The sequence below is a fragment of the Engystomops pustulosus genome, chromosome 2 (assembly GCF_040894005.1).
Source record: "Engystomops pustulosus chromosome 2, aEngPut4.maternal, whole genome shotgun sequence".
Classification (NCBI taxonomy): Eukaryota; Metazoa; Chordata; class Amphibia; order Anura; family Leptodactylidae; genus Engystomops; species Engystomops pustulosus.
The window spans coordinates 68,277,443-68,561,702 of record NC_092412.1 but is presented as its reverse complement, the minus strand read 5'-3'; the positions used below and the strand labels follow the sequence as shown (position 1 = coordinate 68,561,702).

Below are 284,260 nucleotides of genomic sequence, written 5' to 3'. Positions count from 1 at the left end.
TATTGTCTGTTCCTTATGTAGTCAAATATTTAATAAATTGACATGAAAGAAGAGAATACTGAAGCAGCACTCCGTAAATGTGTTTTTATTCCACCTTCATGATGCGACGTTTCGTCTATTCAATCAAGACATTTTCAAGCCTTAAATGGCTGTCAGGTGATTACCACCACATGTGTATACAAAGTTAACAACGTGAAAACATTACAAAAAACATCCTCGTAATGGTAAGTGTGTATCCATACCGGTACAATATAGCCTGTTGATAGTGATAGGTCAATAAAGTGCATAATATAAAGTGAGAGAAAGCTAGGAGGTAACACGCTCTCCACAATAGTAGTCATGGTTACCAACAACACTTCACAGATACTCTCAGACTGATCGTCCGAGTCTGGAACAAAGTGCTTAGGTGCAGTAAAGTGCAAAAAATATAAAAAAGACATAATCTGGGGTATACAGAGAATTCATAAATCTATTAGATCTTTAGCCATTTAAGATATATTAAATGTGCGGCTTGTAGATATGACAATCCGTGCCAGTCCCCGATCAGGGGAAATGAGTCCGCGCATGCGTAGAGGGAATTTGTATGTCAGTGGCAGCCATCTTGTGTGCTGGAAAAAACTCCACTGTATAGATCCATGCAGCCTGGACAACTAGGTGACCGGGGACGACCAGGACGAGACATCGAGGGACGTCACGGGAAGGCGCTCGGTGGTCCAATGGTGAGCAAATATCTGTAAGGTATGGACACCAACATGATGCCTGATGGCCAGAAGATGTCCTGCCTGTCATAGGTCCCGTCCGGGTGCACTGCTCCCTTATGAGGCTCCACCTGCTCCATTGTATCCCAATCGTCCCATCGTCGTCTACTATGGAAGTCCACAAGGTCCCAAAATTATGTCCGTTGGATGCTGCAGGGTAAAGAGAGAGGGTATTAGCACACATGGCTTTGTTACATACATAAAAGGTAAAAAATAGACTCATATAATGTAACCCCAAACTATAGGTATGGCATAATGAGTAAACATAGATTATTGTTGTGTTAGATAATGATCATACACAGAGAGGTTCAACAGGTACCGGTGCCGATGGTAAAGGTACAAGGTAATTTATAAAAATACGTTTAAAGGGAAGTCCTTATTCAGACCGTGGGGGCTCAGTGATCCCAACCTATGGATCCATTGAACTTCCCTGCGTTTCAGTAGTAGTTCCCTGTTACCACCTCGAGTCAGTGGGGGAATTCTGTCGACAATCATGAATCTCAGTTCATCAAGAGAGTGACCAGCTTCGGAAAAGTGACATGGGACTGGTAGAGTTTGTTGGTACGTATACTGGACTTGTGATTGTTTAACCTTAGTCTACACTCCGTTGTCGTTTCGCCAACGTATAGCAAATTACACGGGCACTGAAGAACATATATTACATAATCACTTCTACAGGTAAGTGTATGGTTTATCCTAAATGTTTTACCAGTAGTTGGGTGGCAGAACATATCGCCTTTCAGTAGTAAAGGGCAATTCTCACAAGCCATACATGGAAAGCATCCCTTGCGGGACATTTTTTCTTTCCTTGTGGCTACATCTGTTTTAACCAATAGGTCCTTTAAATTTTTACTCCGTTTATAGGAGATCAATGGGGGTGACTGGAAATATGGTGAATTTTTGTAAAACGTTTTTAAGATGCACCAATTATTACGGATAATAGAGGCAATTTGCTGACTATGTTGAGTGTATGTGGTAATTAACGGGATGCGAGTGTTAGTCTTAATTTCCCGTTTGTTTGTAAGTAAAGACTGGCGATCTAGTAGTTGAACTTTCTGTACCTGTTTATTCACAAGAACTTTTGGATATCCCCTGTCAACAAATTTATTGCCCATCTTAGATAGCTCAGCTTTTTGGGTATCAGTGTCATCAACAATCCTTTTAACCCTCAGAAGCTGGCTGTAGGGTAAGGAGCGTACCATACCCCGAGGATGTTGGCTCTCGTATCTGAGGAGCGTGTTACAATCTGTTTTTTTAACATAAAGACTAGTTCTTAAACGGTTGTCCACTATATGGACATTAGTATCCAGAAATTGTAAACTGGAGTCCGACACAACCATAGTGAATTTTATGTGTGGGTCCACACTATTAAGAAATTCAAGAAATGCGTCAAGTGAGGGGCGATCTCCCACCCAAATGGAGAAGACGTCGTCGATGTATCGCCACCACAACAGTACTTGACTGAAGCATTACCCTGCAGCATCCAACGGACATAATTTTGGGACCTTGTGGACTTCCATAGTAGACGACGACGATGGGACGATTGGGATACAATGGAGCAGGTGGAGCCTCATAAGGGAGCAGTGCACCCGGACGGGACCTATGACAGGTAGGACATCTTCTGGCCATCAGGCATCATGTTGGTGTCCATACCTTACAGATATTTGCTCACCATTGGACCACCGAGCGCCTTCCCGTGACGTCCCTCGATGTCTCGTCCTGGTCATCCCCGGTCACCTAGTTGTCCAGGCTGCATGGATCTATACAGTGGAGTTTTTTCCAGCACACAAGATGGCTGCCACTGACATACAAATTCCCTCTACGCATGCGCGGACTCATTTCCCCTGATCGGGGACTGGCACGGATTGTCATATCTACAAGCCGCACATTTAATATATCTTAAATGGCTAAAGATCTAATAGATTTATGAATTCTCTGTATACCCCAGATTATGTCTTTTTTATATTCTTTGCACTTTACTGCACCTAAGCACTTTGTTCCAGACTCGGACGATCAGTCTGAGAGTATCTGTGAAGTGTTGTTGGTAACCATGACTACTATTGTGGAGAGCGTGTTACCTCCTAGCTCTCTCTCACTTTATATTATGCACTTTATTGACCTATCACTATCAACAGGCTATATTGTACCGGTATGGATACACACTTACCATTACGAGGATGTTTTTTGTAATGTTTTCACGTTGTTAACTTTGTATACACATGTGGTGGTAATCACCTGTCAGCCATTTAAGGCGTCAGGCGGATACCTCACTATGCCTGAAAATGTCTTGATTGAATAGACGAAACGTCGCATCATGAAGGTGGAATAAAAACACATTTACGGAGTGCTGCTTCAGTATTCTCTTCTTTCTTTGATACAAGGGCCCCTAGTGGACCCTGCTGTGAAGACCTGCACACGAGTTTTTCTCCCCCCAACGCGGTGCTGCCCCTTATTTCTTTTGTTTGACCTAATAAATTGACATAGTGTATTTCTTTTGTTTGACCTAATAAATTGACAGTGTCCATTTGTAGGCTCTCATTTTTTCCCCCCAAGCGGACTGACTCTATTGTATTGAGAGCACTAGAGAAATCAAATTCCATTTTGTCCTTGTAGGGGAACTGGAGCCCCTGACCACATATTTTAGGTGTACTACTAGTACAATTTGTCTCCACAACTTGTAAGGTTATGGTAATTGGTCTATAGCCACTGTGGCTTGACAGATTTTTTTAGTTTTTCGTAGTGGTCGAATGCTGGGATTGGCGTTAGGGATTGGCGGACAAGACCCATCCTAGGATTTGAGATGTTGGGGGTGCTACCCCGGGTTGGGACCAGGGGGGAAGGGGGGACTGGGTGGGAAACGATGTTTCTCCTAAATGGGGTATTTTTTGTATCTTTGTGTCTTTAAAAATGGAAAATCAATAAAGATCAATCTGATTAAAAAAAAAAAAAAACGTACAGCCAAAGTTACAAGGGTGTGGTTTAAATCAAATTAAATTCATATGTTAGAATGGCCCTCTCCAGACCTAAATCCCATTGAGTATCTGTGGCTTGACTTGAATTGCTGTACACAAACGTTCTGCAAACAATCTAGCTGAGCTAGGATTATACAATCAGTTTCCTGTGATCAAGGAAGAAAAATTCTTCTACTTTCCAGGCACAGTCTAATTAAAAATCATTTATGTTTTAACATCACATAGAAATGTACCTAGAAAAGATAGAACTATAGATAGGCCTTACTCTAGAGCTGGAATATCCACGAGGCAAAATTCCGTACTCTCGAAGCACAAAGCTGATAGACATTTACCCCAACATAGCTGTCATTACAGCTAAAGATGTTCCTACAGAAGTATTGTATTGACTACATTACTTGAATTGGATTGAATACATATACATAAAACATTTTCAGATTTTTAATTTAAAACATATTTTTTACACTTAAATATTTGATATTTTATCACATAAAATAGCAATAACATACATATGACTTTGTGCCATTAATGTTGTTTAAGGTTGAGTAAAATGTCAATAGGTATAAATACTTTTAATATTATATATATTTTTTATATACTTACTGCTGTATGCTGCTAAAACTGATGGAATATTACGAAAATTCTCAAAATAATTTAAGCGCTTACTGTTCTCTAATGCAGCATGTGCTGCGTCTGTGTGTTTCCTACTCAGCTCTTCTTCCCACAATAGACATAGGACAAGCATAGAGGCGGACTTGCCATTTTACCCACAGGGGGAAATCCCAGTGGGCCGACTAGGTTGGGGCTTGTGTGGGGCCGGTCTACATCTTCGTATATACCCAAGTATAAGCCGGCTTATACTCGGGTATATAAAAATAATTAAGTATGTACTCACCTTTATAAAGTCCCACCGGCAATGACAGTTCTATTCTTGTACATAGGGGCAGTATTATAGTTGTTATATTCTTGTACATAGGGGGCAGTATTATAGTTGTTTTTCTTTTCTTGGACATAGGGGTCAATGTTATAGTAGTTATATTCTATATATACATGTAACATGTACAAGGGAGGCAGTATGAGTCTCTTTTTCTGCACTGTACATGTTCATTAAGACCATCTATCAACAGTTTGTGAGGAGTTTAGTAACTCCACCCTCATCACATGGTTACGCCTACTTGTTTTGACCCCACCCACAGAATGAGGCCACTTTTAGAGTTTTTTCCAGGCCACTTTAAATTCCTAGTCCACCCCTGGACATACAGTTAGTCTTTAAAAAAAAAACATATTTTAGCGGTGAACTAAGCATTTTAGAAGGCATCAGAGGGTTAGATAGAAGAGATAATCTCTATCCTCTAGATCATGGGTCCCCAAACTACGGCCCACAGGCCGCATGAGGCCCCCTGAAGCCATTTAACCAGTCCCCAGGTCCCCTGGTGGTGAGTGGCAATGACAGATTATCAATAGCGCGGCTATCGTTGCAACGGCCCGCTTCCCTGAACCCACAGCCTGTGATGTGATTGGCTTCGCTCCGCAACTTGGCAGGAAACGTGTCAGTTACAGCCAAATGACATTTCAGGTTGTCACCAGTTTTTGCATCAGTTATTTTTAGCTAAAACAAGGAGTGGAGACCACACAGAGATAAGTTATGATGTAGACAATTGCACCTGTTCTGTGGGTTCGCCTCACAATAACTACAGCAAAAAAATGATGTAACATTTATGATACTTAAATGTGATCCAGCCTCTTATTTAGAGGGGCTTAACAATCCATATATTTGAATAGTAAGAAAGTATACAGATTGCAAAATACTAGTACATTTCATGTACTTCATTACATTTTGATGAACAATCAGGTCTACCCAGGTAAGCAATAGTTAAAGAGAAAAATGTAATCAAGAACAGGTACCATAAACCCTACCACACTGTGCCATATTTAAATCCGCCACCTCCTCTCGGTAAAATCATTTCCTGAAAGTTTACCACCTTTGTCTAAGTTTGCCCTGCTCATTCCTGGTGGGTGAAGCGGTGAGAAGATCTGCAGTTTTCCGCTCACTGCTCAATACACCATGCAGTCAGAGGGTATTTTGGTAAGGACCTCCTATCTGCTCAGGCTAAGATTTGAAAATATGAGGCTTGGAGAAAACTTTACACTTCTCCATAGAAGTTGACTCATCTCTACTCATTTGCATATAAGAACAATGGCTGCAATTAATTACAGTACATTGCCTTGGTAGCAGATAATTTTAGGTTACATGGGGAGGACATTTAACCCTTATCAGAAAGTATTACTACTGTGAGGGATAAATTCTGAAGACAGGTCCCCTTTAAATAAATCAGGGGCATGCACTCATAGTAAGTAGCTAAAGCACAGTGGAACTCTAGTAAAGCCCCCCAATGCACTTCTGGCTCATTAGCATAATTTTAAATGTTGATTTTATAAAGAAGGAGGCCATGGATAGCAAATATAAGTAGATCACCACAGTCACAGTGCCTGGATCTTTGAGTAAGTGCCCCTGGTTTATTATGCTTTAGTTTAAGGGTAGATTTCCTTTAAAGAGAATCTGTCACCAGATTTTTCAAAAATACAGCTAATGGCAGGTTCGCACAGAGTACAATTAAAGGAAACCTACCACTTGAAGTGGCAGGTTTCCGATGGCAATACCGGGCACGGTATCGCGGTTTAAAACACTTTTTAAACTTTATAGCCGGCGCAGGCAGGTACGCGCTCGGTGCTTACCGTGCGCGCGGCTACATAGGAAGTGAATGAGAGCCGCGCGCATGGTAAGCGCCGAGCGCGTACCTGCCTGCGCCGGCTATACCGGCGATACCGCGGTTTAAAACACTAACTAAAATAAGCTCCGGCACCAGCTCACCCTGAGCTGGTGCCCGGTATTGCCATCGGAAACCTGCCACTTCAAGTGGTAGGTTTCCTTTAACTAACCGACACCCTTCCTTTAGCTAAAAATTGTTTCCCTCAGATCCCCATAAAATAAGGGTTATAAACTTGCCTGGTATCCAGGAATATTTAGAGTGAGTTGAGGTTGGTATGGCCTCCTCTTGCCAAATCCAGCAATTCATCCAGATGCTTTCTCAGAATTCAGCAATAATGTCATGTGACCAGAATGACATCATCACAGGTCCTTTAGCCTCCTTACATTAGCAAACTGTACCCCATATACCTAACCACATGAAATCACAGCAGCTTGCATGGAGGGAGGATTAAAAGTCCATGTCCACATTTCATGTGGTCACATATGTTCATGGAATACAGTTTGCCAATGTTAGTACCTGAGATTATGTCACCCTGATCACATGACACTAGGAGAAACATTAAATCAGATGGAAATTAAAGGGTCATATACAGTACTTTAGATCACCGCCAGGAAACATGCTAATTTAGCTGGTGTCTACTCCCCCTGAACTGGCCATACACATGCTTATTGGGCTTGGCTAAGAGTGGGTGTGTTATAAAGAGGTTAAGAAAATGGAGTGAGCCATAGACAGACTCTCCTGGTGACTTATCTGAACTGGGAACAAAAGATTTTGCATGTAAAAATTCTACATCCCAATTCTACTTTCTGTAGGTAATACTATACCGCTACTACATTATAGTCCTATTACCAGATGATAAAAAAGCTGCTAAATATGTGTGCATTTAAGCTCATACAAAGACGTGCAAAAGATCTTGTAAAGTTGTTAAGGAGCATTTACAGGCCAATATAGTGTTGGGTGTACAAAGGTTAAAATGATCTAATTTCTATGTAGAATACAGATCTGCTAAGGCCATATCTATCAAGCCTTATGTCCTGTGTCTGTCAGTAATAAGTTGTGAAGGTCCCAGCAAAGATTACAGAACAGCTGCACTGCTCCAGTGTGAAGAGTTAGACCTGACCCCAGGAAGGGATACATTTCTCCCAGACCGCTAACCAATACTGGGGCAACTATTTTAACCTTAACACTTCTTATAACAACAGGCTTCAGGGTTTGCAGATCAGAAGTTGCCATTTTGAAACAGTATGCAGTTAGCTAGAGAACTTCTTAAAGGGAAATCCAATGCATGCAGTGTACATATCATGGAAGACTTCATAGTGTATGCACTTATATCATTTCTACAGTTTTGGATTTACATGTAATATTGGTATATTGGTAAAGATATAATGATATCATCTATACTTATCACCTATCCTGATGAAAACTCATTAAAGAGATATTCCCATCTCATAAAGTTATAGCCATAACTGTAGGAAATACCGTAACATTCTAAGTAGCGGGGTCCAGTAGGTGGTAATCCCACTGATCATGTGAACAAAGGAATCAGGAACTTTGATATCATAAAGACACTGTTATCTTTCTAACTGCACGTTTGTCTCCTTCCATCCCAGGTGCCAGTGCCAACAGCGTGCGGCCCATTTGATGGTTGATCTGGACGCAGGTGGATGTGGATCAATGTGCAAGAAAAATAACAAGGTCAGTATGTTTTTTTTTTTTGGCTACCGGAGGCGCTACTGTGACTAATAGCTACTGGGGGCATTACTGTGACCAATGCCTTCGGGGTAGGCATTACTGTGACCGACGGCTACTGGGGACATTTCTGTGACCGGCGGCTACTGGGGGCATCTCTGTGACCAATGGCTACTGGGGGCATTGCTGTGACCAATGGCTACTGGGGACATTACTGTGACCAATGGCTACTGGGGGCATTGCTGTGATCAATGGCTACTTGGGATAATACTGAGACAAATGGCTACTGGTGGCAGTACTGTGACTAATGGCTACTGGGGGCATTACAAAGGCTAATGGCTACTAGGGCATTACTGTGACTAATGGCTACTGGCAGCATCACTGTTACTTATAACTACTGGGGGCATTACTGCAACTAATGGCTATTGGGGTCACCACTGTGACTACTGGGGGCAGGAACTGTACCTACTTGCTACTAGGGTCATTATTGTGGCCACAGCTTGCATCTCTGTGACTAATAGCTACTGGGGGCATTACTGTGATTAATGGCTACTGGGGGCATCACTGTGACTAATAGCTACTGGGGCCACAGCCAGACTCTCCTGGTGACTTATCTGAACTGGGAACAAAAGATTTTGTATGTAAAAAGTCTATATCCCAATCCTACCTGTAGGTAATATTATTGTGGCTACAGGGGACATCACTAATGGGGGCATCACTTTAACTACTGGTTACTGTGGGCATTATTGTGGCTACAACGGGCATCACTGTGGCTACTGGCTGCCGGGGTTGCATTAATAAGTCTGATAAGGCTCAGCAGTGAACCCTGTTTGCGCAGGCTCAATTTACACTTTTGTTCTTCTGCAGCTGAACTTTGCATTATAATAATAATCATAACTTCTTGGATGGGGGAGATATTTTAAAGGACCTCACATACAGTTAATTCTTGGGCTCCCAATAGTGCATGATTCTGCTCTGAATGGCAGAATGGGAGGTCTATTGCTTCCTACACTACCGCAGCTTTAAACTGTATTCACATCTAGAGGAAGCTAATACAGGTGAAGCCAAGTGGCCCAGTGCAAGTCGACATCCTACATTTGTTTTTGTTTTTTTCTTAAGTCTGGGAGAAGTCACTTCCCACCATATTGTGGTGCCCCTGTGAACTCTCATCTTCCATCTGTGTTCATTCTTATTCTTATATATAATTATTAGCTTGAAATATAACTTGACTAAGAGTCCGGTGTAGAGATCTACTGTAGTAAGTACACATGGTTTTTGCTGTGCTTCCCCCCATAAACAGATTATTTTATATGCTCTGCATGTGAATGTGGTCTAATGATTTTTTTTAGACTACATAAAAAATGAATCTTGATACATAAGTAAAGTACATTATAAATTAACATAGTTTAGTAATTTAATCACACACATGCTAGAAAACTATTACAGAAATAAGATGTATTAGAGGTTTACTATGTATGTAAATTCACAGATATATCAAATCTCAAAAGTTCCAAGCCAAGAGAATTCTCGTCCATGCTGCCACCATCTGCCATGGTGAGTGATGAGTGACATCTTCTCAGATGGATCTCAACAGCACTACAGGGGGTAAGAAACTCTGTGTTCACTGACATGAACCCCTGTCACACATAGAGACCTTTGTCCCCAGCGGAATATGTCACCTGGCTACCCTGAGGAGAGCGCCTGATACATTCACCTCTCACATATACGACCTTCCAGGTATGAAGGAAGCACTATTACGCCTGTGTGTTGTCTTATTTGTTGTGTGTTGTCTTATTTTTTACTTGAAAACTTGAAAAAATACACATTTTAATTATGAAGTGCAATGAGTCATTGATATCAACTGAACGGAAACTACACCAAAGCTTAAATTTATCATCTCTATGAGATAAAGCAGGGAGTAAATCCTTTTAATATATTGCACTATAAATGATTCTCTTCTGCACTTTATGTGTAGATTTAATACAAGTATTAACTAGTTCAGGCTTGAGTTTTCTGGATGTTTAGTAATTATTAGTATATGTTTGTTTTATATTTGTCAGGTTAGTAATTTAAATGTAATAATTTTAGAATAATAAATAATAAAATGTGTAGCTGATGTATTTTATGTCCTTTTTAGGTCTGTTGGGTAATAATCAGCAGTACAATACAAATTGGTGGAACAAATGGTTTAATTGACTATTAATCAATCTTATTACATTTTTTTCCAATGATGTCTTCCTTCTGCCTGTGCCAGGGTCTTAGCATTCTGTGTATGGCCCTGGCCTACAAAACAGAGGATGGTAAGGCAAATAGGCCAATGGTGAACCCATGACTTGTCAGTGAGCCCAGGGCCATCTCGTTCTTGCGCCCCTTTTGGCTACACCTTTGATGGGCACCTTGACAATCATGTGATCAAGTTTAATGGCCAGTTTGAATAGAGGTAGCAGCTGTACCACTCCCTTTGTCCTGTAAATTAAGCTTATTGGGAATCCTGTTGAATTTTAATGCATGATTCTTTTGTCCTAATTGGGGGTTAAGCTACCACCAGAAGTAAATTACCCCATCTCACAACCAAGGCAACCAAAGCTGAGCATCCATGTATATGGATTTTCTAGGATGTATATCACAGGGGAATGGGAATTTAATGGCTTTACAACAGATAATTTGACAAAAAAGATGTATAACTTTGGAAATATATCAGACTTAATAATTATTACAGCTGGTACAAAAAGTGATGAGATGTAATGGGTGTAAATCTGTTCCATTGATCATTCCATTTTTAAACATTTTCTTGGTCTTAGAATATAATTAATTGTTGGGGGAGACTGGGGGGTGTCACAGAGAAGGTATTTATCTACCATGTAGTTCTTGTACTGTCTCAGGTATGATAGCAAAGACAGTGGCATAGCCTAGCTTTCACGAATCCCAGCGATGCAGGTCAAAAATTAATTTCTATTGAAGGTCATGTTGTTCGGATGACCTAACCCAGCTGTCACCCGGCCGTCTCATGTTTAAAAGGTAATGTTTTCTCAGTGTTAGGTCGCACACATATATGAGGTCAGATCACAAGACACGTTGACCCTGTACTATGTGCCTATTGTATGTCATTGATAGATTTATGAGTTCAACATGAAGGGTGGTAAAACACATGAAGAAATAGACGCTACACACACAGCCAGTGCTACTAACTAGAAACACCAAGACCAACACTCTCCATCTTGATCACCTCTCAGAATCTTTACATTTAAATATACACTTGACATTTCCTGTATACCATGACAGACAATGCATATAGACATTAGTCAAGTAACGCTTTATACCCAGCTGTATCAGAAATACATTTCCATTTCTTATCAGACTGAATTTTTGAGGTCTCTGGAACTTAAACCGTTTAACAGAAAAGAACAAAGTAAATTGCAAGAGGCAAAAGAAGATCCATACAAAAGGATTATTGAAGACTGTCAAGTTCACTGTTCTGTCATTTCCAAAGGCTAGGCATAAAGTGAGATTTTCTTGACAATCAGCTTTTCTAAAACCACAAGACACAATCTTATTACTGAAATGCAGGTTCACAATACATTGCGTTCTTCTGTTGTGCAATGATTTATTAAACTATAGATGATTGCATAATGGATTTAACCACCACCACTTTCACCTCTGTCGGAGCAGCTGACATTGCTGCACTCATTTTCATTATGGTTTTGCTGCTTAAGCTTTAAAGAATGGAATTGTTTCACCTCCAATATTGATGCTAGATGCTAAATGTATTTTAATACTATAGAATTCTTTGCATTTGTCCACATAGCAGTTAAGAAAGTATATTTCCCTGCCACATCTGCAGAGGAGCCAGTGACAGACTACAAAGTAATTTTTTTTAGAATATAACAGACTAGTAACACTTTGTTGCAAACTAGGATTTTAATATAAATTTGAAGAAAAAAACACAATGATACAAACACAATTGGACCCAATAAAGATAACAATCTAAACAATCATGTGATCTTATAGCAATTATCCAATCTATTGCTGATAAGAGACCTCAAGTGTATCTTTCATGTACTGAACTCTACATTAACAATAAAAGCGATAGGGTTCCCACAGAATATTTCCATTGTTCATTTTTCATCATGTAAAATCTGAAGCAGGTTTTTATGAATTTTGCCAAAATGGAATGGGTTTGTGGCAGTAATCCTTCGGTAATCGCACTGATTATTCCTGCTGTTTTTGATCTTTAGTTGGGTTAAAAGTCATAGCACTGGTCAATTTGCATTGCAGATTATTTTTCAAAGTCTCCTGTGGTTAACTGCTGCAACTGTATCTTGTACGAACATAAAGAGGTGTCCAGACAAGGTAAGTAGTGTTCCTTGGTGTTAACCTAAAAGTACATCAGTAGACTGCAGATTACTATCTATCAACAGTGAAGGAATTTTTTTTTCTACTGCACTACTATACTTTCTACAGATTGTTCTGCTGAAAGATATAGGGGCTCATTTACTAAGGGTCCACTGACCGCAGTATCTTAGGATATTCCGACGATTTCTGATTTGTGGCGCATTTAAAAGGGGTATTTGGTGCACGCAATCAGATTTTGGCACAATCGCGTCGGCTTTCATGCGACATAAATCGAGCAGTGGACCGTCGGACGATCCGACTGATTCGGACTGAGTGCGGGATTTAACATTTAAATTTGTGTCGCAAGCCAAGCACTTACATGCAACGGGAAGAAGAAGGTGATGTCTGGTGACACATGCAGGATACCGGGCGCATAATCTACGTGAATCGGTGCACAGTGCAGGATCGTCGGAAAGTCCAGATCGGGGATCGCGGCTCGGACAGGTAAGTATATGTTCCCCTTATACTGCAAAGTTGCTTAGAAACTTGGTTTTTGGTTTACCAAATAACCTAGAAATTGAAAAGAGAGATGAGCACAAATCCATATGTGGACTTTGTGGTAAACAAAGTCTCAAGACCAGGAGGTCATGAAAGCTGTGAGTGACTTCCTGGGGCCCTTTTGGCCTTGCACTTTGCCAAGTACAGGAGTCTCTCAAAAAATAGCTGCCCTTCTAGAGCCCTAATGAGACCTGGTCATAGTGCATCCAGACTTATAAGAAGGGCAACAACTGGTGGATGCTCCCTGGAAACTGCAGTCCACCACCGGGAGGACCCACTCCAACTTGCCAGTTAGGGCTCAAGGAGAGTGCTACTTTTTGACCGGTCTTGGCAGAAATACTGCCACAGCCAGATGAGATGCTGGGCTATGTCAGAAAGGAATCCAGAAGGTCAAGAAGTTTGCTCATCTCTCATTGAAATGAATGCACCATCCAATATCAAAATAGTGGGTTAATTTCTCTATTTTATTGCAAGAAAACCTTTAATTAAAGGAGTGCAAACCAGAAAATGTGGGTAAAAATAATGTTAAACTCTCGCAATACAGATCAAACTGTAGTGCAGAACAATAAGAAAGTGCAAGTAATTTTAAAAAAAATCCCATCAGGAAATATGGAATATCAAATTATAAAAGTAATGACAAAAAATATTCAAGTTCTTCTACTGTATTTATTTTAAGATATCCATATTACATAGTGAGTCTAGCTTTAGAGAAGCAGGTTATCACAAATCTATTCCAGTGAGAAAACTGAGTCTTGTAGGACTGCTGGGTCAGGCTGAGTTACAGATTCTGTGGGGGCAAGTATGAACCAAGATCAGATTGCATTGGTTTCCAACCATAAATTTTGGCCAGGCTGTTGGCACACTCCTGTGCCAAGGGTGTTCCAGGCATATGTCCAGCTCTTAAATCCACCCCAAACTATAAAAGTAAAATAGACGTTGTAATTCTTAAAGCAAAAAGTTGCTTATGATTGGCTCATGTGTAGGAGTCAGTACATTGTTAAAAAGAGATAAGCAATGGCTGGGGATATGGATCTGAAGCATCTTAAACCAAGCATCTAATAGTATGGAAGGAACAGCTGCTAAAATTGGAAAGTGATCAACAATGGAGTAATGGGTATTATTTATACTAACTTGCACAACAGAGGAGTAAAAAAACATTCTACAGGCTCATCAAAGCTGGCTTGCTTCATGCACATTTTAGAAAATAAAACTGTTTTTATGTAATAAAACAATGCAGATCATTTTCCAATTGACAATGGGGCACATTTACTTACTCGTCCAGGGGAGTTCACAGAAAGTGCATTGTCTATATATAATGCACTGTGCCGTGATTACCCGCTGAGATCCACCGGAATTCACTTTCTTCCTAGTGCATGTAAGTGCATTGTCTTGCGACACAATTTGAAAGTTAAATCCCGTGGTCAGTCCGAATCCGTTGGATCGTCTGATGGCATGCCGCATGAAAGCCACCGCAGCTTCGCCACAATCCGATCACGTGCCACACAATCCCGTTAAATACCTGTCACACCCGTGCAAAACTCGAAAAAGTTGGAAAGTCTGACGAAAGCAGCCGCTGACCCTTAGTAACCAAACCCCAATGTTTTGACAAGTTTCAAAAAAATTTATGAAAATTACATTTCTTTAGCAAACCATAGAATACAGTTATTTAACCAGAACATCGTGAATATATGTCAAAACCATATAATTACAGGTCACATTATTTTGAAAGCTCATACCTCTACTGTAATCCAGTAAGTCTTGTCAGTGAAGTAAATAATTTGACTGCTACAAAAGAAAAAGATCTACAGAATCATCAAGTGTCTATTATAAGGCTTGGTGGCCAACAGGAAAATTGTAAGTTCTTGGCTATGGACAGTGATATAAAAAATAATTTACTAAGCTATTTAAAAATATATCTGTAGCTTAAAAGCTTGATTTAAAATATTGAAATGTATTGGTTACATTAGGTGCTGTCTGATTCAGGTTTACATGCTTCAGACTTAAAAAGCATTTCCTAGTCATTCATTTATACCAGTGTGTCTGCGTAAAGTCATATGCATGTTCACGTGTAGTACAGAAGTTTCACTTACCTATGTACTGTACTTTATATTTTTTTACATCAGGAACAACATGCAATCCGATCCACGTCAGACGCTTCTGGAGCTGTCAGCAGGTCAGTGCTGAAAACATGATAAATTGTTATTGCTTTGCATTATGCGATTTTACATCATCAGCGTTCTAATTATCCATTGCCCTCCGAGCATGAATTGTACATGACAGAGTTCAAAGTTTTATGAAATAGATATCATAATTGGAAATAATATAATAAAGCGTCACACATCCATACACAATTACTGGATCTATTAAAATCCAATAAGCCAAAGGCAAAAAACGATGATTTGCTGCATCTGCAATAAAATGCAAATTAGTCATTTGATGTGAAAAATTGGTTTGTCAATCTGTCGTCGTAATTCTTTTATGTGTACATTCACAAAGGAAACAATATTATACTGATCAGATAGGTGTGCACTTTTTGTGAACTTGATGAGTATAAACATTTATGATTTCTAATTATCTGTCAAATGTCAAGTTCAGTTTGTAGCAGCATCAATGTACAGGAGTTACGTGTCTGCCATATACAATCAGTCTTGCAGACAGAATAATAGAAAACACAAATATATTTTGTGTATGACAAAATATTTATGCCTAATATTTTAAGGCAACCCCTGCTAGTTCAGCGCTGTACATTACATGTGTTGTTCATTTTCATGTTTGCAGGTGTTGCCTTTACACCTCATGGTTCCTAGACTGTGGGTTGCGACTGGGCACCATAGCCGTCAATGGGGACGTATATCCCAACCGCAAACTCACCCAAAAATGGCTGTGTGAAAGCAGCCTAACACAGTACAAAGTTATACAAGGTGGCCTTGTTATAAAAGCATTTGATGCTGAAAGATAAATCTGGTGTAGAATAAGAGAGTCTAGGCAAACTTTTTTGCTTTGGTCATTTTTTTTTATTTAGTTCAAGCCATAAAAGTATGCACTTTTTACAAAACAAAGGCCAAACTTCATCCAAGATCTTAAAAATTGTGAAAATCTTGATAATTGTGGTGTGAGATGTTTTGGAGCAAATTACTACAGAATTATGACGTAAACCGATAAATCTGCCATAATAAACAAAGACTTAATGGCCATCTGCACCAATGATCAGAGGACATGGTTCTTGTGCTCGTAGTACAGGCAGCCGCGCCCATTATTAAAGGAAGAAGGACCGACCCAATGCCATCAATGATATTGTAAATAAGTGTCTGCAGCCCCAGTATAAAGAAGGAGGAGCTCTATATGATTACAAAAATATATGGACATCCTCCTTATGCTGCTGACATAGACAAGATTGATTTTTCTCAAAAAACTATTATAAAATTCAGGACCTTGGTAAGGCTGGGTGCTTACATAAACACATTACACACTGAACTTCCTGAACTGTCCAGACAGGACTAATCAACTTGAGATGGATAACTCAAACACATCAGCTGGGGGATGGTGCAGCGATTGATTACTTCTGCTTGTCACTGACAACACACTGAGGCACATTAACTTTGAACGTTCTTTCTAGTGGAAACTGCTTGAACAGGTATTTAAGAAGTGTCTGCACCACAAATGTGTTGCACGCGACCGTATTGTGGAGCAGCTGCACTAGGCTATATGTGAAACAATTTAGGGACGTTCCTGTGCTCAGTCGGACCATGCACCAGATTTAACATGCAAAGTCTGTTGCACGCTCTATGTTAAAGGTGCACCACAAAAAAGTTGGTGAACTCTGTTGGGCCAGTGTGGGGAAGCGCCAGATTCATGATTTCTGGCGCACATTCTTAATGAATCTGAGCATTATACACAGACAGAGCAATTTTAGTGCAGTTTCCCACATTCTTAATAAATGTGCCTTGATATTTTTCTGCATCAGTGTAGCTACAGCAGTCTCAAGGTATGTTTGGTCCACAATGCATGAAATTAAATGGTAGATTTCCTTTAAGGAGAGCAGGTGAGAGGCATGAAGAGGAGAGGCATGAAGAAGAAAAAATAAAGGGTACTGTGAGACTGTGAGTCTTTAAAAATTATAGAGGAGAGATATTTACTCGAGTAATAGCAAGGAAAAGTAAGGTTGAAAGGTAATAAAGAGAAGTAAAGGAGAGGCAGAATACTGGTGCATCGGAGAGGTACATTACAATCAGCACGGTGGCTCAGTGTTTAGTACTACAGCCTTGCAGTACTGAGGTCCTGGGTTCAAGTACAGGTCAACATATGCAAAGAGTTTGTATGTTCTCTCCGTGTTTGCGTGGGTTTCCTCCGCGTCCTCCCACACTCCAAAACATACTGGTAGGGTGATTAGATTGTGAGCCCCTATGAGGACAGGGGCTGATTTGGCAAGCTCTGTGTGCAGCACTGCATAATCTGTGAGCTCTATATGAATAAAGTAATTATGAATTATTTTATTAATCATGATTAATGATAGGACTGTCATCGCCTTAATCAATGTGATCAATATCATATATGCCTAAAATGTTACCAATAAAAACATTTAGATTCTTTTAACAATGTTCTGAAACACCAAAATGTATATCAAATTTGGTTTTCAATGCATTTTTCATGCACATTAAAAATAAAATGATGAATGTGGTCTGTGTTTTCTTTACCAATGGATGAGGAAATATGTATACCATTTGCACTGTATCCAAAAAAGTGTGGAAAAAGTTTTTGATGAGTTCCCATAGACCTGAATAGGACATTTTTCATGCATGTCTCTCACAAATGTAGAGCATGCTGCAAGTTTCACACAGCAGTTTGCAAGAAAAAAACCTCATGTCTAAATAAATTCATTGATATTAATTTGTCAGTGTCTAACGCATTCCCAATCCTCAAATTTACGTGTGACTAACCCAGGGACCTATAGATGCTCCATCCAACTAATAACTAGGGATCACATGGAAAATGCATTGTAATATGCGGGCTGAATGTTAATGAGGCTTTATGAACTTTCACATTTTTCTGTAGATAGGGAATAACAAGCTGTTTTGTGATGGTCCGACTGCTGTGACCCCCATGTATCACGAGAAAAGGACCACCAGCAATCCAGAGAATGGGGATCCCATTCTCACTTTCTAATGGAGCAGCAGATCAACCTGTCTCCAATCAACAGTATGGGATTGACTGAAATAGCAGGGCACAGCGCTTAGATATCTCCGGCGTTTACAAAGATTGCAGATCTTCACAGTGTTGGGGATAGTGGAGTGCTGTGCTCAGCAATTTCTGTCACTCCCAAGCAAGTGAATAGAACTGGATGCTAAAATACCTAGAGCATATTAAATATGCACTGAGTTGAACCCTTGGCACAGTGCTTAACCTTGGTGTATACTTAGAATCAGTCTTTTCTTGGGGTTGACTTTGTGTAGAGTACATTTTACCTTGTGAGGGAAGCATTTTTAGATACCCAAGAAGCTACAAAGCTGGTGGCTCTCCCTTTTCAAATCTGCTGAAGACGTATTACCCTTTTCTGCTGTTCTTGTCAACTGACCATATAATATACCAGACTATTAAATGCCCTTTCCATGAGTGATGATTCCATCATTTCTTCACTTTCTGATCAAGGAGATGTTTCAACAAATAAGATCCTCACTTATGTGTAGGGAACGTTACAGTAGTCACAGGACAGGACACTGACACTGTGATATGTTATGCCAAGAGATATTGTGACACTGGAAAAATTAGGCTGCCCAGATATTAATAACATAAGATCTAATTTTACAGTGGTCACTTTCCCTAAAGAACTTCCATTTCACTAGTAGATACCAAGCAAGCAAAATACCTTTACATTTTATGTCCATGGCATCAATATCAAAAGACGCGCACAACTTAACAGTCCTGGATTTGGACAGGTGGGGTAGAAAGGATAACCACTAGCATCTATCAGAAAAGGATCTATGTTGAGTGGCTAAAGGACTATGTTAATCTCATGAGCATATTTATGACTATGTCCAAAAGTCTTTAACTAATATGAACTTTGTGTCTTATCTAACTGTAATAACATAAAAATATGCAGGATTAGAGGGGGTGAGCAATTTTTGAACCAAGTATCTGATAGATTGTGGGTGATAGATAAGTATTAAGTGAGTCACCCTTATGAAAGCCTCTTGTGGATGGCATTAAAGTGATAGATGACCTTTATATTCTGACTTGGAATTTTAGATAAAATAACTCATAATTCACAAGTGAATGTGTGCCTGTGTCTCCTCTCATGCTGCTCCCTCCCCATCCCCACTTTCTGTCATGTGCATTGTGTCGGCAGGGAATGGGGATGGTGTGGAGGAGAGGAAAAATGCATGAGGAAACACAGGCTGCAGCTGCCCCCCAGGACTCACTACACGCTGCTGGCAGGGAACCAGGAAACCCCTTCACAATCACATGACACGGATATATGGCAGAGCAAGTACAAAGAGGGAAACCATTAGAGTAGATATATGGATAAAAACAAAGCATAGTATACACATACACATCATAAGCTGCACTTTTGTAGAGATACATCAAATAAGTCATTTTTACATGATGACACTAGCCTCTGGGATTGTTTCTTTAATATTATGTGGCTCCCTACCAGCAGTGTGTGGTGAGTTCTGAGGAGGAAGTTGGGCGAAGGTCAGTTCAATTGGCACAGGTTGTCTTCTCCTAAATTTCTCCTCCTCTCATCCTCACTTACTGCCCTCCCCTCCCTCAGCTGTTTCCGCACTGTGAGCTTTCTATAAAAATCTGAGTGAATGCATGCAAATTGAGGTACTGTATGAATTATGCAACGTCCTAATGTCAACCCAGACCAAATTAAGAGGCCATTATTAATGACTGTACTAATGGATTACTTATGTGGAAGACATACTGATCCTCAAACCATGCCAAGTACAGGAATGCAAGAGATTGTGAAAGTTTCAATCCATTGAAATATTCTAAATATTTGTTATACACTAGGAATTGGAAGACATCAAGGATATAAGAAATTAATTCTCCTGTAAAGTTGCTATATTTTTCAAGATGGAACCTTTAGTACTTCAAAACTGGAACCTGGAAACTTTCCTGTTTCTTCACTTATGGGAAGTAATTGACCAGTAGCTAAAATATATTGCCTTCTTAGAACCCTTAACTTGGGCCTGTCTGATAGAACAAGACAATCTTGACTGAGGAAAACATCAAGGGTTACTTGGTCTGTTGATGATAAAACTACTAGATCTATCATATAAGACCGCAGATATTAGGAGACACTGCAAAATAATCAATTGTATCACTAACCTCTCCCATGACCTGCACTTTTTGTTAGAGATGAAGAGAAGAGGATTGCATCTTGATATATATCTTCTGGATTTTTCATCTTACTGGTTGCTCATTGTTAAGAAACAGAAGCAAGCAGGAAAAGCAAGGAGATGAGACACAAGGTGTTTTCTTCACCATGCAAAATTTTACATCCAAATTTCATTCTGTCAGGGGAGGTGAGGTGCTATTAGCCGACACCTGGAACCGGAATCTAAGTGGCACGGGCACCTGGTCTTTACCAGAGCCCAGCATAAAGTGCGATGGTCTTGCTGCGGCAGGGTACCACCAGGTCGTTCCACAGGTGCGACTAGCCCGCACTGGCAGCCGAGGTCGAGGACAGACTTGTGGTCAGCGGAAGAGAGACTTGTGATCAGGTCCAGGCACATGCAATGTCGAAGTCCAATCCGGGGTCAGCAACGGGAGCTCCAGTCAGATGGGAACGGGAACAAAGGAACACGGGACTCAGGAACGCAGGACATGGGAACTCAGGAGCAGGAACACACAGGAGCAGAAACGCAGGAGACACAGGAACGCAGGAGACACAGGAACGCAGGAATATCGCTGGGGAGCTTTTTCTAAGGCTGTGAGGCACAAAGATCGGGCAAGGGTCACAGGAAGGGGCAGGAGTTTAACTGGGAAGGCGGCAGGCCAGTGCCAATTACCGAAGCACTGGCCCTTTGAATATTTGAGAGCTAGCGCGCACGTGCCCTAGGAGAAGGGGACGCGTGCACCAAACACGCGGGAGCCACAGAGACCACCCCTGGAGCCAAAAGAGGTGAGTTCTGCTGTGAAGAGGCTCCGAGGGCACACAGGTGCCCCAGCGACGCGGGATATAGTTCGCAGGAGCACCCGTGACACATTCTCTACTAAAATATTACCCTAAAGGTCTTGATTCTTATCATTTATCCAAAGGATTATGGATAACAATCTGATCGTGGTTGTCTTACTGCTGGGAATTCAACCAATGATGAAAACTACATCCCCCCCCCACTGATCAATAATATGGAAATGTGCAGGGCACAAAATGGAAAGCACAGGGCAGGACTATCTCCAGGACACTCATAGACAGTGAATAGGAGTGCTGCAGATTACAACACTGCTATAGTACTGAATGGGGTAGCAGAATGCATGTTCGATATGCCATTCCATTAATTAATGAGAACGTGTGTCAGGAATAGCAGGATTGAGGGCTACTGTTGGGAGAGTAGCCAGGAGTTTGTGGACCCTCTGGACCACCACGGGAGTTGATGCTAGCGGCAACCTGGGACCGGAGTCTAAGTGGCAATTTACCCACACCACTGAATTCAGTCTGAGCGCACCTCTAATGGGGGTGCTACAGGGCACTTAAAAAGGGGTTCCTTACTACCCCCTTTTCTGCTCTTCAACTTTGCATTACTTTCTTCCCCTTGCTTCTTCTTTAACTCTCTTTTCAATGTATAGAATATGGATGCCCATACTTACTGCAGTAATATGTTGCATCTTTTCTGCACCAGTCAACAGATGGTGATATTTTGGTGCATAATCACTGTTAGTTTCCCTCTTATTAAACCCTATGCACTGCATAGAATGAAATCTACAGTAAACATCTGCAGAGTAAATTCCCATAATGCAAGTTTAAAATATGCATCACAGGTCAGTACACGCTGTCGTTTTTCTCTAACTCTGATCCATATTGCTTGTACTCTGCACTAAAGTAATTTCTTCTTCTAAAATATATTGATGTGAAAGAATAATTTGTTGCAAACTAGATAACAGTTACAGTAATGGAACAGATCCTTAAAATGTAACGAAGTAAAAGTCTGAAAATGAAGTCTTATAAACAGCTCAGGTCACATTTCTGTAGCTGTCCCTCAGCTATACCAAAGTTGCTAGCGCATCAACAAATGGGAATTCAAGACAGGGGCTGGCTCATTATTGCAGTATTGACTTGTTAGTTAGCTGGCTTTCACCCCAGAGCCACACCAAGCTGATCACCGCTTCTAATCCATGGTAATTACTTAGTGAGAATTCTTGGCACATGACATAATATTTCCATTTGTTTGAAGAGGTAAGTGATCACTTACCTCTTCAAACAAATGGAAATATTACTGACGCAGCAAGTATCCTATGACTTACAGTTATAGTAATGTTTCAGTACTCATCCAAGCCTTATTCTCATCTAGGACCCCCTAATTTTCATAGTAGATAGGGACTTTGTAAGTTTTCCCTCCATGCGTACTTAATCCTGACACATTAGACTGAATAGTTATATTCACATGTCAGTTTTGTTTTACTTACTAACAATTATTGTGTGTAGAGAAAATATCAGTTTTATCCATTTTCACAGGATCAACTGCTATTTAAAACATAGGCCTCATTCGTCAGGATTTTGTTGATATCTGTGAAAAATTGAAGGAAATCTGATCATTTTTACAATGCTTGTATGAAAGCATAAACCATAAACTGTTCAAATTCCACAATGACTGATTGAATGAGTTGTTTGGGAGTGGAATTCCTTTGATAATCATCGCAGGTATCCTGGTGCTTCATGCCAATAATTATATGTTGAGTTTTGTAAACTGCAGCGCAGGTAATTTTAAGTGGCATCTTTTTTGCTGTGAGCAGGTCCCTTGGAAACCCAGGCTCATACACACCATAATTAGTGAACATGTATCCAGCATTCGGATGCCACCAAGCAGTCTTTATTCGTGGTTCAAATAATAGACTGTATCAATAATACCTTGCAAAGGAACATCTCAAGCTAGTTACACCTTCTTGGCTAAGTACCTTGCTAAAACAACCTAGGAGTTATAAGAAAACATTATCCAGAATAGTCATTTCATGGGGTAATGTAATTAGTAAAATAACTTGATGAAGTAAATTTTAGAGGGGGACGTTTATGATATTGGCCTCTGAAGGGCACTGTTGTAATACTGGCTATAGTGGGGGCACTGTTAATAGATTGGCCACTGTGGAGGTACTATTACTATATTGGCTTCTGTGGGGGCACCATTACAATACTGGTTACTGTAGGCTTTGTAGAATTGTCCTGTACTTCCACAAAAGTGCCTCTAAAGTGTAGAGTCATGTTTGTCGAGGCACAAGAAAAAATTATCCACAACAGTAATTTTATGGGGAAATGTAATTAGTAAAACAATTTAATCATGAAAAATGACAGGTTTACAGGAAACCTTTTCCGCTATTGGCCACTGGGGACCACTGTTAAAATACTGGCTACTTTGAGGGCACTGGGGGGGGGGGGGGTGTTAAAAATATTTGGCCACTGTAGAGGTACCATTACTATTTTGGCTACTGTAGAGACACTTTTACTAAATCGGCTATTGTGCAGGTGCTGTTACTATATTGGCTAAAGTGGGGGCACTGTTATACTACTGGCTACTACTGTTAATATATTAGCTAACGTGGTTACGGTAAAGACATTATTAATATTAAGTTCACTATGAGGATAGTTTTACAATATTGGCTACTGTGGTGACACTGTTACTGTAGTGGCTACTGTGGGGACACAATAGAGATCAATAATGATCTCTAGGAAAACAGTACTAAGTTTCAGAAGTGATGATGAAGTGAGGAACCTTAGATTTCTCACTGCTGTGATAAAATTATGTGAACCTTTCAGTCCTGCGCCTGAGCCCAAAAATCGACCACTGAATTCAATATCCTGCTTGTGCAATAATGAATTCATATGGTGTTGATCATTATTGTAAATGCTTCTAAATTTTATATCAAGACAGTGTCCCTCCTGCTGAGCTCTACCCTCTTTTCTTCTCACTTTCCTGCATTTATTGGCTTCATTGACTGAAACACAAAAGCCACACGAAGTTGCCACATAAAACAGCAAGCTCTTAACTCTAGACATATAGAAGCTGATCAGTAGGCTCTGGTGCACAGAGAGAGTAAGAATTATAGCTTCCCAACTGTCTTCTTGTATAATGGATTTAGAAGATTTGTCATCTAATACTACAACCAAGTATTTGTAACTTGACACTCGTTCTACTTCAACACCACCATCACCGGTTGAGCAACTTGCAAATGTTGGTTATGTGTGAAACTAATCACAACAGACATGGTGGTCTAGGGCAAAGAAGAAAATGAAAAAAAAAACTCCATCAGTTAAAGAGATCATCTGTGATTCTTACATTGTCCATCAGCTCACAATTCTGGTGCATCTCATCTGTAGTATCTCCTATTGTGAATATATTGCTCTTCTATTTAAGGCTGCCAATAAATCAAATGTCTAGGAGCCTTTGAAAAGTTTCCTAGTTGTCATGGCAAAATTGGCCTCCTCTGATAACATCACATGCACCACTGCTGTATACTGATCACAGCAGTTAGTGGCAGGTTTCTATTGTATAGTATAGCCCAGGGCCGGATTAAGGTTGGTGGGGGCCCCTGGGCGCAAAATCTGGTGGGGGCCCCCCATTAAATGTAGTCCAGACAGGGAACAGAAATCGCTATACAAAGGCCCCCCGCAATAACTATATACAGCCCCCTATAACTATATATATCTCCCAGTAATCACTATATACAGCCCCCCAGTAATCACGATATACAGCTCCCCAGCAATCACTATATACAGCTCCCCAGCAATCACTATATACAGCTCCCCCAGTAATCACTATATACAGCTCCTCCAGTAATCACTGTATACAGCTCCCCCAGTAATCACTATATACAGCTCCCCCAGTAATCACTATATACAGCTCCCCCAGCAATCACTGTATACAGCTCCCCCAGCAATCACTGCATACAGCTCCCCCAGCAATCACTATATACAGCTCCCCCACCAATCACTGTATACAGCTCTCTCAGCAATCACTATATACAGCTCCCAGTAATCACTGTATACAGCTCTCTCAGCAACCACTATATACAGCCCCCCTGTAATCACTATATACAGCACCCCAGCAATCATTGTATACAGCTCCCAGTAATCTATACATACAGCCCCCAGTAATCCCTGTATACATCTCCCCCAGCAATCAGTATATACAGCCCCCAGTAATCACTTTATACAGCTCCCCCAGCAATCACTATATACAGCTCCCTCAGCAACCACTATATACAACCCCCTAACAATCACTATATACAGCTCCCCCAGCAATCACTATATACAACCCCCTAACAATAACTATACACAGCCCCTAGTAATCACTATATGCACCCCCAGCATTAACTTTATAAAGTCCCCCTATAAAAACTATATACAGACCCCATAATAACTATAAACACCTCCTATAATAACTAACTATATACAGTTCCCTATTATAACTCTATACCCCCCATAATAACTATATGCACCCCCTATAATAACTAACTATATACAGTTCCCCTATTATAACTATATACACAACACCTCCTATAACAATATACCCCCATAATAACTATATGCACCCCCTATAATAACTATATACCCCCTATAATAACTATATGCACCCCCTATAATAACTATATACACAACACCTCCTATAATAACTAACTATATATAGTTCCCCTATTATAACTATATACACAACACCTCCTATAACTAACTATATACCCCCATAATAATTAGATGCACCCCCTTATAATAACTATATGCACCCCTTATAATAACTATATACACCACCCTATAATAACTAACTATATACAGTTCCCCTATTATAACTATATACACAACACCTCCTACAATAACTATCTACTCCCTATAATAACTATATACCCCCTATAATAACTATATACACCACCCTATAATAACTATATACACCACCCTATAATAACTAACTATATACAGTTCCCCTATTATAACTATATACACAACACCTCCTATAATAACTATCTACTCCCTATAATAACTATATACCCCCTATAATAACTATATACACCACCCTATAATACCTATATACACCACCTTATGATAACTATCTACTCCCTATAATAACTATATACCCCCTATAATAACTATATACACCACCCTATAATACCTATATACACCACCCTATAATACCTATATACACCACCCTATAATAACTATATGCTACCCCCTATAATAACTATATACACCACCCTATAATACCTATATACACCACCCTATAATAACTATATACACCACCCTAAAATAACTAACTATATACAGTTCCCCTATTATAACTATATACACACCTCCTACAAAAACTATCTACCCCCTATAATAATTATATACCCCCCCTATAATAACTATATACACCACCCTATAATAACAATATACACCTCCTATAATAACTAACTATATACCCCCCAATAATAACTATATACATAACACCTTTTATAATAACTAACTATATACCCCACCAATGATAACTATATACAGTTATATACAGTTTATTTTATAAATAAAATTGTACATCACCTTCCTCCGTTCCCCCGATGCGCGCAGTCCTTGTCTTCTTCCCTCGCGATTATCTTCGGAGGTGTACCAAGATGGCGGCGCACTGCTATCAGCCGCGCAGTGACATCACACACGGTGTAGGCGCCGTGACGTCACGCACGGCGTCGGCGCCGTGAACACAGGGCGCCGCCATCTTGGTTTTACACGGATCGTCAAATGGCAGAGCAGGGAACTTAATGTTCCCTGGCTCTGCCATAGCATTAAGCGTTAGTATGCCCCGGTAGTGCGGTAGTAAGCCCGGACCAAAATACACAGTGGGCGAATCGGGCGGTCATGCGACCGTTCGAAACGCCCACATTTGGTGGAGGCCCCTTTAAGAGCAAAGTGGTGGGGGCCCCGGGGCTCGCGCCCGGTGCGCCCCCCCTATGATCCGGCCCTGGTATAGCCCTGCCTACCCCTTATAGAGAGGGCTCAGCCCATGAGCTCTCTCCATACACACTTAATGGCAGCATTATGTAGAGGTATGTTAAAGTGTGACTGCATCCTATAGTCTGTAGGTGATAATACTCTATATTTATGCAGTAAGCTTGGTTCTGATGTTGTATTACTGTACTGAGCTTTATTCTGATGCTGTATTTATGTACTTTGTTCTGGTCCTTTTTATACTGAGCTTTTTTCTATTGCTCTATGTATGTACTGAGCTTGTTTCTTGTGCTAAATTCATACTGATATTTTGCCCTGGTGCTGTATTTATGTACTGAACATGGTTATGGTGCTGTATTTATGTACTGACATTGGTTCTGGTGCTGTACAGGCGGTCCCCTACTTAAGAACACTCGACTTACATACGACCCATAGTTACAAACGGACCTCTGGATATTGGTAATTTATTGTGCTTTAGTCCTAGACTACAATGATCAGCTATAATAGTTATCAAATGTGTCTGTAAGTGTTAATATTGATTCTTATGACAACCCAACATTTTTAAAATGCAATTGTCCCAGAGACCAAAAAAGTTCTGGCTGTGATTACAATGATAAAATATACAATTCCGACTTATATACAAACTCAACTTAAGAACAAACCTACTGACTCTATCTTGTATGTAACCCGGGGACAGCCTGTATTTATGTACTGATATTGGTTCTGGTGCTGTATTTATGTACTGAGCTTAGTTATGGCAATATAGTTGTGTACTGAGATTTGTTTTAGTGCTTTATGCATGCACTGGACTTGTTTCTGATGCAGTTTATTTTGTATTCATGTTGTCTTACTGTATTATAATGAGCTAAAAAAAATAAGTACGTACAGGTTCATATTAAAGGGAACCTGTCACCAGGGCCATTTTCGGCTTGAAACAGGTTCCCATAAATACAGTACTGAATATCCTGCACAAGTATGTAAAATAGTTCTGCGTTATATCATTATTGAAATAATCTCAAACTTTACATGGCTCCCCAGCTGAAGTCCCAGTGTGGGGGGGTTTGGGTGCATTTCAAATCACAAGGTCTTCTTCTGGATGCCTCATCCACTTAGCAAGGCTCCTTCAGTCTATCTCATCTCCTCTCATCTTGCAGAAAATTGAGCCCCCCGATGTGGGCTTAGCGCAGCTGCAAGCTATTCTTGCGCCTGCGTGGTAAGGCACCACGATATGCAGTTCGGGTTAGCTGGACACCTACAACTGCAGCCGGATAAATCTATCCAAGAACAGAATATACTGCTGGGTATTTCACACTAACTTAAAAGGGTTTGCCCATGAAATAAAGGTCTAAAATTTTAATCCCCTAGTGACATTTATGCAATAAAGATAATTTTTAACCCCTTACTTTTCAGTTTTATTTCTATTTCTGTTTCTATCACTGTCTAAGCTGGTCACTAAGATTCAGCAGTGTGAGCGGGCACTAGCTGAACAGACATTTCATGATTCCTCTGTGCTATGAAATGCTGTGTGCTGCCAATCAGCTTGAATTTTCTTGGTATGGGGTATAGCTACACTTTCATTTAGCTTCTGAAGATTCTACGAATATCTGACACATAGAGAAAGAGAGATGAGACATCAGAGTCATGAGATGGATAGAAGACACAATGATATACTCAGCTCTGCTACCTTACCCAATCAATAAAACACACAGTTAGCACTGCTATCCCCCCTCCCCTCAGATAATGAGCTTATCTGTAGAGTTTGTAGCTCTTCTGCAGGCTGCTGCTGGATATGAAGTGTCTGCTTCTATAGTTCTCTCCGCCTTAGGACTGATAGAGATAGGTTGGAATTGTATTAGTGAAATGCTGTATTTTTTGTTAATAACAGTGAATTAGAAAATGTTTTTTTGTTATCCTGAGTATAAGAATCTTGTCTTTGTGGGAATACCCCTTTAAGGGGAAAGTGGTCCCCAAATTGATTCAGCTACGAGCAATTGTACCCAGGAAGATACTGAATATGTATATCATACTAACTAAAGGGGAAGGTGACCCCCAATTTAATATTATTCAATGATCACTTACACAATTGCATAAGCGTTTCCACTGAGATACATGTGATCAGTAACAAGTCTCTGGTGTTTTGCATTGTTTACATGCAAAACACATGGGGAACATTTACTAAGGGCTGTGCACCAGTTTCCTGGTTGACTTTGCACCTTCTTTTAGGTGCAAACTGCTTGCACATGTATTTAAGAAGTGCCTGTCCCGCATTTGTGTCACACACAGCCATTTTGTGGCGCAGCTGCACTATTCTTCATGCGACACAAATTTTGGCCCTGAAGCAGGCCTTCTGGTCCTCAGTCAAACCCTATGTTAAAAGGTGCACCAAAAAAAATTGGTGCACTCTGTTCAAGCAGTGCAGGGAGCACCAGATTAATGAAGAATGGGTGCCATAAATCCTAAATCTGGTGCACTCTGCTCTATACTCAGGCAAACTGCACATAGTACAGGCTGCACTGTTCTTAGTAAATGTGCCCTATGGTGCTGATTTCCAATCTCCCTTTCCCAAATTGTGCTTCCAAAAGCTATTGAGAGGCAAAATATGAACACAGCCTAAAGGAAAAGGTGACCCTCATATTATAATGCTCCATGAGCAATTTTATCCAGGCACATAATCAGTAATGGACTGGCCCACCAGAGCACCAGAGGATCCTCCGATGGACCCGGGATCTAACCCAGTACTAGACCCCAGAGATACAGCAGAAGATAACCCTATTTGGTTGATTCTAGAGTCTGTTTTCTAGAAGTTGATGGAGGGTGGGCCCCCAGCATAATTTATCTTGGGCCCAAGGAACCCCATTCCGACACTGCACATAATGCAATAGCCCAACACATTTTGCCATGAGCAGAAGGGTAAGGTGATCCCAAAACATATTAAGCAACTTACACAAAATTGAGTCAGGTGCCAGATGACAGAAATGCACCAGACACAGGCCAGACAACCTAGCAGAAGCAATCAGGATGCATAGAGATCCAAAATCAAAGGCAGCAGCTTCAGCAGCAGGAATGAGCAGCTTGTTTTGACCCACAAAGTCATCAATCATATCCAGTGCTGTCAGCCACAAGACTATCCCCTCATATTCCGCCACTGTTTTTTCACACAGCATCTCTCCCTATGATCAGTCATTAAGCATGTGGCAGAGATTGCGCAGTATAAGTATCAATTAGGCACGGTGGGTGGTGGAGGGTAGTTGATGATTATCTGCACCTCAAAATTTTTTGAAAAAATAGTCATGTGAATACACCATTGTCCACTATGGAGTGCAAGAAGAGGAGGAAAATCCATGTCGGCTTCGCTTTGCAGTCAGGAAGAAAACGTAGTCTCCGGCACAGTTGTTAGAAAAATATAAAAAATTCACTTTATTTAGACATGATAAAAGCTAATGATGTATATCCATAGAAAAAGAACTACGCGTAAAGTTTTTATATTTTTTCTAACCATTGAAGTTCTGGAGATTCCTTTTTCTTCTTCACATTTCTCTGTTCCAGCCGCATGCTAGATGCAATTTTGGGGAAAACTATGTTAAAGTGTGACTGCATCCTATAGTCTGTAGGTGATAATACTCTATATTTATGCAGTAAGCTTGGTTCTGATGTTGTATTACTGTACTGAGCTTTATTCTGATGCTGTATTTATGTACTTTGTTCTGGTCCTTTTTATACTGAGCTTGTTTCTATTGCTCTATGTATGTACTGAGCTTGTTTATACAAATTACCATAAAAAAGTTGCATTAATTCTAGAAGTAAACAATTTTTCCTGCATTTGGCCCCAAATTCCACTTTGTTGAATTGCTTCACTTATCTCCATTAGTGACATAAGGTTCAGGTCTTGTGTTTCCATCATGTAGAAATTTGCACATGGCTGGCCAAATTAGTCTGCCAATTCCAACATTCCCGTTGACAATGAATGATTCAGCACAGGAGACACTAACAAGGACAAAAAATATTGACACTTACTCAATACAGTTTTTTCAGATACTTGTGGTGTCATTTATCGACAGGAATATGATAGCCTTGGATAAGTTCCAACCCAACTATCTACCATACCGCAACCCCTTCAAACATCTGATCCGCGGGGGGCAGCAGATCTATTATTAATGGCCTTTCCATTTTAAAGAAATGGAAAACCTATTAAAATGATGTGACAGGAAGCTATATTCTCCCATTTCAGCTGAAAAGAGGCACAAAAAAGCTAAATTGTATCAGTGAGTGTAATAAATGCCTCAGTTGTATTACATCCCAGTCACTCCACGTCTACTATAATCTATTGTCAGGGCACAGCAGTGAACTGCAAGCTACTACAACACAAAAAGGGTTTGTGTTGCCTAGTAACAGCAGACCTGTCAAGCCAGGGATAAGGTTTCTGTAGCAGATCATAGCTGTCAAAAGCCTGTAGGGCCTCGGGATTCACACATTAGGTTTGTGTGACACACGCGGAAACTCTGATGCCCTTGGAAGGGGTAACCAATACTACCCTGACGGCTGCTTTTAAAGGCAGCACCTGTTACTTGTTGATTTGTCGTCCCCAAAAATAGAAGGGGAATCGCGAACCCTCGAAACGCCCTCTCCCAGGGAGAAATGAGCCTCTGTCTGGCCGGCAGTCAAACACTTCACAGGGACACCAGTTCAGCTCTCATCTTCTGCTCACAATTTGTGGTATTTAACCCCTGTGTAGTCAGTATGTTCCTGCAGAAAGACATGTACAAAATGTGACCAGGTTCAGGCCAAGTGGAAAATCAGCAAATCTTTACATTAGGAAACCTATACATATAAATAGGGCTTGATCAACATAGGGCCAGACAATGTACAATAAGCCTTTCACAAAATCACACAAAGGAAAAGATGGATAAGGGAGATTGGAGCTGACAGAGGGCAAAGAACACAAGAGCTTTCCTGCGTCCATCTCTTAATTAATGCAGGCTCAGACCTGGCGGCTAGTGTCTGTGTCTGTGTGCGTCAAAGGAAGGCAGACGCATATTTTATATTGCCCGTACATCACATATCACTAATAAGAAACGTGTGAGGTTGCCAACTGTCGATAAACTACTAGACTATGGAAATTATTCCATTGTATTTTTATGTGTCCATATTTTTTTATATGGTCAAGTAACTTGTCTAAATTATTGTTGCTTTCATTATTCAAAAACTCAAGGTTCATCAAGTGTAACAATAGGTGTGAAACAATATTATAGCTAAATTCTCCAATGCTTAGTCCAAATGACTCAAATCTTATAATTAGGTCTTGATGTAGCCTTTTGCTGGCTGCACATGCCCATGTTTAGCCCATGGAAACGGACCTGCATGTTGGTCTGATCCCAACCTACTGAACACATTGCACAGGGTGGGAGTCTGCATGTTACAGTGCTGGTACTGCAGTTCAGACGGCAGACAGGGTGTACTTGCATCATATTTCTGTACGATGCAAAGACCCCCGTCCTGTGCAATTCATGGGAGTGGATTAACATAGGGATGCATTTCCACATAATGAACACATACATCTTCATGATTTAGTAGTTCATGTAGTAGACCAACGTTTAGACCCCCTGAATCTTTAGCCACCACACATTTACCCCAGTACCCTCTATAGCTAGGACTCAACTCATCTCATGAATATTAAATAGATGTGAAAATAAACTAATTATATATAACAGCACATTACAGCATTAATAAGTGGGGATAAAATGGAAGCTCAAGATAAGGTTCATGACCGTCTGATTCACTCAGCTATACCTACACATAAAACTGACCAGCATAGCATTGTAAAAATAAGCTAAAGTCAAATAAATCTTTGAGAGAAAAATAAAGGAAACAGTGCAGCAAACTGTGACATTACAAATGATGATGTAGCAATGGGTTTGTGAAATTCTACTAACCTAATTAAAATCTGGGGTTCAAATGGCATAATAAATACAATTGCAGTAAGAAGCAAATAAAACATCAATAAGAATGGTATAATAGGAAGCAATACTTTGTAAAAGATGCATAAGGTAAGTAACGTGGGTCATGTTCACTACCTGTGCAGCAAAAAATCCCCAAATTTCTTCTTGACCTATTCCCAAAGCTTTAAGGCATGGCGCTATATGTCAGATGATGTTGTCATACACACCAATGTACAGCGGTGATTCCCTGTGGGGATCTATGTAACCTCATCGTCACTAAATAATGTGATCTGTTAACAGCAAGATCATGCATCTTAAGAGGAGGAGCTGGATGTGACCCCACTTGAGGGTTAATGAGCAGGCAAGTGTGCTGTGCAGATATCTTTTCTAACTAACAAGGTGAATGATGACCCATGGCCTTTGGATGCTCTTAAAGGTCACGCACTTACAGTGTTAAAAAAAAATCAACTAACATTAAATGCCCTCAGTTAAATTTAAAGGAAATCTACTGCCTGGAAACTAAATTTTATTTTTAGCAGTTCCAGATGTAATTTTCCGATGTGTGGATCATCCCTGGGCATCGTTCAGAATTTATTAGAATGCTGGTTATAAATGTTATCATTGAGATATGCAAATTAGCTGCAGAGGCTACTCTGGGCATGAAGTAGCTTTTGTGAGTGCTTTTGGGGGCTAAGGCTACTCCATGCTCCGAGGAGCCCCTGCAGTGCCGTCCCCCTAGTTGCCAAACGGTAGATTTCTTTAAAAAGGGTTGATAAACAGTATCCATTATGACATTTTTACTTCTGTAATATATGATGTGATGGACCATTTCACAATTTGTCTTATGAAGTATCATAAATCTATGGAAAAAGAAAATCCATGTGCCTCTATACACAGCATGGGCACATAACAATTATTGGTCTTTATATCAAAAAACAATATAAATAATCCATAATACAAGATTGGAAAATGTTGCACCTTTTCTGATTACTGTTAAATGTGCAAAGATTTATTTAGATGACAATAACAACTTTAAGCTAAACCATAAATTATGCGATAATTTCAAACAGCCTGACCATAGATGATAATATTTGGACTTTTGGGATTGTGTTACTAAGGTATGATATTCCGTGAGAAGAGATATAGAAATGTATATAGAATTTTTTATTTTTCTACACTGTTTGATATGGGACAGAATAGGATGGACTAGGTGTATATTACAATACATTTAACTTACAGGGGATGTAATTAGGAGAGGCTGGGCCTCATAGCAGTATTCTGAGTGGGGCCCCCCTTCCCCTTAAAAAAACATACATACTTGTATACTCACACATATTAATCCAATCACACAAAATTATACGCTCATACACACATTTATATACACACACATACAGTTCTACGCTCACAGACACATTTATAAACTCTTACACGCATTTATATACTCATGCACACACATTTAGGCACTCATATAAACAACTTATACACTATTATAGTATATATACATCATATTATTACACACAGTATATACAGTGCACACTATAAATAAATTTTTAGTATGCATCCTCCATCCTTGTGTGATAGGTAGGGCCCATAGCAGCTGCTATGGCTACTACCCCTGTAGTTACGCCCATGTATTTGTATTTTCCATACCGTCCCTTTAAAATATAGAACTGCTTTAAGGTTATGCCCATCAGTAATCATTTGAGTGTTAATATCAAAGTACAACCATGACGCATTTGTATCTCAGAATTTATTTCAGTGTTTGCATTTGTGCCCATGAAACTATATATGTGTAGTGTTTGTCGCTGACCTCTGGTCCAATCTAAGCCGGCCTGTCAACATGTTAGGGAGACCAGCTTTGATTAAGGTAGCTGACAACAGACGGCAGCTAATTACAGCTCATAGTGATAGCGATTTAGGCTTGCCTAATTGCTGCTTGGTTGCATCGGTGCTGTAAATCTTCCTCTATAAAGTTCCACATCTATAAGTATACAAACTCATTTAATCACCTTTGTCCCAAAGTTAATGAGGTTCTGTCACCAGGTACAAAATAATAGTTTAACATGGCTTTTTTGTAGTTTTAAATTCATCCACCTTTTCAAAAGATACAACACCCTTCCAGGGGCGGACTGGCCATTGTACCCACCGGGAATTTTCCCGGTGGGCCGGTTGGTCCTAGGCCGGTCTGGGGCCGGTCCGGAGCTGGTCCGGGGCTGGTCCACACTCCCTCGGTACAACCTTTAACATAATCTATAATACCTGCATCGTAGGATGCAGGTACTATTGATTAGCACACAAACGCAGCACAGCACCGCTGCTTCTGCGTCTGTGTATACACGCAGCTACACAGGTCACGCATTTGAAGTCATTGCGCGACCTGTGTAGCGTGGAGGAGGCTGACACTTACCAGCTGTCAGGTCTCCTCCATCCATGTAGCTCCGCGGCTTGGTGTAAGAGGCGCGGAGCAGTGACGTCACTATCCCGCTCCTCTACACCAAGACCGGCTAAGACCGAGGACGGGAAGAAACTTGCGCCAAAGAGATGAGTATTTTTACTTTTTTTCAAAATTATAGAATTGGAGGCATTAATTATATGTCTTGGGTGGGCGGGGTGGCGGGGCATTAATTATATGTCTGGGGCGGGGGGGGGGCATTATTCTATATCTGGGGCTGGCAGGGGGGATTAATTATATGTCTGGGGCGGGGGGGGTATAAATTATATGTCTGGGGCGGGGGGCATTATTTTATATCTGGAGCTGGCAGGGGTCATTAATTATAAGTCTGGGGCAGGGGGGGGCATTATTTTATATCTGGAGCTGGCAGGGGTCATTAATTATATGTCTGGGGCGGGGGGGGGGGCATTATTCTATATCTGGGGCTGGCAGGGGGGAATAATTATATGTCTGGGGCGGGAGGCATTATTCTATATCTGGGGCTGGCAGAGGGAATTAATTGTATGTCTGGGGCGGGGGGCATTATTGTATATCTGGGGCTGGCAGGGGGCATTAATTATATGTCTGGGGCGGGGGGGCATTATTGTATAACTGGGGCTGGCAGGGGGCATTAATTGTATGTCTGGGGCGGGGGGGGGGGCATTATTGTATATCTGGGGCTGGCAGGGGGATTAATTATATGTCTGGGGCGGGGGGGGGCATTATTTTATATCTGGAGCTGGCAGGGGTCATTAATTATATGTCTGGGGCGGGGGGGGCATTATTTTTATATCTGGGGCTGGCAGGGGGCATTAATTGTATGTCTGGGGCGGGGGGGCATTATTCTATATCTAGAGCTGGCAATTAATTCTATTTCTGGGGTAGGCTGGGGCAATTAATTATATTTCTGGGGTAGGCTGGGGGCATTAATTTTATGACTGGGGAAGGCTGGGGCCATTATTATTACTCATGGGTCATAGTAGGAGCTCTATCAATACTGGGGGGGGGGGCGGTTAAGGGGGTTAAAGGAGAGAAAGAAGAATTACATTATCCTTCCCATTACAGTATGTTACATTATGGGGCATTATTTGTGTGGTACTAATATTTCAGGGGGCTCTGTTACAGTATTTGGGGCAATGTATTGGTGGTAGCAGAAGAAGGGACAGTTAAGGGACGATGGGAAAGTGCAGAACATAAGACTTCTGTATGGTAAACTCTGCAGGAATGCTGGAGGAAGAGACAAGGTGATGGTGGAACTAATGGAGAAGATGAGGAACGGTACAATCCGAGGAGACGTCACCTGATGTCACTGGATGCAATAGGTGAGGATCTCTCATGTGTTTTCTGTAGTTGTATATGATAAATACTGATTTTTTTTCATGTTCGCTTCTGTGTATATATGTAGTATTATAGTAGTTATATTCTTGTACATAGTGGGCAGTATTATGGTATTTATATTCTTGTACATAATTATTATAGTAATTGGTTTGTATATGGGAGAAGGTATTGTAGTAGTTTTATTTTGTGTATAGAAGGAAGGATTGAATGTGTTATTCTAAATGTGTTATTGTAGCATTATTCATGTACATAGGAGGCAGTATCAATATATTCTTTCTCTGAATTGTACATGTATGGCACAGGGGAAAGGTATTTAAGGCTTATCAGGTCGTGTGTTTGCATAATTTACTGATCGACAGGTCACATTCTTTGCACATTAGATTCACTTACTAGCAAAAGATGTTCTTGTTTTGCATTAAGGCCATCTACCAACAATTTGTCTGTTATAACTCCACCCACATTATCTGACCACACCCACTTGTTTTGACTCTGCCCATAAAATGGGGCCAATTTTATAGTTTTTTCCAGGGCCATTTTAAATTCCCAGTACGCCCCTGCCCCCTTCCATCCCAAATGTGAATTAGCTCAGACTAGCCAAAGGGGCGATAAGAAGTTACTGCCCCCTTGGCAAGTATGAGCTAATTCACATGTAACTCCTGGCAAGGGAGTGCTTGGCATATCTATTGAATGGGCAGATGAAAAAGAAGAAACAGCAAATTGATCAGCGACACAACGGTAATATATTTAAGCATTTTACACCTGGGGACTGTTACATACAGTGAAGTCACAATACAGGAAAAACATACACAGTGATGTCAGCATTTAGGGATAATACACACAGCGATGTCACAGTACAGGAATAATAAAGAGAGTAATATCACAGTACATAGATAATAAAGAAAGTGATGTCACAGTAAATGGATAAAACAAACAGTGATGTCACAGTACAGGAATAATACAGGTGTTCCCCTACTTAAAGGAAACCTACCACTTGAAGTGGCAGGTATAAGAAGGAAATACCGAGCAAGTGGTAGGTTTCCTTTAAGAACACCGACTTACAAACAACCTCTAGTTGCAAATGGACCTCTGGATGCTGGTAATTTATTGTACTTTAGTCCTAGGCTTCCATGAACATCTTTAACAGTTATCAAATGTGTCCTTAATTAAGATTTATTGTTAATCCTGGTTCTTATGACAACCCAACTTTTTTAAAATCCATTTGTCACAGAGACCAAAAAAATTCTGGCTGGGGTCACAATTATAAAATATATAGTTCCGACTTACATACAAACTCAATTTAAGAACAAACCTACAGAAACTATCTTGTACGTAACCCGGGGACTGCCTGTACACAGTTATGTCATAGTACAATGATATGATTATAAAGCCAGTAATGTCACATTACACAATCATAAAGCCAGTAATGTCACAGTACAGTGATAATACTCACAGTGATGTCACAGTACAGGGATGATACACAAAGTGATGCCACAGCGCAAAGATAATATAGCCAGTGATGTCACATTATAAGAATAATAAATCCAGTGATGTCACAGTACAGAAATAATACTTACAGTGATGCCACAGCGCAAAGATAATATAGCCAGTGATGTCACATTATAAGAATAATAAATCCAGTGATGTCACAGTGCAGAAATAATACTTACAGTGATGTCACAGTGCAGGAATAATAAATACAGTGGCCTCACAGTTCCAGGATAATACACACAGTGATGTCACAGAAAATGAAAAATAAACACAGTGATCTCACAGTACAGGGATAATACAGTAATGTCACAGTACATGCATAATAGACACAGTGTTGTCACAAAATACAGAAGTAGCATTGATAGCAGCTGCTATGGGGCCCCTTTCATCCGACCTGACACACTAAAAAATCGAGGATGTGCCCCATTATATGCATAATATGCTGCACATCTTACAGCATATAATGTATATAACAGTGCATGTCTTCCACAGTATGCAGCATGAATCAGCATCTCTGATAAGAAATGTCGGGGGAGAGGGAGGGGACAGCAGAACAACATCTGCAATTAATAGAGAAACTATCTGTTCATACACTGGGACACATTTACTAATAGTGTCTAAAAGTTTGAAAGTATATAAAGGGAGTCTATACAGTCTTAAAGGATTGTTCCGGAATGATAATTCTTTTATTAGTTTCAGGGGCTGCTATAACAAAAAAACTAATACTTACTTCTGTACAACATGGCACCTCCCATCATGACATGTGGCATCATCACTGACTCTCTATACACCACAGCGATAAGTAGAATTTCTTTGGTTTTGTTACAGCAGCCCATGATACCAAGTCATTTATCTTGGTAAATCCTGCACCATAGCAAGTGGCCAATATTCAATGATAAATGTATATTTACACCTCCTCCTTGTTGAATTAACATAGTAACCCATGGGGACACATATATCTTTATGTTGGCTTGCTTTCTTCTTCTTCTCTTTTGCAACTTTTCTTGGCGCATGTGCTTTTTGCAACATTTTTTTGCCCAAGACAACCTCCCTTCAAAGTTCGCCATTGTTTAATTTTCTGCAGAGTTATCACCCAGATATTAAATTTGTGAGTTGGTGTAAAGATCTGTTGTCAGACATAGGAAAGCGGTTTGCGGCTTTTCTTCAAAAAATGTGATTATTTCCCTGAGCTCTGTTAAAAGCCCCTGTAAGCAATCTTGCTCCAATCGACGTGAATGGAGCAAAGATTGGGCATGCAACATCTGCACTCTAGTATCCGGTATGGGGCACCTCAGACGACTTTTGGGCCTCCATTCTGCCCTATTATTGCTGGCCCAATGAGTGGACCCCCAACAATCAGAAACATATTCCCTATTCTGTGTATAGGGGATAACTGGCTATTTTGGCAAAATCCCTTCTCAGTAGTCTGTAACAGTCTGTAGTAGTCTGTAAATCTCATGTTCAAGAGTGTGACTTCCTCTTCTGTCTGCTATGGGTCATTAGAGGCATATACTATGCATGACATTACAGAGAAATCCTATTCCTCTGGAAAGATGAGACACTATCTGCTCAGACACTTATAGCTTTAGCAATGTATGGTTGAATATTAAAACATCATAAATAAACTTTGACTTCAGTCATATAATTTTGCTAAGCAATGAATATTTTTCTATTCCCGATCCATTTACAGTTTTTCTAGCTACATCAAATTGAATCCTACACCATATAAAATTATATAACATTATGTCCGCTTTAGATTATCTTTATTCTAAAATACAATTTTTTAAGTTCCATTTTACTCTGATCTGCTTAAAACTTCAAAGAACTAGCTAAATTGTTATTTCATTGAACATATATTAGTAAGTCAATGTTTAGGTACTGCACAATAATTGTCCCCCTTCCTGAAGAAAATTACTTGAGAAAGCAAAAAAAAAAAAAAAAAACAGAGATCTTTTTTTTTTCTTGCCAAGATCCAGCACTAGAGCTCTAACTGTTCTATTGTTATTAAAAAAAACAGTATTTTCCCTTAAAATGAAATGCACAAAGTTCCTATGTATAGAAATGGAAAAGATGTTTTCTACAAGCTGTCTATCAGATCCAAAAACACAAGTAAGATTAGAATAGTGTTCTTCATAAGCTTTCCAAACGGCTTTTCCTGTTTCCCAGTAATTCGTCATTTAAAGGGGTTCTCCAGAGGTTGAAAAGCATGGCTCCTTTCTTCTGAAAACAGCTCCTCTTCTGAACAATGTTAATGTGTCGTATTGCAACTAAGTTCTATTAATTTCTATACAGTTGAGCTTCAATACCGGCACAAACCATGGTCAGGTGTGCAGAAGAAAGCAGCCATGTTTTTCAACTTCCAGGAAACCCCTTTAAGAGTCTATATTTTAATATTAAGATAATAAACTTGTTGATGCACTAGGATAAGGGGCTTATATCCAAATATGGCCCCTGCCCCCTGTGCATTAAAGGGGCTTTCCCACAAACTAAGGTTAGGCCTGTCCACGGGATAGGGCCTAACTTGCTGATCAGTGGGGGTCTCAGTGCTCAGACCCACACAGATCCGTAGGACCCCTCGTTGCTCCGTCAGATTAATGGAGCAGATGGCCATGCATGACCGTTCTGCTCCATTAATCTCTATGGAGCTGATAGATATTGGTGAGTGCAGCACTCTGCAATTTCCGTCAGCTCTATAGAGATTAATGGAGCAGAACAGTCATGCGTGGCCATCTGCTCCATTAATCTGAAGGAGCGAAGGGGTCCGACTGTCCCCTTATCCTCGCAATCTGTGGGGGTCTCAGCACTGAAAAGGACTCAGGACTGAAATCTATCTTTTCTATGGCAATCGATGTGTGAAAAACGCATTGCACTTGCAATGGACTTCCATGTGTCTTAAAGTCCAATGCATTTTTGATGCATCTCCATAGACTTGTATGGTGCGTTTTTCACGCGCGTGACTTGCAAAAGTAGAGGATGCTGAGATTTAAATGCGTGTTAAAAAAAAACGAGTGTGTGTGCATGAAAAAGAATGAACGTCTGAAAAAGCCTGTTGATTACAATGGGTCAGTGCAATGCAAGTGCCCAAGCAGGCAAGTGTCCATTGCCGGCCTATGGGGGACGTATATGCGACATATATACGTTGCCGTTTATACGTCCCCTGAACGGGCTGTGTGATTGAGGGTAAGTTCCTACTGTCTTATTGTCCTGCACATGACACATGTAAGCATGTGCTGAAGAGAAAAATATATTTCGACTAACAGATTTATAATTGCATTAATAAGTTCTTTGCTAATAATGCAACATTTGTATCTATGCAATTTTTAGAAGAATCAGTTATAAACAGAATAATACGCCTGTACGACTGCCAACAATATTTCATGCATGAATAAAATGCCACTGCTGCTACATTAGATCTAAGCTAATAGTCAGACGCTGCCATCATATACACATTGCTGGATGCAAATTAAGCTGACATGTATTTCCATTTAACATTACCAAGCCAAAAGTTCTGCCAAAGTGCTATCACCATCTGCAGCTGTCTGCTGAACTGTCAGTCTCAACTATACTATATCAAACCTTAAGTCACGTACTACCTGCTACATTATGAAACCCAAGACTTCCCACCCTACCACTACAACCATAGTGTTACTTTGGTTCCATCAATCTTTTCTTCAGTTCTCAGCACCAGACATGATGCTTCAAATCAAACAGAGATCACACAAACAGCTGACATATTCTTTACTTTACAAAGATCAGATATTACCAGATAACAGATATCAGTTTATTACCTTAAAAGAAAAACCCCTCTAAATCACTTAGGCCTCTTCCACACTTGCGTTGCAGATCATGTCAGAGTCTGATCAGGGTGCGATCAGGGTTTGGTCAGTGAAAAACTGATATTTTTCATCATAGATGAATCAGTTTTCAGTCAGAGTTTGTTCAGTGTCTCAGTTTTTCACGCACGTTTTCAATGCATTTTCAATACAATTTCCATGGGTTTTTCACCCGCAGATAACGTGGGTGAAAAGGACTCAGGACTGAGGTCTATCTTTTCTATGGCAATTGATGCGTGAAAAACGCATTGCACTTGCGTGTGCCTCAGAGTGCAATGTTTTTGATGCATCTCCATAGACTTGTATGGTGCGTTTTTCACGTGCATGACTTACAAAAGTAGAGAATGCTGAGATTTAAACGCGCGTTAAAAAAAAATTAGCATGTGCGTGAAAAAGAATACAATGCAAGTTCTGCACGTCAAAAACACGCGCAGAACACGTGAAAAACGCAAGTGTGAAAGGGGCCTTAAGGTCCAAGCCACTTTAGGGCCGATTTTATAAATCTTTCCTGTGTAATAACCTTCAAGTTCTTTAACATATCTAGGTACATCACACATTGTACTTCAAATTAGTGTAAAAATGATATCTAATGGATGATATCTTATGCATTTAATTATGAAAAAAATTTAAATTTGCCAAAAATTTTTACAAATTCTGAAGTTTAAAATTATTTTCTTTTTAGGATGATCCTTTATGTTGGCATGTTTTTTTTGTATCCTCTCATTTTTCTATGTTGTTATGGGACTTGTGGATACATTTTTTAAAGTTATATGAAAATTGTCTATCTACACAAGCTCATTGTTTTAAGTGACTTTGAGAGGGTAAAACCCCATAAATTGTCCCAATATAGATACTACACCCTTCAATGTATGAGAAACCAACTTTAAGAAGTTTGTTACCCTCTAGGTCAGTGGTGGCGAACCAATGGCACTGGTGCCAGAGGCGGCACTTGGAGCCCTCTCTGTGGGCACCCAGGCCATCACCCCAGCATGAAGTTCATCAGACAGGTCTCAAAAATCTTCCTACAATGATAGGCAAATTTGCCCTCCCCCTTTCAACTGCGTTGGTGTCTTTAGAAGGCTGAACGATTTAAAGTTGTTAAAGAACAAGGAGAAATAAATTCCTGTGCTGGCACTTTGAAAAAAATAAGTGGCTTTTGGTTGAAGTTTGGGCACTCAGGCTCTAAAAGGTTCGCCATCACTGCTCTAGGTGTTTTACAGGGGTTAAAACAAACTGGAGGTGGAATTTAAATATGTAATTTTTTTGGACAGTGCATTCGTTTTGGCCCAAAAATGTAAAAAATTAACCATGGATTAAATGATGAAAAACTCCACAAAGTTTGATACCCAATTTCTCCCGAATAAAACAATACCCCATATGTGGTGGTAACTTGCTGTATGGGCACATGGCCGGGCAAATAAGGGAAGGAGGCGCCATTCAGAGCAGATATGCATTGTTATATTGTACAGGCTATAAAATGTTTATATTTTTTGTAATGTGGACATATGGGGGCTTATTTTTTTCTAGTATGAGAGCCACTTTTCAGGTACTTTTTGATGAGATTTTATTAACTCTTTCTTGGTGAGGAAAAGAAAATGATACATTCTGGTTTAGGGTTTTTATTTTTTTCGTTGGCTGTACACCATACCATAAAAATAATTTATTATCTTTATTCTATGGTCATCATGATTATGGCGATATCCCACTTTTATGAGAATATGGAACTCATTTGTTGAGAAATTCGTTTGTTTTATATTTTTGTATATGGAGTTGTTTTAGGGCTTGTTTTTTTGCGGGAAAAGCTGTACTTTTCCTTTGTATCATGTTAGGGTTACTGTTACTTTTTGATCACTTTTTGTTTTTCTGATGAGGTTGATATGAAAATATCGTAATTTTAGTGTTTTTAAAACAAACTGTTTTACTTTGTCCCAGGGTGGGACATGAACAAGTGATCTTTTGATCACTTGTTCATTGTAATATACTCCAATACTAATGTATATTACATAGTCAGCCTATGCATTCTGCATAGGCCAACAGGAGCATGGTTAAATTGTGCTGTAAGCACAATCTAGCGGGCATTTAACTGCTGGCAGCCCTGGGGTCCTTTATCGGACCCCAGGGGTTAATACTGAATCATGACATTCACCCAGGTATATTATTGTAGCTTTTTTTTTATCTATCTTTGCACTAAAAAAGAACACCTTTGGAGCTTGAACATGTATTTATGAAGTGTCTATGTCACAGTTGCACTTTTTCTTACACTTTAAGAAATTATACAATTAAAGTGCACCAAAAAGAAAAAGGTGCAACTGTGACCACACTACCATAGCAGTGGCCATTGCGCCAGATAAGTAATCCCTTATCGTACGCTTGTTTTCAGCTTAGTGACCGGACTCGATTTTTAGAATCTGACATGTCACAACAATTGGTTATAACTTTGGAACACCCTTTAACATATTCTGTGAATTTGAGACTATTTTCTCGAGACACATTGTACTTCATGTACGTTGTAATAAAAAAAAACGTTTTGCGTTTTGTTCTGGAAAAAAATGAAAATTTGGCAAAATATACTTATAATGTTATTTACAGCTGGGTCCTGCCAGGAGGTGGAACCTGACGTGAAGAGGAGTCGGCAACCTCAGGGCACACGCCGGACCCTGGGCTGCGGCAAGATTGATCCAATCCCCCGGTAACCACACCAGGGGGGGGGGGGGGCGCTCTACAGGGGACAAACTTACACGCCGCGGTGTTAGTGCCTGGTCTGACCTGTGATGTCACAGCCAGACACAGACACCAGCAGGAGCCGATGTCCCGCAATCTTCTTATGACGTGCCGACAGAGAAAGACGGAGCTTCAGAACATGTACCGTTAATGAAGGCCGTAAAAAGCCTATAGGGCGGTCATTAAGAGGTTAAACACAATGCACCATTATTTATTTATCTGACGCAACCTACATAAGAGTGAGGAAAACTGCATAAAGCCAGTTTGTGCCATTTTTGATACATTAGGGCCATTGTATTTGTTGCTGAATAGATTAGATAGATTGTAGTGTAGGCACTAAACCAATAAGAATATTTCCTTAGACAAATGTGCTACTAATAAAGCTATGGTATACATCAAGATATGTCCCACAACGGTAAACCAAGATCATGGCATGATCTGGCAGTCATTTTCCTCTATCTAAATATATTAAAGAGAACCTGTCAGGTGGTTCTTCTGTCATAAACTATCCACAGCATCAATTTGTGCCCTTTAAAAAGCTCTCAGTTTCTGAAAAGACAAGTTGGGCCTCAGATATGTGTGGTTCTTCTACAACTCCTCTCTTCTCTTGTCCCCATTAAGTATGATTACTTTACAGCCTCTCATCTGGACCCTAGGTGTAGATTATACTGATATCTAGTATACCCTAGCACTATACATGTACCAATATAATTAATAATCCCATCAGACAGGTAAAAAATAGTGATCAGATACAGGGTCAGCAGAATGTGATTATATTGTAGATTACAGTGTATAAGAGAATACTACACTGATCAGATGCAGTAGTTATAATATATACAAAGAGAGTATATCTCTCTTGCCATGTCTATTTTAACACCTGACAAAAAGTAGGGGTATTATTTTGTTGTGCTGATATTCTATTATTCCCTTTGAAATGTAAGATATGTATAATATGTATAAATGACCTGGCAATTGGGTTTTACAATTCTTGTCAAATGGGTGTAAAATTCTGACATTGCCCAATTATCACACTGTGTATGGAGTCATCCCTTTGAGAAGGCGAATTATGGAAACCAGGTGATAAGACTTAACTATAACAGAAATGTAAGGATTGGTGAAAGACTCCCCAAAAATATGTAAAATATGTCTTTGCAATAACAAAAAATAATTGAGACCCGCCAAGTCCAAAATAAATGAAGATCGTATTACTGAACCTTTCAAAGGATCAGATTTTCTCCATTTTAAAAGCCCTTCGGAAGTCCCATCACTTTCCTATTCATAGTCCCACTCTGGGTAACAATGCACTTAATCTATATTGCTTCAGCAGTGGCATGCACAGAGCACCACACGCTTCTCCTCTTCCACAGCCAACACCCTGGCTTAGTTCTTTGCTGGGTGACATAGCTAAACCTAAAACTGACCTGCATAGGAGGTGAACATCTGATATGTACAATTTAAAACAACATTCCAAAATCCCCTTACAAACAAACCTATAATAATGGCTTTCCAAATTATGTCACTCCCCAATACTTGCAGTCTATGTGTAAAACTAATAATTATGTAGTCACCATAACTACAGCCTAAGTTTAGTTGAGAATTTAGCGAAAGAAAATGGAAGAAAGTGCTCATAGGTTGATATTGTAAGGCGGCCAATATATATTTATATATATAGTCTGCTCACTTGGTATGGTCATGCACAACTTAAGACACAACTCCAGTGCACGTGTATTAGATATTTTGCAAGATTGCAGCCTACATCTTGGACCTCTAGTCTTGCTTGAGTGTAGTAAATTGTAAGAAAGAAGGGAAGAAGTATTTGAATCCTATAGGGTAGATTTTAGTTGTAAAAATAGTTTAAACGAGGGATATATAAAACGAGGGACCACAGTTTGGTACCTCTTTTTATTTATGTGCAATAAACTATCATATGTTTACAACTAAATTCAACCCTTTGGAATTTAAATGCTTGGTGTGCGCCCTAGATAGTAAGTTCTCACAGGCAGGGTCTTCCTTCCACCTATGTCAAACTAGTCTAGTTATCTGTCTTTTGTATTTATTTGAGGGGTTTTTTAATGCAGAATATGTAAAAACCCTTTAAAAACCCTTTAAATCTATAAAGTTTTAATTTAAGTTTTATGAACGGTTTAGCTTAGTTTTAAAGAATAAAAATAATCTTTGACGCTATTTTTTTCTAATTCAGGAAAGAATAGAGCAGGTGACAATACAGAAAATACTAAAAGGTAGCCTGTCAGCAGAAAGTGACCTAATAAAGTACTACCAATATCTTGTCAATCAGCTAAACACCCTCCAGGTCATGTTTCTTTCATTTCCCAGTGTGATGGCATGACTTAGAGAACTAACTTTGAAGTGAAATGTAAATTGGTTGTATAATGTAATGGAAGCGGAGAAATTATTACTGAAGTGAAGCTTTCCTACCTCAGAAGACCCCCTCTGCCGTTATTGACATGATGCACAAGACTTCAGGGGAGGCCCTTTAGTGATGTCCTTTGACAAAGGGCTGTCAATTACAGCAGATGGGGTTTACTGAGGCGGGGAAAGCTTGACTTCAGTGCTGAACTCCCTGCCTCATGACTTTATACAGCAGATGGGTTTTCTGATATGGGGAGAGCTTGATTTCCGTGCTGCCCCACCCCATGACTTTATACACGCAATTTAAATCTCACTTCAATGTAGATTCTGGATGATGTCGCAACACTGTGTTGTGAAAAGTTTACTATTAAAAGCACAATAATATAAAATGTTGTTAACAGTTTAGTTACACTTTAATAGGGTTTTAACACCCTTATTTTCATTGTCTATGCTAATGGGTTATTGTTTTCCGTATTTAATCTGTGCAAAATTAGATTCCAGATACAAACAATGTGTGAAGCTGAGTATCCTGGTTACGTACGATGTTATGAATATCCTCAGCAGGACATCTTTGGTGCTCTATCCATTCACATGATACTACCGGGTACATCCAGAACCTAAGCATTTTGCTGCTCATTTCCTGGATGTACTAGCAAGATAAGTCAAATGCACCTATCAAGATTCAATGTGACATCTAGTTAATCCTGATGTACATGTCAAGGACACATTCAATTCCATAAACATGTAAAACTATCTTAAACCTGCATTGTCTTTATTACATGAGAACATTAATAACTTTTAATTGAAAGATATAACAATGAACACCTTTCCATTCATCTCTTAGTGAAAAAACAACAGTCCCACTTTACACAGGAAACCTAAAACTAATGAGTTAGATGTATGCTGGGTGTATCCTAGATTGTGTACCTTTTTATTGTTGTTGTTAAAGTGACCCAACTGAGAACAAAGCTGAGTGAATCTTAATAGGACTTGTCTGTGAGAGTCTGAATAACCGTCTCACGGAAAGTGATTTCCCTGTATAATTGTGAACACACAGAAATCTGTGAGTTGCTGTGTGTTGTAGGGGTTATCAGACTTCTAAGGGTCTCTCCTGGCAGGATTTACAATGCTTAGCAAAGATATAACAATAATAATTATAATCAACCTACCAGTATGTTTTTGTTGTGTGGGAGGAAACCGGAGGACCCAGAGGAAAACCACCATTTAGGATTTAATTGTTCCAGGATTTCTCCTTCTACAATGCAGATTAAACCTATGTATATATTCTTCTTTTACATGCTTCCTTTGGATGGGGCCAGAATAATAAAGACACTATTTGACTTTACAGTATAGGACTCCATGAAATAAAAATCCACAAAGCAAAATAACCTAATAGATATATAGTGATATAGACACGCTTATAAAAAAATTAAGTCTCCAGAAGGTTAAAAACACTTCCGAAGAGACCAACTATTTACTACTCATTGCTTGGAAACCACACAGTGCAAATAGAAACCTACTGTCACAAAGCTATATAAAAGTGGCAAAACTACTCACAGAAGTCATAAATCAGGAGGTGCAGTAGAATCTCTTTGATGGCTTGCTTTTTGGCTGCTGACACTGTGCATTCCTCGTCACACTATAGGCATAGTGTATCCTGACATCTTCTTCTAAAATGAGAGTGTCTTTGTACAACAGCTGCCTCTGGTTTACTGCGTGACTGCTATCATTGACAGTATGTTCAGATCAGTCATACTGCATTATGCAGGTCATAAGCCTTGAACTTCTCAAGGTTAATGACACAGGTATGCTCAAAAAAGGCAGTACACCACTTCACTGGGACCCTATTTCTGACCATTGTGTTTCTTTGAGTAAAATGATATGGAGATCTTTGGTTGTATTATATGTCTTGCAGCAATAACTTGCAGAGATGTGACAGGTATCTGGATGCATTTCCCTACTTGTTTGAACTACAAATATCGGTGTCAGGGCTCAGAGTTAGTGACCCTCCTGGACCACTGCAGATGATGACACAAACCGACACCTGGGACCGGAATCTAAGTGGCATCGGATCTTCACTAGACCCTGCCGCAAAGCAGGGTGGTTTTGCTGCTGCATGATGCCACCAGGTCGTTCCACAAGTGCAACTAGCCCGCGGTGGCAGCCAAGGTCGAGGTAGGGAATCCGTGGGCAGTCTCATGGTCAGGAACAGGCCTATGGTCAAGGCAGGCGGCAATGATGCGAGGTTGGGAATGGAGCAGGAGGTCAAGGCTAGCAGTGAAGGAGCAAAGTCAGGGTCAGGTCGGGGGTCACAACGGGAGATCAGAGCAGGAACAAGGAACACAGAAGGAAGCTTTCTCATAGGCTAGGAGCACTAGGATCCAGCAGGGTTGCTGGGAGAAGCCGGCTTTTAAGGAAAACCCGGAAGTGGCCAGCACCAATCAGCGGTGCACTGACCCTTTAAATCTGCAAGTGCAGCCGGTACAGGAGCGGGAGCGCGGAGAGGTAAGTGAGCTTGTGCGAAGGCCATGGAAAGGGGCACGGATGTGCCTGCGATCTGATACGTGGATCGCAGGGACACCCGTGACAATCGGTCAGTTCTCAAATTCCCAATTCATCAAAAGCTGTACAGTAAAGGATTTACACATTTACAGTATATATGGTACCACTTATTATCTAAAATACAATACTGCATTCACTACTTTTGTTAATATACTCACTCCTGTTTCATGAATCATGTAATATTCAATAATACAACACTAAGAACCACAAAGAAACTATCTAATAAATTACTCCACAAGTCCCAAAACACATTTTCCGGTAGTAAAATATATTTAAATGCAGATAATTCCTCTTTATATAAGGTATGGAAGGTTGAGGTGGTCTCTCTCTGTGACCAATGTGATGTGGAACAACAAAAAGATGCCTATATGAAGTGAAAGAATTATTGCGTGTGACAGGAATCACCCTGACACATTCCTTGCCTGTTAGTGGGATGTTCTGACTTCCCACAGAGAGAGCAGAACACTCTGCTGCACAAAACAAAAGTCAGCATTTCAATTATCTTAACCCTGGCTCATGCTGAACTTGGTATGGAAGCCTTGGAAGCCCATGCCAAGCAGCCAGATAATGGCCAAGTACAATCCCTACTATTGACTGTTATGAGGAACAGAAAAATTATTATATAAAGTATTCATTCAGTAGAAAATTGGCTACATTTTTAGGGGTCTCTTCTTCTTCATCTACACATGAGCTGGAGTAGGATGACCTCCTGTAAGGATAAATAGAGCACTCATTAAAAATGTGTTTTTGGCTTGGTTTATATAATAAACTATATCTTTGGTAATAAAATACCCATAGAGAAGTATTTGCATATCTAAAAACAAAACAGTTTTTATACATATATTATCATAACCTAATGGTAGTTTAAATTGGTTATATTTTGTATTATCCCCTTAAGGACACAGCCCCTTTTCGTTTTTGCGTCTTAATTTTCAACCCTACTTTAAAAATTCCACAACTTTTTTATTTTTCCACATACAGAGCTGTATAAAGGCCTGTTTTCTGCATAACCACATATGCACATTTTCTTTTGGACCCTGTTGTTATGGCTTTTACTGCGTGTTCCAAATGACAGGTCTCCTTTATTCTTTGCATCAGTACCATCACAGAAGTAGCACATTTATGGGTTTTTTATGTTTTAGTAGATTTGTAAAAAAATGTAAATCTTTTGTACAAAAAAGTGTTGCCATATTCTGAGACCAATAACTTTTTCATATATTGGTGTATGGAGCTGTGTAAGATGTCTTATATTGCAGAATGAGACCATTTTAATTGCTACCGTTATGGGGACTGTACAAGCTTTTGATCATTTTTTATTAAACTTTTTTTTGCGTTGCACAGTGGCAAAAAAGCAGCAATTTGAGCATTTTGGCACTATTTTCCATTTTGGGGATAACCTTTTTATATCTTGATAGATTGGGCATTTTGGGATGGGACAACACCAAACATGTTTATGATTTTGTTTGTTAATTTTTATATAACTTCTAAGGAAAGTGGGGTGATTTGAGCTTTTAGGGTTTCTTTTAATTATTTGAATTTTTTTACTGCAATTTTAGACCCCCTAGGGCAGTGATGGTGAGCCTTTAACAGACAGTGCACAAACTACAACCAAAAGCCACAAATTTGTCACTAAGTAAATTATTGCTCCATGCTCTGTCACAGGCTTCAAAAGTATTGACGTCCTGAGGACACCGAATACAGTGGAAAGGAGGAGAAATTTTGATGATTGTTGTCGCTTCCCTCTAAGGTCCCCTCTAAGGGTTGTCCAATTTCAGGAAATAAATGTTGTTGTTTAATGAAAAAATCTATACAATGTTCTAATTCCTTGCAGTTTTCTAGATCTCTGCTTACTTACATTCTATTGAAAGCCTCTATGTTTACTTCCAGTCGACAGACATCTGTCCATGGTCACACAGAAGTACAGCTCGTTATAACCCACAGTTCTGATTACTTTCTGTAATACTGTGTGACATCACATGGCCAGGGACCGATTTCTGTCCACTTGAAGTAAACATAGAAGTTTTCTATAGAATGAAAGCAAGCAGAGATCTAGACAACTGTGAGGAATTAATGTCAAAAGTATATTAGCCCCTATTGCACCTTTTCATCATACAACATTTATTTACTTAAAGGGAAACTAACTGTTAAGTTACAAAAAAAACAAACCAGACATACTCACCCTTGCTCCTCTTCATTACGATCCTGGCTGTGTTCTTCTTTAAGCTTGACAGGCCAGGATCACCTAGAAAAGAGACTTATAATTAGCAGGCTGGACAAGATGTTCATTGCTTTGGGCTGCTAATTATGCACGCCCTTGCCACCTCGGTGACGTCACACGAGAGGCATCCAAACTTAGAGAACACCACCGGGATCGGAATGAAGAGGAGCAAGGTTGAGTATGTCTAGGTTTTTTTTATAAAGTTTAAATTGGACAAGCTCTTTAATTTCATACGTTCTTGTGAGCAGGGCCCTCACTCCTACTGTTATATATGATTGTGTATACTCTGTAATGTAATATTATATTTGTATATGTCCCGATCAGGACCCCAGGACTGCCAGCAGGCAGTGCCTGTAAGATGGCGTCTATGACATCATCTTAAAGGCACAGTGTAAGCCAGGGGTCCCCAAACTACGGCCCACGGACCATTTCTATCCCGCCCCCGCCACATTCAGCGCTTGGAGCGCCAGCGCTCTGCCCCCGGTTCCGGAGGCAGTATAGGAAATAATTAATTATGAGGGGCAGCATTAGGAGATAATTAATTATGAGGGGCAGCGTAGGAAATAATTAATTATTAGGGGCAGCATAGGAAATAATTAATTATGAGAGGCAGCATAGGAAATAATTAATTATAAGGGGCAGCATAGGAAATAATTAATTATGAGGGGCAGCATTAGGAAATAATTAATTATGATGGGCAGAATAGGAAATAATTTATTATGAGGGGCAGCATAGGAAATAATTAATTATTAGGGGCAGCATAGGAAATAATTAATTATGAGGGGCAGCATAGGAAATAATTAATGGTGGGGGGCAGCATAGGAAATAATTAATGGTGGGGGGCAGCATAGGAAATAATTAATTATGAGGGGCAGTCTAGTAATTAATAGGCGGAGGGCAGCATATTTAATAATTAATTAACCCAATTCATTCATTCATTGGGTCAAGGAATTTCTTATATTTTTTTAATTTTTAAACTTCATTCCGGCCCTTCAACGATCTGAGAGGGACAGTGAACGGCCCCCTGTGTAAAAAGTTTGGGGACTGACACTGCTAATACTCTGTAATATATCAGTATTGCAGAGTATTATCATGAACAAGCAATTAGATGATTGTTTGTTCATGTCCCATGGTGGAAATAATAAAAAAGTTTTAAAAAAATGTTATTCAATAAAAAATAAAGTAATAAATCAATTTAAATGCCCCATAACATATAAAAAGACATATAACATATAAAAAGACATACAACGTAAAATAAGTCAAAATCATAACATAAACCCCCACATATATAGTATTACTGCGTCCGTAACAACTCATAGAATGTAATTATTGAATCCGCATGATGAACGCTGTTAAAAAAAACTCTTAAAAACCTGCCAACAATTATGATTTTTACCTATTTAATACACAAAAAATGCAATAAAAAGTGATAAAAAAAAGGTATGTACTCCAGAATGATACTGTTACAAAGTACAACATGTCCCGCAAAAAACAAGCCCTCAACCAGCTCCACAGACAAGAGTAAAAATGTTATGCCACTTGGAAGACGGCAATGCAAAAATGATAGATTTTTCTCCACATTAGGATTTTTTTGGCAAATTTAGTAAAACATAAGAAAAAATATTCAAGTATGGTGTCCCCGTAATGGTATTGACCCATAGAATAACGATAACATGATAATTAAGCTATATGTCGAACATAAAAAAACAGGAAAAAATCCAGTACAGAATTGATGCTTTTCTACTCCTGCCCTCAAAAAAAGTTCCTAAATTTTCAACAATAGGGGATACCAACCCCAAAATGGAAAAAGCATCTCATCCTGCAAAAAAACTGCCGTCACATGGCCCCAATAACAGAAAAGCTAAAAGTTTATAGCCTACAAAAGGAACCAATGAGAAAACAAAAATCCTGGCAGCTGCAGGGCGCTCCTTCCCTTCGGCACCTCGCTGTGCACCCATAGAACAAGTAACGGCCACATGTGGGGGGTCTCTCTACTCGGGGAAAATTGCATAACAAATTTTAAAATGGGTTTTCTTTTTTATCTTTTGGAAATGTGTAGATTTTAGGCCTAAATGAACGTATAACTGACAGAATTTGACCATTCTAAATTTGACTTCCATTTTGATTCAATTACTATGAAGATCTCAAGGGGTTAACAATCTTCCTAAAAACTGTTTCTGATAGTTTTAGGGGTGCAGATTTGAAAATAGGTTGATTATATAGCGGGTTTATGATGTTAAATATGTAAAATTTTATTCAAAACAGTTTTATCCCCAAAATAGTCAATTCTGAAAATACGGAGAACCGATATTCGATTTGTAAGCCGCGTAACATCAAAATAAATTATCCAGACATTTCAAAATTATGAAAATGTCAATAAGACATATGGAAAATCTTATTCAGCAACTTATTTAGGTGGTAAATCTTTCTTCCCGAAAACACAATGGGGCAGATTTACTTACCCGGTCCATTCGCGATCCAGCGGTGCGTTCTCTGCGCTGGATTCGGGTCTGGCCGGGATTCATTAAGGTAGTTCCTCCGCCGTCCACCAGGTGGCGCTGCTGCGCTGAAAAGCATTGGAACGCTCTGGAGTTCACCGAGCCGGGCTGAGTGAAGGTAAGTGGAAGCTCCGCTACAGATTTTTTTTTAAAAATGCGGTGGTTTTTCCGAATCCGTCGGGTTTTCGTTCGGCCACGCCCCCCATTTCCGTCGCGTGCATGCCAGCGCCGATGCGCCACAATATGATTTTTTTTTTTTGCTAAACTGTGGTTTTCTGGTACATTATAAAAGTGGATCCAGAGCACTTTAAAAGCAATATCTATAACTATGTATATAATTATATATATATATATATATATATATATATATATATATATATACATATCAATAATATAGCATATTTTCTGTTACAGTACAGTTTCTACATTGTAGTAAGTGGCATCTGTCATCTCCATAACATAGTTTTTCCTCCATCGGTTTTGTTTTCTTGTATATGCTAATGACCTTTTGCTACACAGCAACAAGTGTATACAGTCCTATAGAAGGATTTCCAACTGCACTGGAATCAGCAAAATAACACTCATTAGATGAAGTAAATACCTTAGTTGGAGATGGTGAAAGGTCCGCTTTAATTATTTTTACTAAAATAATGCACTAAAATATAAAATGTAGGTTTAAAAAAAAAAAGTATTCTGCAATTTTCAAGCCTGATCATTATTGGCATCTGTCATTTTATCTTAGAAATCTATGTTACATTGGAATATATAGGAGTAGGAATAGGAATATTAGTTGAAAATACTGCAGAAATATTTCATGGGTTATATTGCTATTCACACTAATATACATTTAATATAGTTCTAAGGCATTCATACATATCCCAAAAGTTGTCCATAAAATAATGTGCTGTGATTGATGATAGGGTGTCACCAAGATGAAAGTCCATAATAAAGGATGTATATGTTTTTAAAAGTATAAAAAAATCTGCAGGAAAAAAAGTTAATTAATATAATAGAAACAGTGTGAACAACAGTGTCTTTGAAAGCCTAGAAACCAACAGACAGCATCACAGCAGTAGGAAAACAATGAGCTTTCTGTTCCATATTGATCATTAATTTCTTAAACTGTACAATGGTCAAAGAGAAATTGACGTAACAGCAGAAATGGAATCCCAGCCTGTTTTTTCCAGAGCTGAATACAGGCCGTTTTTCACTGTGTGGGTTAAGGAAATCCTTATTCACTGGGAACAGAGGGCCTTGCTTCATACTGCTGCCTCTCAAAGTCCCCATTGCATAGACACTTTTCATTCCCTTTGTACGGGGGCCTGTGATAGAATCCAGTGTCTGCGTCTTTGCCAGCAGTAGCACAGCAGAAAAACACACTGGGACTTCTATTCCACCTCATGACGCCCATCAGAACCATAAAATCTTTCCATCCCGCCAGACAATAGGGAGCTAAGACAGATTCCACACTTGTTATTGGCAAACATGTAGCCTTCCCAGTATACACAGAAGGGATCATCCAAGCAAATAATTGATTGTTTTACAGAAAAAAACTGTCCAAAAGTTCCACTTGGAGGGAGGTGGACAGGCACAAGTAAAATTCATAGCTGTAAAGTTCACAAAGAAGGAAATCTTATCAAGTAACAGAGGTGTAACAGGTGACCAGTCATGGTCAGTGTCCCATCTTAAAAGGATTTGAGTTTTAGTACTTTGAAATGTTTGAGATAATTCTTTACTCTTTATTAATAACAGTTTTCTAGGGAATGGGATAAGGATCCCGGTCCTGCTCTCGCGGCTAGCAAGGGAGCAGTAGAAAACTGCAGCAACGTCTAAAGACCTGCGCCTGCTGACGTCTGTGGGCGGTCCCAGAGGAGTTAAAGGGCACCTGTCACCAGGAACTTCATTTTCTCTAAAGACAAGTTGCAGAAGCCCATCACACCTGTATTGCATATATGCCTTTCTAGAGAGGACATCAGTGGGAGAGTGAGGAGTAATGAGGGCACTGTGGGGGCTGAGCGCTGCGGAGGCAGTAGCACAGACAAGTAAGTTATAACACACAATTATATTAATAATAATAATTCTTTATTTGTATAGCACCTACAGATTATGCAGCGCTGCACAAAGCATGTCAAATTGGTCCCTGTTCCCATGGGGCTCACAATCTAAACAACCTACCAGCATGTTTTGGAGTTTGGGAAGAAACCGGAGGACCCGGAGGAAACCCACGCAAACACCGAGAGAACATACAAACTCTTTGCAGATGTTGACCTGGGTGGGATTTGAACCTAGGACCCCAGTGCTGCAAGGCAGAAGTGTTACCCACTCAGCGACCATGCCGCCCATATTGTAATGCTAATGCTTATAGAAAGCAGAAAGGCAGATTTGCAATGCAGCTGTGAAGGGATTCAACTGGTCTTTAGTGAAAATATGGTCCCATGTGACAGGGTCCCTTTAATCGGTTCTATAAGATTTGAGAACATCAATGTCACAGCTTGCCAGCAAATCATCAGAAATCTCTACTGCACCCACTGGCCAGGCAATGGAAAACAAAAGCCCTAACATAGATGTGACCACAATCTTGATAAGTTTAACTGCTTTAGTGATATTTGTTTATTATCATTAACTTTATCATTCACTTTCAGACTACCGCATATATTTCTGTGCCAATGTGTTAAAATTTGCAATTACGATGCTGAAAAAAACAAATACGGCAGGTACATTATCGGTGTAGAATGATTTTTAAAATGAACAATTAAAGGTGCATATATACAGGAAGTCCTGGGGTTCTTTAGGTTTGTTCTTAAAAGGGGTATGCAAACAAAGACAAGACTCTTAAAGCGTTATACCCACAAAGACAAGTTTCTTATATGTACTCAGGATAACAAAATAACACATTATCTAATTCACTGTTATTAACAAAATACAGGATTCACAGATATAAGCCCAACCTGTCTCTATCAGTCCTGGTGTAGACAAATTCAGTTGTCCCTAGACCCTGTAACTTCTGACTTTAGGGTCGGGTCACCATCTTGGATTTCTGTGTGACAGCCATGCTTGTTGAGTTTCTGTGTCTACGGCGAGAATTCAGGTCTGCCGGGATTCACTAAGGTCGTGCACCCGATATCCAGCAGGTGTCGCTGCTGCGCCGAGGTCCGCCGGAGTTCACCTTCTTCTTCCTGGTGCATGTAAGTGCTGATCTTGCAACACAATTCTTTTTTTAAATTCCGCGGTTTGTCCGAATCCGTTGGGTTGTCCGACGGCCATGCCCCCTGATTTCTGTTGCGGCGCCGATGCGCCACAATCCGATCACGTGTGCCAAAACCCGGGGCAATCCAGCTCAAAACTGAATTATTCAGGAACACCCAACGGAATTGCGGCCGCAGGACCCTTAGTAAATGTGCCCCACTGTCTCAATTCCTACCAGCACATCGTGAGCAGAGAGAAGCTGCAAACTACAAGCAGATAAGTGATCCAGGGAAGGGGGAGACAAGCACATATCTGTGAGAACACAGATGTAGCAGTGCTGACACTGTAAAGGTCGGTCAGCCTCTGTCTGTCATCTGTGTAATAGGTATCTCCTGCATCTCATTATCTCTCATCTCTCTCTTTCTATGTGTCAGTGTGTTAGTACAATGTCAGAGGCCAGTGGAAAGTGTATATACACCTGGACCCTGATAATCTAACCACATTGTCATGCCACAGAATTAGAGGTATCATAATGTGTCTGCTTAGAGAGTTCCCGCCCACACCCTGGGATATTACACTGACCAGCCTAGGGAGTGATAAGAGCTAAAACAGCAATAAAAATTAGTAAAACTGTAAAGTAAGGGGGTTAAAATCTTTATGGTGTAAACATCACTAGGGATTGAGATTTGAGAATTTTCTTTCGTGCGAAAACCCCTTTAAATATACTCAGGATAACAAAAGAACATTCTCTAATATACTATTAACAAAAACAAAAATTTTGGTTGCCCTGGCAGAACAGATTGTTCTCCGGTCTGACGGTGCCGTGAGCTCCTCTCTGCCTCCTGCCCCTCTGCCCTGAATTTCAAGACGAGCTCAGACACAGACTTCCTGCTGGCAAACAGGAGTGTGCGGAGAATAAATCGACAAGCTACAGGCAGACAAGGTCTTTATCCAGGGGAGGGAGACACAGCAGAGCTGACAATGTATGGTGTAGGTTAGATAGCAGAACTAATAATGTCATTGTGTGTTATATGCATCTAATGGATCTCATCATCTCTCATCTGTGATCTGTCTCATCTCTTGCTCTATGTGTCAGATACTAGTGAATGTTCAGAAACTAAGGGAAAGTGTAGATAAACCTATATTCTGATAATCGAACCACTTTGTCAGTACAGCACTAAAGGGATCATAAAGTGTCTGCTTAGAGAGTCCTCGCCCACACTCTGGAATACTACACTGATCATCACTGAGTCATAAGAGGTAAAACAGCAAAAAAACTGTGCAAAATTGTAAAGTAAGGGGTTAAAAATTATCTTTATTGTGTAAACTTCACTAGAGGATTGAAATTTGAGAATTTTCTTTCATGTGCAATCCCCGTTGAGTTGAATTTGTATGTAAGTCAGAGTAGGTATATTATATCATATCATCAGCATCCAGAGAGCTTCACCAGAGATCACAGTGGACAAAGAGGTCCATCTATAACTAGGGGTCATCTGTAAGTCGGGAACGGTCTGTAGTTAAAGGTGGGTAAGTAATCCTACTTTATGAAGTTATTTCTTAATAATTACATATGAGAAAGAATGATCTTTATTGCTGGTATAGAATAGACTAAAACAGTGATACAAAAAATTCTACAGAATCTACTTTTTCAGTTACTTAGGAACATATTGAAATCATCATCTGTCTGCAGTTTGGGAGGACCATTGGCACCGCTTTTATAGAAAGCCCGAGGCATGGACTGAAATATTTTAAACCACTGTACTCCACTATGCGCATTTGTTCATGCAGACTTTTGACCACATACATATTTTTACAAAGTGAATTAAAAGCTTTTAAAAAACTGAAGGAAAAGTTGAGTGGTTAATGGAAAGATATACAGAGCTCATAGAAGGCACACATTTACCCCACACTTTACACACACATATATATATTAATGAACCTTATGTGCTAAGGTATGGAAAAATGGGAAGTGAATTCTATAGGTTTATAAGCATCATAATCATATTTTTTGCATACATTTTTATATTTTATAGGTTTAGTCTCATGAACTGCTAGTGATAAGCCATGCGACTCCAACTCATTAAGACTAAATTTAAATGTCATTTTGAATATAATTTATTAAAATTGTCAGAAAACACTAGACATTGTATTTAATACAAATATTTAAACTCTAATATGCAACGGTTGCTCTTGAGGGTTATTTAGTTCTATGGTACCCCTAGTTAAATAATACATGATTAAATTATACTTCTTTCAAAGAATGCTAAAAACAATGCCATAATTATTTGTCCCCTTAACACACAATAAAAGAAAAAGTAATTTAATGTTAAATGTACTCCAGAATGGTATCAATAAAATGCAGCTCATCCTGCAAAATAACAAGCCCTAAACCGCTCCATCATTTGGAAAATAAAACAAATTTTTCAAACTCCCTCCCCTGTCTGATGTAATCTCACACATTGGGAAAAGCTCCCTTTTGACTCATTAGCATAAATGTAAAAGTTGTTTTAAGAATGAAGGAGGCCATGGATAACAAATTGTGAGCAATAGACAATTGTATTAACCCCTACACGCACCAGAATATACTATATGGTGCCGTGGGTGTGTATGGTGAGAGCTTATGGGCTGTTACTGCTGAGGTCGGTGCTGGCAGTTAACCTGTTGAGTGCTGCGGTCGAACCCAACTGCGGCACCTAACTTACCACATCACATGGGTACCCCCATCTTGGATGGCCAAGTGCCGTCCCCTGTGACGTCATAGGAAGGCGGCGATTGGGTGCCATGGCAGCCTACAGTCTCATTGAGACTTGTAAGTTTGCCATGTGTAATGATCTCTAATAGATGGCAGGCTATCACAGAAATGGCGGAGTTGGTGTTTGATTCTTTTTTTATTCAAATATTCATCGATGGCAAAATGTATTGCACTATAGCAATTTTACTGCTGATCTCTAATAGCCTGCCATCTATTAGAGATCAGCAGTAAAATTGCTATAATGCAATACATTTTGCCATCGATGAATATTTGAATAAAAAAAGAATCAAACACCAACTCCGCCATTTCTGTGATTCTTGCAAAAACAGTCTGGAAGTTCATAGGGAAATAACTCCATTTGAAAACCTGAGTGTCTCAGAAACTGCTGCCTCTCTCGGATTTACAGTATCCTCACCACCCCTGTTTGGACAGTATCCTGTCCACCTCACCACCCCTGTTTGTCCAGAGTTCGGAGCGCCAACTTGAAAAGACGTTTCCGCAAGCTACATGGCTGAGAGTGTTTGAACTAGATTCTCCATGGCCTGTAAAGCCCAAGAAACGAATTATAAAGTGCTATCCCACTAGTATAGAGACCCAACTAGAATTTACTCCCTGTTTCCCTCGGATCAGTGCTGGCACTGTTCTGAAGCTAGGGGTACCATGAGGCATGTCTGCTAGGATTGTGGACCAGTTCAGGTGTTCTGGGTCAAATTTTTTGACATTATCAACAAGCTCTTGGGAGTTCATTCACCAGCCTTAGCTTTACTATCCCTGTTTTCAGTCCTAATCAGACGCCCTTCACACTCTCTGATCATCCACCTTCTCGTTGTGGCTAGAACTGTCATCCCGAGACTGTGGAAATCTACCATTCCTCCATCTATATCAGATTGGTTCACAGAAATAGAACATATTAGTAGAATGGAGGAACTAACTGCTGAACTTCACTCTACTGGTGATTCTTACTTTAAATGCTGGACCCCTTGGCTTGACTACAAGCGATCTCCCAAATACAGAATAGTCTCATGAACACATGCCCTCTACTGTTTTTTTTTATTTTTTTTATACTTTGTCATATATTTTAATTGATGTATCTTCTTGTACTATGACAACAATATTGGTCCACTGCATAGTATTGTTCTTGCATTCCTGTAGGTACAGGCAGTCTCCGGGTTACGTACAAGATAGGTTCCATAGGTTTGTTCTTAAGTTAAATTTGTATGCAAGTCAAAATTGTATATTTTATATGTCACGGGTGCCCCTGCGATCCACATCTGGGATCGCAGGCACACCTGTGCCCCTCTCCGTGGCGGCACCCCGGTCCCGACTCACTTACCTCTCTGCGTTCCTGCTCCCGTCCCAGCTGGCCAGTGCTTGCATCTCCACTCCCTAGGGTGCGCGTGTGCCGGCACTCGTGGATTTGACGGGCCAGCACACCGCTGAGTTGCGCTGGCCGATTCCGGGGTTTTTATAAGCCAGCTTCTCCCAGCAACCTCCGACATATCTTAGAGCTTCATGCCTATGAGAAAGCTTCCCCTGCATTATAACTGTGTTCACACCTCCCATTGTGACCCCGGACCTGTTCCCGGTTTTGCTCCTTCGTTGCCAGCCCTGACCTCCTGCTCTGTCCCCGACCTCGCATCATTATCAGCTGCCTTGACCATCTGCCTGTTCCTGACCAAGAGGCTGCCTAGTAATTCTGTACCTCGATCTTGGCTGCCAAGACTTCTCTCCCAGGTATCGGCTTGTGTCATCGTCCATGGTGGTCCAGGGGGTTCACTACTCCCAACCTTGACATTATAATTGTAGTTCCAGAAAAAAATTTTTTTTGCCCAAGTGACAATTGGAGTTTCAAAAATTTTTCTGTAATGGGACTAAGTATTATCAATAAAGCTTCATTGCAGATACATTATAGCTGATCATTACAGTCTGGGACTACAGTAAAGCATCCAGAAAGCTTCACCAATGGGAGACACCTCCCACTGGTTGAAGGGGAAATTTGAGTACATATGCTAATCCGGATACTAGAAGTAAGTTTGGTATAGTTATAGTTACACGAAAAGTGACTATAAGTCATTAAATACCGGATTACATCATCTTTAAGTACGTCCCCTAGAGTATTTTTGAAACAAAGATGCTCCCGCTTGTAAGATTCTAACAATATTTATGTCTCATAAATGGAACAAACTTATCTCATGCAAGTGTATTTAATATGCCTTTCATGTCCACACACCTGCATGCGTGAGAAGTTATTTGTATGATATTGTGCTTTACATGACTGGATTTTGTATATCTATGCTATTTGTCCTTCAATAAACCAGAATGATAAAAAAAAAAAAAAAAAGAAAGCTTCACCAAAGGTCACAGTGGGCAGAGGAGTTTGTCTTCAACTAAGGGTCGTCTGTGAGTCGGGTGTCTTTAAGTAGGAGACCGCCTTTATTGGCATTCTATGTCGTAACTGCAATTTTCCCTATCCATTGCTCTATTTCTCCTTCCCCTCCTTCTCTATACGTTCTTACTATGTACTTCATGCTTGTTGCTTAAAAGCTGTTGTTTGACATATGATACTTTAACAAAGAATGTTAAAAAAAAGGAAAAACAGGGGAAAAAAAAGATTGAACGGTAATATAGGTCCCAAATTGATATAAATTAATACGCCAGCAAGTACCGCAAAAAATTACACCTTACATAGGTCCATACACCAAACAAAGTGTGAAAAAGTTATTGGCCTCAGGATTTGGCAAAATGGGAAATATTTTTTATGTACAAAAGATTGTACAAAGATTATGTACAGGACCACAAACAACAGGCCCAAGGTTTGTTGTTTTGTGGCCCCATCAGTGTGTGATGTCCTCTCATACAAGGACAAGAGAAAAGGCTGCACAGGCCACAAACTTGGGTAGGAATAAGACCAGTCCTGAGTCTTGGTCTTGGGCAGTTGGTTCATAGAAGAAGGTTATAGAAACCACAGCAATGTGCATGAACCCATAGAAATACTTTGGTCAGCAAACAACTCTGACAATGGGGCACATTTACTAAGGGTCCACGGACAGCATTTTCGTCGGGTTTCCCAACTTTTTCCATTTTGAGCCGCATTTAAAGGAGGTTTTTGGCACATGCGCCGACTTTCATGCAACACAAATCAGGGGCGTGGCCGTCGGACAACCTGACTGCTTCGGACTAAGTGCGGGATTTATCATTAAAAATTGTGTCGCAAGACAATGCACTTACATGCGCTGGGAAGAAGAAAGTGAATTCCGGCGGACCTGAGCAGGAGGGAAGCGACACATGCAGGAAATTGGACGCACGGACTTAGTGTATCGCGGCAGCTCTGAATCCTCGTCGGACAACACACCTCGACGGGACGGGTAAGTAAATGTGCCCCAATGTTTGCGTACAAGAGGCCTAAGGTGTATTCATTGGGAGGTGCACACAGTTGGGTTGTGCCCAACTATCAAGTATGGTTGTTGTTGTAACATGGTTTCTTTTAACCCCTTAACAACCAGGCCCTTTTTTCATTTTTGCGGTTTCATTTTTCACTCCACACCTTCAAAAATCAGTTTTTATTTTTCCATGTAGAGAGCTGTGTGAGGGCTTGTTTTCTGTGTAAAAAAAGGGAACTTCTTAGTGATGGTATTTAAAATGCCATCCCATGTACTGGGAAGCGGGAAAAAAATTGCAAATGCAGTGAAATTGGTGAAAAAATGCATTTGCAACGTTTTCTGGTGGGCTTGGATTTTATGGCTTTTCCTGTGCACCCCAAATGACATGTCATTTTGGGACACGGCGATACCTAACATGTTTATGATTTTTACTGTTTATTTATATTTATAAAAGTTCTAGGGAAAGGGGGTTGATTTGAATTTTTAGGTTTTTGTAATTAAATTTTTTTTTACTTTTTTATTCTTTATTTTTTTTTACTATTTTTCAGGCCCCCTTAGGTACTTTAACCCTAGGTTGTCTGATCTTACCATACACTGCAATACTACAGTATGGCAGTATGTGGGGATTTTACACATCATCTATTACAATGTGCAAATCACACATTGTAATAAAGGGTTAAAATCTTTGTATGACCCGAGGCTGTAATGGTAACAAATTACTTCACAGAGGGCAATCGAAGCAAATATAGCGGCACCCACGCGCCGCTGGGATTTAAATGTCCACGGTAACTTTGCTGGAGGCATTTACATGATTTAAACCCGTGTTCGGAGCCAGCATTGACCACAGGTGTTAACGGTGGGTGTTTGCTTTAATATGCAGCAAACGCCCACCTTGTATGGAGAGAGTTCAGCCGAAATTTGACGTAATAGTTGGTAAGGGGTTAATAAATAAAAATGTACATCATAAAATTGTATTACTACAAACTACATAGGATAAATAAATTAGGGATTTCCAGTAATAGGGATCCCTAAAACACAGCCATGACTAAGGGTGTATAACCTGAAACGCTTTGGACATTGTTCTGGTCCTAGATTTTAACTACCGTATTTTCTAAATAAAGAATACATTTTAATTGAATGGCGCCTAAACAACCTTTTCCTTCAAGATTATGGGGGATATTTATCATGATCGCCCCGCCGCTGCAAATTCGCAACCGATACATCAAGAGGCTTCTGCCTCTTGATGTATCGGGCTGCCAGCAGCGCAGCGTTTATCCTACGCCAGGCAGGATAAGTCGTGAAAAGTCGCCGGCAGCAGCGAGTGCGCAGGCGCGGGGACAGTAACGCCCCGCGCCGGCCCACTCCTGTCCGGTCGCGCCCCGCTCGGCCGGCCGCGCCCCCTTCACGCCCCTTCTCACCCCACTGGAGTGAAGGTGGCGGATTGGGGAAAATAATCGCAAAAGCTAGCAATAAGCTAGCATTTGCGATTATTTCAGGGCCTCTGCGCCACTGGCGGTGCGCAGAGGTCCTTATAAATATCCCCCTATGTCTACTTCCTATTGTCCTTGATTCCAATTAGGAACTTACAGCTCAGCTCGGTAAATAAGAAGAGGATGGTGAGGATTTTTCCCTTGAACTTACTATGCTGACATTAACATGAATGTCCACTTTGAAAAGCATTGTAAATGATTACATTTAGAACTCAGTTGCTGCTTAGTTGCTCCTTGCTGCTTAGAAACCCTCATTCACCATCATCAGCTTTTTGGGACCTGACAGGTCTTAGGATTACTAATGTTGGACCTGCTTTGATCATAACACAAATTCTTTGACAAACGGGTCTGTACTGCATTTTACCATTACAGTGCACTTAGCTATTAGAAAGACTATTCCTTGTAATAGTACCTTCAGGTAAATGGAAACATATGAACATAGCCTTAACACAAAGTCAAGCCTTGAACGTGCCTTGTCAATAAAATTTTGCACAAATCCACGACTGTTCAGTGAACTTAAAATACTGTAACTGGCATAATGCCTGGTAACTTCTTGTCACAAGTGTGTGAATAGCAGTTACATTGTTACTGAACATTTGGCATCCTCCTGACCCCGGTTAACGCAAACACAAGTTTTAGTAGTCATGAAGTTTCCAGTTCTCTCACTGACTGACCTGCCTCCTTAGAGGGCAGCTCATATAACATCATTGATGGAATATTAGCAGTGATCATTACTGAGGTCTATTGTGCAGACTGGGCATCACAGAAGCTTTCCTATTCTTTAGAATATTGTAATCTGGAACAGGGATTCCAGGAGGAGAAAAATGTTCCTTTGCCGAGTAACAAAGTGGGATTATTAAAGGTCACATCGACCCCTAATAGCATTGGGATTACATTCTTCACTGCTTTGTAGTGGACAGTTGCTTAGTTTCTACAACATATAGAAATAATCCGGTCGCTATAAACTTTGAGGTTTTTGGCTCATGTAATATCAAATTGTTAGTGTAATAAAGTGAATAATCTAAGTGATGTGGGTATTGTAGCTTGACAATAGCATTTAGAATAGAATATAAAGAGCATAAAGTATTACAAAATACTAATTACAGTATTTTAAAGAAAAACATATAGAACAAAACAAAAAGAGGGGGCTATAAAATGAAGCATATTTTCCCATTGTGGATCTAAAAAGTAAAAGGCATTTTGTACTGCAGAGAAAAATCAATATGTCTTGACTTCATATACAACCAGCATATTTAACATTTATATTCAATGTACATAATATGAAATGGTATCAGCAGATAACATGCACTCTTTTCCTGGAAACTATTATCAGACTACAAGAAAATAAGTGATTTATAATTGGCTAAAGAACTCCCACCATTGCCTTAATTTCCTTGATTTATTAAAAAAAGATCATTTCCAGTATTCATTCCTTACTGAATTCAAAAACTTTAAAATGCTTTTCCTACCATGAGACAATAGGAAATGAAAGCTGAATATACTTGTAGTGCGATGGACTTTGTAGTAGTAGTTATCATTATGAGTAGCAAGTAAAATAGCATAACACGTTTGTACTTGGAACAAGAGGTTCATCAGGTGCACCCACTGAATACACCCGATGAATTGCTTTGACAAACGCATAATGTTTTGCGTTATTTTACTTTCTACTACTAAAGAAAAACTACTACTAAAAGGTCAAGTGGCAAGTAAATCTTGGCTTCAATTTCTATTACATTTTTTTTGAAGATCAGATATCAATTGGTGATGGCCATCCAGACGCAGCCAGGTGACCTACTCTCAATACAAGGCTATGATAGGAATTGTGTCCTAGTACACAACGAACCAGGTGAGCACCTACACCTCACACCACCCGACTTAATCACCACACGAGCCTTTTTATTTATATCATTTCCTATTATGGTCACATATGGTGTATATACAGGAGATCCAGGACCTCCACTGATAAGCTGTTTAAAGTGGTCGCTACACTCTAGTGAACTCTGATTCCACTTCATGTCAATTTGTCTTATGGCTTTTTTGTAGCTCAGTCCCATTCACTGTCAATTTAATCCCGTCCTTTCTGAGGAAACGGGTGATCAGACCCCTTTGTTCCCAAGATAGGTATAGATCCAAGAGGAAGGACCCGCATATATCATCTATTTATGACATATTTTGCAGATATGTCAGAAATAGTTTACATGGGAAAACCGCTTTAATAATTTTATTTGGAAGTGAATGTAGACCTCTTAAGCGTATTCCTGCAATATAATACACAAATCATTTTAAAGCAATATATATATATATATATATATATATATATATATATATATATATATATATTATGTCTGACTAAAGCCCATTGTAGACATAAAGCTATGCCTTTAATATGGCTGTTGCCCCTTAAATATTCATTAGTTTCCATTTTGTCTCTCACCATGCTATAAATCCAATAAACTCTGAGCTCAGTATTATGTTTATGGTGTCACTGTCACTATCAAAATCCTGCTAATCCAAAAATCATTTGTTAAAATGATTTCTGTGCCAGAAGAAATGTGCGTGTTTAAGAACCATGTCAGCTAAGAGGTGTCATAGTGCAGCACATCTAGGAGAACCTGGCCGTTCCTGAGTCATGAATATTGCTATTAGATCACAGTAAATAGCATACACATGCCACTAGAGTCATGGCTCACAACATAACACTGTGCACTGGTACTGAGCAAGAGGAACTATTCAATATAGGCCACAATGATGTCACGTGCTAGTGGTTTCAAAAGTAATGTTTACAATTGGGCATAAAGGACACAATGGGGTAGATTTATCAAGCTGTCTGAAAGTCAGAATATTCATAGTTGCCCATGGAAACCAATCACAGCTCAGCTTTCATTTTACCAGTGCTCATGAATATTTTAAAGGGGAGCCGTGATTGTTTGTCATGGGCAACTCAGAATATTCTTACCTTCAGACAGCCTGATAAATCTGCCCCAATAATATAGATATTTCATATAAACGATTAAATGGCTGATTGAATATCACATATAACATATAATATAAAAAATAATATCACATATAACATATCACATATAACACATATAATTTGGGGAGAAGCTGATCCCTTTAGCTATCATATACGGTACGGTGATTTATTAATGCTTAGATGTAAGATGGCATCCTCCACTTCCTCTCTTCATCCATTTCACCATGTTTTTTCCTGTGAATCTGCCAGGTGATACCTGGGAGCAGTATATGACAAAGGGATAGCAGCTGAGTCCCGCTGCATTATACATATACTATATGGAGTCTTGCTTGCCTTGCCCACAGACACATATAAAAGCTGTCAATCATTCTGTGTGAGTAGGACTCTTACTGTCTCTCTTAAGAGTCCTGTTAGGATTTATACTGTTTCTAACTCAGAAATTCTGCTACATGTCATATACACCCAAATATCATTGAGTTCAGCTTCTCTCCCTCTATCATTCCCTTCTATCAATGAATCATATCCTGACAGACTCTCTAGTCTTCAAAAAAAAAAATGAATATTATCTGCAGTTCTATTCTGAGTATGTGACTGAAAGGTTTATTTTCTATTCTCATCAGTCTTCCTTTACCCTAACTGTGCAGACCTGGTATATAACATAATGTGTATATTAATACATTTAAAAAATTACTATAATAAAATATGTATTCAAATAACCTCTAAAATGTTGTTCACGAAGATATCTAAGGGTTAAATAGACTAATGAATGCAAAGCGTGAACTAAAAATAGCTAAAAGTTATTGTCATGGAGACTAACTATACCCCACCTTGTGGTCTGGAGGGGTTATGTGAGGGAACATGCTGCACACCCCTGGCATAGTGATATTAGCAGAACATGGACCACTGGTCTACCACCTGTGTTACACATCATAGGGAATGAGAGTGCATCTATCTACATCTATCTGTCTACAATGACGAAATAGATCTACACACCATAAAACCTGCTAAAAATGGTAAAAACATATCCATTTTCTCACTATTATCTTACAGTAATATTGCTGAACTCTATGACACTGGCAGTTATAACGCACTTAAAGAGGAAGAGAACTCCTTTTATATTTTCTATTAGGACACAATGTTGTCATAGAGAGTGACCTCATGCTTAGGACCCCCTATATGACCCAGTGCCACAAAGAAGGGCTCTTATACATGCAGACACAACCCTTCCGTATATATTACAGTGGTTGGCCATTTTCTAGCTGTAGCTCCTCCATGCTGAGAGCTGAGCTCCAGGGGTTCTGAAGCGGGTGCCATGGCATTCTGCAGATCGGCGGGAAGTCTTCACTGTAAATACGGGTTGTCTTCATGAGATAACTACTTTATATCTGGATATGAATGATAAAAATAGCACATCAGAATTCTACAGGTCACCATAATTGGGGTGAAGTGATGATCATTTTAGTACACTGTGTATGTAGATCAATAATATGAAATTGGGAAGATAAATAGTGAAATGTTATGGCACAGATTTCTATTTATTTGATTTCAATTGTTACAAATAAGAAATAGCATTCCCCATCCACACAGCTGTGCTTAGGTGCCATCTACTGGAAGGAAATGAAACTGTAGTCCCACCCAAAGATTATGTAATATGGCAACAGAATGAAAAGGCTGGTTTATCCCCTCACAGCTCTAAATTTCTCGCTGCAATTTTGGGGTTTTCTCTGGACGCTTCTGTATTGTCATTATATGTAAACATGTGTAAAAAATAACTTACTAAAAATGTGACTGGAAAGCTGTAAGGGAAAATCCTGCCAACCACCAACAGATGCTGACAGAAAACGGTATGTCCCTCAATGTCTGCTGCAGGAGAAAACCTAAATAATCACATCTTCTGCCAAGTTTTTAATCAATACTTTTATAAAAAAATTTTTGTTCATGTTATCCCTCCATAGAAGCGCAGCAGTTGTGGTTACATACAGTACATATGCTGGTGCTTCATAGAACGTTCAACCTACAGTTCCCCTTATGAAGAATACAATCTAAAATCTCAATTGGCATGAAATTATTTACCGGATGGACACAAATTAATTGTTACTGTAATGGAATACATCTGGTACACATTATGCATACCTCCAAACTTTTGGAGGTGCTAAAAAGAGGTACAAAATAAGCGATAGCACGCTGCAAAAAGAACTATTGTCCCTTAAACCATGCCCATTGCCCCACTTATTACCCTACCCTCACGCATAGTATGCCATCAACATTAATGGTTCCCTGAATAGTATAATGCCTCCTTCTTGTGGCCAACCCCCATATGGACCTATGTAGCCCCACATTCTTATATTGCCATAGGTTTTTGTTCCCTTCATATTGTGGCCCCCTGTTCTCCATCCCTTTTAGTATTGTGGCCTCTTGTCCTCCATCCCCTTCTATTGTACCCCCTGTCCTCCATCCCTTTTGGCCCCCTGTCCTTCTACTGTAACTGTATTTTAATTTAAAAGAAAACTTTATTTCGTTACCGTGAAGCAGTCCTGCTTCTTCGGATCTGAAGCTGACTTGGAGGAAGACAAGGTCATGAGGTGCTACCTTCAAACTTGTCTGCTAAAGAGAACCAAACATGTGGAGCTAAAAAAAATACCCTGCATACAGGGCTTTTCATCCATGATTTTTGAGAAAATCTGTAATGGAGGCTTCCAAAGGAACCTCTAACATATATATGAACATAGCCCTTAAGATATGAATTTATTTATATCTATATTATCATTACATGATGTCTTTGAATGCTTTTTAGCTTGGTGTCTGGTCTAATACAAGCAATAAAAGACTCCGAGTTACAGATGGACCTCTCCCTACCTTGACCTCCGATGAAGCTATCTGGATGCTGTTAATTTTCTGCAATGATGTTTTATTGTTAAAGGGAACCTGTCATAAGATATTGACCTTATTAACCATTATTAGTATGTTGTGAAATAGATTAACACATTCCAGATCATTTTTCTTTCTTGGCTCTGTGTGGTGGCATCATTCAAGATCAATTTTGAATTGAGATGTAAATTGGTTGTATAAATTCATGGAGGCGGAGAGCTCATCATTGAAATCAAGCTCTCTTCACCTCTGAATGAAGGAGATCTGGTTAGTGATGTTTCTGGATGTATGACCATCAATTACAGTGAAGAGGGCATTCTGGAGTGAGGAAAGCTTGACTTCAGTGTTAAGTTCTCCGCCTCCTTGACTTTATACAACCAAATTACAGCTCACTACAAAGTAAATTTTCTGGACAATGCCACCGCGCTGGGCCATGAAATACACAATGGGGCACATTTACTTACCCGGTCCCGCGGAGTTCACGAAAGTGAATTTAGCGACGATAATGCACTTTGTGGGCGCCCGATATCCTGCATGTGTCGCTTCCCCATTCAGGTCCGCTGGAGTTCACCTTCTTCTTCCTGGTACATGTAAGTGCAATGTCTTGCAACACAATTTGAATCTTAAATCCCATGCTCAGTCCGAATAAGTCGGATCATCTGACAGCACGTCTCCTGATTTTTGTCACATGAAAGTGCAACACCCTCGCCGATGCAATGGCGAGGTAGTGCTTGCGAATACGTCCCACCTGTAGGTAACACCACATTACACTACATGGTCCTGATAGGACATAGGGGTATTGCAGTGGTTAATCCTGCCTGGCAAGGCAGATGTTAATTTGTGATGTAATTATGTCAACCAATGTCTGTGTTACATCCTGTGCTTTGTGAGCTGAGATGTGATTGGAGGAGCAGCCACCACCTGACCAAAGGGAGGTAATAAAACTCCCTGGCCAGGAATGTTCTGGGTCTTTCCAGAGATCTTTTCAGAGAGATTCTGTTGTAGGAGAATCAGTGAGTGAGTGAGTAATCTCAGTCTAGCCCATACCAGAGCAGGAAGAGCCTAGCCCCTGCCTCTGAAGAGTGGAGCATTAGACTAGAGTTAGTGTAGTGAGGAAAAGGGGTATCATCTTACCTTTGAAGGTGATACCTGAAGCCCTACAGGACAAGCTGAAGCTTCCTACCAGGACACAGCTGCCTCCCAGCCTGCCCTCTACTTCCAGGCTGGTGAACTATCTCCTGAGGCTCCCTCCAACTCACATCTCAGCACCCTACCTACCTGTTAAAGGCACGTTTGCTGCGGTTCCTGCGGTTCAAATAAAGAACTGTAAGTTGTTTTCTTCAACTTCTGTCTCCGTCTGGTCCCTGCTAATACGGCTGCCTTCATCACCGGCACCCTGTCCATCACCCAGAGACTCACACTCGGGACATTAAGGGGTTGCCCCAGGGAGATCCGCTATAGCAGCCTCTCCCTCATCATTTCTTGCCAACACCACCCTGCTGGAGACCTGCCAGGCTGTAGGACAGCCCTCCGGTTCCCCCGTACCAAGCACCGTGACAATAGCGTGCTTAGGCCGCAACCGCCAGCCACTCCGGTACCGCGGGTCCCGGCTGACTCCAGGCCTCACCTCAAGGGCTAGGCCCCGGTGGGGGATGTTGCAAGTGGCGTCACGAATCACAGGATATATACTTCTGTGCCTTATCCTGGCACTAAAGACTGTACTTTATTAAGAAAAAGACTGTGCTGCCTAACCCTGCTGCCATCCGGGTTTAGGCCCAAGTAATTGTGTGTTTCTGGACTGAACTGTGTTATACTGCTGCCACGTGCTGTCGAGCACCGCTCCAGCACTCAAGAGGTTAATCCCTGCAAGAACTGTACCAGCTCTGCTACATCCGGCGCTGCCGCGCCTGAAGATTTTTACCTCAGAAACTGTGGCGCAGCAAGTAATTCCAGCCCGCCAAAACTTTCACTGGCGGGAAACCCAGAGACATCGCTAAGCTCCGCCCCCTGCGCGTATGGCGCGAATCCTGCCTCAGCGCGCTGTGGCGCAGCAGAAAATTCAGCCCGCCACAACTCCTGGCGGGAAAGACTCAAGCTCCGCCCTCTGGCGCGAAACTCTCCCGCGCTGCAACGCCAGTGAGAGCCCACGAGGTACCTCAGAGTCAGCGCAGCCGCCATCCAGCATCAGAGAGGTTAATCGGCCATCTTGGATTTCTCCATGTGCTGTCTCCTGTCCTGCCGACATGCCGCACAGCCTTCGAGATGAAGAACCAAGTGTCGTATGGCTTGCCCACGAGCCTCGGGCACCTTCCTCTGCTGCACCGCTTACTGCTGTCTCCTGTACGCAGTCTCCAATGGCGGATTCTCCACAGCGGCTGCCTCCTCCGATTCCGGACCTCCTGAGGACCACCGCGGATGTGAGTACCATGGCCCCCAGGGCCTATATCACAGTGACTGTGACTATATCTCCCTTAGCCCCGGCTGGGGTACAGTCCGGCCTCCCTGCAGAGGGCCAACATCTCCCCATAGGAGGCCCGGCTACAAAAGGGACTCTCTTAAAGGGGCCTGACCCCTTATCTAATGCTGCTGATCGTCCTGCGGAGTATCCAGGACCACCTGCTAAGAGGCCCAGGCTGTCCGGTGAGAACGCCCTGCCAGCTACAGAGGTTACCACCGCCAGCGCAACAGCGCCCCCAAGAGCTACAGGTCAGTCCAGGAACAACAATCCTTCAGCTGTCAGCAGTGAAGAAGTTACAGCTCCTGCGGTCATCATCATGCGCTCCACAGCGCCCCCAGCTACAGAAGGTCAGCCAGAGAAGTGCCTGCCTCCTTCCTTTGCTGAGATGCCTGCCGCCGCAGATGACCTCCCTGCTGTCCCAGCTCCAGCTTCTGGGTGTTCCAGGTCAGCAGTTCCAGTTTCTACCACCAGATGTCTTCAGGTGACAGATCTCAACACTGCTTTCTTCACCCAGGCTGATGATGTCCATGCTGCAGTTCCTGCTCCCATGCCTGCAGCCATTGCTCTTGAGCAGCAAGATTAACCCCTGAAGGGCTGTAGCCCACTTCAGGTACTGTGTACATATTGTATATTCCCTTCTCTCCATTTTCCCTAAAGAGCCAGAGACTTTCCTGAGACTCTTACCCTTATTTATCTCAGTCCAGAGATTATACATTGTCTTGTGCTATGATAGCACCCTTCCTCTGCCACAGCAGAGATTTCTTCAAAGGACTCTGTCCCTCTCCAAATAGAGGAGACCCTTTGCTTCTCAGTGCACTTTTCCCCACATCAAGGGCTGTACCCAGAAGATGGACTTTGTTACTAGAGACCTTCTGAGAGACTTTTGCCAACCTCAAGGAAAAGTTGCTACTTAATTTATCATTTTGCACTTAATGCCTTTCCTTTTTAGGTACGGACATTATGTTTGCACTTTCCATGCCTTTTCTTTGTAGGAAAAGAGACATTTGCTATCGCGCTACCCTGAGTAGCCTATCTACCTCTGTAACGTTTGTAACGTTCAAGATGTGTACCCATTGGGCTCCTAAGCCAATGTGAATTAACCTGTTGCACACTGTCATATCTGCCAGTAGTCTGCATTAACCCTTTCATAGGCTTTACAGGTTGTAGTGTGGCTGTGTCGGACCGTCTTTTTTGTAAAACACTGACCGCTACCTGATCCCTCAAACTGAGGTTTGCACATGGGGGTAGTCCGTAAACTGCGGGTCCTACGGGGACCGGGGGTGTTACACAGATAGCACCTGGATGCCACTCATACATGGGTAAGGTTGTCAGTCAGGAGGTACTCGTGTCGCATATGCTCATGCAATGCAGATAGACACCATATAATTGCCGCCAGGGAAGAAGCGTTGATCAAACAAATATACAGGCCTTGGTGCAAGGAGTGGATTACAGGACATGACACCACACCTTTCCTACTGTACAGTTCGGTTTAATGGCGTCAGCGACCAACTGTCATACAGCTATATTTTTGTCTTAGTCCGACACCAACCCAGGTGCCTGTCTCCAGGACCATGGGCGGTTTGTCCCTACACCTCACATAGCCTGCACTTCCTAGAAGTGCCCTTAGCCCCCTCTGTGCCCCAAAACAACTGTAGTCGAGCCGAGGGCGGCTCTTTCAATTGCCCCCGGGGTATGCAACACCCTCGCCGATGCAATGGCGAGGTAGTGCTTGCGAATACGTCCCACCTGTAGGTAACACCACATTACACTACATGGTCCTGATAGGACATAGGGGTATTGCAGTGGTTAATCCTGCCTGGCAAGGCAGATGTTAATTTGTGATGTAATTATGTCAACCAATGTCTGTGTTACATCCTGTGCTTTGTGAGCTGAGATGTGATTGGAGGAGCAGCCACCACCTGACCAAAGGGAGGTAATAAAACTCCCTGGCCAGGAATGTTCTGGGTCTTTCCAGAGATCTTTTCAGAGAGATTCTGTTGTAGGAGAATCAGTGAGTGAGTGAGTAATCTCTGTCTAGCCCATACCAGAGCAGGAAGAGCCTAGCCCCTGCCTCTGAAGAGTGGAGCATTAGACTAGAGTTAGTGTAGTGAGGAAAAGGGGTATCATCTTACCTTTGAAGGTGATACCTGAAGCCCTACAGGACAAGCTGAAGCTTCCTACCAGGACACAGCTGCCTCCCAGCCTGCCCTCTACTTCCAGGCTGGTGAACTATCTCCTGAGGCTCCCTCCAACTCACATCTCAGCACCCTACCTACCTGTTAAAGGCACGTTTGCTGCGGTTCCTGCGGTTCAAATAAAGAACTGTAAGTTGTTTTCTTCAACTTCTGTCTCCGTCTGGTCCCTGCTAATACGGCTGCCTTCATCACCGGCACCCTGTCCATCACCCAGAGACTCACACTCGGGACATTAAGGGGTTGCCCCAGGGAGATCCGCTATAGCAGCCTCTCCCTCATCATTTCTTGCCAACACCACCCTGCTGGAGACCTGCCAGGCTGTAGGACAGCCCTCCGGTTCCCCCGTACCAAGCACCGTGACAATAGCGTGCTTAGGCCGCAACCGCCAGCCACTCCGGTACCGCGGGTCCCGGCTGACTCCAGGCCTCACCTCAAGGGCTAGGCCCCGGTGGGGGATGTTGCAAAAGCCAGCTGTTAAATACCTGTCAAAGCTGCGCAAATCTCAAAACCCGTGAACAGTCTGCTGAAAGTGTGATCCACAACCCTTAGTAAATAAGCCCCGTTATCTAGAAGATGTTCAGCTGCTTCATCTGACCTAATACTGGTAGTGGTTTATTAGGTCAATTTCTGATGACAGGTTCCCTTTAACTCTTGTTCCCATGAAGACCTCGAATTTTGAAAATCCAATTATCACAAAAAATATTTGTCTGGAGTAACACAAAATATACCTATTCCAACGTACATGCACGTTCTACTTAAGAAAAATCCAAAAGAATCTATGGAGCAAAACAGAAAAAAACACAGGCGCTTCCTAGTGGAAATAAATGTGGTTTTAAAAATAATTGCATATTATGTACATATTCTGCTCACCTTCCGTAGTTGTGCGGGCAGGCTCGCGTACGGGTCGCGTACGGGATGCTGCCAAAAGAATCTATATAGTACGTAGTTATAAAACTACCCGTAGTTATAAAAACACTAATTATTGCGGGTAGTTTACAGAATAGTCTTGCCATATTAATAACAGATTATAGTTATCAAAATGACAGAATTCATATAACCATTTAGATGCTAGAAGAACTAGTGAACTAGTTTTTATAGAGGTCCATAGAATACACATCTACCAAGTCGCCTAATGTTCTCCCAGTATGTTACATTTTGAAATTAAAATATTGCTGGTATCCTTTCTCTATATGCAGCTGTCAGGGCTTTATGACTTTAGGCCAAAACAGCGTCCAGGGCACTGCCAGACAGAAATAGCAGAGCTTTGTGTAGGATGTATCTAGCCAAGCAGGAGCCTTATTGGCCTAGGCGTGCTTCCAAATCTTAATATAATGCCAAGAAATATGGCCGATGCTTTATACTAGCAATATGGAGCTATGAGATGTTATGTGTGGATGTGCACAGGGCTATTGGGATGTGTTCATTGTGTTCACTATGAGGATAAGGTTATCTGAAGCGACAGACACAGAATGTGCTTGGCAGTAGTACGCCTTAAGAAATATACCAATTCCCAAATCCAACACTAGTAATGTACTATATTAAGGGCGTGCAAGCAACACCTGTCATTGGCAACTTTATTTTTCACAGTAGTGAAAGTCACACGATCATGGTCCTTTCGGAAAAACTGCAGCATGCAATGCTTAGACTTTGGCATGCAATGGACATAGACGTTTAGCGGAATTTGTCATAGCTTGTATGCCTGGCATGCTGAATTTGCTATTTCTGGTGAAGACTATAGCATAATTCATAGTGTGCTCAACCGGGCTGGATTATGGAGAGGGATCCCAGAGAGTGCTTCCCGGGTCCCCCACCAGCAATGTCAGCTGTCTCTGCCCTCACACTGCACGTGCACCCACCACCCTACCTCCACACTGTGACAGTGGGAGTGTGCCTGCACAGCTCATCTGTATTTAATCTTATTCTGTATGCAGTGTGCTTTACAGCAGTGGCACGGCATACAGAGTGACACCTGACTTCCCACCCTAAGTACCAAACACTGGTTGGCTGAACTGGGTTCTAAGTCCTAGCCAATCGTTGTTATGTTTACTTCCTCACAGGTTAACCTGTGAGAGGATGGGAAAGAACTCTCATTGACGCATGGGCCTGGCTTGGCGACTGGGACTAGTCTGTACTACAGTCATGGCCGAAAGTTTTGAGAATGATAATATTTTCACATGATCTGTTGCCCCTCTGGTTTTTATGTGTGTTTGTCAGATTCTTTTATAATAAAAGCTATTATTGACAGAATGAATTAATGCAGCAAGTTAATATTTGCAGTGTTGACCCTTCTTCTTCAGGACCTCTGCAATTCTCCCTGGCAGCTCTCAATCAACTTCTGGGCCAAATCCTGATAGCAGTCCATTCTTGCACAATCAATCCTTGCATTTTGTCACAATTTGTTGGTTTTTGTTTGTCCACCCGTCTCTTGATGATTGACCACAAGTTCTCAATGGGATTAAGATCTGGGGAGTTACCAGGCCATGGACCATTTAGTTATCACCCTTGCTTTATGGCAAGGTGCTCCATCATACTGGAAAAGGCATTGTTGATCACCAAACTGCTCTTGGATGTTTGGGAGAAGTTGCTCTTGGAGGACATTCTGGTACCATTCTTTATTCATGGATGTGTGTTTAGGAGAGACTGTGAGAGAGCCGATTCCCTTGGCTGAGAAGCCGCCCCACACATGAATGGCTGCAGGAGGCTTTACAGTTGGCATGAGACAAGACTGGTGGTATCGCTCACCTTGTCTTCTCCGAGCATGCTGTTTTCCAGATGTTCCAAACAATCAGAAAGGGGTTTCTTTAGAGAAAATGACTTTACCCCAGTCCTCAGCAGTCCACTCCCTGTACCTTTTGCAGAATATCAGTCTGTCCCTGATGTTTTTTCTGGAGAGAAGTGGCTTCTTTGCTGCCCTCCTTGACACCAGGCCTTGCTCCAAGAGTCTCCATAGTGTCACAGTGCGTGCACTCACACCTGCCTGCTGCCATTCCTGAGCAAGCTCTGCACTGCTGGTAGCCCGATCCCCAAGCTGAAACACTTTTAAGAGACGGTCCTGGCACTTGCTGGTCCTTCTTGGGCACCCCGGAGCCTTTTTGGCAAAAATGGAACCTCTCTCCTTGAATTCCTTGATGATGCGATAGATTGTTGACTGTTAGGCCAGTTTTGTGACTGCAAGTGTTTCTTTAGAGATAACCATGGTTAAAGGAAACCTACCACTTGAAGTGGCAGGTATAAGAGGGAACTACCGAGCACCAGCTCAGGGTGAGCTGGTGCCGGAGCTTATTTTTTTCCCTGCGCCGAAGCAGCTTCGGCCATAAAGTCTAAAAAGTGTTTTAAACCGCGATACTGCGGTTTAAAACACTAACAAAAATAAGCTCCGGCACCAGCTCACCCTGAGCTGTTGCTCGGTAGTTCCCTCTTATACCTGCCACTTCAAGTGGTAGGTTTCCTTTAAGGGTGAAGACACACGTGGCGTTTTTAGGCCGTTTTTGGGCCGTTTTTAGTTAGTGCGTTTTCAGATCGTTAAAAATGCATGTGTTAAAACACGCATGCGTTTTTGACCAGTTTGAATTAAGATAATTGGTCAAACCTGTCAAAAACGCATGCGTTTTTTACGATCTGAAAACGCACTAACTAAAAATGGCCCAAAAACGGCCTAAAAACGCCACGTGTGTCTTCACCCTAATAGAAGAGAAACAATGATGCCAAGCACCAGCCTCCTTTTAAAGTGTCCAGTGGTGTAATTCTTACTTAATCATGACAGATTGCTCTCTAGCCCTGTCCTCATCAACACCCACACCTGTGTTAACGGAGCAATCGTGATGTTAGATGCTCCTTTTAAGGCAGGCCTGCAACGAAGTCTAAATGTGTTTTAAGGGAAAAAGTTCTTTTTTTAGGCAAATATTGACTTTGCAATGAATTGCTGTTAAGCTGATCACTCTTTATAACATTCTGGAGTATATGCAAGTTGCCTTTATAAAACCTGATGCAGTAAACTTTGTAAAAATTAACATTTGTATCATTCTCAAAACTTTTGGCCATGACTGTACTACTACTTTGGCTGGCAGGCCAGTGGAACATTACCCCACTGGGGCCTGACCGCAGTGAGGAGGCAGATGGTTCCAGGGACTGAAGTGGCTGGCTTGTAATGTGGCCTAGAGCCAGGATATGTAACTGTGGTTGGACCATGACACCAGGCCTTGTGTCAGGGCCAGCAGGTACATGCAAAAAAAGGGGGTAACCGCAGAATAGTGAAGACAAACTTAAAGAGAACCCGTCAGGCAAAATAAACAACAAAATTTAATATATATTCATAAACTGCCATTAGAAAGCATTTCCCATATCCCTCCATATGCCATCATCATATTCAGCTTATTCGTGAGTGCCAGGCACAACTACTCCGCCAATACTTGACTGACAGCGTGTATAATGATGTGTCACTCCTGCAGCCTGTGTGTGTGCGTATGGGAGAGGTACAACAGCTCCAGCCTATATAAGAACATGTCAGGTACTTGTGTAGCTAATGTCTGTGTCTCACACATGTGTATAGGAGAATGGAGCATGTCAGGTACTTGTGCGCCTGATGTCTGTGTCTCTCACATGTGTATAGCAGAACATGTCAGGTGTCAGGTACTTGTGTAGCTGATGTCTGTGTCACACATGTGTATTAGGAGGAGAGAGCATGTCAGGTACTTGTGCACCTGATGTCTGTGTTTCTCACATGTGTATAGGAGATCACAGCATGTCGGGTACTTGCGTAGCTGATGTCTGTGTCTCTCACATGTGTATAGCAGAACATGTCAGGCACCTGTGTAGCTGATGTCTGTGTCTCACCTATGTATAGCAGAACATTTCAGGTACTTGTGTAGCTGATGTCTGTGTCTCTCACATGTGTATAGCAGAACATGTCAGGTACTTGTGTAGCTGATGTCTGTGTCTCTCACATGTGTATAGCGGATAAAACACTAGCAATGCTGTACTATACATTACACACAAGGGGAGGAGAGGGGAGGGGTAACAGGGGTGACATCATTTCTCCATGTGCCCAGCCTCATTTACATAATAAAGAAAAGATTATTTTAGAATGATTAATGTATGAATTGACTAGATAACAGCTGGGATGGAATCCTTGTTGTCACGTGTGCTCTGGGGCACCATGTCCTGTGTGCCCCCCTGTGCCCCCTCATGTCAGCAGCAGCCCTTCTTACCTGACCGCATTGCATCGGCTGTGCCCTCGCTCTGGCGAGTGTGTCCCTGCCTCCTAGGAGAGCACACGCCTGCGTTCTGATATTTAAAGGGTCAGCATGTCGATAATTGGCGCTGGCCAGCCGCATTTCCTGTGTCCCCTGCCGGATCTTTGTGCCCTGTGCTTGTTTCCCTGTGTCCTGTGATTGTTTTCTGAATTCTTGTTGTGACCCTGGTTCTGTTTCTGACTACGCTCCTCCGCTGCCAGCCCTGACCTTCTGCTCCGGCGTTGACTCTGGTCCTGTGCTGCCTGTCTTGACCTCCTGCCTATCCTCAACCACGATTCTGCCTCATGACTCTGTACCTCGCCTTGGCCGTCACCGCAAGCAAAGTCGCGCCTGTGGAGCAACCTGGTGGTGGCTTAAGTCATCGTTTCCGGTGGTACAGTGGGTCCACTAGCCCTTATTCTGACACTTGTGAGCTGCTCCAACAGGTAGAGGTGACAGGACCAGTGACAGAGACCTGATGACAGGTGTCCTTTAAGGTGGTGGCCTCGGTTTTTACGACTTTTATAGTGCGCTCAAAATAACACCTCCACTTAAACTAAAATTACTGGGATACTAAATTTATACAGGTTTTATTGTGTTTAAATATATTTAACAATTAAAAACCTTATGTACAAAGAAAAAAATTAATTTGCCATCTTCTGATGCTAATACCTTTTTTATACTCACTAAGGTGAAGCTGTGTAAGGTGTGAGATGAGCTAGCGTTTTCATTGCTACCATTTTGAGGACTGTACGACCTGTTGATCACTTTTTGTTATATATTTTATCTGTTGCAAAATGGTAAAAAAAAGTGATGTATCTGACATTTGGACGCTATTCTCTGATACTGGGTTCAACACCGGGAATAACTGTTATTATATTTTGATAGACACAATATTTTGGGATGCGTTAATACCTTACATGTTTATGATTTAACAGTTCTAATGAAAGAGGGGTCATTTGAATTTTTACGTTTTATTATTTTCTTTAATTTTTTTTTTTACTGCTTTCAGACCCCTTAGGATACTTTAACCCTAGGTTGTTGGATTTTCTACATCATCTATTACAATGTGCAAATCGCAGCTACTAGAGCTACCTCAGATGTAGCAGTGTTAAACTTCTAGCTTAATTAGAACCCTCCGATAAAGCTGCCAGACACTGCAGTGCCATACCCTAGGTATTTCAGACCAAGCGCATTCATGAGGGGGTAGTCTGATGGCGCTGGTTCCTCCCCGGACTGCCCCTCCAACTCCATAGGCCGGTGGTGACTGCCAGGCTTCATGCGGCAGTCACCACCTCCTCGGACCTCTCCCTAATGCAGTGATGGCAAACCTTTTAGAGATAGCGTGCCCAAACTACAACCAAAACCCACTTTTATGTCGCAAAGTGCCAACATGACAATTTGAGCAGTAACCTATTGATCTCTGCTGTATCAAAAGTTTAAATCGTATTGGCGTCCTCAGTACACCAATACAATATAGAACAGGAGACGTTTGGATTGAAGCTTCCCTCCTGTGTCGCCTGAAGAGGAAGAATCAGGAGACCCAAAGCAGGAGATCCAATAAAGATAATCCATCTCTGTCCACACCCTCTCGCTCCTCCTGTCGTCCTGGCACTGAGCGTGGCTCGTCCCGAGCCGTCTTGAACTGCAGGAAGAAACCTTGAGTCCTGTCTGGTAAATTCTGTACTGGTTCGGAAAGGGTTCAGAAAAGGTTCGGAGTGTCACATCTGGCACCCATGCCATAGGTTCGCCACCGCTGCCCTAATGAATCCGCCGGAGCGCTGTAAGCTTGGTCCTGGTTCTCAGGCTATGGCGCTGCAATGTTTTCTAGCTTAATCGGCGGGTTCCAATAAAACTAGCAGTGATAAATTAAAATGCCAGTGCGAACCACAAAAAAATGACACCTTACACAGGTCCATACACCAAAATGTAAAAAGTTATTGGGGGTTAGGGTTTGCCTCAGAATTTGGCAAAATGGCAAATATTTTTTTTTTGTACAAAAGATTTACATTTTTTAAAATCTGCAAAAACCTAATAAAACCTATGTAAATTTGGTATCCCTTTGTCATCGTATCGACCCAAAGACTAAAATGGAAGTGTCAACAGAATGAAAGCCGTAAAAACAAAGCCCACAGGAAAATGTTGCAAATGTGTTTTTTTGTTAATTTTTTTTGAATTTTGCTAAAATTTTTTCTGGCTTCCCAGTACATTGCATTGAATATTAAATAGCTCCACTAAAAAGTACAATTTGTCCCGCACACCTGCCCTCACACACCTCTGTAAAGGTAAAAATAAAAAAGTTATCTCTTTGGAATGAGGGGAGAAAAAACATAAACACAAAAACGAAAAAAGGTCCTGTAAGGGTTAATACTGATGTCGTTATATGATATGTAGATTTATGTGGGTAGTGGTATGGTCCAGTGTGATAGTGGTTCAGTCCAATGACCAGCATATACCAGCTGTGAGCACAGGTCTCTGGCGCTAGCTAGAAGAATCGGCAGGCTCAGCCCTTATGTTATCACGTGCTCGTGACGTCAGCTAAGGTCCTGTAGCTGACCGGCGCTATGTGCTGATGGTACGCTCCACACTATACGCTGTCGGTAATGGTACGGTCCAGTGACGTGCATTGTTTTGGTTCTGTCAGTGACAGGAAGTGCGCGGTCTATGGCTGCCGAGCGGCTGCGTCTCCGTCCTCGTATATGAGAGCAGGCACCGGCCGCCGCCGCCACCACCACCTAACTCCTTCTCTCGTGTAGTGAACGGTGCGTATACAGACCCGGGTCACACTGCGATGTCCTCTGATTCTGTGGGTCATAATTACCTGTGGAAGCGATCAGTGATGTGGTCAGTCCTACCATGAGGAGCCACCACCACCCTGAACTCTGCTGTGGTAGTGCCTAGGCCGTAACGTGAGCACTGCTGCCAAATCATCTCTACAGATTTGAGCAGAGAGACTTTCATCATGTAACTGCCTGCTTACTGGGGACAGCCCCCCAGTATTGTCGTGAGACCTGGTATAAAAGGACACATGTTGGGCTCATGTCTGGGGTGTCTAGTGGAGGGTAGGCTGGCAGCAGTGGGTATCACCACACAGAAGTGCAGACTCCAGCTTCATAGATAACTACTGGCCACAGACATGCACACCTGGCTACACATATCATATATAACTATTGACCACAGACCTGCACACTTGGCTACACACATCATATATAACTACTGACCATAGACATGCACACCTGGCTACATACATCATATATAACTACTGACCATAGACATGCACACCTGGCTACACACATCATATATAACTACTGACCACAGACCTGCACACTTGGCTACACACATCATATATAACTACTGACCATAGACATGCACACCTGGCTACGCACATTATATATAAACACTGACCACAGACCTGCACACCTGGCTACGCACATCATAGATAACAACTGACCATAGACCTGCACACTTGGCTACGCACATCATAGATAACAACTGACCATAGACCTGCACACTTGGCTACACACATCATAGATAACTACTGACCACAGACCTGCACACTTGGCTACACACATCATAGATAACTACTGACCACAGACCTGCACACTTGGCTACACACATCATAGATAACTACTGACCACAGACCTGCACACCTGGTTACACACATTATATATAAACACTGACCACAGACCTGCACACCTGGCTACGCACATCATAGATAACAACTGACCATAGACCTGCACACTTGGCTACACACATCATAGATAACTACTGACCACAGACCTGCACACTTGGCTACACACATCATAGATAACTACTGACCACAGACCTGCACACCTGGTTACACACATTATATATAAACACTGACCACAGACCTGCACACCTGGCTACGCACATCATAGATAACTACTGACCCTAGACATGCACACCTAAAATAGGTAAAATAGGTAAATATACATGCAGAGAAATGTTTAATAAAACATATGTATTGAGTGGCCAACCCCTTTAAGCAACTTGGCACATGTTGATTTCTTTAGAAATGAAGCTGTACTCTTTCCACACATAGCTGCCTCCTGCTGTAATGGTTATAATCCTGCAAAAATTGTCAATTTATAACAATATGTTGGACTTTTCTCACTGTCCAGTATTAATTTACTTATCAGGACACTACGTTTATAAATATCCGATGGGAGTATGAAAATGACAACCTATACTCCTTATGGGGCTCCTGTACATCTCGGTGCCTCCTGACTGTTTATATACAAGGGCTCAGCAGTAGAGATGAGCGGACTTGATGTTCGGGTGCGGCCACCTGACTTGGATATATTGGCGGCTAAACAGTAAATCTGGCAGATTAACTCCCCCTGGCCAATCATAGCCATAGCTAGTAACGTTCATTTGCAGGGTTGGCTGTTCGGCCGGCAATACATCCAGGTCGGGCCGAACGTGGACATTAACTCCACTTATCTCTTACCAGCAGTGGTGCTACATCAAGAGCGTGCAAACCCCTACAGCCTAATGCTGGCCATAGTCAGAGACTGTAGTGGGTGCGCATTGACAATACCTTGGCACCTCTGTATACAAACAGAGACTGACGGGAAGTGCTGCTCTCCCTAGAAGAACGGTGTATAACAATTTTTTTTACTATATCTTCAGAGGCCCATATGTTAAAAAACAATAAATAAACAACCAAATGTTTGTGATAGATAATTTCTTTTATTTGGGCACATTTGTAAACAAGAATGGTCTTGTGAATTTTGCTCACAATGAACGGACCACTTGGTTAAGGCTGTGTTCACATGCAGTGTTTGAATTGCATCTTATGTCATGTTTTGTAAATGCAAAAGCAACAGCAATGTAATTGGGGAAAATCTCCTCAGTTGCTCTATTGAGTTTCATAATGCAACCTCACATGGGAACAAAGCCTCAGAGCAGGGTCATTCATTCAGGGGTTTTTTCTAATGGCAAAACCAGGAATAAATGGAAGACATGAGAAGTTACATCTGTAATTTATATTCTTTTCTTGTATGAGCAACACCTGTTTATTTCTTCAAATAACTAGGGTTTTTTTGTTATATTCTCTTCAATGTCTTCCTCATTGTTTATTTACAGGAAGAAGTGCCACATAAAGTGACAATGAACTGCCGCTCAGAAGTGTTAGAGGTCTCTGTGGAAGGCCGGCAGGTAGAGGAGGCGATGCTGGCCGTCCTGCACACTATACTTCTTCATAGGAGCACAGGCAAGTTCCACTACAAAAAGGAAGGGACCTATTCCATTGGCACAGTGGGGACACAAGACATTGATTGTGACTTCATAGAATTTACCTATGTCAGGGTTTCTTCAGAAGAACTGGACAGAGCCCTGCGCAAAGCAGTAAATGAGTTCAAGGTAAGACACCCACATCTTCTAAGCGTTATATGAATTGATATCCCATTGAAATTGGTATTTTTAACATGGAGATTGGAGCAGATTTTGGGGTGAAATTCCACCTTGCAATATACTCCACAAACCCCCCCTCCCCCTATATGCCTATAGCATATTTGTTTAAAAAATGCCTTTGTGAGCTTTGTCAGTAATATAAATAAATTTAGTGATTTTTTTTTTTTATCAATTATATTATATTACATTACCTGAACCCCTGTTGGCAGCATGTGGTTAGTCATCTGCTCCTGAGTCCTTCCCCCCTCCTCACTCAGTGAGAAGGGGGCAGCTAAGGGAGGGAGGGCTATGAGTGTGAGGAAGGACTGAGGAGAATGTGACTCATTCAGTTTGTTACACACACCCCCCCCCCCCTTCAATATAAAATAGAGCATGTATGGAAAGCAGTCGGACCTCTAAGTTTTTCATTCTTTGTTTCATTGCAGCCAATCGCAATTGCTGAGCTAAAAAGAATTATATGCACTCTGCACCCCATCTATGCAGAAAAAATGCAAAAGTATAGATATTTGGATGTCCCGCACTGCTGTCGCTCTGGTCCGCGCGCCATGTAAACAAACATGGCCGCCGGAGCAGCGCTGATCCACAGTGATCTTGGGGTTCTTCTTTACCCATCTCATTAATGCTCTTCTTCCACGATTGCTTAGTTTGGGTGGACAGCCAGGTCTAGCAAGAGTTGAGGTTCTCCCAATTTTTTTTCATTTGAACAGACATCTATGACCAGATCAAGGATTGTAAACCAAACACACTGATAAACTGGTGTGTGCCGCCTCTGACAGGATCTGCTCTTCTTTTAACTTCTTATGCCCCTGTTTTTAAGAAAAAAAAGGCTTTAAACATTATGCAAATGAGCCTGAGGGTCTCCAGGCTCCATAGGAGTTGGGCTCATTTGCATAATTTTTGCAAAAGAAGCTAAAAGAAGAGTAGATCCTGCCAGAAGGGGCACACACCAGTATGTCTGTATGTTTGTTTTACAATCCTTGATCTGGTGATAGATGTTCTAAGGATTATGGAGGCCACTGTGCTTTGAGGAATCTTGAGTGCTGCAGAAATTATTTTGTAAGCTTGGCTAGATCAGTGCCTTGCCACAATTCTATCTCTGAGCACGCTGAACTGTGAGGTATTATATAGGTGTGTGCCTTTCCTAATAAAGTCCAATCAGTTTAATAAAACACAGCTGGACTCCAATGAAGGAGTAGTATAATCTCAAGGAGGGTTAGAAGGAAATGGACAGCATTTGAGTTAAATATAAGTGTCAAAGCAAAGGATCTGAATCCTTATGACCATGTGATATTTCAGTTTTACTTGTTTAATAAATTAGCAAAAATATCTACATTTCTTTTTCTGTCAAGATGGGGCAGAGTGTACATTAATGATGAAAATATCTATTTTTATCTTATCAATTGGTTGCAATTAAACAATGAGTGAAAATTTTGAAGGGGGTCTGAATACTTTACGCATCCATTGTAATTGAATAAAAGTTACTAGATTTATTCATAATGCTAACAAAGGAGTGAGTATGCCTTAGGGCTGTTGGAACCTGTCTTCAGGTAAAAATGACATCCCTGATGACAAGTTCCCTTTAAAGTTTCCAGACTGGTTCATATCAATTAAGAGGTATCACACGGCTAATTTACATATTTTTCAAAAGTCTTTTTCCTGTTAATGGTGCCGTTCCTGCTCTTACTTTGAACAGTTCCAGGAACTGCATCAGCCAACCAGCCTGTAAGTGCTATCATCCGGCAAACTGCACACTCAAAGCAAAATGTTTTGTACCTAGAGCAAGGACCTTATGGGGGCAACACAAGGCATTAGGTATTACAAGACAGATTTCTATTGTCATGTATTACCCATCAATCCCTGCACAATGTATATTACTACTGGGCTGTCCCTGTCAGTCTTTCCAGTCCAGCAACAAGAGCACATAAGAGGCAGATACTGAGCACGTCTGACTATTAGAAGGACTCTGTAATGTTTATATTACACTATGCTGAAAATGTAAATCAGACCTGTATTTGTAGTGTACGGCTTAGTACTGCTCTCTACCTGCAAAGAACACCATTGATCCCGGTATATTATGATCTACTGCATGCATATCCAGGTGTCTACAAAAGAGAGGGCACAGGTGCCTGCCCTTGAGGATCATCTATCATGCTTTACGTTGAAAATGGAAAATCACATTTCATATATAAAAGATAATATTTCCCTTTCCTTTCATGACGCTTTTGGAAAATCGTCAACCTGTATAAGTGCTGCAGCGTTATGAACGGACCGCATACATCTTGTTTCATTTTATTTAACTAGAATATTACTTTATACACACATCTGCATTATGCAAAGAAGGTAAAGTACAAAAGATCAGCCTGGAGGCTCTGATTATATACAAGGCTGGATTTCTCTGCAGGCACTCCTAGGACTGTTGCCAGTGTTAACTCTAGATCTGGCTGGAGCCACACTGGGCTGATTTAGTCACAAGGTTGTGCCTAGTTAATGACATGAGACAAATCATGTTACACTGCCAGTAGTGCCCGCTGAGGTCAGTACACATGAGTCTTCGCGCTGAGGTCAGTACAAGTGAATCTATTACACAGGTTTAATCGTTGCAATTTATGCAGTTCCTGTCAGTTTGTTGATTGAAAATGTATGTAACCAGAGTAAGAACGGTAGTAAATGCAATACAGATATCTATAAATTCCTATTCACTGACATTGCACATAGTCAGGAGCAAAATGACTTTGGCCACTTGGCATAAAGAGTGCGGTTCTGCACACTTCATGCTGAGAACTAGATCATATCCCGCAAGTACAAAGCTTTCCCAAGTAAAACCATCGGGAATGGATTACTGATGAAATATAATGCTATTCTTGGCACCATCAACTTTGTGGATTAAGGTGGAACCCAACGCCCAAGTTGGCATACCACCACTCTGCCTGGCACAGGCAGTATCTATTTCGATCCTCCATTCTTGGCACTAATCATGCAGCATTTTTGTGGAACTGTATTATGGTCTTGGAATGCCACCCCAGGCCGGCTTCACACTAGCATGTTCACTCAGAGAAATATTGGATCCTCATAGTAATTTATGATCCTGTGATTCTCTACCATCCCTTACTGTAATTTTGTTATGGAACAGGACAGTAGTCATGCAGGGAAGCCGAGACTCCTAGGTACCGCATAGTATGAGAAATGGACAACGTTGGATCACTGTTTCACAGACTGAATACGCTAGTGTGTAACAGGCCATATAAAGATGTGGAGAGAAGGAAACCTTTGCACCATTTTTACAGTCTTGACATGATTTCTCTTTTTTTTTTTTTTTTTCTTTTTCAGGATGCCTTGAGGAATTCTGGAAGCGATGGTATCGGACAGGTGTCCCTGGAATTCTATCAGAAGAAGAAGTCCCGTTGGCCATTCTCAGACGAGTGCATCCCATGGGAGGTTTGGACCATCAAAGTAAACATTGTGTCACTGGCTACTGAACAGGAGCGGCAAATCTGCAGGGAGAAAGTCGGAGAGAAACTTGGGGAGAAGATAATTAACATTGTAGAGGTGATGAACAGACACGAATATCTGCCAAAAATGCCAACACAGTCAGAGGTGGACAATGTGTTTGATACAAGTCTGAAGGATGTGCAGCCCTATCTGTACAAAATCTCTTATCAGATTACTGACTCTCTGGGCACATCTGTCACCACTACAATGCGGAGACTTATCAAAGACACGTTGGCTCTGTAGTGGCACAAGCCACGACCTCTGTATTTATAGAATGGACTTCAATTACACAAATGTCATAAATTGTTAAAGTGTCCTGTGTATATAGCTGTTTCTCTGGAAAATTCTGTAATTCTTAAAATAAAAACTCAAACCTATACAAAAAAATTGTATGTCTTGGTCTTCAGGAGGGGCTTTGTTTAGCTACTGACAAGTGTGAATTTTCTGATTTAGAAATTACTGTACCTTGCATAATGGATTCTGTCTTGGAGAGTTTCAATGAAGCAACCTGTGCCATTTTTTGATTGATTTTCTATATGATTTTTTTCCCAATGTATTTATTTTTTAAGGTTCTTTTAAAGGGAACCTGTCCCCAGATTTTATTCCATTAAACTGCTTCTTAGCCCCCTCAGGTAGGGTATGTAATGTCCTTTCTAGAATTTCCTGTTTACCTATAAATAATCTCTGAAGTGCCGCTCTCCCTACAGACTTTAGTTTTATAGTACCTAAATACGGACAACTAAAAGACATAGTTGGGAATGCAAAATATGCATGATTCTTTTTATAGATTAACCCCTACAGGACTTTTTGTTTTTGTGTTTCTGTTTTTTACTCCCCTCATTCCAAAAGCGATAACTTTTTTTTTTTTTCCGTTAACAAAGATGAGTGAGGGCTGTTTATCTTTGGGGTAAAAAATTGTAACTTTTTTAGTGGCCCCATTTAATATTCCATGCAATTTACTGGAAAACGGAAAAAAAATCCAAGTATGGCGAATTAACAAAAAAAACACATTTGTGGCGTTTTCTTGTGGCTCTGTTTTTACAGCTTTCATTCTGTGCTCCAAATGACACTTCCCCTTTATTCTTTGGGTTGGTATGATCACAGGGATACCAAATTTATATAGGTTTTATTCGTTTCTTTTGTAGAAAAAAATAATTGCCATTTTAGTCGGCAGCAGCGCAGTGCATATATGGCACAATCGCTGCCAGCTCTCTGCGATGCGGCGCACTGACAGCGGCTGCCCCGTGCTTTCTGACAGCACCAGGCGGCCACGCTGAACTGACAGCGGCTGCGCCATGCTTATTCACAGCGCCGGCCGAAAATATGTATAACAAAGCACGGCACAAGCACTGCCAGTGCGCCGCATCGGAAAGGGCCTCTTTTTTACGGGTATTTTCTATGCGTCATTCCTCTTTTTTTATGTGGGTTTAGATTTGTTATCTAATAAACATATACTTTTACTGATTATGTACTTGTGTGCTGTCTGTGATTTCTTTGATTGAGTACATAGATGCTATAGAACCAAAGATAGGGGCGTCTGAAGTGACACTCCCTTGCAATCTCTAAATTTCACTAATCGCAAGCAAAATATGACTCTTCTCCGCTTATTTTCACATGATTTTTGTTGAAGATTTCACATAAAAGAAGGAATTCTAGAAAGGACATTTCATCCCCTACCTGAGGGGGCTAAGTAGTTTAATAGGGTAAAATCTGGTGACTGTTTCCCTTTAAAGACAACTCAAAACAACACTCTATTAATTCATTATTTACCCTTTCATCTTTTTCCCACAATATACAGTACTGGCCAAAAATAAAAAAAATGCAAATTGAATGAACAAAAGAGATATTAAAATCTGTTTGTTTGTTGTTGTTTTTTTTTTTTTGGAGTTCAATTTTTTCCAAATATGCTATACAGTTTATAGAGAAACTCTGCAGGTTGTACCATGTCTTGAAAATGTGGAGATCAGGGCTCTGAGGGTGGGGTCTTATGATCAAGTTATGGGCTTATTGTAGATAGTCCATAAAGGGGTTGTCCCGGGTTTAAAAATCTGATCTGTGAGGATCCAATTGCTAGGACGTCCAACGATAACAAGAACAGACCCCCACAGTTCATGAGAAGAACGGTCTCATTAATTGAATGAAGCAGTAGGTCAAGCGTTCTCCTGTCACTCCATTAAACTCCTGTTCCTGGCAACTTCCAGCACTCTTGTATAATTGAATGGAACTGAAGGATATGTGCTAAACCTGCCGCTTCAAAGGTAAAGCAACCTGCCTAAATGTATTACACACATCTGTATATGATTGTTGTTTCTCTTTTTTTAAGATTAATGGGATCATTTTCTTTATATAATTTCATTGTGACCTGCTGGGAATTGTCATTTTGTCTTTCCAGAGGTCACAATGTCCTTTTTCGTTGATGAAACTGCTGAACTCTGTACCACTCTTCCTGTCCACAAGGGGGAGCATTAACTCCAATCACGGCTACTCATTATTCAATTAGATTCAAAGAAGCTTTATTGGCAGTACCAAATACAAGTTAGAATTTCCAAAGCATTTACAACATGTGGGGTTGATGGGATGGGGTGCAGGGTGAACAGGATGAAGGGGGGACATGGAGTGTGGGGGGTTATAGTAGCCCATGGTATCATATATGTCTCAGTCTATGCTATATCTCTTAGCCTATGGCAGGCAGCAACATATTGTGCGGCTATGGCCATTGTGGTGTCCTCTCCCCCAGCAGGATGGAGATCTTCTCTTCCTCCTCCATGGAGCTGAAGTCCAGGAGGAGAGTTTCCTGAAGTCTACCCATGTGACACTATGCGGCGGCATCAAGGGATCCAGGGCCGGCGCCAGCACGGCACATACCTAGGCAAGTCCCGGGGCCCAGAGCTGCTGGGGCCCCACATAAGACTGTACATAAGGAATCCATGAGGGTGAGGGGGCTGTATCTAATGAATACACAGGGTGCTAGAGGGGCTGTATCTAATGAATCCATAAGGGGTCATTGGGGCTTATATAAAATAATGATGACGGGGCTGTTTGGGATGGTAAATTATAGAATATTTTAGGGAACAGGAAACTGTTTTAGTTTCTAAATTTTGAATTCTGGCACGTGAGTTCACTGCAAAGGGGCCCACTGAGACTCTGTCACCCAGGGGCCTACTGAAACCTGGAGCCTGAACCTGGAGAAAAGCAGAACCAGCCACACACCAACAAATACACCGTATATTATAACTGTAACTATAAAGAATGCAATAAACTTGTAATTTGGCTGCTGTAAAGGCAAATATGAGCTTTAAAAAGTCACACAGCTGATTTTCACATATAGCCCCAGCCAGATACACTATATTGCCAGAGCCATACTGTGTTCCCTAGACCATTCCCTGAAGTAGGGTAACTGCTTTGTGTAGCCAACTTTTCTATTCATAGTTATAAACACAGATCACAATCAGGAACTGCGGTGTAGCTGAAGCGCCATCTGCTGGCCATCCAGACAAATTGGGGCATTTTTAAAATGTGCCTGCAGTTGTACCCTCTCTGAATATGTATTGTATCTAGTATCTATAAGGTATCCATCATTTTTGTTAAAAGAAACCTACCACTTCCGATGGTGGTTATTTTATTGTATTAAACCACAATAAAAGCTTTATAAATATGGTATCACTGTTATCACACCAAACCAAAGAATAAAGTAGATATATCATTAGTGCCACAAGAAAGTGACGCAAATGTGTTTTTGACAATTTAACCACATTTGGAATTTTTTTTCCAGCTTCCCAGTACACGGCATGGAATAATAAATAATGTCACTGAGAAGTAAAGTTTGTTACACGGAAATTAAGCCCTCACACAGCTCTGTACACAGAAAAATGTAAAAGTCATAGATTTTTGAAGGTGGAGAGTGAAAATGAATGAAAAAATGCTGTGTCCTTAAGGGGTTTTAATGTTAGTACCCGTCTATAAAACCATCTTTTTTTGTACTATAGGAAGACTGATACTCTTAGGCCCGTTCCACATTTGCGAGTGTGATGCGATGAACTCGCATCACACTCGCAAAGCCTGCTGCCGGGAACGCACGGCCCGAACGCTGCACCGCGGGAGTGAACTCACATGCTGAGTTCACTCCCGCGGTGCAGCGTTCGGGCCGTGCGTTCCCGGCAGCTTGCGTTGCGAGTGTGATGCGAGTTCATCGCATCACACTCGCAAGTGTGGAACGGGCCTTACTGTAGTACATGATAATTAACCTGTAACTTCCCCATGTCCATGACAATGTAGTCATGGGTTTTGGGAGAAGCTGTAAGATGGCTGGCTATTAAGGGGTGGAAAGAGGCCAATTTTTTTTGTTAGTTTTGTTTGTTTTGTTTTTTAGTTTGTACTGCTGCTGGGGTCGGGAAGCACAAGTTCTCCTTACAGAGACTGCCAATAAAGTCCACCATGTAGGCGTGTGAAGACTTATAGCTATTGATGCTCCACTAAAGGGATTCTGGGAAAATATGCAAAGTTTTCCAGGATGAGATAAGGAAAACCACGCCTCTTTTAGCTACATTGTAAGGCCCCTTCCACACTTGCGCTGCAGATCACGTCAGAGTTTGATCAGAGTGGGATCAGGGTTTGGTCAGTGAAAAACTAACATTTTTCATCAGAGTGCAATCAGTTTTCAGTCAGACTTTGTTCAGTGTCTCAGTTTTTCACGTGCTTTTTTAATGCATTTTCAATGCAATTTCAATGCGTTTTTCACGAGTAGATAACGCGCGTGAAAAGGACTCTGGACATCTTTTCTATGGCAATTGATGTGTGAAAAACGCATTGCACTTGCATTGGACTTACATGTGCAACAACCCTCACTGGGGCCTAGCCTTTTCTTGGGGCCTGGAGGCAGCTGGGGCCCAGAATACCGGAGTTGCTGGCGGTTGAGGCCTAGGCAGGCTAGTGTCACGGTGCTTGGTATGGGGACCGGAGGGCTATCCTACATCCTGACAGGTCTCCAGCAGGTGGTGTTGGGAAGAAATGATATATAGGGAGAGGCTGTGGTACTGATTCTCCCTGGGGCAGCCCTTAGAGTCTGTAGTATGTGTCCCTGGTAGATGGATGGGGCGCCCTTGGTGGTGATACAGCTGTAGCAGTGACCAGACTGAGGCAATGTTGAGCATAAAAGTAACTTACAGTTCTTTATTCAACCAATGGTAACAACACGCCAAACGATTCTGTACAAGTGCAGTACTGGAGTGATCTTGGAGAAGGAACCTCAGGAGTTGTCTCACCAGCCTGGGTGCAGGGGCAGGCTGGGATGTAGCTGTGTCCAATCCTGGAAGCTGCAGCTTTGTCCTGTTTGTCCTGTGTCACTCTGTCTGTAGTTGCTGAGGCCTAGGAGCTTCTCATGTGGTGAGAGCTGGGCCTGAGAGATCTGCTCTCTGAAGTTTCTGAAGAGACTCTGACTCCTCCCCTGACTAAGGGTTTAGTTAATCCCTGGTCAGGTAGTCTCCTCCTCCAATCACACTCCAGTTCAAAATTAAGTGCATTGAGGCATATCATTGGATGATAACAAGAAATAATGTTTAACCCTTGCCTATCCAGGCAGAATCTACCGCTGCACAATTACCTGAGTATATGTGTAGTGTCCTGCAGGGGAGCTGATCAGACTCACTACCAGGGGGACACACATATAAGGGGCTTATTCGCAACAAATCCTCTGCCTTGCATTGGCAGGGATGTTGCAGATACGTCTCCATAGACTTATATGGTGAGTTTTTCACCGAAGTGACTTGCAAAAATAGAGCATGCAGAGATTTAGGCCTCTTCCACACTTGCGTTGCAGATCACTTCAAAGTCTGATCAGGGTGCGATCAGGGTTTGGTCAGTGAAAAACTGACATTTTGCATCAGAGTTCAATCAGTTTTCATACACCTGAAGTGGAACGGAGACCTGGCGAGATTCTGTTAGGGTTGGGTACACAGAAGACAGGGGATAGTGTGCCCTGAGCTTGCCCCAACCTCTGTCCCTTCCTATAGCCCCCCAACGCTAAACCATGGGGCGACTACTTGAAGACTCAAAATACACTGGATAAGTGAGGGAAGGGAAACACAAACAGACTGACAAACATAAAACACAAAAGAATGGTAAACTAGCCGGGGTCACAACGAGAGGGTACGTCAAGAGCAAAATCAGTAAGCAAAGAGTCAATGTCAAAAACTAGCCGAGGTCACAACGATACAGATACAGAGCAAGACAACCTAATGCAGCGAGCGAGTGATGAAGGGATTTCAAACACTGGCACAGGTGACTAGTGAAGCTGCAATTTATGCAGCCAGAACTCCACCTCCAGAACCTGGACAGCTTCTGGGAATTAACCCCTCATGGTGCAGAACAACCAGGCAGCATGCAGAGGTACCACAAGTCCCAGCAGTTCCGAACACAACTCCTAGACAGCGCGAGATCGTAGCAGCCGCTGCCCGGGACGAGAGGTCGGAGAACGCTGCTGGCACCACCAGAAGAACCAGAAGTCCCAGCATTCTCCCTAGCGAACCTGACAGTACCCCCCCCCCCCAATGACGGGGGGCCTTCGCACCCCTAGATCGTAAAGACGGCTTCTGAGGATAGGCCTGATGAAATAACCTGAGTAACCGCGGAGCATGAACATCTCTAGCCGGAACCCAAGACCTATCCTCAGGACCAAAATCTCTCCAATGGACCAGGTACTGCAGGGAGTTACCTACCCATCTGGAATTCACAACTTTTTCCACCTCAAATTCCAGACTCCCCTCCACAATAGATGGAGAAGGAGGATCAGGAAGAGACAAAACAGGCTCAACATAGCGCTTCAGAAGACTCTTATGGAAAGTGTTATGAATCCGCCACCCTGCTGGAAGAGTAACCTTGAAGGAAACTGGGTTAACAATTTGAGTAACAACAAACGGACCTACAAACCAGAGCGTGCGCAACTTGGATGTAATAGCTTCCGCCCGAGGAATATTAGAGACAGGCACAGATGAAAAGGAGAAACGAGGATGAAATCCATAATTGCAGAAAAACTGAGAAACCTAAGTGGAAGAACTACAGTGATTATTAATAGCAAATTCTGCCAACGGAAGGAATTTCACCCACTGGTCCTGACTGTCTGAGACAAAGAGTCGCAGATATTGAATCATCTCCTGATTCATTCTCTCGGACTGACCATTAGAACGACAAATTAACTTCCAGTCTAGAACAAAATGCTCGCCAAAATTAAGAAACAAATTGTACCCCCCTATCACACAATATCATCTGGTATACCATGGAGGCGTACAATATTCTGCATAAACAATTCAGCCAATTCTTCAGCTGAAGGTAACTTTTTTAATGGAACAAAGTGTCCCATCTTAGAGAAACGTCCACTACCACCCAAATCACAGTATAGCCTTGAGATGCTGGCAGATCAGTGACAAAATCCATAGACACTTTAGACCATGGCCTGGTGGGAACTGGAAGCGGAAGAAGAGGCCCCTCAGGACGTCTCCTGGGAGTCTTTCCTCGCGCACAGACCTGACAGGCTTGGACAAATGCATGCACATCATTAGTCATGTGAGGCCACAAGTAACTTCTCTTTAAGAGATCCAAGGTACTCCCCATTCCCGGATGACCTGCCAATACCTTACACAATAGCCTTCACATTTTTTGACCCAGGTCGGTAGGTGACCACAAAATTAAAGCGAGAGAAAAACAAGGCCCACCTAGCCTGACGTGAGTTCAAGCGCTTAGCAGTATCCAAATATACTAAGTTCTTATGATCTGTGAGCACAGTTATCGGATGAAGAGCTCCCTCCAAAAAGTGTCGCCAGACTTCAAATTCCCACTTAATGGCAAGGAGCTCTCGATTACCATTATCATAATTCCTCTCACAAGAAGAAAACTTTCTAGAGAAATATGCACAAGGCCTTAGTCTGGTGAGAGTGGAGGACCCCTGAGACAACACTGCACCTACTCCAACCTCGGAGGCATCTACCTCCACAACAAACGGTAGAGAGAGGTCAGGTTGAACCAAAACTGGGGCTGACGAGAATGCCGCTTTTAGAGTTTCAAACGCAGAGCAAGTGGCAGGGGACCAATTGTTCGGATCAGCACCCTTACGGTTAGATCCATGAGGGGTTTGGCAATCACGGAAAAGTTCTTTATAAAGTTCCGATAATAGTTAGCGAAACCTAAAAAACGTTGTAGGGCCTGAATCCAAGAAGAGTCATAGCTTCATCTAATGTCTGAGCCTCGGCATAAGTTAAGACTAAGTCCTGTACTTGGTCTGACAGTCCGGACATAAATTGGTCTTTTAGGGCACAGTCGTTCCATTGCGAGTCAGTCACATACTGTCTGAATTGGGCCCAATAATCTTCCGCCGTCAGTTTTCCCTGACACAGAGATCTAAGGTGGAAAACTGCCAGTGCTCGGCGGTCAGGTTCGTCATACATCTGGCCTAAAGCAGAAAACAAAGCGTCAAGAGAAGAGCGGGATGGAGAGTCAGGTGGGAGAGAAAAGGCCCAATTTTGCGGATCACCGCGCAAAAGAGAAATGACCACGCCCACCCTTTGTGTCTCTGTGCCCGATGAGTGAGGGCGTAAAGAAAAATAAAGTTTACATCCCTCCCTAAATGAAAAAAAGCAGGTCGGATACAGGATGCAGACCTATGTGTGGCCAGTGTTTCTGTTAGGGTTGGGTACACAGAAGACAGGGGATAGTGTGCCCTGAGCTTGCCCCAACCTCTGTCCCTTCCTATAGCCCCCCCACGCTAAACTGTGGGGCGACTACTTGAAGACTCAAAATACACTGGATATGTGAGAGAAGGGAAACACAGACTGACAAACATAAAACACAAAAGAGTGGTAAACTAGCCGGGGTCACAACGAGAGGGTACGTCAAGAACAAAGTCAGAAGGCAAAACGTCAATGTCAAAAACTAGCCGAGGTCACAACAATTCCAATACAGATACTGAGCAAGACAACCGAATGCAGCGAGCGAGTGATGAAGGGATTTCAAACACTGGCACAGGTGACTAGTGAAGCTGCAATTTATGCAGCCAGAACTCCACCTCCAGAACCTGGTAGGAGCTGGACAGCTTCTGGGAATTAACCCCTCATGGTGCAGAACAAGCAGGCAGCATGCAGAGGTACCACAAGTCCCAGCAGTTCCGAACACAACTCCTAGACAGCGCAAGATCTTAGCAGCCGCTGCCCGGGACGAGAGGTGGAGTCTGCGTGGATACACGCCGGGGGTCGGAGAACGCTGCTGGCACCACCAGAAAAACCAGAAGTCCCAGCATTCTCCCTAGCGAACCTGACAGATTCCCAGTACTATTGGGCCCCTTGGTTTTAGCCCGCCTGATACCACTGGGAATGCGGTAGTGATGTCACGGGACTACTATTTATCTGAGGCTAAGTGCCAGCTTGAGGGCGAGTGTACCTACAGATGCCTTGACCACAATCCAACCACCAGCTACTTATCACGCCTTCAGACCCTACTTAGACGCAACGTAGAAAGGGGAGTCCTTTCTAAAAGGACAGCTGAACGCCTCCTTCCCAAAAAACCCACGTACCCCCTCGTGGCAGGACGGGTTTCAGCTTGCCTCTATTGACTTTGAAAGTCTATACACCCGCATTCCACAGAACCTTGGCGTAGATGCTGTCCGCCTGGTCCTTGGGAATGCGGGTAAGGACACAGAATACATTGACTTTGTGGGTGACGCGTTGGAGTTCGTATTGTCACACAACACGTTTATGTTTGGCGACTGTTGGTATGCGCAGAGGGTGGGCACGGCCTTGGGCACTCCAGTTGCCTGTACTTTGGCTAACATTTTTTTGGCGGTTTTTGAGTCCCGTTTTGTCCACTCTCTGTGCAACCCATTCGCCAAGCACATACGCGTTTATTTAAGATATGTGGACGATATTCTTATCGTCTGGGACGGATCACACGATGATTTTTCACTGTTTGTTGATTACCTTAACAATACCAACGACATGAACATGAAATTTACTGCTGTCTTTGGGGGAGGCTCTCTTGACTTCTTAGATGTTAGAGTCAAAGTAGTTAATGGGACGTTATTTACTGAAGGATATAGAAAACTTACAGCGACAAACTCACTTTTACATCATAATAGTTTTCACGCTTCGCACGTTAAAACCAGTGTCCCATTTAGTCAGTTTTTACGACTGAAAAGACTCAACAGTGACAATTTAAGATTTTAGCAACAAGCACACGAACTGACTTTACGATTTATAGAACATGGATACCCAATTAAAGATGTCCATACCGCATTAGGCAAAGCCATCACAATTCCCCGACGGAATTTACTCTCCAATGTTAAGAAACACAGCAACCAGGGCGAAACGAGATTTGCTTTTTCTTTCGATTTCAGCCCCAATGACGGTGCCATTCGTGAAGCCATTAACAAACATTGGAATGTGCTCCTTCAGGAACCAAAGTTGCCTGACATTACAGCATGTAGGCCACTTGTTACCTTTAGACGTAGCCCCACAGTAGGTACTGAGCTAGTCTGGAGTAGGTACTCCGTCCCCAGACAAAATTGGCTCAGCAGGGGTGCTCCGAAAGGCAACTATAAGTTTGGGCACTGTAATTTTTGCAGGTACAACATGCAGGTCAAAACCTTAAATCAAGGGGGAGTGAAAATTGATGTAAAAAATTTTATTCCTTGCAGGACCACCTACGTGGTATATGTTCTTGTCTGAACATGTAATTGTTGACAATCCGGAACATGTTTACAAGATTCAGGGAACATCTTAATACGGTGTCCACTGGGAACGGTTGTCCCAGGCTGATTGAGCACATAAGGCTGCACCATTCCAATGAATCAACTCCACTTCGCTTCGCGGGCATAGAAAAGGTAGATATTAACCCTAGGGGTGGTGATCGCCAGAAGGATCTGCTACGCCGCAAAGCCAAGTGGATTCTGAGGTGTAAAGCCATGGGCTCCCTCGACCTGAATGACCGGAATGATCTCAGTGTCTTCTTATAATCCCTTAAAAATGTATTCCTAAAACTTTTCCATTGTCGTGCACTAATACTGCTTTTCTAATGTACCCTCTTTCTCGCTATTGTTTTTAACACACTATTTGTTTGGTTATGTGTCGAAACTATCACGCATTCATGTGTGTTTGTTACATTGTTGCTATGTATCTATGACAACCTCCCGGGGCCGACGCTTATAATGTGCATGCCCCAGAAGGATGACGTCAGAGGCTAGAGGAAGCGCTGTTCAGCGCGAAATGGCCCGTCGCCTTGCCGCATGTCGGCGTCCTGTACCACCTGTGTATGTTTGAATAAACCTTGAAGAAATCTCCGGTGAATGCCGCGGTCCTCCTTTCTTCACCATTTACTCAACCAGTTTTCAGTCAGAGTTTGTTCAGTGTCTCAGTTTTTCACGCGCATTTTCAATGCAATTTCAATGCAGTTGCAATGCGTTTTTCACACGCAGGTAATGCGCGTGAAAAGGACTCAGGACTGAGCTCTATCTTTTCTATGGCAATTGATGCGTGAAAAACGCTTTGCACTTGCGTGTGTCTCAGAGTGCAATGCATTTTTGATGCATTCCCATAGACTTGTATGGTGCGTTTTTCACACGCGTGACTTGCAAAAGTAGAGCATGCCGAGATTTAAAGGCGCGCTAAAAAACATGCGGGTGTGTGCGTGAAAAATAAGGCAAGTCTGAAAAAGCCCATTGATTACAATGGGTCAGAGTGCAATGCAAGTTCTGTGCGTCAAAAGCACGGCGCAAAAAACGCGCATGAAAAACGCAAGTGTGGAAGGGGCCTAAGGCACCTCCGTTGACATCAAGCATGTCCCACAAGAGGCCTTATGACATGATGTGGGATTAAAACCAAACCAGTATATCTATTCCATAAGGAACAGATTTCCAACTGTAGACAGCGCTGTTTCGACCTGATTGGGTCTCCTCAGTGCAGTGTAGGGAAGTTGTTTGGCTGAGTGAGAGGCTTGTAAGGCCCCTTCCACACTTGCGTTGCAGATCATGTCAAAGTCTGATCAGGGTGCGATCAGGGTTTGGTCAGTGAAAAACTGACATTTTGCATCAGAGTTCAATCAGTTTTCAGTCAGAGTTTGTTCAGTGTCTCAGTTTCAAAGATAGGACTGAGCTCTATCTTTTCTATATTAATTGATGCATGAAAAACGGATTGCGCTTTCATGTGTCTCAGAGTGCAATGTGGTTTTGATGCATCTCCATAGACTTGTATGGTGGGTTTTTCACGCATGTGACTTGCAAAATTAGAGCATGCCGAGATTTAAACGCACGTTAAAAAAACGTGCGTGTGTGCGTGAAAAAAAAAAGCAAGTCTGAAAAAGCCCATTGATTACAATGGGTCAGAGTACAATGCAAGTTCTGAAGCACGCACAGAACACGCACATGAAAAACACAACTGTGGATGGGGCCTAAGATTTCTCCTTACAGAGATTGCCAATTAAGGATTTGTACTGTTGCTGTACACATAGTGATCTGATATGGCCCCAAGGATATCATGGCTACCACCATTGATGGTAAGTAAAAGCACCACAAGACCTGCACTCAGTTTCAACACATAGACAAGTGTGCGACATTGTAAGGATTCGGGATGAGTGGATCCTCTGGACCACCGGGGAGGTAGTACTAGCCGACACCTGGGACAGGAATCTAAGGCCCCTTCCACACTCCCATTTTTCATGTGCGTGTTCTGTGCGTGCTTTTTTGCATTGCACTCTGACCCATTGTAATCAATGGGTTTTTTCAGACTTGCATTTTTTTTTCATGCACACACACACGTTTTTTTAATGCACGTTTAAATCTCAGCATGCTCTACTTTTGCAAGTCACGCGTGTGAAAAACGCACCATACAAGTGTATGGCGATGCATCAAAAATGCATTGCACTCTGAGACACATGCAAGTGCAATGCAAGTGCAATGCGTTTTTCACGCTTCAATTGCCATTGAAAAAGATAGAGCTCAGTCCTGAGTCCTTTTCACGCGCATTATCTGCGCATGAAAAATGCATTGAAATTGCATTGAAAATGCATTGGAAATGGGTGTGAAAAACTGAGACACTGAACAAACTCTGACTGAAAACTGATTGAACTCTAATGCAAAATGTCAGTTTTTCACTGACCAAAACCTGATCGCACCCTGATCCAACTCTGAAGTGATCTGCACACCAAGTGTGGAAGGGGCCTAAGTGGCACCTGGTCTTCACCAGAGTGCACCGTAAAGCGGGATGGTCTTGCTGCGGTAGGGTGCCACCTGGTTGCTCCACGGGTGGGGCTAGCCTGCGGTGGCAGCCGAGGTTGAGGTACCTTAGCAGAAGACATTCTCATGGTCAGGTCCAGGCACAGGGCAGGCAGAGATGCAACGTCCAACGTCCAATCCGGCAATGGGAGGTCCAGGCAGAGGAACGCAGGAACACACAGGAACTCGGGAACACACGGGAATGCAGGAATATCACTGGGGAGCTTTCTTTAAGGCGTAGGCGCAAAGCTGGAGGTGTTCAGCCAGCGCACTAATCAGTGGTGCGCTGGCCCTTTAAGTTTCCTACCGCCACGCGTGTGCCCTAGGAGGTGGAAACAGGCGCACGGCAGTCCACTGGGGAGCAGGAGCTGGGAGAGGTAAGTCCGCAGGACTGGCAGCAGTGGGGGCACACGAAGGAACACAGGTGCGCCCGCGATCCGAGACAGACATATTTTATATTGGTAAATAAATTTTCTCGCACCCATTAAACCAAATCTACTGTCCGGGATCTACCATATTTACTTAGTAGATCCTGATGGTAGCTTCCCCAAATATGCCACTTCCCTAAAAAGTTTTTATTATTTTCTCAAATATACCCTATCCATTTTTAGACTTTTTTAAAAAATTTTATGCTTATTACCTTCAGAGACTGCTCAGTAGTGGAGTAGCCTCTGTGAACTACTGGGCAAAGGCTACTCCATGCCCCGAGTAGCCTCTGAAGACCCGTCCCACGCACCGGTGCACATGGCAACATTGTCCTCGCACGAGAAGTGGCTCCTGGCTTGGTGACAACTAGACAGCTAGAATATCTCTCTTTCTCTTCACTTCTACTCTCTGACTTATTTGACAGAAGTCCGGTCATAAGGCCCCTTATACACGAGCGACTTTGATGCATCACACTTACAGCATGTTCTTGAAAGTCTTGAAAGTTCTAGTTCCAGTTGTCAGCGTATTATCTGGACGTTTCAGCGAGCACACGCTATATGGCTAAATTCACACAAATGTGTGCCCAACGTACCATAGCATGGCCATGTGAATGAAGTCTATGTGTGATGAGAATTGGACACATCACACTTACTTTTGTGTTAAAGGGCCTAAGCAATTGTTAGATTAGGGTTGTTACATGTGCAAAACTAACTGATAGTCTCCTACCGATGTTAAAGAGCTCACAGTCTCACCAGCTGCAGCTGAGCAGCACTTTTATCTGAGCCAAAATTAATTGCACGCCCTTCAAATGAAGTTTTATATATCCATATTTCCCTCTACTTTTCCATATTTATTGCTTGTTTTGTTTATCACTGAAAGAGTTAGTAAAATCCTATTTTCCTAATAGTACTACACTGTAAAATTGTAATGTCTGACCACGATTTTTGTATTTTACTTTCTTTGTTATTAATGAAAAAAGGTAATAAAAATTTGTATTAAAAAAAAAATCCTATCCTAATCCAATTTCTGTTCATTTGCCCTAAATAATGGAAAAATGGTTTCAGTTGTATCATAGAAAACATTTCATTGTATACAACGGTGTCCCCAAAAAGGTAAAAATTTACTAGACTGAAAAGTTGGGGTAGATGTGCTTATACCATCTATAGCAGTAATGGCGAACCTTTAAGAGAACAAGTGGCAAAGCTGCTTCCCAAAGCCCAGTTATTCATTGCAAAGTGCCAACACAGCAATGTATGTAATTACTTTTCACTACATTTCAATGATATCTGCATCTGAGGACACCAATGCTGTTGAAAGAAAGTGGGGGAATTTAGATTATAAATGGAGCATCTCTCCGGAGCAGGAGCTCCAATGATGATCTCACCCTCTACCACATTGTCACTCTTCCTGCAGTCAAAGGAAGTGTGGCTTTATAATAGTATTGAGGATGGCAATTACTGGGATTGCAGGAAGTGGCCTTCATTCCTGGCTGGGTTAACAGCTCTTGTGCCCAATGACAGGGCTCTGAGTGTCACCTCTGGCACCCGTGCCATAGGTTTACCACTATTGATCTATAGGTTGGAAAATACAATAGACAGTCACACTGAATGCTGGATAAAAAGTTGCTGCAACCAGTTGCCTAGATTATCTTTACACCCTCAATCTTTCTAGTTAATGCCCAAAAATTGCACCAAAATATTGGCACACAGTGGGGAATATTTCATATAAAAGTGTCTAAAAGGCACTAATACTGCTTCATGATACTTAAAATTAACTTTGGGACTGTATAGTGTAACTTTGCACTTCTCATTTGTAAGTTTAATTTATGGCAGAAATATGTGAAAACATTTGGCACCTTCATTGGTACAACTAAGGCTATGCCTAGTCGCCCCCAAAAAATCATGCTTCTCCTCTAGTTCAAGTCACAGAAGTAGCTAAAAACTGTCTAAAATCATCTTTATATATGTGGCATACATCATTTTACAGTGTTTTAACTTGTAAATTCCCTCATTCTTCCATCTTAGTAGATTATATGTTATTATATTTCAATCTAGAATGTGTTATGTTATGTGTTAAGAATTTTAAGAATTTTATTGAATGATATCATTAGCTGAAAAGAGGAATCCAGTACCTGTAGGTCCACATGAGCAGGTACTTTGATGGACAAAGGCTGCTAACAGATGGTCAGTGTATGGAGAAGGCTGATAGGCAGCAGACATGTTACGGATAAAACAGTTGTATAGATGGGGTTCAGCAGTTATGGAAGACAATTGCTGATGGAGGTTGATCAGTATTTTGTTGGACAAAGGTGCTTAGAGGTGAAGTTTAGCACTCAAGGCCTATCTCCACACACACATAGCGAATGAGCTCCGAATTTACCCCAGTGTTAATTCTGCAGTCATTCTGCAAGCATCAGAAACCAGACAAAATAAGCCAGTTTCTGGTGTTTTTATGGCAATATTTTGCTGCAGGCAGAGCTATGGTTTACATTACAAAGGTTTAATTCTGCAGTGGGATGCACAACAGGTAAATGAGATGCTGCGTATCATAAATGCTGTTACCTCGTGTAATACGCTACGTGTGCGGGCGTCCTAAAGTAGACAGGGGAGAGATGCTTTTCAGGGTTTTAGAGGGATTGGATAGCATTTATAAAGGAATTTAGCATCAGCTCAGTTCTACATAATGGATGATGACCGCATCAGGATCAGGTCGCTGTTTCATAAAATCAATTCCCTCAGGACGCCCCATCTCAGGAGTTATGGGTTCCATCTACCAAATCTTTTGACACTGTACAGACAAGAGCCATAATAGTAGTTCCAGTATAGTGCCATACAAGTATGTTGCTGATATGGCACCAACTCAGGACCAGACCTAGTGCATGTCATGCAGGTGCACTCCTGGCCGTTTATGTGTCCCAGTGTTCTCCCAGGCTCACTCACCTGTCCGTGCTCCTGCTCTGCTTCCAGTGGTCTGGCGCGCACGCCCCCCTCCTCCTAGGGCGCACATTCACCGGCACCTGAAGATTTATGGGGCCAGCGCACCTTTAATTGGTTGGCAACTCCTGGACTTCTAATAAAGCCTGACCTCTCCCTTCACACCCCAGCGGATCTTTGTGCTCTATGCCTTTGAGAAAGTGTTACCGGTCTGCTTGTGTGATTCCTATTGTGACCACTTGCTACGTTCCTGACTTTAATCCTTTGCCGCCTGTCCTGACCTACCACTACGTCCCTGACTCTGATCCCGTGCTGCCCATCCTACCTTCTACCTGACAGTAACTACGATTTTGCCTGCCGACTCTGTACCTCGCCTTAGCTGCCACCACAGACAAAGTCGCGCCTGTGGAACGACCTAGTGGTACCACACCACAGCAAGTCCAACCCGCTTTGCGGCGGGATCTGGTGAAAACCGGGTACCACTTAACATCCGCTCCCATGTGTCAGCATATGTCATCATCCACGGTGGTCCAGAGGGTCCACTACCCCTGGTTCCTGACATATACAGAGGGTAACAGCGCACACTCAGAACACAGGGGTAATACAGATTTAGATACTAAAATCAAACATCATAGCATTAAATAAACTTTAAAAAACTTTTAAATGTTTGGATATTTAAATCCCAATACACAAAAAAATAAAGTAAGTAACAAAAATAACTGAACCAGTCTGTCCATAACAACTTATATACAGAAAAATGTTCAATTTCCAAAGTGATGTAATTTTTAAAATGTAACACTTTTGGAATATCCTCTGTTCCAGTATATCAGGCATCACCAAATGGATTTAAAAAAATCCTTCTCCAAAAGCCAATAGTGCTCTTTCCTCTCTGAGCTCATGAAAGGTGTTGGTTAGGGCAGTTTTTTTCATAGTATTGTGGATATCTTGCCTCAAAACAGCACAACCTGGTATTTGTGGATCAGCATATCGTTCAGTTGGGACAGATGAGCATTTACACTAGACTGTGGACTGGCCAGTGTTAGCATTTATAATTATACAAGGACTGGTATGGTGACACTGATATGGTAGAGATGGTACAGCTATGGAGGAACTGTGGCTGGAACTGTTAATAAATGATGGTGCAGGTATAGTGGCACTGTTATGGTAGAGATAGCCCTGGTGGTGGTGGCACTGTTATGGTAGAGATAGCCCTGGTGGTGGTGGCACTGTTATGGTAGAGATAGTCCTGGTGGTGGTGATACTGTTATGGTAGAGATAGTTCTAGTGGTGGTGATACTGTTATGGTAAAGATAATCCTGGTGGTGGTGGCACTGTTATGGAAGAGATAGTCCTTGTGGTGGTGGCACTGTTATGGTAGAGATAATCCTGGTGTTGGTGGTACTGTAATGGAAGAGATAGTCCTGGTGGTGGTGGCACTGTTATGGTAGAGATAGTCCTGGTGGTGGTGGCACTGTTATGGTAGAGATAGTCCTGGTGGTGGTGGCACTGTTATGGTAGAGATAATCCTAGTGGTGGTGGCACTGTTAAGGAAGAGATAATCCTGGTGGTGGCACTGTTATGGTAGAGATAGTCCTGGTGGTGGTGGCACTGTTATGGTAGAGATAGTCCTGGTGGTGGTGGCACTGTTATGGTAGAGATAATCCTGGTGGTGGCACTGTTATGGTAGAGATAATCCTGGTGGTGGCACTGTTATGGTAGAGATAGCCCTGGTGGTGGTGGCACTGTTATGGTAGAGATAGCCCTGGTGGTGGTGGCACTGTTATGGTAGAGATAGTCCTGGTGGTGGTGGCACTGTTATGGTAGAGATAGTCCTGGTGGTGGTGGCACTGTTATGGTAGAGATAATCCTGGAGGTGGTGGCACTGTTATGGTACAAATAGCCCTGGTGGATGTGGCAATGTTATGGTAGAGATAGTCCTGGTGGCAATGTTATGGTAGAGATAGTCCTGGTGGCAATGTTATGGTAGAGATAGTCCTGGTATGGTGGCACTGTTTAGGATGATGGGTTTGAACTGTTATGTGATGATGGCACTGTTATGGAATGACAGGGGCCCCCCAGTTATAAATGGTGTCACAGCGTCCCGTTGGTTATAGGTAGTTCGGTTTTTATTAGGGTATCTGTGCATAGGTAGTGATATGGGTAATAGGTGTAGGTTGTTCAATTTTGTATTTGGGGCTCTTTTTTTCTCATGTGGTAATTTCCCCTATCATTGGTGATTGTAAAATTGAAATAAATAAATTAAAAGTGGTATGTTCCAATGTTAAACTTATCTTCCCTGAGGTGAGCTGGTACAGTGGGTTTCTAGAAGCTTTCAGAATCTGGGCAAACATCTGTAGGTGAACAGCTGATTGGCAGCTGTCATTCAGGCGCGAAGCGCAGAGCAGGATAGATAGGAGATTCTGCATGGTCAAGCAGTTCTTCGTACCAAGCTCTGAAATGAAAAAGTGCCCCACCCCCCTGCCCGCCCTGTTTTGATATCATACTATTTTGTCGCTGACGTCACCCAGTCATTGCTGGGTGGACTGGTTTATTTAATTTTAACTTTATTGTTTGTACATGAATTGGAATTTTATGGTAGATTGTAATGAATATTTATCCATTTATTTAATTATTAATTTAATTGTTTACGTAACTCATAATAAATGCTGCAACCTATTTTATTCTATAAAGTCATTATGGCATATCTATCAGGACCTCTGCGCCTATTGCTAGCACTGGCAACTATTTAGCCCACCAGTGGGGCGTGAAGGGGCGAGATGGGGGGGCGGGGGCGGCCGGCCGAGCGGAAGACGCTGCCGGCCAGGAGTGGGCCAGCGCGGGGTGTTACTATCCCTGCGCCTGCCTGGCATAGAATAAACACGGCGCAGCATCCTGCCCCGATATATCAAGAGGCGGGGCAATCATACGCTGGTGCACGAGCGTGATCAATGTCTCCCATTGTTTGTATGTTTATATATGTATTTAGCAAGAGGTGGGGGCTTGTGATGCCATGATGATGCTGGTATAGTGGCACTGAGGCTTGCACTGTTAGGAGATGATGGTGTTGATATGGTGGCACTGTTATGTGATGATGGTGCTGGTATGGTGGCACTGTTATGTGATGATGGTGCTGGTATGGTGGCACTGTTATATGAGGTAAAGTGGCACTGTGGCTGGCACTGTTATGAGATTATGGTGCAGGTATGGTGGCTCTGTGGGTGGCAGTGTTATGAGATGATGGTGTTGGTATGGTGGCACTGTTATGGAATGATGGTGTTGGTATGGTGGCACTATTATGTGATGATGGTGTTGGTTTGGTGGCACTGTTATGGGATGATGGTGTTGGCATGGTGGCACTATTATGAGATGATGGCGCTGGCACTGTTATGGGATGGTGGTGTTGGTATGTTGGCACTGTTATGGGATGATGGTGTTGGTATGTTGGCACTGTTATGGGATGGTGGTCACAGTCGTGTGGCGATGACTGGAGTCCGCCTGCTATGAGTGGCAGCATTGTGGTTGCACCCTACATGTATCAGTCCCCCAGAGTACGGGAGCTCTGCACAGGGTCCTGTCGTTGTTCTCTATGACAGCAGTCTATGGCAGCCGCCTGCTATTCCTGTACGGTGATGCATGTGGCCGTGCACTCGCCGCTATTCCCCATACACATGTATGACAGGCAGCCCCAGCACAGTACAGGTTACACTGATAGACACGCCCACAAAGGAAACCTCTGCCAATGGGCGTGCAGCTTGTTGAGGGGGCGGGCCCTCGGCAGCTCTCGGCTGGAGCAGGGATGGTAAGGGAGCTTTGTTTATGTGGGTCCCGGCTGCAGGGGGTTACAATGTGTGGGGGGCAAGAGGGGGCACAGGGAGACTGCACTGGGGGGCAGGCGGTGCCCTGGGTGGAGGGGCACTCGTACAGGGGATGCTAGCAGACTAGTAGTGTGAGACAGGGGCTGCTGTCATGAATGCAGCTGGCACATACTGCTGCCCCCGGCATGTGTCACCAGTGGAATGTCACTTGGCATCTGGGCTGCATTACTAGGGCATTATGGGCACCAGGTATTAATAGGACACAATTGGACGTGGACTTTTGAGATAAAGCGTGTTTTTTTTTTTGCATTTGTAAAAGTGAATTTTGTTAATATTTCCTAACTTAATAGAAGCTCTGAACGAAAAGTTATGAGTTGTGAAGTGCGAATGGGGCGATACCCATGTCACGGTGCCAGCTGGGTGCTGTGTGTAATCATGGCACGCGAATGTGTTCAACATTAGTATTAGAAGGAACTGAGCCATGTATACACAGCCGCCATCCTACACTGTATGACCCTATATCAGGGATTTATATATACATATATGTGTGTGTATAGATCCAGGCATAGCAGGTATTATTGCCTATGATGTCTGTGTTTTGGATATGTCACATTTATTTATCTTTGGTTACCAGTTCTATTTTATCTGTACTGTTCTAGCTGATTTTGTAGAACATGTGTCAGAACAAACTAGAAAATACACATTGGTTTTTTTTATATTTATTATGTCATTTTTTGTGTTTCACTTGTTACACCTTAAACTGTAAGATCCAATGCTGTGTCACCTCTGGGCATCAGCTGCTGCTTCAGATCTAGGTTGAGATCTCTTTTACGTTATCTTTTGACAGTCAGCACCAGACTCAGGAACAGCTCCACCTGGTCAGACGGCCACATTCCCCAATGCTGCTCCTCTGATACCTCCACCTTTTGTAAGTTACTTTGTACATTTATATAACTGCGTTCTCCGTACATAGCTTTGATAGTTTGTGTAAGAAGAGAGTAAATGTTGACTTTACTATGTAGTCATGCTTTCCGGTTTTCATGCAGACAAGATATGAATGTTATAAAGATATATAGGACCAGTAGCTACACCAGACTATGTTCCCATAAGTAAGATCTGGGAATTGGGTAGTTTTTGCAGGATGTATTATTATTTTTACTGCACTCTTTTTGGGTCTATCAGACAGGAATTAAAAAATTATTATATACGGTACTAGGATTCATACAGCAAGTTATACACCGGCTTCTCATACAATACTTGCACCAGGCTGTAGTTTTTGATGTTCTTGTCACCCTGCCTTTAAAGGGTAGGGGGAGGGTAACCTGTCACCACACTACCCCCCTTCCAAGCCTATAACATTACCTTTTTCTGTAATATGTGTGTCCCCTGGATGTGTTTTTAGCATATTTCTAAGTTGCAGCACAAATGATTCTTTTGTAGGATGCAGTCAGACAGTTAGTTAACCCTGCCTCCTGCAGGCACATAACCCTTCCCCCTGCAGTCAGGCAATCCCTCTTTCTGTAGTCAGGTAACCCCCACCTTGTGCAGTCAGACAACCCCACCTCATGCAGTCAGTCTTCTCTGCCCACTCCATGCATCTGGCCCAGCGCTGTCTCCAGCAGAGTCAGGTAACCCTACCTTCGGCGATAAGGCAACCCCACCTCCTGCAGTAAGGAAACCTCGCCTCCTGCAGTCAGGCAATCCCACATCCTGCAATCAGGTAACCCCATCTGCTGCTGTCAGGCAACCCCACATTCTGCAGTAAGGAAACCTCACCTCCTGCAGTCAGGCAATCCCACATTCTGCAGTCAGGTAACCCCCACCCCCTGCTGTCAGGCAACCCCACATTCTGCAGTAAGGAAACCTCGCCTCCTGCAGTCAGGCAATCCCACATCCTGCAGTCAGGTAACCCCATCTCTTGCTGTCAGGCAACCCCACCTCCTGCAGTAAGGAAACCCCGCCTCCTGCAGGCACGTAACCCAACCCCCATCTATCATATAAGCTCTCCTCCTGCAGGCATGTAACCTCGCCTCCTGAAGGCATGTAACCCCACCTCCTGCAGTAAGGCAATCCCACCTGCTCTGCCCGCTCCATGCATCTGAATGCCTGCAGGAGTGGGGTTACCTGACTGTCTGACTGTATCCTACAAAAGAACAAAAGATGATTTCTCATTAAGAGATTCCTAGAAATATTATAAAAACACCTCCAGGGGACGTACATATTACAGAAGAAGGTATGGTTTGTAGGCTTTAGGGGGGGGGGGGCGGTTAGTGTGATGACAGGTTTGCTTTAAAAAATAGGAGAAAAATAGTAATAAATAATATTACATACATTATATTAGAGGAATACTAGATGTTATGGAATAGGCCCATAAGTAGGTATCTGAACCCTAAACCTGGAATAAATGTAGCATTCACAATCTTTCTATCTTCAGAACACACATCTCCCAGCATTCCTTGCTGGCGCACAGTCTGTACAGAGCTTGTGCTGGTGATTTGTATTCAGGAAAGTGTCTTCTTCATACTATGTCCTTTACAGTAACCAGATGATGAAAACACTGAGCATCTTACTGCATTATAGTAGCTCAGCTAAGCCGATAGGGACGTGTCTTATCATAAGCCTGTCAACTGCTGTCAGTGACAAGCAGCATATCTTACAATAAAAGCCAAGTCTTGTATATACCAGTAGGGCTCTGTTCACATACATACTAGTATTTCCTTTCTTCTGCATCATTATATGAACTAAAGTACTGGTTCTGATATGTTTCATTACAAGAATGGAGCCTAATAAACCTTTCTGTGAACAGACATTTTTCATATGTTTTAATAAAAAAAGGACTTAAGCCACAGTAAATGTACAAGTCATGCATAAACTTGACAACCTGTGCAGTGCTCATGGTATGATCGCCGCTTACTGTATGTTGATTTAAAGGGGTCATCTTATCAGGTGCTGATCATATTTTATTAATTTGACAGTATTGTGTGTCCTGCGCTGTATAGGGGATGCTGCGTCATGGGCAGACAGGTGCTTGCTCCCAAAGGGCACCAGAGTTGGCACTTTAAAATAGAGCTAGGCAGCTTTGCCCTGAGGCAAAATCTGTAACAGGTGCCATTTCTAGTTGTACTGCCTCCCCTTAGTGGCATAGGGACTGTTTCTAGAGTAAGCATATATTTAGAGACTTTATTGTTTCTTGGTAAACAATAATATGTATAAAGAAACTAAGCAGTACTTACTTTTTAGGCCCTATGCACACGAACGCATGTGGGATGTTAATATGGCCACAAATTTATGGCCACATATACATCCCCCATAGTTGTCTATGGCACCCGGGCTTGGTACGGTGAGCACAACATGATTGTGCCTGCTATTCTCTATGGTAAATTAAAGTAACCATAAGTTTAAACCAACTAACTCAAACTATTCCATTGAATATCAAGAGGTCCTTTAAGCTCACATTAAGATGTCTTTCCTTTAACTCAGATTCTTTTTTTATTAAGCATTTTCAATAAAATGTACAACATACATATAGCCATAATACAATCTAATATATAAAGCTGAGTGTGTGTAAAGTATGTATGTAAGTTCGCTAAAGGAATCAGCACAGTAGCGTTTAGGATCTCCAAATTTTACATAGCTGCTCGCTGTGTCTCAGGGAACATCATAAACCATGTTTTGAGCCGAAATTTTCACCCCCCCAAAATACACTTATTAACCATCATATACAGAAGCCATTGTCTACTGCTGCTGTGGCAGTTAGAAGCTGAGATGTCATTGGTTGCTATTCTGCCACAGGTCATTAATATGAGCTCCGAGCCTTGATTGGTTACTAAAGGTGATGGAGAGTTAGTGACCGAGAGACAGACGGGGAGAGTGAGGGACAGAGACAGACAGGGAGAGTGAGTGAGTTACAGAGAGATATGCAGGGAGAGTGAGTGACAAAGAGACAGGGAGTGTGAGAGAGAGACAGGCAGGGAGAGTGAGTTAGTGACAGAGAGACAGACAGTGAGTGTGGGCGAAAGACAGACAGGGTGAGTAACTGAGAGACAGACAAGAAGAGTGAGTAAAAGACAAAGAGACAGGCAGGGATAGTGAATGAGTGACAGACAGGGAGAGATAGATGCATGGTTAGATATACAATATTATTTTTTTGTTAACCAATTCTATTTTGTAATAGCTAAGAGCTGTTATTTTCTATCCCAGGCAATGCCAGGATCTACAGCTGGTACAGTAATAAAGTATTTATTCAGATTACAGAATTTGTTAAGAGAAAGTGAACTTCTGGTTTACAGATGCTGTTACAAATAAAAATAACCCCCCAAATAGAACGGAGATGTCTGTCATTTTACCACACATAAAACTCTATGCAGAACTTTTATATTTTTTATGTGATCTTCATTCGAACCTTTGGCACAAATGTGGCATTTTCATCATCTAAAATAACTCCTATGTATCAATCTAGTTACCTTATCCTTTTATTATTTTCCAGATGCCACCTCCTGGTCTTCCACCTCCTTTTCCACCAATTGGACTGCCACCGATAGGACAGAGACCTCCAGCAATGCCCCCAATGCCACATGCTATGTTGCCACCGATGATCCCCCCAATGGCAGGACCACCTCCCCTCTCTCAGGTATGGGCGGCTGATAATGCTCAAATCTATCCATAATCTTCCAGTATGGCTTTAAATTTGTCACTTGATTTTTTATATGTTCTCTTGTTGCCGTTTAGAAAGGGCAAATCTTTTTAAACTTTTCTATGTTTTTATTATTATGTTATGTTGTTGTAGATATTTTTGTCATTATTTCAGCACTTTTGTATTGTAGTTGTTGGTGTTAGAATGTGATATTGAATATTCTATGTACATGACCAATTTTAATAATCACGTAAGGCAATACAGTGGATATAATGTCTAAACACTGCTGATAAAATGCCAGGCAATATAATTTTGGAACCTTTTCCAAATTTAGTGTCACTTATAATGTGTACAATGAAATTAAAAAGCACCATAAATTCTTTTGAGGTAAAAAACTAAAATAAAGAATCCCATATAATGAGATTGCTATTAGAATGACACATGTAGACCAAAACATTTTCTCACTTTTTTTGTAAAACCCAAGCCACGTCTCTCAGATTCTCAGGGAATCTCAGATTTTTCATTAGATTTAGGTTTGGGTTACATCTGGGCCATTTTGTTGCCAAATGTTGACATTTTCATGCCAGAAAGTGAAATCTCTCTTCATAGGTGGCCTGAAGATTTTATGACAAAATTAACTTGCCTAAAAAAAGCCCAAAGCCAAACGCTGCCTTGACTTTGCTTGACTGTGGATATCATATTCATTTGGTGTAGCACAGTGTTGACCAAACACACCTTTTGAAATTTAGGACAAAAAGTTCAACTTTAGTCTTATCAGACTATAACATTTTCCCCACATGCATCAGAAAGATCTGGATATGTTTCTTAATAAAAAAAAAAAGCTTCTCTACTACACACCTATCCCAAAGTCCTGTTATTTTTTTTATAAACATCCGGCTCTTGGTTATGTCACAGTTGTGCCAATTTTATCCACAGTTGTGCCAATGGATCACTAATGCCTAGATAATATTTTTGTGTCCTACTTTTAGCTGATATCTTTCAGCACTGAGATCCCTTTGATGTTCTGTACTCTGTTTGTAGTCTTTGGCCACTGCTGTAAAATGTATAATGAATGTAATTAAGAAAATCCTTCCAGAAAAGATGAACTTTATGGGGCTTAATGATGACGGCTGTGTACTGACTATTTAATATGAGTATAAATGTGGTTGGCCAGTTCTTAGCTCACACACTTGGTGTGAACCAAGTATAAGAGGTTGTTCTCACTTATGCAACCACATTTTTTTAGTTTTCTTGTTTTTATTTCCCTCCGCATTTGTTTTGGTTTGATTTTTTTACATGACAAAACAAAAGTCTGGAATTTTAACAAATTTGCAGATTCCCACTTTAGGAAATAGCCCTTTGTTGTACTTTATATAATGTAATTGTTGCTATTATACACACATCTTTATTAACATATATTCCTAAGTAGGATAGGAGTTCATTCTTGACCATACCTGATATTTTGGTACTGTGTTACCCATAATGTTTTCTTGGCCAAAAGGCTCTGCAGTTTTATGTAGTTTTGTAGACAAAGCAAGAGGTGAATTCCTTTATATCTTTTTTAAAAAAAAAAAAACATTTTGATTTATTTACTTTAATATTCCATCGCATTCAATATACATAAACATTGAAATATATAAGGAAGACTATTAACAAGCAAGGATGACCTAGCACAGCCTAGTCAAATCACACCACTGCCGAAGAAGACTGTCATTACGTTGCAAAATGACCTTAATGAGTCTTTGGAAATGAACAAGAGTCCCATAGAGTCGCTGTAATAGTTGTTTAGATATTCTGCATACAACATTGGGGGTCATTTACTAAGGGCCTGATTCGCGTTTTCCCGACGTGTTACCAGAATTTCCGATTTGCGACGATTTTCCCTGAATTGCCCCGGGATTTTGGCGCACGTGATCGGATTTTGGCGCATGGGCGCCAGCATGCACGCGACGGAAATCTGGGGGCGTGGCCGAACGAAAACCCGACGGATTCGGAAAAACTGCCGCATTTAAAAAAAAAATGTGTCGTGAAAATTGCAGTTACCTTCACTCAGCCCGGCTCGGTGTATTCCAGTGTGTTCCGATGCTCTTCAGCGCAGCAGCGCCACCTGGTGGACGGCGGAGGAACTACCTTAGTGAATCCCGGCCGGACCCGCAGAGAACACACCGCTGGATCGCGAATGGACCGGGCAGGGCAGCCATCAGGAAATTCGGGGCCCCATACAGCAAAAGTGTCTGGGCCCCAACACACCCCAAAACCGAACAAGCCTCCTGCCCCCCGCAGTGACCTTTCACAAACAGGGTTTGAGGCCTGTTGCTACGACAAGGCACACTCTTCTGGTAGATTGCCAATAGGAGTCATACTATTGAACGTCACGTGCAATTTTTCACATTTTCATAAAAAAAGCTAAATCCTGCTATTGAGGGACCTGCTCAGGTTTCAAGTCACTTTGAGAGGCCTAAATAAAGTAAAACCCCATAAATTACTCCATTATAGAAACTACACCCCTCAACGTACGTAAAACAACTTTTATGAAGTTTGTTAACCCTTTAATTGGTTTACAGGGGTTAAAACAAAATCGGATGCAATTTCGAAATTACATTTTATTTGGCTAAATTAATGTGTTTTTCATAAAATGTACAAATTCTCAGTGGATAAAATTCCAAAACGCTCCTCAAAATTTGATCCCCCATCTCTCCCGCGTATAACAATCCCCCATATGTGGTGGTAACCTGCTGTATGGGCACACGCCAGGGCATTGAGGGGGAGCTGCGCCATTCAGAGCAGATTATGCATTGTCACTTTTTATTGGCTATACAATCTTTATTTTTTTGGCAATTTGGACATTTAAGGGCTTATTTTTTGCGACATGAGATGCACTTTACAAATACTTCATTTAAGTGGGTCTATAGCTTTTCGATGAGATTTTATTAACTCTTTAATGTATGGAGGAAAAGAAAATTGTCAATTTGGGGTTTCTTTTTTTTGTATATTTTGGGGGTCGTACACCATACACTAAAAATACTATAATATTTTCATTCTATAGATCACTACGATTACGGTGATACCTCATTTATATAGTTTTTCATTTATTTTTACAATTTTACTGGAGAAAAACTAATACAGAGGAAATCTTATTTGTTTCTGCATCGCCATCTTTTCGGGAACTTAACCTTAATATTTTTTGGTTGACAGAGCTAGTTTAGGGCTTATTTTTTACGTGTTGAGTTGTTCTTTCAATTGGTACCATTTTGGGGCACATAACTTTTTTTGATCACTTTTTAGAACATTTTTGTAAAGGGATTTTATGAAAATTTATATTTTTGGCGAGTTTTTCGGGTTTTGTTTTTACGGCGTTCACCGTACGGGTCCAATAATGTTTCTGACTTATTGTACAGATTGTTACGGACGCGGTGATACCAAATATGTGGGGGGTTTTGGTGATTTTCAGGTATTTTTACTTTATTAGATGTGTATAGGGAATGTTTGTGTTTAGGGGACTTTAACTCTATTTAATTAATTATTTTTATTAAAAATTGTGTTTATTCAGTGTTTTTAACTTTTTTTTCTTTACTTTTACAGGTTAGCTTGAACAAGTGATCCACTGATCACTTGTTCAAGCTATTCTTCACCTAATACAGTGTAATACAGATGTATTACACTGTATTATGTGAAACACTGAGCATGCTGCGCATGCTCAGTGTGTCACAGCCGGGTCCTGCCAGGAGGCACGGACCCGGCACCCGGAAGAAGATCGCGCAGCCCCGGGCACCGGCAGTCCCGGGGCTGCGATCAGAGCAGCGGGACCCCCCCGGTAAGCGCCGCGGGGGGGTCCGAATCCTGTTAAATGCCCCTAGCACGCCGCGGTCAGCGCGACCGCGGCGTGTTAGGGGTTAACACCCGCGATCGGAGAAATCTCCGATCGCGGGTGTTAGAGGAGGGTGTCGGCTATAATATATAGCCGACACCCGCAGCTTCTGGCCCCGGCTCCATTCAGGAGCCGGGGCCAGAAGTTTGACGTACTATTACCGCATATTACCCCACCGGCCGGGCCCCCCCCCCCCTAGTGTCTTAGAGTCCGGGCCCCATAGGGCAGTACCAGTTGTACTGCCCTATCGGCGGCCCTGGGACCGGGTAAGTAAATCTGCCCCATTGTGCAAAAGTAAAATACAATTAATAAAATAAACAAGAACAACAATTCCGGATCCAGATCAAAAATGATCATTACACATGCATATATGTACAAAAGATTTGTTATACAATTGGACTCAATGAATGTATTAACCCCTTATCACCGACGCTTGTTTTCAAATCTGACAGGTCTCACGATAATTGGTTATAATTTCGGGAGTGCTTTAGCATATCTAGGTGATTTTGAGATTGTTTTCTTGAGACACATTGTACTTCATGATAATGATAAAATTTACTGTATATACTCTAGTATAAGCCGACCCGAGTATAAGCCGAGACCCCTAATTTTACCACCAAAACTGGGAAAAACTATTGACTTGAGTATAAGCCGAGGGTGGAAAATGCATTGGTCACAGACCCTCCCCCCCCAGTATATAGCCAGCAAGTCCCCAGTAGTATATAGTCAGCCAGCTCCCAGTAGTAGCCAGCCTGCCCCATGTAGTATACAGACAGCCTGCCCCCAGAAGTATACAGCCTGCCAGCCCCCAGAAGTATACAGCCTGCCAGCCCCTGATAGTATACAGCCTGCCAGCCTTTAGTAGTATACAGCCTGCCAGCCTTTAGTAGTATATAGCCAGCCAGCCCCCAGTAGTATACAGCCTGCCAGCCCCCAGTAGTATACAGCCAGCCAGCCCCCATGTAGTATACAGCCAGCCCCTAGTAGTATACAGCCTGTCCCTAGTAGTATACAGCCTGCCCCTAGTAGTATACAGCCGGCCCCCACAGTACTTAAAAAAAATAAACTTATATACTCACCCTCCGATGTCAGCGCGGCTCCCCGATGTCAGCGCGTCCCGTCTTCTTTCTTCTCCACGGCTCCTCTTCTTTCTTCTTGCTTCTCTCATGGACACGGCCATGTTTTCTTCTAGCAGGCGCATCTATGATGTGGCGGCTGCTGACGTCATAGTATGCGCGGCCAGGAAGAAAACATGGCCGCGTCCATGAGAGAAGCAAGAAGAAAGAAGAGGAGCCGTGGAGAAGAAAGAAGACGGGACGCGCTGACATCGGGGACTTTGGTGAGCCGCTCTGACATCGGAGGGTGAGTATATAAGTTTATTTTTTTTTAGTGGGTACATTTTTTTGTACTAGACTCGTGTATAAGCCGAGGGGACCTTTTTCAGCACATTTCTTGTGCTGAAAAACTCGGCCTATACACGAGTATATATACGGTAAGTGGCAAGTTTTGTGTTTCATTCTGGAAAAAAATGAAAATTTGGAAAAATTTTGGAAAAAATCTGCATTCAAAGCAGATTTGTATTGTCACATTGCACAGGCTATAAAATGAACATTTTTTTTTGTTAATGTGAACATATGATTATTATTATTTGCGAGGTGAGATACAATGTATAGATAATTAATTTTGAAGGTCTATAGCTCACTCATGAGATTTTATTAACTATTTCAAAGGGGATACAAACAAAATTATCCATTTTTATTTTGGATCTTTAGCACTCCAGCTCACCGTAACAATAATGTTTTATCTTTACTCTCTGGTTCACTACGATTACGGTGATACATGCTGCACATGCTCAGTTACTTAATATTAATATTACTTAATACTTAATATTATTTATTTTTTTTTCACTAAAGCTCCCAAGTCTTGTGCCACCAATGATGCCGACTATGATGCTGCCAGCCGTAACAACCAGCACCACAACAGTCAGTATTTTCATATACAGTGTGAAATGAAGAATCATTTGTTTACCCCCTCCATGACTGCCATATCGCTATATACATCCTGTTTGCACATGCCCAGATGGCATGTATATAAACATTATGACAGTGTCATATCTCCTGAACAATAGCACCTAGAAACATTTGGTGTCAGAATAAATGGGAGAATCTCCCCTTTAATATAATAGCATTTTGTTTCTAGGTAAAACCGAAAAAGAGATATTCACTGTTAACGTTTAAGTTATAAAATGTGTTTTTTAAAAAATACACAATTTAAAGAGAACCAGTCTGGCAAAATAACCCCCTAATCTAAATATATTTTCATAAACTGCCATTAGAAAGCATTGCCTCTATCTCTTCATTGTCCCTCTACATGCCTGTAAACTTACGCAATGAGGTCCTAAAGCTGTATGCAAATGACCTGTAAGATGTCCAATGAGTCATTATCATATTCAAGCTGTCCAGCTTATTCATGAGTGGGAGGCACAGCCACACCCCCAGTGTTTGACTGACAGCCTGTATAATGATGTGAAGTATAATGGTGTAATGGCTCCTCCATGTGCTTGCTGGTGGCCACGCCCCCTGCAGCCTGTGTGTGTATGTGTATGTGAAAGATACAACAGCTCCAGGCAGCCATATTATAGCAGAACATGTCAGGTACATGTGTAGCTGATGTCTGTGTCTCTCACATGTGTATGGGAGGGTGCAGCATGTCAGCAGATAAAGCACAGACACTAGCAATGCTTTACTATACATTACACACAGACATGAGCAGGGGGAGGAGAGGGTGGGGGGACATCACTGCCTCTGACCACGTGACCAGCCTCATTTACATAATAAAGAATAGATGATTTTATAATCATTAATGTATGAAATAACTAGATAAAGGCTGGGATGAGATCCTTGTGAGCTGCTCCAACAGGTAGTGGTGACAGAAATAGTGACAGAGACCTGATGACAGGAAACCTGCCAGGGTGATTTGGGACACATAACCCCCCCCCCCCCAAACATTTAGACACGAATGTATGTGGGCATACATTCGCCATGATGGAGAGGAGGAATGGTGACCCCCCCCCCCTCCTCTCCATCACAAAAAACAAAAAAGAAAGAAAATTGATCTGAACAGTTAAAGGAAATCTGGAGATATGTGTAATCATATGTGTCACCATTGTTGGTAACTATCAATGCATCCAAGTTTACTCATTTCCAAATTTGATAATATGCCTACAGCATGTATTATGTACAAAATATACATTCTACTTCTTTATTGATTAAAACAATGGGGGAGATTTATTAATCTGTCCACAACAGAATTCTGTTGTAGTTTGCACTAAAAAACTGTCTGCACCTCATTTATAAAGTTTTTAGACAGTTTTCTGTCCCTCCTACTACTAGCCCGCCAAACGGGGCATGGCCTAAGAAAGGGGCGTGGTCTCGTGACAAAAAGTTCTGTGTGCCAAAAATACTGCTGACCCGACAGAATTGTGTCCTAATTTTCTGGCATAAAGTAAGCCAACTGATAGGAGGTGCAGAGTATGACTAGACAGTCTTATACTGCACCAGATTTATCATCCAGCACCAGACACTTACATGAATCTGGTGCACAATAAAGCTCTCTAGTCTAACTCTGCACTGCCTAACCTTAGGAGACTTTTTATAAATCTGCCCCAATGTGTTTAGAAAGCCTTCAGACCATTTCGCTTTTTCAGATGTTGTTACGTTTTGCTGCTATATAAAACTAAATGCAGGTTTTCCCCATCAATCTGCGCTTAGTACCCCATCGTGACAATGTAAAAGCAGAAATTCTAGAACGTTTTGCCTATAAAATGTAGCATGGACGTGAGAGTTTAGACCATTTGTGAATCTGTGAATTTAGGAAGGAATGCAACCATGTAATTTTAGACCCACAAATTGAGATGGTCTTCTAGTTTTTAAAATGCCTAATCCATGATGTCTTTTAATTCAATCTCCCAATACTTTATTCCCGTGAAAAATAAAGCATTTTAAAAAATAATGAGCTGATGAGCCTGAAATGGTTTTTTTTCACTTGGGGGAGGGCAGTATTAATAGAGCATCTCCAGGCTCTAGCACCTAATTACCCTGATACACATAAGTGTTGTAGTCTGATTATCTATTATATATCTATAGGTATTTCACTTGTATTGAGAGATTCCTGGAAGCATAACTTATTTTTTTTTTCTTATAGCAGGTGACTACTCCTGGAGCAGAGGCTGTGAACTGTGAGTACAGATGCAGGGATATACAGAAAGTATTCAAACCCCTTGAAAAGTTTCACTCTTTTTTTTCATTTCAGCCAATTGGTAAGATCAAAACAGTTATTTGTTTTCTCATTAAAAGGGTTTGCCCATGAAATAAAGTTCTTTAATTTTAATCTTCTAGTGATGTTTACACAATAAAGATAATTCTAACCGCTTACTTTACAATTTTGCTTTTGGTCCTATTACTCAGTGATGGTCATTGTAAAATTCAGCAGTGTGGGTGGGGATTCTGTAAGCAGACATTTCATGATTCCTTTCTGCTATGAGATACTGTGTGCTGGAAATGTAATTATATTATACAGCCTTTAGCTACACTTTCAATTAGCTTTTAAACAGTCTACTAATATCTGATACATAGAAAAAGAGAGATGAGACAGATCAGAATCATGAGATGCATATAACACACATTGAAACACTCAGCTCTGCTATCTCACCTAAAACACACACAATTCGTTCACCTTCCCTCGGATGAAGACTTTATCTTGTCTGCATCTTGTAGAGTAAGTTTCTGCATGCTGCTTGCCAACCGGAAGTGCCTGTGTCTGCAGTGTGTCTGAGCTGGTCTTGTAATGCAGGTGTAGGGGCAGGAGGCAGAGAGCAAACTGCAGCGTGCAGACAAGGGAAGCGCTTCATGAGAAGTATCTGCCCGACTATAGTCAGGAGAAAAACTGAAATATCACATGGTCATAAGTATTCAGCCCCTTAGCTCAGTATTGAGTAGAAGCAGCTTTGGAGCTAGTACAGCCAGGAGTCTTCTCTGGAATGATGTAGCAAGTTTCTCACACCTGGATTTGTATGGAGAACATTGGTGGAAGCCATTTTCAAGTCTATCCAGATGTGCTCAATTTAAGTTTAGGTCAGGAATGGTCAGAGTTGTTCTGAAGCCACTGCTTTGTTATTTTAGCTGTGTGCTGAGGGTCATTGTCTTGTTGGGAGGTGAACCTTCAGCCTAGTCTGAGGTCCAGAGCACTTTGGAAGAGGTTTTCATCCAGGATATCTCTGTACTTGGCCGCATTCATCTATCCTTCAATTGACACACACACATTGAAAAACACCCCCATAGCATGATGTTGCCACCACCATGTGTCACTGTTGGGATTGTATCTGGCAGATGATGAGCAGTGCCTGGTTTTCACCACACATACCACTTCTAATGTCTTACACTGAGGAGAGGCCTCTGTCAGCGCACTCTGCCATAAATCTCTGACTTGTGGAGGGCTCAGTCATAGCTGACTTTGTGGAAATTTCCCCCATCCCTCCTGCATCTCCTGAGCTCAGAACCATCTCAAGGTGGATCAGAAGGAAATGGGCAGCATGTGTGTTATATATGCGTGTCACAGCTAAGGCACTGAATACTTATGACCATGTAATATTTACAGTTTTTTTTGTTTAATAAATTAGAAAAAAAATATCTACATTTCGTTTTTTTTTAAGATGGGGTGCAGAGCAAAAAAGTGAGTGGAAATTTTTTTTTTTTGTTCTTACCAATTGGCTTCAATGAAAGAAAGAGTGAAAAATGTAAAAGTGTCTGAATATTTTCCTTACCCACATTAAGGGGAAACAGGGGTATCAGGCTTTAGATAAAGACAGATTCATTAAAAACTTGTAGTAGTTTTAGTTTTTTATTTACAAGACCTGAAATGCTAATTCCTTTTTTGTTTTTACCCTTTCGTTTACATATTTTTAGCACCAATGACTCAACCAGCTTCAATGGTAAGGAGTAAGACAGTTTCAAACTTGTTCTGCTTTTTGTTTTTGGAAATACTTAAGTATTTATTGTAGTTATTTGCTCATTGAGACATGTATGGGTTGAAGCAGGTCTTCCTGTTGTCTAATAGTGCTTACACTACAGATCTTGTATAAATATCTTCTATATGGTTTTTTTTAATACTTGTATTTTGTATGATATTTTTAACCAGATGTCTAATTATAGACATAATTATAGATTCAAATTATATACAGTGTATTGCAATTAAGAATAAACATCTGTTGTATATAAAGAGATGTTGTATATAAATGGCATATGTTCCATGTGTGTTCTTAATACCTGAGTGAAGTTGGCCCCCCCACCTTGTTCAAATCAAACAAAATTGGTGTCAAACGTTTGTGCTACGTTTGTGCTGGTTTGTGCAGCAGAAATTTTTGTTTGTGCCGCTATCGTTTTCGAGATTTTAATGAAAGTTAAAAAAATTTTTGCAGCACAAACCAGCACAAACGTAGCACTAACGTTTGACACCAGTTTTGTTTGATTCCGTTAATGTGGGGGGGCTGCTTGAACTTTTGAACTTTCATTTTTTGTTCATATATTCAAAACAAAAGCAGCACAAACAAAAATTTGCGTAGCACAAACCAGCACAAACGTAGCAGAATTGTTCAGTCCCAGTTTTGTTTGATTTGGGCAACGTGGGGGGGCTGGTTGACCTCTGATGACCTCTGGAAACTTTCATTAAAATCTTAAAAACGATAGCGGCACAAACGAAAATTTCTGCTGCACAAACCAGCACAAACGTAGCACAAACGTTTGACACCAATTTTGTTTGATTTGAACAAGGTGGGGGGGCCAACTTCACTCAGGTGTTCTTAATATATATGTGTGTGGCATGTGTATTGTCTATAATAATGTACTGACTTCATCTTTTTCTGCCCTGTGAATTTGCAGACACAGAAAACACCCTTGGAAGATAGCTCACCCTCTCAAGACATTCCAGCAAAGGTTCTCTAACTGTTATTTCTTCTTTACTATGATCTTTCATAAATACTAAATATACATTCCCATGTTGCAACAGTCAACATTACTAGCTTTCATGGTGTAGGCCACTACAGATAATATATGTAATAAAATATTTAATTGATGGTTATATATTTATTCAGGATATAGGGTTTGTGTCTTATCAGTGGGTTTCCAAGTTCTGGGACCCAAAAAGTCATGAACACCGAGCTTCCTATGTTAGATGGAGCCATGTCTTCTACTACAAACTTTATGGATTTTACAAGATAACCAGACATAGCACCAAGTCCCATCAAGTGGAACTGAGTGTTGTTAGACAGCAATAAATCTACCATCAAAATCAAGCATGATAAACTAGGGACAAGATCCAGGCTCTGTGACTGTGGTAATCTTCTTATAGTTATTATCCATGGCCTCCTTCCTTCTAAAATAAAGTAACGAGTCAGAAGGGTTCCAGGGGGTGTTCCCAAAGCCCCTCCGTGCTGCAGATTCACAGGTTGTTACACTGTGCAGGAGCACTTCCTCACTCCAACTATGTGCTGAAAATGCATCTGCTGCTGTGAGATAATTAGGCAGAGGGAGGGGGAAGTGCCGGGAGATCAGGGTGGTAAGATAGTGTAATGGCATGTGAAGCTGCAGCATGCCCCCCAGAGCCCTTCTGGCTCATGAGCATGATTTTAAAAGTTGGTTTTAGTAGAATGAAGACTGTGGATAACAAATATAAGATTACAACAGTCACTGTGCCCTGTTTATGATGCAAGATTATGATGGTAGATTCATTTTAAAGAGTTTTTGGATGGTGTCAAGTTCAATAAACCCATCACTTTTTTTAATGGAAAGCATGACGCATATATGATAATTGCCTTAAGTCCAACATACTTAGATCACAGAAAATTATACTAGACCAGATGATTTTGATCCAAATGATAGAAATAGCAGTTTTAGTTATTATATCTGTTTCAAATGTATTACCGTATATACTCGTGTATAAGCCGAGTTTTTTAGCACAAAAAATGTGCTGAAAAACGTCCCCTCGGCTTATACACGAGTCATACAGTCATAAAAAATCTTTAAAAAATAATAAACTTATATACTCACCCTCCTGTGGCCCCGACCTGCAGCGCTGCTCCCCCGATGTCCGCGCGGGTCCTCTTCTGGCTTCGGCGCCCGTCTTCTGTCTTCACTAACTTCGTGCCGGGCGCCGCCATGTTTTTCCTCCAGGCGGCGCCTAGTATGACGTCAGCAGCGGCGTGTCATACTAGGCGCCGTCCAGGGGAGAGCAATGGCGGCGCCCTGCACGAAGTTAGTGAAGACAGAAGACAGGCGCCGAAGCCAGAAGAGGACCCGCGCGGACATCGGGGGAGCAGCGCTGCAGGTCGGGGCCACCGGAGGGGGAGTATATAAGTTTATTATTTTCTTTTAATGCTGGGCTGGCTGTATATTACTGGGGGCAGTGCTGTATACTACTGGGGGCAGTGCTGTATACTACTGGGGGCAGTGCTGTATACTACTGGGGTCAAGCTGTATACTACTGGGGGCTGCTGTATACTACTGGGGGCAGGCTGTATATTACTGGGGGCAGTGCTGTATACTACTGGGGGCAGTGCTGTATACTACTGGGGGCAGTGCTGTATACTACTGGGGTCAAGCTGTATACTACTGGGGGCAGGCTGTATACTACTGGGGGCAGGCTGTATACTACTGGGGGCAGTGCTGTATACTACTGGGGGCAGGCTGTATACTACTGGGGGCAGTGCTGTATACTACTGGGGGCAGTGCTGTATACTACTGGGGGCAGTGCTGTAAACTACTGGGGGCAGTGCTGTGTACTACTAGGGGCAAGCTGTATACTACTGGGGGCAGTGCTGTATACTACTGGGGGCAGGCTGTATACCACTGGGGGCAAGCTGTATACTACTGGGGGCAGGCTGTATACTACTGGGGGCAGTGCTGTATACTACTGGGGGCAGTGCTGTAAACTACTGGGGGCAGTGCTGTATACTACTAGGGGCAAGCTGTATACTACTGGGGGCAGTGCTGTATACTACTGGGGACAGGCTGTATACCACTGGGGGCAAGCTGTATACTACTGGGGGCAGGCTGTATACTACTGGGGGCAGGCTGTATACTACTGGGGGCAGGCTGTATACATACTGGGGGGGTCTGTGACTAATGCATTTCCCACCCTCGGCTTATACTCGAGTCAATAGGTTTTCCCAGTTTTTGATGGTAAAATTAGGGGTCTCATCTTATACTCGAGTATATACGGTATATTGTCTTACCTTTGAAGCAGTAACATTAAAATTCTTCATTATTAAGCTATATCTTCAAAGGATGTATATATCTATGCATCTCTGTATATATTTTATAACAGTTTCTTATACAGTTTGCTATTGAACCAGGTGTTGCTCACACTTGATTCTTGCCATTCTCGTAACATTAAGGATTATGTTTTAACATAATCTGAGAGCATTGTGGTGACAGATGTTTTTGTAGAAAACAAAAAATATGTTTTCTGCATTTTGTTCCATAGAAGTCTCTGTGGACTGAACACAAAGCACCAGATGGGCGCACCTACTACTACAACACTGAAACCAAGCAGTCCACCTGGGAGAAGCCAGATGAGCTAAAATCCAAAACCGAGGTAAAACCTTCCCTTTGTGTCGGATAGGTAACGTTCATATTAAGACTAAAGTAAAATCTTGGCATACGCTTGTTGTATAACCTGTTTAGCTACTTGAAAGACGTTGACTAAATTGTTATAAACATTGGGGGAGATATGCTAAGTACAATGCACCAGATTTCCACACAAAATACTGTTTATTATTGCCTACAATTATAAACTCTTTTAGACAATTTTTTTGGACATTTTTAGGTTGGGGGACTTCACAGAAATGAGACATGGCCTTGACTAAAGTTGAGGGGAGGTTAATGTAAAAACATTTTTTGAATGTAAATCACACTACTAGAAGGTGTAAAATGACATGCAATGAGACCACAAGAACTCGGACAGGAGTAGGACCTGCTCCCTAATATGCAGTCAGTCAGCTCAAGCACAGATTGTGGAAACCAAGGCTGGGTACATGAGCCCATAGCAATATATGGAGCTACATCTGCAAAAATGTGGCCGTATCACTAAACAAAACAATGTTGGAGTGCATGAGGCCTAACTTTTATTGTACATGTAGATATTTTAGTATACCAGCCCCAATGTGTTTGGAACAATTGATGTTGTAGTATAATGGGTTTAACTGGATATATACAAATTAAAATGCAACATAGGCCCTAAGCTATACAGTTTGCACAAGTCTTGTAACAAAGAAGTCCAAATTAAATCTGTTTTGCTGCCTCTAGGTATAGCAATGCCAAAAGACACACTTTTATGGTTCATTCACCTTCCCCAAATTATGATTAGCTTTCCCTTCTTGCCTGGCATGGATAGAGCAGATTACTCTGCAGTTGCTGCCCCTGTGACTTGATCACTAAGGAAACATTTATCAGGATAACTTGTACGCCAGTATTAATCAGCTGCAATTTCTTGCAAACTGCCAGGAATTGTGATTATTTTTTTCTTTATGCCACTTACACACCAAGATGGAACATCCAGCAGCAGAGTAGGCCAGCGCTTGACTGGTCACTGGTAATAACATAATTCTACACTAGGCAGTGCTTTGCTTAGTATTGTACACCAGTGCAGCCGGCTGTCAGATACATCAAGAGACCGGATTCTCCTCATGTTTATGGCACACACCGGAGGTGGGGCTTTCATCATACACCGGTGCATGAAGCGCTGGCGTATGATAAATGTCCCCCTGTATCTCCTTCTATAATGTAATCTTCTGCGTCATCAACTTGCACATTACAGCAAGAAATAATAAAAATATTTATAAATTCCCATGGAAAAACACAACACGTGATATTTAAAGAAAATCTACCATCAAAATCAAGCATGATAAACCAGAGGCACTTATTCATAGTTCCAAGTACTGTGATTGTGGTAATCTTCTTAGATTTGTTATCCATGGCATTCTACCTTCTAAAATCAACATTTACAATTTATGCTAATGAGTCAGTGCATCTGTAATCACCCTCCCCCTGCTCCCTCAGCACTTGTATAGTGATAAAAAGAATGAGAAGATTACTACAGTCGCGGTGACTGCATCTATGAGTACGTGTCCCTGGTTTATCATGATGGATTTTGATAGATTTATATTGATTATATAAGTTGAGTAGTTTACTATCTACCACTATTTCTGCTTTACAAGTTATTTATCTGAAAACTTGTAGTAGTCCATTAAAATTCCTGTTTGCATATATGTTATGGATCCATACATAGGACAGAATCTATATCAACCATCAGGGCAGGAGATCTGTGATGTGTATGGATTTGTCAGAAGATATATTTACATTTTTTTCTGCAGCTTCTTCTTTCACAGTGTTGCTGGAAGGAATATAAATCTGATTCAGGAAAACCATATTACTACAACTCACAGACCAAGGAGTCACGCTGGACAAAGCCCAAAGATTTAGAGGAATTAGAGGGTAAGAAACCCGTAATTAAAGAGGGGTCCTCCATAGAATTTTCATACAGATGACCTATCCTTATCAGGGACAAGGAGGGCCTGACACTGTAATCTCCCACTGACTACCAATTTATACAGCTCTTCTCACAATTGGACACCATACTATTTGCCGATATGCCGCCCTCAGCGCTATTTTAAAGTGACACTTCATTGGCTGTTTGGAACTGCGGGGAAAGTGAGAAGGTGCTGACAGAACTGCAATACCTTTCAAGGTCCTCATTCTGGACCCACCATTCTTCCTCTGCAGAGAGACCCTGGAGAGAAGCTATAATGAGAATCTGAATTTGCCCTCCTTCTTTCAACTGTATTGATGGCCTTAGGGGGCCGATACGATTGAAAGATGTGGAGCAACAGGTAGCAATAAGTTACTGCCTAAAATGCCATGTTGGCACTTCTTGGTAAATAAGTGGATTTTAGTTGTAGTTTGGGCACTCTGTCTCCAAAAGGTTCGCCATCACTGCCCTAGGCTCTGCCCAAGGTTTAGGACTGTTACAACCACTTTACAATGTCTGCTGCCTAGTGTCTGCTGCTTGTGGCCTATGTCCTTGCCTGGAGGCTACTAAAAAATCTGATGGGATCAGGGACACTAGTTAGACCCAAACTGATCACATACTGAGAATCCTCCGGATAGATAGACCAGAAAACAACTTAAAAACCAATATCCTGTATGTTATTAACCTTTTTAAGGTGCTATGGCTACAAGTTAATCTCTCTAAAGGTTAATAGTATGTGGTAGTGTAACAAGAAAGAATGAAAGTGCTTCATCTAAGAAGAGTTTCAGGTCACAATACTCTGGTCAAACTGGTGAAATCAATCTGTTTGGCATAATTGTCAGGGTTTTCTTATCGGTTTCATTGAATAGGGTAATGTTTCCATTGTGACCTAGTGCAGCAGTACTGCTTTTCAATTATTTATAACAGTCACACATTGTCCCCACTACCTTTTCTTACACTAGTATAGAGTGGCAGAACAATGATGAGCAGATATATCACTTGCAAGATTTTAACATACAGACCTGAAAAAGTAGATGATATATATGGTCAAGATGAAAAACAGATAGAATTATGCTGAATGATGATCTTAAAGGAAATCTACCACATGGATGCAGAGCTTCAAAACCAAGCACACTAATATGCTGGTGTGTGCCTCCTGTCATTTTTTTTGACATTGTTGCTGCTACAAACAAAACACACAAAGTTATAGTTACACAGATATCTTGCAATCTAATTTTGTAGTTAAATACTAAGGAGTCTTATCATGGGAAAGAGTCATAGGAAACATATGTAACTTCTGTATTTTATTTTGCAGCATTGGTAAAGCAAGAGGAACAAGCTGGGTAAGTTCCATGTATATATTTATATATCAGTTTAACCTTCTTATAAAGCTGGTGATACACATTACAGTGAACTGAGGGGATAGATGTGCTTCTAAAGGAGTATTGTGTGTACAATAGCTGGCTCATCATGCACCTGCACAGGATTATGGTTTCCTAGCTAAGGGCTAGTTTCCATCTCAGTTTTAGGGTTTCCCAACTAAGGGCTATTTCACAAGTTGTAGAAGTAGATTTGCACCACTGAACTTTGTAAAATACAGATCAGCTAAAATATCAGTGGAGAGAAATTAAAGTCTCTTAGATTTTGGTTTTTAATTATTTTATCAACATGTGAGTATAGCCATGAGAAAACCTCTTAACTCGGTGTGTTCTGTGTGTATGAGTGTAACAAAAGATATTATATAGATATCATCAGTCTATAAGCTATGACACAGATTTATCATAAGTGAGGCAAACTGCATGACTTAGGTGCAGGTTGCACGGGCTTCAATAATCTGGTGCACCAAATGAGCTTAAACTGAGTGCACCAGTTGTTTTGTGGTGCAGTAACTTTAGAAGGTATGCGGCACAATTATGTTGGGACTTCTGACATAAATGTGGTGAGCAGTGCAAATACGCACTGGAACGTCCTTTAAGATGCACAACACTGGCACAATTGCTTCATAAATACATGTGCAAGCAGTTTGTGTTTTCAACCCTACTATGCCTAAGGCTACATTCACACAAGTCCGGTGCTCTGGAAAGGACGAGGGGTGACCACTCCCCTCTCCATAGAAATGCACCTGTTAGGGCTGGGTAACACAGAAGACAGGGGAAAGTGTGCCCTGAGCTTGCCCCAACCTCTGTCCCTTCCTATAGCCCCCTCACGCTAAACCGTGGGGCGACTACTTGAAGACTCGAAATACACTGCTAAGTGTGGGAAGGGAAACACAAACAGACTGACAAACATAAAACACAAAAGAATGGTAAACTAGCCGGAGTCAGTAAGCAAAGAGTCAATGTCAAAAAACTATCCGAGGTCACAACAATACAGAACATGAGCAAGTGAAACCTAATGTAGAGAGCGAGTGATGAAGGGATTTCAAACACTGGCACAGGTGACTAGTGAAGCTGCAATTTATGCAGCCAGAACTCCACCTCCAGAACCTGATAGGAGCTGGACAGCTTCTGGGAATTAACCCCTCATGGTGCAGAATAACCAGGCACCATGCAAAGGTACCACAAGTCCCAGCAGTTCCGAACACAACTCCTAGACAGCGCAAGATCTTAGCAGTCGCTGCCCAGGGCGCACGCCAGAGACCGCTGGTAGCGAACTAGAGGTGGAGTTTGCGCGGTCATACGGCCGCAAGCTTGTGAATATAGCTTCAGTGCAATCCTCTACCTTGATTTACCTACCTGAACTATGTTATTTTGAGCTATTCCCACACATGCTCTGCTAATTCCAACCGAGGCATGTCATTTTCATATTTCTAAAGGAAGGAAAGGAATGAGCAGCAGGATGGCTGGTATTTATGGACATACCCCCGTGGTGACAGATTCCCATTGAAAGGAAATCTAGCATTTGATTTCATGCATTATGAACCAAGCATACCTTGAGAATGCTGTAGCTACACTGATGCAGAAACATATCTTTTTTAATCCCTGAGTTGCGTGGTTTTGCTATAAAAAATATTATTTGAGAAAGCTGGATTGCATGCTTCTTGCAGTACATAAACACATTACACAAGCTGTCTGCACTGTTCCAGGACTAATCAACCTGAGCTGGATCACTCATACACAGCAGCTGGGGGATGGTGCAGCAATTGATTACTTCCGCCTGTAAGTGATTACAGCATTCTCCTAAGTTTAAAAAGAGAAGCGATGAGCCAGGCAAAGGAGCGACAGAGACTCATTATCCTGAATTTTATCATTTTTTTTCAGTAAAACCACTCGGTTTAGGGATTAACCAAGATATGATCCTGAATCAGTGTAGTTACAGTATTCTCAATGTATGTTTGGTTCATAATGCATCAAATAAAATGGTAGATTTTCTTTAAGGACATTCTCTATGGGGTCCAAAAGGTACAGCATTTATAAATAAATTAGATTGGTAAATTTTTAGCTATTTCAAACAATAAAAGGCATAAATCATTATGTTATGTCATGACCTCCGTCCCTATATTTTGTGAATAAAATAGTGGGACATAATAACTACTAATAACTACAACTACTTTGTTGAAATATCTGAAGAATCGATCATGACAGCAAGTCTGCAGCCTCCAGTCCTCGCTCCACAGCAGCTTCATCTGACCATGAAATGACACCTACTGAGGAGGTATCTGTGCTGCCACCCATTATACCAGAGCCAGCTGACACTGCTGAAACAGAAGATGATGCTACGTGTAACCAGAGGGAGCTGATTAATAGGTAAGGTCACACATCTGCTAGCACTTTCATTTTGACGGCACCTTTTTGTGGTCTTAGTGATGTTTTCAAAGATATGATTTGGAGAAATGTAGAACCTAACATAATAATAGGATAATATTTCAATAGATCCGGATACCCTATACGGTTAGGATTTATTTTGTCTTCTAGGGAAACAGAGGTATTATAATTTTTTTATTTTTTTTAAACTATGTTTTTTTAAACTTTTGTATTCATTTTTCAGGCTCCCTAGGATATATGAGCTCTAGGGGGTCTGATCACTCATACAATATACTGATTACTTCTGTAATAGGAAATCTAGCATTACAAGCCTGTGAACCTCTGCAGATTGTTACGTGTATATTTGTAGCTGATATTCCTGCAACATAATCATAGTCTTTGTCATACATTCAAAAATCAATACAAACCAAATTTGAAGTATTTAGGCATTTGCATGGATAAATTCTTACATGCCCTTTATTTTGCAGTGACGGTCTGCATCAGGAAGAAAGTAAAATGGAACCAGAGAAACGATTTTATCACTGGAACACAAAAGAAGAAGCCAAGCAGTTATTTAAAGATCTTTTAAAGGATAAGGTGAGATGTACAGAAAGGGCAAACGTTTTATATAGGTGTCCAAAAAAATGTGGCAAAGTAAGAAGTGAACGGACAAAAGACAATCAAGTCAATATTTGCTGTGACCAACCCCTGTCTCCCAAACAGTGTCATTTGTTCTACATAAAATTACACAGTTTCTTTAACCTCATATCAGCATGACTGATGCCTAGTTGCTGATGTGAGAATAAAAAACTGATGGCAACTTATATATGTGAACAGACCCTAATACAGATAAATAACATAGCTGACAGACCCTGTAGGATATGGTCACGTAAAGAAGCTTCTGTTTTATGTTTCCTACATGAAGATTTCTAGAGTCTGATAGATACTGATGAGTCCCATTTCTCACACATAGACATTCATGTTTAAAAAAATAAGTTTTCATGCTGTTTTATATTTTGTACTCGAAAACCTCTTATATTGAAAGATTCACAGGCTGTTGCAATGAGCAAAACATTTCTCACCCTCCTTCCTCTGCCTGTATAAACGGGCAGAAGTGCAGCATTTGGGGAGACCTGCTCTGCTCATTATAACAGCCCGTGAAGCTATAGCACTGAGGGTATCTGGTACCACTCCCCCAGAGCCCTTCAGGCCTCATTAGCATAATTATAAAAGTTTATTTTAAAAAAAAAGATTACCGGTAATGGCACCTACACTCACCGGCCACTTTATTAGGTACACCATGCTAGTAACGGGTTGGACCCCCTTTTGCCTTCAGAACTGCCTCAATTCTTCGTGGCATAGATTCAACAAGGTGCTGGAAGCATTCCACAGAGATTTTGGTCCATATTGACATGATGGCATCACACAGTTGCCGCAGATTTGTCGGCTGCACATCCATGATACGAATCTCCCGTTCCACCACATCCCAAAGATGCTCTATTGGATTGAGATCTGGTGACTGTGGAGGCCATTTGAGTACAGTGAACTCATTGTCATGTTCAAGAAACCAGTCTGAGAGGATTCCATGACATGACATGGCGCATTATCCTGCTGAAAGTAGCCATCAGATGTTGGGTACATTGTGGTCATAAAGGGATGGACATGGTCAGCAACAATACTCAGGTAGGCTGTGGCGTTGCAACGATGCTCAATTAGTGCCAAGGGGCCCAAAGAGTGCCAAGAAAATATTCCCCACACCATGACACCACCACCAGCCTGAACCGTTGATACAAGGCAGGATGGATCCATGCTTTCATGTTGTTGATGCCAAATTCTGACCCTACCATCCGAATGTCGCAGCAGAAATCGAGACTCATCAGACCAGGCAACGTTTTTCCAGTCTTCTACTGTCCAATTTGGATGAGCTTGTGCAAATTGTAGCCTCAGTTTCCTGTTCTTAGCTGAAAGGAGTGGCACCCGGTGTGGTCTTCTGCTGCTGTAGCCCATATGCCTCAAAGTTCGACGTACTGTGCGTTCAGAGATGCTCTTCTGCCTACCTTGGTTGTAACGGGTGGCGATTTGAGTCACTGTTGCCTTTCTATTAGCTCAAACCAGTCTGCCCATTCTCCTCTGACCTCTGGCATCAACAAGGCATTTCCGCCCACAGAACTGCCGCTCACTGGATGTTTTTTCTTTTTCGGACCATTCTCTGTAAACACTAGAGATGGTTGTGCGTGAAAATCCCAGTAGATCAGCAGTTTCTGAAATACTCAGACCAGCCCTTCTGGCACCAACAACCATGCCACGTTCAAAGGCACTCAAATCACCTTTCTTCCCCATACTGATGCTCGGTTTGAACTGCAGGAGATTGTCTTGACCATGTCTACATGCCTAAATGCACTGAGTTGCCGCCATGTGATTGGCTGTTTAGAAATTAAGTGTTAACGAGCAGTTGGACAGGTGTACATAATAAAGTGGCCGGTGAGTGTATATTATTCCAATGAAACTTTAAATTGTATGCCTACATTTTTAAGATGGTCATTCACTTGTGGGTTTGATTGACATCCATGTAATGTGTATTTATGTTGTTGAATTATTACTCTTTTAGGGTGTTTCTTCTAATGCATCATGGGAGCAAGCAATGAAAATGATTATTAATGACCCACGGTACAGGTAAGAGTCTTATTCCTTATTTCATGTCTCATTCATTTTTGTCTGTTTTCACCCATTTATTATAGCCATGCATATGCAACATGATGAGATGTTATCACATTCCCTTTAATGCATCTTGTATGTTATAAATTCTTATGTATAATTTAAAAAAATGATTTTCATTTGTATAATTACAATATACAAGTTTATTGAGGTGACCTTTAATCTTAAAGGGATATTCCCATTTCAGCAAATCAATATTATTGTTTGTGTGATTTTCCAATATAGTTTGGTTCCTCATGGTTTTCTAGATCTCTGCTTTCTATACTTGTATAGAAAGCTTCTATGTTTACTTCCAGTGAACAGAAATCTGACCATGGTCACACAGGTGCACGGTTCGTTAGTATCATAGAGAGTAATCAGCTGTGTGATTTCAAGGGAATCCCATGTCATGTTCTGTGTTGGGCAGTTTATTAGGTCTTCTTCCATTTTATGTGGTGAGATAATCTGGTATATTTGGGAAAAATACAATACCTCCATTAAGTATGTTAAATTACTTCTTGGTACACCAGAAATTTGGCCACAACTCCTTTGGTTGCAGTAGGCCCCTGGGCGACAGAGCCTCAGTGGGCCTCTTTGCAGTGAACTCATGTGGCAGCATTAAAAATTCAAAAACTAAAACAGTCTCAAGTTCCCTAAAATATTCCCTGGTTTATCATACCAAACTGCCCTGTCATGGCTATTTTATATAAAGCCTCTCTTACCGCCTATAGATTCATTAGATACAGCACCCTTCCCCCCATGGATTCCCTGTGCCTTATGTGGGTTCCGAAGGGACCAAAAATTTTCCACTATGTCTGCCTTGTTAGTCCTAGTTAATATACTATTTTAAAGGTTAATACTCCCAAATGTGTTCTTTGCACAGTGCATTGCCGAAACTAAGTGAAAAGAAGCAGGCATTCAATGCATACAAATCACAGCATGAAAAAGAAGAGAAGGAGGAAACTAGACTCAGGGCTAAGGAGGCTAAAGAAAAGCTGCAGAGTTTCTTAGAGCAGCATGAAAAGATGACATCAACCACACGATACAGGTACTAACCTTATGTGGCTCTATCTGAACTCTAATCCCAAGGCCAACTTTATAAATCAGTTTTTGCCGCTTCTTCCTATGTGTAGTAACTTTATTATACACAGTGCTGTTCAGCGTCCATATTGGGTCAAATCAAAAAGTGCTTTGCATTACAACCACCCAGAACCAGGTCACTGAATATAATAACCTGTGCTATACACCCTAGAGGATCATTGTTTCATAGATGGCAAAATACCTTTTAGTTTTCAGATTTTTATCTTTTTAAATGTTTCACCTTTTTCTATGGTCTTCTATGGTTACATTTGATCTCTTGATCGCATTGCATGATGTACTTCAATTTCTTTTCTAATAATTAAAGTTATAATAATCAAAATGTATTATTATAATTAAAAGTATTTTTTATTGTAGTGTATCATATCTGTCAGTCAGGCTATTAAATGCATTTTTGAGCTGGTAAACCGAGGGGGGCTTTGTTAGATTTCTGGTTTCCTTTACTACATTTTGGTAATTGTGTTTGGGGGGCCAAAGGGAAGGTGGAGGGAACCCCTGAACCCCTTCCTTTTATCTTTTTTCTTAGAAGTAGCAGTTGCCTTTGACCACTGCATCTGAGGTTAAACGACCCTGATTCAAGTTATTTTCAGTCAAGGCTTTCCTACTGCTAATCACGTTGGTACAATGGCAGTACCCACATGGATATGTCTGTCACTTAGCGCTGACTATTAATTACTCATAGAGGATATGCCTCTATTTTTTACTAACTTTACCTTGGCTTACACGAAAAAACCCTTCATGTGAATACTGCAGCCAGTCACTAGTATCAGAGGTGAAACTTCTGGAAAACCCCTTTATGAAAATGTTCATTATACAGCTCCAGAACCCTTACAGTTATGCAGTAATGTTCTAGGCTGCTTACTATATCTTGGTAGCCTTTTTTTTTTTTTAAAGAAGAACAAAAAAAAAATGCCAATGGCAAACTTTTGTTTACAGAAGTCTCCAGTCACTTTGCTATTGGTGTCTTTATGTTGGCAGTGCGGTATGTAAGTATCTCTGTTTTCTAGAAAAGCCGAGCAAATGTTTGGAGAGCAGGAGGTGTGGTCAGTTGTTCCAGAGAGAGATCGCAAAGAAATTTATGATGATGTCCTCTTCTTCCTAGCAAAAAAAGAAAAGGTAACTAGTTTTATATATTCCTCAACATCTTATTTGGGACCTTTTAAAAAGTTTTTTGTGCTATAAAACATGTATACTAAAACCCTTTTTAACTGGAGAGCATCCATTCTATGAACTGGTACTGAAATCTGAAGTGCCTATTCTAGATGCGTCTCTACCAATGGGTTGTATAATGTATTATGTCCCTTTTCTATGAAGCTGTATCCAATTTAATATACCGTATACTGCAAGCCTTAGAAACAACTGACTGACATTACATGCTGTTATGTATAGATGAACAGATCCAAACTTTTGGTTTGGGATCCTTCATTTGCCAGCTCCGCCTGACCTGAACATATTGCTTGGTGGGCAGCCAATCAGGCAGCTTTACATCCCTAGGAACTAGGCATTGCTGTGATTGGCCAGGTGGATATTTGGTGGACACACCTAGAGCTGCCTGATTGTCCAGGTTAGGCGGCGCTGGAGGACGCCAAACCTTAAGTTCGGGACCGCTAATCTCTACTTTAGTCTATTAAATACAATTGAAAAAGTAAATTTCTTATGGCGCCATTCAGATGCAAAACATTGAACCTCTTATATCAAAAAAATTCACTATACCTAGTGCTTCTTTTTCCACTTATCTGGTTCCTTTTCTGTATTCCCTCCTTTCCAGACAGACATTCATGCTAAAATCTCTCTCTGCATTCCATCTTTGTGTCCTAAGACAAATGGTGCTCACTCAAGTGCCAAATTTCGCTGGAGAGGGAAGAGAGAGGAATGAGGAGGTTACTTTCCCCAACTACTTTATTGAGATTATCAGTATTTCTTCATACTGTGATGGAGAGAGTTAGGAAGCATAATCCATGTGCTTTATATGACATCCACCCACCAGTTCTGGACAACTCAGAATTAGAAATAGAACCTGCAGGAGCGCAACGGCATGACGTAGACGCGTCACGCTGCACGTCCCGCCCACCACCCAGCCGCGCTCCCCGCTGACCTCGAGATGGATACCGGAGCCTGTTAATCTCCGGGGGGCCGACATCCAAAGTGCCCAGGAGGGGAGGAATCTGCCTGGCCGGCCGAACCAGCGCCGTGTCTGCCCTGAGGTGCAGCGGGGGTCCCGTTACCTCAGCGTTCAGCGAGCCCCAGGAGAGAAGTCCAGGCTCTGTCCAGGTCGCCCCTAAGAATGGAGGTCGAGGGATTCTGAAGGACGAGGGGGCCCCGCTGATGCTTATTATTGGAGACGAGCTGACCTAGAGGTGGGCGTTTGGGGGACGCGGTCGAGGCGGCGTGCTGCATATGTCGAATGATCTGACCGGGCGCAGTGCTTCTGAGTCTTCCGGACACACGTCCTCTGCCTCTACGAGTCTGGAGAAGCCGGAGGTTTGGAGGCGCTCCGTGAGAAGGGTGAGAAGTATCTGGCTCTGTTACCTCCTTCTCTATGTATTAAGCTGCCTATATTTGATACCAACGCTGACTGTCTCCTAAACAATTTAACATGTGCCTTTTGTCAGCTTGCTCTTAACCCGATATTGGCTTGCTACTGACCTGCATATCTGCCTGTTAGCGTGCCTTCTGAAGTACCTAACTGAATAACTACTCCGGGATATCAGCTATACACTAACTGTGCTATATTTTTTCTACTAACTATCTAACATTGTGTGGAGCGGGCATAATTATTGGTGTAACTTGCTATTCATCAGTGCCCATCGGTGTCTCTTGAAGTATCTAACTGAGCTGCTACGTCGGGATGTCAGCTATACACTAACTGTACTGAGCTTCTTTTACTAACTATCTAATATTGTGATAAGTGGAGCGGACATTGAAGTTAACCCTTTTACCCGTTTGTGCTCATCTACGCATGCAGATAACTTCTGGCTTTCTTCTTCGTATCAACTAAAACATTCAATTCAAGACTGTGGACGTTAAAATATTTTGCCCTAAGTTCCTCCTATGGGGGAGACAAGAGGTTATGTACAGTTGTTTACTAACTCCGCATTTTTTATTTTTCTGTGTGTTGAGAATTGTGTAAATTTGAGTCGGCCTGATCTGTAAGCAAAATAAGTGGGACTAAAAGGTTTATATATTGTATAGAATTCGAATTTAGTAATGCCCCCTAAAAACGCCTCAAGGAAATCTGTTGGGGCTTCATCCCCGAAAGAGAAAGAGAAAGGAGGGGCTAAAGGGGACCAGGCGACAAAACTGGATAAATTATGGAAGTCCCCCCCAGTTAAAACACGTACCGGTTTGTCCACACAGAAAAATTTGGAAAATGAGGGTCAAGACCCTAAGTTACAGGGTTCAAGATCCGCTAGGTTGGAAGGAGAGGAACAGGATGGGGAGGATGAAAACGCCAGCGCAGATAAGGATATGCTAAAAGAGATCTTAGACTCCATAAAAAATTGTAATTCAGCAATATTGGGTTTGACTGACCAGGTGGGAGCTCTGAGAGGTGACGTCTCCCTCCTGAGAGAGGAGCTGAATAGAGTAAGAGACAAACAGAATTTAGTAGAGGATAAAATGGCCAATATTGAGAAGGAGGTGGGCATTCTCAAAAAAATTACTTCTACGCTGGAGGTAGAGAATAAGGCCCTTAAGGGGAAAATTGCGGACATGGAGGACCGATCAAGAAGAGCCAATCTAAGATTAATAGGGATACCAGAAAAAGCCGAGGGAGAGAACCCGGTAAGCTTTATTAAAGACTGGCTCTTAAAGGTGATGGGGAAGGAGTACCTTTCCCCGAATTTTGACATTGAGCGAGCACACAGAATACCGGCCGGTCCTCATATTCCGGGGAACACCCCCCGTACTTTTATATGCAAAATTCTTCTCTCGAGAGACCGGGATATGATCTTGAAACGAGCACGCGAGTTAAAGGAATTATCAATTCAAGGCACTAAAGTTGCAATATACCCGGATTTCTCTAGAGAAACACTTCAGAAAAGGAAAAGCTTCCTGGAAGTAAAAAAAAGGCTTAGAGATAAGGGCATTATTTATTCATTAATGTTTCCGGCTAAACTAAAAATTATATTCCAGGGTCAGTCCCAGTTCTTTAATACGTCAGAACAGGCTGCAGACTGGTTAGATTTGAAGGGACTATAATTATTTATATATATCTCATCCTATGATTTGTATAAGTCAGCTACAAGGGTGGCGGGGTTGGGTGGGGGTGGATAAGTGGCTAAAGTAGGAAGAGTTCTACAATGGTAGGACAGGATGGGGGGGTTTGGGGGGGAGGGATGGTCCGATGCTGGGGATGTGGCTGGGTCTTAGGAAACTGTTTAGTGCTGCCTGTTTTACTCCTTTTTTCACACCATATATATGGGTACTAGGTTTATATCGTGGAATATAAGAGGGCTAAAAGATCGCCTGAAACGATGTATTATCTTTGACTATATTACTAAGCAATTACCCGCAATTGTGATATTATTGGAGACACATTTGGAGAAAGATTCGCTGGCTCTTGTAGAGAGGAGATGGGCCAGCCAGGTATACAATTCAGTTTTTTCCTCTTTCTCTAGAGGTGTCTCGATATTAATACACAAATCAGTTGACTTCCAAGTATTGGAAGCCAGATGTGACCCAGACGGGAGATATGTTTTCCTGTCAGGGATACTAGAGGGCATCAAATGTGTAGTGGCAGGAGTATATATACCTCCCCCCTTTAGATATGATGTATTGATAAGTTTGCTCCGCTTTGTGGAAAAGGTGGGCGAATGCCCCGTTCTGGTTATTGGCGACTTTAATGCCGTAATGTCGGACAAAGAAGATCGAACGGGGAAAAGAAACCTGCCAGGTAGCGAGGCGGTAGTAACGCCTTTTGCTAGGTTCTGTCAGGAGGTGGGTTGGAGAGATGTGTGGAGAACCATAAATGGGGAACGTCAGGTATTCTCATGCTATAACCGTTCCCATAATACCCTCTCTAGGATCGACTTAGCTCTGGTTAATGATTTAGCCATTGATCGGGTGAGGAAAATTCGATACGATAATCGCTCTATTTCTGATCACTCCCCAATTGTCCTCGAGTTTTCCGGGCCTGAGAAATTGGGCCGGAGGTTTTGGAAACTAAATGCACATTGGTTGACTTTGGTAACAGACGAGGACAAAATCAAGGGAGAGCTGTGTAGATTTATCTCGGCTAATAGAGCCACGGAGGACCTGGGGCTTATGTGGGATACAACGAAATCCTTTCTTAGAGGGATATTAAATTCAGAAATTATATACCTGCGTAAGCAATGGGCTAGACAGGAGAGAACACTCAAAAAGGAGGTGAAAGAAAAGGAAAGGGCTCTTCTGGAGAACAGAACGAAAGAGCGGTATGATAGCTTTAATAAGGCACAAGAGGAATATAATAGATTAATCGCAAATAAGGCGATGCAGAAATTATTCTTCTTAGACCAGAAGGCACATTGTGAGAGTGGAGCACCTTCAAGGGGACTTCTTCAGAAAGTTAAAAAACAACAAGAGATAAACAGAATAACAGCTATTAAAAACGACTTTGGGGAGGTAACGGTTAACACTCAGGAGATCAGAGATATCTTTTTAAAGTTTTTTCAAGGTATATACTCCTCAGACCTTGAGGTGTCAGTGGGGGAGATAAGGCAATTCTTAGATCATATCCAATTTCCATCTCTTTCGGTGGAGAGAGCAGATAGGTTATCATGCCCTATAACCAGTACAGAGCTTGAGGAGGCGATAGCATCCTCCAGACGAAATTCTTCTCCGGGTCTGGATGGGCTGCCGTTGGAAATATATAAGAGATTTGCGACTATTCTCCTACCTTTGTTGGTGGAGACTTGGGAAGCTGCTCTAGGGAAGGGTAAGTTGCCTGATTCATGGTACGAGGCAAGTATAGTTTTGATACATAAAAAAAATAAAGACCCTCTGGAAGCGGAATCCTATAGACCGATATCGCTCATCAACACGGACGTTAAATTGGTGGCAAAATTAATATCAAATAGATTAAAGGAATTTGCGCCATTACTGATACATGAAGACCAATGTGGTTTTGTTACCGGACGCCAGAGCAAAACGAATATAAGACGGTTGTTTGCGGGCCTGCAGATGGGTCGGGGGGGGTCCCGCTCCATCCTGTCGCTGGACGCTTCTAAGGCCTTTGACAGGGTGGAGTGGGACTTCCTCTGGGAAGTATTGGTTAGATTTGGGTTCGGTGACTCCTTTGTTGGTTGGCTTAGACTTTTCTATAAGGCCCCTAGGGTCTGTATCAGGGTGAATGGAGATTATTCGGATTTCTTTACATTATCCAGGGGTACCAGGCAGGGATGCCCCCTATCCCCGTTGCTTTTCGCGTTGTTTATTGAACCTTTGGCAATTAAGCTTAGGGCAGACAGGGAAATAGAGGGGGGAGGACTAGCCGGGCCGATGGACAAGATTATGCTATACGCTGATGATGTTCTCCTCTGTTTTAAGGACTCTGAGATATCTGTGCCAAAAGCCTTGAAGGTTATCCAGGAATTCGGCAGATTTTCAGGCTTTCAAATAAACACCCACAAGTCTATCCTGGTCCCACTAGACTCTGATACACATCCGAATTATCTGCAGCTTAATCTGAGGGTCTCAACTTCATGTGAATATCTAGGCTTAAAAATCACGCCTAAGGTCAATGAATATATCACTCTAAATTTAGCCCCCTTGTTAACAAAAATAAAAAATAAGGTCAACACTTGGAATACACTTCCATTAAATCGCGCAGAGAGAGTAGTTCTCTTAAAAAGTATATTGCTACCTCAAATATTGTATGTACTTTGTAATTCCCCTTGCTGGATAGGCAAGAGATGGTTTGGGTTTATTCGTGCGATTATAAACAAATTACTGTGGGGGAGGAAAAAGGTGCGTATTAAACAAGAAATCTTAATGATAGATAGGGAAAGGGGCGGTCTTTCGCTCCCTTCCTTCTATCATTATTTTTTGGCGGCACAGGCACAGTATATTCTGGAAAATAGACAGACCAAGATATTTTATGCGATTACCTCACGGGTGGGGCGAAGATTTGAGTCCATGCCCGCACTTTTGGAGTCTGGTCAATTGAAAAGTCTTAATCAAAAAAAACTCCCGCTGATGAGGTTATTGAACTATACATGGAGAGACCTCAAGAGATTATTTGATATCAAGGGGGGCTTTAAATTTACGCCTTTGTGGGGTAACCTAAATTTTGCAGAATTATGTAAAATGGAAGATATCGAGTTTTGGGAAAAAAAGGGGATTAAGTCTTTGGAACAGTTGGGGGAACACGGTTCACTCCCTTCCTTTCAGCATTGGTGTGATAGGGGTATACTGGAGGAAAGGGATTTTTTCAGGTATTATCAAATGGCACATGCATTTAGAAAAGAAGCACATCACGATAGGTTCACGATTCACGTAGGGGGAAATTTCACAGAGCTATTAGATTTAGATTTATCACGACTCAAGTTATCTAATATTTATCACCGACTAAGGTCCAGTATTGATCAGAATTTTAGTCATGTAAGCCAAGTGAAATGGACAAACCAGGTCGGTTTTATCACAGCGGCACAATGGCGAGATATTTATAGGAATGTGGTTAGATCAACAATAAATTTAAATCATAGATGTACACAACTTAATATATTATATAGAATTTATTTTTCACCGTATCTAATGTTTAAAGCAGGTTTAAGCGAAAACGCTAATTGCAAGAGGTGTAAGAATCCCCAAGCTGATATTTTACATGTTCTTTGGGACTGTCCGAAGATCAACTCCTATTGGGAGGTGATATTCACGAAATTGGAAGATCAGTTTCAATGTGTGTTTCCCCGTACCGCCACGTTCGGGATTTTGGGTTTGCTCCCGATCCCCTTAGACGACAGATTAAAAAGTGACCTGGCCTTAAAGATTATCTTCCTTGCAAGACTAGTACTAGTCAAACATTGGGCAGATAATAAGCCTCCAACGGTAAATGAATGGAGTAACCTAGTGAATAATATAAAATCATATGAATGCACCTACGAGAAACGATATAGGAAAGGCAGTAGACTTAATCAAATTTGGAACCAGTGGAGGGTATAGAGGTTTCTCCTCTTCCCCACTGCTTCCATGTAGTGACGGCGCAGACATCCCCAGCATCGGTAGAGGGAGGAGAGGGAGGGGGAGGGAGAGGGAATATATATATATATTGATAATAATTTGGCAAGAATCTGTTGGCTTGAATTATTGGAAGTAAAGGATTTTTTCAGCCTAAGATGTTATGTAATGATGTATTGTAAAACTGAAATTTATGGCGAATGTGTTGAAATGCCATGTATCATATAATTGAAAATAATAAAAAAAAAAAAAAAAAAAAAAAAAAAAAAAAGAAATAGAACCTGCAAAGGGGAAAACTGTTAAAATGAAGAACAGAGGACATACATTGACAATAAATAGTATGCATGTGTGGTAGCCTATTCTGCAAAGTTAGCCTGAAGGTTACGTAGTATAATTAGAGTCTATTGGGCACATTAACTAAGGACCTTGGGCCAGTTTTCTGTTGGACTTTGCACCTTCTTTTATGTGCAAACTGCTTGCACAAGTATTTAAGAAGTGTCCGTGCCACAATTGTGGCGCATGCAACCCTTTAGAGGCGCATTATTCTGCACGCAACACAAATTTGGTCACTGGGCATTGGGGTGCGCAGTCGAACCGTGCGCCACATTTGTCATGCAGAGCCTGACAGAAATGTGTTGCATGGCCCATGTTAAAGGTGCACCCAAAAAAGTTGGTGCACTCTGTCGGAGCTGTGCAGGGGGAGCCAGATTCATGAAGAACGGGCGCCACAATTCATTAATCTGGTGCACCCTGCACACCACACAGGCAAACCGCACGTAGTGCAGTTTGTACTGTTCTTAGTAAATGTGCCCCTATAGCTTTTACAGATCAAGCATTCCCAACACCCTGGGAACTAAATGTATGTTATATCGGCCTAGGAACAAGCAAAGCAGCTGAGGAAACGCAACGTGCAAGCTCTAAAAAATATTTTGGATAACATGAGCAATGTTAGCTTCCAAACGACATGGTCAGAGGCCCAGCAGTACCTGATGGATAATCCAATGTTTGCTGAGGATGAAGAACTCCAGAGTAAGTATACAACACAAGTGACAAATCTGTGAGAATGAAGCAATATCAGTGGTTGATTCTGTAGCCCCTTGTTGAGTTATTGATTATCCTCTATCTGCTAGGTGCCATAGTCACCTGGTATGGATTTTTTTTCTAGATATGGATAAAGAAGATGCACTCATTTGCTTTGAAGAGCACATCCGAACTCTGGAAAAAGATGAAACGGAAGAAAAGGAAAAAAGTCGAATGCGTGAAAGGCGTCAACAGCGAAAAAATCGGGAATCTTTTCAGGTATAAACACTTTAATAATTTTGGACTTTGTTATGGACTGTAGCTACATCATTGTCTTTTTCTATTGTATAAAGCTGTTCTTTATGTTTTCTTCTAGATTTTTCTGGATGAGCTTCATGAAACTGGACAGTTACACTCCATGTCTACTTGGATGGAGCTGTACCCGTCAGTAAGCACTGACAATCGCTTTGCTAATATGCTAGGACAGACAGGTGATCCTCTTTACCATTTCTTCTATATGGAGGAAATAGTGGAAACCCAAGGGGTCAAAAGCTTTGTAAACCTCTTTGCCCATATGTGATTCTGAGAAACCTGCTACGCTGATGTGAATTCAGCATGTCCATTCAGTTTAGTGATTTCAGGATTGGTCTGGAAATCCTGCAATTATTGTTACATTTGGGTGTAAGTTCAGGTGATTGGATGATCATTTTGCTTTGTGTAAAACAACAAATATTACATATTGATTATTGTTCATATTGCTTTTGGTATTGTCCATAATCAGCTATAATTTTTTACATTGTTCTTGAAGACATATCTTCTGTTTTAGGTTCTACTCCGCTCGATTTGTTTAAATTTTATGTAGAGGATTTAAAGGCCCGATTCCATGATGAGAAAAAAATCATAAAAGATATTCTGAAGGTGAGTGTAGCCACTACCTAAGAGCAGAGGAGGATACATACATGAATCTTTTCAGTGACTGTGGCGGTACATAGAGTGACAATGCTGTCTGGTCTCTTTAACAGGATCGTAACTTTAGTGTTGAGGTGAACACCACATTTGAAGACTTTGCACACATTATCAGCTTTGACAAGCGAGCGGCTACACTTGATGCAGGAAACATCAAGTTAACATTCAATAGTGTAAGTAATTCCATTCGATGAAGTGAGCTAAAGGGACAAGCTGGGAATATCTTAGATTTACTGTTTTCTCTTCTTTTTATTTAGCTGCTGGAGAAAGCTGAGGCTCGAGAACGTGAACGAGGAAAGGAGGAAGCTCGAAAATTTAGAAGAAAGGAAGCAGCGTTCAAAAGCATGTTAAAGCAGGCAGCGCCGCCTCTAGAACTAGACAGTAACTGGGAGGAGGTAAGTCATAAACATAGAAACTTACCTGCTACCAAATTGTGGACAACTTGTAGGTAGCCCACTGTTATTGCTCCTTCTGGCATTTTCCTGATGCCCAGCATTTAGATGTTGATTTAATAGGGTGGACATTTCCTATTAACATATTAATGGAATTAACGTAGATTTTTCAGTCAGACATTCAAAATCTTTTGTCTACACTAAACAGAATAAGATACCCATAGTACACAGGAGAAGAACGTCTTCCATTTTAGTGGCAGATAGTATTTTATGATTATTACTAGCCCAAATCACTATACGTATAAATTGTGAATCATCCTTGAACCTCTGTTATTTTCTTCGGTCAGTAAAATGATAATAACGGAACTCTAACGGGTCTGTTAAAGGTTCCATTGATTTCAAAGGACTTTTAATGTCGTCCTTTTGCACCGCTTACTTGAGATGAACAAAATAGCGGTTTGGCTTCAGACCAATTTCTACTCAGATCACAGAACCTTAACAGAAGTGGTGCAGATGGAGACAATAGGAAGCCATAAGAAGTTCATCAAAATTATTGGACTTTTTTTTTAAAGTTTTTAACTCAAACTAAGTGACAAAGCAGCAGACTACAGCCTGTTATTTTCCATATTCAGATAACGAGTACAGTCATGTATATATTGATTAGCATATTAAATCTACAGTTTGGATATTTATCGTGCAAAGTATGTACAACAATACGGGTGAGGATACCGTAGTTAGCCACACATTCAACACATATAGCTACATGGACACAAGACAACCACACATACCCACAACCATACCAACATACACTTTCTTCTTCATAGAACTGGGCATAAGCCTAGATCAAATAAGCTCAAATTTTTGGGGGCATTTCCTATTGACATAGACCAAACGATAGTGGGGAATGGCCATATTGACAAGTAGGGTCCAGCGTTTTAGGGGGGGAGGGTCTTGGTCTTTCCATGACATCACCACCACCTTCCTGGGGTAGTATAGAGAAAACATGAAAAAAATCTTGTCATAGTGACCATTAATTACTCTGTTCATGATACCTAGGAGACATAATGTAGGGGTCATTAAGAGAGGAAAATCAAAGTGTCTATTCAGGAACCCCTGGACTTCACACCAGAAAGCATTAACCCTTGGACAGGTCCAGACGCAGTGCAGAAAGGATCCAGTATCAGCCTGACAGCGGAAGCATAAGTCATTAGGCATTACCCCCATGCTAAATAGTTTTACAGGGTTGATGTATACCCGATGTAAGAATTTAGTGCTCAAATCTTTCACGTTGTCAGTGAGGGTAAGCAGTTCCGCACTTGTAGACAGCAGATGAACCAGGAACTTTACCCCTACCATCCCTCACATTGTCCCCCTCGGGAGGAAGAGGAAGTGAGCAAGCCATGGGTTGAGCCATAAGGGGGTCCTGGGTGATAGAGAAGTAGAGTTGGCTTCCCCAACCAGTGTCTGAGCCCTGCGCCAACATACCGCAACAGTACGCAAAGGGAGCGGGACATCGGAGGGGGACATGTATCTGTATAGTAGATTGGTGAGGGCTTTGTATTATCCCATTATGGCCCCTGCCAGAGCTGTAGCAGCGTTGCCTCTGTCAATATGAAACCACCGCTGAGCATACAATATCTGAGTGGCCAAATAGTACAAATCGGAGCCGCTCACCCACTCCAATACTTAGGGGCCTGGAGCAGAGGCAGACTAAAGCGCGGGGAGCCTCCTTGCCAATAAAAGGACCTGAGGATGCTATTGTAGACGCTTGAATAGGCTCTTGGGTAGCACTACTGGGCAGGCATAATACAAGTACAAAAATTTAGGAAGGAAGATAATTTTAAAGATATTAATATGTATGTATAGGGACAGGAGTATTCCAGGCATTCAGGCGAGATTCAGTGGCCGCTATCAATGGATCGATGTTTACCTCTGTGTATCATCAACATACATAGAAACGTTCTCTGTAATGGTACCTCTGACAATACCTTTAATGCTATCTGTATAGCGAATTGCCACTGCGAAAGGTTCAATGGCAAACGGAAATAAGAGTGGGGAAATCGGGCAACCCTGCCTAGTGCCCCAAGCCATAGGGAAGGGGGGGATGTTAAATTTAGTTTTAACCCTGGCCTTAGGAGCATTGTACAAGAATTGGACTAGAGCCACGAATCGAGGACCCACGCTCAGTCTAGACAGGAGGGCCCATAAGTAGGGCCACTCAACAGAGTCAAAGGCCTTGCAGTTGTCCAGGGACAGTATAAACCCAGGGTCGGCTGAAACCTCCACCTCTGCTACATTGAGATGTAATCTTTGTATGTTAATGTTGGTCCCTCTGCCAGGCATAAAGCCGTTTGATCAGGGTGTACCACGACAAGATCTCTTTATTAAGTCTAGTATTGACTAGTATTTTGCCAGTATTTTAATGTCAGAATTTAAAAGGGAGATTGGGGGTAGGAGTCGGGAAGTAGTAGGTCTTTTCCAGGTTTAGGGAGGACCACAATAAGGGCCTCGCACATGGAGTCGAGAAGAAAGCTGCGTTCCAGCACAGTGGAATACACCTTTAGCAGGAATGGAACTATCTTTATAACAGTCTTTCCAGCCAGTCAACTTCAGATGATTGTGCTTGTGATAAATGCCAAAGGGGAGTTCATCCATAAAACTGGTCATCTCAGCGGACGAGGCAGATGGTCTGGATCCATAGGAAGACGAATAGTATACACAAAACACCTCATTTATAGGCTGTGAGTCAGAGACCAAGGCTCCACCTGCATCTACAATAAAGGGGGCAGAAGCACACGGTCGTTCGGCTCGTGAGAGATATGCTAGAAGCTTCCGATTTTTATCCCCATATTAAAAAATGGACGATTATTGGACATTTTAACTAAATCATCAGACTTCAGTTTTCATTGTTTTATTGACTGAAAAGGACCTTAATTGTAATCATTTTCTCTGGAGTCGGTATTTTCAGCCTGATCAGAGTGTTTCATATTTGTCCAGATACGAGAACGTTTTGTTGCTGACAGTGCTTTTGACCAAATTACAGTGGAATCAGAAAGGATCCGTCTGTTCAAGGAATTTATGCTGACTCTTGAGGTTTGACCATGATATTTTTAATCTTTGAGAATTTGAGTTTTAGAAGTAATGAATTTATTTTATACATTTACTTTATGCATGGACAGCGCCTATATGTATCCACCCTCAAGATTTTAATTTCTTTTTTTATTACTTCTTTTTATTTATCTTATTAAGTCACAGGTCTAATTCACACAGTGGATATTTGTACAGTTGAAGGCCATTGACTATTTTTTTAAAAAAACGATGTTGCTTGAGTTGTAGGGCCTGTCGGTCAAAACCCATGTTGGAAAGCCCAACAGATACATTTTGGAAAGGAAATACTAAAATTGTAAAGATATCAATTGACTACATCAATGTGTGTTTTTTGGCAGAATGAATGTCAGCATCATCATTTTAAGGGCAAGAAACACTCAAAAAAGTCCAAAAAGCACCGTAAGCATTCCCAGTCGCCAACCCCTGCGGAATGGAAAAGAAAGAAGGTCCCTGACATCTCTACATGGGATATCACTGGAGCAATGGAGAAAGTAAGCTGCCATTAACTCCTCTCCTGTACAGTCTTCATAATATACAATATAATCTATTTAAGATGACAACCGAAATCTTCCCGTAAGAATAGTCTTTTATTCAAGTAGTAATTATCTAAGAAAATTATAGAGCTATGAGAGGCACACAGTCATCAATATACAGTGGATAAAAAAAAGCATCAGACCCCTCTTTGTTTCATTGCAGCCAATTGGTAAAATCAAAAATGTTCTTTTTTTTGCTCATCAATGTGCACTGTGCCCTATCAGGACAAAAAAATGAAATATATATTTTTAGTAAACAAGAAAAACTGAAATATCACTTGGTCAAAATTATTCAGACCCTTTGATCAGTATTGAGTATAACCCTAACCTTTAGGAATGATGCAACAAGTTTTCACACCTGGATTTTGGGGATTCTCTGCCTCTTCCTTGCAGATCCTCTCCAGTTTCCTCAGGTTGGATGGTGAACGCTGGTGGAGAGCTATTTTCAAGCTAAATTGGGGTTAGGTCTGACTGGACCAGTCAGGAATGGTCAGAGATGTTCTGAAGTCACTGCTTTGTTATTTTAGCTGTGTGCTTAGGGCCATTGTCATGTTGGAAGGTGAGGTCCAGAGCACTCTGGAAGAGGTTTTCATCCAGGATATCTCTGTACTTGGCCACATTCATCTTTCCTTTAACTGCAACCAGTTGTCCTGTCCCTGCAGCTGAAAAACACTCCCATAGCATGATGTCACCACCATGTTTCACTGTTGGGATTGTATTTGGTAGATGATGAGCAGTGTCGGGTTTTCTCCACACATACCACTAAACTACTAGAACTAACACCAAAAGGTTCAATCTTCATCAGACCAGAGAATCTTATTTCTGAGTCTGGGAGTCCTCCGTGTGTTTTTTAGCATACTGTATGCAGCTTTATATGTCTTGAACTGAGGAGAGGCTTCCATCGGCACATTCTGCCATAAAGGCCTGACTGGTGGAGGCTGCAGTGATAGTTGACTTGGTGGAACGTTCTCCCCTCTCCTTACTGCATCTCTGGAGCTCAGCCACAGTGATCTTGGGGTTCTGCTTTACCTCTCTCACCAAGGCTCTTCTTCCATAATTGCTTAGTTTGGCTGGACGGCCAGGTCGCGGAAAAGATGTGGTCATCTAAAATGTTGTCCATTAAAGGATTATGGAGGCGACTGTGCTCTTAGGAACCTTGAGTGCTGTGGAAATTCTTTTGTAACCTTGGCCAGATCTTTGCCTTGCCACAATTCTGTCTTTGAGCTCCTTAAGCGGTTTCTTAGACCTCATGATTTTCATCTGCTCTGACATTTACTGTGAGGTCTTATATAGACAGGTGTGTGACTTTCCTAATCAAGTCCAATCAGTTTAATTAAACACAGCTGGACTCCAATGAAGGAATAGAACCATCTCAAAGAGGATCAGAAGAAAATGGGAAGTGGGTGTGTTAAAGTATCATAGCAAAGGGTCTGAAAACTTATGACCATGTGATATTTCAGGTTTTTTTGTTTAATGAATTAGCAAAAATATCTACATGTCTAGGGTTTTTCTGTCAGGATGAGGTGCAGAGTGTATAGTAATGAGCTAAAAAAGAACTTTTTTGATCTTGCCAATTGGCTGCAATGAAACAAAGTGTGAAAAATTTACAGGAGTCTGAATACTTTCCGTACTCACTGTATGTCATTCAAATGTGCTCAGGAATAATCCAGGTAAAACAATTGAGGAAAATTGAAGAACGTTTTACAGGACAGGGTGTACAGGACTAGGTATAGAAATACTTTGAAGTTGTTTAAAATATACAATCACTTATTTGAAATATAATGACAGTACCGCAGAGGCTACTAGGGTGCGGAGTAGCCCTGGCTCCCAGTGCCCGGCTAGGCTAGTATACGCCCCAGCAGCCTCTGCAGTTAATTTACCGTATATACTCGAGTATAAGCCAACCCAAGTATAAGCCGAGGCCCCTAATTTTACCACAAAAACCTGGTAAAACCTATATATTTTTTACTCGAGTATAAGCCGAGTTTGGGTTTTCAGCACATTTTTTTGTGCTGAAAAACTGGGCTTAAATAAAGTTTCTAACAAGTTAGGTTCCAGGATTATTAAGCTACAGATTAGGGCAGAGACATCACATCTACTAATGATCGTAGATTCCTTATGGTAGGTTTCCTTCAAAAGGAGTTCAAAACCATGTGTTTATTCTTGTTTCCATGAGTGTACACCAACCACCCCAGTGTCCATTCCATGGGAGTCCTTGCATCATAAAGAAATATGCCTGCCAGCTGACACTGTAATGATAACAGGGGAAGAAGGGTCTTCTTGCAAATGATGTTCTGTATTTCAATCCGATATATCATTTGTAAATTGAAAATGTAATGACCTTAGAAGATAATGGTATGTACATTGCTATTCTCTCAGTGCCAGCATTGATTCACCCTCTACATGTAATCCCATTGCTCTGTCTTACACTAAGAATTGACCTGACAGCATCTTAAGCCCTGAGCTAAAAGCATTATAGAAGCTCCTAGAGATTGGAGTTACATAAATAGATAAGTGACCTGATCACTGAATAGGTAACCCAAAATATCCAGCCTGTCAGTACTTGGGATTGATCATGTCAGGTATATGTGGAGAAATACACTCAGTGCCCTGCTCTTCCCTATGACTGTGTGTCCATGGCTGCATCATCCACATATTGGTATCACAGAACCTGGAAAACTTGGATGTGGTTACCTGGAGGCATCATTTCTATCTATTCATTGTACATGTTAATAAATTAGTTGTACTGATTAACATTTAAAGAAAATGAGGTTTGCCTCTCTGTGCAAGTTTTGTGGCCTCTTTATGAACCTAATAGTAGCAATGCATCTGACAGTAAGGTATATTATATAGTCATAATCTACACCTTTTTACTGATCCTAAACCAACCACCTTCAGGTGTCACATTCATAAAGCAAGATTACCTTTATATCTCCAGGTTTCTATCCCATAGACGGTAAGAATTGTGCTCCATGCTACTCTTGTAACTAAAGGATTAGGTTTTGGCAGAATTTGGAAAACCTCCCATTACTTTGCATTGTTTTTGGTTGTTATCCCTACATTCATTTATTTAAGACCTAATCACAAATGGAAATAGTGGGTGCAGACCGGTATTAAGACAGAATCGCATGATTGAACTTATGGTTATTATTATAGAACCGACTCAGAGGCACAATGCGTTTCGGGACAGTCCCTAGGAGTGAACAGTATGGGGAGGCACTTCCAGAAGCGCTGGTTGTAGGAGCTGTAAAGGGTGTTTTTTTTTTTTTTTAAACTTTGTTGTTGTTGGGGGAACACTTTAAAAGGTCTCCTACACTTGAAAAGGGGGTGCTTTGCAACCCCGAAACATGTTGTGCCGAAGTGAAGGAGTCCTTTTAAAGTGTCCCCTCAACAACATAAAAAAAAAATATATATGGGGTAAAAAAAATCACCCTTTACAGCTCCTACAATCAGCGCTTTTGGAAGTGCCTCCCCATATTGTTCACTGCTAGGGACATTGTGCTTCTGAGGCGGTTCTATAATAGAAACCATTCATTCTACCACTCATGTGATTCTGTCTTAATACCGGTGTGCACCCACTATTTCCATTTGTGTTTGCTTCAAACGACAATTTGATCCAGTGTGGCTACTGAGCAGGGGCGTAACTTGAGGGGGTGCGGAGGTTGCAGTCGCACCCGGGCCCAAGAGGTTTAGGGGGCCCTTATGGTGTCACTTTCCCATATGAGAAGACTATAACTATACATCATACATTATAGTCGGGGGCCTGTCACAGCTGCACTGGGGCCCATCAGCTTCTAGTTACGCCACTGCTACTGAGGATCGAAGACCCCCGGAAGGCAGCACCATTTAGTATCCATAAGAGGCGAAATTTAGAGTTTAGAGCCTAAAATCTTGCACAACCACATCTGGTGAGCCATTCTCCACTTCTTTCGAGCATAAGCTACAACTTATTACAGAAATTACTACTCTATGAGCGCTTATGTCTCTCCTTTACAAATTTATTTAAGACATCAGAGACAGAAGAAGAGAATCACCAACATCGCTCACAAAAGAGAAAGAAGAGAAACCATTCGGAGTCAGGCTCGGAGGGCTCATCGTCGGGTGATTCAGGTAGTAGCTACACGCTGGCTTTTGATGTGGGCCTATGCGGCAGTGAGTTGTTATTTGCTTTGTCTTCATTTCTGTCCAGATCATAGCTCCAGGAAATCCAAGAGACAGAAGAAGAAGAATAAGAAGAAGAGACACAAATCTGTAAGTCCAGGGGCGTAACTAGGATGGGCTGGTATATAGCAAGCCTCTCCATGGCTACCCCCTTCCCATTAGAAATATGTACATATTTGTACACACGCTAAAAGTTCTACACTGATACACGCACATTTATGTACTCTCTCTATATATATATATATATATATATATATATATATATATATATATATACACACTCATATATAATAATATACACACTCATACAGTATATACACATGAAATGTACACATACTGCATATACACACATAGAGCATATATACACCTTACAAACATATAGCATGTACACACATATGCAGCATGTACACATGAAATACACACATACATACAGTATTTACAGACCATACATATGGTTACAGCACGTACATACAAAGGGGGACATTTACTAAGGCCTTTGCGCCACACTTTTAGGGGGCGTGCCGTCGATGGACAACCGATTCAGACTGAGTGCCGCATTTAACTTTCAAATTGGGTCACATGCCCTATGTTAAAGGTGCCCCACAAAAAAGATGATGAACTCGGGGAAGTGGCACATTCAAGATTTCTGGCACACAATCTTAGTGAATCACTACGTGCAGGATTATACAAGGACAATGTATTTTTAGTAAACTCTAGTAACGCTAGAGTATATACACACCATGTATACACATAGACCATATACACACATACATACAGTATATACACACACATACATGCGTACAGTACATACACACCATGTACACACATACATTATGAACATACACAGATACATCATGTACACACCATATACACACATACAGCATATACACTGAATTCAGTGTCCTCTCTTCCCACATTTCTCATGGGCTGCCACCATTTACTGTGGAAGATGTGCATTGTACAGTGTGCTGCATAATATGTTCATAACAGGGCACATCCTTCTAACTTCAGAGTGGCAGGTCAGGTCAGGCCCTGTTGTAAGTCTGTACAGAAAGTACTTGGTAGTGTTCAGTTACAAGAGAAGCCAATAATAAAACATGGTTCCTCTTTTAGAACAGTCCTGAGAGTGAAGTGGAGAAGGAAAAAGACAGGAGTAAGAGAGAACAAGAGAACGAACAGATGAAAGAGAGGATGAAGGACAATGACAATGACCAAGAGACAGAGTCTGCAGATGGACGCCGCAGAGCGCTTAAACAGACCTCACGGAAGGAGAAAGTGAGTGTTTTAACACAAAAGTACAACCAGTTGTGGTGTATTTATTGTACAACACAGAGAACTTTTAGTATCTTGTAGTGTAATTATGTTACATTAGCAATTTATATAAAAAATATCCATAATCCCCACAATGTAAACTTTGGGGTCACTCAGGCACACCTCAGCACCATTCAGATGATATGATTTCTGGACACTGCAATCAGTCCCATAGAAATGAATGTTATGGTGACAGGGTCACTATCAGTGGGGGTCCTTAGCAATCTACATGTTACCCCTATACTGAAATAAAACAGGATCACAGATTATAGACTCCCTCTTTTCAAGGTGGTTGGTCAGAAGTACAAAAGAAGCAAACAAAAGTCTCTTAAGACGGCTGTTCTGAACAAACTGAATCCTTCTGACCTGGATTGTATTGAAGAATTTGTTCTTGGTTATCCAAGACCTATTGAACAGAAATTCCAGCACAATTTTATTTAAAAAAAAAAAGTCCTTTATGTTGATGTCCCACAAGAGGGCGCAATCTGCACCATAAATTTGTTTATTCCAGTTAACTTCTCAAAATATGAGATTCTATTAAACAGGGATGAGTCTATAATACTAAGTGACGTATGTAATCGGAGCCTATTGACTTTAAGAAGCAACTGACTGTACTAGCCATCCTCTATGGCACCCATCCTGGTTGGCACACTGTTACCTTTTCAGGCATTTGTTTGCACCCTATTGACAGTTTTAAAATAATCACTAATAAAAGTTATGTTTTAGTTACTCCTATATGTCCGGATAAGTCGTAAAACACAGGATTCCAACTGGATTTCTTATCAGATGGATACAATCTGTTCTCCTTTGTTTTTTCTGAACGACACAAACATTTAAGTTGACCCCAGGAGTATCCAGACTGCAGCACCAGATGCAAAAACGATGTCAAATTCATAGATTATCAGAGCTGCTCTTCTTCATTTGTCTTTTTCTGTATTAGGCTACATTCACACGAGCGTGTGTCCGCCCGCCTGGCCGCCTTAGCTCCTCGCCTCTCCATAGAGATACACGCCCATGAACTCAGTGCGTCTATTGCTGTCTATGGGGGACTTAAGTATAGCCGCAAGCTTACATACGTCCCCCATACGTCCATTTGAATCAACATTTATTTTGTAAAAATCCCATTATTTGAAAACTGAAGTCAACTAGGATTTTCCTTATGAAAGTTATATGATAGGATACTCTTTTGGCTATTAAAGTCAGTGTACAATATGAGCAGGATGACAGGATTCAGAAATATGTCTGCCACTGGAAATGATGTGTGTTGTTGAGATTAGAATCCAGTCTGAACGGGGTAAGAATATTGGGGTGATCCAGCCAAGGAAAAGTAACAACCGTGACGTGCATGCACCGGGAGGACCTGGCATGTACAGTGAATGTTGTGGTATACATAGAAAGTAACTGTATATACTGTGTTTCAGAGGTATATGGCACACACAGGACTGACATGCGTATGTGCAGTGAACACTCCTTTCTTGTCCCCTGTGTCTCTTCATGTGTCCCCCAGCTTTGTTATTCATTTCTGTCTCTGTTTCAGACAGGCTGGGACACATCAGAGAGCGAGCTCAGTGAAGGAGAACTGGAGAAGAGGCGACGCTGTTTACTCCAGCAGCTGGATGATGATCAGTAGATAGATTAGGAGAGTGCACTCTCTGGAGGTTAGGTATTTATGACAGCCAGGACTATACGCAGGGTGCCTGCCCTTGGCCACCAATCAAATCTTTCTTGGATTTCTGAAATCAGAGCAAAAATCTACTTGGACGCCATAAGCGGCATCATTATTCATCATTTGTACTTGGTTTAGACATTTCCCATGTCCATTGAAGTCGGACACAATTAGACCCATGAGCTTACTTTCTCATACAACATCACTCTGGTCGGGTATTGTCAGACTTAAAGAGGCACTAGAAGCTTACTTAAGTAAGCAGCTCCTAGTGCTAAAACAAACGCTGCGGTGTTATCGGAAACCTCTGATAACGCGATCTAACACAGCGGTGAAGTGCAATGTAAACGCCGGACTGCCTCTTCCCCAAACCGCCCCGCTCGCTCCATATGCCGGGGGTGACTGCCGCGCGTCATATGGCAGTCACCACCTCTAAATCCGCCCACAATCCCACCCCCTCATGAATACACCGGACAGCTTTGAGAGCCGTGTACTCCGCCGTGTGGCGGTTGTTTTAGCACTAGGAGCTGCTTACTTTAGTAAGGAGCTCCAAGAGCCAAATTTATGGGTGACAGGTCCTCTTTAAAGGGGTATTCCGGGAATATGAACGTCTGATACAAAAACCCATAATGCTATAGATAAATGAATATTACATACCTCAATGTCATTAGTCATAAAATGGAGCTTAAATAGTCTAATTTTATGATTCACAACATTTTATAGCCTCTCAAAAGTAGGTGGAGTTATCACCAAGATGGCCGCCACTGGAAACTACAAGTCCCATGATCTTTTAGTTCTCAGTAACTCCTCCTGCATCTTATGCTCTGCTCCCAGTAATCATGTAACAGACTGTCCTGCTCTGTTACCATAGTAATGATGTGTAACTGCCATCACCACACACCGGCCATACTGGATGCACTGCAACCAACCGATTACAAATATAGTGATGATCACATGACCTGCCCAGGCAGGTGCAGAACATGTGATGTGGACATGTGACCAGCGGCCATCTTCCGTCCTGTGTCTTCTCCACACGGAGGAAATTAACGGACTGATTAAAGGGCCAGTGGCATTTTAATTCTTCATTATAGTCCATGTCCACCGCATTCTCTGCTAACGGGAGCAACATTTTAAATAACAACTAATTACACATTAGCTTATATTTTAAGTACGCATTTATATATGAATTATGCTGATTCCTGGAATACTCCTTTAATATCTATGAGCTGTAATAACAAACAAAGCCTATAGAAATGAGTGGCGCCGTTCTCAGAAATCCCTGACAACCATTTTTATTCTGTGCTGCTAAACCTCAGCAGGTGTAAGGCTATTCATGATCCCTGTACAGGCCCCGGGTAGGTTCTGGCTGACAATATGTTGTATAATGGAAATATTAATGTTTGTTAAAAAAAAGAAATCCCATTCTCTTTGCAGTGTTCTTACTTATGGTGTTTAGTAGTGTGAATGAGAATGAGCAGAAAATAGAGCGGTTTTTTTATACCATGGCCAACCAGAGGAGATTTGTATAAGAAAAGTTGATAAGACAATGTCATCTTCTGTAGCTTCAGCTTTTACTGTCTCAAGCCAAAAATAATGGACAGGCCAAAATGTCCCTTCTACAGTTAAAACAAGGCTTCAATAACCCTAAAATGAGTGAATGAGTCCCCAAAACTGCTCTGTGTGGACGTGTATGACCTGTACTTCATTCACTTTTATCAGTTGAGACATGGAATAGAAATGCATTTGAGAACAATCAAACCGCCTCTTGCAGCCATTGGCCCACATTTATTAACGCGGCTGCGCCAGTTGTGCGCCGCGACTGCTCTGTGTCCCACAAGACAGAAAAATGTGCGCCTAAATGTGCGTGTTACTGCTTAGTTTGGAGTTTGCACCACATTTATTACTGACATGCACCACAATTCTGCAGTATGAACAAACAAATGGGGCCAACTCCTAGAGACGTTCAGGGGGTGCCAGATTACTGAAGACTTCACCGGCAAAGTGCACACAGTACCGGCTGCACTAGTTTTGTCCCATTGTGGGACAATGGGGGTCATTTACTAAGGGCCCGATTCGCGGTTTTCCGTCGCGTTACCTGAATATTTCCGTCGATTTTCCCTGAATTGCCCTGGGTTTTTGGCGCACACGATCGGATTGTGCCGCATCGGTGCCAGCATGCACGCAATGGAAATCGGGGGGCGTGGCCTTAGGAAAACCCGACGGATTCGGAAAAACCGCTGTTTTTTTTTTTTTTTAAAGTGTTGCTTGACACGCGCTTACCTGCACCCAGGGTAGGACGGTGAACTTCAGTGAACTCCGACGGAATTCAGCGCAGCAGTGACACCTGGTAGACATCGGGCGCACTACCTTGGTGAATCGCCGGAAGACCCAAATCCTCCACAGAGAACGTGCCGCTGGATCGTGTCAGGACTGGGTAAGTAAATCTCCCCCAATGTGTTGCATTTCAAATGCACCCCTAGCACTTTGTGTGAATTGGGCTTCAAGGCGTCATTGGAGAATTATCCACATGATGATACAGCAAGCAATGGGAGTCTGATGCGAATTGGGCATAGGGGCCGTCTAGTCAAACTTCACAAAGCTTTGCCTTGAGACACTTGATAAATATTCCCCACAGTGTTCAGCCAACTTCAACGTTTCTAGCTGCATTTCACTAGTTGTCCAGCAGAGAGCAGTAAAGCTTCAGGGTGATGGGGAAAGCCTTGTGCTGTTCTCCTGCAGTGTATACTGGGAAGTGCAGGGACAATCAGTTATTCATTTACTCTATTTCTTACTGCCTGCAGGATCACTGTAACAAACACCAACATATTCCGCCATCTCTGCAACTCAAAAATACCAATTACATTAGGGGAGGTTAAATTTGGTAGTTGTGTACAAATACATATAAAGGACTCTAATGAGACTAATAAAAAATAAAATACTAGTTGTGAGAAATCAGCTAGTGCCAAATATATTCTGCTCTATCCTATTGACCATTGACAGTCTAAGCGTCAGATAGCATGTTATAGAACAGGAGGAGCAGAGTAGATTGTACATAGTGTCATATCTGCAGACAGCTTGTTATAGAGCAGGAGGAGCTGAGCAGAGTAGATTGCAGATGGGACACTGTACAGACTACATGCCATAGAGCAGGAGGAGCTGAACAGGTCAGGTCTCCATAGTACATATGACAATGATGATGAAGATGATGGACACCACACACATAATAGGGCTCTGCACATTTATTGTCACAAAATAAAACAAAGTAACATAAGAGCGCTAAATACTTTCCTGAAGTCTGACCAAAAGTGAAATAAAAAAAATATGAGCTGTAACAGACAAGTACTGGCATCTAACATACTGTACAAGTAATACACAGAGAAAAGGCACTGGAGCCTCTCGGTAGCCAGAGCATGTCCACCACGATGCCACACGCTCCTAGCAATGGAGAGGCTGGGAATGAACACCATGTAATGATTACAATGAGGATTAGGTAGAATGGCCGCTATGGCCATGTACTAGTGAGTTACCCCTGTCACAGCAATTGTTTCTGGGACACACATCCATCCACAAAGCCCAGTTATGAAACTAGGATTGAAATGTTTTATAAAACCGATTCCATATAGCTTATAAGACAATATGTATGGAGAAATCTCAGAAAGGGTCATCCTAGAAGCTGGAGCATAAGGTGCACGTCTACATGGCCTCTGTCAGCATCTATAATCCAGTCAGCAGGGTTTGGTCCCCATGTTCACCTCCTAGGTGATGGATAGAAGTATATGTGATGAGTGAGCTAGGAGCATGTGGTGCGGTCCCCACTTCATACACCACATATACCTACTAAGAGCATAACAATACATAAGTAGGCAAGGCCCATTCAGCATGACAGTGGTGACAGGAAAAAGCATGGAATGTCTCCGAGATACAGGACGTGATCAGTAACTCCCATATACAGCACGCCGCTGCTCATTACTCTCCTATAAACAAGCTAAATGTGTCACTAAACTTCATAGCCCCCTTTAAACTGCTTTATTAAAATACCTCTTGCTTAGCCCTATATTAGGAATAAAAATTCTTTTATAAACCGAGAAAATGGACAATAAGTTGAGAAATTGACTTTGGCAATTAGTGTCACCGACCACCCGGGGTCCAAGAAACCCTCCAGGCAACTACAGATCAGATTCTGTTCTAAGACTGTACATATAAAGCTCCAGATTTGGACAATTTAGAAATAAATTATCTTTACCAAAAATTAAAAACAGGGCACATTACTGCCCCCTAGACACAGTTATAGGGTAGCACATCAAATCATAAAACCCAAATCCCAAACCTACCAAAATATAAAGAAAAACTTCATTGTGAAGTATGTATGGGTAGGAATGGGGCAGCGCTGCTAAATACTCAGTTCAGCTAAAGCTAAAATACATACATACATATATATATATATTTTTTGATATATAATAATAAAAATGTGCGCACACTGGAAATATTACTGACTGTGCAAGGTCTGTGCATAGTGGATTTCCAAGGAGGTCAAGTTTCCTAAACATGACGGTAACATTGGGCTACCCTGCCAGTATAGGAATAAGTGGGATATTATACGGCTGGCAGGATCATGCAGACCTGAGACATGTCAGATAGGGGGCGTAATTGTAAGAAAGAACGCTATGTCATCATAGTAAAGTGGTCGTCTCCTATGATAGATATGCACAGTATGGTAGTGTGAGTGGGTACAGACCCTATATCATGCCTACTCAGCCTCTACCCTATGACAGAAGGGAATCTGACAGGTGCCCTCAGCATGTACTTTCCATGATCCTTCCTGGTATATCATAAGAATCTGCCTGCGCCCCACACAAATCGGTCACTTTCTGGAACAATCGTCTCTACATTTTAACATCCCCACTATCCAATACTGGAATGTTAAAAGCCATGAAAGGTAAACCACCGACATTACCAAGCCTTCACAATGCTTCACCTCGTGTTCACACTATCCACCTGCAGACTGGGAAACACTAACAAGGCACTTTTTTAAAAATATTTTTTGCAGCAGAGCAGCAGCCAGTACAGATTCAGCAAAGAATATTACAAAATATTTACATTTTTAACAGTAAAACATTAAAAAATATATAAATAGTAAAAAGAAAAAAAATAGTTCTATAATACTGTAGCAATAAGGCACTTTTCTCCTCTGTAAAGTGTCCCGGCTTCTTCATTTCCCTTACAATGTGGAATGGAGGGAGGTGGGCAGCGGAAACTGCTCGGTTCATTTGCTCTATGGCCTTGCGGGGCAATACACAGCACAGCCCTGCGCGACTTCTGATAGGGGAAGTGCTAGATCCGTCGCCAGGCGTTGCGGAGGACCGCGTCTGCTCTTCTGTAGGGCTGATTGCGGAGGTCTGAAAGATGGAAAGCAATAGCTGGTGAGATAAGGATTCACTTTTCAAGAGTGGAGGAAAGCAGATTGGCGCAAGCGGTTAGTGGCGGTTATCCGGTATTTCAAGAAAACTGAACATGCTTGTATCAAGTGGTGGATAGGGGGTTAAGGCAGAAGGAAATCTCCTTATAGTCCTATGCTGAGGTATTACTCAATGTCCTCTACGCTGGTTATATATACATTGGGGCATTAGTTATAACCCCATGCAGCAGCTTCATCCAGTATCTAGGTGTGATTGTGTTATGTGTGGTATTTGTAGTGTTTACTAAGTATTTCACCTCCCAATAAGGCAACATCAGTGAAATACACTGTAGCGAGCAGCATCTCTTTCCATCTCAGAGGTCTGTCATTAGTTGTACACCGGATATATGTATATGTATTCTAGTCCAACCCATAAACTTGGGGCTTAAAAATGCAGTAAACACAGACTTCTTACAAGAATCAGCTCGTTCCTTAAGCAGAAGGAAGCAGCATAGCTTGCATTAGCTGGTGCACATACAGTTTCTTACCCTCTACAATACGAGAGGATACTACAGATGAATCTTCCTGGAGCTAATCTGAGAGATAAAATAAAACATGGATATACATGTGTATTCAGGAACGAGCTATGCTGGTCCCAATGTCAAGAAAATGAGTAGTGAGAAGGATACCATGATAGCAGTTGCCACCATACCAAGAAACTCCCCATAGATGCAAAACAGTAAGGGGAGATGTCCAGCAGTGCCCGTGCCCACAAATCTGAACATACTGAGCCCAGAAGTTATTTCTAAAAGGCAACGGGTATATGTTGTGGTAGGGCCACAATAAGAGACATCTCCCCTCTATATGATTGCGCTCACATTACTTATAGACAAGTATATATGTAACACATGCATAGGATATTACATATATAACAGATCTACAGAACACTATAAATGTGTTCTCCATGGTGTAAATACATGCAGTCAGGTGCATTGCAGATTAGTAAGTGACTGTAAGGTTAATGCATAGAGCCCGGGCATGCAGTCCAGCGTTGTCCAAGAGAGCCGTCCATGGCTGAACAAGGGAGGTGACAATGCATGCAGGAAGAGAGTGCAGGTACCGTTACATACTTTTTAAAAGGCACTGGGCTTAACAGTTTGAATCCTCAAAAAGGGATGTGTCACAGAAGAACCGAGAGCCCCTCTTGGCTGTCCTGGCTGTGAAGGGGACACTCTTCAGGACTGCAGCCATCAATGTGGGTTGAGGAAATAGAGAAATATATATACAAGGTCAAATATCGGCAAGTCTTATGAGAAGCTGTAGACATCCCAGGAGTGCAGAAACTGTCGTATGATGGAGAGATAACTCCATGGGATGTCTGAGGCTGGAGGAGAAATATCCATTATTACACCTGGATTACAAACCCACCTGTGATTATGTCCTCAATGGTTCCATCCTTTCCTTCATACACAGGGCGATGGTCCTTGGCCTGCCTCTTCCGCAGCTCAGCTATTAAATCTTGTTGCTGACGCTTATTCTTTTGCATTGGAGACTAAAGGAGGGAGAACAGATGCTTAGTTGATTGACAGCATAATATACATGCCTTGTGCCTATGGACTGATAATATGGATTATATACCTTAGGATCCATCTTCTTTGCCTCCTGGGCTAGTAATTTCTCTCTTAGTACCTCCTCTTGCTTCTTCCTCATCTCATTCTCTTGCTCAGCATCCTAAATAGAAAGCAGATGCCATTAGTAATAGAGAACACTCTCATCCTTAGCTTCTTCACATTGCCAAGGCAGAGTAGTATCAACATTCATGTTACATTCTGTAAAAATCTGCAGCAATTTCCCATGAAAATTAAAAAAAACATCCACCACAAATCGGCATGGATGGGACCTATACATGGAGCTGGTCAAGTCTGCAACTTTCAGATGACCTTTACAGAGTCTCATTTAGTCCGGTTTCTTTTATAAATTGTTTTATGGATTGTGTATGTCATGTAAGGGTAGACTGTATACAAGCACTGCCTGGTATCTGAAGGTGTGCCCCTCCAGATTTGTATGTGCCAGGATTATCAATGGAGCTGTGTGGAGTTACTATGTGCACACTTGTGCAGCCCCTCTGCCCGGACAAGGCTTCTACGCAGTTACTGTTCAGGTGACCACACCCTAAGGACCTTTTCCTGCTAGAACAATGACAGGAAAGAGCCTTTCTTCTGGGTTTGAGGACACACATTATACACACAGGTGCCTCTACAGGCTCGCATACAAGTCTATGACACAAGGTTACTCTCTATACCTTATAGGATTTGATGAATCTGGCGAATACTGGAAAGAAAACAGAGGGCGGCGTTGTCTTTGGATTTTCTCCAAAGTAATGCACCACAGCTGCGTACGCTTCCTGCAGGGGAGAAAAAGAGGAGATCTGGAGATACTGCTCCCTTCTAAGAGTACACAGAACTTCACAAGTCTATGTTTCCTGCAGGCTCAGAGGAGGGAAGGGTGGGAGGGGGATCACAGTGGGACGAATTGCTATAAATACCAAGACAGCAGAGTTAGACAGAGCAGGAAAAAACAGCTGATGGAGAAAAACAATACACACAACTCAAAAATATGGTGTAACGCAAAAGAGGCCCAGACAATGTGGGCATTCACTGAGAACCACACATGCAGGATCAGTAGGATCATGGTTTTCTATGGACTTTCATGTGACTAATATACTATACCTCCGCTGTCCTAGCGTCCTTCTGAAGCTTGTCTAGTTTCCCTTCATTTGTGCTCACAAAATTCTTCAGAATGCTGTTATCATGGTGGCTGCTCTCCTTGCGGATAAGGTCCATTCCCTTTCCCAATTCCCTGACATCCAGTAAGACATTTTCTAGGGAGACTGCAAAAAGAAATGGAATTACGTCCAGCCACTTTATGCCCGCACAGAAAACATTGTACTTTCAGAGATCAAACAGATGAATGGTCACTGCAAAACATTCATGTGTTCTCAATAGGAAGAAATATGGCACCGGATTATTACATGTGGGAACAAACTACATGCCCAAATCATCCTTCTCCCAATATCTGTTGGGACAAACCCATACACATTAGATATAGTGGTTTTGAGAACTGGAAATAACTTACAGATTTCTTTTATATTTATAATATTTACTCATAAATAAAAAGACTTAATATTTAGGTCAAATTCATCTGATATGTTCGCATTAAGGATAGCCTTTGATACATGTTACGTGAATAATAGCACTTGAAAAGATCCTTGTATCCTCTCATTATAATGGATGGCTCCTGATCAAGGCCTGACTGCCACAAAGTGTCTCTCTATACCTCAGGCCATTGTCAGGGATTAGGCAGAAAGGGCTGCACAACGTGGATATAATAGAAAGCAAACAATGTCATCCAATTGTTATACAAAAGCCCCCAAGTCAGATTCCACTTCAGGAACAGTAGTGAGAAATATGGATGAGATCAAAGCAGCCACAATAATGTATGGTATGGATGAGGCGCAATACAGTGAAATTGGATTTAGTTTATAGATATAAACTATAGATATTTTTAAGGCGATGCTATCAGAATAATGTTCTCACCCGCTGCTGCCTTCTCCACAAAGTGAAGCTCATTGTAGAATGTGGCCACTTCAGGATACTTCTCCTTGCAAATCAATGCAATGTAGTTTAACAAGGTCATTTTCCTGTCTGTTGACTTTGTGTCTTGGAGCTAAAAACACAATATGAGACATAAGAATATCATATAATAATTCAGACTCTTCTGCTCTGCTGAGATCTTCAGTGATAATGACAATCTTACCAGATCCAGGCTCTGGAGTTTGAACCCGTAAACGGATCCTCTTTTGCTGCTGTTCATGTAGTTGCCTAAAGCGAGGATAATCTGCACATAAAGAAGATGCGGCGGAGTTAGTACAACTTTTATCTGATCACAAAGCATTTAATACATTTTACTACTTATCCTCAGGCCGTCACCCACCTCCAGCATTTGTTTCAACTTTGGAGAGGATTTCACTGAAGCTGACGCTGCAATCACCGCATTAAGTTGCTGAAATGATAGAGAAGACATTAGTTCCATATACAAGAAACTGATGCATTTATTCCAAGTAATTCATGAGACAAGACATGTATATTGGTTACGGCATGAGCACTTAGTATACAATATTGGGTATGACAAAACATCCAAAGCTGGGTTCACATCTGCCTCATAGTTGCCATGAAAAACAGAGACCATAGTGCAGTGTGGGATCCATCACACAAGAGATAACAAGAATGATCACATTGACAATAGTTTAGCACCTATATAATAAAAAACTATGGATTTGTGGAGAAGCCAACATGTGAACAGAGCCTTAAAATCCTGCAAGGATAACATAATGAAGCTAACAAGTACCGGCAGTCCCGGGTTGTGTACAAGATGGGTTCTTTAGGTTTGTTCTTAAGTTGAATGTATATTTTATAATTGTAACTCAACAAAAGAAATTTTTTGGTCCAAGTGACATTTGGATTTCTAAATTTAATGCTGTCATGGACACAAAGATTATCAATAAAACTTATATACAGACACCTTACAGTTGATCATTGAAGCTTTGGACTAAAGTAAAACATCCAGAGAGCTTCACTAGAGGTTACACTGGCAAAGAGGTCAGTCTGTAACTAGAGTGTCTGTAAGTACATTAATTTGTGAAAGGACGGCGGTGTAAGATTTCCCAACTATCAATGTATTTCTAATGAATCATCTAAATCCATGTCAGTGATAAGGCAGTGATAATACGTGATAGCAATGTCTTCATACCGGTGTGAGCAGCTGCAGGTTCTCATTGAAGTTACCCATGAACGTCATGATAGACATTCTCTGGGAGAGACGTTCCACTTTACTGAAGAGCATCATAAATCGGTCCTCATCAGAAAGGTCCTCAAGAGGCTTCCTCTCCTTCTCATACTGTCTCAGCAACTTAACTTCTGCCTCTGTGGGAAGGAAACGCACCAGGCACTCCACAAAATCCACAGGTATTGTCCGCAAGTCGAACCTGTAATGAAGCCAGAGGAAATTATTTGATAAACTTCTAAAATGTAATATTTTATTAGTAAGATTCTGAAAGTCTCTGTGAACAGGTAAATTTAGCCAATATCTAAAAGTATTAGCCTACGTTTGGATGGCTTTGCAGATCTCCTCCGTTGTCCTCCCGGCTTTACGTAGAGTGATGGCCAAGTTCTTGGCTCGGTTTGCTTCCAGAAGAGTCACCTTGCTTACAGACTTTTGAGAAGTTTTACTCTTGGGGCAGGTCAAATCTATAGCAGCTCCCTGTGCTTTGGTCTTGAAGAGATCTTCAAATTTATCCATATCCAGATCCTAGAGCAGACATGAAGGACTTGGTAACATAGCCTGAAGCCAGGAGTGAGGTCCGCTTAAACACTTAGTAATAATTTTTTAATAATGAGGTATCATTTAAAAATGTATTCATAAAAATTGTCTTTTCTAGTAAATACTACCATCCCTTCTTACCAAATATATTTCTCATGATGATAAAAAGAACCACAGGGGAGGTGGGAAACTACAGGATTTGGTTAGAGGGGTTGGTTTCAGTGGGGAGAGCCGAGGGGAAACCTCAAAAGTGTAAAAGTCATCATTAATATTACCTGCCTACATAGATATCTACCAATATAAGTACACACGGTAGAAGAAGAAATACTACACAAAGTTGTTTCACCTGTAAAATGCGCTCATCATCAAGATCGCTGAACACTGTCCCGCTGATCTGGTTGGGCTTCAGTGCCGTCCAGTTAAACACAGGCAAGCGGAATTTGGTTTTGATTGGTTTCTTGATTCGGATGGCTGAAATGAAAGCATTACGGTAAGTCGCTGGGTCATCAATAGTCGAGTAACATTCGGACGGCTTTCTGCAGTACCTACCAGATAATCCAGTTGTGATAATTACAGGACAAGAGGATGGAAGTGGTGGTGGTGGAGGACATTTATCTAGAGGACAAAATGAAATACCGTTCATGAATGACAATGAGTACACATGGACAACCCTGAAAGACGGAATTACATTAGTGAATATTCCAACAAATCTATAATAGACCCAATCATCTGCCAGCCAAAAACAGTGCTGGTCTTGCATACGTATTCAATCAAGATGCATTCATAAGCCATACTATATAAGGGATGTAACATAATAGAAATCAGAAGAATGAATGAGGCTGTTGGTCCGGCATTAGGTGCAAATACTATCAAACAGTGGGTTATTAGGTACAAAATTATTCCCTAATAAGTATATTCTATTTCTATAGGAAACTAGAATGCAGTTTCCGGGGTTTATCATTTTTTCTGATGTTGGTTTATATTCATTGTCTAAAAAGGGAGCAAAACTATGGCTGACAACATTGTAAATTAAAAATAGTGACCTTCATAGAATAAGGAACAGAAGAGAAACATAGTGGCCATTACAGAAAAACAGTGGCCATAATAGAACATGGGGCATAATAGGGGTGGCCATGACAGGGGTTGATTTGGGGTTCTAGCTAATCTTGTCATTGCGAACATACACATATAATATATACATGTGTACATATATGACTAGTGAAACACCATCAGGGTGGTGACTGTGTAACCAGTACTACCAATTTTACACTTTTGCTTTAGGATAATCTAACATTTAAAATATTTTTGCAGTTACGTTGAGAATCAAAGTGAGTTACATATAAACATCTTTTCAGCATAATACATTTTCACCCTTACTTTGCATAAGTGGAGGTGGTGGTGGCGGAGGGGGAGGAGGTGGCGGAGGTGGAGGTGGAGCTGCAGGAATCAATGCAGGGGCTGGTGGTGGTGGTGGAGGAGGTGGTGGGAAATCTGCAATCATAGACAAATCTCCACTAGAGCTCCCAACAGATGTAAGAGCAGTGCCAGCAGATCCCCCCTGCTTCTGCTGATGTAAAGCATTGGCCTGTTCCAGCTGGCGGAGATGCTGAACAGCTTCCTCCTTTTCTTTGATGATTTTCCTTAGTGTGTTCACTTGGTGGCTTGTTTTCTCATATGTTTCCTAAAGAAATGATGCTTACAGTCAAGCTATCAGTCAATCAGTACTAATTCACAGTAATTCACAGTGAAATTTGCTGCTGTATCACTCAAGTACATTATAGTACCGGTAAACCCACAGTATACAAGACTATATCATATCCCGGAATACATCCCACATGTAGTAGTCATGCTCAGGGTCTCACCCTCATAAGCTCTAGATCCTTTTCACGTTGCAACAAGGTCTTCTCCAGTTCTGCCACCCGCATCATGTTCTCATTCTCCAAATCCAGCAGCTTCTCAGTCATCTGGCGAAAAATCATGGCTTTAAGAATTAGATGTGCAATGTCTATCATAAGTACTAAACGATTTCCAAGAGGCAGCTCTGTTCTTCTTTACCACAAGTTTAAACTAAGAAGATTGATCTGGTTCTCTGCCATTAAACAAGATACGCAAAAAAACCCTAGAAAATTCCCAAACTTTCAAAGGGGAAGGATGAGATCACGCGCACACACACATACACACATCTTTCACTTTCACATGTGGAGTGCTGCAATCTACAACCATTCAGTACTGTACTATGGAATTTCCTCACAGGATTACAGTTTGTGGAGACTTCAGCTGTTGAAGAGCAAATATAGCAAACGCGGAATAATATATGAGAGTATAGTTTTGGATAGAAAAGCATGGTTATCAGTATATCATCAATGGTGTTTGACAACCAGTTAGCCCTTACAACAAGAACCACTAGAGTGGACAGAACCACAGGCCCAAGACTCTGCCCATTATCAAGTGCTCTTCTCCAAGTAACACTACCCAAGCACTGACATTATACAAGAGCCCCCTGCACTACACAGTGCATGGTGGGGGACAGCGAACCCCTATATGTATATAGTATGATTCCAATTCATAAATGTCTCATATTCTGCAGTCTACATTGCATAATCTGCAAGTAATATACAAATTTGTGTCCATAGATCGGATTAGAATTAGATCAGAACAGAACTCTTGTGTCTAAAAGATTTACATACATGAGACAGATGTTCCTCCAACTCTTCCACTTTCTCAAGTGCAGCATTCTTGGTCTCTGCATCTTCCAATAGACCCCCAACATCAAACACATTGTCCAGGTAGGCCTGGATCTGAACCAGCAGCTTCTCACTCTCTGTGTGCTTAGACTTCTGTTGAATAAAAAAGAAATGGCGTCAAATCACGAGACGCCAGAAACCTCTTTTGTATTTCTCAATGGTTTCCAAAAGATATGTTTTGATCCTTACCTCCAGGAATTCTTCAAGGCCCAACTTGGTGAACTCAAACTGAAGATGTACACGGAAATTCATGTCTTCCACAGAGTGAACAACAATGTTAATGAACTGCATACAAGCGACCTGTGGGGACAAGAGCTTTCTGTAACAACTCAACTTTTTGGCATCAGAATAATAAGCAGAGATTTGTTCCTTCACCTACCATGAAATCGATGTTGCTGTCCTCATTCCTGAAATATTCCATGAGCTTCTCAAAGCGATGCTTTTCTTTACAGACCTGGAAGGAATCGATCAGGATCGATAAAGCTTAGAATTATTTGCGAACACCTATTTACATGCTGGCTATAGGACTACAGGGATAAAAGCAAACACAACGTTTCACCTCAAAATTCCCCAACATACAGTCCCAAATGATGGACATTTAACTAGGGGGCTCTGGAAAGACCACAATCAAGGACACTTAATTTCTATTAGTACCTCTTTAAAGTTATCAAAAGCAGACAGAATGATTTCATGCCCTCCTCGGACAAGACATACAGCCGCCAGCAGTTCTAAGACCAGGGCTTTAGTCCTAGGGGAAAAAAAATAAAAAAATTAAAGTAAATTTTAAAAGTACTAGTATGCACTGAACTGTCAACTATTACACACAATATAAAGGGGTGGTCCATCCATGTGAATATAATATATATATATATATATATATATATATATATATATATATATATATATATATATATATATATATATATATATATATATATATACACATACACATACATAGGCCACTTTATTAGGTACACCATGCTAGTAACGGGTTGGACCCCCTTTTGCCTTCAGAACTGCCTCAATTCTTCGTGGCATAGATTCAACAAGGTGCTGGAAGCTCCTCAGAGATTTTGGTCCATATTGACATGATGGCATCACACAGTTGCCGCAGATTTGTCGGCTGCACATCCATGATGCGAATCTCCCGTTCCACCACATCCCAAAGATGCTCTATTGGATTGAGATCTGGTGACTGTGGAGGCCATTTGAGTACAGTGACCTCATTGTCATGTTCAAGAAACCAGTCTGAGATGATTCCAGCTTTATGACATGGCGCATTATCCTGCTGAAAGTAGCCATCAGATGTTGGGTACATTGTGGTCATAAAGGGATGGACATGGTCAGCAACAATACTCAGGTAGGCTGTTGGGTTGCAACGATGCTCAATTGGTACCAAGGGGCCAAAGAGTGCCAAGAAAATATTCCCCACACCATGACACCACCACCAGCCTGAACCGTTGATACAAGGCAGGATGGATCCATGCTTTCATGTTGTTGACGCCAAATTCTGACCCTACCATCCGAATGTCGCAGCAGAAATCGAGACTCATCAGACCAGGCAACGTATTTCCAATCTTCTACTGTCCAATTTCGATGAGCTTGTGCAAATTGTAGCCTCAGTTTCCTGTTCTTAGCTGAAAGGAGTGGCACCCGGTGTGGTCTTCTGCTGCTGTAGCCCATCTGCCTCAAAGTTCGACGTACTGTGCGTTCAGAGATGCTCTTTTGCCTACCTTGGTTGTAACGGGTGGCGATTTGAGTCACTGTTGCCTTTCTAACAGCTCGAACCAGTTTGCCCATTCTCCTCTGACCTCAACAAGGCATTTCCGCCCACAGAACTGCCGCTCACTGGATGTTTTTTCTTTTTCGGACCATTCTCTGTAAACCCTAGAGTTGGTTGTGCGTGAAAATCCCAGTAGATCAGCAGTTTCTGAAATACTCAGACCAGCCCTTCTGGCACCAACAACCATGCCACGTTCAAAGGCCTCAAATCACCTTTCTTCCCCATACTGATGCTCGGTTTGAACTGCAGGAGATTGTCTTGACCATGTCTACATGCCTAAATGCACTGAGTTGCCGCCATGTGTTTGGCTGATTAGAAATTAAGTGTTAAAGAGCAGTTGGACAGGTGTACCTAATAAAGTGGCCGGCGAGTGTATATACACAAGTTTGGACTGGGTTCACACCTGTGCTCACAATTCTGATTCTCTTTTCTGGTAGAGTAACTGAAAAGGTAGTTACAAGACTGCTGGACACCCACTGCATCTAGCAGACCATACAGTCATTTCATTGGGATATCTGGCACATCATGGGAGTATTATTGGTGAGGTGAGCTTTACACCTTTTCTTATTTTATAGCATTATAAACCAGATAAACATGTATAAAGTACAAACAAGACTTGACCCACCAGAAAAAGATTTCTCATCACCTGTCACTTTATTTTAAAGCTGACGTACTCCTTGAAAATCCTGCACCAATTTTTCTGATTATAAGCGTTCTATCTAAACATATACATTGAGAGGTTGAATAGGTTGTATACCACCAGAGGGGGAGGGCACCACTATAATTAATAAAAACTTCCATAATATACATGACATATAGAATATAGAAGTGTTTATAGTGCATTTCACTAAGCAAGTGCAACTAAGCAAGTGAGACTCCGAGGAGAAGCCGCGGTATAGCAAGCTACATGATATATTATAATGTACAGTATGCAGGTTACCTTGGATTCTTGTTGTTTAGGCTGAGAGCAATTTCATTGACCGCATGAGGATGAGACATTACCAGATTGAAGCCATACTACAACAATGGAAGAGAAGAGAGTTATTCATGTCCTGCAAGTTGGATGTTGTAACTCGTATTGAAGTAATATCATACTTTATGAACAGATTTCTTCATACCTGATAGTTCATAATAGCCCGGAGGCACATGATGCACACGTGTACGTCGTCCTTCTGACTGACCAACCGGGAGTTTTTCAGGGCTTTCTTTCCTGGCAATGTATTGTAGCTGCTACTGGGAGAAAGCCATTGGTCAAGGTAAGTGAGCTGCCCAAGCATATAGTGGGAGATGAGATTATAGTCAAGTGTTGGTTAATACTTTTGGATGGTGCCTTCCAATGAAGGTAAAGCCTGATGTAAAATAGTGATTATAATGTGGGAGGATTCTTGTGGCAGTAACACTCGAAAATTAAAGAGGTCTCTCAATGTATAAGCTGCAGTATATATTATCAGAGTAAGGAAGTACAATGAGTCATAGATGAATTTCTATCTGTGCATTGAATAGAACAGTTATGTGATGCTTCATCATTCTCACAACAGGCAGACCAATGCGAAATTCAATGAAGAATAATCTGGGCATCAATAGAGGAAGAAGAACCAGCCGGGAGCTTATCAATAGACAAGGACCTCTTTTATTTCAGTGTGCTACTTGCTCACATTTTCATGAATGGATCAGATATGGAAAAATCACAAACATGGCAATATTAGCAGGCTGGCTGCAGGGACCAGGAGCTAGCACACAAATACATACCGGAGCACAGACTGGCGGGCAGAGCGAGCGAGGCCGTTGGTGAAAGGGGCAGGGAGGGCGTTGGGATTCTGCAGATCCTCGATGGATCTGCTCCACGATTTTGACTTTTCAACCAAGCCATCCTCCCCGTTTTCCAGGCCATCAAAATCAAACCTACATCAAAGGGATACAGAAGAAGCTTGAGCGGCCAGGGGGCAGAAAGGACTGGATAAAGCAAAGCTACAAGGCGGCAGAATGGTTTCCAGACTGAAAATGTGCAATGGCTGGGACCATAAACATAGACAACTGCATACGCAGCTCCAGATGGAAGGTGGTGCAGGGTGGAATCGGTTATTGGGAACACATGCTCCTACTTCAGCACCGAGAGACACGACTGTACAATGGATTATTATCAGAATGTAGACGCTGATCATCTCTGTACTTACATAACCGCGCACTGTGCAAATGAGAGATACTCCACCAAAACATCCAGGCCCTTGTTGTCATTGTTCAAGAACTCTCGCACCCACCTGCAAAATAAATCGCACAGATCTGGGTCACAAATGTACAGGTTCTGTTCACCTCAGCCGTGCGCCGGATCAATAGCATGATGGACCTGAGTGACTTATAATGGGGTCTGGTAGGTTCCGTTTCCTACTTGGAATAACAGATGTAACTACTGGTAGGACATATATATAGTTTTTAAAGACCTTAAAGGAAATCATCAAAATCTTTCATCACACACCAGGGACACTTACTCATTGATCCAGGCTCTGTGACTGCTGTAATCTTCTTATATTTGATATCCATGGCTTCCTTCCTTCTAAAATAAACTAATGAGCCTGGAGGGCTCAGGAGTGTGTTACCATAGCCTCTCAGTGCTGTAGTTTTGCAGGCCATTACAGTGTGAAAGGACTTTCCCCCTCCCTTGGGATTACTGTAATCTCACACATTGAAAGGGGAAAGTGCCAGGGAATATTGCAGGGGGGGGGGGGGGCAGAGGTGGGTTAGACAGCCTAACAGCCTTTGAATGTGCAGCACAGAGGGGCTCTGGTCACACCCTTAGGAGACCTTCATAAGCATGATTATAAAAGTTTATTTTAGAAGGGGGGAGGGCATGGATAACTTATATAAGAGTATTAACACATCACTGTGCCTGGATCTATGAGTAAGTGCCACTGCTTTATCATGATGGATTTTTCCATGATGGTAGATTTTCGTTAAAAGTATCCTTACTCATGTAATCCTACTAGTTTAATGTCCTCAAAACAAAGGCTTATATACACAAGCACTTTAAACTAGAAACACAGACTGCCAAATTGTGTGGGAGGAGTCGTCCCTGGGGAATTCTGGGAGGGTCCAGCTCTAAATCATTGTGAATGCAGATATTGTAATATGTTAATAAGTTATAAACCTAATGGAAGAGTTTTAGGAAAATTTAAATGCTGAAGCAGAAATGGAAACAGGTGACTTTGAAGAAACGTTGGATGACTGAAATCTACAGTTTCCTTGTATACTAGTAGGTAGACGCTGTTTTCTCTACAGATTTAATAGCCTCATACAACTTCCAGGATAATAATGTCCCCATTGACTGTGTAATTGACAGCCCAGAGAGGATAACCCCCAGTCTGTGCACTGACACAGTGAAAATATACTCCAGGGTCTCAGCTATGCCAGCAAACTAAATAAACAGACATGAAGCTTCTGCGCTCACGGACTGTTGTGTCTGAGGATCCGTAATTATCCAGCAGTCACAGGATTAGTCAGCAGTTCAATAGCAGAACATAATGATATCAATATGCGGAGGAGCAGATAGCCCAGAGCACTGTATAGCGGGAATGCACCACAGGGATGCGGATGACCAGCGCCTCCACCTTCTTATCATATTGATAAATCTGTACATCAGTGCTAAAATATTATCCAGGAATCGGAAAACATATGCCTCTCCTGATACCTCCCTATATGCAATCATCGCCCATACTCTGCACCGGTAACGAAATGCCCCGTTCCCCCCCCCCTGCACCGGTAACAAAATGCCCCGTTCCCCCCCCCCCGCACCGGTAACAAAATGCCCCGTTCCCCCCCCCCCTGCACCGGTAACAAAATGCCCCGTTCCCCCCCCCCCCCCCTGCACCGGTAACGAAATGCCCCGTTCCCCCCCCCCTGCACCGGTAACGAAATGCCCCGTGGTGCGGCCTCCCCCGGTAACGAAATGCCCCGTGGTGCGGCCTCCCCCGGTAACGAAATGCCCCGTGGTGCGGCCTCCCCCGGTAACGAAATGCCCCGTGGTGCGGCCTCCCCCGGTAACGAAATGCCCCGTGGTGCGGCCTCCCCCGGTAACGAAATGCCCCGTGGTGCGGCCTCCCCCGGTAACGAAATGCCCCGTGGTGCGGCCTCCCCCGGTAACGAAATGCCCCGTGGTGCGGCCTCCCCCGGTAACGAAATGCCCCGTGGTGCGGCCTCCCCCGGTAACGAAATGCCCCGTGGTGCGGCCTCCCCCGGTAACGAAATGCCCCGTGGTGCGGCCTCCCCCGGTAACGAAATGCCCCGTGGTGCGGCCTCCCCCGGTAACGAAATGCCCCGTGGTGCGGCCTCCCCCCGGTAACGAAATGCCCCGTGGTGAGGCCTCCCCCCGGTAACGAAATGCCCCGTGGTGCGGCCTCCCCCCGGTAACGAAATGCCCCGTGGTGCGGCCTCCCCCGGTAACGAAATGCCCCGTGGTGCGGCCTCCCCCGGTAACGAAATGCCCCGTGGTGCGGCCTCCCCCGGTAACGAAATGCCCCGTGGTGCGGCCTCCCCCGGTAACGAAATGCCCCGTGGTGCGGCCTCCCCCGGTAACGAAATGCTCCGTGCTGCGGCCACCCCCGGTAACGAAATGCACCGTGCTGCGGCCTCCATCCTAATGAACTGCACCGTGCCGCAGCCTTCCCCGTGATGAAATGCCCCATGCCACAGACCCCCCCCCCCCGGATAAAAAAAAGCCCCATGCTGCAGGCTCTCCCAGGATGAAATGCCACGTGCTGCAGACTACACCCTAATGAAATAACCCACAGACCCTTATTGTGTGATATATATAATAAATTTACATACTCAGCAGTCGCCGCTGACGATGTCATAGTGGGCACCACAGGCAGGGTGCATGGTGGCGTCTCTGCCTGCTCTGTTCTATGTGAACCGGAGATGGAAGAGAAGTCAGTCGGATCATCGGAAAGCATCGGAAGAGGAGTATGTAAGTTTATTTTTATACACTCGTTTATAAGCAGAGTTGGGGGTTTTCAGCACATTGTTGTACTCTGTTCATGTTGTACCAGACCCCCGTTCTCCTGATTTCTGGGAGCCATAATTAATTATTTGCAGTAAGCAATGTATATAACTATTTGACCGGGGAAAAGAGGGTCTTTCTATAGTTCGCCTCAGACTGCAATGAGCCTAGGCTCCCCCCCCCCTGCATCTACCCCCATATAGATTTTGAGCCCTCAAAAGGCACTTGTAATAGGTCAGTCTAGTTTAGTGTTTTCGTCTGTTTGTATTTTATTCATGTGAACACCTTTTTGAGTGTACAGCACAATGGAACTAATGCTGATCTATAATTTTAGAATAATATATTATTAAACCCATCTGACCGGCAGCCATTGCCACACTTCTCAGCATTTACTTTAGCTCAGTCCGGAGAAGGATGAAATGTAGGTTAAAGGAAACATTGAGGTAGGAGGAAAGTTTTCACACCTTGTCCACTATGTCTGATGAGTTATTAAGGAGGTGCTGGGGAATGTACAAGCCACCAGGAAACAAGGATAGTATATACACCTATTAGTCATTAGTGGATATGACGAAACGCTTAGTGACCTCTTATCTGCACAGAGCAAGGCTAGAAGACTCCATAAAGCTCGGTGAGTCAGCTCCAGACTATTACTGCCTATGGCCATGAGGCTGCTGTAAAGCACCAGACTAAATGCTGTTAATAGAGAGCAGACAGGATGGCAGCACCCAATATCATGGACAGAAAATAAAAGAAAAAAAGTCTTCAATTAGAAAATAAAAAGATTAGAAATAAAGTGGTGTATTGGCGACACATTGCCTTTATGAAAATAATAACAAATGCTAGTGGCCAACAAAAATCCCTTAGATTGGTACGTGGCATGGAGGATGCATATATACATGGTACATCTTCTGAGTATCTGAAGCCATGGCCAGCTTACCCCACATGATGCACATACACCCCCCTATAAACTTGATCCAGGTACTTTAGAGCCGTACCCATCAGAAAGCCGAATGCTCAGATCTGATATCCTGCTTTAGTTCTGGCGACTCCTTGAGACGTTTTTAAAAATAGAACTGAGTGTTTCCAAAAATGACTCATAGGCTTGTCATTTATAATTCATTTATAATTGATCACATCCCTGCACAATGCCGGGTTCCTATACATATATTACAGCAATGGGGAGAAGCCTCACTCGCCTCCCTGTGCAGACTCTGGCTCAGGCCTCAGTGTGAGCTGCGGAGCGGTGAAGCCAGCATATCCCGCCTATTTCCTGTCTGCTGCCTGGACCGGTCCCCCCACCACCTCCTGCACATTTCCTGTCTGACTACATGCTCTATTTCTGGGGCTGCTTACTGCTGACGTATGCCTGAATCCCACCTAAATGATGCCAAGAAGTATTCCGTTTTTTTTTCTCCTAATTTGCTTCTGCGAGTATTCAGGTTACTCTATTCCCACAAGCTACTAGTTTGCTAGAAAGACTGAAGGCAAATATCTGTTACGTAACATATGTCTCTCAGGCTGCACTACAGAAAAGCTCAAATATTCTTTATTTATTGTGGGGGTAACATTGTTTCTAGCTACAGATGAAGCCCCCATGAATTACAGACTGAATAGCATGAAACGCCTCACAATCAGGGTATGCAGCAGCTGAGGTGTGTAGATAAAGCACAGAAATCTACCATTTTGGGAAAAAAAAAAAAGATTTATACACCGGGCAAATTACCCATTTGGTGTTCCTGGGCCCCTGACACAGGGCGCTTGGCCTCTAGTATAACAATGAAACTTCTCCCCCTACCCTCCCTCGATCCCGAATGTATGCGTACTGTATCTTCACCTCGCACGTCCACACGGCAAAGCGATGCTTCCGCGAGCTCGGGGGCATCACCAGCTCTCAGGAGCAAGGGTGGGTAGAGATGTTTCACGCATGCAAGGCACATGCACTGTTATGCTGGTGACCGAGTGCCCGGTGTCAGGGGCCCAGGAGCACTAAATGGGTTCCTTGCCTAATCAATTTTTAACTGTGGATTTCTGTGCCTTATCAAGACCACCTCCAGCATCAGCTGACCTACCCCTGTGTAAAGGTACGCTTGCATCAGAATGACCATTTCGAAATGGTAGGTCTCCTTTAAGTTATCTGCACGTGCCCAGAATCTGGCATGAAAAAAAACAGCTGTAACGTCCATCTTTAACATCTTTTGGATCAGTTTGGCATCTGTTTTTCATGGATCCTCGTAACTTTAGTCTATGAGAAATCTTCACAGTCAATTTACATAACGGCTTTGGAAACTGATCCATTATAAAATATTGCAGTTAGTGCATTTCTTAAATTAGAGAGATCATGTGATATATATTACTCAGCGTACAATCCATACAATACTGGCAGCAGGGAAGGGCTGGACAGTGCCCCAAGGAAGAACAGATACAATGTGCAGGAAGTGGTAATGTTCCTGTTATTCTGTTTCCTTCCCAGTTGCCACCTCTTAGTCCGGTGTGCCACCCTGCCAAAAAATAAAAAAATCAAGATACACCTGCAGTGGTCTTTCCACTTACACTCCAATATACTGTGAAGACTTAAGATTTCAGCTGTGTTAAAGGGGTTTTCCAGGGGTTAACAAGGATGACTGCTGTCTCCCAAAAAATAGCTCTGCTCCTGACCTTTTATAGTATTACATCCAAGCTATATTCATTTCTATACAGCTCAGCTACGATAATACCTCAAACCATGGTCAGAAGGGGAGACGTTTTTGGTGGAAATGCCGTGTTTTTTAACCTCTGGACAGCCCCTGTAGGCTTTTGAGCAAGTTCTAATAAAATGGGTTTTTCATGGTATAAATAGATGCCATACAAAGTATTTGGGCCTGAGCTGCCACACAAGACAAGTAAAGGGCTTATCAGTGAAGAGAAAGAACAAAGAAACAAGTACAAAATGTAAACTCTACTCTACAACCCTATGTGTACATCTCCAATAAACGGCTCTTGTCTGATGACTTAATAACAGGAAAGGCGGCCCTTGCATTACTCCTCATCATAGTGAGAGATCCAGAGCCTAGACATCAGGGATCAGATATTATCAATGGTAACACTGAGCACTGCTAGATGTACCACTCACCCAATGTGATTTGTCCTTAGGGAGATTTCCAGTTCTCGCAGTACTTTTGTAGACTCTTGGACCCTTCTTCTGAATTTCTGAAACATTTACAAGGAAAAAAAAAATTGTCTAACAATTTAACCTAATACAAAAAAACCTACAGAAAGCAATTGTTTTTTTTTCAGCATTGAAAATCTGTATAAAACCGGGGAAAGATTAATCGACTATCTTATAGTAGTTACAGTATTACCTTGCGTGTTACTCCCGGGTCTAGGAAAGATTGAAGCTTCTGGATATATGTGTGGGGGGGATTTTTCACTTGAAACCGCTCCTAAAACAATGAAAATAAATGTACATTTAGAGAAGTTTGTGTGACATACAGCTCCTGCTCTATTACCATTAAGCGCCATTCATGATATACAATTTGCCATTCATGATATACACTCATGGAGGATAGTGTGTCCGTAGCTCATATAGACCGCTGCCTGCACACATCCAGAGACCCCCTGCCTCCCTCAGGTATTTAAGGTGCTCATGTACAATATAAACATACTTTCCAGAGTGATGTCACTTATTCATCACAAGGAATATTTGACAAACAGAAAAAAACCCTAAAATCAAAAAAGTGACAAAGAATCACATGAGGCGCAAGTGACTCAAGCTACACATCAGCACTTCTCTCTGCTGCCCACACGTTTCACGCTGTGACCAAGAAACAAATCTGCTTTATAAAGTTCTGTTTTCTGCAACATCCTGTTTATATAATTATATGTAAGTGTAATAAATACTGAGAAGGACACATTCCTAGAAATCCTCAGAATGTGACTATACCCATTCCAGTTGGCCACATTTTTTAATGAACCCCTTTATCAAAATTGTGTTTTTCCGATGTTACAATATTAAAAACAACCTTAAAGTTTTGCTACCGAGTCTCCTCTTCTGTGGAGATCACTTTGAAGCAGATATCTCATTATCTCAAGCAGGATTCCAATGAAAGGAATCTATCATGCCAAGGAAGGTTGGGGACACCTCCTCCCTGCACAGTGACTTTTCTAAATGTCTCTCAACAGGTCATTTTCTAAATTAATTTTCTTACAGCCAGATAAGTAAATAAAACTCGATCAGAAAAGAACCCATAAATCTATTTAGAATTCATGAAAATGATAATATAAATCATAAAAACTCTTAGCACATACTCAAGAATTGGGGTTTTGAAGGGGCAAGAAAATAAATCAAAAAATGTTTGTCTGCTTCTCTGTAGTTTATCACTGTCCTGGCCTATTGTTCTCCATTCTTTACATCAATACAGCCATACCTGGTCACAGATGAGATCCCACTTCTTTTCATTATCATACTGTCGCAGGAGTCGCGCCTTGTCTGGGGGAAGGTTCATGGAACTCTGCAAGAAACAATCAAGACAATGGAGTTAGAAGCAGAAGAATCAGAATAGTTTCACTACACACCTCAGTCCAGACAGACACGAAACTGCAGTTTTGAATTCTTCAATAAAAAAAGTTTGCCTACTCCCATTGGCTTTCAGGCATGTCTGGAAACATCAAGATTTTACAAAACACTGGAAACCTACACAAAAATATGGATAAACATACATGTTCCCCTGGGTCAGGACCCGATTGTTGAAAGGTGACAGTGCAAGCCAATGAGCCACCATGCTGCTCAGTGTATATACTATATAATACACACATTACTTTCTGAAGGTCTTGTGGATAAGTAGTTGTACGGCTGCACTTCGACAGTTGCGGGTGCTCCCCGTTAGGGATCAGAAGCACGCCTTTAGGTAAATGCTGAAGATTATTTTTATTCTAGCATCACGGCAAACATAATGTGACGTTTCGGCATTGTCAAATGGAGCCATGGAGGGATAAATGAAGAGAAGTAGTCTGGCGTTAGGAAGATGCTGCAGCGCATGTAGGACCATGGCACGTGTGCTGCTGCACCTTCCCAACCCCAGACCACTGCTCTTCATTTATGCCTCCACGGCTCCATTCTACAAGGGCGGTCTAGGTCTTGTGGATAAGTGGAAACTCATGGGCAGCATAGTTTATGAAAAAGTATAATGCGTGAACAATTTCCCTTCATTTGTTTAACTTTGTGACATCATTTGTCCTTTTATAGCGTCTGAGGTGCAAGTGTGACAACACCTGGACTTAGGATTTCTACTCTAAAAGACTTGGCACAGACGGATAACAGCACAGAATTCCTCCAATATTAGCAACGATTAAAACAACACTTTGGCAAAGAAGTAACAGCAAGTATCGCCAGATCTGCTTGGAGGTAGATGAGAAAACCACAACATGTACACCCCTCTTATTTATTGAATGTCTTCAGACTATTGCTAAACTTCTGTAATAATAAAAAGAGCATGTGATGATCATAAGCGCTTCACTCATCTATGAATGGATTGTATGAGCTGCATGTCCCAGAATACAGGAGTAGATTCTGCTCCCCCCTCCAAGCTCTGCTCCACATTTAGAAAACAGTGGTTTTGTTTGTGCCTCGCCTGGATCCAGGGATGTTATTAGTGCTGGAGAGGGAGGATCCTGCTCCGGGTTATCAGATCCATCACCACTGCCTCTAATGCGGATAGAAGAGGTTCCCACACTGCTACATGCATTGTACATGAACACCGTATTACCAGTACAGACTACAAATACTAGTAACAATAGTTACAATGTACTGTATGTTCATGCATCTACTGTAGGCAGCTTACAGGAACATGCATATAGCGGATTATTATAATAGCTCCAGGATCAATAAATCTCTAATACAGATATATAGAAGTCTACAGATACACAATGCCACAAGTTTGTGCAATAAAGGTAAGCCACATGCCTTATAGTCTATGTGCAATCTGTGCTCTGAATCTAAGCTATCATGGTCAAAATTCACATTGGAGAGATCAGCAGCAGATTTTGACCCAGTATTAGATATTGATATTCCAATGGGAAATCCAGGTGAAATACCATCATGTGAATGAAGTGCATATTCTGCGGTCCAGGCTGCGTGGTTTTTGGGTATTCGTATGAACCTTCCTTATTATCTTTCGTCAATAAAATGACAATAACGTTAATGGTGTGAATGGAAACTAAAGGAAGCCATTAAAATTCCCCTCAAATCAAAGAACATTTTAACGTATCCGTTAGACTTCCATTATTAATCTTTTAGTGATGGAGGTCCGGGCTCAGGTGTGAACTGGGCCTTACCTGTTCATCCAAACCAATCTGTGATAAAACCTGATACATCATGTCTGAGCAGGTTGGAATCACACGATCACCGCTGCCATTACAACGCCTATCTAATCTATATTCTGTACTTTACATTACAACTGGAGGAAGATAATACTAGAATTCAGATTCGGGAACACAATGTACAGATAGGGATCACTGATGCAGCCACTTTGCATGGATACATCATATTCAGAAAACTTATACTTCTGCCAATAGTTTCCAGTTTTTGTGACATTTTTGCACCTCTGTAGCGTTCCTGCTATGGATCAGTGACTGCAGTCTATTACATTTAGCTAACAATGGGCTCGATCTCTGGCTGCTAACCAGAATGGGGGGAAATAAAGAATGAGAAAATTCCAACTCTTTTAGCTATTTCCAACACTATTTATAGCGAGTACTAAGTGGGTCAGTGAAACTTTATTTTAAATGGCAACAGAAATGGAAATTTTGTCTTGACGCTGTGCAGAATGTGACCATATTTTATGTCTAAAGCCATTAAAATTAGAAGCATCTGGAAGTACCTGGAACAGTCAATGACTACATACAAATAGCATGAGAGGTCAGTAGAAATGAGCGGCAAATGGAAAATCCTAACCAGCCCTCGCATGCAGGAGTAGGTGGTCAGATCTACAGGTAAGGACAGGACAGGTGGACTGTACCCCTACGGGGACATATATGCCGCCGAGTTACAAAAAAAGTGGGAGGTCGTCACTTCCTTAAATGCATAGAATAAATACTGATTTTTTTTTATATTTTTGTAGGTTCAAAATGGTGTTGGCCTGGTCTTAAACCAATTGCCCAAAAGCAAGTTTAGTTGGACAAACTCGCTCTGTGCTTGTGCAGGATTCACCAGAATGTACAATCACTGAACTTAACTCAGCTTCTATGTTCAGTTCTGTGATCCGATGTGCAAACAAAAAGCACATGGAGCAAGTTTGTCGGACTCACACATGGGCAATGGGCTTCAGGAGAGGCTATCAATACCAGATCAGTGAAGGCCTGACTCCTCTCACCCCTCCTTTGCAATACCACATGCAGCCACTACATGATGCTTGCATGTAGACAGAGTCGTGTGCTGCCTCTACAATTGGGCAATTGGCAGAGGGCTCTGGAGTAGGACAACCACCAATCTGGTATTGACAGAGTATACTGAGGACAAACCAGGACTATTTTGAAACTGTAAAACCCAAGGGGGTTTCCCCATTTCATAATGTGATGACATATTGGAGGTCTAGCCTCTGGTGTAGTGCTTCAATGATCAGTTTTTTCACCGCACAAAAGCCTTTTGCCATCAATCCGTGTAAGGAATGGAAACCCTACACATTGCCTTCCCCTCACCCCCAAAAGTCAGAGCACCCAAATAATACAGCCAATATGTCATCATTTTATTTAGCAATGGGCCATCGAGAGGTTTGTCATTATGACAGATTACATTTCAGATCTCATCAGAACGACTGACTCCTTATGGAGAAAGCTTTGATGCTAGTGTATGCAATGTTGTATGTAGATAAATATAGTGATCCCTACTTTGGGATCTGTCTGCACATTTGTACATTATATATATATTGAGAAGGTCATAGCAGAAGTTGTAGTGTATAATCCTTACAACATCTTCGCTTGTCATTTTGAAGAACATTACAATGACAGATACTGACGCGGAGATCTACACTAATCCTTCTACATCCATTCTCCAATTATTCTGCTTTTTTTCTCAATAAGTTTTAGCTTCACTTCTTCAGAATAACTCCGGTCACTCCCTGCATTAGAAACCCTGAAATGTAATTTAACAAATCCCAGAAATTTGTGCACTCACTCTCATGGGAAGAAGAGCAATCCGCTTCCTACAGCAGATTCTAGGTTGTGTCTAAATACAGTGAGAATTGTATCATTGTAAGGCTTCTGGGGTAGTGAACCCCCTGGACCACCATGGACGCCGACACAAGCCGACACCGGGGACCGGAATCTAAGTGGCACCCAGTCTTCACCAGAGCCCGCCGCAAAGCTCGTTGGACATGCTGCAGCGTGGTACCACCAGGTCGTTCCACAGGTGCGACTTGTCCGCAATGGCAGCCAAGGTCGAGGTATAAAGTAAGCAGGCAATCTTGTGGTCAGTGACAGGCTGGAGGTCAAGACAAGCTGCAAAGGTTTAGGGTCAGAGACGGAGCAGGAGGTCAGGGCAGGCAGCAGAGGAGCGTAAATCGGGAACAGGTCCGGGTTCACAACAGGATACACAGATAATAGCTTTCTCGGCGGCATAGAGCACGAAGATCCGGGGGGAATGCTGGGAGAAACCGGATTTTAAGAATTCCAGGAAGTGACCAGCGCCAATCAGCGGTGCGCTGGCTCTTTAAATTTACGAGTGCCGACGCACGTGCCGGGAAGCTGGAATGGGAGCAGGGACGTGGAGAGGTGAGTGACAACGGAGAGCGTGGGTGCCGCGGAGAGGGCCACAGGTGCGACTGCGATGTGGGTCGCAGGAGCCCCCCTGACAATCATTCTACTGAATCCGCTAGAAGCACAGAAAAAAAAAAGTGACTGTTCTCTGGGACATTATAACATTTCTACTAAATTCACATAGGTGGACATAACCACTTTGCTGTCGAAACTTAATGCATGACAAAGTGCAGTCCTCATTATAAATCAGATATATGATGTGGGCATTAGTGCAAAAAATCCAGGTCCAGTAACATTTGTTGGAAGACAGAGGCCCAATCCCCTTTTCGTAAGTGTTGGGGGCGGCAAAAACCTCCAGAAAATCTGTGCAATAGGGGAGACTTTTTGGGGAGATCAGAAGTGTCCGAGATCAGAGCTAGTTTCCCATGGAAACCAAATCGGAGCTCAGCTTTCATTTTATAAACAGCTGTAGTAAAATAAAAGATGAGATCTGATTGGTTGCCACGGGCAACTAGAACAGTTTCCAGCCATTTCAGTGTTAACAGTATCTGATGGGCTCTACGTGCATAGGTCCCTATTTACAGATAGTGCACTGATCCTTATCCAAAATCCCAAACTGTATATTGGTTGAAAACTTAAAGCAATATTATACATCTATATGCCTGATCAGCTGCACCAGAGGGGGGTTGGGTGCACTCTTTTTGGTTTTAATATACAAAAAAACAAAATGGCAGCACACAAGTATGAAATCAAAAAAGTGGGTTACTCTATTCTTCAAATGCTGTGTTTCAGTCTCTAGACTCGTGTACTGACATAGATCAGTCTGGGAGTATACAGCGAGGTTCTTCTTTCTATCCAGTCCTTAGGGGGCAGTAAGAGGAACATCATGTACTTAGCAGTGTACTCCTAAGATTATGATTCTTCTGCAAAGTAGATGAATTTAAAGCTGGAATCTGTTTCTGAAATTACACCCTCTCATGCTCACCACATCGCCCACGTACGCGGACTGATTTTTTCCACTGACCAAGGTACATGGTTTTACCAAAAAAAAAGTACTAGTTTACTCCTGCAAGTCTGGATAATTTGCTTTTTACTGTGGTATACCCCCTGTCCTACCAGGAATGGGGGCAGGGGTCTATGAAGGGGGGAGGTGGGACATTTATGTGCTAAGCTGGAGCACATCTGTGCAAGTTCCCTGCCGGGCCCAGCGCTCCCTCCCAGCTCTAACACATATATACACATATCCCTGCTGCTAGGCTCAGATTGCAGATTCCCAAATCCACCTATAAACTCCCGCCCACTTCCACCTCAGCCCTGGAGAGTGCCCCTTCTGCAGTAGCCAGACTACAGACAATGAGGTATTTTCAGACACTCATGCAAAACAGGAGCCAGCTGGCCATCACTGAGGGTGCAATGTACGTAGGGATCACAGCCCCTTCCGTGCTGGTCTGGACGCTGCCTCTTCTCTCCTATCCATATACATAGGCTAGGTGCCAACTTATCCTGAACGCCATCGCAGAAACAAGTAGACAATGAGAAAGCTTCATATTGTTCATAACAAAACAATGTATACAACCTGGATAATACTTCCTTTATTACGTCCCTGTTCTATTCAGACATATGTAGCAAAACTGTAAAGAGATATTCACACTGAAAAGTAACATGTGTAACGTGCTCCGCCACACTCCCCGACACATATTAAGAGCTCATCATACACATTGGATTTCAGGATGTTAGGCCAATAATTACCCTATATGACATAAACTGAGGACAAATAGATGAAACCAGCTCCAGGCTATAGTGCGTGTTAAAGATGAAAGTTTTGATCATTAATCTACTAAGTAAGAGAAAACAAACTGTTGCATCCGTTTCCGCCGAGAAAACTTACTGTTAAACAACGAGAGATTATTTATAAGGGCTCATTTACATGACCGTCAGGGGGACGTATGTACGGCCGCATATATGTACCCCATAGACGGCTATGGCACACAGGCTCGGTAGGGTGAGCACAACAAGCGATCACCATTCTGAGCTGCAGCCGCAAAAAGGTAGAACCTGCTCTATCTTTGGACGTATCAACGGCCGTGCGGCTACTATTTTCTATGGAGCAGCGCTCTACCCCTCCTAAGAGCACCCACACACATTGGGGGACATTTACTATGGCGTTTCCGCCAGTTTTGTGGCGCTCTCACCACATGTTCTGCTCTCAGACCTATTTATTAGCTGTCGGGGACAGAAAAAATGCCTTTTTCCGTCTGCTCCGACTCTTCTCCGAAAAGGGGCGTGGCTTTGGTGGAGTGGAAACTCAGACAGAATTAATATGTGTCACAGCCATTTTTGGGCGCTGTAAACTGGCGGAAAGTAGACCAAAAGAAAACTGGTCTAGCAGGGACTGTTGGACATATTTCTGGTGCTCGGGACAGATTTTGGTCCCGGGGACAGAAAATGGTCTCGGGGACAGAAAATGGTCTCGGGGACAGAAATGTCTCTGCACAGCTCCACAATATTAAATGTGTGTCTTCTTTCCGAGAGCAGGTCGGTAACAAAGCCAATGCAGACACCGACACTTTAAGTAAATGTCCCCCATTATGTATTATCCTCACATTTTCTGTCCTGGCACAGGCCAAGGCTCCTTTCACACTGCTGTTGTGGGGACGTATATAAGGCCGCAGAGACGTACACAGGAAAAAGATAAAGCACGCTATATCTTTTCCCTCCTCATCTTATTATGGAGATGATAGGGGCTAGGCGTGTGCCCTGTATGCGCCTCTCCAGCGCTCTCCTGTATGGGAGAATACAGCAGAATGGAAGTAGCCTAGGGCTGTGTTCACATGTGTCGTTTTGAAACGCAATACAACAGCTGAAAAGAGGAGCGTTACCCAATTACACTGCAGTTTCAAAACACAATGTAAACGCAAACGCAATGTGTGAACACAACCTTGGGCTAGAAGCGCATGACCGTGGTCCGTGCAGTGGCCGGATTTAACAGACTGACCTCAGAGACTAGACTCCTGGCATCATGGTGATAGACAATGCAAAGAGTCCCTTATTCCCAGACTACCATCCTTCACGCTGTGGATGGTCTGTGAAATCTGCCCAGTGTACACAGGGCAACCACAGCTTTCAGCCTAATAGAGATGATGGATGACTGGGAAGAGGAAATAATAGGAGCACTTTAGGTATAAATAAAGGTCTCATTCCTCATATGTGTGAATTTCATGTTTTGTGGGTGGCATATAACATACTGTACTCTGTCCGAAGTTGTTTTTATTGGGAAGTGTGTTACATGACCTCATGTGAGCAGGGAAAATGTTGGTGTAGATGACTATATTGCTAGGAGTCAGCGGCGTCATGGAAGAACTTGGCGCTGTACTCTACACCACCTTCATATGAACACAACATAGAGAGAAAGAGCTGTAAAGGAGACAAACCAAAAAAATACAACATTTCAGGAATAATAGATAATCATTTCACTGCCTGACATGTCCTTTTCAATAAATTATTGCGTTTTCATTTATTCTGAAGATTTGGGTGTTCTGTACTTGCAGCGGCTCGGTGCCACGCATCCACTCTGTACTTGCAGCGGCTCGGTGCCACGCATCCACTCTGTACTTGCAGCGGCTCGGTGCCACGCATCCACTCTGTACTTGCAGCGGCTCGGTGCCACGCATCCACTCTGTACTTGCAGCGGCTCGGTGCCACGCATACACTCTGTACTTGCAGCGGCTCGGTGCCACGCATACACTCTGTACTTGCAGCGGCTCGGTGCCACGCATACACTCTGTACTTGCAGCGGCTCGGTGCCACGCATACACTCTGTACTTGCAGCGGCTCGGTGCCACGCATACACTCTGTACTTGCAGCGGCTCGGTGCCACGCATACACTCTGTACAGCTTGGTACCACGCATACACTCGGGTGACATTCCAGGAGTAATAATATAGGAACACATCTGTGCAGCTCACTAAAAAGAGCTGCCTCAGCATTGTTATAATAGAGGGAATAAAACTGACAAGAAATAAGCCTTGTTCAAAACAAAATGGTTTACCATCTCCTCAACAACTTCTTGCCCATTGTATCTGTGTATAAATAGCTCTGGGTTTTGCTCTTCATCTCTTCCTGCTGAAACCATGAAAGACAACGTAGAATACAAGCCATTAGGATGAACATCATGCTCTACAGCGCTGCAACGTCTCCTGATTCTGCCTGGAACGGTCATTGGTAATTGGATCTGTCTATGCAAGAATAGATTTGTTCCTTGTACAATAACAATTATCATTGTGCGCAGCACTAACTGCATTACTAGCGCAGTGACTCCGGGGATAATGTGGCTGTACTTCCCAGTCTTACCCATCAGTCCACCCTACCAAGGGGAGCCCTGGAGCCATGGATTTATTAGGATGGACAGAGACTTTACAGTCCACCTAGATTTGTACGGAAAGTGGAAGTGAATGATACAAAAAAGTGTATACGTAAAAAGATGTATGGGCCACTGAGCAACACAAAAAGCCAAGAATGCCAATGTCTGCGACCAAAGTGTCACTGGTGAGGGAGATCTGTTATGTGACAGTAGAAAAGGACAACTCCAGCCATCAAATACAGCAGGAATAAATTTTACGTGTCAGGTATATACAGGCGGATCCCCTACTTAAGGACACCAGACTTACAGATGACCCCTACTTAAAGATGCACCCCTTTACCCACTGTGACCTCTGGTGAAGCCCTCTGGATGCTTTACTATAGTCCCAGACTGCAATGATCAGCTGTAAGGTGTCTGTAATGAAGTTGTATTGATAATCCTTGGTCCAATTACAGCAAAAAATTTTGAAACTCCAATTGTCACTGGGGCGAAACATTTTTTTGTCTGGATCAACAATTATAAAATATACAATTTCGACTTACATAAGAATTCAACTTAAGAACAGGGGACTGCCTGTATACACGGGGCGTCGGAAACCACAGCCGTTTGCATGAGGCCATTAAAATATCTGGGGCCATTTCATAGACAATGAAACAACATGGCCCAAAAATATGCCTGTGCACAAGTGGCCTCTGCGTTCTTGGTGTGTTCTTGGTGCATTTTTGCATGTTTACCATGTGTTTGGCTGGTTTCAATCTGTTTTACTTCATTTCTGGAAGTAGAAGCAAGTGTGTTAACATTTTCATAGCTGCTTACACTTCCAGAAATGAAGAATAACAGATTCAATCCAGCCAAAGGCATGGTAAACAACGCACCAAGAGCGCACTGTGTGACCGGGTGCAGTCACATGTCGTGCCTGAAGCATGTGTTTCAAAACGCATTCTACCAGCTGGAGGGAGATTCGCCTAATTAAACAGCTGTTAACATTTGTATTTACAAAGCGCAACGGTTAACATGATGTTAACACAAAGCTAAACATGTTCGTTATCGCCGCGTCTCAAAATACACGATCTATCAAAATATAAAACTGGTTATTCCCAGCGTTGAACTCCATAACGGAAAATAGCGCCAAATGCCACTTTTACACCATTTTACATCCGCTTTCATTTTTTTATACGAAGTGATCACCTCACATTGCTCCATACACTATAGCAGTGATGGCTAACCTATGGCACTGGTGCCGGAGGTGGCACTCAGAGCCCTTTCTGTGGGCACTCAGGCCATCACCGGAGATGACTCCAGGTATCTTCCTGCAGTCCCAGACAGCCCAGGACTTGCTGTGCACAGAGCTATTTTAAACTAACTATTTTCTGCTTTATTGGTGTTTATTGGTGCTGGTATCAATGAAAGCTGTGACAGAGAAGGGAGTATAAATCACAAATTGAATTTCTGTGTTGGCACTTTGCGATAAATAAGCGGGTCTTTGTTGTAGTTTGGGCACTCGGTCTCTAAAAGGTTCGCCATCACTGCACTATAGGATGAAAAAGTTATTAGCGTCAAAAAATGGCGAAAGAAATTTTTTCTTTTTTTCGTACAAATTGGGGCACATTTACTTGTCTGACGGAGTTCACCCGAAGTGCATTGTCCGACGATAATGCCCTGTGTGCGATTCACTAATATATTCACTATATGTGCCGCCAAACCTATATAAATTTGGTATCACCATGATCATACTGAACCAAAGAATAAATTAGACCTACCGTATCATTTGGAGCGCAAGGTGAAAATCGTAAAAGCTGAGCCCATTAGAAAGTGACGCAAATGTGCTTTTTCGCCAGTCTTACCACATTTGGAATTTTTTTGCAGCTTCCCAATACATGGGATGGAATATGAAATTAAGTCACTGAGAAGTACAATTTGTTATGCAGAAAATAAGCCCTCACACAGTTCTAACAGAGAAATGAAAAAGTTATGGATTTTTGAAGGTGAAGAGAAAAAAATTAACCAAAAGGAAAAAAAAAAAAAAAAAACGCTGCATCCTTAATGTTAACATTGCATTTACAAAACACATGCATTAACGCAATTTCCTTTTCCCAGCTCTTGTGATGTATTTGAAAACGCAAGTGTTTACGCCGTTTGTGAACGCACTGTAAGATAATAAGACGCTATTTACCAATAATAGCACCACACTTATCCAGAGGTTGACTGGGGCATTGCAACTTAGCTTCCCTACAACCTGCTGCAGATTGTACAGAGCACAAATCTGCTCCACAATCGCATTAGAAAATTAACATGCTGTGTTTTTTGGAACACTAAAATCAATATTTGCATGAATAGAGAGAAAGGACAGCAATCCACAGTGATCCCTCCTGGGGATTGGTGCACGCGGCTGGAAGTTCAGGCGTTCAAAAACTTCAATCACAGCATAATCGAGGGAGGAAGCCACAGCACCGAGAGGTAAAGTATGAAGTGATCTTTATTGGTACATCATCCGGGCATAAAAACGCAACGTTTCGATTCAAGTATGAATCTTTTTCAAGCAGCTTGAAAAAGATTCATACTTGAATCGAAACGTTGCGTTTTTATGCCCGGATGATGTACCAATAAAGATCACTTCATACTTTACCAATATTTGCATGAAGACATCAGTGCACTATAATGTACACAATAAGGGAGACCTCAGTGAGGAGCTCTGTAATCAAAAGGAGAAAGAGAACTGCAAAGGTTAAAACACAGCAATTCTCCAGAAACATGTCCTTCCGCCTCTATTCACTTAGACATGTGCAAAAAATGATTATTTCCCAAGTCCTCTGAGGCTTGTGAAGACAATGGGGCCATTTCCTCTGCTTGTTTGTATACACATTCATATGCGAATGATTACACAAAAACCGCCGGAATGTAAAGATTCTAATTTTATTTTCAATTTGTTTGGTGTAAATTGTTTTATATACTATATGTACCTACTGCTGTGCATTTATGATTGAGTAATAGATGCACATCCTTAGGTCCAATCTGCTCTGGAGGATTCCCTGCAGATAGTGTCAAAAATCACAAAGTCCTGCACAAAGGAATTTTTATGAAAACCAGAAAATGAGGGACACTTGGACCCCAATTTAGTCATTTTTTACCATCCTCATCTATAACAGAGCAGAACCTGGCCATATATACATACACGGTGTAAATAAATCTATATAGACAAATGTATTAAATGATTGCCAAAATCATTGGTTTTAACAAATTCTAACCAAAATACTGCAAAAAGTGGCTAAATAGTACCGTAAATTCACACCTGGTCAGGGTTTTGGCTCCATAGCATGAGTAATATCCTGCAGAGACTATTCTGTCTCAGGAAACTAATTCACTAGTGAAAGCATTGTCCTGTCCATGTAGTCCTCCAGTGTGTGATCCAGGTCGGTCAGAAAGTTCGCTGGTTTTGCAAATGAACACAGACACAGGCACAAAGTTTCCCTCCTCCCCTCCACCAGCTGCCACAGTCCGCTACTGCCTCCACATGGCGTGGAGTTGGCGTATTCACAATTTTAATAGCAAATTCTTGCACTGCGCAAGAATTTGTGACAATTCCACCACTTCTACGCCAGAAAACTGCTATAGATGCATTGATTGATCCACCCATTGCTTTTTTGGATACAAAATGAGGCAGTTGGATATTGAGACATATTATGGGTGTATGATGGTGTACGCCGGTGCATAATGAAGTACCCATCTCTCCGGCACCGCCGGATAAATCAGGAGGCTCTGGCTACCTGATATAAATGGCAGCATTTCAGTCCTGCCCCACACCGGCCCAATCCATTTCCAGCTGTGACCCTCTTTATGCCCTTCCACACTTACTTGCCATAGAGGAGGTGTGAATGGGGAAATCACAAATACTGGTGTTTTGCTAGAAATTGGTATTATTTCAGAGCTTGTACATCACATAATTGGTAAATGACCGATTACTGGTGCCTCCAATGACCACAGTTCAGCAGTTCTACAATTAGGCTGGTAGATCCTGCAGACACATGGAGCGAGTTGATTGGTTGTAAATGCACAAGTTTGTTCCAGTCTTTTTTTTTTTTTTTTTTTACACTATTACTTATCGTTTGAGCATTTGGCAAGAAAGACTAAGACATTCCAAAATGTGGGACACTATTATCTGGGGTCACTGACATAATACAAAGAAAACTAACACTTCTTCTGAATGGCCTAGGACTTCTATCGGGTCTATGCATATTTACTAGCAGACAGACTCTTCTACAGAAGAGAATCCTCTTTATATACATTTGATTTTCTAATGTACCAGTTTATATTTTTAGTATTGTGCTCATAAAGTACATCAGTATGTTACAGTCTATCCTTACAGATGGATGGAGCTAGGATACATCTGCATATTGTATCAAAGATCTCCCAGATCAGAGTGGCTGCATATAAGCTACTCAATACATAACAGATACACTTACTTCTATCTTCTGCTAAAACGTAAAAGATAATCTGCCCAAAGTCTTTCACAAATCAGCATTTGAAGCAAAAACCAGGAGTGAGTTCAATACACAGAAAATGTCCATATCTTTTCTTTTTTTAGGTTCTATTCCACGTTTTAACTTACCCGTACATACTCAAGTACAAGCCGACACAAACATAAGCAGAGGCTCCTACTTTTACCAAAAAAAAAAGGGAAAATCTATTGACTCAAGTATAAGCCAAGGATGGGAAATGCATTGGTCACAGCCTCCCCCCAGTATATAGCTATTCAGCCCCTTGCCCCCAGTATATAGCCAGCCAGCATTCCCCCATTATATAGCCACTCAGCCTTTCCCCAGCCCCAGTTTGCCCAGTTCATAAAAAAGAAAGTCAATACTCACCTTTCCGACACCCCCGCAGGTCTTCTCCGCGATCTGCCCGGCATCGGCAGGTCCGTGTCATGGTCCAGCACACAAGCTTTGACTTTAGTCACAGTTGCACACACAATATTTTAGCAGCGGCTGCCACCTTCAGGGCTTGTGACGTCACAAACTGCTGGACAGATTGAGGAGAAGACCTACATGGGGTGTCGGAAAGGAGAGTATTGACACTTTTTTTTGGACTCCAGTTTGGGTTTTTTCAGCACATTTTTTGTGCTGAAAAACTCGGCTTATATTCGGGTATAAACGCTACAAATACTGATGTGCAACACTTTGTTGACAAATTCTTATCAGTTATCCTACATGTCAATCTGTCCGTGCGAAGGTATCGCTTCTGCAAGTTGTGTCATGGATTCATGAGCCAGGAAGCTGATTCAGATTCATACATTGCATATTTGGTCTATAGTGTATGTTTGTTACTCAATGCCAGGAGTAAATCCCTCACACAGGAAATACGCTAGAAAATATAGATGACTCTCCTCAGCATCCGCTCTAGAACTTGGCAGAACACGTTAATGTGTATTCACCTGATGACATTTGGCTAGGATTTGCCATGGTTATATGACGAGGTAGTAAAAAAAACACCTTCAAAACAATGTAATACTAGGTAATGCATATCTCACTTGGATCTGCCTCCCGTTACCAGAGACATTCCATAGATATCTGTGTAACCCACAAGTATGTTGTAGATAAACCCTCCAAAGATTTGGAATTTAGATTTATTTTGCCTCAATTATGAATACATCTTATGTTTCTTCTGTGATAATCACAGATAGAAATACTGCAACACAGGGACATAATCATTGCTACACGCACATGTACTACCATCATATGGGTTGAGGAATGATGTTGAAGTGCAAAACATGCATGTGTTTATATATCCTTTAAAAAAATCAAATGTTTTGCACTTATCTTTTTCATGGAGACACATTAGGAAGAATGCTCTTACAGTGTATAGATATTATATTGTTCTCATGTGATGTATCTGCACTTCACACATCTAGCCCTGGAGTACGAGCAATAGCAGAACAATACGTGTTATACATGTAGATCAGCTAAAGAAGAGATTTCTTATAGAAGAAATACAATTTTGTTTCTTGCTGAAGATCATTTTAATATCCTGACTTCATTCTCGCATTCTCATAGAACCCATGCAAAGAAAAAAATTCTACTAGTGGCTTCAGGCCAGTCTGTATGTGCTCATTATTCAGCAACAGTATTTGTAAGCTTAAAATTTCTAAAAACACAGATTACCTTATATACTCGAGTATAAGCCTAGTTTTTCAGCACAAAAAATGTGCTGAAAAAACCCAAACTCGGCTTATACTCGAGTCAAAAAATAAATATAATATAAACTCAACTTTCCCGTGACCCCTATATATCTTCTGTGTGATCTGTCCGGCAGCGGCGGCAGGCTATATACACTGGGGCAGGGTCTGGCAGGCTATATACACTGGGGCAGGGTCTGGCAGGCTATATACACTGGGGCAGGGTCTGGCAGGCTACATACTGGGGAGGCTGTGACCAATGCATTTCCCACCCTCGGCTTATACTCGAGTCAATAGGTTTTCCCTGTATTTTGTGGTAAAATTAGGGGCCCCGGCTTATACTCGGGTCGGCTTATACTCAAGTATATACAGTATCTGCTATTTTTTTTCCAAGGCTAGTTGCCCATGAGAAAATTAGTTCAAACTCTCTCCATGCATGAGCTGGATTGACAGGACCAAACCTAAAATTAATGAGCTGAACTGACATGCTGAGTTCAGTTCAGCATCTCTAGGTTCAGTCCTGTAAATCTGGAACACCCAGTAACAAATTTGCTTGTGGGTCTTGTACGTTTTTTTTTACTGGCTCCACTTCCGATTTTGGATAGCAGTTGCACATGGGGAAGTCCACTGGCGTAACATGAAGCTGATGGGCCCTAGTGTAAATTCTCTAATAGGCATTCAACTATAATGTATGGTTTATAGTACTAGCCTTCTCACATGGGAGAATGACACATTATGGGCCCCCTAAACCTCTTTGGCCCTTTTGCGACTTCACCCACTCAAGTTACTCCCCTGGGTAAGTATGTTGACACAAATGGGTTCTGAATGTCTGCTGCATTTATCTTCCCAAACAGTGATCAGATCAACTCACCGGACATGCTATGTTCTGTTCAGCTGCTCTGGGTTCAGGTGAGTAAATATTGCAGAGAAAAACAGGGTATTTTTTCTAGGAGGAATACCAGAGGAACTGTACAATGCAGATTTCTAAGAAAACATCTGAAAACTGTGCGTTCACACAAAGTATATTGAATATGCTTTATTCACATGAGGGTCAGTAACTCCTTACTCCTCTCTTATCTTAGAAATCTTCCAGATGTAAGAAGATACACGTAGCATGTCACGGAGCTGCTCCTGAATGCACGGCTTACTCTAGCATAGAGCATTAATCACAACATGGAGCAGGCAAACATCCAGGGAGAAATAAGACATCCTATGGACCCCAGGAATCGTTCTTAAACCATGGCACTTCATATATACGTTAAAGACAAACCAAAAGCCAATTTTTTCGGTTTCCTTGAATTCTGGAAGTTGCAGACAATTGACCTGGCTTCCAGCAGTAGTGACAAGCGGGAGGTAAATTACACGCTTGTCTAAAGATAAAAGACTTGTGGCAGCCCCACCCGAGTATCCCATGATCATTTAACTTCTTCAGTGAAAGAGTTCATGGGCCCTGGGAAGATTGCTCTGGCAAGGCTTTGTTTTTTCCACCTATTCAAAAGGGCAGAGGATAAACTTTCCTCCGGCAGTCACTCTCTCCCATCAAGGACGCCCCTGAAATCAGGAGAGCAGGGTCCGGCCCAGGGCAGAGGAAACAGGAAATCCATTACATTGTGGCCTAAAATTAAAATGCAGCATATGACTTTTCCAGATAATCCAAGGTTACTACTGGGAGAAGCAAGATAAAAGAGAAAATCCAGCTACTCTAGACAGACATGACAGTGATTCATAGTTACAAAGTATGTACGGAGTATAATGGTTTCCATCTGGATGTAAAATATAGATCAGGAACAGTGCAACAAAGGACTTTATAGCTTCTGTTCATATTGATTACAGGATTCTTTTGTAACAGAAAGTTTAGTCACTACCTGATTTTTTTGTGACCATTGACCACTATATGTTGTCATCAGGACTGTATTAACCATAAAAGGAAGGTTTTAGCTGCACCAGGCCCTATGGCACCTACTACCTAGGTGATTTACCTACATAAGGTTGTTGTTATTATTTGTGTAAATATTTAAATATCAATTTAAATGGCTTTACTATTGGAAAATGCCCTTGGGGCCTAATTTCTAGCAGTCATCTCCTGGAAGACACCTGTGCAGGTGTGTAATATATACACACATACACAGATATATATATATACTTCCCTGGGTGATCACAGCTGCCTGCTGGGGCTTTCAGTCCCTGGATCCATGACACTCAGATGATCCCATGTGGAAGGGGCTTACTTTAGAAGTGGTAGTAAGGGTGCATTAACGCATGCTTTTTTTCAACGCTTCACAACAGCTGACAAGAGGAGATTTGTGTAATTACAGTGCTGTCAACATTGCGCTTCCAAGCGCATAGCACAGACGTATCCCACTGTATGGCTGTAAAGATGTAAAAACTTTTTGGACATATAGGATGCTTAGTGGCTACATGGAGGCAACAACGGGTGCTTTCCCGAAGTATACGCTTAGCTTATACAAATAACGTGATGTGAACCCAGGCTAAGTGGTCGCTAGGTCAGCAACAATTTTGTCTATTTCACAAGAATTACCTCAGTGATCCCCAATAGGAGCAACACACCTCATACATCACATGGGTCACACAAAACAAGCGGTTTCTAACACAAAAACCAACATTCAACAATGGAAAATCCTCCAAATGAAAATAATCACCCTCCTGGAGCTGAGGAGTATAGTAGAGACTCACTTGAAAGTAGAGACAAATCCACCAGCAGATGCTAAATTTCTTTTTTAAAGGTACTGTTAGGCGAATTCTATAGCTCTATTGGGCAACACTGCTCTGCAAAAATTTCTTTGCAGGTAAACCAGAGTCTGTGTGTCAGCAGTCCTACTCTTCTGTGTCCATAATATGTATGGTGATTGTTATCTGTGGATTATAATATAACAAATGTTGAAAAATCCAGTTTGTCTGAGCTGCACGGTAGCAGAAAGGATCAGAATCCTCTACAGCACAGAAGGGACATGATAACTGAAGTTCATGATAATGTTCTCTCTCAAGAGTGAAATAGCGATGCAAGGTTATGGGAAATTCACAAACATGCAGAGTCAGCCCTGGCAGACGTCACACAGGGTACAGCTGACCAGTGAGTGGGGGCATGGAGACACAAACAAAGAGCCTTCCTTCAAGTTTGGCTGTAATCCATAAAACTGGAAACAGCGAACACTGCTCAGAGAGCGCAGATCCGTGGCACCAAACACTGCTCAGAGAGCGCAGATCCGTGGCACCAAACACTGCTCAGAGAGCGCAGATCCGTGGCACCAAACACTGCTCAGAGAGCGCAGATCCGTGGCACCAAACACTGCTCCGAGAGCGCAGATCCTTGGCACCAAACACTGCTCCGAGAGCGCAGATCCTTGGCACCAAACACTGCTCAGAGAGCGCAGATCCTTGGCACCAAACACTGCTCAGAGAGCGCAGATCCATGGCACCAAAACACTGCTCCGAGAGCGCAGATCCATGGCACCAAAACACTGCTCCGTGAGCGCAGATCCATGGCACCAAAACACTGCTCCGTGAGCGCAGATCCATGGCACCAAAACACTGCTCCGTGAGCGCAGATCCATGGCACCAAAACACTGCTCCGTGAGCGCAGATCCATGGCACCAAAACACTGCTCCGTGAGCGCAGATCCATGGCACCAAAACACTGCTCCGTGAGCGCAGATCCATGGCACCAAAACACTGCTCCGTGAGCGCAGATCCATGGCACCAAAACACTGCTCCGTGAGCGCAGATCCATGGCACCAAAACACTGCTCCGTGAGCGCAGATCCATGGCACCAAAACACTGCTCCGTGAGCGCAGATCCATGGCACCAAAACACTGCTCCGTGAGCGCAGATCCATGGCACCAAAACACTGCTCCGTGAGCGCAGATCCATGGCACCAAAACACTGCTCCGTGAGCGCAGATCCATGGCACCAAAACACTGCTCCGTGAGCGCAGATCCATGGCACCAAAACACTGCTCCGTGAGCGCAGATCCATGGCACCAAAACACTGCTCCGTGAGCGCAGATCCATGGCACCAAAACACTGCTCCGTGAGCGCAGATCCATGGCACCAAACACTGCTCCGAGAGCGCAGATCCATGACACTGAATACTGCTTCAGAAACGCCAATCCATGACTCCTAACAATGTACACAAAAAAAGGTCAGAGTGACATTTTCTATATGCAATGTAACAAGCTGATACCATGTTTAGTATGTCCCCTGCAGCAGGTAGAAATCCAAGGCTCATGCGTAAAAATGGATTAGGCTTTGTTCTGATCCGTTACCTTACACAGCCAAAAACTATTGGAAACATGATTAGGAGCTGAGCTGCAGTTCCTGGGGCGGCCACTACACAAACAATGGAGATTAACAATGGAACTTCTGTCCTGTTCCTATTTGGCTGGCCGCATAGTTTGAGTCCAAAATGTCAGCCCCTCATCATTTGCTATGGCTGAATCTATATCACTTTCTAGGTCTCTGTGCCTACTGCAACTAACGTTATTTTCCCTACATTTACACTGTGTTTGGTTAAGAAGAATACAACTTGTGTTCCGAGACATAGATGTGCGCACAGTGCAGATGAAGATATTTTTCCTATGCAGTAATTCACATGTAAGCCAAGCTGAAGATCTCAATAGCACTGGGAACCTCATGACGGAAATACAGTAAATGAATGTGGTTGAGATGAAACCAATTGTACAAAACACTGACATGGGTATAGTTTCCAAGCAAACCTATGACGATGTCTGAGCATTCATTTTAGGAAACTGTTCCACATGAGGGATAATTACTTGTACCTACCATATATTAGAAAGGTCATTTAGCCCCGGAGACAGATTTAAAGGAAATCAGCGATTTTTGCCATGTTCGGCTGTATTGTTCAGTGATAACAGGACTGTGAAAAAATGGGTTTATATCCTAGGATTGTAGTGACTTCAAGTGCACTGGAAGTGTATCCTCACACTGCTGTGCTCTGAGTTCTCTGCATAGAACTACTACCCAACCCCTATCTAGAGTGATTGCTGTACCAGTCAACTACAATCTACAGCTTTTCACATATACAGCCAGTGATAGGTTACATTGAGCCATACTAACTAACGGACACCCTTCTTTTATCTAAAATTGGTTTCCCTTAAATCCCCATAAAACAACTTTATATTATATTCCCTGGCATCAGAGAAGACTTCTCCCGCTTGGCTGGTCCCTCCCATCTATTCCTTCCCATGTCCCATGCCTCTTCTCAGCATGCCATGTGACCAGGGTCACATCATCGCAGCTCCTTTAGCCTGCTAACATTAGCTAACTGTACATCATGCATATATCTGATCACATGAAATCACAGCAGCCTGCCCGGACTTCTACTCTTCCCCACCCTCCATGGAATTCTACTTCTCCCCACCCTCCATGGGGGCATGCTACGATTTCATTTGATCAGATGCATACATGGGTTAGACATTGTAGATGGAACAGGACCTTTGAGGATGTCATCCTGGACACATGACTGTAAGTGCTCAATAATGTAACAGAGCTCTACATACAGCTGAATATCAAAGGCTGTCAATCAGGAACAAGTAGGCAGGATAATGCAAGTAAATTATAATATGCATGATTCAATAAGTGTCACTGGACTCACATCAGGTGAATTGCAAATAAGTTTACAAACTAATACGTGTAACATTAAAGCCATGGACAGATACCATTGAGGATGTGTTCACAAGTTGCAGTTTGTTTGCGTTAACGCGTACGTTTTCAAACACATCACAATAGCTGAGGAGATTTACCCAATTACAATGCGTTAACGCTTGCGTTTTGTAAAACCTGCTGACAAATTATGACTATGTAATGTTATCTTCTACAGTGGTCAATGGTTTCTCAAAGGACACAAGTTAGTTCTGTCTAACAGACTACTAGACAGCAGAGTCTGTAGGTTCCTATTCATTTTCAGTTTTGGAGAAAACCATATCCAAATCTGTTTTTGGGCGTTCTCAGCCCAGCACATTATATGATACACACCCAATAGCATCTGCACAGAGAGAGTCAGTCACCGCTTACAATCACACATTTCAACATCATGCAGAATTTGCAGTGTCCTAAGTATTATAAAGGGAAATACTTTTTGGACGTGATAAAGGTAATGTTTTTATTTTAAAACTAAAACACTAAATTTTTATGTCAAATGAAAGTTCATAATGCATTACAGCTATGCAAAAAAAGGTGCATAAGCCCTTTACTAGGCCTATGCATGGTATTTATATTCCAGCTTAGTAATAGTTATCCCAGCAAGGAACATTTCTCCAACAGTACAGTCACAATACAGAAACAACAATGTAGTCACAATACACAGCCCACCACTCATCTCCAGCCCTTAGATCTCTGCACAAACAGCATTTTCATTTTTACCACTTCATTCTCTAGGTCCAGGAACCAAAACAACACATAACACCACTGAGTATATATGCAGAAGGCGTCTTTCATCCTCCGCTAGAGCAGATAACAGGTGCAGGTGGAACTAGGAATCCAAAAGAAAATACATTGCACAATTTGCAATATGTTAATTGGAAGCAATCCCCAAAACCAATTCCTACAGAATGTTTTATGAACTTTTCTAAAGGCACTTAAAAGGAAATCTACCACCAGAATCAGCTATTGTAAACCAAGCACACTTACATGCTGGTGTGTGCCACCTCTGGCAGGATCCACGCTTCTTTTGGTTTCTTATGCCATTGTTTTAACAAAAAAAGGTTTTAAATAACTCTGCCAATTAGCCTGTAAAAGCTATGAAGTCAAAAGCCCTTCAAGTTCGTTTGCATAATTATTTTTTTTTGACAGAGAAAGGGGACATTGTAGGAGGGTATGCTGTTGGAAAGGGGACATTGGAGTGGGGTATGCTGCAGAAAAGGGGACATTGAAGGGTGCATACTACAAGAGGGGAGCATGCTAAAAAGATGGAACATTGGAAACAGGAAAGGGAACTATATAAATGGGGAGGTGCTTTTTAAGGAAATGGGACAATAAAAGCTGGGCACACGGAGTTGGGGCGAGCAAACAAACATTTTTGGCTATGAAACAATAACACCAGAACCAATCTCCCCGCCTACCAGGCCCTCGAGAAAATTAATGCTCATAGCCAGTCCCTGGGCAAAAAAAGGTTGGGGACCACTGCTATAACACACTGGTTGTCACCCACCATCTCACCTCCATTAGCCCTCACAGAGGGCTAAGAAAGTACAGCTCAGGATCACCCTCTGTAGCCATGAATGATGTGGTTGTCTGATCTGAATGACCAACAAAAAGATTTCACAAGAGTAGCCAAAGTAAAAAGCAGCCGTAGTGTTGAGGTATCCTTTAAATGATCATAGGGTCAGTTCACTTTTCATTGTAACACTGTATTCAGCATCTGAATCAAGAAAACGCCCACCCCAAAGGCTAAACAGAGCCGTGGTATGATACGGATGCATCTTCACTTGCATCTGTCATGGGACAGATTGGACTTGACATAACAAACTCACCCAAAGTAACCAACCAGATCCAGGTTTTAACTTTAGGATGAATATTGAATATTTTACTGATATTTACTAACAATATCTTTAAAAGGTGCTAAAGTAAAACATTGCTTAATTTTACCATGATTAATGGGTTATGTTTCCATCTACTGACAGCAGCCAGTTTGTACAAGGTTTCCTGAGGGAGCAGATGACTGGCCTGGTACATCTGCTGCTTCTCACCCTAATGCTCCGTGATAGGCCCTACTGAAACCTTACTATAGTTATTATTTTTAATAAAGAAAATCTGTGGAAGACATAGTGGAAAAGAGTCAACTGCTGTGGTCACTTTCTTTGTGGTTACCACCACAAAACCATTTGAATGCAATTTCTGCCTAAAATTCAGCATATTTTAGCACTTACTGAAAACGGTCAGGGACTTTTGTGGTACCCAGGTACTTGACAAGAGGCTTAGTGTACAAAATAGCCATATCCAAACTCTGACCTGAGCCACAATTAAAAAAGTAAACTCTTAATTCCTGCATCGGTCAAGTTTTTGACTGATGCAAGAAAAGTACTCAGTAAGGGCATGTTTAATGGATTGTCGGCAGATGCCAAGTAAATCGGCGTGTACCTCCCCAGATGCACCCAATGAGCCACAATAGGCCACATCTTGGTGGTTTACTATTCCAAAAGCCGCTGACACACTCCCTTCATAAAAGCCCTATTATATTTTTTTTAATTTAGTGTGTGATCACCCAACCAAATCCAGTAATATTAAGATAACCGGTGGGGTTATCTGTCTATGCAAACATTAATAACATCAAAAACCATCTAACCAAAATGCCCTGTTTTAATATGGTTGAGTAATCCTGTTTATGCAATGCATTGCACCTAAAAAGTAAATTGCACACATTATCAGCCATCATTGCTATAGGGCACACATCTCTAGGGAATATTTTCAGCTTTTAAGTTCATTAAAACAAAAAAACAACACTTAATAAAAACGCTGCTACTTGCAGTCACGCGCTACTAGTGAACGGGGTGCGGGCTTCGGCCACATCCAATATGTGTCTCTAGTAAGATGCTTCAGATTGTTAACTAGCCCCTGGTGTCTTGCATGTAAACAATACAAGAAACGTAGGTCTTGTTACCGATTGCATACGTTTTCCAGGAAACACATATGTAATCGGGACGAGGCCCGCACCCCGTATGTGACACTAGCGGCACATGTGACACCCGCCTAAGGGTGCATTCACAAGTGGTGTTGCATTTCAAAACACATTGCTACAGCTGAAGAGAAGTTTTCTAAAATGCAACCATTAACGCATGCATTAGCAAACTCATGCATTAGGGCAATGTTAGCGCATGCATTAATGTTTACATTTTGTAAACTAAAAATGTTAAACAGTAGTTATTAGGCAAATCTCTCTTCAGCTGATCATTGCGTTTCGATGCGTTCACAGGTAGTGCTCAGCACATGCATTTTCGAATGAAATACAACAACTGGGAATAGAAGATTTGCCTAACTACATAGATGTTAACATTGCTTTTACTGAATTTATATCCATTAATGCAATGTTAACAAATACACATGTCAACACATACATTAATCATTGTGTTTTGTAAACACAGTGTTAACAGCTACCAATATGTAATCAGCCAAAGCTCCTCTTCTCGGCTGTTCTGGTGCGCTTGAAAAAGCATGTGTTACTGCCACGTGTGAACGCGCCCCAACAAATCCATTAAAATGACCATTGATTTCAATGGACTTTTAAGAGCTTCAATAGTATCCATTTGCATCGCTTCCATTATATAAGACTGAAAGAAGTAGCACAGCGACTCCTGTCCAATATTACAGCTCTAATGGAAGATATTAAAAGTTTTTTTTTTACATCAATGGACATTTTAAAAGATTAATCACCAAAATTAAAATAATGGAAGTCTACCGTAAGAAAATAAGGGAAATAAGTGTGAACAGATGTGAACTTGGCCTTACTATTAAGCCTTGTAACGAGGCAAATGTTGGCCTGTAATGTGTCCTGAGCTCTGTACACTTGTAGAATATAATACATGATGTACGGTACATGGTCAAGTCCTAGGTATCTCTGCAGTTTGACAATACAGTTGGTTGCACACAAGTCTGACCCCATCCCCTCAGTGCCACACTGCAGGACCTCCCTTCCCCCTTGTATGAGACTTATGAATGGTGAGGTGTAGGTGTAGTATAGATTCTGCATGTAAGGGGTATGGCCTGTGCCACAATTCATTTTCACACCCTTAACCTTACCAACACTATGCTCCAGCAACAATAAGAATACACCGGAATAAACAGCCTAACAAAGTCTAAAAATAACAAAAAGGTCTGTAAACGTACAGGACGGAGATCACGGAGCCTGAGATTCTCTACAGACTTATCATCCTGTGACACATGGCGCTTAGTTTGCGGGACAGAGTCCTCTCTGTGGTTCTGGAATTTCCTTTTCTCAATCCACAGCTTCCTTTCCAAGATGAAGTCTCTACGACAAGGCCTATCCAGACTGTTCTGGTATGCATGGCTGACACACTATCTGGTCATAGGAAGCAGCTGAAAGCTTCATTTTTGTTCTCAAAAAATATTTTAACCAAATCGTACTTTAAAGGAAATCTACCATCAATCTCAAGTATGATAAACCAGGGGCACTTACTCATAGATCCAAGCACTGTGATTGTGGTAATCTTCTTATATTTATAATCCATGGCCTCCTTCCTTCTAAAATCAACTTGTAAAATTATGCTAATGGTGCTGTACACTGAGCAGGCATGTCTCACGACCCTTGCCTGTGTAATCTAGCAGCAGCAGGAAGTACAGACGTAAAGGAGACTCGCTCTGCTCCTTGTAACAGCCTGGGAAGCTACAGCACTGAGGAGCTTTGAAAACACCCACCAGAGTCCTTTAGTCTGACTAGCAAATAAAAGTTGATTTTAAAAGGAAGGAGGCCAGGGATAACAAATACAACACGATTACCCCATAGATCCACTTGGATCTATGAGCAAGTGGATCACTAGCAAAAATCAAAATAACAAAATAGAATGGGTTAACAATAATATTTTATATGTATCTCTCTCTTTCAGCGTCTGTCTGTCTCTGACTGTCACTTTGTCTATGGGGAGATTTATCAGAGGTTTCAGAGGAGGACTGCTCTAGTTGCCCATCAACCAAACAATGCTCAAGTTTTATTTTTCCACAGCTGTTTATAAAATTACAGCTGATCTCTTATTCATTTATCAGAGATAAACTGGCAACTGGAACAGTTTTGCCTCAGACATTTCTGATAAATCTCCCCCATCTCTGTATCCATTTTACCTCTCACATAAGACTCTTATACTCATTGCCTATAGTAACCAATCACAGCTCAGAGCTCATATTAATGACCTGTGGCAGAATAGCAACCAATCACAGCTCAGTTACTAACTGCAACAGCAGCAGACAATGGCTCCTGTATATGGTGGTTAATAAATGCATTTTGGAAAACGTGGGGTGAAAATTTTGGCTCAAAATCTAGTCTATAACGTTCACAGAGAGGGGCTGTACAAAATTTGGCGATTGTAAACACGACGGTGCAAATACCTATAGCGGACACACACACACTCAGTTTTATGTATTACATTTACGTAAACGTTGCTATGTAAATGCAATACTCGGATGCAGCCTCAAGCAAGTATCCTAGAGGATGCAGGAGATAGTCAAATCCAATACAAGGCAGCCAGGCCACATTACAGATCTATAGTTCTTTAGGATGTTGCAAGTTCAGTGTGTTTAGAATAGGATACAGATGATACAATATGGATATATCACAGCAGGCCCAGAGGTGTGAGGTGGTTATATACCACTTCTTAAGATTACATCTCCAGGAGGGTCTGGTATCCTTATGCCGTATGAGGCAGTAGAACAATAACACTACACACCACAAAGAGATGGAGCGCTCCTGTATACAAGTGACAGATGCATCTAGTCATCTTACATGATTAATAAATGAATTATTCCTCTGGCGCTTCATACTATTAGCCTAAGTGCAGTGCCATAACAATTCCAGGCTTAAACTGCAAACAATATCTTCTATATTTTCCCATTTCTAGAAAATAGGAAAAACATGGGGCCGGAGCAGATGTGCCATACTAAAACAATAATGAGGAGACACACAAAGCAAAATGGCTTATCAGCACCAAAATCTGTTTCTGAACTGGTCTTCTGTCGCATTTATAAACATTTTATATGTTTTTATTATGTCATGAATGAAAAGGGGAGCTACTACACAGGGAAGGGCTCTAGTGTTCATCAAAAATGCACCAACTTTGCAGCCCCATTATCCGGAGCTCTTAGGCTCTTTGCAAATCCTGTACACACGCGGAGGTAGGGGTACCTTCTTGTGCATCCGGCTGTGCAAGGCAGATACAACTGCAGCATTTACAGAAAGCCGGGTGATGTCACCACCTCTCTGCCAGGAGTGGGGTCGGGAAAAGGCAAAATTCAAAGATGGCAAAGCACAGATGGGCCCCATTAACATCCAAGAGCCCCTCTGGCTCATTTACATATTTCCGAAAATGCCTTTTTTGGTACAAATTGAGCACATTCCTGGATATAGAAAACACAGCACAGAACTCCGCTTCATCGGTGTAAGTGCACACAGTGTTCTTTCTGTTATAGAGAAGGAGGAGCTAAGTAGATATATTAGATTGGCATGGAAAAAAAAAAAGGCAAAACATGCTATTTATGCATTTTTATCCTTAAAGAGTGGTTATCTGGTCATAAGCGCTATCTGTATCATTATTTGATCTCTATGAAAATCTCTATGCTTAAACACTGAATTTTTATAATGATAGGTTCACTTTAAATGTATCCATCACAATATGACCTGCCAACACAACTTTGAAGCTGCGTTTTAAAGAGGACCTGTCACCAGTTTTGGGACCCTAAACCAAATACAGGTCCGTATAGACCTGTGGTTTAGGGTCCTATGGACCGCCCCGCTCACTCGCTCCATAGGCCAGGGGTGACTGCTAATCCCACCCACAATCCCGCCCCTCATGAATACACCACACAGCTTTGAGAGCTGTGTACTCCGCCACACTGTTGGTTTCCGATAACGCTATCACTCTAACACTGCGGCGTTTGTTCTAGCACTAGGAGCTGCTTACTTTAGTAGTGCCAAATTTCTGGGTAAAAGGTTCTCTTTAACCGGTTAAGGACCGGGCCCTTTCCTGTTTTTTCATGTCCATTTTTCTCTCCCCACCTTCAAAAATCTATAACTTTTTTATTTTTACACGTAAAGAGCTGTGTGAGGGCTTGTTTTCTGCGTAACAAATTGCACTTCATAATGATGGTATTAAATATTCCATGCCATGTACTCGGAAGCAGGAAAAAAATTCCAAATGCAATGAAAATGGTGAAAAAACGCATTTGCGCCATTTTCTTGTGGGCTTGGATATTACGTCTTTCACTGAGCGCCCCAAATGACATGTCTACTTTATTCTTTGGGTCGGTACGATTAAGGGGATACCAAATTTGTATAGGTTTTATAATGTTTTCATACATTTACAAAAATTAAAACCTCCTGTACAAAAATAATTTTTTTAATTTTGCCAACTTCTGGCGCTAATAACTTTTTTATACTTTGGTGTACGGAGCAGTGGGTGGTGTCATTTTTTGCGAAATTTGATAATATTTTCAATGATATCATTTTTAGGACTGTACGACCTTTTGATCACTTTTTATAGATTTTTTTAGATTTTTCAAAATGGCAAAAAAGTGCCATTTTCGACTTTGGGCGCTATTTTCCGTTACGGGGTTAAACGCATTGAAAAACCGTTATCATATTTTGATAGATCGGGCATTTTCGGACGCGTTGATACCTGATGTGTTTATGATTTTTACTGTTTATTTATATTTATGTCAGTTCTAGGGAAAGGGGGGTGATTTGAAATTTTAGGTTTTTTTATTATAATTTTTTTTTTTTAAACTTTTTTTTATTTTTATTTATACTATTTTTCAGACTCCCTAGGGTACTTTAACCCTAGGTTGTCTGATTGATCCTATCATATACTGCCATACTACAGTATGGCAGTATATGGGGATTTTCTTCCTCATTCATTACAATGTGCTATCAGCACATTGTAATGAAGGGGTTAAAACGAAATAGCCTCGGGTCTTCGGAAGACCCGAGGCTACCATGGAGACGGATCGCCGCCCCCCGATGACGTCACGGGGAGCGGCGATCCCAGGTAAGATGGCGGCGCCCATGCGCCGCTATCTGTTTGAGGCTGCCGGCAGCTTTGCCGGCAGCCCACGCTGCAAAAACACCCGCGATCGGTGCTAGCACCGATCGCGGATGTTACCGGTAAGCCTTTGCTGCAATATGCAGCAAAGACTTACCGGCTATGGAGAGGGCTCAGCCCGTGAGCCCTCTCCATGCAGCGCGACGCGACCGCCGCCGTGAATACACGGCGGGCGGTCGCGAACCGGTTAAACAAAGGAGCCAAATAACGCCTTGTGTTAAGTAATAAAAGAAAAGAGCCTTTACCATTATACTGCACCTTCACCACTACATTACTACTCTCTACAAGAGAAAATATGGGATGCACAAGAATGGTATTGAGGGATTCCAGTACACACAGATAGCATCATTTTCTCCTTTTGTAATTTTACTGTATTGTTCACTAAAACACATTACTGGCCCTTTAACCGGCATCTCAGGGAAACTAAAATATAGTAGGGCAATGATTAATAACAGACTAGAAGAAAAGTCCCAGAAACTGGAGAAAGTCTTGGAAAAGGCTGTTCACAGTCATCAGGCTCTGAAAATTTCTTCCATGAATAACGAAAGCCACAAAAATGTGCTTCTTGTCCAGAACATCACAACACGCATGTCTGCTTACCATCTATACACTAGGCCGATTTATTTTCCACTGGGGCAACATATAGTACCAATCAGATAGTCTTAAACACAGCAAAATATTAAAAGTACAGGCAGTCCCTAGGTTATGTAAATGGGAGGTTCTAAAGTTGAATTTGTATGCAAGTCAGAACAGTTATATTTTATCATTGTAATTCCAGACAAAAAGGTTTCGTTTATTCCTGTATCAATTAGAATTTTCAAGTTTTGTGCTGTAATGGGGACAAGGATTATCAATAAAGCTTCATTACAGGCACTTTACAGCTGATCATTGCAGAGGCTACAGTGGGCAGAGGAGTCTGTCTGTAACTAGCGGTTGTCTATAAGTCGGGTGTCCTTAAGTCAGGGACTGCATGTATCTTTTTATTAAAAAAAAGGGGGGGGGGAAATAAACAGAATTAAACTGAACAAGACATAGGGGGTTATTTATCAAATGCTAGTGCTCGTGCACTGGTGTATGATAGCCCTGCCGCCCCTCTGGGGCACGTTTTATTTCTACGCCAGGTCCTGATAAATGAGCCCTAGTCAAGTGTCCTTATGTCGGGTCCACCTGTACACCTCTAATGCCACTGCATCACTTACCATTTACAGTTTGTAGAAGTCCAGCTTGACAAAACAGTTGCTGGGCTCCACCATACAAACCCTATAATGATGATCAACCACATACTACAACACAAAGCCAAAATGATGAACATGCTGCGCCTTCACACATCCAGCTGTGGTACAATGTATTTCATGATGATGGAAACTGAAAAGCTTTAAACTGCAGAAGACAATGGAGTCTAGATCATGCAGCCTATGATCCCATCTTGTGCCCAAATATCAGGATACTTGGAAGAGTCTTCCCTTTTCTTTTCCAGTCCTTGGCTTGTATTGCCTCTAAAGCCCGCACTATGCATAACAAAATACACCATAATAATAAGATTTCCAATGTAAAACTGTGTGATCCATTTTTTTATTTAGCTTCCTGCGTCTCTGTGTACATACATAGACAGGTACAGTGTGATCATAAGAACCAGGTCTACATTATAGCAAGTGATACAAGATGCTTTTGCCCTAACCTAGACTCCCTCGTGAATTCCTAGAGGTGAAGGAGTTTCTGTGATTTTTCTTCTGTCACTTCACCAGCTGTTAAAAGGCAATGTCAACATTATTATTTTCTATCTTTTACTTGCAACCTGAGAGAGATCTCCCATCTGGCAGTGGGAGGGTCAGTGTGAATCACAGCCAAGACATGTGCATCTTGGTTATTCAGATCATTTATTTGGAAAGCCTTACATCTTCTACAAAGGTTGGATGTAACAACAAACCATTACAAACTATAGTTTTGTCCTGGCAGAATTTGGTTGCTTTTTTTTTTTTTTAAACCTTGCATTTGGTTCAGTCATTCAAACCAGGAAAGCTTCGAACAAAAAATGTTTTAATAAAAATGAAATATTACCGTATATATAAGCAGAGATAACAACACCTACAATTTATAACAGACGAGGACAAATGCAAAGTTTTATTTAGAGGTCATGGGCACTAAATGTTTTGATATATTAGAGGATAACTAGAGTTCTGCTCCTTGTGTTATTCTGGACAGGAGGTCCATGTATCCGCGATGCTGCTTCTAGACAGATTTTCCCTTGTGATGACAGACAGAGATACTGAGAAGTGTATGATTCCCCCCTTCCTCCTCCTGTAGGTGCTATCATGACTCCCCAATTTCACACGCAGCTTTCCCATCTATGCTGATCTCATACAGCTGCTGTGTATTATCCCGGAAACCTTGATGCTTTTGCCTCTTTCTACTGTTATCTTCTTCTTGATGCATTATATAAAGGTGGCCATATACATTACATGAACACCAACAAAATCAGCAGGGCTGGTAAAGCATCTAATGTGCATGCATGTGTTACAATTGTTTTCAGAAGACAGACTTTAGCAAGCTTGATCCTTTGCTCCTATAGCTGGTCTCAGATAACCATGTGGAGGCCACATTCCCCCAGACCCACTGTGACTTTCCAATCATACCACAAGTGTATGGTCCTCTGCTCAAATGATGCTGTAGACCTGAGAAATGCATCCATCACACAATAAAACAGGCCAAAGCGACATAAGCCCCACCAGAGGTGCTTGCCTAATACTCCAAGAACACCATGTATACTCTGCAGCAGTGGGCAATTGACAATTGATGTGCAGTATTATTATGTGCATTTAGATATGCAGAAGTAGCCATTATGTGATATAATTAAAAGACTGGTAAGCCAACACTAAACTAATAGATCTAACTACAAGCTACCGGGTTACGTACAGGAAAAGGTTCTGTAGGTTTGTTCTTAAGTTGAATTTGTATGCAAGTGAGAACTGTACGTTTTGTTTTAGAATTGTAACCCCAGTCAAAAATTTTTTTGGTCTCTGTGACAATTGGATTTTAAGCATGTTGTGCTGTCATAAGAACCAGGACTAGCAATAAAGCTTGCAGACAAATTTGGTAACCGTTACATCTGATCATTATAGCCTAGGGCTAAAGTACAGTAAATACAAAATCCAGAGGTCAGTTTGTAACTAGGGGTTGTCTGTAAGTAGGTAACCGCCTGTACTGCAGTTCAGACACCCTCAAATATCCAGGATAAGGATACTGTAATTCAGCAGGTGTGTCTGAACAGATTTCACTTGTGACTACTTCTAAAGGCATCATCTAAGTGGTTCTTTGGTATTCACCCTTAAACCTCGGATTGAATTCACTGCAGAGAGTATTTTCAGTGAGGATTCGGCAGATTCTCAGTGAGGAGCTTTTTACTCCGGCATCTTCTGTGAAGAAAGGTGCATTAAACAGCTCACAGAGGGAAATGGCTGAGAACTAACTGAAAAGTTTACATTTTCTTAAAGGGCCACCACCAAGGCTTATAAGCAAAGCACCCACAACCTGGAAGAAGAATGCAGCAGACCTGCACAACATATACAATTTATGAAGTACAACAGCAGTGTAAAGAACATATGACTTTGCAGATGTATCACATATACATAATTTCATCCTGTGAGTTCCCTATGCCTTCACAAATCGCTTTCATCTGGATCAGATTTAAAGGAATCTGTTTAGCGTATAGCTTGGGGACTGTCTTGTTTGATATCTCATCCACCACTGCGAGTATACTTGCAGACAATCATCATGCAAGGAAAACAATGACCATAAAGTACCATTGCTGGGACACAGCAGTACAAGAACTTGATGGGACGGAAATCAGCAAATCTGTGCATAAACACTTCCTAAACCAAGGTCAAACAATGAAAAAATGTATCAGGAAGACACGGGATGACGTGGTGAGCCCGAGCACTCAGGAAACCTCCTTCTAAATAGGCTGAGTGGTGACAAATCCACTAGAAGTCACTTCATGTAGAAGATGAGCGCCACCATAGAATTTATTTTATTCTAGTGTGATTGGTACAAATACATAGACAGTGAGACACAGGGGCCCTCCGAGACACATGGTGCAGGACTACAGAGCTACTATTTTGGTCAGCTGTTCGCTGCTTCTTTAAAGGGGTTTTCCCATGAAGGCAACTTAGGTCCTATCCATGGGATAGGGCCCAACTTGCTGATCAGTGGGGATCTCAGTGCCGATACCCCCACAGATTGCGGGAACGCGACCCTTCGCTGCTACTCAGACTAATGGAGCCGACAGGCGCGCATGACCGTTCTGCTCCATTCAGCTATATGGAGCTGTCAGAGATCTTGAATTTCTGTTAGCTCCATAGAGATTAATGGAGCAAAATGATCATGCACGTCCGTCTGCTCCATTAATCTGAGGAGCGGCGAGCGGGGGCTGGTCGGTCTCGGCACTGAGACCCCCACTGATCAGCAAGTTAGGCCCTATGCTATGGATAGGGCCTAACCTGCCTTCATGGGAAAACCCCTTTAATCTTCAATTGGGGTGTGCTCCCCCAACAAGGTGTTTAGCTGCTAGCAGAGGCTTTAATTGTACTCCCAGGCTACTCTCCATTTGCCGTGCTTTCTGTTCACCATGGGAAACCATATAGGACAGCTAGAGATGAGAGGGGTCTTGTTGGGAGGGGCTGAAGTAGAGGATTGCAATAAAATAGGATTTTGGGTGATGTAATTAAAAAACATGCTGCCCTGATTCATATGAATGCCCTCTTCATTTGAATCCCGCCCACTTCAGGAAAAGCTAAATTAAGTCTACAGATTGCCTCATATATCCATTAGCCCTATATCTCAGGCTAGGAAGAAGCCAGCAAAATGATACAGTATAATTGGAATTGTTGGCAAAGGCTCTCTCCAGTTGTGCCAACACTATTTTGTCAGAACTTAAAAAGTTACACTTTTAACAACCCTCCTATCCCTGTAGTAACCTGGTTCTTCTAGAGCTGAAGGTAGGAATTGGTTTATGAACATGAACAACTAGGTTTAGAATTTTGCACTGCGTGTTAATCCTGTACATATTATGTATTCCAGTATACGTGGGATCTACTACTACATAGTGTGATGTCTTACTGTTTTGTAAAGAATTGCTCTGTACTATCCAAGAATGCAAGTTGTTTGGTTGTTTCTACTTATTCTTGGCATAAAGTTAAAAGCAAAAAATATTAATCTGCTATTTTTAGCTTTATAAAAACGATCACTATCTGGTAAGAATCAGATTTCCCTTCACTTAGAATGAAATCATGTGATGTAGGAGTGAAAATGCACCTGTAAACCCCCATTAAACTGACAGAGGCCCTCTGTATTATACCATACAGACACAAACTCTAAAAGAAATACAGTGTGTGACGAGAGGAGCAACAGATGCAACTCAGTGGGAACCATTCAACACAGCGATCCAAGATTTCTGTTGGGAGTTCATAAGAATTGTTTTTCTTCCTCCAGAAACTGTCCCACTCTTGTAGATGCTGCAAATGTTTATACTTTGCTACGTACACATTCCAGTTCAGAGAAGGCTGCAGAACATTTGCACCATTCCCTAAAATCACTTTTCTGCAGTGTGAATAATAAATGGATGTGTCAACTTGTTTCTGGTTGTATTAGATGCCGTTACATGAGAGGTTAGTATGTTAGCAGGCAGATTTTGTCCGTATTTCTGGATAAATATACTTTTGCCCTTACTCGGCCCTGCTGTAGTATGTGTGAGCCTATTGTGTTACTATAATAATTTAAGAGCATTTGGGAGGATCAGCAAGCACAAGTCGTGAGGTTTTTATTGTGTGTGATCTGTAGTACCTGCAGCATAAATTTACATGTTTTGCACAAGGTGAATCTGTGCCAAATCTACAGAAAGTATGCAGCAAATAAGCATAATTACTGTAGATTTGGCACAGATTCGCCTTGTGCAAAACATGTAAATTTATGCTGCAAGTACTACAGATCACACATACCATGCAAACATACCCTAAAAGAATAATCATCTTTATTGCTTATAGAAACCAATTAGAGAGCAACTTTCATTGCACATAGTGATCAGGAAAAGTGAAAGCTGCGCTGTGATTGGTTGCTATTTTCAGACCGGTTTCACCCTAACATCGAATACTCAGATGATAATACATTTGGTAGCGGCTGTGCAGGCATTGTTCTGCCAGGGATTTGGTACATGCCAGAAATAACACCTTCTCTGGTCTGATTTAGATGGTCTATCCTCAAGATAGTCCAAAAACCCTTTAATATCCCCTTCTCATTTTAGTTCCTCAAAGATCTATAACCTCCAATTATATAACTCGTCTGCGGAGAACACAACGGATACTTTCTGATCTATTTTAAGAAGGTAGTTCAGTTTTGTTGGACTGGTAGTCATACCCCACATAATTATACGCTTCAGAATGACTTTTTTTACGTCTGTAAAACTAGTATTACTGCGATAGAGATAGATTACATATTATACATAGCTACATTCAATAAATCCATCTACCTTTATGTACCGTGACATCTAGGTGATGCTTCTGCCTTACATGCCTTTTCTGGAATTTAAAGGGAACCCGTCACCACTATTTTCACAAATACAGCTAGTGACAGGTTCCTATAGAGCTCTAATAACTATTTGACACCCTGCTTGTAGCTAAAAATTATGCCCCTGAGATTCCCATATATTCAACTTTATAGTTTTATCTGGTAACTAAGCATGGCTACATGTAGTCCAGGTGGGCGTGGCCTCCCCGGGCTGAATCCAGCAGCTCCTCCCCATCCCTATCTCTGTATGCTGCTATAATGTCATGTGACCAGGGTGACATCATCGCAGGTCCTATAGCTTTTGTAGCATTAGGAGCTGTACACTAAGCATATATGTCATGAAATCACAGCATATTTTATCACATGAAATCACAGCAGCCTGCATGGAGAGGAGTAGAAGTCCATGGAGGCTGCTGTGATGGTTTTATGTGGTCAGATATGTACATGGGGTATAGTTTTCATATTAAGTAGCTCAAGGACCTTTGATGATGTCACCCTGGTCACATGACATTAGGCCACGCCCCCGTGGACTAGCTCCAAAGCTGCATAGATACCAGGCAAGATTATAACTCTGATTTTATGGGGATCTGAGGGGAACAATTTTTAGCTAAAAGCAGGGTGTCAGATAGTTATTAGAGCTCTATGGGAACCTGCCACTACCTGTATTTGTGAAAATAGTGGTGACGGGTTCCCTTTAAGAAATAACACTAACTGTACAAAACGCAGTATATAGGATCCAACAATGATGACCTGCCTTACACTGGCCTCAATGGTTACATACCATACATTCTAAGAGCACCAGTGAGGCCTGTGATTGGCTAAAGAAGGATGAAATGTACCACTACAACATCGGCACTGAAGCAGCAAGGAAGAAGTCATATTTAGTATATATAATATATGTATAGTATATAAGTGGCATTACATCATTTATACACTTTTACTTTAGTGAAGTGCAGCTATCAATCCACCGGCGCTGTATAAAGTTCAGATCAAAAGGTTGTGCCAACGCATTCAGTGTTCCTAAAGGCTTCACCATAAGTAATCTACATTAAAAAAAAAAAAACTTATTATAAAGCCCTGATTGAATGATGGTATACCCACAGTGCATGCCAGGCCACCAGCAATGGAAATGTCAAGAGATTACATAATTGATATACATCAGAAGAAAAGAATTTAGGATATCGTACAGATGACATCAGACCTTTAGCCAAAACAAGGTCTCATTACATACAATCTAATGTCAAGACAACCTCAAAATGTGAAGAAAAAACTGCTTTTGGAACATTGGAAAGGTCATTGAAGTAAAAGAAAGTTTGACAGTCCATGTGGGAAAGTGATAATTGGGTGTGTAGAAAAACAGTGGGAAGAAGTTATCAGTTTTTCAGTGTAAAAACCACACAAAGTTTCTGAAGCCCATGATACTTTTCAAGAAGTGGGTAGAAGGCAGTTGGAATCCAATTGGAGCACCCAAAGATGTGACAAAATGCATTACCTCTTAATAATTTTTATGGACCCCATTCCAGTATGATTGCTAATATAGATTATATGCCAGGCTTAGTAATCAACAATCAATATCTAATAACTGGCTAGAAAACAGTGACACCTTACATGGCAGATCAGTCTTTGGACGCTCAGCAACCACAATGACATTACCGATAACAAAAATTATCTTTATTGATTCATTTTTCTGACTCATCCACTAACAAAAGAGCAAAAAAAAAAGTGAAAGCAGAATACTCTACATGAATTCACACACCAGCCTATCATCTCCTAGTGAGAATCCCCCTGATTTAAAAAAAAATGCAGTTTTCAATTAGGTAATAGAGAAATACCCACAAATAAACTGGTCAACTTCCTCTTTGTGGTTTGAAGGAAACTCCAAGAGATAGCCAAGTGTTAGAAAATTCCCTGGCAGTGCTTACATCATGAAGGGGGTATACAAGGCACTTACAAAATAAGATCCTTATAAACAAATGTAAAACCATATTCATCTACTGAAGAAACTCCCGATCCAGCCCTATAGGGTCCAGATCAGAAATGATGACAACACATTAACTGCATAAGTGACTGCTAGACCAATCCCTTGGCACTACATGAATGGCGATGACCAAGGAGGCCAGCGATTGGCTAGGTGGTCACATGAACAAGGGACTTGTTGTCATCACTTACATTCAGAGAGGAAACAAGCCCTTCATGCATGTGGAAAATCCGTTTATTTATTTATTTTACATCTACAAAGATGTATGCTCAAAAAAATAAAGGGAACACTTTATAGCTACAAGTGAACCAAACTTCTGTGAAACGAACTGTCCAGTTAGGAAGTAACACTGGTTGACAATTTCACAGGAAACTAGCAAAACACAAGCAGTGGTTCTGCAGATGGGGACCACAGTACCAATGCTTTTTGGCCGATGTTTTGGTTACTTTTGAATGATGGTGCTGCTTTCACCCATCTGCAAGGGTCCGACGTCCGCAGATGGGGGTAGTGCTCACAGCCCAACACCGTGCAGGACACTTGTCATTTGCCAGAGAAGAACAGGATTGGCAAGTTCACCACTGATGCCCTGTCCTCTTCACAGATGAAAACAGCTTCACACTGAGTACATGTGACAGACGTGCCAGTGTCTGGAGACAACATGTAGAGTGATCTGCTGTCTGCAAAATCCTTCATCATGACCGGTTTGGCAGTGGGTCAGTAATGGTGTTCTTTCTTTGGCGGGCTGCACAGCCCTCCATGTGCTCACCAGAGGTAACCTGATTGCCATTAGATGCTGGGATGAGATCCTCAGACCCCTCGTTAGACCATATGCTGGTGTGGTTGGCCCTGGGTTCCTCCTAATGCAGGACAAAGCTAGACCTCATGTGGCTTGAGTGTGTCAGCAGTTCCTACAAGATAAAGGTGTTGAATCTATGGAGTGACCCGCTCACTCCCCAGACCCAAATCCGATTGAGCGCATCAGGTCTCTCCCTAACCACCAACGTCATATTGTACCACAGACAGTCCAGGATTTGTCAGACGCTTTAGTCCAGGTCTGGGAGGAAATCCCTCAGGAGACCATCCTCAACCTCTTCAGGAGCATGCTGAGGTGTTGTATGGAGGTCATACAGGCACATGGAGGTCACACACACACAATACTGAGCCTCAGTTTATCTTGTTTTAAAGGAAACCTACCACTTGGGATAGGGCTTATAAGCTGGACATGCCGTGCACCAGCTCAGGGTGAGCTGGTGCCGGCGCTTATCTCCGTTATGTTTTTAAGTAGTTTTAAAGTGTTTTAACAGTTTATTAATGTTTATATCCTTTCCCGCACCATGCGCGCTACCACTTCCTATTCAGATGCACGCACGGTTGTGCGCATGGTGCGCCGAGTGCGGACCCCGGTGCGGGAAAGCCAGTAAGGATATAAACATTAATAAACTGTTAAAACACTTTAAAACTATTTAAAAACATAACGGAGATAAGCGTCAGCACCAGCTCACCCTGAGCTGGTGCACGGCATGTCCAGCTTATAAACCCTATCCCAAGTGGTAGGTTTCCTTTAAGAACATTAGCTCAAAGTTGGATCAGCCTGTAGTGTGTTTTTCCACTTTAATTTTGATTTCCGTGGATGATTTTTTGTGATTTTGTTGTCAGCACATTCAACTTTGTACAGAACAAAATATTCAATGAGAATATTTCATTCAGTCAGATCAAGGATGTGTTATTGGAATGTCCACTTTATTTTTTAAGCAGTGTATTTAACCATCTTCCCTCACATGTGGAAAGGATCTCCAGAACAATTATAGCAATGAGGAAACCTCGAGTCTCAATAGTGTCCACAATGAATCATCTCTTAAAGAGATAGGGATCAAATACATGGATAGGTTCCAATACATGGTAATATTCAGTTATCTTAGAAGACATGCTTTTCAGTGGAGCAGCAGGGAAGGAGCAGTCAATGTAATCTCTAGGTAGATAATCCTTAGGACAATGGTAGTTGGTTGAGTTGGACTCTTACACTACAAACCAGTTCTGTCTCAACCACACAGATTAAATCTAGCATGTCGCCCCCATCCTATTGTAATCTGATCAGGAGAGCCATGAAGCACCCAGTCCCAGACATTCAATGTCATGGACCCCTTTTCATATGCATCATAGCAGATACTCCAGGAATGCCACCTACTGAGACGCTGCAATGATGTTTGTAACAGGTTAAACAATGTATGGGGAGAGTATTTCCTGTGTTTTAGATGGTCATTTCTGTAGTTCATTACCCATTGTTCAGTAGTCTTTCCGCCAGTGAATGCGCTTTACCCCCTCCCACTGAATCATATCCTTGTTGGGGACTTCTGAAGAATATAGTATCTGATGTAGTATCTGTTTACAGCCATGTATCTTACATAGTTTCAACTCATTAAAAAAGCTATATAAATTAAGTTGACAGCTATTGAATGTAAATTGACAAACAACTATGCCCACTGATTCCAGAATAGTATGTGCAGCTGCCAGCGCCCCCTGGCGCCACTCGTCTCCAGGAGGACATGGTATTGGTCATGATAAATCCAATCTCTTTGCTGACAACACAGATGCTGTCACTCAACCAGGACCAAAAATTACAAAATCAGAAAAGATAATTTAACTTGTTATCTACCAGGTAGTTTGTGACATGGGAAGTGAGTACAGGTGACTCTACTCAAGTGTGAAATATTTCTTTATTGCACACTGACCAATAGATCAGAGGACATAGTCTAGGAAATACAGTCCATATGTTAACTCCGAATAATAAATCTGCCCCAATGTATGACTAGCATATAAGGATCTGCGTACTGTAGAAGCCACTCACCTTCTGAGCTATGATCTGAGACAGTAACCATCACATGAGTGTATAATATGATGTGTGCATATGGTATGTGAGCATTATATAATAAATCTGCATCTCATGCCAGGAACAGGCCTACTAGACAAGAAAATTGAATACTAATATTAATTACGATCACATATATTGCCTATTGCTGTCTGCCGGTGACAATGTGACAAGGAATCGCACTTACTGCTGAACATTCAACCATCCACAATGATCCTAGATTACAGTTCATCAAAAATAACTAACTATCACTTATGATTTGTAAAGCGCTACGGAATTTAATGTCGCTGTATAAAAATTAATAATAATAATATCTCTGCGCGTTTCCTTCTGTTTTGATTGGGTCCTACATTACAAGTTACAAACTCAGTCCAGCATATCAGTTAAGTTTAGGTCTCGGGGATCTGAAGCGTAAACATAAGTACATTGGACCAAAAAAAAAAAAAAAAACTGAGCAAAAATCAATCAAAAGTTGTTTACCGAAAAAATGATGTATGAAAGCAGAGCCTCACTTTTACATGAAACCAATTAACCGTCAGTCACTAAGCAGTTAATTATGGAATCCTAATCTCTGCCATCTCTGGAAAGATTAAGATGGACAATCTGGGATAATCTCTGATGGCCTCATGTCAGCCACCCCCATGCACTGCCTGTCTAATCTATCTATATTAGAAGCAGACAGCCTTAGCGTCTACCATTACATAGCACTCGTCCTCAGGTAAAGAACTGACATTTGTTCTCCGTTGGTCTGGAGATGATGCGTCTCCTGTTCCATAAGAAGTAGCTGTCTATTGGAGCGGCCTTGTAACACGCCTCCTCCATAGAGTTATGCACAAATTCCTCAAATCCCAAAAGAGACTTCAGCCGAGCAAGGGAAAAAAGTTCTCCACTGAAGAGAAGAAAAAAAAAAAGGAAAAAGACAGCAGTGACGGAGGTCTCCAGACCTAAACAAATAGGCAGTATATAATGAGCCCTAGTGTCATCACAGGCCAGATCCATAGTGGGAGACAAAAACGTAACCAAAACCAGAGGCGAAAACTCCAGACAGACCCGACACAGAAAACACGAGCCAGACGGCCAACAAGAGGGAAATGGGAGCACAAGAGCCAAGACATAGCACAACCAGACGGACATATAATAAACTTCACATAGTACATCAAGGCTGGGGATAGAGAACCTCTTACCGGCGGTACAGTCACCGGGCAGACGTCTAATTCTGCTTAATGCCCGCAGGCAAGAAAAGACACTGTCCCAGTACTGGCTAAAATAGTTCAGTGAAAAAATGTTTCTGTATGACCTTCAAAGCCTTAAGTATAGCCACCAAAATGCCAAATGTGGATATGGCCACACCTAGACCACATCTTGCCCTGGATAGGAGCGCCCAGTTGGGCCTGGCACCAGGTCTCAAGTTTAAATGGCCCTGGCACCAGATTTCATGGTCCAGTTAACAAGATCTATTACGCCCTCACCCTGTGTACCCCCATCCAGTCCGTCCAGAAAAGTGTACAGTCGTCAGCTCTTGGTACCTCCATTCAGTCAGCACTTGCCCCGGATATCATCATCCAGAACACCTTCACTTTGTACATCTCTCCAGAGATGGCTTCACCTTGGGTATCACTGGATGTCAATGGCACTCATCCTGCTATCCCCACTCTGTCAGCCATTACCGTGCCATTCAGTTGGCCCTGACCACTAGGCATCACCTTACCACAGATATCACCTTACAGTCAGCACCTAGCTCAAGCATAACCCTCCAATCAACCCCTACTTCAGCTCCAGGCTGCCCCTTCCACGGGCATCACCGCCCAGGCTGCCCCTTCCACGGGCATCACCGCCCAGGCTGCCCCTTCCACGGGCATCACCGCCCAGGCTGCCCCTTCCACGGGCATCACCGCCCAGGCTGCCCCTTCCACGGGCATCACCGCCCAGGCTGCCCTGGCCCAAAGTGTCATAACAGGACGCAGCCATTAAGAACCATTAAATAGTTAAGGATTACCCAGGGCCCTGCCAACAAGTCAGTCCTGGCACCGGACACCCACATGCAGTATGGAGCAGCTTGTAGATACAGGTCACAGTGTGGTACCCCTGGGGTACAAGCTCCCTGTACCCCGGTGCCCGGGCACCTCTGAGGCCAGGAGCGGCCGCTCACTATGGGCACGGTCCCGCACACTCCTCAGGCTCTCCGCTCCGGCCATCACCGGGCACATCACCAGCACAAGAAAGTAACTTCACAACTCACCAAGACCAGCGCGAACCTCTCCTCCAGCTCCCCCGGGTCCGGCATCGGAACTTTCAGAGGTAATAAGGGGGTTCCCGGGGCTCCCCCCGCACTCTCCGCGTTCCCCATATTTGGGAGCCCGGTACACTGCACCCCACAAGCCGGGTGTCCCCCGCTACACCGACACAAAGTCCCCGGGACCCATCCTTTGTACTAGAGAGTCCCGCCTCGCAGCCCACACTATGCTCAGCTCCATTCACCCCAGCCGCACACTCCAAGCCACGCCCCTCATCCCTGGCCCCATTGGTACACTGCCTGATACACTCTCCCCTCATTGGAGCAGAGGTTGCCTGTGGAATTCCAGTCACACAGCGCCCTCTACTGGTGTCGTATGGCGGGAACATGCAACAGTTGTGTCAATGTAACTTTTTTACCGTGTACCGTGTGTCACGTGTTGTCTGTCCCGGTTCTATGTATTCTCTATAGTGACGTCATCGCAGGAATCATCTTATTGTGACATCATCCACCAATCAGGACGAAAATAGTTCCACTCTCCCAGGTGTCCCCTTCCCCCACCTCTAATGGTCTCAACAGCTGCTAGGACCTTCACAAACTGGAAAACTGCTTCAAGGTGCAGTGCTGTGTGTAAAGTTGTAGTCATGGTTGGGGAGTAATGCATTATGGGTAGGGTCCACAACCCTAGAACTACTAGTCCAATGCAAAATAAAGAGAAGACACACAAAATAATGTATCATTGCAGTTATGTCAGTTTTCTGTCTTAAAATTGTCACATTTCTACACTTTTCATTTAAAAAGAACCCTTCATGGTGTCTTCCCACGTGGTGTTTTTCTTGCGTTTTTAAACGCATCCAAAATTAAAGTGGAATGGGGTTTGAGCAGAACGCATATGCGTTTGCAATGAGCGCATGTGTTTCAGGCAAACCCCCCCTCCCACTTGCGTTTTTGGATGTGTTTAAAAACGCAAAAAAATGCCACATGGGAAGGCACCCTGAGGGCGCGTTCACACGTTGCGTTTTGGTCGCGTTTTCATTTCGTTTGAAATGCATTATAACAGCTGATGAGAGGTAATTTGCCTAATTACATTACCGTCTACGTTTGTTAACACAATGTTAACGCATGCGTTAACCCGTTATTAACGCATGCGGTCACACGTGGAGTTTTAAACCCGTTTTTGGTCGGTTTTTAAGAAGTCCATTAAAAAGCTCATACGTTTTTCAAAAATGCATGAGTTTTTTTTTTTTTTTTTTTAAAAGGCATGCGTTTTTTGACAGACTGCTTTTTTAAAAACGGACCAAAATGGGTTTAAAACGCCATGTGTGGCATCACCCTTACAGCGCGTTCACACATTCCGCTAGCGTTTCTCTGGAAACGCATATGCAATTGGGCCGAGCCCTGCCCCCTGTGCGCTAGTGCCACGTTATGAACACATTATGAATTTAAAAAACACCCCCATTTCTTTGAGGGTACGGTCACACGTACCACTTACACTGCCAAATCACATATGCTTTTCTATTGAAAACTCATTGGGGCAAATTTACTTACCTGCTCCTGTTGCAATCCACGATTTGGACGGGCCGATGCGCCAAAATCCGATCGTGTGCGCCGAAATCCCCCGTTAAATGCGGCGCAAACCAACGAAAATGCACTCTGAAAATGCGCTCCCCGGACCCTTAGTAAATGAGCCCCATTGTCTTAATGCAAGACAACGGGTTCTGGTTACTGATCACATGCACTTCCATAGAAACGCATATGAATTGGGCCAAGGCCCAACCCTGAACATTAGCGCTGCTTTTGTAAACACAGCGCTGGCAGTACATGTGACCCCACCCTCATACTTACCTTCCCTCCTGAGCTCCATGCACCGGTGCTCTATTGCGAGTGAAGTTGGAGGTCGATCTGGCCAGATCTTACGTCACCAGAGCGCTATAAATGAATAATCGTTCCCCTTATTCGTCCAGTTCCTACCTGATCCCACCCATTAAGATTGCAACGGGCGGGACCAAGTGGGACTCAACAAGTGAGGGGAGTGATTATTAAATGATAAGCCGGTAGAGACAAGAGGCACTCATGTGACATTAAAAAAACTCGTTGCCATCAAAATCTGGAGTATAATAAAAGCAATTCCTAGCAAATGAAGTCATAACGTGTTAGTAAGACTAGTCTTCCATCAGTCAATCTGATGGAAGATGTCCTTTGAGACAACTTACTCCAGACTTTTCAAAAAGTCCCAAATTTATGAGCAAATCCACTCCAATCCAGTCCTGGCATAGGAAAACCTTAGGCTGCATTCACACATGGCGTCAATGTATATGGTGTGAAACGCATCAGAACAACTGAAGAGAGGAGATTTGCCTAATTACTGCCAACATTGCATTTACAAAACACGTGTTTGTTAACGCTATGTTAACACATGCATAAATGCAATGTTGACAGTAATATAATCAATGAATTGCTCTGGACGGGCAAGTAAATGTGCCGCTTTGTATTCAATGGGGCAGATTTATCATTTGGCAGGATCTTAGGCCTTTTTCACACTTTAATTGCAGCGCAAACTGCAAAAAGCACTAAGCACTAACACGCCCCTTTAGGCACATTTTTTCTGCCTTGTTGCACACAGTCCAGCCACAACACTAAACTTGCACAGACACATATATAAATACATGTGGACGCAGTTTGCACATTCTTTTCAGTGCAAAGTCAGACAGAAAACTGGCGCAAACACTTGTGGGCTAATGGGTTAAAGTGCAATCTGCACATCAAAAACATATGAAGAACGTGTGTGGGAAAAACGCAACTATGAGAGGGGCTGAGGCTACGTGCAGATGGAAATTCCATTGCATTTGAAAATGCAACACACAGACTTAAAGGAGTATTCCCATCTGGACATTCACATTTAATTGAATTCATTTGCCACATGTAAACATTTCTTCAATTGGATGTTATTAAAAAAAATGTTTATGTGTTAAGATAATTTCTCAGAAATGTAGCCATGTTGTCCCTTAGAAACCAACTGGCTTCCTCGGATACGACCACCCCGCACTCTGGCAGCAGTGGCCAGACATGTACTATTCAGTACTGCCTGACCACCTGGATTCAGCATTTATTACCACAGGACGGCTATGGGACATGTAGTAACTCCTGGACATTTCATATACAAAAACCTTTTGTTTCTTTAGGCAATCCCTCCAGCAGAGGTGGACGTATCCAAGGACATATTCTTGACTCTAAGGGAAGAAATCATCTTCACCCAGGTAAATTTTTTTAAAATAACGTCTAATTGAAGAAATGTATATATATGGCAGATTAATCAAACTGAATGTTAATGCCCAGACGAGAATACTCCTTTAATCTTACTTCCGTAGATGATCACAGGAGGAGTCTGTACGTTGCGTTTGGAAATGCAACGTAATTGCCACATGTGAATCGGCCTTAGGGCTCATCCAAACATCCGTTTTTCATGTCATAATGTCATTCGTGATTTCAGTGGATAGCATAATGACCCTTATGCTACTCACATGTTGTATATGTCACTGACTGACCCTGCTCTTTGTACATATCAGACCCATTATACTCCATGGACAGATAAAGACTTGCTTTGAAAATGTTAGGTGTATTCATGATTAGAAATTTTAGATATATACACTGAAACAGAGAATGGCCTACAGTAGCAATGCTTATCAATATCCAATGTTTATACTATGGTTATACTAATTTTACACAGGATGGCTCACAGTAAAGTGCATTCAATAGTGCATAATCGTGCATCATTAATAATACTGTCAGAAAAGAGCCAATTAGACCAAAAGAGAATATCTAAAGTGCAATACAGTGTCACACATTCATTATCCTAATATATATATACATATTATAAATAAACGTTAGTGATAGTAATGGAGATAAACAAATGAATTACAAGAAGGGGAGGTGGTCACCTCGGGATTCAACAGCTACCCAAATACGTAAAGCATTGAAATTAGTTCACAGAAACTAGAAAAAGATTGTTTTGATGTACATAGTACCGTATATACTCATGTATAAGCCGAGTTTTTCAGCACAAAAAATGTGCTGAAAAATGTTCCCTCGGCTTATACACGAGTCAATAAAACTATACTATAAGTAAAAAATACTTAAAAAACAATAAACTTATATACTCACCCTCCGGTGGCCCCGATGTGCAGCGCTGCTCCCCCGATGTCCGCGCCACTTGTCTTCAGGCGTCCGCGCCGCTTGTCTTCAGGATTCCGCGCCTGTCTTCTTTCTTCTGCTGGGCGCCGCCATGTCTTTCCCTCGGACGGCGCCTAGTATGACGTCAGCAGCGGCGCGTCATACTAGGTGGGAGAGAGCAATGGCGGCGCCCAGCAGAAGAAAGAAGACGGACGCGGAAGCCTGAAGACAAGCGGCGCGGACGCCTGAAGACAAGTGGCGCGGACATCGTGGTAGCAGTGCTGCACATCGGGGCCACCGGAGGGTGAGTATATAAGTTTATTATTTTTTAATGCTAGGGGCAAGCTGTATACCACTGGGGGCAAGCTGTATACCACTGGGAGCAGGCTGTATACCACTGGGGGCAAGCTGTATACCACTGGGAGCAGGCTGTATACTACTGGGGGCAAACTGTATACTACTGGGGGCAGGCTGGGCTGGCTGTATACTATAGGGGGCTGGTTGGCTATATACTGGGGGGGGGGTCTGTGACCAATGCATTTCCCCACCCTCGGCTTATACTCGAGTCAATAGTTTTCCCCAGTTTTGGTGGTAAAATTATGGGTCTCGGCTTATACTCGGGTCGGCTTATGCTCGAGTATATACGGTATATATAATCAATTCGTAATCTTAAATTCATTAATATGAAAAAATACCAAAATATATATAAAAAAAACAGAAAAGGTAAGTAAGTAAATGAAGTCCAGAAGGCTTAAAGGCTAGTCAAAGGATTCAAATAGAGTCTGGTGGTAAGTTCAGTGGCAAACAGGTTGTTGTTCCTTTTTCGTTAAATCAGCGCTCATCCTTGAAGAATCCCAAGGGTCAGGTGAAGACGAATATACATCAACAGTCGGTCAAGCTCCAGAGTCGAGAAGAACACAAACCCTCCAGGTCATGGGGCAACCCGCACAGCATCATGGTTATGTGAAGAATCTTATGAGTAGATATCAAAAGGGCAAAGAAAACTATAAAAGACATCCAAAATAGTCAACAATCAATATTAGTACCTGATAGCATTAAGGGATGGGAAGGACAAAGAAATTATATAGAAATCTATATGTGTGATAAGGGACCATTTTTAAGTGTGAAAGAAGAAAAAGGTCTAGATGACATTGTTTATGTGTATATGAAAGGAAGAATGAAATGTGAATAAATAAGTGTAAGGGGGCCATAAGGGTCCCAAAAACTACCAGCGATACTTAAAGGGAACCTAACACCACGAATCTACCTATAAAGGTAGATCGGGTGGTAGGTGGATGTAAGGGACGTGAGGAGAGCTCTTTTTAGAGCTAATCCTCATGTCCCCGCTAACTTTTGGGAAACTTTATTAACCTAATATGTAAATTTAGTTATGCGGTTACTGGGGCGTGGAGTAGCCGGCACGAGGCTACACAGCGCGGCTTCTCCATGCCCCAGTAGCCACATTACTCCTCCTACCCTGTTGTGTCCGGCGCGCAGCTCCTCGTAGCTGCGCGCCCTCGTCTGACAAGCCGGCTACTGCGCATGCGCAGTAGCTCCGGCCTCGGAGTTGGGACTGCTCAGCCGGCGTTCTGCGCATGCGCAGAACGCCATCATATCGGACGAGGGCGCGCAGCTACGAGGAGCTGCGCGCCGGACACAACAGGGTAGGAGGAGTAATGTGGCTACTGGGGCGTGGAGTAGCCGCGCTGTGTAGCCTCATGCCGGCTACTCCACACCCCAGTAGTCGCATAACTAAATTAACATATTAGGTTAATAAAGTTTCCCAAAAGTTAGTGGGGACGTGAGGATTAGCTCTAAAAAGAGCTCTCCTCACGTCCCTTACATCCACCTACCACCCGATCTACCTTTATAGGTAGATTCGTGGTGGTAGGTTCTCTTTAAGGCAGGGCCCTTCAACATGCAGGCACTTACCCCTGAGGAAGTCACAGGACTGCGACGGAACGCGTGGGGTACCTCCAGCCACAAGTAACACTGTGACCGTATCTTCCCACTCTTTCACCCTGTGACCTTCCTTGACCTGCATATCCAGGATGTTGTCTATATCCATGGGTTAACCCTAGTACTTGTTAGTTTTCCATCTTTAGGGATCTTTGTTGACCGATACAGGGACTACTGCAGGAGTCCTTTTATCTATTCATGCAGGATATTTATGCATTGGTTATTTTGATTTGATTTGTGGGAATTGAATGTGTATCCTTTAAATATTTGTGGCTGAATGTGGATCGACTTATATTGTCTTGGTCCACTTGTTGTTCTCTTATGTGTGTTCTCACACTTTTTAATTGTTTTTAAGGTGTTTTTTGAAGCATGGTATTTGTTAAAAGAAAAAACTTTTCAATAAATAAAATTTAATGTACTTTTTGCCTATGCATACTAGCTTTGCTTCTTTGTTGCATATCATATTTTAGTGTGCCGGTGATCCTGTGACTATTTGGTTACTACACTCTTGTCTACTTATTGAGTACATAGGAAAAGGGGATGCCATTATATTTCTAGGATCTTGCAATAGCAATTTTAGCTGCTAAGAGGATATATTGTATCTGTTGACGTGTGGTTTTACGGATTTCTGTCATTTGACCATTCAGAAGAGCAGTTACTAGGTTGACAGTCCGTCAAATGGCGGAACAGGTCCCAGATTGCCCTCCAGAATCTCGCTAATACCGTGCGATCCCCCTGACTAATAGTTTATGTGTTTCCCAATGTAGTATTGTATCTTCTTCCTCCGCTGTTGTGTCAGAGAAACGGGTTTGTCATTGTCTTTGACATTTAGTAGTCATTTTTTGTGATTCTTTGTAATTCGTTGATTTAATAGTGATTCGTTGAGCCCCCTTGTAAATGTCGGCTTGCCGCCCCCTAAGGTGTAATGTTGGAGCATGAGAGGGTCATGGTCGGACCAGTGGGTTGCTAGTATTTTTACTAGCCACCGGTATCATTTGTGATGAGAGAAAAATATGGTCAATTCTAGTGTGAACTTTATGAGCTATGGAGCTATGGAGTAATCTCAGGTGGTTGGGTTGAGTTCTCTTCAAGTCCTAGGCTACCGGGGGGGTCACTTTTATTTCTTGGGTCAGAGCATTTGTCACAGGAGGCATCAAGCGCCAGGTAGGAGTCTACTGCCATTACTATCGACCCACAGTACAAGTGGGCAGAGAGTTCTCCACATGCTATTGAAAAAACTTACCTGGTTCGTATTGGGAGCATAAAAATTTATGAAGGTGATGGGTGAATCATGGATGGTACCTTTATAGCAATAAGTCCTGTGGGCATGGAAAGGTGTTGATTTGGAAAACCAAACACCTACTCCTCGATGTTTGGTAAGTGCAGACGCAAGATGACTCTGAGGAAACGGTCCATGATAGAACTTTGGCTGTGAAGACAAAGAGAAATGAGTTTTACTAAATAAATATCGATTTGTAGTTTGCAAAGGCTTTCCGCCATTTAATCGGTGAGTTGCACATTGTGGGACACAAATATATATGGGGGATCCTCTTTAGACCCAGCCATGATTTACAATGGGAGTACTATCATACCAGGGGACCCAGGCATGGGCCAGGGCAGCCACACCTGTGACACAGAAAGGTGAGGAAGGGCTAAGGATGGGAAACCAATGACAAGACACAGACCCATGAGGGAAGGGACACGGGGAAAGACAAGTGGTAAAACCAAAGTAACAGTAACAACCTCGTAAGAAATATGAACCATTTCCAGGGGTCTCAAATTTTCATTAAATGAGAACTATAGAGACGCAGACCCCAAGCAAGACCAAACTGTAATTATACATTTCTAAGCTGGTATTTCTTTTGATGTGCGTAACCCATGCGCTCCACTTTCGGTTATCATAGAATTCTTTTTTTCTGTTGGTTTTATGCCCTCTCGTCCCATCGTTGAGGGCGCGGGGAGGCGAGGTCCCTATGTCTACATTTTTTTTTCTCTCCCCCTTCCTAAAGGTCCAGAGAGTTGTTCTTCTTCTGGGAATGTTGAGAATGAATGCTGCTTATTTTTATGATGGAACAGCAACTTAAATGGGAAGAAACATCTACATGTAATGGCGCTTTGCTGCAGGAGCTGTATAAGTGATCGCAGGTCCCAGCATTTTTTGATCGTAGAGGCAATATCAGGAAAAATCTGTATGTCACAGTCCATAAAGTGAATCTTAGGTTGCTTCCCAGCTGCTTCCATTACTCCTTCTGTGATTGAGTAATAGCGGGGTTTCACAATGATGTCCCTCGGCAGGCCATCCGATCTGACCGTCAATAGGGCTCTGTGAGCCCGGTTAATTTCTAAATGAGACCCAGAAACATTTGCTATTAAGTGCTGTTTCAGCTTCCTAGCTATATTGTGGGTATCAGTATAAATCAATGGCAGGTCTCTCGATGTCCGCCAATGCTGTGTCTAGTTGTCCTTGTAATTCTACCTTGTGGCAGGAATTCTGATTCACTTTCTTTACTGTGTTGTCAAGCTTTGATTCAATAGCAGCTATATTGTCTAGTGCCTAACTTGGTGAGCACCTAATCTCCTCCATGCAGTCCTGAAGAGACCATGCTGCCTGGAGTAGTCGACCCCAATGAGGGTCTTAGGGTATCTAATGGTGGAGAAGTGCAGGTACCTGAATTGAGACCATGCTGCCTGGAGTAGTCAACCCCAATGGGGGGCTTGGGGTATCTAATGTTGGAGAAGTGCAGGTACCTGAATTGGCGGGTTAGAAGATCTCTGGGAGATCCTGGGAGGGTGCTGTCGACTCACTTGTGTGGCCGCGAATCCGAGTCCCAGAAGATGGTGGCTCGCCATGCAGTCCCGGCTGTAAGAGTTGAGCATTTATGTACACTCTGCCCATCTTGACAAAAATAAAAACACGAAATTCCGAAATTATCAAACAAGAAAAGTATTCAGACCCTTTGCTGTTCATTTTCTTCTTTTCCTCCTTGAGATGGTTCTACTCCTTCATTGGAGTGTTTAATTAAACAATTTGGACTTGATTAGGAAGACCTCATGGTGCATGTCAGAGCACAAGGGCATCATGAGTGTCAGGATTCAGGAGGAGTGGATCCTCTGGATCACCGGAGGAGGTGGTACTAACCAATACCTGGGACCGGAGTCTAAGTGGCACCTGGTCTTCACCGGGATGGTCTTGCTGGGGTGGGCTACCACGAGTTCGTTCCACAGGTGCGACTAGCCTGTGGTGGCAGCCGAGGTCGAGGTACCTTAGCAGAAGACAGTCTCTTGGTCAGGTTCAGGGCAAGCGGCAGAGATACTAATAATAATTTCTTTATTTATATAGCGCACACAGAGTATGCAGCGCTGCACAAAGCATGACAAATTGCATAGCTCCCAACCGTCCCGATTTTGACGGGACTTTCCCGTTTTTCTTACCTCTGCCCCGCGTCACGGGCAGCTATGAGATTGTCACGGATTTTCCCCCCAGGTCCCGCTGTGTCCCGGCGCTGTGTCCGCATAGTAAATACTTTGAAAGTCTGAACTCACAGTACAGAATGGCTTCTACAGACATCGGGCAGGGAATCCTTTTCAGAGAAGTGTCGGGCTTAGCGGAGAGCAGGGACCACATCATCAGCTTCAGATCTCTGTCCATATATGGTCACTGCATCTCCTAGGGTTCCCCAGAGCAGACATCGGGCAGGGAATCCTTTTCAGAGAAGTGTCGGCTTAGCAGAGAGAGCAGGGACCACGTCATCAGGTCAGATCAGCATCTGTCCATATATGGTCTCCAGGGCTTCCCCAGACACAAGCTCTTTATTTAATTAAATTAAATAAAGTTTTTCCCAGGCTGAGATTCGAACCTGGGACCCTCTGCACTGCAGACAGGAGCTTAACTAACTGAGCTTTAAGCCCAGTGATACAGAGCTGAGGATTTCTGGTAACTAAGAAGTGTTATCTGCCATTTACACTGTGACACAGACTAATGCACTGATATATAGAGAAGGATCTTCTCAGAGATTATTATTGTAATTATTGAGACTATTATTATTATTATTATTATTATAAATTTTATTATTTTTATTATTATGGAGATGATTATTAATAATAGTAAAAATAATAATAATCATCTCCATAATAATAATAATAATAATAGTCTCCATAATTACAATAATAACCTCTGAGAAGATCCCTCCCTATATACCAAAGCATTAAATCTGTGTCACAGTGTAACAGTAGTCATAGTTCTTAGTTACCAAAATTCTACTCCTTGTTAATCACAGAGGTTATAGCTCAGTTGGTTGAGGCACTGTGTCATTATTGTACATGGACACTGCAGGTTCTGGGTTCAAATCCCAATGAGGATAATTTTTTTTTTTTTTATTGACATGATTTTTATTATTATAATATGGCTAAAATTTGGGGCGTGGCCGGGGAGATCGCTGCAGCACGATACGCATGCTGCCATTTTGTCCCTCTTTCCCTTTCACAAATGTTGGGAGGTATGAAATTGGTCCCTGTCCGCACGCAGCTCACAATCTAAACAACCTACCAGTATGTTTTGCAGTGTGGGAGGAAACCCACACAAACACGGAGAGAGCATACAAACTCTTTGCAGATGTTGACCTGGGTGGGACTCGAACCCAGGACTACTGTGCTGCAAGGCAGAAGTGCTACCCACTCAGCCACCCTGCTGCCCTTGCAAGGTCAAGTCCAATCCTGGGTCAGCAACGGGAGGTCCAGGCAGATGGGAACGGGAACACATGCACACGGTGCACAGGAACGCAGGAACATAGGAATGCAGGAACGCAGGACATGGGAACTCAGGAGCAGGAACACGGGAATACAGGAGCAGGAACACACAGGAACTCAGGAGCAGGAACACACAGGAACTCAGGAGCAGGAACACACAGGAACGCAGGAATATCACTGGGGAGCTTTTTCTCAGGCGTAGGCACAAAGATCTGGCAGGGTTAGCAAGAAGAGGCAGGCTTAAATAGATTACCTGAAAATGGCCAGCGCCAATTAGTGGCGTGCTGGCCCTTTAAATCTTTTGAAGCAGGCACGCGCACGCCCTAGAAATTGGGAAAGCGTGCACGGCTGGCGATGAGAGAGGGGCACAGATCTGGCCAAGGTTACAAAAGAATTTCTACAGCACTCAAGGTCCCTAAAGTGCTAAATGAAAGAAGTTTGGGACAACCACAACTCTTCCTCGACCTGGCTGTCCAGCCAAAACCCCCAAGATCACTGGGTCTGAGCTCCAGAGATGCAGTCTGGAGATGGGAGAAAGTTCCTACTGGCCCAACCGGAGATCTGACCTAAACCCACTGACCATCTCTTGAGAGACTTGAAAATGACTGTCCACCAACGTTCACCAATCAACCTGAGAGAGCCGGAGAGGATCTGCAAGGAATAATATCAAATATCCCCAAATCCAGGTGTGAAAAATCTCACTAAGATGAGATCAAACTAACTAAGATGGTTGTTTTGTATCACAAATATCTGGATCACAGGTGGTTTAAGAACACTTGTTATTCTAGGGCAGTCAAATTGTACATTGTACACCTCTAGCAGAGAAAGTAAAAGGTTAATGCTTCATGCAGCAGCTGTGCCGAGTGGTCACTCACATCACCAGCCTTGTTGGTCCAATTTCTCCTTCCACTTCTCAAATGGACAGAGCCAAATACAGAATCATCTTTGAATCTAAATTGGAACATAACAGCTCAGCCCTTTCCAAAGATTAAAACAATAGTATGAAATTATGTTGAACCCCAGGGTTTTATGGAAATTAGTTAGGGGTTTCCCAGAAGACAATAATAGCAAGATATGTCACCTTTAAGTAGCCACAGGGGTATTCCATAGGTTTCCCAGTAGAGAACTTTTTTTCAGGAGTTCCCCCCATGGTAAAGAGTTTGTCAATTACCACTTCAGGGAATTTCCACAATGACTGTTATTAGATTCTTCTTATTATTATGTATTTATTCTCTATGCCCACAGCATTTTCTGTTTTGATGTCTAATAATGCTCCTCTATAAGGCATTACATGCTCTAAATATCTTCTGGTAATATCACCAAGAGAATGAGGACTGGAAGTAGATCTTATCTCACTAATTACCATATCTAGAATTCATGCCTATTCATACCCATGCAGAGGAATCTAAGGAGGCATAGGAGCATGGCGAGCCTACTTCACTTATATGTAAACTTTAACCCTGGACTGTGGCAACTTTCTCTCATAAAGAGGTTTTCTAGCTTTTAGATATTGATCACCTATCCATAAGATAGGTGATCAATATCATACCGGTAAGTACTACACTTCTTACCTTGAGAAAACTAAAAGAGAATAACTATATTCACAGGCAACAAAGTACTGTCTGAAGTCTGCTCATGTGCTAATCACAGAAGCCCATCAAAATACATTTTTGAGCCCCTAGGAAAACAATGTTTGTGCGAGAAGTAGAAGTTGTGAGATACTACGCACGCCACTGAAAATATTGGCCCAAGCCACGTCCTGTACCCCACACTTATTTCCACCACTTATGTGCCTGCACTGCACAACCATACATAGTATAATGCATAATAAGGAATGGGTTCCCCACGTAACATGGGATTTTAAGGAGCATGAATTAAAAGGCTTAGATAAAGAAGAGTCTGAAAAACTAATCTTAGTACAGGCAATCCCGGCTTAAGGACACCCGACTTACTGACGACCCAGTTATAGACTGACCCCTCTGCCAACTGAAGCCTCTGGTGAAGCTCTCTGGATGCTTCACTTTAGTCCCAGGCTGCATTGATCAGTTGCAAGGTATCTGTAATGAAATTTTATTGGTAATCCTTGTACCCATCACAGGACAACATTTTGAAAATCCAGTTGTTACAAGGACATAAAAAAGTTTGGGACCGTTCTATGGGGGGACATTTACTTACCCGTCTGGAGGAGTTCGCTGAAAGTGCATTGTCCGACCATAATGCACTGTGCGCTCGATATCCTGCATGTGTCACTTCCCCCCTCAGGTCCGACAGAGTTCACCTTCTTCTTCCTGGTGCATGTAAGTGCTTGATCTTGCGACACAATTTTAAAGTTAAATCCCGCGCTCGGTCCGAATCTGTTGGATTGTCCGACGGTCCGCCCCCCCCACCCCCATTTCTGTCACATGAAAGCCAGCGCAGTTGCCCCAGTATCCGATCGCGTGAGACACAGCCCCCTGCTGAATATCTGTCACAGCCGTGCAATCCCCGAAAATGTTGGAAAATCCGACTAAAGTGCGGCCTTGGACCCTTAGTAAATAAGCTCCGATGTCTTTGGAGCTTGATGAAAAAACCTTTATGAGACTTTTTTTACACCAAAGAAAACCAATGATACATCTCTCCCAAAGAACCTATTTTGTACATAACCCAGGGACTTCCTCTGTTAACTTTGTAGGAAACTATAATTTGCTAACATGTTTGCCCGATAACCCAACTTAACCCCTTAACACCGAAGCCCTTTTTTCATTTTTGCGTTTCCATTTTTTACTCCTCACCTTCAAAAATCCATAACTTTTTTATATTTCCATGTAAAGAGCTGTATGAGGGCTTGTTTTTTCTGCATAACAAATTGCACTTCACAGTGATGGTATTTAATATTCCATGCCATATACCTGGAAGCGGGAAAAAAATTTAATAGATGAGACATTTTGGGACCCGGCGATACCTAACATGTTTAGGATTTTTTCAGCTTATTTATATTTATATGACTTCTAGGGATTTGAATTTGAATTTTTTTTAATATCATGTTTTGTTAAATTTTTTGTACTATTTCTCAGAACCCCTCCCCCCCCCCTTGGGTGCTTTCAGCCTGTATAATGATGTGACACTTCTGATGCTGGTTCCTCTATGTCATGGATCCCCAAACTACTGTTTCTATCCAGCCCCTGACGCTTGGAGTGACAGCGTCAGGCCCCCATGGCCTACAGCAGTTGGGTTGCGGCCTTCGGCGGTCGCGCAGGGGCCTCTGTCCGGACAGGAAGCTCCTGCCCATCACTGTGCAGTGCTCGATGCAGCCGGAAAGGGCCGCTCGAGCACTTTTATTGCAGGTGGAGGGATGTGGCCGGAAGACAACCCCGGCACACATAGCTCTTTAAACCTGCATGCTCGGCCGAGTGATGACGTCATCACGCGGCCGCGCACCCTTTCCTGTCCGGCAGCAGCCAGAAGAAAGAAGACGCGGGAGCCAATGCCAGAGGTGAGTACAGGGTTTTTATTTTTAAACAGCAGTAAAAAGATTGTGGCGGTCAGGGGCCCTAATATATAAAACAATTAATTATGGGGGAAAGCATAGAAAATAGTTAATGGTGGAGGGGCAGCATAGGAAATAATGTTGAGGGCAGCATAGGAAATAATGGTGGAGGGGCAGCATAGAAAAGAATTAATTATGAGGGACAGCATAGGAAATAATAAATTATGAGGGGCAGCATAGGAAATAATTAATTATGAGGGGCAGCCTATGAAATAATTAATTATGAGGGGCAGCATAGGAAATAATTAATTATGAGGGGCAGCATGGGAAATAATGGTGGGGAAAGAATAGGAAATAATTAATGGTGGAGGAAAAGCATATGAAATAATTAATGGTGGAGGAAAAGCATATGAAATAATTAATGGCGGAAAGCATAGGAAATAATTAATTATGAGGGGCAGTCTAGTAGTTAATGGAGAAGCAGCATGTTCAATAATTAATGGAGAGAAGTACCTGTATATTTAATAATTAATTAAATGGCATATATAAAATTGTCCACAATGGGGTGCAGTATATTAAATAATTAATTTAGGGGGGCGGCCAGTGTATTATTTTTAAACTTTAGTCTGGCCCTCCAACAGCCTGAGAGGGACAGTGAACGTCTCCCTATGTAAAAAGTTTGGGGACTCCTGCTCTATGTGCTTCCTGGATCTGGAGGCCACGTCCACTACAACCTATGTGTGTATGAGAGGCTCCAATCCACATGACTGACAGCCTCTATAATGATGTGACACTCCTGGTGCTGGCTCCTCTATGTGCTCCCAGGTTCTGGCGGCCAAGACCCCTGCAGCCTGTGTGTAAGCCTGTGTTTATGAGATACTCCTATACACATTGCTGACAGCCTGTATAAAGATGTGACACTCCTGGTGCTCGCTCCACTATGTGCTTCCTGATGCTGGAGGCCACATCCCCTGCAGCCTGTGTGTATGAGATACTCCTGTACACATGACTGACATCCTGTATAATGATGTGACACTCCTGACGCTGGCCGCTCTATGTGCTTCCTGATACCTGTTCCCCCTTCAGCCTGTGTGTGTATGAGATACTCCTATACACATGACTGACAGCCTGTACAGGCGGTCCCCTATTTAAGAACACCCGACTTACAGATGACCCCTAGTTACAAACGGACCTCTGGATTTTGGTAACTTTCTGTACTTTAGTCCTAGGCTACAATAAGCATCTATAACTAGATCACTAGTTATCACAGATGTCTGCAATGAAGCTTTATTACTAATCCTGGTTCTGATGACAATCCAACATTTTTAAAATCCAATTGTCACAGAAACCAAAATAAAATCTGGCTGGGGTACACATGACCGACAGCCTATATAATTATGTGACACTCCTTATGCTGACCCCTCCAGGGTCGGCTCCAGGTTTCAGTAGGCCCCTGGGGGACAGAGCCTCAGTAGGCCCCATTGCAGTGAACTCACGTGGCAGCAAGAAAAATTCAGAAACTAAAGCAGTATCCTGTTCCCTAAAAATTTACCTTGTTTTTCATACTAAACTACTGACTCCTCTATGTGCTTCCTGGTGCTGGCGGCTCCTATAGTCTGTGTATTAGTGATGGGAATTATGGCTTTTCTTAGTGATCTGGCTCATTAAGCTCCGCTCACTAAGAAGATCCAGCTCTTCTGGCTCCTGAATGTATCCCTATTACATGTATATTAGGGAGCTGCGGACCAGCCAGTACCCCAAATCCACACCACTTTTAACCCGATTGTATAGGGTTAAAGGGGTAGGGTTAAGGGAGCCATCGGCTCACTGAGAGGAGCCGTCTCCCGTCCTTCGCGTAAAGAGCTGGCTCATTCGTGAACGACACATCACTAGTGTGTATGAGATACTCCTATACACATAGCTGCATCCTGTAGCAGTGGTAACAGCCTGACCTGCTGTTACTCCTATACACTCGTGTGTAGCTGATGTCTCTGACAGGCAGCAGATACAGCACAGACACTAGCAATGCTTTACTATACATTACACACACACATGAGCAGGGGGGGGAGAGGGGAGGGGTAACAGGGGTAACATCACTGCCTCTAACCATGTGACCAGCCTCATTTACAAAATAAAGAATAGATGATTTTATAATGATTAATGTATGATATAACTAGAGAAAGGCTGGGGTGGGATCCTTGTGAGATCCAACAGGTAGTAGTGACAGAAATAGTGACAGAGACCTGATGACATGGGTCCTTTAACTAAAGATATAACACTGAATCCAACTTACATAGACTAATGTACTACATTGGTCAATATTTTTTTTGTCTTCACTATACAATGAGGGGAAACCGCTAAGCCACTAGACTGCAGAGTCTGTAGGTTCCTATCAATTTTCAGCTTTGGGCAAAACTTCTAAAAATGTCCAAATCTGTTTCACACAAAATGATAAAATTCTTCTTAATGTAAAAGATCTATTCCAGGGGTAGGGAACCTATGGCTGGGGAGCCAGATATGGCTCTTTTGTTGGCTGCATCTGGCTCTCAGACAGATCTTTAACAAATAGTGTTGGCTGCTGTGTGTCTCTTAGACTGATCACTGGACACAGGCAGCGATGTAACCACTGCCTACATCCCTTGTACGACCCAGGTGCCATTGCCACCAGCGATGAGGAGCTGACTGCAGGGAGCGCTGGTAAGTGAATATTATTTTTTTTTGCTGTCATTACCTATCTACTGGGGGCCATGTGCTGGGGCTACCTATCTACTGGGGGTCATGTGCTGTGGCTACCTATCTACTTGTGGTCATGTGCTGGGGCTACCTATCTACTTGTGGTCATGTGCTGGGGCTACCTATCTACTTGTGGTCATGTGCTGTGGCTACCTATTTACTTGGGGCCATGTGCTGTACCTACCTATCTACTGGGGGTATGGGCTGGGGCTACCTATCTACTGGGAGGCATATGCTTGGACTACCTATCTACTGGGAGGCATGTGCTTGGACTACCTATCTACTGGGCGGCATGTGTCAGGATGTGGTGTAGTGAACCTCCTGGACCACCACAGATGATGATGTAAGCCGACACCTGCGATCAGAGTCTAAGTGGCATCCGGTATTCACCAGAGCCAGCCACAAAGCAGGATGGTCTTGGTGCAGTGTGGTACCACCAGGTCGTTCCACGGGCGCGACTTGTCCACGGTGGCAGCCAAGGTCGAGGTACAGGATCACTAGGCAGTCTTGTGGTCAGGAACAGGCAGATGGTCCAGGCAGGCAGCAATGATGCAAGGTCGGGGACGGAGCAAGAGGTCAGGGCTGGCAGAAAAGGAGCAGTATCAGGAACAGGTCCGGGGTCACAACGGGAGGTCAACACTTGGGAAGGAAACACTGTGGAAAGCTTCCTCATAGGCATGAAGTACTAAGATCCGGTGGGGAATGCTGGGAGCCGCCGGGCTTTATAGGAACCCGGGAAGTGGGCAGCGCCAATCAGTGGCGCACTGGCTCTTTAAATCTGTGAGTGCCGCCGTGGGAGCAGGAACGTGGAGAGATGAGTGAGCTTGGAAAGGGGCGCCGCCACAGAGAGGGGCACTGGTGTGCCTGCGATCCAAGACGTAGATCGCAGGGGCACCCGTGACACTGGGACTACCTATTTAGTGGGGGGCATGTGCATATAGTACGGCTGTTATGGAATAACATTTTAAAATATGTGGCGTTCATGACTCTGCAACACCCTCGCCGATGCAATGGCGAGGTAGGGTTTGCGAATACGTCCCACCTGCATGTAATCCCATTACACAACATGGTTCTGATAGGACATAGGGATATTGCAGTGGTTAATCCTGCCTGGCAAGGCAGAGGTTAAGTATTTTGTATAATGCAAGATGCTGTTATCCAATGATCTGTGTTACATCCTATCTCTGTGAACTGAGAGGTAATTGGAGGAGCAGCCACCACCTGACCAAAGAGAGGTAATAAAACCCCCTGGCCAGGAATGTTCTAGGGAACACTCAGAGAGAAGTCTCTCTCAGGAGAGAGAGGAGAGCAGTCTCTCCCAGAAGGGAGAAGAGACCGGTCCTAGTCAGGCCCTCTGGGTCTGCAGGACGCATGCAGAGAGTAGTTAGCTGAGCAGCAGCTCAGAGTCTCTAGCACACCGGACCAGTGCAGGAAGAGCCTAGCCCCTGCCTGAAGTGGAGAATAAGACTAGAGATAGTGTAGTGAGGAAAGGGGTGTCATCCTACCTTCAAGGGTGATACCTGAAGAGATCCAGGACCAAGCTGAAGCATCCTCTAAGGACACAGCTGCCTCCCAGCCTGCTCTTACATCCAGGCTGGGGACCTACATCCTGTGGCTCCCTCCAAATACCTCTCCAGTACTCCACCATCTTGTTAAAGGCACGTTGCTGCGGTTCCTGCGGTTCAAATAAAGAACTGTAAGTTGTTTTCTTCAACTTCTGTCTCCGTCTGGTCCCTGCTAATACGGCTGCCTTCATCACCGGCACCCTGTCCATCACCCAGAGACTCACCCTCGGGACATTGAGGGGTTGCCCCAGGGAGATCCGCTATAGCAGCCTCTCCCTCATCATTTCTTGCCAACACCACCCTGCTGGAGACCTGCCAGGCTGTAGGACAGCCCTCCGGTTCCCCCGTACCAAGCACCGTGACAATAGCGTGCTTAGGCCACAACCGCCAGCCACTCCGGTACAGCGGGCCCCGGCTGACTCCAGGCCTCACCGCAAAGGGCTAGGCCCCGGTGGGGGATGTTGCAACTCTTTCTCATCAAAAAGGTTCCTGACTAGAGATGAGCGAACATGCTCGTCCGAGCTTGATGCTCGGTCGAGCATTAGGGTACTCGAAACTGCTCGTTACTCGGACGAATACTTCGCCCGCTCGAGAAAATGGCAGCTCCCGCCGTTTTGCTTTTTGGCGGCCAGAAACAGAGCCAATCACAAGCCAGGAGACTCTGCACTCCACCCAGCATGACGTGGTACCCTTACACGTCAATAGCAGTGGTTGGCTGGCCAGATCAGGTGACCCTGGGATAGACTAGCCGCTGGCCGCGCTGCTCGGATCATTCTGTCTCTGGATGCCGCTAGGGAGAGAGCTGCTGCTGGTCAGGGAAAGCGTTAGGGTGTTCTATTAGCTTACTGTTAGGCAGCAGTGATTCTCAAAGAACCCAACAGCCCTTCTTAGGGCTACAATAACGTTCTACTTTTTTTATTTTAATTTGCATCTTTTACCATTTTGTGAGGAATTAGCAGGGGGACTTGCTACCGTTGTGTTTAGCTCTTAGTGGCACACATATCCATAGCAAAGACCGAAGTGGGAAAATTCAGTAGGGGTTGGATTTCTATTAGGCAATAACTCAGTGTCATCTCATCTGGCATAGTAGTGTGCTTCCTTTGATACTTGGCTAGAAAATAGCCATAGGAGAATACAAACAGCTTCTTGAAGCCTACAGTAGCGTTCTATATATTTGATTTCTGGTTGATCTGCTGGTGGCTGTAGTTTCTGCAGTGCATGTACTTGCCAATTCTGAGCAATTTGTAGTGAGACTTGCGACCGCTGTGTTCTGCGCTTAGTGGCGCACATATCCATAGCAAAGGCCGAAGTGGGAAAATTCAGTAGGGGTTGGATTTCTATTAGGCAATAACTCAGTGTCATCTCATCTGGCATAGTAGTGTGCTTCCTTTGATACTTGGCTAGAAAATAGCCATAGGAGAATACAGTGGCGTAACTAGAAGAGCTTGGGCCCCATAGCAGATTTCTGCATGGGGCCCCCTTCCCATTAAAAAAATATATATATATATATACATATTGGTACAGACATGTTTATACAATCGCACACATTTACGCACTCATGTACACACATTTATATTATATACACACAGGAAAACTTCTAAAATCATTCACTCACTTTTATATACTTATATACACTTATACGCACACATTTCTGCACTTAGATATACATTTATACATACAGAATACACAAACTCATACAGTATATACACACATACCATGCATACACATGCAATTTGCACACATACTGTATAGTGCATACACGTTATATACATACATATATTATATATACATCATATACATACAGTATACACTCAGTGATTTATCATACGGCGGCCGCTGCTCCAGCGCAGCAGGCATGCATCAAGAGCCTTCGGCCTCTTGATGTATCCGGCGGGATGCTGGGAAGTGTCTATCTGTATGCCATATTATGGCATACAAATAAACGCAGCCAGCAAAGTTTCACATATAAAAGTTCACCAGTAGCGGTAAGTGCACAGGCGCGGGGACAGGAACGCCCCCCGCTGCCCCACTTGCATGAAGGTGGCAAATTGGCGCATTAGGGTGCAAAGGTCCTGATAAATACCCCCCATACTGTGTATACATACAGCATATATACACACATACAGTATATACAGCATCTACGGATATACATACAGCATATATACACATACAGCATATATACACATACAGTATATACAGCATCTACGCATATACATACAGCATATATATTCACATACAGCATCTACGCATACACATACAGCATATATACACATACAGCATCTACGCATATACATACAGCATATATACACATACAGCATCTACGCATATACATAGCATATATACACATACAGCATATATACACATACAGCATCTACGCATATACATAGCATATATACACATACAGCATATATACACATACAGCATCTACGCATATACATACAGCATATATACACATACAGCATCTACGCATATTCATACAGCATATATATACACATACAGCATCTACGCATATTCATACAGCATATATATACACATACAGCATCTACGCATATTCATACAGCATATATATACACATACAGCATCTACGCATATTCATACAGCATATATATACACATACAGCATCTACGCATATTCATACAGCATATATATACACATACAGCATATATACACATACAGCATCTACGCATACACATACAGCATATATATTCACATACAGCATCTACGCATATTCATACAGCATATATATACACATACAGCATATATACACATACAGCATCTACGCATATACATACAGCATATATACACATACAGCATATATATTCACATACAGCATCTACGCATACACATACAGCATATATACACATACAGCATCTACGCATATACATACAGCATATATACACATACAGCATCTACGCATATTCATACAGCATATATATACACATACAGCATATATACACATACAGCATCTACGCATACACATACAGCATCTACGCATATACATAGCATATATACACATACAGCATATATACACATACAGCATCTACGCATATACATACAGCATATATACACATACAGCATATATACACATACAGCATCTACGCATACACATACAGCATATATACACATACAGCATCTACGCATATACATACAGCATATATACACATACAGCATATATACACATACAGCATCTACGCATATACATACAGCATATATACACATACAGCATATATACACATACAGCATCTACGCATATACATACAGCATATATACACATACAGCATATATACACATACAGCATCTACGCATATACATACAGCATATATACACATACAGCATCTACGCATATACATACAGCATATATACACATACAGCATATATACACATACAGCATCTACGCATATACATAGCATATATACACATACAGCATATATACACATACAGCATCTACGCATATACATACAGCATATATACACATACAGCATCTACGCATACACATACAGCATCTACGCATACACATACAGCATATATACACATACAGCATCTACGCATATACATACAGCATATATACACATACAGCATCTACGCATATACATACAGCATATATACACATACAGCATATATACACATACAGCATCTACGCATATACATACAGCATATATACACATACAGCATCTACGCATATACATACAGCATATATATACACATACAGTATATACAGCATCCACGCATACACATACAGCATATATACACATATATACATACACACCATATACACTCATACAGAATATACATAAATACTCATGCAGCAGACACACATACAGCATATGCATACATATATACACACACATATACATACACACATATATACATGCACAGATCAAATTTCTAACTTACCTTATGGTCCTGGTGGGCGGTGGTTTCGGGAGGGGAGGGGAGGGCTCCCCTCCTGTTCGGGCAGTAGTGATGTCCTGCCCTGGGGGTGAGGGGGGGCTGTAAATTGGGCAGCGGGTGGCTGATGGAGGCAGGCACGTGGGCGGAAGTGCTGGCGCGCGGTGGGCAAGTGGAGGGGGCGGGGGGGCGGGGGGGCGGGGTAGAGATGCCGGTGGGCGGGCAGGGGATCGTGGAGGCTTGCGCGCGATTGGGTAGGATGACATGGAGGTGGGCAGGGGATTGTGGAGGCGGCCGGGTGGTTGGGTAGGAGGACGTGGAGGCGGGCAGACGGGAGGGGGAATATTCCGGCAGGGGTACATTATGTTGCCGACTGTCAGGGGGTGCGGGAGAGTGGGCGGCTCTATGTTTGGCACAGCAGGCATTACTGCTGTGCTGTACAGAGGCGGGGGAGGGGCCCGGAAGAACAGCACTAGTAAATTTTTGTTTCACATCCATCCCGGGCCCCCTAGCAGCACGGGCCCCGTAGCAACCGCTACGGCTGCTACGGCTATTGTTACGCCACTGCCGGGCCCCCTAGCAGCACGGGCCCCGTAGCAACCGCTACGGCTGCTACGGCTATTGTTACGCCACTGGGAGAATACAAACAGCTTCTTGAAGCCTACAGTAGCGTTCTATATATTTGATTTCTGGTTGATCTGCTGGTGGCTGTAGTTTCTGCAGTGCATGTACTTGCCAATTCTGAGCAATTTGTAGTGAGACTTGCGACCGCTGTGTTCTGCGCTTAGTGGCGCACATATCCATAGCAAAGGCCGAAGTGGCAAAATTCAGTAGGGGTTGGATTTCTATTAGGCAATAACTCAGTGTCATCTCATCTGGCATAGTAGTGTGCTTCCTTTGATACTTGGCTAGAAAATAGCCATAGGAGAATACAAACAGCTTCTTGAAGCCTACAGTAGCGTTCTATATATTTGATTTCTGGTTGATCTGCTGGTGGCTGTAGTTTCTGCAGTGCATGTACTTGCCAATTCTGAGCAATTTGTAGTGAGACTTGCGACCGCTGTGTTCTGCGCTTAGTGGCGCACATATCCATAGCAAAGGCCGAAGTGGGAAAATTCAGTAGGGGTTGGATTTCTATTAGGCAATAACTCAGTGTCATCTCATCTGGCATAGTAGTGTGCTTCCTTTGATACTTGGCTAGAAAATAGCCATAGGAGAATACAAACAGCTTCTTGAAGCCTACAGTAGCGTTCTATATATTTGATTTCTGGTTGATCTGCTGGTGGCTGTAGTTTCTGCAGTGCATGTACTTGCCAATTCTGAGCAATTTGTAGTGAGACTTGCGACCGCTGTGTTCTGCGCTTAGTGGCGCACATATCCATAGCAAAGGCCGAAGTGGCAAAATTCAGTAGGGGTTGGATTTCTATTAGGCAATAACTCAGTGTCATCTCATCTGGCATAGTAGTGTGCTTCCTTTGATACTTGGCTAGAAAATAGCCATAGGAGAATACAAACAGCTTCTTGAAGCCTACAGTAGCGTTCTATATATTTGATTTCTGGTTGATCTGCTGGTGGCTGTAGTTTCTGCAGTGCATGTACTTGCCAATTCTGAGCAATTTGTAGTGAGACTTGCGACCGCTGTGTTCTGCGCTTAGTGGCGCACATATCCATAGCAAAGGCCGAAGTGGGAAAATTCAGTAGGGGTTGGATTTCTATTAGGCAATAACTCAGTGTCATCTCATCTGGCATAGTAGTGTGCTTCCTTTGATACTTGGCTAGAAAATAGCCATAGGAGAATACAAACAGCTTCTTGAAGCCTACAGTAGCGTTCTATATATTTGATTTCTGGTTGATCTGCTGGTGGCTGTAGTTTCTGCAGTGCATGTACTTGCCAATTCTGAGCAATTTGTAGTGAGACTTGCGACCGCTGTGTTCTGCGCTTAGTGGCGCACATATCCATAGCAAAGGCCGAAGTGGGAAAATTCAGTAGGGGTTGGATTTCTATTAGGCAATAACTCAGTGTCATCTCATCTGGCATAGTAGTGTGCTTCCTTTGATACTTGGCTAGAAAATAGCCATAGGAGAATACAAACAGCTTCTTGAAGCCTACAGTAGCGTTCTATATATTTGATTTCTGGTTGATCTGCTGGTGGCTGTAGTTTCTGCAGTGCATGTACTTGCCAATTCTGAGCAATTTGTAGTGAGACTTGCGACCGCTGTGTTCTGCGCTTAGTGGCGCACATATCCATAGCAAAGGCCGAAGTGGCAAAATTCAGTAGGGGTTGGATTTCTATTAGGCAATAACTCAGTGTCATCTCATCTGGCATAGTAGTGTGCTTCCTTTGATACTTGGCTAGAAAATAGCCATAGGAGAATACAAACAGCTTCTTGAAGCCTACAGTAGCGTTCTATATATTTGATTTCTGGTTGATCTGCTGGTGGCTGTAGTTTCTGCAGTGCATGTACTTGCCAATTCTGAGCAATTTGTAGTGAGACTTGCGACCGCTGTGTTCTGCGCTTAGTGGCGCACATATCCATAGCAAAGGCCGAAGTGGCAAAATTCAGTAGGGGTTGGATTTCTATTAGGCAATAACTCAGTGTCATCTCATCTGGCATAGTAGTGTGCTTCCTTTGATACTTGGCTAGAAAATAGCCATAGGAGAATACAAACAGCTTCTTGAAGCCTACAGTAGCGTTCTATATATTTGATTTCTGGTTGATCTGCTGGTGGCTGTAGTTTCTGCAGTGCATGTACTTGCCAATTCTGAGCAATTTGTAGTGAGACTTGCGACCGCTGTGTTCTGCGCTTAGTGGCGCACATATCCATAGCAAAGGCCGAAGTGGGAAAATTCAGTAGGGGTTGGATTTCTATTAGGCAATAACTCAGTGTCATCTCATCTGGCATAGTAGTGTGCTTCCTTTGATACTTGGCTAGAAAATAGCCATAGGAGAATACAAACAGCTTCTTGAAGCCTACAGTAGCGTTCTATATATTTGATTTCTGGTTGATCTGCTGGTGGCTGTAGTTTCTGCAGTGCATGTACTTGCCAATTCTGAGCAATTTGTAGTGAGACTTGCGACCGCTGTGTTCTGCGCTTAGTGGCGCACATATCCATAGCAAAGGCCGAAGTGGGAAAATTCAGTAGGGGTTGGATTTCTATTAGGCAATAACTCAGTGTCATCTCATCTGGCATAGTAGTGTGCTTCCTTTGATACTTGGCTAGAAAATAGCCATAGGAGAATACAAACAGCTTCTTGAAGCCTACAGTAGCGTTCTATATATTTGATTTCTGGTTGATCTGCTGGTGGCTGTAGTTTCTGCAGTGCATGTACTTGCCAATTCTGAGCAATTTGTAGTGAGACTTGCGACCGCTGTGTTCTGCGCTTAGTGGCGCACATATCCATAGCAAAGGCCGAAGTGGCAAAATTCAGTAGGGGTTGGATTTCTATTAGGCAATAACTCAGTGTCATCTCATCTGGCATAGTAGTGTGCTTCCTTTGATACTTGGCTAGAAAATAGCCATAGCAATAGGATAGGATTGTTTGGTTTTAAAAACTCAAAAAAAAACAAAAAACACAAAAAAAAAAAAAAAAAAAAAAAAAACACAAAAAAAAACAAAAAGAAGTAAAAAAAAAAAAAAAAGTTATAACTCTCATTTTAAAAATGTTTAACCCGAGGGCTAGGGGTAGAGGACGAGGGCGGGGACGTGGGCGTCCAACTACTGCAGAGGTCAGAGGCCGTGGTCCTGGGCGGGGTGAGACACCACCTGCTGATGAGGGAGCAGGGGAACGCCGCAGAGCTACACTCCCTAGGTTCATGTCTGAAGTTACTGGGACTCGTGGTAGAGCACTGTTGAGGCCAGAACAGTGCGAACAGGTGATGTCGTGGATTGCTGACAATGCTTCGAGCAATTTGTCCACCACCAGTCAGTCTTCCACGCAGTCCACCCATGTCACCGAAATCCCCACTCCTCCAGCTCCTGCACCTCAGCCTCCTCCCCCCCAGTCTGCCCCCTCCCAGGAAAATTTGGCATTTGAACCGGCATACTCTGAGGAACTGTTTTCTGGACCCTTCCCACAGTCACAAACCACTTGTCCGGTTGCTGCTGAGCAATTTTCCGATGCCCAGGTTTTCCACCAGTCACAGTCTGTGGGTGATGATGACCTTCTTGACGTAGTGGAAGTGTGTAAAGAGGTGTCCGACGATGAGGAGACACGGTTGTCAGACAGTGGGGAAGTTGTTGTCAGGGCAGGAAGTCCGAGGGGGGAGCAGACTGAGGGATCGGAGGATGATGAGGTGACAGACCCAAGCTGGGTTGAGAGGCCGGGTGAACACAGTGCTTCTGAGACGGAGGAGAGTCCTCGACCTGAACAGGTTGGAAGAGGCAGTGGTGGGGCCAGACGGAGAGGCAGGGCCAGAGCTGGTGCATCAGCGCCACTGTCAACTAGTGAAGCTCCCGTGGTGAGGGCTCTTGCGGCGAGGGCTAGATCTTCAGAAGTGTGGAGGTTCTTTAAGGAAACACCGGATGACCGACGGACTGTGGTGTGCAACATTTGCCAAACCAGGCTCAGCAGGGGTTCCACCACTACTAGCTTAACTACCACCAGTATGCGCAGGCATATGAATGCTAAGCACCCCACTCAGTGGCAACAAGCCCGTTCACCTCCGGCCGTGCACACCACTGCTCCTTCCCCTGTGTCAGCTGCTAGTCAGCCCCCTGCCCAGGACCCTGGCACAAAAACCCCATCGTCGCCTCCACGATCCTCCACAGCATCCACCAGCGTTCAGCTCTCCATACCCCAGACGCTGGAGCGGAAACGCAAATATAGTGCAACCCACCCGCACGCCCAAGCCCTTAATGTGCACATCTCCAGATTGCTTAGCCTGGAGATGCTGCCCTATAGGCTAGTAGAGACCGAGGCCTTTCGCAACCTCATGGCGGCGGCCGCCCCTCGGTATTCGGTCCCCAGCCGCCACTACTTTTCCCGATGTGCCGTCCCAGCCCTGCACCAGCACGTGTCAGACAACATAATCCGTGCCCTGACCAACGCCGTTTCTGACAAGGTCCACCTGACCACGGACACGTGGACGAGTGCTGCCGGGCAGGGCCACTATATATCTCTGACGGCACATTGGGTTAACTTGGTGGAGGCTGGGACAGAGTCTGACCCTGGGGCTGCTCATATACTGCCGACGCCGAGGATTGCGGGGCCTACCTCGGTCCAGGTGTTTCAGGCCTACTATGCCTCCTCCTCCTCCCACCCCTCCTCCACCTCCTCCTCCGAACTACCATCCGTGGGCACGGCGCCATCAGTCGGTAGCTCTAGGCACAGCAGCAGTGCCGTCGCTAAGCGACAGCAGGCGGTGCTCAAACTGCTGAGCCTAGGCGACAAAAGGCACACCGCCCAAGAGCTATTACAGGGCATCACGGCGCAGACTGATCTGTGGCTGGCACCGCTGAACCTCAAGCCGGGAATGGTTGTGTGTGACAACGGCCGTAACCTGGTGGCGGCTCTGCAACTCGGCAGACTGACACATGTGCCATGCCTGGCCCATGTGTTAAATCTGATAGTTCAGCGTTTCCTCAAGACATACCCCAATCTGTCTGATTTGCTCACGAAGGTGCGCCGCATCTGTGCGCATTTCAGGAAGTCCAGCCCAGATGCTGCCACTCTCAGGGCAGCGCAGCGCCGCCTCCAACTGCCCGCTCACCGACTGTTGTGCGACGTGCCCACGAGGTGGAATTCAACACTGACCATGTTATCCAGAGTTTACCAGCAGCGCAGAGCGATTGTAGACTGCCAGATGTCAACTTCCACCAGAACTGGTAGTCAGGTCAGTCAGCTTCCTCAAGTCTACAATGAGGAGTGGACGTGGATGTCTGATATCTGTCAGGTGCTGAGTAACTTTGAGGAGTCAACACAGATGGTCAGTGGCGATGCCGCCATCATCAGCCTCACCATCCCGCTGCTTGGCCTGTTGAAAAACTCTCTGGTCAGCATGAAGTCGGAAGCTTTGCGCTCGTCACAAGAGACAGGGGAAGAATATTCCCTTGTTGATAGCCAAAGCACCCTCAGGTCTGTTTCTCAGCGCATATCGGAGGAGGTGGAGGTGGAGGAGGATGAGGAGGAAGAGGAGGAGAATGTTGGCGAGACACAAGAGGGGACCATTGTTGAGTCCTTTACTGTTCAGCGTGTATGGGCAGAAGAAGAGGAGTTGGAGGAGTTGGAGGAGGAGGAAATGGACAGTCAGGCCAGTGAGGGGAGTGAATTCTTACGCGTTGGTACTCTGGCGCATATGGCAGATTTCATGCTAGGCTGCCTATCCCGTGACCCTCGCGTTCAAAGAATTTATTCCAGCACCGATTACTGGGTGTTCACTCTCCTGGACCCACGGTACAAGCAAAATCTTTCCACTCTCATCCCTGCAGAGGAAAGGAGTGTGAGAATGCATGAATACCAGCAGGCCCTGGTGCACAAGCTGAAACAGTATTTCCCTTCTGACAGCGCTAGCGGCAGAGTGCGTAGTTCTGCGGGACAAGTAGCGAGGGAGAGTAGGCGAGCAGGCAGCTTGTCCAGCACTGGCAAGGGTACGCTTTACAAGGCTTTTGCCAGCTTTATGTCACCCCAGCAAGACACTGTCACCTGTCCCCAGTCTCGGCAGAGTAGGGCTGATCTTTACAGAAAGATGGTGAGGGAGTACGTAGCTGACCATACCATCGTCCTAAATGATCACACAGCTCCCTACAACTACTGGGTTTCAAAGCTGGACATGTGGCACGAACTGGCGCTGTACGCCTTGGAGGTTCTTGCCTGCCCTGCCGCTAGCGTCTTGTCCGAGCGGGTTTTCAGTGCAGCTGGTGGCATCATCACCGATAAGCGTACACGCCTGTCGACTGACAGCGCTGACAGGCTGACGCTTATTAAAATGAATAAAGGCTGGATTTCTCAGAATTTCCAATCTCCACCAGGTGAAGGAAGCTCAACCTGAATAATTGATCCACTCCTCCTCCTCCTCATTTTCCTCCTTCTCCTCCTCTTTGTACAGTAAAGCAGAGGAAAATGGCTATTTTTTGACAGGGCCCACTGGCTCTTGCTATAGTACTTCATGCATTTAATTTTTCTGGAGGGCCACCTACCCGGTCCTCTGTTTGAAACAATTTTTGTGAGTGCCACATACAGGCACTCAATCTATTCCATTTTACTGCAGGGCCACCTACCTGCTCCTCTGGTTTGAAACATTTTTGGGACTGCCACATACAGGCACTCAATCTATTCCATTTTACTGGAGGGCCACCTACCTGCTCCTCTGGTTTGAAAAATTTTTGGGACTGCCACATACAGGCACTCAATCTATTCCATTTTACTGCAGGGCCACCTACCTGCTCCTCTGGTTTGAAACATTTTTGGGACTGCCACATACAGGCACTCAATCTATTCCATTTTACTGGAGGGCCACCTACCTGCTCCTCTGGTTTGAAAAATTTTTGGGACTGCCACATACAGGCACTCAATCTATTCCATTTTACTGCAGGGCCACCTACCTGCTCCTCTGGTTTGAAACATTTTTGGGACTGCCACATACAGGCACTCAATCTATTCCATTTTACTGGAGGGCCACCTACCTGCTCCTCTGGTTTGAAAAATTTTTGGGACTGCCACATACAGGCACTCAATCTATTCCATTTTACTGCAGGGCCACCTACCTGCTCCTCTGGTTTGAAACATTTTTGGGACTGCCACATACAGGCACTCAATCTATTCCATTTTACTGGAGGGCCACCTACCTGCTCCTCTGGTTTGAAAAATGTTTGGGACTGCCACATACAGGCACTATCCAAATTAAATTGTCTCCATAGCAGCCTCCACACGTTGTCTCCATTGCTACCTCCAAAAGTCGTCCATATAGCTGCCTCCATACATCGTCCCTTTATCAAACGAGGTGTGTCAGGCAGAAATTTGGGTTGTTTTCATGGATTCCACATCAAAGTTGTTAACTTTGTCGCCACCCTGCTGTGTTATCCACAAAATATACTGGCAAACTTTTACCATTTAGGGATATTATTTCAGCGCTTCTTGCGCATCTGTTTACATTCCCCTCACCCGGCATATCCTAAACTTATAAGAACGCTACTACACTTGATCTTATACAAAAGGTTCTTAGAAGTGCTGTTTGGGGAGTAGCCTAGAGACAGGGGCTTGAATTGGCGAAAGCTCGCCTGGCAGCGGAGCGCCAGCTCCATGCGCATCATGCGCTTCTTGCGCATCTGTTTACATTCCCCTCACCCGGCATATCCTAAACTTATAAGAACGCTACTACACTTGATCTTATACAAAAGGTTCTTAGAAGTGCTGTTTGGGGAGTAGCCTAGAGACAGGGGCTTGAATTGGCGAAAGCTCGCCTGGCAGCGGAGCGCCAGCTCCATGCGCATCATGCGCTTCTTGCGCATCTGTTTACATTCCCCTCACCCGCCATATCCCAAACTTATAAGAACGCTACTACACTTAACTTGGTGCAGGCTGGGACCGAGTCTGACCCTGGGGCTGGTCATATACTGCCGACGCAGAGAATTGCGGGGCCTACCTCGGTCCAGGTCTCAAAGGCCTACTATACCTCCTCCCACCCCTCCTCCACCTCCTCCTCCTCCGAATTACCATCCGTGGGCATGGCGCCATCAGTCGGTAGCTCTAGGCACAGCAGCAGTGCCGTCGCTAAGCGACAGCAGGCGGTGCTGAAACTGCTGAGCCTAGGCGATAAAAGGCACACCGCCCAAGAGCTATTACAGGGCATTCCACATCAAAGTTGTTAACTTTGTCGCCACCCTGCTGTGTAATCCCCAAAATATACTTGCAAACTTTTACCATTTAGGGATATTATTTCAGCGCTTCTTGCGCATCTGTTTACATTCCCCTCACCCGCCATATCCTAAACTTATAAGAACGCTACTACACTTGATCTTATACAAAAGGTTCTTAGAAGTGCTGTTTGGGGAGTAGCCTATAGACAGGGGCTTGGATTGGCGAAAGCTCGCCTGGCAGCGGAGCGCCAGCTCCATGCCAAGATCCAACTAACATAGTTTTAACTGCAGCACCTTTAATCTACTACTAGTTCACTGCCTCCATACATGGTCCCCTTATCAAACGAGCTGTGTCAGGCAGAATTTTGGGTTGTTTTCATGGCTTCCATGTTAACTTTGTCGCCACCCTGCTGTGTAATCCACAAAATATACTGGCAAACTTTTATCATGTACCGATATTATTTGAGCGCTTCTTGCTCACCTCCTTTGGTTCCTCTCTGCCACCCATTGGTTTGAAGCCTGAGTCCATTTAGGGTATGTCGCCATGCCACTCTCTAGCCTGCTGCCGCTGCCTCTGCCTCTGCATGCCGTCCCCTATAGTGTCAGGGTCAATTATTGGATGTTTTACATGCTATCTAGCTTCATTCTGTCACTCTGTCATGGCCATGCTGTTGCCCATAATTTTGGCATAATGGTGCGATTAAGCAGCCTCAGAGGCATCCATGCATGCTGCCCCTGCTGTTTCCTGTCCATTTCCGTGGTGTTTCCATCCTTTTCTGAGGTTCCCAGGTGTTTGGCCAAGCTTCCCTGTGCAGAGCCTTGGTCCCCTTGAAAAATGCTCGAGTCTCCCATTGACTTCAATGGGGTTCGTTATTCGAGACGAGCACTCGAGCATCGGGAAAAGTTTGTCTCGAATAACGAGTACCCGAGCATTTTAGTGTTCGCTCATCTCTATTCCTGACCCCTGATTTATTCATTCGTCTGAATCTGTCACCAGAAGCCAGTCATATATCACAGAGTCATCTAGTGGCCAAATACATAACTGCACCCGCTCTTATCGCAGTAGAGCTCCACTTTACCACCAATAGAGGCTATGTTTATTTACTTCCACTAGGGGCGCTGTTGTGGCATAAAAACAAAGCAGGAGGTAACGTCACCTCTCGGTGATTTTGATGGGTTGGCATAGAGTAAGTGACGTAGCCGGCAGCCAATGGTCGTCCCTGAGTAGAAGGCTGCAGACGTTACGTCACGCGCTCTTGCAGTGGGAACAAAGTGTATAGGGGCGGGGCCGCTGCTGCTGCTGGGATCTGCTGTTGCTACTGTGACACGTACGGCGGAAGCGAAGGGACATACGGAAAGGCGACACCGAGTCTTCTAGTCACACACAGGTGAGTGCTGGCGGGAGCTGCCGCACGTCCTCATAACGCAGGAGGGTGGCGCCGCCATTGTGCCTATGCATTACTGTGTGTAACCGCGGGCCTGGCCCTGGCGTCCATGTATCCGTCCATGGAGGCCTGGTGACTGGCAGCATTACACAACATGATGACAGCATTGCAACACTATGGCAATACTGACAGCACACCTGGGGCCTATAACCAATCACAGCCCACGTTACATAGCTCCTGTGATTGTGGGAAATGACAGCTGCACCGTGATTGCTATGGGAAACAGACAGGATTTCTATGTGTAACTTTGATAAATCTTCAGTGGATGTGATGATCCTCATGGGGATTTCTGTGTAAATGAAAGAACCAGAATCATTGTGTCGTACGTCCGGGTGAGGGTCTTGTACAATGTGTATATACAGATAGATGTGTGTGGCAATGCCACCGCCATATGGTGGACCTGACCAAGCGTCATTGTCATACCTCACTATGTTCTGGTGACCCTATAACGTGACCCCTCCTTATATTTGTGTCATGTGTTTGAAGGACACACATTCTACCAAGGAGAAACTTTGTGACATTTTTTTATCACTTCCACAACCCCTTTAAGAGAGACTCTCAGTGACCTAAACATTATCATAGTGACTTTTTCTGTAGATCCTCTATAAGTGTTTCTGCTCCAGAGTATCTAGTGGCTGCTGCCTGTTTCACACGTGATTTACATGTGGAAAGAGATAAATGGGTCAAAATACAGAAAATGAAATGTTATTAAACAATTCTACTGAGAATTTGCCTCCTGTTGGAGCCCAATGTTGGGTTCGGTCCGATTTTTCTAGAGCTACTGAACAGAACTGGGATTGCATTCACACATTCTGTTTATGCAATGCAGATATAGGTGGCCGGGGCTCAGTCCGATTGCTGGTGTGTTTCCATTGAAACTCGTAAGATTGGTAAGTAGCACCCAGTATTTAGCATTGTTTACATGCAAAACTACGAGTAATCGTTACCAATTGCATGTGGTTCTGGGATCGGGCTGAGACGCTCCCTGTTCTGTCTGGACGCGTTATGAAACGGAACGTGTGAATGCAGCCTCACATGCTGAGCTTTACTATGTCTATGTGACACTTCAATATTCTGCTGACATGAGCTGCATCATCACATGGGGAAATTTCACATGGACTCTAACATATAATATTTCTGTGAAACTTACCTGCAACATTTCATCCATTAGTGAAACAATTCAATATAGTTGGATGTTTTATGATTTATCAGGTTGGATGGAAATGTATGTGTGTCTAAAAAAGGTGAAATATGTAGAGAACACTTTAGACTCTAAGCTCTGTTGAAAAGTGATCCATATGGCCGCGTGCATATCGGCTTAAAGGGGTTGGCCACTTTACCACATGTTTTTTGTAATGTGTGAGGGCAGGATATTAGGTCATTTACCAATATACTTCTATAAAATGTTCTTCACTGCTTTCCTGAAATGTAAAGTACAGACCCTGGTTCAGAAATGTCTTTTACCTCATGAGCCAGACATTCCTGACCCTAAAATGGCTTCAGGTGGAGGGCCATTTGGTCTCTAACTGTCCATGACCAATTTACTTTCCAGAACCTTATAGCGATCATGAATAGTAGCATAAGGTCCCGGCACGGTGATTGTTCATGGACAGATAGAGATCACATGACCCTCCATTTGCGGCCATTTAATAGACAGGCATATCTGACTGAACAGATAAAGACAGGCAGCTGCACTTTACATATCAGGAAAGCAGAACAGAATTTTATAAAGATGTGTATTGCTAAATTTCCAAATATCCTGCCCCCAACACTTAGGGTGATGCCACACATTGCGTTTTTGGTCCCTTTTTAAACATTTGTTTTCAGTCTGTTTTTGGCAGTTTATCATGCGTTTGGCTGCTTACAACCTGTTTTATCTATTAAGATAATTGGGAAAAAACTGACTAAAAAAGGACCAAAAACGCCATGTGTGGCATCACCCTTACACACACATTACAAATAACATGATGTGAAATAGCCAACCCCTTTGAAGAGGCTCTGGATGTGGTAAGATATTACTAATTTTAAGAGAACATTCTAAGTCCTCAAGTTTTGGCACTTGTTTTTTGCTTTTTTTTTTTTTAAATACCTGTTTAAATAGTTCAGTTTGATGAGTGGGGTCTTTGGGGGGACCTGGGGCATCATACAATGGGAATACTACTGTTTACAGAGTAAATTCCCTTTATCAATATGACTGCAACAGAAAGAATGATGTGTAACATATGGCTGCAGCAGTTGTACCTCTGCCTGTGACAGAATGCTGCTACATGTAGTCATACCGGCTCCTGTGCGGAATTGTAACCGGCTCAACAACACAAGGGCCGTAGGTCTTTCCCTGTCGGTCAATAGCTTATTTCCCTGTTGAAGTATTTTTTTTCTTGTGAACTTTGACCAATCCTGTGTTTTTTTTTTTTTTTTTGCTTTGAGTTAAAAGCATTTTCCATAATAGGTACTAGCGGTTATTACAGGTCCTAAAGATACCAAGTAAATACAAGTTCTCAAGTTCATAAAATAATAGCAAGCTCTTCTGCAAGGGCCAACAAGTGGGTAATGATTAAGAGCTGACATTCCTAGGTGTGTACTTGTGTACAGCCACAAGGGATCTAACGTGACGGATGTTACATGTAATACTATGAAGCAACTTTGCAAATAGTCTTTTTTTATGTTTTCTAATTATCTTCGCTTTTGTAATATACGACCCCTATGTAGATTTTTGTGTATTCTTGTCCTGTTGTCATAACCTCTTCTTTCCATTTACTACAGTAGCCGAGGCTTACTAGATCTGTCTGATAATAAAATGGATAGAATATAGTATCTCCACCACTGTGTAGTTTGCTCCATTGGTATCTAGGTGATTGCTTGTCATAGCAAAGCCTCAGCAGTAAGAGAAGTTAGCCGTTGTGTTAACATTTTCACAGCTACACGTCCAGCAATGAAGAAAAACCATTTCACAGCAGCCCAGCGCATGGTAACATGTAAAACATATGCACTTTAAAACGCGTCCCAAAAACGTGTGTACGCGCCGTGAGGCAGTTTGAGTTTCGGTACTTGTCATCCACATACTATTTATCTACAAATGATTTGCATAACCAGTTTTTGAAAACCTTTTAGTTATTTTTAAAAAAAAAAAAAAAAAGCACAACTTTACATATCAAGAAAGCAGGGCCTCTGCAGCCACCTCTTAAAACTTTTTATAGTTGACTGACATTCACAACAACTGTGAAAGGGATGCATCATAAACCCGTCACCCACCGGATCTATCGGAGGCTGCACGGGTGCAAACGATGCACCCGGCTCAGTTCTACGCCAGGTTCTTCCTGCCTAGATCTGCTCTTCAGCTTGTACCTGGCCCGGCACCTGAGAAAAGCCTGAGGGGCAGGAATTGCTATTATTTTCCCCCTTAGGGTGAAGACACACATGGCGTTTTTGGGCCGTTTTTACTAAGTGCGTTTTCAGATAGTAAAAAACTATTTTTTACTGCATGCGTTTTTGTCCGGTTTTCCGAATTTGCGCAATTAAAAAAACGGACAAAAACGCATGTGTTTTCAAATAACGCATGCGTTTTTTAACGCATGCGTTTTTTACGATCTGAAAACGCACTTAGTAAAAACGGCCCAAAAACGCCATGTGTGTCTTCACCCTCAGGCGTAAAGGCGGTGGCCAGCAGCGGAGAGGATAGTTCTGCGCACTAGCTGTAGTCTGTCACTCCATGGCCACCGGATATATCAGTCCGCTCAATCCTCACAATATATCTGGTGGGTGCAGGGGGGTGAGGTGTACATCATGCACCAGCTATTGATAAATCCCCCCCCCCTTACCATTGAGTCTTAGTGAGCTGCTGATGTGAAATGCCTCTTAAAGGGGTTTTCCCACAAAGGAAAGTTGGGCCCTGGATCCACTGGATAGGGCCTAACTTGCTGATCAGTGGGGGTGTCAGTGCTGAGTGCCCCTTGTCACTCCGGCAGATTCATGGAGCAGATGGCTGCGCTCACTGATCTCCGTCAGAGAAGGGCCTAACTTTCCTTTGTGGGAAAACCCCTTTAAGCGTGGTCTGGTCATACACATCAGAGATGTCTCTCCTCATACACATGCACACCTGGCTCGGCTGAGTTTTCTATAGGGACAGGAGAAGGCTATGGCAAAGCTGCCTAGACCGTGTTGAAGTCTAACTTGCCGTACCCTACTCTCGCCTATCATCAGGAGAGTCTGTAGACATATACACAAGTATTTCATGGCTACAACCACTGGGTGAATCGCCCACATTTACAACCTTCTATTTCCGTATGACAATTCTATTCAGCTCTATCTTGACTTGATGTCGGATAGGATAACATAATATGGATAGAAATAATTTGTATGGCCAGTTTAAAGCCAGGTTGCTTTTGCCAGCAGCTCCCCGGGTACATAAGGATCAGGGCACCCATCTGTTAATCCTACATAGAGAGAGATTCTCCCTAGATAGAGACCCTCTTGTCTGTAGGACACTTGCATCTTTGCATCCTGCACTCATACTGCATAAGCCTTTACTGAACTAAGAGGAGAAATGGGGGTATCTGTGACAACCACGGCTGCACGCTCAGGAATTTGTAGAACAATTGTATATATGGTAACACAACACGCTGCAGCTGCGGGGAGTCCAGGGGAACTTTTCATCTGAGGTTTGGTTTACTTCTCTGTAGGGCTGAGCATTTTTATTTATTTATTTTTTTTAAATAAAATTGATTTCCGATTTTTATTTATAATTATATTTTTTATATATATTATATTTTTTTTCATGCTAAACATACCCAGTGAATGAGCCCATAGAAATACATGGGGCCGTGGTCTAGCTGTTGATACTTCAGTGTAGCACACAGATCTTTACAGGAACACAAGGAAATTCAACTCTTTGTGGCTGAACTTGATTTTCCGGCTTCTCCCCTTGGGTGTTTAACCAACTACACAGTAAAAGAGTTATCGCCCTCTGAATCGCAATGCATTTTTAAAAAGTACCATTCACCTGAGCTCTGTTCTGGATTTCCAGCCTCTTTCCTGGGATTATGCAGGTTTTATGGGATTAGTTGATTATACAACGGGTATCCAGTTGCTTTTGTATGAATGGACTAGCTAGGTGATAATGCTATTTCATCCTGTTATGATGGAGGGGGTTGTAACCGCTCTGTAAGCCCGTTCTAATATTGGGCATATGCAGCCATACAGCTTTGGGCTCTTGTGAAACTCACTGGGACTTATTCATTAATCCATTTCCAACGCAAGTCTCTTCTGATATGCATAGGCTGAATGGGAAATGCCTCATTAAAGTCTATAGGGGACATTTAACATACATTAGTGCGTGTCTACTGGAGTATGATAAAGTCCATGCCCCTTGACGCCACGCACCAGCCCACTCCACTGCTGGTCACGCCCCTCAACGCTCATTTGGCATGGGGATGGTGTGAGGGGGAAATAATCATAATTAATGGCAGCTTGCTAGTAATTGCAATTATTCCATAGCTGGTATACAAAAAGTTGGAAAATGTCCCATTATGCGTCAGTGTTAAATGTCGTCAGTGTGCAGCAAATAAATATACATAGCGTATCTACTATGCAATGCTAAAATCTTGCGCTCTGCGCAGCTCCCCGATGCTCTTCTTCTTTGTTCTCTTTGCTTGTAACAGTGTGCAGTGATGAGTCCTTGCGCTCTGCCCGCTGGTTCACACTGTGTTGGGGTGGCGTATGGTATGCCGTTGATGGCACCGCAGTGTGGGAGGGCGGGCAGAGCGCATGACACATCTCTGCCCACTACTCCATACAAAGAGAAGAAAGAAGAGGAGCCATGGGGTGCGCCAGAAGGTGAGTATGTAAGTTTATTTTATTTTTATATGTGGAGGGGCTGCAGGGCATTTCATCAGTTGGTTGGTGGGGGGGGGGGGGGGGAGTGGGCTGCATGGGGCATTTCTTCATCAGTGTGGGGCTGACTGCATGGGGCTTTTCTTCATCAGTAGGGGGGCTGACTGCATGGGGCTTTTCTTCATCAGTAGGGAGGCTGACTGCATGGGGCTTTTCTACATCAGTAGGGGGGCTGACTGCATGGGGCTTTTCTACATCAGTAGGGGGGCTGACTGCATGGGGCTTTTCTACATCAGTAGGGGGGCTGACTGCATGGGGCTTTTCTACATCAGTAGGTGGGCTGGCTGCATGGGGCATTTCTTCATCAGTAGGGGGGCTGTCTGTATGGGGCAGGTCATCACTAGAATTTGGCATGGGGCATTTCATGAGTGGCTTTCATGGCTGCATGGGGCATTTCAACTGGAGGGGCGGCTGGCTGCATGGGGCATTTCATTACTGGGGGAGGCTGTGACCAATGCATTTCCCACCCTAGCCTTATACTCGAGTCAATCAGTTTTCCCAGTTATTTGTGGCAAAATTGGGGACCTTGGCTTATACTCTGGTCGACTTACACTAGAGCATATACTGAATAACTATGTTTCTTTACAAGGGAACTTTCCATTGTGACATTTTACCAAGTCATCAGTATAGTTAATATTTTCCATTGCACAGTGCCAGTTGCGCCTCCAGGTTTTGCCTTTTGAAGTTTTGCATAATCTTTATTTGCCATGCAAATACCCTTCGGGCTAACTGGATATTAATTTTCCTTTTTGATCTACTTTGGCTCAGTAATGCCCAATAATAGGGCAGCCTCTACTGGAAAAGATTGAGTTTAATTTATTGTAAAATGTACAGTGTTTAAATATCATTAAAGGGGTCTTCCCACCTACAAGTTAGGCTTTATCCACAGGATCATGAGAACGGGGCTTGTACGGGGTCACTTCCGGAATCTGTCAGCTCCCTCGAGCTGAATGGAGCAGAACTGACATGTGCTACCCTCTCCTCCATTCCTTCCACTGAGGAACCTCTGACCCCGTCAGACTGCCGTTCTCCTTTCATCACAGAGACCCCCACCAATCACGAAGTTAGGCCCTATCCACAGGGGCTCTTAAATACTATAAGAACTTGCCCTTTACCTGAGGTACCATTTCCACTTGACAGAAGACTTTACTATTGAGCAGATTGTATGAAGAACACGGAAGGGGCCGCCTTTGTAGCAGACCTTCACTTATCATATATTACTCCAGGCCTGTTCTAACATAATGCCAATACCAAAGATGATAAAAAATACATTTGTGGGTACCACCTACTTGTTATGTACTTGCAGTGGTTTAGCCCATCTACCATGAGGTCCTGTCAGGCATATCAACCCCCAAAACTAAATAGATTTTCATAAACTGCAATTAGAAGTCATCCCTTTACATGCCTGTTAACTTAACAGTCGGCTCCTAAACCTCTATGCAAAAGACCGGAGATGGGTACATTAAGCCATTTTAATATTCAGCAGCCCAGCTAATTCATGAGTGTGGGGCACATCCACACAACCCCAGTGCTTGACTGTCTGTATAATGATGCGACACTCCTGGTGCAGGCGGCCAGTCTCAGCCTTTCTGTGTCTCTCACATCTTTATTGGAGAACACAGCATGTCAGGTACTTGTGTAGCTGATGTCTGTCTCTCACATGTGTATAGGAGAACACAGCATGTCAGGTACTTGTGTAGCTGACAAGATAGGTTCCATAGGTTTGTTTTTAAGTTGAATTTGTATGCAAGTCGAAACTGTATATTCTATAATTGTAGTTGTAGACAAACATTTTTATTTTTTTTTGCCCCAGTGACAATTGGAGTTTCAAAATTTTTTTGCTGTAATGGGACCAAGGTTTATCAATAAAGCTTCATAACAGACACCTTATAGCTGATCATTGCAGTCTGGGACTATAGTAAAGCATCCAGAGAGCTTCACCAGAGATCACAATGAGCAGACGAGTCAGTCTTTAACTAGGAGTCGGCTGTAAGTCGGGTGCCCTTAAGTAGGGGACCGCCTGTACTTGTATAGCTGATGTCTATCTCTCACATGTGTATAGACGAACACAGCATGTCAGGTAGTTGTGAAGCTGATGTCTGTGTCTCTCACATGTGTATAGGAGAGAGCACATCAGGTACTTGTGTAGCTGATGTCTGTCTCTCACATGTGTATAGGAGGAGAGAGCATGTCGGGTACTTGTGTAGCTGATGTCTGTCTCTCACATGTGTATAGGAGGAGAGAGCATGTCGGGTACTTGTGTAGCTGATGTCTGTCTCTCACATGTGTAAAGGAAAACACAGCATGTCAGGTACTTGTGACTGCAGGCCCTCTCCTTGTAGTTCTTTACTCTCCTCATCATCCTCTGCTGGCCTGTGTTTGTTGTAATACTCCTCGAGTGTTTTCTAGTATGAAAAATCATTGATTTGTCTATTATTTAAAGGAAACCTACCATTTCAAATGGTAGGTTTAAGCTGTAAACACCGAGCACCAGCTCAGGGTGAGCTGGTGCCGGTGCTTAGTTTCGTTAGTGTTAAAACCGCGGTATCGCGGTTTTAACACTTTTTAAACTTTATAGCATAAACTGCCTCGGCGTTGATCGTGCGCGCGCCTACATAGGAAATGCCGCAGGCGTTGCGCGCGCACGGTCGCGCGCAGCGCCGAAGCGGCTTCTGCTATACAGTTTAAAAGTGTTAAAACCGCGATACCGCGGTTTTAACACTAACGAAACTAAGCACCGGCACCAGCTCACCCTGAGCTGGTGCTCGGTGTTTACAGCTTAAACCTACCATTTGAAATGGTAGGTTTCCTTTAACCCCTTAACGCTCTGCGCCGTAGCTCTACGGCGCAGAGGTATAAGGGCTGTATGAAGAGGGCTCACGGGCTGAGTCCTCTTCATACAGAGGTGGGGGTTTTTGCATATTGCACAAAACCCCCACCGCTAATAACCGCGGTCGGTGCTTGCACCGATCGCGGCTATTAACCCTCTAAACGCCGCCCGCAAAGTCGCGGGCGGCGTTTAAAAGACGGCGGCGCGTGGGCGCCGCCATCTTTTTTTCGATCGCCACGCCCCCGAACGTCATCGGGGGGCGGCGATCGGTTGCTATGGTAGCCTCGTGTCTTCTTTTGACACGAGGCTATCTAGCAGCTGCAGATTCGTTACAATGAGCCAGTGGCTCATTGTAATGAATGTGCTGCAAAAATGCCATATATTGCAATACAGAAGTATTGCAGTATATGGTAGGAGCGATCTGACTATCTAGGGTTAATGTACCCTAGATGGTCTAAAAGATAGTGAAAAAAAAAATAAAAAAAAAAGTTTAAAAAATAAAAAAAATTAATAAAATATTAAAAGTTCAAATCACCCCCCTTTCCCTAGAACGGATATAAAACATAATAAACAGTAAAAATCACAAACATATTAGGTATCACCGCGTCCCAAAATGCCCGATCTATCAAAATATAAAACCGGTTACGGCCGGCGGTGACCTCCGAGGCGGGAAATGGCGCCCAAATGTCCGAAATGCGACTTTTACACCTTTTTACATAACATAAAAAATGAAATAAAATATGATCAAAATGTCGCACAGACCTCAAAATGGTAGCAATGAAAACGTCGCCTCATTTCGCAAAAAATGACCCCTCCCCCAGCTCCGTGCGCCAAAGTATGAAAAAGTTATTAGCGTCAGAAGATGGCAAAAAAATTTTTTTCTTTTTTGTACACATTCGTTTAATTTTTTAAAATGTATTAAAACACAATAAAACCTATATAAATTTGGTATCACCGCGATCGCACCGAACCAAAGAATAAAGTAGGCGTATTATTTGGAGCGAAGAGTGAAAGTCGTAAAAACTGAGCCCACAAGAACGTGACGCACGTGCGGTTTTTTTTCAATTTTTCCACATTTGGAATTTTTTTTCAGCTTCGCAGTACACGGCATGTTAAAATAAATAACATTACGGGAAAGTAAAATTTGTTACGCACAAAATAAGCCCTCACACAGGTCTGTACACGGAAAAATGAAAAAGTTATGGATTTTTGAAGTTGGAGAGCGAGAAATGAGCCGGAAAACCCTCCGTCCTTAAGGGGTTAATAATGTAACATTCCCACGTGTTGTTATACTCTTTTTATTATGAATCGCATGTATTCCTTCCCATTCCATAGATACTTGTGTGCCATCATGGTTGTTGCCAAGGGAAATCATTACCCTTCTTAATGAGTGTTGTGGGGCGGGACTCGATGACGAGGGCAATTTCTATTCTCTTAGGAAAAGCTTGAGCCTATAGTTTTCTTGCAACAGCCTGCAATAATTGCACCATCTAGATCAAGATGTCCCCAGGGCCTTCATAAGTCTGAGTCACCCGGAAGAATCTTCACTATGATCATTATACCTGGCTCGCCGAATAAAGCAGCTGCACAGAGGAACTCTCCCCCCTCGCCATTCACATCGAGCGCTGACTTATCCAACCAGTCACCACTTTAACTTCAATTTATTTCAACTTTACAGGAGTTCAGGCAGGAGACGACCATTGTCCACCATGGATTTTCTTGACCGGAATATCAACTTTGATGCACTCCTCAAGTTCTCGCACATGTAAGTGTTTTACTATGGTTGTTCTGCGTCTTTCCGATGTCTGTTTACAGTCCATGTAGTGATGTATAGCAGGTATATAGGTTGTTATATAACATGCTATGGAGAGGACACTTTTCTACTTCCATTCTGTAAATGCCTTATACAATTTTGATTTCTAAAAGATGTGTTATGTTCTTTTGCTAGCTATGTGTAGCTTAGATGCTGTGGGACTTAATTGTGTCCATTCACTTGTAGCTTTTATGCCACTTCTTAAGGGCAGGATTAGATTTTATCATCTAAGGATTGTTTATCCAGGTGAGCAGAACCCCGTTTACTGGAGTCGATATTGTATCCTCAGTAATCGGGTGTTTTATCTGTGTCTGTATCTGAATACCGTCTGTTCCTTGGGAGGACTCTTCCATAAAACAATTCAGTAAATCATTTAAAATACAATTGGAGGCTCGGTTACTAAGTCCTGAGGACATTAGGCACACAATATTGCCATTACGTTTTGTGAGGTTATGTGACCTCTGCAGTCACTGGGCAGCGACCTCAGTGGTGTCAACTTGTCACCAGCACAGTTATCGATTGGCTGTAGGAGTCGCATGATATGTCAGCTTATCAGACAAGCAGGGGCTTGCAAAGTGTCTAGCAGATGGTGCTGAGATGATTATTACTTCTCTTCTTAAGTCGAATCTGTATGCAAGTCGAAACTGTATATTTTATCATTGTAGAACTAGCAAAAAAAAAAATTTGGCCCCAATGACAATTGGAGTTTAAACATTTTTTGCTGTACTGGGGCCAAGGATTATCAATAAAGCTTCATTACAGACACCTTACAGCTGATCATTGCAGCCTGGGACTATAGTAAAGCATTCAGAGAGCTTGTCCAGAGTCACCGAGGGCAGAGGGGTCCGTCTTTAACTAGAGATTGTCTGTAACTCAGGTGTCCTTAAGTAGGGCACTGCCTGTGCTCTCAAACTCTCACCAGCTTTTATAACCCCAGGCAAGCTTTGAAATGTCCTTTATTGCTTTTTTATGTTTTACATAAAATCTGTTTTGCCTATAAAAATAATTCGCCTCCTAAGTGTTATTCAAATGGTGAGTAACTTTTAGAGGCTATCTTGCATCAGATGGCGCCATCTTGCATTCTATAGAACCTAAAACCATATAAAAGTTCATAATCTCATCTTCCAAATCCCATCATCATTGCGGTTCTGTGATTTACAAAACCAGAGATAAAGGCAGGAAAGGGATCCTTATCTGCAGCTCGCATTCCCAACTGTGTGATGGCTGCCAGTATCTCCAGTTATCACGTTTTTTAATATGATACAGGAGTATGGTTCTAGGTCCATTAGAGCCCAAGATAGGGGCAGCCAAAATTATGCCTCCCTCCAGAATCTCAAAGTGACTCTTTTCAGCCCATTTGCATATGACTTTGGATAATATATATTTTACAGGCAGTCCTCGACTTACTGAAAACCCGACTTACAGACGACCCCCTAGTTACAGACAGACCTCTCTGCCCACTGTAACCTCTGGTGAAGCTCTCTGGATGTTACCTTACTTCCAGGCTGCAATAATCAGCTGTAAAGTGTCTGTAATGAAGCTTTATTGATAATTCTTCATCCCATTACAGCGAAAAATTTTGAAACTCCAATTTTGACTGGGATAAAAAAAAACATTTGTCTGGATTTACAATGATAAAATATGCAGTTTCGACTTGCATACAAATTCAACTTCAGAACAAACCTATGGAACCCATCTTATACGTAACCTGGGGACTGCCTGTATATAAAGAAACCAGTTTTTAACCTCCATTAATGCATTCCGTACTCTATTTCTTACCCTACCTGATAGTTTAGTTGTGTGAAAGCTGATGACAGGTTCCCTTTATGACTTGTTTGGTAGTTGATACGTTTTGGTATCTTTTGCTTTAAGATTTGCTTGTAAAAAATGTTTTGTTTTTTAATGTGACCGAACAGCGTGATCATGTAAGTCATCTAAAATGCGGAGTGGCTGTGATTTAACCCGTTTCTTTCCTCTGTTTTAGTTCTTATTCCACACAGCAGCACTTGAAGCGAGTGTATAGCGCCTTTGCCCTCTGTATGCTGGTGGCTGCTGCTGGTGCTTATGCAAATGTGGTGCTCGGATTCCTGCAGGTGAGTAGCTGTTATACTATATAATACTTTTTGTACATGTAGGGCTAGTTCAAGCATCAGATTGCTTGCCATTTTTCGGCTCTATGATCTTGCTTCGAGTACCCCCATGGCATGAGTTGTACTGTCTAGCATCTGCTAAGCTGACAGCTCTTGATAATCTATGTGCCATCTTTCCATGCAGGGCAACTTCCTAGTCTTTGCGGGCACCCTGGGCACCATGTTATGGCTAATGTTTACTCCTCACAGCTCCGAAAATGAGAAGAAACGCCTGGGAATTCTGGCTGCTTTCGCCTTTTTCTCTGGTGAGTATTTTCTGCCTACACAGATCTACAACAGAGTAAATAATTTTTGGAGGGGGGAGTCTCTCTCATTGGATCAGCTCGCCTGTATAAAGGCCAGGATGAAACTTCTCTACACAGCACATTCTTGTGACATATTTAGCCGCTCATATATTCATTGATGACATTTCCAGCAATTAAATCAAACTGACTAAATCATATATAAGAGAATGTGTCAGCAGTGTTTTTTTTATAATGTTTTAATAGGGTTTAATTTAAAAAAAATTTTTAAAAACCACCTATCTTTCTAAAAAAAAAATAATCCATAAATCTTGCTACCTAGTCTCACAGTAGCTTGATAATATTTGTTCTGTAGAGATCACTTTTAGAAGTAGTCTTATCATGGTCACATGCAGGGTAACAAAGAGTTATTGCTGTATATATAGATAACACTATTCACTATTAATAGCAGAAATTTCCATTTGTCTTCCAGGTTGTGGCTTGGGTCCCATCTTAAACCTATGTATTGCAGTAAACCCCAGGTATTTGCATGTGAATAGTTACTGTTGTTTCTTAAAGTAGACATCCTGCAGAAACACTACATTGCCTTCATCTGCCTCCCACCTTACTATATATCAAATTCTGCTCTTTTATCCTTGCTTCACTTACTTTTTTTTATAGTGCTCCTTTTACTCTGCTCAAGAAAATAATAGAATTTTGAGTCTCTCTGCTGTAATTTCATCTCTCTCTCTTTGCTGTCAATCCCATAATGCTTTGGCACATCATCACAAGATAATTTAGCGACTGAGCCTTCTGCTGTATGGGGGGAGAGGGGCATGTGTGCGTGGCTATTTTCTCATAAGTATACAGACAGGGGGGGTCCTGAGCTGTGAGCTCTTCATAACTTTGTTATAGGAGTTTCCGGTCCTGTGAACCTGTGGGGTGCAGTCCATCATGCAGCAAGGGTGTCACGTGGGTGACAAACAGGTCTCAAAGGATGGAAAAGGGAAAGCTGATACACACTGCTGCTCATCAACCATTCCACTTTTGCTATAACACAGCTGGTTAGTTAATGTTTCCTCTCGTTTTACCAATGTGTTTTCTTTCCCCAGCATCATTCCTACTGCTTTCCTGGGAACATCTGTGATCTTCATCTGCTTTACTCTCAGTGCCCTCTACTCAAGAAGTCGCAGCTTTCTTTTCTTGGGAGGTAAGAGCTAGTCTTCTGGGGGATCTCACCTCCTCTGTGAATTGGTAGTTTTGGAGTTCTCTGCTATGGACAGTCTGTATTTAGTAAAGATGTCCCTCACTGTGACCCCCAGCTATACATGTTATTGTGGTGATGTATTAAATGCATACAGGGCATATAGACAACTCCTATAATTTCCCTGTATTAGCTGTAGCCTGAATGTCTGTCAGACTTATACTCTTGTGTAGCTTGGATGTCCAGGATTGTCTCTATTATGCTGTATTCAGTATCCCACATCCTATACGTTTATCCTCAGGTATTCTGATGTCCGCTCTGAGCCTTCTTACCATCTCCTCCTTGGTGAATATCTTCATTGGATCAGTTTTCCTCTTCAAAGTAAGTAACTACAGTGCTTTACACGAGCGATTTTAGAGACCTTTTATACTGACTGCAATGTGGGGGGTGGGGGGAGTTACAGCTTGTAGTACTTGTACCTGGAGATATCACTACATTGCATAATGTTAAAAGGGTTTTCCAAACAATTTGTATTATTGGCCTATTCATGGGACAGATCATCATCAAGAGATTGGTAGGGGTGCATCACCAGATACTCCTTTTGATCCACTATTTGTAGGGTACAGTACTCTTGCGGCCACTGCACATTCTGTAAGCTGCTAATTATTGGGGTAGCCAGGTGTCACACCCCGATCCATCTATTACCAATGACCTATCTCATGATATCTTGTATAAACCTTATGTAAATACTGTAAAATCCTTTCCATTCTCTGCATACTGAGATCTGATATTATATGGTATAGGCAGCTTCAACAACTAGATACCGTTCGTTGACGCTTTAAAAGCTTTTTATATTTACTTTTCAGATGCACATGTACGTCGGTCTTCTGGTCATGTGCGGATTTGTTCTGTTTGACACCCAACTCATTATCGATAAAGCCGAGAGGGGAGACAAAGATTATGTATGGTAAGACCTCCTTTCTGTTTAGTTTATAGGTTATTAGACCTGCATTGTGTGAAACGGCAATGTAATGCAAATGTGCTCACCCACTAATGTGCTCTAATTTATCATCTACTGGTATTACCACCCATGATCATTGTTACACGAGAATATGTTAAGAATTCTGTTTTCTTTTGCTTTAGGCACTGCGTAGACCTGTTTCTTGATTTCATAACCATCTTCAGGAAACTCATGATAATTTTGGCTATGAATGAGAAGGTATGAGTCCTGCATATTTATCTACCTTACAAATAAATGCGTGCGCTGACTATGGAAGTCAGTAACCCAATAGCAGTGTTGAGAAAACATGGCTCTCTAAATAAAGGGTTTGGGGTAGAATGGTATAGAATGGTATTCACTAAAAGCAGTGAATGGGATAAAAGAAGAGTGAAGAAACCAGGTGATTCCTTTATTGAGGCTAATTGATGTATATTTGATGGTGAGCTTTCGAGAATACTAGTTCTCTTCGTTAGACATGAGTTTATGAACGAAGCAGAAAATTCACAGCATTTTTTACATACAAGGCAGTGATCATCAAAGGATATTAAAAAAACATTAACACAACAGATTGATAAATACAGGGAAACTTATTTACGACAGGATGGCAATAACTCCTTCTCCAGCAAGTCTGTTAAATTTTAGTGATGACATCACACTGCTGAAACCAATGACCGACCATAGCAGTCTCATGTTCTACAGGCAGGCATCAACATTGAGGAAGTGATCATCTGCAGCAGTCTCATGAAATACATGCTGGGATCACCACTGAGGAGGTGATCATCTGCAGCAGTCTCATGATATATATATGCAGGGATCACCATTGAGGAGGTGATCATCTGTAGGGAGTGATCATCTGCAGCAGTCTCATGATATACATGAAGGGATCACCATTCAGGAAGTGATCATCTGCTGCAGTCTCATGAAATACATGCGGGGATCACCATTCAGGAAGTGATCATCTGCTGCAGTCTCATGAAATACATGCGGGGATCACCATTGAGTTACTGATAATATGCAGCAGTCTCCTGATATATATGTAGTGATCACCATTGAGGAAGTGATCATCTGCAGGAGTCTTGTGATTATACATCTCATCAAGGAGCACTGTGGTAACATAGTTGAAAGAATGTGGGGTTTTCTGGCTTGTATGACTAGATGTCACAGTAACGCTTATCCATTCTCTTTTCTAGGATAAGAAGAAAGAAAGAAAATAAACAGACAACAGCCGGACACACTCTTACTGTTGCCATTTTTCATTTCCATATTTTCTCCTCTTGTCTTTCTTTCTTATAGCTCTGTGTTTCATGGTGTAAGAAAAAACATAGGATAAAAGTTCCATGTGTATGTTTTTGTCATTTTTTTTCTATAGCTTTTTTTTCCAAACCCTTTGAAATTTGCTTATCTTGTGAGATTTCCTTTTTTTATCGTTTTTGTTTTCTTCTGCTTAAAGCATCATGTCAGTTTTATTGCCATGACGCGCCTACATTGGAAGCTAAATGACTATGAGATTTCTTAGATTCGTACTTGAGGCACAATATTCCTGAGCAAGTCTCTTTTTAAGGCAAGATTGACCAGTTTTATGCTTGAATTTGTGCATCATATGTAAATTGCTGTGGAAGCATTTCTTAATCCCTATTCTATCTGATCTAGAATTTAACATGTGGCACACTGAATACTCATGAGTTTTGCGCAAAGTGGGTTTAGCTCCTCCTGTTCTGCACTTCTGTCATCTTGCTTGTTGCACCGTCAGGCAAGTATGGATCTCTCGGCAGTGCCACAGACGTGTGACGGCTGTAACAACTTTACTGGAATCGAATCATTTCTTTTTGTCTGAGCACCGTTGCCTCTGGGACTTTTGGTTTAACCATTTTGCTATTCTAGCAGTTTTTAACCACTTGCACTTACAGTCCATATCCGGATAATTTGGTGCTCCTTCGTAAAAGAAAGGACTGGTGGAGGCCCTGTCACTTTTGCTGTGTTTGTGCCTGGCTGAAACACAATTGTTCAAACCTGACTTGTTAAAGCTGTGTTTGCTTGCCTGCTTTCTGCCAAATCTTGTGTTTATTCAACGATCAAGTTGCCATCCCATGAAGGAAGTAGGAATGACTTAAGCACTGTATAAATATTAGAGCAAAAAAAAAAAAAAATCTGTACAGCCCCCCCTCCCTTTGCCATCATTTTTTGCTAGGAATTGCCAGCTTGCCAGATCAAGTGTCAACAATGAAGATCTTAATACACAAATCCATTTGTGTCCTCACTTATTGTGTAAGAAGGCAAATCAAAATGAAACACCTGCACAAAAAAAGTATTGATAATAACTTGATGTAATATGTAGTAGATAAAATGGTTTCTGTGGGTTATGGGAGTGGAAGTACTGTGTGTTCATGAAGGCCATCTTTGTAATTAGCAACTGGATCTTTAAGCTTAAAGAGGTTGTCCTCTTTCAGCAAACAATTGAAATGGTTTGTGTAAGGAATCCAATCCTTGACAAGCTCTGCTTGCTGTCATGCTATAGAAAGCTTCTATGTTGTCTTCCAGTGGATAGAATATGTCCATGGTGATATGATGGGCTCTGATTACTCTCTGTGGCACTTGCATGTCCATCACATTATCATGGACAGATTTCTATCCACTGGAAGTAAACATAGAAACTACCTAAAGAAGGACAGCAAGCAGAGATCTAGAAAACCATGAGAAATTAATACAGAAAGTAGATTGGAAAATTGTCCTTTCACAAACCATATCAAACATTTGCTGAAAGTGGACAGCCCCTTTTAAAACACTCTGATCCAAAAGCTTAGTAAAAGATTCCAGTTGTGATTTGGCCATTTTACTTATCTATACTGTTCATTGTTAATTCTCCATAATGAAGGGGACACATACTATGGATTTGCTGCAGAATTTATACATGTGGATTTGTTACGGCAGAGTTCAGCAAAGTTTGATCCACAACACATATCAAGTGCAAATCCCAGCAGCCAGCAATTCCAATCTGGATATACTGCAGCCATAAGCAGTGTGTGTTTCCCCTGCCCAGCCTTAGGTTTCATGCACACAACCATGTGCTGACCCGGGCAAAGCACCCAGCCGGATGGAGAAGGGGTTGGGAGGTTAGTGCTTCTCCGTAGGAAGTTGAGCCGCTACACCCCTAATCTGTCTATATGTAGGACCAGCTCTATGCTTTGTGGCACAACCACTTAGCTTGGTGAAACACTGTGTGACCCAGTGTCATAGACCTCCAATAGGGGCTGTGATATTGCCTGAATTTGTGCGGCCAGATCACTGCACCCAATGTGGTCGTGTGCTTGGGGCCTTGGAGAATCAATATTTGGTAAGGAAGTGAAACCTGTATCTGTACATACTGTGGCATCTGTCTCTTCACTTGTGACTAGCAGCAGTACTACAGTATGTACTCCTGCAGTATGGGCAAGGTACTTCCCTTCAGAATTTATTATTTCCTTAGAAGTTATCACAAATTAGCAGTTTCTAGTCTGAGACTTTGTGCGGGAGGTTGGATTAAAGTGTTACTTTCCTCTGCTGTTCCTACCCAATCTTTGCCCTCACCCCTGCATGCTTTTAGGGATACGGCAAGCTGCTTTAGAAACAGTGCCAAGAAGTATGTTGAATAAAGATGAAAATTCTATGTGAAAATGTATAACATGTTTTCATAATAACTTTATTTTCTAGTGCAGTGATTTCTCCGATTGAAGACATAACTCTGACTGTGAATACAGTGGAACTTTTTGATTGATATACCAAACTATGAATTAATTTGTAAAAATTGTTAAAACTACTAAAATAAAAATTGAACCGAACACATCCAACTTGTCTTTTTTATTATTATTATTATTATCTGGGTAAGTGTGTGCTACTTGTCCAGTCTTCATCCCAGTTTGTTCTATCCATATGTTCTATGAAATGTTGACCCATCCCTCTGAATTAAAATGTTTATTTTCAGCAAACTTCTACAAAATCAACAAATTATATGGATATACACACACATTTACATACTGTATATGAAGGAGCTGACCTGATCCTTGTTTACAGTTGAGGCAGTCTGTGCGCTCGATGTGAATACAAGTGGGGAGAAGATTTACTTGTGGCATACACCAAACCTGCTGTGCATGGCTCATATCAATGTTAGTGATACACAATGGACCAAATGGTCCTGCAGATCCATGGCATTGAATTGAAGGTTTGATTCGCTCCCCTGTACAGTTTATGAATGTTGCTCTCACAGGTTTTCCTAGCTGTTAGTCAATTGAAAAATTAACAAATTATTGGACTTATTTACAATTTTCTTGGATTATAGGAGAGTGTCATTGACAACCTCATTTCAGAATGTGGGCCCAATCCTAGAAAACAACTCTGACCAGCCTTGTGTGGCCTAGCAATTTCCACTGCTGCATCAGACGAAAGTACAGAATACAAGCGGTCCCCTACTTAAGAACACTCGACTTACATACGACCCCTAGTTACAAACGGACCACTAGATATTGGTAATTTATTGTACTTTATCCTTAGGCTACAATAAACAGCTGTAACAGTTATCACAGGTGTCTGTAATGAAGCTTTATTGTTACTCCTGGTTCTTATGACAACCCAACATTTTTAAAATCCAATTCTCACAGAGACCAAAAAAATTCTGGCTGGGGATGCAATGATAAAATATACAGTTCTGACTTACACACAAATTCAACTTAAGAACAAACCTAAAGACCCTATCTTGTATGTAACCCGGGGACTGCCTGTAAAAATGTAAATTAGATTGGTTAAAGAACACTAATATGACAAGATTAGAAAACACTTTTAGATACCTTTTAATTCAGTGATGGACAACCTTTTGAGCTTGGTGTGTCAAAATTCGCTAAAAAACCGAGCATAACTCAGGTGGTGTGTCACCTTGACAAAAAAAACATAATTTTGTGATATTTATTGTTTAAATAACACATATGTATAATTATTTAACTTCTAGGCTACTTTAATCCTACGTTGTGTGATTGATCCTACCATGTACTGCCATACTACAGTGCATGGGTATATCATCTATTTATTACAATGTGCTGGACAATCTCTCAGCCTCCCGGCTACTGCACCTGGCCGTGTAGGAGCCGAGGATGAAACTTAACTCTCCGGCGGCCGCGTGTCACTGAAAATGGCTATGCGTGTCAGCCCTGACACGCGTGTCATAGGTTGGCCATCACTGTTTTAAGTTATTGATGTTATTCTGGGACCTGGTGATGATTTCCTTAATTATCTGACAAACCCTATTTAACTGGCAGCCTAACTTTCTAGTTTTCACTGACTTTGCAAAAACAATGTGCAAAAGGATGTGCTGTACCAAGTGATTGAAACCCTCCTGCAACAGGTTGTCCAGATGAGGCCCAAGGGGTTGACCCTAAGTCTGTGATTTCTAGAATATTTAATCTTTACAACCTCATTCAAGTCACCCTCGAAGGGCAAATGCAATAGAGGACAGGTTAATATGGACAATCTCCATGTTTAATCATTTCAGTACTGCAGCTGGAATTTATCTCATCATGCAGTGTCTCAACATTTAAGAGCATTTGGACTGGACTCCCCCGCTGCAGTCCCCAAACCTCTCATCAGCAGAATCAAAAGGCTAGACTTACCTTTGCTGAGGAGCATTATAGAAGTGGTCCACAGTTCTCGGCGGGCATACATCGGCGCTTCGGAGAGGAGCAGGGGATGAACGAAGCTAAAACGCCAATAAAACATGATCTGTAAAGCACTTCAGAATATGATGGCGCTTTATAAAGAAAGATTTATTATTATTAGGGATCCCAATAATAATGGTGTTGACAGGCTAAACAGGTTGTTTAGCCCTTCATCCATTTTTCATAGTCATGAACTATTCACAGTATCAGATGGATTGTGGTCCAAATCTTGAACACTGCACCAGCTGATCCATATAGTAGACAGAAGTGGATGATTCCTTCCAAAGGAGTCATCTGGAAACTGCAGCTCTACTTCTATTCACTTATATGTGGCTTAACTAGAAGCTGATGGGCCCCAGTGCAAAGTCTGTGCCAGGTCCTCGACTATAATGTATGGTTTATAGTAATCTAGTCTTCTCATATGGGAAAGTGACACCATAAGGGCACTTTTCATTCTATCGGATCCAGAGGGCACTAGAAAACTTAATCACTGTAGGCTCCTGATGTCTGTCCTAATAAGCCCAAGCCCCATTAAAGCCCCTATCGATAGGATAAGGGATGACAATCTGATATGTGGGGTGCAACTGCTGGGATCCCCAGCGATCAAGAGATGGGGTCTCTTTTTCACTAATTGATCGGCAGGTCAAGCACATGTCCTGACATTCAATACTATGGAAACTTCATAAATTGCTGAATACAGAACTGGGGTATGTATTCGACACACACATAGAATGGGTATTAGTACATTTTCTGCAATTTCCGACAGCTCCATAGTATTGAATAGATGTAGCAGTAGCACACATCCTAATGGTGTTGCATTTTCGGTCCTTTTAAGAACAGTCCAAGAACGGTCCAAACCCCCTTCCCCCCTGTGTGGCAGCAGCCTAAACCTGCCTCTCTATCAATTAATGAGAACTTAACTCCCATTCTCCTTATAACATTAATATGTAATGTACTGTATATATGAGACAAGGCTTTACATAACAAACAGCAAGGAATAGTCTTCGGTAAAGGCCGCTCACACTAGTAAACAGCACATATTACCAGTCTAATTGCTTTTGTTGCATCATACTCGGATGTCTAGAAGCTTCAAACAAGTTACTTCTATTGCTACAGGTTAGTGTGGTGTGATGATGTATCTATTGCAAAACACTAAAGCAAATGTTTGATGTACATTGGCTACGCACAGAAGAATGTGCCATAATAATAAACTATGTAGCTTTCATCTTTTATACATGATCAGTTAGTTAGCTTCAATTCTACAATAAAATCTGTATACAACATACTATAATTTATAGCTGCTTTCTATGTTCTGTATAGACAAAAAGTATGCCCTAATATAAAAAAAAATGTATTCCCTCTATTTTGCTTTATTTTTATGCGGATTTCAAAATTTGTGAATCTCAAAGGGAGAAAATCAGTTTACCGGTACTTTTTCCAGAATGGTGAGTTTGTGGGGGCAAACACAAATTTCTGCAAACTTCATTCAGATTAATCTGAAATTGAAAATGTTTCTGAAACAGATCTGTTGTGTTAATTCATCTTCTATTTCTCTATTAGGTTTTTGTTTTGGATAGAAAACAAGTGGTTGAAAAACTGACCTTGGATGTGTCCCTTACCTAATGACTGTTCTAGTTAAAGGGGTTGTCCGGGTTTAATCAAAACCATATAACCAGCCATGGGGGATGAAGAAATTATACTTACGGTTTACCTGTGCTCCCGTTGTACCATGTCGACTTTGCAATTATTGCTGTTTTTGCTCCTATCACTTAGTGATGGTCAGTGTAAGATTCCAGAATGTGGGCGGGGACTCTCTAAGCAGACAATTGCATGATCCTTCATGATCCTCCTGTAATAAATATGCAGCCCAAATATACAGCTCACTTTAATAAATATATACAGCCTCCTAAAATCGCTATATACAGCCCCCTATAATAACTATATACAGCCCGCTTATAATAAAATATACAGACCCCTATAATAACTATGTAGAGCCCCCACTCGTAAATATATACAGTCCCCTATAACAACTATTTATAGCTCTCTTATAATAAAAATATGCAGCCCCCTGTAATAATTATATACAGTCCTACTATAATAACTATATAAAGCCCCATGTAATAACTATATACAGCCCACTGTATTAACTAACTATATATAGCCCTATAATAACTATATACAGCCCACTGTAATAAATAACTATATACAGCCCACTGTAATAACTAACTATATACAGCCCCATGTAATAACTAACTATAAACCCCCCCATAATATCTATATACGGCCCCCCTATAACTATATACAAATCCCTGTAGTAGCTATATGCAGCTTCCTTAATAATTACAGCCCCCTATAATAACTATATACAGGTATAAATTACCTAACTGTACTCACCTTCTCCTGTTCCCCTGATCCACATCAACCTACTTATCTTGCCTTGTGGCCTCAGCAGCATACTGCAGTGCAGTGTGTGATGTCCCTGCACCACCAGCAGCAGGGCGCTGCCATCTTGGGCATGCTCTGATGGTTTATAGCAGAGCAGGGAACTTGTTGTTTCCTCGCTCTGCTACAGACTAAAGTCTATAGGATGACACCTGGGAAGCCGAGAGCGTAAATACTGTGGGAGATTCGAGCGGCCATGGAACCGCCTGAATCCCCACATTTGGTGGTGGCCTTTTTAAGGGAAAAGTGGTGCCCCGGGGCCCCCCCTATCATCCGGCCCTGTATGAGATGCTGTGTGATGACAATGCGCTTAGAATATCAGGGTACAGGGTTTAGGTAGCCTCTGAACAGTCTACTAGTACTGTATCTGACACCTAGAAAGAGAGATGAGACACAATGACACAATCAGCTCTGCTACCTTACCTATTCAATAAAACACACATTCAGTACTGCTATGCCCTCCCCCTCGAATCCAGGGCTTATCTTGCCTGTAGAGGAAGGAAGTGCCTGTGTCTGTAGCTCTCTGTGCCTCCAGCCCCTCTCCCTGCTGTACAAGAGAAGTTATTTGTGTAAGAGGAATATGCCTGACTGTAGTCAGGAGTTTATGGTAGTATCCAGGGACAACCAAAATATAGACTTCAGGACTGATAGACAGGTTGGAATTATATCTGTGAAATACTGTCATTTTGTTAATAATATTGAATTAGAGAACATATTGTTTTATGTATTGAGTATATTTAAGAATCTTTTCTTTGTGGGAATACCCCTTGTTAATATTCATGCCTCTCATGTGACGTCACCTCCCTCGCTGGAATAATTAAGAGCCCGGAGCACTGGATATCATACCGGTGCTCTGTAGCTGCTTATTATATCTCTTATTATATATTTTTTTACAGCAATCCCAGAGTGTCAACATTAAAGAAGACAAATACCGGGATTGAGGCAAAGACAACTATAGGTAATTATGTGTAGTTTCGTGTTAGATTTTCTTTGAGGTTGATATTATAATATGCTAGGGGTTGAGTATGTGGCAGGGCAGTGGGTGTGGCCAACGACTTGTGCGCTGCCTCTTTTGTTCCTCTGTCACAGTCCCAAAAGTTGGAAGATATATCATACAAATGATAGGTAAGATAATCAACAAGCCCCAAGAACTGTGTCTTAGAATTTTAAGGACTCATGGGAAAATGTAGTGACTAGGGACAATTTAACAAATAATCATATTGAAATCTATTTGGTAAATTATTAGGACACATTCTGAGCCTTTTATCTTCATCATAAAGATGAACTCTTACCTATACATAATCACGTATATTTGTGTGTTAGATAATGGCCATGTAGAGTGGGCATAGAATTACCCATTATTCCTCGGTTGGTAATACTTAATATACAAGTAATTACTGTTCATCTAGAAAATGCTACAGAAGGACAGAGGCCATAAGTGACCTTTGGGATGTCAGATGCAGGTTCCTTTCTTTCTTGTGACATTTCAATACTCACTTGCATCACCTGTGCTTCTTAGCAACCGAATGTCCTCAACACATTTGTAATCTGTGTGTAAACTACCATGTTCTAGGTAGGTGCCGGCTAATAACAAATACCTGCTGACATTCTATGACAGAAGCCATTTTTTATGCACATTTATCAGCGATGCACAAGCATTGGTGGAATCTAGTAACTTACAGACGACCACCTGCTCCATTAGAAGGATAACTTTGTTACAACTTCTCCCATAGTTTATTACTGCTGAATTTGTTGCCAGATATGTTAAGCTTCCAGAAAGCACATCTCCATACTACGCCAGTAAAAACACAACAGTCACTTACAGCATAATATCACCTAGATAACACAGTGCTCCTAAAAAATTTTTTATTCCTTACAACACATTTGA

General features: G+C 42.3%; 4 protein-coding genes across 23 annotated transcripts; 3 read left to right on the top strand and 1 right to left on the bottom strand.

Annotated features, from left to right (window-relative positions):
* The first annotated feature begins 83,590 nt into the window (after nt 1-83,590).
* Nucleotides 83,591-91,283, top strand: ATG101 (autophagy related 101). 2 transcript variants are annotated; one of them, XM_072135195.1, is made up of 3 exons: nt 83,591-83,703; nt 86,238-86,513; nt 89,892-91,283. In XM_072135195.1, the coding sequence occupies exons 1-3, from the start codon at nt 83,701-83,703 to the stop codon at nt 90,294-90,296; spliced, it is 684 nt and encodes a 227-aa protein (XP_071991296.1). In that variant the 5' UTR covers nt 83,591-83,700; the 3' UTR covers nt 90,297-91,283. The 2 variants fall into 2 exon arrangements, with proteins under 2 accessions (XP_071991296.1, XP_071991297.1); XM_072135196.1 differs by lacking the exon at nt 83,591-83,703 and adding an exon at nt 83,712-83,890 and having other exon boundaries at nt 89,892-91,273.
* Nucleotides 91,284-110,389: 19,106 nt separating this feature from the next.
* Nucleotides 110,390-185,112, top strand: PRPF40B (pre-mRNA processing factor 40 homolog B). Of its 11 annotated transcripts, none has more exons than XM_072135190.1 (27): nt 110,390-110,457; nt 111,321-111,401; nt 114,960-115,103; nt 120,888-120,956; nt 123,178-123,211; nt 124,938-124,963; nt 125,910-125,963; nt 128,512-128,622; nt 130,400-130,520; nt 131,870-131,897; nt 134,121-134,300; nt 134,786-134,894; nt 136,906-136,970; nt 137,875-138,039; nt 139,097-139,205; nt 147,125-147,275; nt 147,412-147,545; nt 147,643-147,757; nt 148,093-148,184; nt 148,289-148,405; nt 148,490-148,627; nt 151,622-151,717; nt 152,071-152,223; nt 156,273-156,375; nt 156,455-156,516; nt 157,540-157,701; nt 184,913-185,112. In XM_072135190.1, exons 1-27 carry the CDS (start codon nt 110,398-110,400, stop codon nt 184,946-184,948), a joined length of 2,715 nt encoding a protein of 904 aa, XP_071991291.1. In that variant the 5' UTR covers nt 110,390-110,397; the 3' UTR covers nt 184,949-185,112. The 11 variants fall into 11 exon arrangements, with proteins under 11 accessions (XP_071991291.1, XP_071991292.1, XP_071991289.1 ...); XM_072135191.1 differs by lacking the exon at nt 184,913-185,112 and adding an exon at nt 176,240-176,478; XM_072135188.1 differs by lacking the exon at nt 184,913-185,112 and adding an exon at nt 159,275-159,865 and having other exon boundaries at nt 123,181-123,211; nt 134,124-134,300.
* Nucleotides 162,625-228,271, bottom strand: FMNL3 (formin like 3). 8 transcript variants are annotated; one of them, XR_011853107.1, is made up of 28 exons: nt 226,382-226,649; nt 184,095-184,178; nt 183,030-183,110; nt 182,801-182,877; nt 176,876-176,959; nt 176,451-176,603; nt 175,820-175,934; nt 175,642-175,718; nt 173,573-173,666; nt 173,298-173,372; nt 173,108-173,218; nt 172,862-173,011; nt 172,037-172,138; nt 171,552-171,855; nt 170,724-170,789; nt 170,521-170,645; nt 169,960-170,162; nt 169,605-169,839; nt 168,789-168,857; nt 168,612-168,692; nt 168,392-168,521; nt 167,525-167,685; nt 167,098-167,199; nt 166,434-166,526; nt 166,224-166,347; nt 165,926-166,036; nt 165,344-165,391; nt 162,625-164,796 (listed from the first exon to the last, which is right to left on the bottom strand). XR_011853107.1 is itself a non-coding variant. In XM_072135176.1 (27 exons), exons 2-26 carry the CDS (start codon nt 184,170-184,172, stop codon nt 165,945-165,947), a joined length of 2,982 nt encoding a protein of 993 aa, XP_071991277.1. In that variant the 5' UTR covers nt 184,173-184,178; nt 228,221-228,271; the 3' UTR covers nt 162,625-164,796; nt 165,926-165,944. The 8 variants fall into 8 exon arrangements, 7 of the variants coding, with proteins under 7 accessions (XP_071991277.1, XP_071991278.1, XP_071991274.1 ...); XM_072135176.1 differs by lacking the exons at nt 165,344-165,391; nt 226,382-226,649 and adding an exon at nt 228,221-228,271; XM_072135177.1 differs by lacking the exons at nt 165,344-165,391; nt 226,382-226,649 and adding an exon at nt 226,795-226,840.
* On the top strand, nt 226,910-276,443 carry TMBIM6 (transmembrane BAX inhibitor motif containing 6). 2 transcript variants are annotated; one of them, XM_072135194.1, is made up of 11 exons: nt 226,910-226,991; nt 229,558-229,632; nt 269,543-269,629; nt 271,662-271,770; nt 271,952-272,072; nt 272,542-272,590; nt 273,161-273,258; nt 273,554-273,633; nt 274,119-274,219; nt 274,396-274,471; nt 275,443-276,443. In XM_072135194.1, exons 3-11 carry the CDS (start codon nt 269,574-269,576, stop codon nt 275,464-275,466), a joined length of 714 nt encoding a protein of 237 aa, XP_071991295.1. In that variant the 5' UTR covers nt 226,910-226,991; nt 229,558-229,632; nt 269,543-269,573; the 3' UTR covers nt 275,467-276,443. The 2 variants fall into 2 exon arrangements, with proteins under 2 accessions (XP_071991295.1, XP_071991294.1); XM_072135193.1 differs by lacking the exons at nt 226,910-226,991; nt 229,558-229,632 and adding an exon at nt 258,954-259,088.
* Nucleotides 276,444-284,260: the final 7,817 nt, after the last annotated feature.

Bases quoted from the DNA above. Each gene is read 5' to 3' on its own strand.
- ATG101 (XM_072135195.1), top strand. The intron at 86,514-89,891 runs GTAAGACACCCA...TTTCTTTTTCAG, and splicing joins AAGCAGTAAATGAGTTCAAG to GATGCCTTGAGGAATTCTGG.
- TMBIM6 (XM_072135194.1), top strand. From the start codon at position 269,574: ATGGATTTTCTTGACCGGAATATCAACTTTGATGCACTCCTCAAGTTC. The intron at 271,771-271,951 runs GTGAGTAGCTGT...CTTTCCATGCAG, and splicing joins TGGTGCTCGGATTCCTGCAG to GGCAACTTCCTAGTCTTTGC. The intron at 273,259-273,553 runs GTAAGAGCTAGT...GTTTATCCTCAG, and splicing joins CAGCTTTCTTTTCTTGGGAG to GTATTCTGATGTCCGCTCTG.
- PRPF40B (XM_072135180.1), top strand. From the start codon at position 110,398: ATGGGCGTGCAGCTTGTTGAGGGGGCGGGCCCTCGGCAGCTCTCGGCT. The intron at 125,964-128,511 runs GTTCTCTAACTG...TTTGTTCCATAG, and splicing joins CTCAAGACATTCCAGCAAAG to AAGTCTCTGTGGACTGAACA. The intron at 138,040-139,096 runs GTACTAACCTTA...TCTGTTTTCTAG, and splicing joins ACATCAACCACACGATACAG to AAAAGCCGAGCAAATGTTTG.
- FMNL3 (XM_072135173.1), bottom strand. From the start codon at position 226,489: ATGGGGAACGCGGAGAGTGCGGGGGGAGCCCCGGGAACCCCCTTATTA. The intron at 183,111-184,094 runs GTATGGCTGTAT...TCATTGTTTTAG, and splicing joins GGGATCTCATCTGTGACCAG to GAGCGGTTTCAAGTGAAAAA. The intron at 173,373-173,572 runs GTACTAATAGAA...GATTCCTTCCAG, and splicing joins CTTTTGATAACTTTAAAGAG to GTCTGTAAAGAAAAGCATCG.